At 42.3% G+C, this 229,548-nt stretch overlaps 12 protein-coding genes across 21 annotated transcripts; 3 read left to right on the forward strand and 9 right to left on the reverse strand.

Annotated features, from left to right (window-relative positions):
• Positions 1-44,676: 44,676 nt before the first annotated feature.
• LOC117749901 (xin actin-binding repeat-containing protein 1) lies at positions 44,677-52,516 on the forward strand. Its single transcript, XM_034560720.1, has 4 exons — positions 44,677-44,771; positions 46,730-46,875; positions 47,426-47,473; positions 47,774-52,516. Exons 1-4 carry the CDS (start codon positions 44,711-44,713, stop codon positions 52,514-52,516), a joined length of 4,998 nt encoding a protein of 1,665 aa, XP_034416611.1. The 5' UTR covers positions 44,677-44,710.
• Positions 52,517-56,059: 3,543 nt separating this feature from the next.
• Positions 56,060-59,789, reverse strand: slc22a13b (solute carrier family 22 member 13b). Its single transcript, XM_034560329.1, has 10 exons — positions 59,418-59,789; positions 58,776-58,879; positions 58,058-58,212; positions 57,758-57,929; positions 57,533-57,653; positions 57,346-57,440; positions 56,836-57,050; positions 56,547-56,655; positions 56,225-56,419; positions 56,060-56,132 (listed from the first exon to the last, which is right to left on the reverse strand). Exons 1-10 carry the CDS (start codon positions 59,787-59,789, stop codon positions 56,060-56,062), a joined length of 1,611 nt encoding a protein of 536 aa, XP_034416220.1.
• Positions 59,790-61,243: 1,454 nt separating this feature from the next.
• On the reverse strand, positions 61,244-97,995 carry oxsr1b (oxidative stress responsive kinase 1b). 3 transcript variants are annotated; one of them, XM_034560059.1, is made up of 18 exons: positions 97,018-97,995; positions 90,057-90,169; positions 83,548-83,656; positions 77,954-78,095; positions 72,231-72,286; positions 71,919-72,028; positions 71,460-71,561; positions 71,219-71,352; positions 70,884-70,932; positions 69,772-69,837; positions 69,566-69,688; positions 66,122-66,157; positions 65,373-65,513; positions 65,181-65,236; positions 64,915-64,967; positions 64,422-64,490; positions 64,097-64,161; positions 61,244-63,698 (listed from the first exon to the last, which is right to left on the reverse strand). In XM_034560059.1, exons 1-18 carry the CDS (start codon positions 97,085-97,087, stop codon positions 63,624-63,626), a joined length of 1,569 nt encoding a protein of 522 aa, XP_034415950.1. In that variant the 5' UTR covers positions 97,088-97,995; the 3' UTR covers positions 61,244-63,623. The 3 variants fall into 3 exon arrangements, with proteins under 3 accessions (XP_034415950.1, XP_034415951.1, XP_034415952.1); XM_034560060.1 differs by lacking the exon at positions 97,018-97,995 and adding an exon at positions 90,976-91,071 and having other exon boundaries at positions 62,143-63,698; XM_034560061.1 differs by lacking the exons at positions 90,057-90,169; positions 97,018-97,995 and adding an exon at positions 87,682-87,965 and having other exon boundaries at positions 62,143-63,698.
• A 118-nt stretch (positions 97,996-98,113) lies between these two features.
• Positions 98,114-101,477, reverse strand: myd88 (MYD88 innate immune signal transduction adaptor). Of its 3 annotated transcripts, none has more exons than XM_034560062.1 (5): positions 101,073-101,477; positions 100,643-100,774; positions 99,548-99,725; positions 99,058-99,149; positions 98,114-98,963 (listed from the first exon to the last, which is right to left on the reverse strand). In XM_034560062.1, exons 1-5 carry the CDS (start codon positions 101,380-101,382, stop codon positions 98,809-98,811), a joined length of 867 nt encoding a protein of 288 aa, XP_034415953.1. In that variant the 5' UTR covers positions 101,383-101,477; the 3' UTR covers positions 98,114-98,808. The 3 variants fall into 3 exon arrangements, 2 of the variants coding, with proteins under 2 accessions (XP_034415953.1, XP_034415954.1); XM_034560063.1 differs by having other exon boundaries at positions 98,139-98,960; positions 101,073-101,401; XR_004611715.1 differs by lacking the exon at positions 98,114-98,963 and having other exon boundaries at positions 99,440-99,725; positions 101,073-101,401.
• Positions 101,478-104,285: 2,808 nt separating this feature from the next.
• On the reverse strand, positions 104,286-107,081 carry cry-dash (cryptochrome DASH). The gene is made up of 7 exons (XM_034560064.1): positions 106,881-107,081; positions 106,027-106,199; positions 105,518-105,611; positions 105,290-105,420; positions 105,027-105,175; positions 104,480-104,568; positions 104,286-104,363 (listed from the first exon to the last, which is right to left on the reverse strand). The coding sequence occupies exons 1-7, from the start codon at positions 106,941-106,943 to the stop codon at positions 104,286-104,288; spliced, it is 777 nt and encodes a 258-aa protein (XP_034415955.1). The 5' UTR covers positions 106,944-107,081.
• Positions 107,082-107,891: 810 nt separating this feature from the next.
• Positions 107,892-144,274, reverse strand: map3k22 (mitogen-activated protein kinase kinase kinase 22). 3 transcript variants are annotated; one of them, XM_034560366.1, is made up of 18 exons: positions 143,832-144,274; positions 133,529-133,612; positions 132,881-132,925; positions 127,198-127,307; positions 125,790-125,827; positions 122,355-122,454; positions 121,616-121,732; positions 121,162-121,276; positions 119,497-119,630; positions 118,456-118,529; positions 117,458-117,519; positions 115,800-115,871; positions 115,036-115,200; positions 113,516-113,664; positions 113,264-113,395; positions 112,149-112,278; positions 110,751-110,928; positions 107,892-110,035 (listed from the first exon to the last, which is right to left on the reverse strand). In XM_034560366.1, the coding sequence occupies exons 2-18, from the start codon at positions 133,545-133,547 to the stop codon at positions 109,807-109,809; spliced, it is 1,869 nt and encodes a 622-aa protein (XP_034416257.1). In that variant the 5' UTR covers positions 133,548-133,612; positions 143,832-144,274; the 3' UTR covers positions 107,892-109,806. The 3 variants fall into 3 exon arrangements, with proteins under 3 accessions (XP_034416257.1, XP_034416259.1, XP_034416260.1); XM_034560368.1 differs by lacking the exons at positions 133,529-133,612; positions 143,832-144,274 and adding an exon at positions 127,392-128,411 and having other exon boundaries at positions 132,881-132,903; XM_034560369.1 differs by lacking the exons at positions 133,529-133,612; positions 143,832-144,274 and adding an exon at positions 127,396-128,411 and having other exon boundaries at positions 132,881-132,901.
• A 1,639-nt stretch (positions 144,275-145,913) lies between these two features.
• Positions 145,914-158,489, reverse strand: dlec1 (DLEC1 cilia and flagella associated protein). Its single transcript, XM_034560721.1, has 37 exons — positions 158,403-158,489; positions 158,140-158,296; positions 157,926-158,039; positions 157,654-157,838; positions 157,178-157,397; positions 156,224-156,312; positions 155,569-155,656; positions 155,067-155,237; positions 154,827-154,963; positions 154,624-154,716; positions 154,370-154,460; positions 154,107-154,269; positions 153,583-153,775; positions 153,416-153,492; positions 153,099-153,261; positions 152,885-152,981; positions 152,614-152,744; positions 152,307-152,468; positions 152,100-152,230; positions 151,783-151,933; positions 151,404-151,520; positions 150,619-150,740; positions 150,327-150,512; positions 150,167-150,234; positions 149,942-150,093; positions 149,714-149,829; positions 149,508-149,578; positions 148,877-149,097; positions 148,580-148,726; positions 148,373-148,489; positions 148,169-148,263; positions 147,948-148,029; positions 147,609-147,806; positions 147,324-147,485; positions 147,035-147,185; positions 146,247-146,364; positions 145,914-146,123 (listed from the first exon to the last, which is right to left on the reverse strand). The coding sequence occupies exons 1-37, from the start codon at positions 158,487-158,489 to the stop codon at positions 145,961-145,963; spliced, it is 4,986 nt and encodes a 1,661-aa protein (XP_034416612.1). The 3' UTR covers positions 145,914-145,960.
• A 1,948-nt stretch (positions 158,490-160,437) lies between these two features.
• Positions 160,438-174,563, forward strand: plcd1a (phospholipase C, delta 1a). Of its 2 annotated transcripts, none has more exons than XM_034560353.1 (15): positions 160,438-160,621; positions 164,010-164,168; positions 169,131-169,359; positions 169,504-169,633; positions 169,732-169,960; positions 170,074-170,275; positions 170,717-170,861; positions 170,971-171,123; positions 172,257-172,406; positions 172,499-172,655; positions 172,734-172,850; positions 172,950-173,128; positions 173,351-173,486; positions 173,585-173,734; positions 173,835-174,563. In XM_034560353.1, exons 1-15 carry the CDS (start codon positions 160,591-160,593, stop codon positions 173,921-173,923), a joined length of 2,256 nt encoding a protein of 751 aa, XP_034416244.1. In that variant the 5' UTR covers positions 160,438-160,590; the 3' UTR covers positions 173,924-174,563. The 2 variants fall into 2 exon arrangements, with proteins under 2 accessions (XP_034416244.1, XP_034416243.1); XM_034560352.1 differs by lacking the exon at positions 160,438-160,621 and adding an exon at positions 161,410-161,838.
• Positions 174,564-174,616: 53 nt separating this feature from the next.
• vill (villin-like) lies at positions 174,617-186,678 on the reverse strand. The gene is made up of 20 exons (XM_034560026.1): positions 186,588-186,678; positions 183,427-183,510; positions 183,237-183,311; positions 182,920-183,119; positions 182,439-182,547; positions 182,018-182,128; positions 180,971-181,176; positions 180,801-180,879; positions 180,618-180,716; positions 180,355-180,508; positions 180,044-180,144; positions 179,784-179,921; positions 179,509-179,667; positions 179,055-179,234; positions 178,778-178,923; positions 177,920-178,064; positions 176,613-176,801; positions 176,317-176,385; positions 175,794-176,114; positions 174,617-175,104 (listed from the first exon to the last, which is right to left on the reverse strand). Exons 2-20 carry the CDS (start codon positions 183,499-183,501, stop codon positions 174,991-174,993), a joined length of 2,670 nt encoding a protein of 889 aa, XP_034415917.1. The 5' UTR covers positions 183,502-183,510; positions 186,588-186,678; the 3' UTR covers positions 174,617-174,990.
• Positions 186,679-189,385: 2,707 nt separating this feature from the next.
• LOC117749576 (CTD small phosphatase-like protein) lies at positions 189,386-214,048 on the reverse strand. 3 transcript variants are annotated; one of them, XM_034560209.1, is made up of 8 exons: positions 213,851-214,048; positions 200,842-201,008; positions 199,541-199,573; positions 197,818-197,919; positions 192,918-192,974; positions 191,638-191,730; positions 191,362-191,547; positions 189,386-190,457 (listed from the first exon to the last, which is right to left on the reverse strand). In XM_034560209.1, exons 1-8 carry the CDS (start codon positions 213,924-213,926, stop codon positions 190,332-190,334), a joined length of 840 nt encoding a protein of 279 aa, XP_034416100.1. In that variant the 5' UTR covers positions 213,927-214,048; the 3' UTR covers positions 189,386-190,331. The 3 variants fall into 3 exon arrangements, with proteins under 3 accessions (XP_034416100.1, XP_034416098.1, XP_034416101.1); XM_034560207.1 differs by lacking the exon at positions 199,541-199,573 and adding an exon at positions 200,574-200,651; XM_034560210.1 differs by lacking the exon at positions 199,541-199,573.
• A 4,944-nt stretch (positions 214,049-218,992) lies between these two features.
• On the reverse strand, positions 218,993-226,348 carry LOC117749696 (glycine--tRNA ligase-like). Its single transcript, XM_034560399.1, has 17 exons — positions 226,073-226,348; positions 225,631-225,732; positions 224,914-225,016; positions 224,669-224,810; positions 224,325-224,413; positions 223,613-223,689; positions 223,364-223,509; positions 223,126-223,275; positions 222,864-223,026; positions 222,035-222,199; positions 221,845-221,952; positions 221,611-221,756; positions 221,421-221,506; positions 221,156-221,265; positions 220,638-220,731; positions 220,328-220,518; positions 218,993-219,612 (listed from the first exon to the last, which is right to left on the reverse strand). Exons 1-17 carry the CDS (start codon positions 226,319-226,321, stop codon positions 219,493-219,495), a joined length of 2,241 nt encoding a protein of 746 aa, XP_034416290.1. The 5' UTR covers positions 226,322-226,348; the 3' UTR covers positions 218,993-219,492.
• Positions 226,349-227,792: 1,444 nt separating this feature from the next.
• Positions 227,793-229,497, forward strand: LOC117749904 (glycine--tRNA ligase-like). The gene is made up of 5 exons (XM_034560722.1): positions 227,793-227,951; positions 228,611-228,712; positions 228,929-229,031; positions 229,152-229,293; positions 229,395-229,497. Exons 1-5 carry the CDS (start codon positions 227,907-227,909, stop codon positions 229,495-229,497), a joined length of 495 nt encoding a protein of 164 aa, XP_034416613.1. The 5' UTR covers positions 227,793-227,906.
• The last annotated feature ends 51 nt before the right edge of the window (positions 229,498-229,548 follow it).

The following is a 229,548-nucleotide window of genomic DNA, read 5'->3' on the forward strand; positions in this document are numbered from 1 at the left end:
TTCATGGACATTACAAGACCCATAGGATGTTCCTAATTACAGGGCATGTGTAAACCAAACCAAGCCTGGTTACCCCTGGAGGGGTAAGAACACAGGAACATCAGGCTGCAGCCAGTTTTATTGTTGTTGCCAAGGCTGAGGAGAAGAGCATGGAGGAAGTCCTAAATCAATCCCACTCACTGAGGGGGCTCACAGTAGGAAAGAGGCTGTCATCAACAGGAGGTGGATCTGTCACGATCAATTACAAGACCACAGGGAATAGCCCTAATGAATTTTGATAGCAGCCTTTGTCTCTCCTTGTTTTAATGGAGGACTTTTCCGTGCTGATAAACTCTGAACATGTCAATGTCACATACATTCCTTCTTTTCCCAAAATACAGTATATTTAGGACATTTTGTGGGTATATCAAAAGTTATATCTGAACATAGAAATAGCGTTTTGACAGAAATGCAGACAGATTAGCCTCTTATTTACTGTCAATGTGTTAATAGAATTCAGTTGAATAAAGTTTGACGAATTAATTCATATTGTGCAGGTAAATAAAACTGGTATTAAGTGCATTACGTTTTTTCAGAATATAGTTTTCTTTATAGAATACTTCTTATCGTCCTCCCTTCTCCTCCCCGCACAGCTCAAAGTGGAGTGGTTACTAAACTCTCTATAGAGAAGAGCCGTGAACTTAAACAAATACTTAAATATCAAACCTCAAATATTGCATCGAGATGAGAGATTAAATAAAGTAATCAGCCAGACAGCCGGCGTGTGTATCACTGTACACATTCATACACTGAATCTAAATGATTATTTTCCCACGGCAATAACAACACAGTGTATTTCATTGTAAGGACAAGCCCGGTGCCAAGTGCAAGGACATTGTGGAGTATTGATTCCGGCAGAGCTTTACCAATGTTCTCCCCATATGTAGGTCAATGAGGCTGCAGACTTCAGTCAGATATTTAGGTCACACCCCAATTACAGCAAGGCAGAGAGATGAGCTCTGCGGGGGAAATATCTTTATGGAAAACAGCCATTTCTTTGAATATTATTTGAGAGTTATTTTGAGACTGAGCCCTGGCAGGGGCTCAAAGCAACAAGCAGCAGTAGCAGGACGATGACAGCTCGGGTGATTGGGTTTGAAAGTGGACCTGTCTGGCCTCTATGCTAATGCTCTGGCTCCTAGACAGTCTTCTGTTGGCTCCAACCATTTTCTTTTAGATGACATCACCATTCACACTTTGCACGTTGACATCATTGTGAGCGTATGTTTGACAATCACATCATTAAAGCGGAGCAATCCTTTTTGTTCTCTTCAATAATTGGTCCATCACATCTGCATATTGTCACCGCTCTTAAAAACAGGATTCATGTCACAAAAACGAATCCATAAATCAGCGCGGCATTCGTAAAAAAAAAAAACGCTGAGAGCTTTTTTTTTTTTTTTTCTCCAAAAAGTTGCCAACCTCATTTTACCTCTCCAAGGGAAGCCCTGGGAGAGTAAGCAGACTGAATGTAAAGTCAATACCATCATACACAAGCTCCGCATGTGGTCCGTGGCAGATCAGCCCCCGGAGAGGCTCTCAGCGAGGGGGATGGGGGGGGGGGGCTCATTTGAAATCCTTTGAATGCACAGAAGAAAAGAAGCTGATATGTTGAAGTCTGTCGTGAAAAAAAGATAAACATGCGACTGCAGGTGCTGTGAATGACTTTTTTTTTTTAAAAGAAGAAGGAAATGGAACAAATGACAAAGACAGACCGTTGTCAGGGCGAAGGAGGCAAGAGAACAAGTGTTCCTAATTCACAAGATTGTCATTAGCGTGGCAGATTTAGTGTATGGTGACAAGGAGGCCTTGCACTCTAATTGGGGGTTTTCAGCTCTGCATTTAAACTGGCGTATGATAATTATGGCACTAGTGACACTAACTCAACTCCCACACACACTTCTGGCAACATTCTGGTAGATGAAGAAACCGTTGCATTATGTTTAAGATAAAATCGCACTTGCATCATGTGCTTTGAATAACAGAAAGCTATTTCACGCAACTGTATTCTTTTTATATGTCAAACGCCCTCAGTGTAACATTCATGATGTTATGAGTAGGCCAACTAAAAAAAACCTCATAAAGACCAAATTGAATGTTTTTGACAAATGCACAAGTGTAGCTTTGTTGAAAACTACTCGTAAAAAAATAACTTTACCACTGTAAAGCAATGAGCATTCGTGGGTTAACTGTGGGGTTACCACCTGGCCCTCTACATCGCATTAACTGGCTCAGCTACAGCGTCAGGCCCTTCAACATAAATACCCTTTATGGTGTTGTGCATACATGTCCTGCAATAACATCCTACAACCAGGAGACAAGGAGAAACCCAATTTTTATAGACCGGAGAATTGAGCCATAAAAATGTGCATAGAAAGTTAATGCTTTATTCATATCTCTCAAAAACAAGTTTGAGGAAAGTCCCTGTGATTTAATAACACCACAGTGTGAGTTTTAAAATATGAAATTGGCATTGTTTGGGCCACACTTGTTGCGTGGCCCTCGGGAAGCGGGGATGCAGACATTCGTGGTCCTCAGACGATGAAGCTTACTGACTTTTACCACTCCTCCAGCGGCACCATGAAGTCGACTTTTGTGGTTCTGCGTTACATTTTCGATAGATATTTAAGGTCCTGAGAGCAAAAGATTAAAATAACGTTGACCCTGTGACCTCCAGCGCCACCAGAAAGGGCATATTTTCTATTTGTTCACGATATCTGCAAACTAAAGATGCTCCCACCAGCCCACTTCAATGTGTGATGCTCAGAAGCAAATGTTAAGATGCTAACAGGCTAAAACCAAGGTGGTGAATCTGATTATACATGTGAAGCATTAGCATGTAAAATACAGTGACTGTATATGCATGGGCCCTATGAGGAGCAGATGGAGCACTGGCGCTGCTGCTGAACGCTGAACGTGCTGCTTTCGCTTCTCAGGCTGTATCGACGTTGTGTTCGATGTGAAAGCAAAGCCATAGGTGAGCGACAAGAGTCAGGTTACTTAAAAGAACAGGTTGGAACCGGTCTGCTCCACTAAGTGACCCAGTAACCCATGAGAGTGAGCCAACACACACAATAGCTCAAACAACTGACTGGCATACTGCCTTCATACTGCTTTTAATGACACCCGGTATTCCCGCTATGTTATGTTAACAATCTCCAGCGATTCTAGTTCTGTATTCATGGGGCTTTTTCTCGAAGGTACTTTGAATAGAAAGTCTCCTGTTTTTCTCCCTCGGGGAAAAAAAATATCATCTTACAATTTGCAAATGGTGTACTGTCACACGGCTTTTCTCTAAACCTTGTCCCTGTTACTCATCACCATCAGCCACATGGAATATTCTGACTTCTTCTCTCTAACAGTGAGCGAAAGCAGAAAATATTTCCTCCTTAATCTTAAACCTGTTAATCTAAGGCTCGGTCCCTCTGGCAGAAAAGACACACAGGATGGCTTTCCCAATGTTATCCCTTAAATCTTCCCCAAGTTATTGCTGGCATTAGTCTGGCTATTTCAGCTGCGGTATCAAAGAAACACAATGGACCCATCAGGAACACACTGTCCTATGAAAATGCATGAAGGAAAACCAGAAAATTCCTTGAGCAGAGGCAGTTTAGGAAAGGTCTTCAAATAGCTGAATTACATCATGTGGATCCAACAAGTGACGATTCTCTGGATCTCTAACAACCAGACCTGTGTGTCATACGCAGTGTTGCAGATAATGACATGGTTTACACTACATCACACACTACACGCACGCACACACAACCAAGTGTGTCTGCTTCAGGAGGTGATTTTCACGAATGGAATGTATGATGTCAGTGTGTAAAACCAAAGACTGGAAAGTACGAGACCAAGCCCTGAAAATTAGCGAGAATACAACAACGAAAACACGGGGGAGGGTGGAGTTCCCCGTCGCACCCCCCCCCCCCCCCCCACACACACACACACACCACCACCACCACCCCAATTCTGCTGATGCCGTGGAAACTTCAAAGCAATCTGAAAACAAGGAGGGATCTGTTTTGTTTTCCCCTCTGCTTGCTACTAGGTAACTTGGCAGATGGCCGGGGGAAAGGGAACCCAGAGGTCTACAGTGCAGGAGGCGGCACCTCATCAACAACGACTGATGTCCTGATCTTATCTTCTGACACTCGGTCAGTCAGTCAGCAGCAGCATGACTGTAGGCAATCAGTTTTACAGATCAAATGCCTACGCAGTTTTACCGGGCCGCCAGAGAAATAGCTTTAGCCATGTGTCTCTAATGTATATGCTGAAGGAAATGAGAACAATATGTGCTGAGTGCACAAGCAACTATTTCTCCTTTTCTCCCTAATATCAATTGAATAAAACTCTCCAATCAGGGCCGTAAACGGGATTTTACAAATACTGACATCATGAGCCAGAAGTTATTGAGCACCTTTACACAGCACTAAACCGAATAGTATTTAATAAAAAAGCATGTCTTATTTATCCAACTGTTTGGTGGCACGGTGGGTAGAGCCTCCTACAGTCCAAAGACATGCAGATTAAATGGTGCCTCTAAATTTCCAGACCCCGGAGACCCACTCAGGAGAAGTGGTTATGGGGAATGGACCGATGGATATGTAACTGTTCGGTTATGCCCAAAAGAGAGAGAAGGTTTGGATTAAGAAACATATCCAAATCAGGGCAAAAGAAAACCACATGTGTAACCCAGTATGTGTGTAATTGTGAGTCATAACACCCCAAAATCCCTAAAGATGTTACAGAGGACAAGACCTCATCGCCTTAAATGGTAGCTAACGTGAATTTTAATCACAATGCTGTTTTATTTGGAAGAACATGAATAGATGAGGACATTTCATATTTCTTTTTTTGATGAACAACACTGACAGTCTTTTTTTTTTTTTCGAGCAAAAGCTTTAAATCTTTGATACGATATGTTTACACAAGTTGTGCAACATCTCATATTTACTTTAACCACAAATGATGTACTTTAACTATATGATGAATTGATTCAAATGTGCCTCTAATGACATAATCCCTCGCTGGCTTCCCATCTGAGGTTAGTGGTGGGGGCCAACTGTGCACCTGTGTTCCCCCTGTGCGCTCAGAGGGTGGGCATCTGCCAAATGAACGTACGGCAACACTTTCAAGACACCGTGTGTATTCTGCACGGCCTTTAAGAGCTCCTCTCGGTCAATGGAGTGCCTCGCCGCCCAGGGAAGGTACACTATACCTATCATTATGAATGTAAATATGATGGAGGGCTCTTTCAATCACAGGTAGGGAAATGGAAACGTCTTGGCTCACGTTCACGTTGCTCAGAGAAAACACCGCAGCTCAATCATGACCTATTTTAGCACCTTGCGAGCGCAGCGGTGAAATAGTGTGACATTTGAGATAAGTCGTAATGACTCCCTTAACGATAGCAACTGAGCATTCCTCAAATGTGAGTGTAGCAGTTCATGCGGCAGAACTACAGTATGTTAAACAGTTTCCTTAGGATGAAATTACTCCCCATTCATTACTCACTGACACACACACACACACGCACACACACACAGACACACACACACACACACACACACACAGACAGACAGAGCCAGAGAACACACTAGTCTTCCTTTGATGCTTCTCCATTCAGACAGATCAAAGGGGAAAGACCTAATCACCTGTACACTATGACACAACCAGTTCCTCTGCAGAGTGTCTACAGCATGAATGCATTACCAAGTTAGTTATTTTAATTAACCTTTCAGCACAATCCCCTTTTCAGCTGCTTTTAATATCCCATTCCATCAAAGGAGGTTAGGATTTACTGAGCCGCTCTGCACTCTGAGTGATCGTGATCCCACCCTCTCAATACTTTGTCAAATGACTTGCAATTCTGAGGTTTTTGGCTGCTGGACACACAAGCCACAAAAGAAATCTATACAAAGTGATTATTTAGTCTTTCCTCCATGCTATCTCTATCAGGCCGCTTATCTCTCTGTCAGTCATGACAGCTGATTGCTCCTGCAGAGCGACCGCAGTTTGTGAAAGACCACAGGCAAAGCGTGCGTTAAATGCTGAGTCGGCAGCCTGCGGGCAGATGCGCGCGCTGTGCAAAGGACACTGCCGACCAAAGGTCACAGGAGAGCAGGGCTCAAATGACATAATCAAAGTTTGTTTTAGGCTTTAAATACATTTTCGGGGTTACTCTCCAATACGTGCTGCTGACTTGTGTGTGTGGGAATGTCTTTCAAATGATCCTTACGGATTAAGTTTTGTGTTTGTGGGTGAATTACACAATCGCAGAGAAAAATGCTGCAGTTTTTAGCCCATTCATCTGGCTGTCCCTGGGTCAGATCTATGCGTGGGTGGGGGAGAGAAATCTGAAAATATTGACATCTGAAACATGCAGATGGAGGCTTTCAAAACTAAAGATTGTGTAATCAGTGAATAAATACATCAGCAATACAGTATACAGCTCAGAAATTATAATATGCAATACATTATATGGTGTACTCTCTGACAGACACTTGTCAGATCCATCAGGGAACCTCATGGTCATCCATGACCTTTCCATCTATTTCTACTTGTTAGCATCAAGGGGGGTTGGAGCCTTTTCCAGAATGCTGCACACAAAAAGTCGAGGAAGCGCCTTGAACAGCACTGTGGGAAAAAAGGACCCCTCATTTATTTAGTGTGGCTACTGCGTTGATGCAGCTGGGGTGCCAGTGCAGGGGGCTTCAGCAAAAAATAAAAACTTGACCCAGTCTCAACCTTTGCCACAAAGCAATGAAATGCAATGTCATCCAGAAGGCGCTGCATTGTCAAATAAAATAGAAATATGCTTTCAAAACCTGTCTGGTAGTATAAAAAAATGCGGGGCAGAGTCTTGGCATCTAATTAGGCTTCAAACCCATTAATTGGTTATCTAAACTGCACACAGGCCGACTCAAAAAGAAACCAGGACCCTCTTGCAGTGAAAACCTCTCAGGCAATCAAAGTCACAAATATAGATATTTGTCTTGTAACGAATAACAAGCTATTAGAACCAAACCTATACAAATGTTTGCATTGCAGAATAAGACCGTTCATGGCACTGTTACAGATTCACACATGTATCTGGAGTGCACATGTGTTTAAATAGAGACAGGGACTTCCCTTTCGCTGAGCACTGCAGAGGGACGGCTGACATCTTTGGGTGGTCCCGTTGTCGCGCCACCTCTCCACACACACAGTGTCTAACACTCGTGTGACATTCCTCACAGGGGTTAACGCAGGGTCTGTGCTTTCTCATTGATGTTTTGGACATTTTAAGAATTTGCATTGTGCTTTGTTGGTCTTCCTGCTCTTTGGACAATAGGACGGCATGGGAAGGAATGTACAGATCATTAAAGGGTCAGTTCACCCAATTTCAAAGAAAACATATTTCCCCGTTCAGCCCTGGAATAATAAACTGAGAGATAGTGTCAGTTTTTTTTAATGAGGTTTAGGCATGTCGTTTTCTTTGGTAGAAAATATTCCAGATGGAAATTGTTCACTTTAGATTACCATAATCTCTAAATACACTTTGCTGGTGCACCACAAATTAAATGACATTCACTGCATTGAGGTGACTGCAGAAGTGTTGATAAAACCTGGACTAATAAAAACAAAACTATCCCCATGGTAACATCTTTAAATACTTTGAGGGAAAAAAGTTGTGCTTTGGGTGTAATGACCGATTAAAAGATGATTTAATGTTTAGAGCTGTATAAACACAAGCCAATTAGATGTCAATTGTTATTTGACTACTGCAGATCTTTCCGAATCTTGTACCACACTAGTTGTTTACAAAATATTTTTCCAAATGCTTTTTGAATTACACAAAAGTCTTCAAAAAAAGTTCAACAGAACGTCAATGATCACTACAGCAGCCACAATTGAACAATACATTATTGAAATACTCAATACTCAATCACAGTTTCCTTTGTGGAACTCTGTATGTCCTCAAAAGACTAACTTCTGCACACAATACATCTCCACAGATCTGTATGGCGATTTACGGACCTCTACTGATGTTTCATAGTTTTCATAGTCTTTCCAGAGCAGATGCAGTTATTTATCTAGTCCAGAGACTGCTCAGACCTCAAAGAGAACAACAAGCATCTGTCCAAAAATGAATATTAGACCCCCGATTCCTAAAAGCCTTCATGCTTCTGATATCAGATGGAAGACCAACTCTCTCTGGCACTCCCGGCCTTCCTCCCTTTGTCTCTCTGCCTCCGCAGGCTTCTGGCGCTCGGTGCGATGCGCGAGGGCAGAAGCAGCCCCACTTGGCACGAGGGGAGGATGATTCCCGAGCAGCCTGTCGACTTCACTCCCTAATGCTCTTTCGCCTGCCCCACTGACTGAGTTTTTAATAAATGATGAGATGTGGTATAAATAAACCACAAGGCAGTGCAACTGCCAAAAGGCAGAGAGAGATACCAAGGTAACGCACAAGAGGTGATTAATAAGTCAACAAGGACTCATTTGCACTACTTTCTGCACCGTTTCTATCACTGTCCTTGTGACACTAAGTTAGATTGAATTTGAGATGGAGCAACGGTCTTGATGAACATGCATGAATACATTTTTGGAACAAAAACAGCCAATTTGTGCACTACTTCTAGTTTCTAAATACAACTCAAAGGAAAAGAGCTTAGCTTTTTGCACCTTAGCTCCTTTCTTTCAATACTCCCCCCATTCACAAGTTCAGCCATTGTTGATACACGTTGGCTGTAGTGATAGAATACATTTCCCCTTAACATAAGACATCTTAATATAAGGGAATTTTAAAAGTTACTGTTTATGAAAGGACATCAGACAGTAATAACCGGGGAGATATCATTTTTCCTGCACTTGCTTGTAGTGCAAGGTTATTATATTACTGAAAAAAATTATAAACACAACTATATTGTCTAATAATGTTACTGCGGGCTATGTTTTCTGTGGAAAATAGAATATTTGATAAAAAGCTATTTTTATAAATATTTAATGTACACTTTAGATGTTTTCCATATGAAGGCACATAACAAATGAGGATTCCATCTTAAGGATACCGAATAATTTACTAGAAAGTATAAACATTATAAAGTATTGCATAATGCTATTATAATAGTAAAAACAATATGTGACAAGCAACATTGTATTTTAAGACTGCGTGCAAAATGCTCCAATAAAGCACTCTTAACAACATTTGTACAAAATGGTGATATATAAATACTTTGAACTTCGGATTTAACTATTACAGTTAGACCAACCTCGCCAACCACAATCACATCCATTGCTTTACATGTACATCTGGAAACTCAAATAATTGATAACAGAAACAACAATGCTGACCTCTATGAAAACAGTGGTATTTTGCATACAGCATATCAGCCTATATGGCAACTCTGTCACTGCCACTTCTGCTCCAGTTATGGTCTGCAGATAAAGACAAACCGTGTCCTAGATTCTGCACGAGCTCACGCTGACACACACTTTTAAACTAGGTGATCGGACACTTTGTTGATTCTTTTTCTGGGGTTGGTCCAGCTACTAATAACTTTTGAGATGCGTCCTGCAGAATTCAAATAATTTTGGATAAAGCTACAATAAGTGATATTTTAACAGTGCAGAGCAGAATGACTCCAAAACCAACACAACCCTGAAAAACAATCATCTTATCAAGTATTTATGGCTAATGTGTTGGCAAACAATGTCTTCCTTCATATCCAGCAGCCACACAAGCAACATGAGCATCCCACTGGAGTTTGGGAGGTGTGTTTGCAACAGAATACAAATCCAATATCCAATAATTTTGTGTTGAATTGCAATTAACAAGGACCAGCTGTTTAAGTATCACATGGGCAAAACTACAGATAAAAAACATTAAGCTGATATTTACCAGATTGGTCACTTTGACTGGAAAAATGTAGACAAAGCTAAAAAAGAGATGAATCAAGATGGAGTTGGAAAAGCTGAAAGGTTGTAAATTACATGGCGTATCAGAAACCAGCTTGAGTCAATGGAGCTGGAGTGATGAAAAGAATGATGAAAGGCAGGGGTGAAAAGCTGAAATGAGGTGGGTGGGGGGGTGGGGGGCTGTTTAAATGTCCTCCATTTCATCAAAGTGATTATTGGGGGTACTTAGCAGCTTTCATATTAAAATGATTAGGGTCTCTTTGAAAAACTAAGAGCCGGTGTGGCTGTAGTCAGTGGGAGGCCTGGAATAAAAAGCTATTTGGGGCAAGAAAAGAATGAGGATTAAATACCTCACAGAGGATGGACGACGTGGCAAGTTTTGCTCTTTTGGTGCTGCTTCCGCTCATTTTCAAGTAGTTCCTGTTGTAACATTTCTCCAATGAGGATAATCAAATATTAGAAATTGGCCAAATTCATATAAATAGCATGCTAGCTTTGATTTGTCCCAAACAAACTAATCCTGCTACATCACAGGTACGTATTGTAAAGCTGGTCCTTCTAACAGATGGTCAACACAAAGCAAACAGGTGAGGTCTGTTCTGCTCTCTGGCGTCCTCAGGGACGCTCAGAGCTCAAATGATCTCACACGGAAACAGAAGAACCTGTTCTGCATCCCACGCAGCGGCAACCTAAAAATGGCCATCAAATAAACGGGACGAAGAGACATTGCCCCTCGCTTTGAGGACAAACTGTGCATATTAGCAAACACGGCAGTCGGCGACATTATAAATTGTTTGATTCACTTTGCAGTAAATGCAACGGAGGAGCAAATATTGATCAATTGATTAGTGCCTGAATGTGACTTTGCTCGGATGAATGTTAATGGCGGTGAACAGATGCTTGGAGAGGCGCCGGCCACAAAAAACAGCTCTCCGTTTTGTCTGGATTAAGAGCTTGTGTCACAAAATCACTGACTTAAGTGAACAGGAGAGCAGGGTCGTGACCTCTGCAGAGGCCAATCCAGTTTGGACTTGAGATTGCAACTGGACAACAGATTTTTTTTTTTAAGCCTTGTAAAAAAGGTCATCCTGTCCCTCAGAAATGCTGTTAAAAGATCACACCGTCTTTAAATGCAAATCAAAGGTAGTGCCGGCTCCACAAAACCTGACAGAATGTCCTTTTCCTCACTGCAAACAGATTATAGTGACAACTAGAAACAAGCAGTAGGCTCATATTTAGACATAGCCTGGGGGGGGGAAAAAGCATTGCGGTTAGGTGTACACAAAATGTTTGATAATTCAACAGCCGACTCATGCTGAGAGGCGGTCGAAAGCCTTAAACTTTTCTGTTTGCCTCTTATTAAATTAAAGTCGGGGATATTCATTCATATCATGCATTGTAACTGACATTTTTACTCTCCTGATTGTTCTGCTTCACATCCTTCTAGCTTGTTTTTTATCTTCTATTTTATTTTGCACTGTTAAAATCCTATTTGCGCGTTTCTTTTATATGTGGTCTCAATGTCTTTCACTTTGAATTGCCTTGCCTTGTTTTACCTTGTGAGTGAAGTGTTACTGTCAATGCACACAGCCTCAAATTAACCAAACCACAGCATGCACAATTCGATAAAACTTTGCGTAACCCAATTTGTGTTGGGGAAAAGCACTGTTTACATTTTTAATGTTCACAGCATTTCATCTGTATGTCAGAGGCTGTGATGATTTGGCAAATATTTCACTAGCAGGACATCATTACATTTGAATGGGACCCTTTGAACATTGGGAGGCAGGTGAATCCGCCCCCACTTTGCTTCATTTTTTATTATTACACAAAATACTTTTTTTTTTACCAACTACTGTATTTTCACACAACGACCTTGCGCTGATTTCAAAAATAGCAATGTCCTGTGAAGACATCGTCATCAAACATTCCCGTGAATCCGGACGAGCTGGGCAGCGAACACACGCACACGTATCTGGGGGATATGATGCTGGTAACACGGAGGCTACACATTTGCCACCCAGTCGCCGGATCACTGGGAGCTGGACTGTCGCCGCTGCACCTCCGGGGACAATACGCAGCATGTCATAAAGCTCTGGGAGCCAGAGAGCTGTGCGTTGTCCTCACTTCACACGCGTGCACCCTCCCAGGGGAGACAGAGACAGTCGATCACTCCTAGCAACTAGAGCATCTTATCCTCGGCTCACCCTCTCTAGCTGGACGTTGGCTCATCTGGCTTAGCATCAGAGGAGCGGAAACATTGGGAGGGGTCTTGTCCTCAAATCACACTGAAGGTAGCACAGGGAAAGCGAGAAAAAAACCTTGACTCTACCTTTTGATACAGCTGCTGTCACTTCATCTAGTAACAAATCCCTTAATTCTGGTCACACTCACACAACAAATTATTTAATGTTTGCCTCCTTTGGTTCTGTATTTAGTATGAAAACAAATTCAGCCATTGTTGCTGCTGTTTGGCTCTGATTTACCAGACACTCGATGCCTATAATCCTTAATTTAAACCCGTGACCCCTTTTTATCATAATTTGAAACATGCTACAATGCTCCCTGGGCTCATCAATAAATCAGACTTTCGCTTGAGAATTTCAAGACGTGTCTGAGAGAAATGAATTCCCAACTAAAATGGAACCATTTGTGCCCCCACCAGAAATCAATTCATTTTCAGTTTTCAGTGGAAAAGCAGAAAAAAGAAATCTTAACGTCTCATCTCTCCTGCTTTTCCACGGAGAGCCTCCGCATTGTCTAGAGACGGTGCAGAGATGTTCTACAGAGGCTTATTAATTCACTACTCTCATCTCCCCGAGCCGGCTATCATTACAGCCCTATATATAGAGTCGCGCGGGGGAATAGTGAGGGGATGCACACACACATTAACATTAATGACTTTAGGCTCTGCTCATGAACCATGTGTGCTCGCAGACACTCTCACACATGCAACTGTGATAAAAAAATTTTTTTTTTAAAAACCAACTGTGTCTGCATGCCATGAAATAAACACTCCTTTGTTTACAAACAAAAGCTAAACTGGTTTCCTTTTCACCACCATATCTGAGCATCAAGTTGATGTTGCATCTCTGGTTTCACTATTGAATGTGAGTCAGGTTCGGCTGCACGCAAGACAGCAGAATGTAATCCGGGATCTTCGGTAGGTTGGTCGAGCGCAAGCTCCGACTGAGTCTGCTAATGAACAATCATAAGTGCCTCCCCCGGTGGCTGCTGTAAAGGACCAGTACACGGCTGCATTGTGAAAGCAGGATTACATTGTGCTGGCCTTTCCTCGGTAATTCTATCCTGATCTCAGCGGGAGTCTACACAGCCCATTACATTTTCCACATTGTGTTAATCAGGGTCTAATGTCCAATACCGCCACCGCAACGCTCTGCGTTTTGTGCACAGGTCTGAGCACATCTTGTTGAACAGAATCCTGCAGGGTGCATTTGAAGGAGAGAGCCAGTGCTGAGGCTACTTAAAGTCCTTCCTCCCCTGCAGCACCCCCCAGCTGCCCCTCCTCAGGCCCCATCCTGTGGCTCAGTAGTGGGGTAGCAGATGGTGCTCAGGAAGGGGGAGAGCATGCACACATACTCCTGTCCCCCTGCAAGAGCCCGTGGGGTGTTTGCCGCATGACGGCGGCAATCCAGTGGGCTTCCACCCAGCAGCAGAATGTGACCCCACTCTCTCTCTCTCTCTCTCTCTCTTGCACTGCCCGGAGGCCTGAACACGGTCAGCCACGCAGAAACCAAAGACAAGGCCAATGCCATTCTCCTTCGCAAACACTCTCACACTCACATGCACACACCCCTCCCTCCCTTCATCCATACACACATACACACAAGGGCTACGAGGATGGGTCGATTCCCAGCTATTTCCCCCCATCGAGGATCCATTAAGTGTCTTGGGCATGCATGTTGTTCACACGTTACATTAACTGACAGCAGGATGAATGATTTATTCGGGGGGGCTTTTCAATTGTCAGAGATGGATGGCATCAATAGGGGTTTTGTCCTTGCTGATGAATCAGGCAATTTGCCACTTCAAACAAATCTATCGTCCTGCTGTTGTACAAGCATCCTCAGAAACGACTCCAGGGACCTCGTGTGTTTAGAAAACTGCACTAAAAATGAAGGAAAAACAGGTGAGAAGAGGGAAATTGTTAAGTAGGCAGAGACAAGAAGCATATTGCATTGTACATACCCTATAAGCCCTGCGCTGCTCCCCTTCAGCCTCTTTGATATCTTTATGCAAATATGAGCTGGCTGATTTGGGAGTATGGAGAGGATTAATCGCTCTCTCTGTGGAATCGGTGTAACACAGGAGAAGAGGATTGTGGGTCAGGGTGCTGAGAGCCCTGGGCACAGAGGGCATCAGCTGCCATTCTCCAGGTAGGAAGGCACATAGAAAGCTGTGAGAAGCCCAACACCTGGACACACACCATTCCAAATGATATGTATATTTATGTTGACTTAACCAATTCAAAATGCATGTACCCATTCATAATTTATTTATTCTCTTATCTTGTATTATATCCGTGTGGCATATGTGTCACCGTCTGGAATTAGCTGATTAATTAGCCCGGGAGCGTTATATGCATTTAAATAAGCACCCATTTAGATTATTTAGCCAGGGGAATACTAAAATAACACAGAATGGTAAACAATTAATGAAGAGATAAAGCACCAATTAATCAAAGTGAATGAAGGAGGGTGAAAATGGCATATCACTTGAGGAGTAAAATGATTTGAGCGTGCAGGTTTTGATTGAATCTGCATCATTCCACAGTGAGCCCGCCGCATATTAGACAGTGGGATATTGCAGTGGGGAATGAGTGCTGTGAAATAGGCACAATGGGCTGAGCTTGTGTTTTCCTGCAGGCATACTGCATGCTCTCGTGTCAGCCTCGCTCACTGCTGGCAATGACCAAATCCATCATGACATGTGGACAACAAAGAGCTACAAGAATGTCTGCCTTTAGTGTGCACACACACACACACGCACACACACAGCGCCTTAGAAGGCAGCGCACAGTGCACTATCTCCCCAGAACACAAGCCGATCCCCATGCATAGGGAGCATTACATGTCACAGAACACAGTGAAATCTTTAAGCACCGTATCCAAACGAGAAAAAAAAAAACGGAAACAAATAGCTGTCAAATAGCTCTACTCGACGTGAAATACAGAGGAGCGGTTGATGGAGCCAGAGCAGAACTAGTCAGAGCAGATAAAGCGAGTCCAGTCATATGTTCCGGGCAATTCTTTAATTTAGCACGAGATTAGGGAGTGCATGGTGATTAAGCTCATTTGAAGTATTGAGGATCCGTCTGGGCATTGGCAAGATCCACACTTAATTAATCTGGTAATGGATGAGAAAAAATAAGCACTCTTACGCACATATCAGCATTTTGCTGACCAGGAGGAAGGAGAGGGGACGGGGGGGAGGAGACGGGGGGGCTTTCTAAAGGCAGACACAGAGTGTGAAATGAAGCACGTTGCAGAGGAATTATCACTGAGTGTAGCCTGATGAATGCACTATTGTATCTACGTTATAATGGAAAAAGGAGATTGCATGATTTTTTTTTTCCCTTTAAAAAAAAAAAAAAAATCACTCCCTTGCCCTTGTCTGGAAGTTTCCCCAGAAACAAGAGATGTGAGAGGATTTCAGATCATGTGTCTGAGACAGCAGACACTGTGAGTGACCCCCACATGACAGACACAGACTCCATTGCTCACGTTACCCTGTTCCACCAGTTTGACAGAGTGATAAACGTCTCTATACTCGCTAGTAGAGTCATCATGTGTTTCACAGGGCTCGACGAACTAGCTGTGTGTGTATAAAGTATGCACCGCTGCAGTCGGCAACAAAAGTAACATTTAGTCACACGGTCCCTGAACCAAGCTGTTCCTGGATAAATAATTGAACCCTGGGAAAAGAGCCCTGGAAGAGGTTGAGAGGGGCTGAGTTACACAGGAGCCGCGGTGCTCTCGCTTGGTGGTCGGGAGTCTGCCAGCGGGAAGGCCTCTCACCCCGGGACTGTCCCAAGAGTGGACTTCTTCGCCTAATTAGGCTTACGCCCCTTTAACATTTAATAACGGCCGGCTGGGTCTTCAGCTGAACACTTAATCCAAGTCGATACTGAGGGATTTCACGAAGATTACCGGGTTTATGAGACAAAAGACTGTCCCTTCTAGTTGGACATTCCGCCAGTATTTAAGATAAAAGTTATTATCTATTTGAATTACAAAAATGTGGTTTCATAAGTCCAGCAGATACATAATGAAAAAATTAATTATAGACTTTTTTCCATTTTTTTCTATTTCTTTTAGGTTTCCTTTGTCATGCAAAAGGAGCTGATTTTACTCACATGTTAGATAAAGAACAGATGCATGCACTGGATAATGCAGCGGGATGAATCTGTGCCAGTGCCTGTCCTTCTAATACACTGAGCCGTGGATGGTATAAGAAGCAGTAAATGAGACATCTTCTGAAAGCCTCTACTAAAAAGCCTAATCACATATGGGGAGGTCAGTGGACCATCTGTTGACTGATTGTTATCTTGGACAGCTCTCACCGCACCTGAGCATCAGCATGCTGAAGGCATTTCCCCGGCTCCAATAATTCAAAAATAAATCCACTCCGAAAACAGAGAAAAGAAGCTCATGAAGAGGAAATGCTTCTTGGAATTTCAAAGAACATTTTGTGTTGAATAGAGACTAATCTGGACAAATCAGCTGCTTACAGCACTCAAATGTGTCACCGTTGTGTGTGGTGGGATTTTTAAATATGTGGTTTCATTCCTCAGTTCAGTGTACATTAAGACATGCCGCTGTCTATTTACCACCTCTGACATCCGCAACGGACATGCAACGTTTGTCGGCTTTGCTCCGAACCAACTTCACGGCATGAAAAACAGATAATGCTAGCGTGGCCTACTTATTTCCCCTTGCCTTTCCTTGTGTGTGTAATAAGTAGTGATGGCATGTCCTCTTAAGGGAATGTAACTCTGAATGTGAGGAGGCCATGAAGAGGAAGGGTCAGTGTGAGGGGGCTCTCATCCCGAAAGCTAAGACTCCTGCAGCCAAAACAAATACAGCGTGAGGTGACAAGTCAAATTGTTTGTAACAAGATAGTTATGCCTTTAATATCTCTAGTGTGAGTAGTAGACGATTGTGGATAATGCTGCATACCAGTAATCGAGACTTTGCGGCTATATGTATTTCTTTGTGCATAATTCACTGGATTATCATCATGTGGGTATTTCCAAAAGTATATGCAAAAACATATACATAATCACAAAAGCTAGCCATACCACGAACCCCATGGGATTATTATCAATTGAGACAAGGACATTTTGTCTTTCCGATGCAGGATACAGCACATATTAATTTGACACTATGTAATGTTTGAAAGAACGGAAATAAATGTGCTTAAAGGTGCTATATTCCATAAGCAGAGTGCTCACATGCACTCACGGGCGCACATGGACGACCCGGCTATGTAAACAAAGCACAAAAGAAGCTCAGATTACAACACACACACGGAGGGAGAGCAAGTTCCCTGCCTAGGTGGGTCATTACGCCACTATATCTTCACATAGAAAACAGTAACTGCATTAATGCTCCGGGTATCTAACGGAAAAACTTTAAAGCATGAAAAGTTGAAGCAATACAATTCCCCCGAGCTTAGCTCAGAGCAATTACATGTGTTGCTGTTGCAGCCATACTTGGTCTGTTTTGACCAGTATAGCATGGCTATAATATTAGCCAACTTTAGGTACATATTTGTGTTACCGACATTACTGAGAAAGATTGTAAACATTGAGTCATCTCTACTTGCTAGTATTACACAACGTTGTGTGGCCACAGTGTATCAAAAGCTATAGTCTCCCTAGTATGTAACTTCTGTTGAACAGGAAGTAATACATAGTAATATCACCCTAAAAGTTAGCCAACATTAGCACACATAAGATATCGTTCATACCAGACAAATTAAGGGAGTAATAGTAAAACCTTTGAGTTCATTGAATGGAGTTGAGTTTTCTTTTTTATTTCTTATAAATTCAACGGAATATGTTAATGTCTCTTTCAAAAGTGTCTTGAAAGGCAGCAGCTATTATTGAATTCATCTGCAGGCTCATATAAAAGAGAGTCAGTCTGAGCTACTTCATGGGTCACCTTAGTAAATGGCCTGCGTTAAGTTAATCAAATGGATCTGGATAGAACAACAACACTCTCAACACACAGGATTAGGTCTAGTGACCCACACTGCCTGAGCCACTTACACAAACACACCATGACAAGCATGGCATGCAAAACACGTGCACATCCTGTAACCTCGCTGCAGTGACCTTTGCGTTTCTGTTATTGTGAGCATCCGAGCTGTCTCCTTCATGCCGTATGACCCGTAATTTACGAGCAGGATTCTGATCTCGCTAGGGAGACGCGTGTCTTTACTGGACGCATTTAGCAGCTCTGGATGCCGTGCCTCTCTTGCTGTGATCGAGGCATCTTAATTCAAGATGTGGATCTCAGTCAGCAGGTGAATGCTGCTCTAATCAGCCAACCATATGTCCTCATATCCCCTGGCTGATGAAGGTTTCCTCTCTCACTGATTGCTGTATGGTTTGATAAATCATATCCCCGGTGAAAATGCTAATGATATGCTAATGCAGGCTCCAAACTGCTGTCCGGAGAGATAAAGGCTTCCAGCTCATCTGACCCTCATAGCTACTAAACTCCTGCCCACGGTGGAGAAAAGAGAACAGAAGTAACCGTCAATTCTGAGTAAACCTAATCTCTCCCTGTGGTTCTATTTCTCCAAGTCTGTTGCCCTCGTCCTCCCACATGACCCATCGATGTAGCCGGGTTAGTCACAGGAACTCCATGCGTCTCCCTTGATCCCCCTCGACCTCTTTGTGGGTCACAAGGAGCACTTTTACTCTGCTGGACGACAGCAAGAGGAGATGCAGTTACCAGATCTCGGTCAAACCGCAAATGCCACACCACTGATAACCCTCACACACAACACGTAAGCCATTTTAGAATATGTCTCCTATGTTACACATCTATTTCCACTACTGCGGAACCAGGCAGTGAATTTAGGTCATGTACCTTGTATGTCGTGTGGTTTTTATTTATCGCAGCAAGCGAATAAACTGCAACGACGCCTTAATGCAGCTAAAGCCCGCAACGAAAGCAGTCACCGTGCTGCAGGAGTTCATACCATTTCCCCGGCTGATGAACATCTGTTCAGCATTAGTGGTTACTGCTTTGTGGTCGGTGGTCCTGTGGGTGCAGAGCAGGGCTCAGCTTGAATCCTCAGGTGCAATGTGCTTCAGACTCAGAGATAAAAAAGCAGAGAGGAAAAAGAAATGCGATTTCCTGTTGGCCTTCGAGTGCATGAACCAGGTTTTAAACGTGAAAATGCAGACACTTTATATTTGTGACACCACATGTTTAAAAAGTAATAAGTGCATGTGCATTGTGCCTCTCAACTAACACCATGCATACATCTTCCAATATAACGGGATAAGATTGCATCATCATAATCAATCACCAATGAAAATACAGATAGAGTGCATGGCATTTTGGCTTTCGACTTAAAATAACCTTGATAACCTTAATTTAGGCCGAGCACTAAAGTCACACTTACATTAGCTGATTAGCATCAGCTGTTTCATTCATGCTTTACAATCACTGGGTCATTCATTTGCTATTTAGCTATCAGCTGACTGGAAACATCTAATTATATTCATGCAAGTGTACAGCGGGAACCTCTCATTATCACGATGCTCATGTTAACGCGAGCTGCTTGTTTGTTTGTGTTGCTCTATTTTATTTATGCATGTGTTAACGGGGAATAGTTCATACAGAATCCTTGTTGCCGCTCGGATTATTTTAGGTCAGATCAAGGCCTCTTCCGTCAGCTTTTTATTGTAAGTATTTGCTATAAATTGTCAATGTTTCTTTAACTAAAATGCAATTTGTATGTAGTTTCTTTTTTTATTCACCTTGAGGTGGTTTCTGTGAGCCCCGTCCCATTATCATCCAATGTGAGAGGCTGCAGATAAATATTAAATTCAATTGAATAAAAAATATACATGAATAATCACACAAATATATAATACAACATTTTTTAAGTTGTTGTTGATAGTGAGGTGGTGTGATGCTGCTCCAAATCAAAAATAAACTTTCACAAAATGTTGCTGTTGTCACCAGTCTAAGGATTGTATGTGTGTGTGTCCATAGGTGGAGGTACACATTCCTGTGTGTGTCCACAGTCTAAGGATTGTGTGTGTGTGTGTGTGTGTGTGTCCAGAGGTGGAGGTCCACATTCCTGTGTGTGTTTGTGTGAATCACACATTCCACAGGCTTAAGGAGAGGCCGTGATGAGCATATTTCTCCAGTCGTGTGGCACCTCAGTGTTTACATACCAGACGTGCTACGGGAGACGGAGGGACTGACACAATAAGCTCGTCTGGACTGTCTGTACATTACAGCATGCCTGTAGCACAGCACCATTCATCAACAGGTTCACAGATAAACAGAGGCTGATGCTCCAGGTCCCGATATGGTCGAAGCAATGTGATGTGTGGAGCCCACTGGTACATCTTTTTGATCAGAAAAATTTTGGATTCTGGGAAATGTAACCGTGTTGTTGCCTTTTATAGATCAAATGATGAATTGATTGTTTAAAACAAATGAAAGAAATCTATTAGAAGCCAGTCCATAATAAAAATAATAAGCTATAAAACCTCTTTCCCATATGATAGGGGCTATTGAAAAGGAGGAATGGCCCCCGGAGGAGGAGGGCGACCTTTCCTCTGGAGCCTGACTCCTGACCTGCATCTCTGTGATCAGCTAATCAGGAGAGACCAAGAGGAGCCTGAAAGCTCTCAGTGTGTGTGTGTGTGTGTGTGTAACAAGTCATATTAGGAGCACCGGTCATTGCAGACACATGAACTGAAGGAACAGACATGAGAATACCCCGGGCAGGTGTGGTGCCACAGACTGCACATGATGAGTCAGTAAAACACGCAGCCGATAGATTAAACGGGGCAGTCGTCAGTATTCAGTCTGTGCAGATTTATGAACCACAAGATTGCAATACCTTTCACAAGCAGTTATCTTTTGAATAATACACAGACATATTTGATGAGCCCATCTACAGGCGACCATAAACTTATTTTATTTGCGACTCTGGGGTTGGTTTGTAGTGCCTGCTCTTCATAAAAATGGGATCTTCACTTCTCCTGCTTCATTGAGGTAACAGCACCATTTGGGTAATGGCACACTAATATTTTACACCAGCTCAGGGAGACCTGATTTAGTGCAGGGATGCTGGCAGAAATGTTACGCAATCAGAGCATTGTTCTACCTCCCACAGTGTTACTTGAAAGATGATTATGAAATAAGCCGTATAGCTCTTGATAGAGAGACACCTTTTAAGTACAGTATGAAGGAAAATCCCACTTTTTCAGTGCTTTTCTTATTTCTGTGCCTTGACAGTTTTTGTTCAAAACCAAAGTGTTATAAAATGTTTTAATAAAAAGATGAAAAATAAGGCAAATATATGATTCATGTCAATTGCATAGTAACCATTACTCTGTTGGTGGTTACGTTGTTGAATGGCATGTAATGCTGACACTATGCCTTTTAAACATGTAAAAGAAGTGGCAATAACCTTACTGAATCAGTTTTTAAACATTACTTAACATCAGCACCCAATATATTATAAAACCCAATCCTACTCTCATACTCGTTGTACAGTACAAATTCCAATCCTTTAGTTTGTAATAGTAACAAATACTTCTCGTCACTGTGTGACAAATATTTGATGCGAGAAAGAGTGAAAGTTCAAAGGAAAAACAATACATCATCTCTTCTGTTGCATCACATTCAGCAACATGCAAATGTGCCAGATCTGTCTTTTTTGCTTTCATCAGCAAACACAGTGGTTTGAGAGTAGAGGGGCCTTGACAGAACCAACACACACAGATGCACACACACACAGTCCCACACACACACACAGATAAACTCAGGCTCTGAATACCTTGTGAGTAAAACAAGGAGCAGGCAGTTAAAGGGCACTCATTAACTAGAGGACCATGATCTCAGTGTGCATAGTGTAGCGCAGTGTGCAAGTGTGTCGCTGCAGGTTAAGAGTGTGTGTGTGTGTGTGTGTGTGTGTGTGTGTGTGTGTGTGTGCGTGTGTGACTGTGTGTGCTTTGTACGTCACACCAAGCTCCAGCTTGATAAAACCGGCACACAAAGCTCTGACCTCTGATCTCCATGCCATGTAACACTCCACCTGACCTGGAGTCTGCCTCAGGGTCGCACACACACATACACACATACAGTATATTTGTCACTGCAGGTCTCTGCATTAATGTTTTTTTACGCCATTTAATTTAAAATAGTTGTGACTTGTATGTGATAAAGATGAGGAGGGGTAAATAATGAAATCATATTTATACGCAAAAAAAATCAATCATCAATTGACAATTGAAATATACTTCCCAGAGAATGGAACCTGACTCTGTAGTTGAATTTTCATGCAGCAGGTTAACATTTGTAGTTCTATGTTCTTTTTTGCAGGTTAGCTCTTTTTTCTCCCCTCTCAATATTTCATCTTAACTTCTTCCTTAAATGTATATAGTCTTGATGCTTGATTTGTCTCTATGAAAATTGCTCTGCAAAGAGAACTACTGTCATTATTGTTATCACTACGTGTGCTAACACATGCTTATGATGAAATTAGCATGTGTACATGTACTTTATGTTATATAAAGAAATATATACAACATGGGGCCCTAAACTACCAGGTACAAAACAAATACAAATCGGCAGGGTTTTTCCTGCATAGAGGAATTTTTGGCGGCCCCCCAAAGAGATTTTGGCCACCGCCGAAGGAACATCACCGGCGCCAAAATGATAATAATTAGGAATAAAAATAACAGTTCCTATCCTCTCTGAATGTGTTTAATCTTTGTCTTTTTATCAAACATCTGTTGAATAAGCAGTAAAACCTGCTATATCTCAAACGTGCAGTGATCGCCAAGCTGCATTGTTTCGACTGGGCCTGAAGCTGTGAAGCTACTAGTGCTTATAGGATCTCACTTTTAATGTCCAGAGTCTGCCCACTCAAGCATGTAGACATTTTTGTTGATCAAAAAGTCAGAAATAACAGGAAAATGCATCAATTTCTGTCAAATACGGCCACACAGCCTTTATAGGCGGGGCCGATCAACCCCCAAAGGCACATTCTAGATAAGTAGCCATATTAGTGCCTGACCAAAAAGTAATTGCATCAATATAAAAGTTTACAACACACACAAGAATCTTTTTCTTTTCGAGTGAGCGCACATAGAACTGACAACAAAAGTAGGGAGGTGGCACTTGCTGAGCCCACAACACCACGGAGGAGGCATGTGCTGGGGCTGACTCACGGCGTGGCCAGAAATCATCAAGTCATAAATCCGTCTGTGTTTGGGCGTACGGCAGCACATATGAGTCATGACAGAGAGAGAGAGAGAGAGAGCTGCAGCGACAAAGACAGAGGACAAGCAGTATTTGGCCAGGCATGCATTAGTTCCACATCGTCAGTCACGGTGACAGTCGGATCGTCAGAAGCTCTGAAGTCAGCCTGAACTTGAAATAAACCCTGAGCTGAGCAGTAGCAGCACCAGGGTGACACCGTCGCACTGTCTTTGTAGTGAACACACAGACATCCCACCCTCATATACTCCTCCACTCTATTCCTCATCTAAAATATAGTCTTAAGATCCTGTAGATGATGTTAAACTCGGCAGAAACACTCGCTCTACTCAGACATCCGCCTGTTCCGGTGACTTTTGATCTATATATAATTTTCAAAAAATATATTACAAAAATCAAAAAGATCCTACTTGATCCGTGTCCTATATTTGCAAGACTTGGAGGCTCAATCTGAGCCAAGGCCTTTCCCTCCTAGACTAAGCCATTAGCAGTGAGCACAAACCTTGTACAATCCCCCCCAACAATATTTGTCAGCGTATATTCCATCACCATGGTGACTGACACTCTAGCCAGGCGTTGTTGTGCAACTCTCCGTTGATAGGGTGAAGCGGAGGCTACTGTAGGTGAGGGAAGGAGCAGCTGAGCCTTTTGTGTATTATTATAGGTTAGAGCTCTCCACCGTATGGTCCCACCTGGTGCTTTTGTGCAGAAAAGGAAGGGCTGGTGACTTTTTCTTTAACAAACTGTATTCTTTCAGGAAGAATGCAAAATATATATATATATATATATATATATATATTCGTTTAGATTGATATTTACATCTGATCTTAGTCAACGTCCTATATTCTGTGTGTCGAGCTTTTGAAGGATTATTTTTGAGTCGAAGCGGTGTTTTGGTTCCAGGAGTTTTCTCCATGCTGTCATGGTAACCAGCAGAGAGGGCAGTTGGCAGGATGGTAGTGAGCGAGGGCGACATGCTGTTTCTTCTGCAGATGCAGGCCCCTGTTCCCGAGAAGTCCCTAGGTGGTGGAGACTGAGTGGTGTGTCCCAAGGGGCTATCACGTTTCAGAGCAAAAACAAGCAGATCGGGGCCCTGGCAGACAGACGCACTCGTTGTGAAACCTTTCATTTGCAAAGGGCTCTGTAGCTGGAGGCTTGTGTTTCTTTTTCTGAGAACCCTTCTGAGAAAAAAAGATTTTTTTTTAATTATAGTTTTGAGAAATTCGATTCCTGTTTATAACTTCTGGTATTTTTTTAGGGGGGAACAAAATGATCAAAGCCTACCTTTTTTTGTTTGTTGCAAAAAACATAAACAAAATCAACACAAAATGGAATCCAAAGTTCAGATTTGAGGATGCTCTATTACGATAATCACAGTAAATATTCAGCGGTTAAACATCTATTTTGGGGTCATGTTTTCATGGTCGTCCACAGCATCTGAGTCATTAAGTCCCAAGCCACATAAACAAACAATAACTCGTGCTCTAAAAGGCAACTGTTGCTGCCATTGATATACAAGGCAACACTTCCTATAAATAGGCTCACCCGAGACCATCGGGATGACATAAGTACCTCAAACTACCACAGTGGTGCAGTTTGTTTCCTCTTTTAGCTTCTCTCTATATTTACCCATGACTACATATGGATGATACACATCTGCTGTCATGTGCCATTTCACCCCCCCGCCCCACACACAAACAGCTTGTTCCTTAATATAGTACGGTCAGGCCGATGAGCAACGTGTTGAAGGGGTAGTTGTGTGACGTCAGAAAATAAAGATGCACGTTCAACAGCCTGGGAATTTAATCAGTTTTTAATAACACCCCAGCTCATACTGAAGCACCTGTTTGCATCACTTTGTTTGACTCTTCCGTGGGTCTCTTGATTGCTATAACTAATGCTTTCATCATCACACAGGCGTCACAGACGTTGTGAATGTGTGCACGATTCCCGTCTCTAATCAGGCTGATAACAGCGAGGCTTCATTCATAAAAGGCACACATTTCCTGTAGAGTATGACTCATGTGCTCTACCGGGGGGGGGGGGGGGGAAGAGGGAGAGAGAAAAGCACCCCGCCATCCATCATCCATTGTGAGGGTGATCTCATCCTGAGTCATAATCGTACTGCGTTGACACGTTAAAGCTCATCCACAGGTCGTGAATCTCTCTGCCTGCTCGTCACAGGTGCTCGCGTTCAGAAAGTGTCTCTAGGCACTGGAGTCTCAAATCAAGACCAACAAGTCCCCATTCAAGTGCCAAGTCAGGGACTTGGGGACAAACCTACAGGTTTTGAGGGCTAAACATAAAACAACAGTCATAATAAAAAGCAAGGCCAACCAAATATACTGCTGTAAACCTTGTTAAAGCTGTAAGGCAATAAAGGTCCAATTAATCTAGAAATGTAGATGCAGTGTTATGACGATGCAAATTATTTTTCAAAAACAATTCTGGTTCATTAAAATTTGTTTGCATTTTTACACAGATTTTGCCATCATTTCTATTAGTTAATTGATTATAACCCATAAATAAAGTGTTTTAATTATTTATTACTTGTGTGCACAGATTCAAGATGCGTTTCCAAAACGTTTCTTGGACCCGTGTTCTAACGATGAATCCCAATAACCATAATCTGAAGAGTTTAGAGCACCGGGCGCTAAAACTGAAAAACTTCAATAGATCTCAGGTGGAGGTAATGTCCTATTTAACAGTGTCAGTGGTGGATATAATGTCACATAAAACCAAGATCATTCATTACGATTATGTATTTTCAAAAGATCATTATGCTTTGTAAAATGTCTAATGTAATGGAAGTAATTGTAACAAATATTATAATGGTAAGAAAATAGATATTATTGTAATTTAAATCTTATATCACAAAACAACCAAAAGGTTGTTATTTTGAACAAACATGTGAATAAGTGTGTATAATAAGAAATCCCAAATAAATGATAGTCAAACAAGTTGGAATAACCAGAATAATACATTGCATAATATGCATGAAATGACATTTGCTTTGTCATTCTGTATATTATTTAAGATATTTATTTAAGATAATCCTTTATTAGTCCCACAGTGGTTACATTTACAGGATGACAGCAGCTAAGGGGTAAAGTGCACATAAAAAGAAAACAAGTGATATAAACAATAAACTGTAAAACAGTAATACAAAAACAGTAACTGAATATTATATATACACAGGCAGAATAAATATAGCTATTTTAATAATGCTCTCACAACTAATTTCTCTCACACTGAGAAACACACAGTAAAAACATTACACAAACAACACGACAGCTACAATGTTACAGTGTTAGAATGATGGAACACCAGCGTGTTCCAAATGTTACAACGTAACAAACACGTATCAATAAAAGAGGAATGAAAGAGAAATTTGGAGAGAATTTAGTCATTCAAGTCAAAAGGTTCAAATCCGAGTGAAGTCACAAGTCACTTGTGAGAAGTTGCTTCTTTGATTCCGTACAACCACGTGACTTATTATGTGACTCTTACAATAAGTCATGTGACATCCTCACCTCTTCTGCTTTTGGATCGTCTTCATGTGTCAGTATCTTGTATTCATGTCATGTGCTGAAAAAAGGTGACCGAACTTTTAACACAAACTGGAATTTAATCATGGCAATCATGGGTTTCAGACATTTACAGTATATTAAGAGATGTGTTTATTTATTTACATGTATCTTTACTTATTGTCTTTGCTCAAACTCATGGACAAAATGTGGGCGGACAAAGTGCGGTACTGCTCTCCAGTGTGGGGGTTGAACGTAAGAGAGAAATAAGACTAGTGTCAAAAGGCAGCTTTGAAAGATGTTCATGATTACACCGATCCAGACGCTCTGGATGCATCAGAATATTAAATTATAGGTCAAAGAGGTTCTGTTGTGCACCAAATGCAAAGTCTGTCTATGTCCCGAGATAACATTGTCAAAGCTTTGACGGCAGAGTCGTTCATTGCTCAGGACATAATTAAGTGGATAAAGGCTGTGCTGCACAGATCATGACGCACATGTTGTGTCTTCTCAGACATCACAGCAGTATTGTGGCACATTAAAATCGGGGGGGGGGGGGGGGGGGGGGGGGGGGGGGGGGGGGGGGGGGGAATAATCCCTCCGTTCCTCTGTTGAACCCCTAATTCAGAGACTTTGTCCATTTGGCCCATGACTTCTCTGAGTCCAGGTCGCCAAGCAACCGGTCCCCTGTGAATTAGAGTTTTCATGCACCATGATGTCTGGATTGGTTGCCGGGGCAACCATATGAACAAGACACCATGACTCCACTGTTAACAATCTATGAACCCATTTTTCACTCAGGAGCAGCAGCGGGACTGAATGTTTACTGCTCCTTCTTTTCTCAACTCTCTCCTCTCCATTCTGGAAAATAACTGACTAATAGTAATAATGAAAAATAAAATAAAAAAAAATAATAATAATAAAAACAATAATTTAAAAAGAGGAAACACTTAACTCACTCTATCCATAATGCATAAAAGTGTTTTAATATGCTTATGGAACTCATTGTTTGCTTTTTAAGCTGTACTTAAAGTAAACAATGACAACTTAAAGTAACTTACAATCACATTATAATGCATTATAACAGTGATTATAATGCATAAGGAAAACATTATAATGTATTACAGCAATAGAAAGTATGATACAATATGGAGATACATGTCAGTGAGTGACCATCAATGCTTTGTAATTTGTTATAATTATTGTAATAAAGCATTTTGAATATTCACAAGTGCTTATAGCCTTAATTATACAGTGCAGATTCTGTATAATATAATGCCTTCCAGACATCGGTGTCATTGAAAGTGTTCAAAAACAGCATCAACTTGCAAATTGTCAGTTGATAAAAGTGAATATCTGGGTCCAATAGTCGGGGATTATAATGATGCATGCCTGTAATTTCTTTTAAAATAGGGCTTGCCACAGTGCAGCTCTTACAGTAAATGAGCTCTCATTGACAACAACCCAAAAATAATCCAGATGTTAAAACCCGTGACATAAATCTACTGTAGATTGCAACTGCCAAAACCCAAGAATTGTGGTAATCTCAACCCATCATTGCTTTTATTGAATCAGCCACAAAGCCGTTGGATAATAGTACTTCTTTTTACATCAATGGAGCAGGATTCAACTCCAAAGGGTATCATTCATTTAAAGTACACAGGGTCCGACTGTAGTGTCCCATGTTTACTTTTTATTATCAGTAAACTCCTCAAACGTACCATGACCTATATTAAATAGTATTTGAAAGAGGACAAAAAAAAGCAATCATAGTCACAAGACAAGAGTGACCCTCACACGTCCAGTCGCCACTCTCCTCTCACACTGAGCCTAAAAAGGGTTGTGACCTCTTAACTTAAACCACCTCAAGGCAGAAGCTGCCCTTCTTCTGAAGAGCACACACACGCCAACATGCATAGCCACAATGGAAGTGTGTTTTCCTTCCAAGATAACTGTGACAATAATCAGCAAAAAAGAAAAAAAGGCATGACATTGTTGATAAAGTCCTGCAACAAAGCCAACACTGTTGAGATCATAAAGTGCCCACGCACCGATTGTTTTCTGACTCGGAATGTTAATGCTTTAATTTACACGTTCTCATTAACTATTCATAGTTTTGTCCCGTTTCAGCAATTTATGTCTGACAACCAGAAATTAGATTACCACCGTGATATGTCTAGAAAAGACAAATCAGTAGCAGATCTTTAGCGTACAACATCTAAATAGGACGCCTAGGATAACAACCCTTTTGTTGAAGCTCTTTCCTCCGAGCATCCGAATGAGCTAAGCACCGTATTCTGCTGATAATAATCTGTGTAAATCTGATACTTTTGTTGGGTTCCCTGGAGGGAGTGAAATACTGGTGGTGAGGACTGTTATGCGATGATCTGTCTTGATCTCTTCCCTCGACAAAGATAATCCTGTCTAGTTCACTGTGTGCCGTGCCGGTTTGCCTGAGAGTCTCGGTCTGCGGGCCGGCGGTGGCACACTGGAGCAGAGCTGCAGGGAAGCAGACGGAGGACAGGGAGGAATCAGGGCTCGCCACGCCTGGCGGTGCCAAGGGCGATCTGCCGACTGGGAAGCACGCCCAGAATATGTGTACAGATAGAAAACAATCTGAGGGATCTTTTCCCCACACAGCACGCAGCAAAGGAGGGCCGGAGTGTGGCGTCTCTACACGTGAGAAGGAGGCAATGAAAATGGTTTGGGGTTTTTTTGTCAGAGAATGGAGGATTCATTCAATCTGGATGTGTTTTTAATTCTGCTTCTATGACTTTGACCCTTGGAAGGACGTTGGTAGCCCCACTGTTGCCGTCTGTAGGATGAACCTCGATCCTGACGACAGCAACACGTCTATCTTTCCATCAGAGTTTAACGTCAATTCAGCAGGAGTGCTTGGTGCCAGTCGTCTATAATTATAGTTTGGGCAATATATCTTTTAGATTTTCACGACACATTGATATCCCTGTTGTTTCAATACATTGCACTCCAGTGCTGTTTTTTGGGTTTTATGCGATCAGGTTTATATGGTAGGACCTTGATTCAAAAGAAAGGTATTAGAAATGTTAGTGTTAATATAAAATATTAAGGCCAAGAACCAAACATTTAGTGACGTAGAATTTTTTTTTTTTTTTAGAACAAAATGTTTATATTCTTTAAACCAAGGTGTACAACAACTTCTGTCTGTACCCAGTCCAACTTTCAAAAGGCACTGTTTTATAAATGTATTATAGACTATAAATCAAATAGATTATTACAAATAATAATGTTGCCCCAAAATGTTGTATAACAGTGTAAGAGTATCCTTCCATCCCAAATGAACACAATAATGGGATTTTTACTATCCTTTATAATCCTTCAGAATCCCTTTGTTGAAACTACTATGAGTACTAAATAAAGCTTTGTGTTATGTCCCAGACGAGCTGGAATGTTGAATGAATATTTATCGGAGGCTGTGCTGCTTACACCACAGAGGCCGCATGGGAGTCTGTGAGCTGAAACCGTGACGTCATGTGGGTGGCGGTTCCTATGGAGTCAGCACTTTCTGACACTTCACCTCCTCTTCGCCCTACAGCTGCACATCACACACTGACCTCTTGCAATCCCCCATGAAGCCCAGGGGGGAGGGGTTCGACCAGGAGCCCGGCACACAGGTCAGGGGAGACACAAAAAAGCAAGGGGGGGGGGGGGGAGGAAGAGGAGCCAGAGGTTTAGGGTGGGGAGGGTGGCGAGGTCAGTTAACCTCTTTCCTCTGCAGACTGACTGATCAGAGAGCATCAAGAGCAGCATGATAAACGCTTGGATCTCAGTCTGGTTGTCTGTGTGGTAGAGTGTTGCAGTGGCGTGCAGATAGAGAGAGAGACAAATGGGTGGGAAAGAGCGAAAGTGGCGGCGGCAACCCAGAGTGCCTGTCTCACATGCTCCCGCATGTGAGAGCGAGCCGAGCAAGAACGGGAGCTGCTTTATGTAAGTGTCTCCCTGCAGCCCGTGTGCCTGCTGGAGAGCCTCACATGTTTGTGTTGTAGGGGTGGAAAGGCTCGGCCCGGACCGGACCTCAGAGTGTCCCGTCTCCAACCATCGTCTGTATCAGTATTTGCTGGTTTGCTTTACGTGTCCATCCCCCCTCACCCCCCGTCTGTCTCTCTGTTGTCTACCCCATCCCATCCTCATCTTTTCATTCCTGCTGCTGCTCCCTGCTTCACCCCTGGCCGTGAAGGGCTTGCAGCTGGGACGGGGAGGAGCAGGATGAGCCAGCGAGAGGGAGGGTGAGGAAACATGGGAAGAGGGGGGAGGACAGATGCACAGGTGCCGATTCTGTTTCCTTCCAGACGTAGTAGAGATCAGAACCGAGGCCAAAACATAAACAGTGGTTGACATCTACTACAAGACGTGCAGATCTGCACTACCAAAAAAAAAAAAACACTCACAGTGATGCATGTTTCACTGCAAACACGGAGCATATCTTTAAAAAACCAACCCATCAATTCACATACTATAAATACAATTTAGTGCACAACATCCAGCGAACACATTCAGCCCCGCAGCCACCTCTCTCCTCCCCCACTCCTCCTCCTTCTCTCAGGGTAGCTGGCGAAATACAAAGGAGAGAAGTGTGCAACTGGTGCGATAAAGCTGGGAACATCTTGCTATTCAAGCGTCAGCATAATAAACTGGAGGCACAATTAAGGGAGAAAAATCCCCTAAAAACCACAAGAGCAAGAGCTTAGCGCTGCAGCGCCTCAGTCCAGCTGCGGGTTGTCTTTAGGACACAAGAAAAAAGGACAACAGAGCTTTTCTGTTCTCCCCTCTTGGGAATGCAAATGATCAGACATTGACATACTAAGAGACTACAAAGCATGTGTGTTTTAACCTCAGATGTGCTGCTATGATATATCTGTGTGAGCAAACATTACTCCCTTTGTCTAAAATACCCAAAGCACACAGTGGGATAGTCATATAAAGTTGATTGTTAAAAGGTGTTTTCAAATGTTATGGATTAACAAAACGGAACAAAGAGCCCTTATAAAATCCTTTAGATAGAGGAGAAAAAAAAGTTGCTGATGTCTTCACAAATTCACAACTCTCGTAGAATTAAAAGCCCTAAAAAGCACAAGTTGAGTTTTTTCCCTAAAGCTTTTTTAAAGAACCAGAGAGATCCCTCGCCCTTAAACCTCCTCTCTGTTCTCACAATCCCCCGAGGAGGCTGGTGCAAAGTCTGCCGCTGTCTGGCTGTTCCCATGGCAACCACCAGGTGAGCAGACAGGCTCGGAAAGCACGGCGAGGAACATGTGACTCCCTCCACATGCTCAGGCAGAGCACACACTCTCTGATAACAGGAGGCGATCTCCCTCCTTTATTCAAACTTGCGAGTACACGGCGTAGCCACAAAAAGGCTGAAAGCAGACAAGCAGATGACCAGTCTGCCAGCACGTCTGTTTACTACTATGTGTCTGTCTCTCTCTGTGACTGACACACACACACACACCCACACACACACACACATACACGCACATTGTATTGGGGAGTTTAGAAGAAGAGGATGAGGCTGCCCTGGGGCAACTGAGACCTGTCATGACCATTGAACATCAAGTTCCAGTCCTGCTACAACAGCAAAAGGAGAAGGAGATGGAGATGGAGCAGCAGGGGGAGTTTGGCATGAAAAAAGTCACACATGGAGAAAGGAGACGAGAGGAGAGCGGAGCGGAGAAACATATTTCATGAAAAATTTAAGTCTGAGGAAACAACCTTGTTTCCAGGAAAAATGTTGGCAATATACATTTCTGCAAACCGCAGGATACTTTGAGTGTCAAAGTTTCAGCCTTTTATTCCCGAAGCACACAATGTCACGTGGTTAAAGTTGGGAAATGATTGCTTTTGTCTGGTTAAGGTTAGAAAAGAACCCGTCCTAAAATAATAATGTAATGACTTATTAATAACTGTGTCTCCACCCTTAACCACATTGCATAACAAGTGTAAACTTGGATCCTCCTCCCCCCTGCTAATTGTGGACATTCTCGTTCTTCATATCTTTTATTCACGCCACGAAACTTTTAATAATGGTCGCTCGATAAACTATGTCACTTGCTCCGTGCGGGGCAGTTTAGGGATCACCCAAGTCACTACAATGAATCCTGAGGGGAACCATGGCAATGCGATCAATACTTCATGGTGCCGCTAGAGAAAACTTCAGAGGATCCTTTATGCAGCTTCATCCTCAGGTGACCATGAATTTAAAGAAAAAACTCCATGGCAATCCATAGTGGTTGAGATATTTCAGCCTGGAGCAAAGTGGTGGACAGATGGACCGACTGATGCATATGGAATTATGTTGTGTATTCAATACAATCATGAGAAAGAAAGAAAAAAAACTAAGTGTCGCATAGTAGCATGTACACAAAGCTGTGGGTACTGGAAGGGAATATTATAATGAGGTTATTATTGACTCTGCTTATCACTTCGATATTGCCAGTGAGTAATAACTCATCTACAGTAACATGGCTGCAGCCTTTGGGTCGTATCCAAAAGTACAAAGTATCATCAGGCTGTACAGCTGTGGCCTGCCAAAGCACAATCAAATACTGTCTGGCAGCCACGTGTGATCAGGATGGACATGTTTTGGAATGCAGTCAAGTCCAATTGTTTGGTTGTCCATCACAAACACTCCTTATTAAGATGCCAGTGGTGATGACAAAGGCTAGTAGGTATACTGTACTTCTGTCCTCGTGTCTTAGCTCTGTCTGGGATCTCAGGCAGGGGACAAAGGTCAACATGCTTTTCATTATTCAGCGCCGCCTCGCCACTTCTGTCCACATTCTCAGAGTGACACAGGAATGCCTACAAGCCAAACGAAGGTCGAGCCACCCAGCTGACCCGCCTCAAACTATTCATTCTGCTGGTGTGTGTGTGTGTGTGATTCATCTGTGATTCAGGCCTGCTTCAAATCTAAATGTGCTGCTAATTAAAAGCATATGTAATAATAAAAATAATATCAACACACATTCCTCAGCGTCCCTGTTTCAACATCTATAGTGAAGACCCTCACAGAGGTTGCGTGTTTGAAGGTGCAGGACGATGACCCAGGGCCCCCCCACCCCCCTCCCCCCGGCATATAAGATATAAGTAAGTGCACACATGCATGAATATTACAAAACATGTGTTTGTGCTTTAACATGCCACATGCGTGGCTCTTTCATCTGTGCACTCCGCAACAGTCTTCCCCACTCATGATTGCCACTGGCGTTCTATAAAAGAGCTCTTTTTCCCCGCCGCGGCCCAGTTGTGCCCCCCCCCCCCCCCTCCCCCCGGGCCTCGCAGCTCCTTTCCGCCGAGGCGATTTCCTGTGCAACACGACTCCAGAAGAGGCTGGCAACGCGTTGCCGTGGATTCCGCCTGTCCGCCTGCAAGGGTCTATAAATAGTGCCTGTCAGATATTTTCACTCCTGTGCTGAGCGCACTCAGTGGCAGAGCAGTGTATTAATATCCACGGTGACCAGAGTCGTGCCTCGCGAGGGAGAGTATGGCGCTGAGGTGTGTGGAGTGTGTGGAGCCAGGGGGGGGGGGGGGGAGGCACAGACACAACTCAGCAGCACTACACACACAGGCAGCAGTCATATTTCTTTCCAACCTCCCTCTGCAGACCGAGGCTCCAACAAAAGGCTTCTTTATGTCTCACTCTCTCTGACGTCTCTCCACAATGTGTGCACACAGTTGACTTCAGCTTAAGAAGGACGTGATCTGAGTCACGTTACCGTCTCACCCTGACCACCATGTGTTTCAACAATGTCTGTGGGTACGCAAATGTGAAAAGTGAGGACTGCCCATCATGTTGATCATATGAGTAAACAACAGGTCATACACTGTAGCTGGATTCTGCAGTACATGAATTACATTACAGAAGGCTAACATGCCGGCTGCACGTTGCTAATCAGCCTTGAGAAAGTGCAGATTTCCAGATCCAACCCCTGAGAGATTCAGCCGTGTGGGATTTAAACATCAAACATAAATCAGGAGAACCACAGGGGTTAAGCAGAGACGACGCATAAATGCAATAATCTCTATCAAATGAGTCGATTCATATGTAAAGAGGATTTTTGACCAGTTTGTGCAACGCGCACAAATGTGCAAATCGCACTTGATTTCTATGAAAGGGACTTTTAAAGCCACAGCAATTCATCATTTCTGAGCCGGTGTGCTGAGCCCTCAGCTTCCACAACTCACACATGCACATGTGCAGTGATTGCTTTGTGTAAAAAAAGAGGGCTCTGCATGTGAAGCGCCACATGTGCGCCTGAACATCCTCCGGTCAGATTCAACATTCATACCGACAGAAAGCAGCGCTCGGTTGAAATAAACATGCCGCACAATTAAGACATTATGTTAATTTGATTAATGTTCATGTATTTTTCCTCTTTGTGTAAGAAACACTTACTCTCCTCTCCTCACACATTGTCATGCCCTTGATCATTTGAAACACGCACAACAAAGGAAACATCAAAGGAGAGTAAATGCTGCAATAGTGTGATGATATTCAACATGCTTGCATCATTGTCTACAGGAGCATCGTGCCCCTCATGAACAAGCACTGTGTGCTGGGAGCCTGCAGAACACTGCCTCCAGTGGACATAGGCGGTATAACCCAAACAGGTCCTTATGAAAATAACATGAACACATTTGACTGTAATATAAGTCAATTTAGCATGAAGCAATACAAATAATTTTGTCATGTTCAGTTTTCATTAAATCTATCTATGGTGACAGTAAATCTGTGGTGTGTAGTATTGAATGATACTGCAAGGCAGCACTGGGGTTTTATCCACTCCTGTATGTGATATGAGTTTAAACGCCATTAGGAATATTTAAATGATTTTATGCTAAAAGAAATGCTATGTTGGTATACTAACTCGTACTCAAGCAATTTGGTTTTGCTTGGATGAAATGCAAAAAAAGAAGTAAAAACCAAGACTTTTTTATTCCCCAATATACTGAAGTCAAGCTGCTAAATGCCCACAACTCCATGCCCTTGTAACTCAGGGTTTCTGTTAAGAATGTACAACTTAAAACCCTGACGACATCAGATGGGGATATGTTCTCAATCTTTTAAACGGTCAGGAGACATCCAGCTGTCTTCACAGGCTGAGGAGTTCTCACCACGATCAATAAACTGATCTTCATTTGGAAAATCAATACTGAGAGTTCCCATTGATCAGAAAGAAATCTCCACAACAGCACTTGTTTCTTTAAAATATGCCAATATTGTGGCTTCTCGCAGATACGCAGATATGTGCCTGCAGTACAAAGTGTCACAGACAGAGATAAGAGATTACAGTTGGCCTCTTAGTTTGTTCTGTCTCTCTACGCAGGACATTCCAGGAGCTGCCGTGTGACGTCTCACACATGGGATCACATTTCAAAAGGCAGGCCTCCCAGTGGCCCACAGTCAAAACCACAGACCTCGTTCTGGTCCAGCTGATTACTCGCGAGCATTAAATAACTTCAGGACTGGCTTATGAGATAAAGGCAAGCACACACTCATTCTGAACTAGCAGGAAACAGTTTCTTCTCTCCCGTGTTGCATGTGACTATATACTGCATGATGTGCTTGTCGGTTTTTGTTCTCCAGCTTCATGGATTTACTCTCATATCCTCAAAAACCCTTCGCTCCCTCTCTGCCCTCCTCCTCCTCTCTTCCTCCTTCACAGTGCCCAGCCTCTACTGGCGCCACAGCAGGGTCATCTGGGGTTCCACGGCAGAGGGGAATGCGTAGAAACAACAACCGTATACACTTTCACAGAGTGAAACCATGAATGAATCACACACACACACACACACACAAAGCACAAAATACTCTGTTCAGCAAATGGCTGGCGCCGACCAAAAAAAATCTCATTAAAACACTTTTAGGATTCATTGTTGCTCCTGTGCTACCATACCCAAATGCATACAAAGGCAGTTTGAACTCCCTGTGATAATTATCTCCTGGCAACTCTAAATCCACTGGTGACAGAGTTCGCCAGTGGTTTGGCTGGTAAATACTCAGAGAGTGCCCTGATGCAGTGCCGCTGTGTGCTGACAGAGGAGGAACAAAGGTGACGCCGTGAGTACAAACTCTGCACAAAGACAGGAAACCTGATATTCCAGCTCTCGACACGGACTGAATCTAGAGGGAGGGAGAGTGTGTACTTGTGTGTGTGATACCAACAGCAGCGAACATTAAGTCCTGCAGGACACACTCTCCACAGTATGGTACACTATATGTGTGTGTGTGTGTTTCCCTTTTTTTCCTATAAGTGCATCTGCACCACAATTAATCATCCTCGACTAAAGCAAGTTGAGAGACTGTGTCAGCAGAGTTTGACCTGCTTTCCCGTGCACTCCCTCTGCAACAAAGAGGAACATGTAAATATATGTAAATCCCTTAAATTCATCACATTAATGTCATGCACATCCAACAGATATTACTCATCAACAAAAAGCAGCTCTTTCTTGGCCAATCAAGCAAAGATAAATACTTTGAGTTCCATCAGCAGATTAACACTGTCCCGTTCATTGACTGCTGAGCAAGAGCCGTGTTTGGGACCGTGTACAGTTGGGTGCAGTGCCTCTGTGGGCTGCCCCTGACCCAGCATTGTCATGTGAAACCCTGGGCACCATGCTCCAGTGCTCAGCTATGCCGTCACCCCCTCCAGGCATACAGCAAACACAGCCCTTTGAGTAGCCAGAGAGTGGCTGCCCTCACCAAAGCCTCGCAAAGCAGCTTAGAGCTTCGGCCGCCTCCACGGTGGTCACACGTGTGAAACGTGCACTCTCACTGACACACACACACACTTGCAGGCAGGCCTGCAAGTGCGTGTGCGTGGTCACGGGGGGAGGGGAGGGGCTTGTTCGACTTCATATGGACAGAGAGGGGACGGGTTAGGTCATAGTCACACCCACTCAGCTGTACCAACGCACGTTCCCCCTCAGGCACAACACACTGCACACACACACACACACACACACACACACACACACACCTGCAGAAAAACATGCAGGGCAAAGGGACACATACAAACACACGTGTCCATGTTCTTCATAGGAAAGAGGAGTGTTTCTACAAATCATAGCCATGTGTTGGAAGTTTTCTTTTTTCTTCAGTACTGGAAAGAATAGACTTTCCTCATGACACATAGATTCCCACTTAGAGCCAAGCATCAGGCACTGAGAACAAATGAACTGAGAAATGTTGGGAGAACTTTGTTCTCTGTGTTCCTTCACTGCTCTCCAAAACTTGATGCAGCATGGGTGAACTGCTCAACCTAATTAGGATCAATTATGGGCTTCAAAAACAGCCAAACAATGTAGTTTCTCAGAAACAGAACTGTGAATGTGTTCATCTTCTATCTGTGGACATTGTGTCGACTCCTACCGTTGGTTGCTGGTGATTTCAGGGATCTAAGAATTTAAGCTTTTTATCGTCTTTTCTTATCCTCAATTAAAGCCAATAAATGACTCAAATCTTAATTTAAATTCAGTATCGTGGCTTCTTCTTGCAGGAAGTAAGCTTTGTGATTCCTTCCAAGCTCTGGCTTTTCTCCAGTTGTTTCTTCGATGTGTGACTCAGCTAAAAGATAAATATATATACACACCTTCATTTTGCTCCTCTCCTCCCTCCTCCTCCTCCTCCTCCTCTGCCCGGTGAAGAATAGAAGAACTATAGCCAGTAGAGACCAGCAGCAGATAGATTCACAAATATGTGAGGATCTGAAATATATCCTGAGTCGATATTCCTGTCTTCTCTGCTGATACAAAGTTTCCGTCTCAAACATTTAATGTGCAACAGGAGACACATTTTCTCAAATTGTTTAAAGTTTCAACGACGGTTCGGTCAAAGAACAACGTTGTCAGGTAGTGAACAAAGCTCCTTCACACGCAGCGACTTTTGAATCTATTAACATATGAATATGCTAACAAAACCAAAAAATACTCTTTTCAGTCAAATCATCATCCAATGCATCCTCCATATTTTCCACAGGGAATCCTCGTCTGTTCTCTGTGGACCTCTCATACGCTGAACATTTGCTCTCGCAAACATGCCGAGAAGAACAGATGAATGCGTAGCGAGTTGGAGCAGATGTGTTCACTAATAACTTATATTGTGTAGGCGTTGACGTGACGGATGGAGAATGTTCTGATCATCTACAGCACAAAACACTTAGTCAAAAGTCTTATTATTTATGTGCATATGATATTATGGCAGTTGGTTGCACATACAGGGAAATATGGGTAAGAAATAATTTGTTGATGTACCGTCGGCCTGATGTTTATTTTCTAGAATTTCGAAACTGTCAAAAAGAATTTAAGTTGGACCATCAGTGTTAATGAATAGTTAGGAAAAGTAAGTATATTAAAGTGTGCTTCCTTATGTTGCATGCTTTTGCCTCTTCAAGGGTGGTCTGATTTAAAAAGATCTTGACTACAGATGGAACATTTCTAACTAATTGGGCTTCATCTTGGCTTCAAAGTGGGCTGGCCAAGAGATGAATAAATAAGATATTCAAACATGTGCCAAAAGGATTTGAAGAATTACTTTTTCAGTGTGATGAGACTAACAAGATAACCAAACCGGTTGAGTCAAGTATTGACGTTCTCTAACAGCTTTAGCATGAAATCAATAAATGAACATTAAAAATTAAAAAAACATGTTTTCTAACAAGTATGTTGTCCTCGAAAGGCTCCGGAGGAACTACATTAACTCAATTACATGTTGGGTAGCATCACCAGTAGCAGCATGAAACACACACGCACACTGCTGAGTCACACACACTGTGCCCTACGTGTCATAATGCATGCATATTACCCATCTCCAGCCAAACTCATGACTGCTGGTTGCGTGAGGTTTGTGTATGTGTGTGTCTGACGCTCACATCCAACAGGTCAACTGGTGTCATGCACTTTCCATGCAAATTTTTTTTGGGTAAAAGAAGAGACAGACTGCATACTAATTGATTTCACCATCTTTGATAAAATATGCTTATGTATGCGTCACTGGCCAAACATTTTTAAGCATTGCTGACCTTATCTGCCTCAACTCTCACTGCTGTACATTCTGGGTTATTTCGGTGCACTGAAATAACCCAGGTCGGCCTTGAATAGCCCCACTGTAATGTTCCCACATAAACCGAAAGTGGTTGAACAGAATAGAGCGCTGTGTCTCAGTGGTCTTTACCGCCCCCTGCTGGAAGGCCTTATAGTGCTACACACGGGGAACAATGTGAATCCCTTCTCACAGTTGTTTGTACTCACTCAAACACAGTAAGACAGGCAGATGTGTCTATGAGTGGATTCATGCTTTCCTCTTTGCAGCTCTTCACCTGTCATGGAGTATAATCTGCAGGTATATTGCAGTCTCCTTCCTGGTAGCCACGGATCCTCCCTCCAGCTGGCTGAGTGTGAGCAAAAGTGTGTTTAAAACGCAGACACGGCCTGTAAACTTCCCCTCACAATACTGCACAGTTCGCAGTCAAAGGCGGTGCATTGCATATTCCCTTTCATCTCCGCAGTGCCTTTGAGAGTGGGTTTTGAAGGGAGGGGAGAGAATTGTAGTCAGAGGAGGGGGAGACAGCCAGGCTGAAGCTCTCATTTTTGCCCCAGGGGTGTGTGCTGCTGCTGTTGCTCTGTCTTTGTCTGAAGACTGATTAACAGAAAGCAAGACTAAAGAGAGTGAATATGAATTGTGCGTCCCGGCAAAAAGCTTCCATGGTCTCAAACCTTTACTGCATTTTACACATGTGTGAAATAGAGGGAACCCCAGATAAAGGATACTACAAAGATGTCTTCAGATTGTTGCATTTCTATTTGCACTCAATGTACAAATACACTTGTTTGTAGTAGAAGCCCTGCATAGGTAAATAACATGTATGTAGGTCACAAAAGTATGTCAATGTTAATAATGGTGTAGCTGGGCATGGTTGGCATTAGCTCTCATGACTTGACATACCTTTTTGTATTTTATGGGTTTACTATACAGCCATCATGTAGTGGAGTAGGTATTATGTTTCACAGAATGGAAATAGTTGTAACATAGAAAACGGTGTACAGTGGTGAGATGTCCATGTGTTTTCAGCTTGTCCCACCGCACTTACGAGCTAAAAAATATTATAATAACCAGCGAGCCATGACGCTCAGAAGTAAAAACCACAAACCAAGAATGCCGCTTGGCAACAGAACTGGGCCACTAAATGTACTGAGAGGCTGATGAGGTAATGAGATGCAGGTGAGCAAGTGGGCGGGGAGGTCAGGTCAGGTGACTGCAGGGATCGTGAGGAAAGTGGGAACATGTGTGCAGACGGGTGGGGCAGTCAGGTGACGGGGGATGGAGGGGCAGTCTGAGGGCATCTGGTGGAAGCTTGTAAAATGGCACTGAAGGGGCCTGGGGAACAAGGAGTGTGCCAGTATTAAATGAGTTAGACAATGCAATGAATTGTGTCCAAGCCTCTATCGTTTTTACTGTAATAAAGATATTTTACCACAAGATGGCATTATTATCAAAATCGCCTATCATTTCAAACAAAGGAAAAACTGCTGTGCTTACACATGACTAGAAACTAGAAACCTCAAATCATAATCACAGCAATGTGTCTAATTAGCTTGTTTTGACATTCAAATTGTATTTTTTTCAAATGTACTCACTACTACGGTAGTCGTGTGTTAGTTGATGCGGTCGAGCCGCAGCATGTGCCAGGTGGAGTCTGGCTGGGGTCAGGGCTGGTGCCGGTGTAGTCGGCGAGGTCAAGAGGGGGCAGAGCTTCCTCTTGCTCCTACTTGATCCCTGAGGCTCAGCTGGTCTTTGAATTCCTGGGTGGAGACGAATTTCCACAGCACTTGTTCCTCGCTCGCTGGCTGGGGCTACTGAACCCCAGCCAGATTAAACCTAATTTAAAACTAAGAGCCTTTCAAAGAAGCAGTAAAAAATTATTGTTTAATTTCTCTGGTGTTTCCAGACTATTTCAAATGGAGCGTTCAAAGTGGGCCACGGACTTAAAAGAGGGCTGCACTAACCAAAGCATCTCGGAACTTCAAATCTTTGTGCAAAAGCAATTTTTCCAGCTGCCAGATGTAATCATTATTTCTAGTAGAAATTATATTACAATACTTGCAATACTTAACAAATTAACATTACAGGTGATGACGTTGTAGTTTTTCATTTCCTTTATTATTTAAATTCTTAAATGTAATATGTCCTGCCCTGCTATTTTATTTTATTGTATTTTATATATTGTAAACATGCTTGCTGCTGCTTCAAACTAATTTCCCCCTGGGGATGAATACAGTATCTATCTATCTATCTATCTACTGGACTGGCCTTAAACAACACACTTAATAACTGGGACCTCTATAGGAGTGCTGTAGGTAAGAAACAATATTCATGTAAACTTATTCTAATGTTCCTTCAAATAATGTTAACAAAGCCAAATGCACACATTGTTCCGTCTTCAACCAGCAGAATGCTGAACAGCTATTTGGGAATGTTCTAAGACAGCAAACATATTTTTTCTATTAAATTTGTTTTCTTGGTTGATCTTGATCCATTTATTAATCACTATTGAAATCCAGGACCATTAGTGGTTTGTCCAGAAATAATTTAGTTACAAGTGGTCATTTACAAATATTTAGGACATCATTATTATTATTATTATTATTATTATTAATTCATAAGGCATATTAATTTTTTTAAATGATACATCTCCTGGTAAAATATGTTGAACATATATCTACAATGTAAATCAACTCTGGTAGATGTGACAGTGCTCACATGTTCCTATATCGCATTGTACATTTGTAAATCTGTAACCTGAGAATCTGTGTTAATCATTAACTTAAAACCACACAAGCCGACACAGAATGCTATCGCAGCAATACAGCTGCATACTTTTCCATGATCTCTTTGTTGTCCTGTCTTTGGCACTCGTTGCTGCTGTAATGACACAACTTCCCCTCAACATCAATACGGTTAATCGTATCGTAATGAGCTATGCCTTTGGAGGTTTTACCAGACATCAAGGATTCTCCTGAGATCTCACATAGGAGCCAAAACACACAATAATCACCAAAAAAAAGTAAAATGTGGATGTTGGATACATTATTTCTGAATTGACATTCACATCTGTTTCTTTATTGAAGATAAACGCAGCCAGAATTAGGACATTACAGATTTTTAAATATTATCCTGTTGATTGCTATACTCATGTTGCATGAATCATGTTCATAAATCTGAGTCTGTGGTAATGAGGAAGAAAAAGGACTTTGCTCACCAACGCCTCATGCCGTGTGCCAGTCTCGTGATGCTGCGGGAGTGTATCTGATTGTCACCGGGGACAGACACTGACCGACATCCTTAAGGTAACGATTCTACTCAAAATGTCCTTTAAATATCACAGAAAGCTTGTTTTATGAAACATTAGTTTAAATTATGTAGTTACACTCCTTTGCAATGCCGTTAAATTGCATGACAACCTCAAAATCGTGTCATTCATGACGGGCTGCGCACTGTTGACGTTAAAGCCTGCCATTTATACAAACCAGGCGGAAAAATGTTCAGCTTTAAGTAAAGAAAACGTTCACTCGCGATTGTTAAACAGGAATTTATTGCTGGGCTTAAAGAATAAACAGCGTCTGCTCATTTTCCACAAAAGAAAACATACTGCAGTAATGGAGGTAATATAATTGATTATCTGTCATGTATATTAGGTGATAAAGCTTTTTGCAAACTGTGCACTGCTGTGACGTGATTGGTCATGGAATGGAAGAGTAACCTGAAACGCACCCAGTCACTGAGGAGCGTCCCCTCAGGCGCCGACGAGCCCACCTGGACAGAAGCAGGGCCGCGGAACAAGATAACATCTGTGTCCCAGCTCGTTGCCAGGTGACAGAAACACCATCTTCCTCACCCTTTGGTCAACTGTGACCACTCCACACCTCCTACATGCAGTGTCTTAGTGGATGATTCATGTGTTCTTGTGTTTTGTAAGGTACCAAACAGTGAAAGTAAGCTCATCCATTCAAGACAACTCTGTCAATAATGATGAAGCAAAGCCCAAGCAGGTGTTAAAAGAGGTAACCCTCGGACTCAAGCGCAAAGCATCTCCAGTTTGGGGGAAATAATTCATTCAAACATGTTTTTATTTATTTATCACTGTCAGAAAACACCATCTATTCTTGAGAGTAAAGATACTCGTCTGGAGACTCTGATGAGGAGAAATGATGCAAGGGAACAGTCTCGGGACCACACCGGTTTGACCCGCAGTAAGTCAATGGGGAGCCTTCAAAACAGCGGCGGGTCCATTGGGGCCCTGAAGGCTCTGTTTGAGTCAAAGTCAGCCACACAAAACAAGGCGAAGAGCAGTTTCAGAGCGGTTCAGAGTTTCTCGCCACCAAACGAGACAGCCGACATCCTGCCAGCAGTGAATGGAGAGGGTGAAAAGGTAAAGAGCTCTGCAGAGGAACCGAAGATCCAAATTCCTGCTAACGCCCCAGTTAACGCTGCTAAAACCGATGCAAAAGATCGTGTTACTCAAAAGGTAAATATAATAACTTCTAACAGCTTAAAGATCCGATGTGTGGTCATTTCCATCGAGTAACTTCCAAAAATAGAATCAAGACTTAATATTGTCACATCCATATAGCCACAGATACATGGCTACTTAGGATCAGTGACAGTTCAATATCTCTCTCTCTCTCTAGGTGGTGAATCAGACCCAGATGGAGAGGAGAAAAACAATAGGGGGTATTGATTTTGAAACAATTGCAGCCTCTCAAGCTGGTGAGTACTAGACAACATTCACCAAAAATGCTCTGTGATGAAGAGCCACCCCGACCACTATGTATTCCAACCAAAGGAGCATTTCTCAGCTCACTCAAGCAGATCTCGGTAGATTAAAATAGGTCAATTTGATTGTCAGATATTTAAAAAACATGAGGAATACAAATAATAAATAGCCTAGTCATAAACTACATCTGGCAATAATAAAAGCATTGTAAAATGAACTCAATACACTGTAACTGTACGCCCTCAAGCTGCTCCACACCTGGATTTTCTCTGATAGTATAGTTCAAAGTCAAATAACAAAAACACTTTTTGTATGTTTAAAAGACACTTTGCATTAATTAATAGACACAAGACTTTCAGAGTTATACAAATATCATGGAATAAACAGTTCCACGACAAACTTCCTGCTTCTTGGCACTAACACCGAAAACAGAGAAAGTGTTAAATTTGTGTTTTTCCAATGAATTAACAATTTAGATGTTACCGTAGCCGTCTTTTAATCTTTTTTGACATTTAACTTAGTATAGATGGAGATTTTTTTATAAAGTCATGTTTTACTCGGAAAAGACCTCTATATTAAACATCCCAGGACATTATCAAGGAATTACTAACATATAAAATTACCAAACCCTTTTGCTTTCGATCCATCACAATAGCAAATATCAGCCCAATTCAGTGTCCTACTCAACTGAGAAAACCCCGAACAAGATGCCGGCTCTGCTGGTAAACATTTCCTGGAGAGCCGCCACAGAGTCCTGTGACTCAGGTCAAAGCTGTGGATGGTATGAATGAAAGGGAAGAGGTATCATGGAGATGAATATCTGCACAGTGACTGTGCAAAAAGCAGTGATTGACTCAACCTGGTGTGGGCGTATTAGACCAATTCAGAACAGGACAGAAATAGCCAGCAAGCTATAAGGGAGAAAGGGTCCGCTATCAGTGGGGCAGAGGGAGGGAGAGACGGAGAGCGGCGGAGCCTCCATTACCAGACTCAAACCAACAGGAACTCAGACCTAACACATTCACACAGATTGAGAGGAAATAAGAAGACTGTCAGGTCAAAAGGAGTTAGGAGCTGTTCATTTTCTGTGAGTAGAAATTTGAATCATAATCAAATGGGGCAAATAGAAAATGATCAGCGTCTGCTGGGTAGAAATAATCTTACCCGCATGATAAATGGCTTGTACATGCTCTTGGAAAATTGTGTACAATACCCATGATTGATATATTGATGTAAATCTTGAAATATCAGGGGGTTGAAACTTTAGAGGTTGATCTAAATGTTGCAGCCAAAATTCTCCAAAAAGTTCTCACTTAATATGTGACAGTGTCTGTTTTGCCATGTGTTCCTGGTTGACAGCTGCTAGTAAAGATTTGTACTATTTGTATTTCTACAAACAATTTTAAGACATATTTGTGTTTACTCTTCAATGCTTAGTCAACTGTTGCTGCGTGTCCGTTTAACTCTCAGTATTTGTGTCAGCGGAGTCAGGTATCTGTCCTCTCCGCCACACAAGTGGGACATTTATAACTCGACCACATGGCAGCTGTAACATATCAGCTATGAAAGTGTTATTACGGGTGACCCTTACATGGCTAACTATTTACACACAGTGTCGTGACATTGATGCAAACATAGAAGTCATTTATGAAAATTAGTCACTTGTTAAAAATGTTTGGAATTGCATACAATGTAGTTAGTTTCTGAAAAAAGCACTGTATTTTGACACCAGATGCCTATTTAACGGCTTATATGAATCAGTAAACAAAATGAGACAAATTATACATGCAGAATGTGAGTAAGTGCCCGTTTCCAGTACATCACAGCAAACACTTGAAACCATTGTCAACATGCATCTCAGAAAGCTCTGATTAGGTTCATATATAAAGTGCTATACCGTATATTAAATACATTTTATTGATTTGTACGGCTGTGTCTGATGTGTCTGCAGATGAAAAGAGGAGGTCAATTGCAGATTTCAGAGACAGCTCCTTCAACCAAACCAAAGAGAAACTGTGTGTCTCAGTCAAAGCTATGTCCGCTCTCTATCTGTCAAAGGCGGTACCTCAGGATTCAACACGCAGCCTTTCAAAACCGGTAAACATCTGCACGACTCATTTTGTATTCAGCGCTAGAGATGCACCGATAATGATACTGATGTTGGATATTGGTCCAAAACTCAAGCAGCTGGATCTGGTATCAGATACCATTATTTTTGATAAATAAATATTCAGTACATTTATAGCTATGTATTTTTCAGATTTAATTTTTTTAAGTTAGGAAAGCAATGGTTAAGCCAAGCTTGATGTTTCCTTACATTTACACAAATGATCACTTCCACACAGTGAGGCATACAGCTTATGAATAAAACACACTCTATATCTGCCAAAGCCCAGTTATTGTATTGGTATCAGGACTTACCCCTATTTCATAAGCTAAATGTTTTCGAGCATGATGACAAATCAGAAATGAGTATTTAACAAAGCCTTGTAATAAAGTAGATTTTTAGCTACACACTGCAGATTATTATGTTTTACGGTGTTATACACCATATAGTGTAACACTAAAATGTATCATATAATGATTACAAGCAACATTAATTATGTCAGGTAAACCTGACCTGAAATGATCATTGTTTCCGTCCCAGGCCCAAGGTCAGTCCTCTGAATCTGGGAAAAGAATCAATCTAACCAAGGTAAAACCAGACATTTGGCATGGCAGTGTGCATTGGATTTGTATTGTCACAATAACATCTTCCACACTATTATATAGCTCAAGTAACCAAATGTCGCAAGAAACTGATATTGGACGTCTTCCACTCAACATTATATTTCATTTATCATCGTGGTTGTGTTTGCTGGTTGCTGTGGAGCTCGGCTAACCAACTGACGCCCCGCATGTGGCAAGCAAATCAACTGGAAGGTATCCCTGTCATCGCTGTAAGCATGTCTGCACAGTCCTGCGCATGATTACAACTGGAGAGCTCATATCTGAGACAAATAACTCAATGATGAGAATGTTAATCTGCTCTTCTAAGATGGCCGAAGAATCCCAACAAAGGAAAGACGGTCTCCCTGCACCTCCTCCAGCCAGTCATAAGCCAAGACCAGAAGGCATCTCTGAGGCACGTTCCCCACAGCCCATGCCATTCCAACTTTCCAAAGAAAAGCTACACCAACAGCGGCAGAAATGTGAGCTGAGAAGGCTCATGAAGCACACTCACCCAGAGCTGAAGATGTTAGATGAAGTTGTGGATGAGGAGCTTGCTGAGGTTTTGAGCTCGGAGACTGGGGTGACAGCTGGCGAAACCGTATACGGGGTAGAGGTCCTTTCAAGATGCTTGATATTTGAGAACTGTGCCCTGAGTAACAAAGTATCTCCTTCCACCCCCAAGATGCACAAGGTGATGGGGAAAGCGGAAAGAGACGATGTCACTAAAACATCTGTTGTGTTTGAGGAGCATGAAGAGAAGCCATGTAATGAAAGTGATGAAGGGATCATGGAGGATGACAAAAGGCGTGGGTCTAGTCCAGATCCTAAAAGAGAGTGTGATGAGAAAATGATAAGAATAGATGTTCAGGCTACCAAAAAGATATTTGAGAGTCAAACTGTGGACACATCCACAGTAAGTCCAGATAATAAGTTCCAGGGGAAAGTTTCTATTTCCGGGGATGAGACAGGGGCAGTCCTAAAACGAAAACAGGAGTTTGAAATGTGTAGCAAATATAATTTACACAGTAAAAACCAAAGCAATGCATGTCCGAAAAGTCTTGATTTGACAAATCAGCCCAATAAACAGGGCCCATGTGTTCATATCGTTGGTCAAGGCACTGACCATGAGTTTTCACTTAGGGAAGATGTTTCTCCTGGGGAAACAGTCTTTGAGGGTGAGCCTACGAGCAATCTTGATCCAGAAGGGTTCGGGGAAAAAATCAAAACGAGTGCAGCTCTTTTCCAAAACAACCCATTTATACCAACAAACATAGAAAGAGAGCATTGCTTTATGAATACATCAACATCACAAAGCCCAGCAGGAGAGAGTGGGGCAGCTCAGGACTATGTGATAACTAACGTCAAGAACAGAACCCACTTGTTTGAATCAATGCCATTTGACAAAATTGGGCATCAGAGCAAGGACGACATTGAGACGATGGTGGAGAACATCAAGGAAATACTGAATTCCCTTCATCATGGCAATGCCATACATTCAGATGGCTCAATCATTGAGGTAAATGAGACAATGATAGCCAAAAAGGCCAAATTCACACTGTCAGAGAGTGGGCCCAAGATCAAATACGACGAGGTGGCTGAAGGTGGTGCACAAAACTTCATCCTCCAGTTGCTACCACGGGCAAACCTAAAGCCTCAGATCACGTACCTAAAGGAGGATAGTAAAGGAAGTATGAAGGCCACAGTAGTCAATGTACTCATACACCAGCATCACTTCCCTACCAACCAAGACACAGAGTTTAAAACTGTCAATGTGGTTCAGCTTGTTGAGGATATTCTCAATCAAGATAACTCTCTGCGGAAAGGAGTAGTTATCCAAGAGGATGTGGACAGATGTCCTGAAGTCATTGTTTACTCTCTCTACAATTACTATGATGAGGAAGATGTGAAAAGTTATTATCCTCAACAAGGTGCAGAGTATGATGAACCAGAGCCAGAAAGAGGTGATGTGAATACCACAGACAATAAAGAACTAAGAAAGGGGGTCATTAAATCAACCATAAGCTGCCTTCTGGAAACTCCTAAAGAACAAACTTGCCATGAATCCATACGGCCTGAAATCACAGTAAAAGGGAATGTAAAACTGTTCAGGAGTTGTATTGAAAAGGGAGATTTGGAGTATTTGAAAACTCTTCAGGCTGAGCCAACAGAACAAGAACTCCCTCCAAACCCAAATGTGGTTGGACAAGGAATAGAGCTTCATCATGAACAGAGCGGTGATCAAGCAGAGGAGAATTCAGAATGGGTCCCAGTGGATGTTCAGAGACTGAGAAACATTTTCTCTGGAGATCAAAGACCAACCCAACCAAAGCAAAATACATGTGAAAACTGTGCCCAATCTGCCTCTATTTATTGTGCATTCACAGGTCAGAATGTGCCACAGGGACCATATCTGCATATTAAGACACAGGACACTGGCAGGGTGCACCAGGCTGAATTCGTTGAGGTGGTACATGACAATGACAAGATATCTAACCTCCAAACTGCAATACATTGCCTCCAACAGGCCACATCTTTGAAACACCCATCACAAGAAAAACATGAATTCCTTATTCAAGAGCCTGTTGTCTCAGTTACAGCAGATGTCATACAAACAGAAGAATACAAAAAAAATAATTACGACCAGAGAAAGGACCCGTGCACTGAGCCAACGTGGGATGAATTCCCATCAATCTCCAACATCACCTCAGAACATAAATCACATCACCAACATGAGAATACAGAGACAAGCCGTAGAGACACTCATTGTGAAGCAGTAACAACTACTGAGACATGCAGCAAAATGGGTGAAAAAGGCTCAGATGTGGTCCAGAAACATCCCTTTCAAGTTGCGGTGGTGTCTAGTCCAGAAACCACCGCTGCAGAGCAAGAGGATGAGGAAGTTGTTTTCCAGGGTAAACTTCAAGCAGCTTTGGATTCCCTAGAGAAATCCAACATCAACGTCAGTAAAGGAGACTTCAGAGCAGCTATGATTTATAGAAATGTGTCCAAACCTCACAAAGAAAGATTAGAATATGTGGACGCAGTGTCTGCTCAAAAGCCCACTAAGGAGGAGTTTTGTCCTGTGACTGAATCTAAATCAACTCAAGCGCCACTGAGACAAAAGGTCTCCAAAGAGCACGTGACTGCAGAGCCCCCAAGTCAAAGTGAAACCCCAAATAAACTGGTTACAATTGCTGTCTCAGAGAAAAGCAGAGGGCCTTTTGGTCCAAAGCCTAACATCCCACCTAAGCCGGAGCATTTGAAAGTAAAACAAAGAGAGAGTCAACCAACCAACACAAAGAATCCAGAGACAACCCAAACTACTACTATGAAACCTGAAGACACAGTTCCTCAAACATTGCCAATGACATCAATGTCATGTAAGGATGAACAGAAGCAAGGCCAGTTCAAAATTAACACTGGTGCAGACTCAGGGCCTGATTTAGTGGATCATCAGGGAAATACGCTTTTTAGTGAAGCTATACATAGATCTTCAGTCGATGTCTTAGAAAGTGATAATGATAATAATAGCATTAAGTTACAACAGGATTTAAATGCCAAAGCAGAAAAGAAAAGTGCCCAGGACCTCCCAAACAAAGACGATATGAAGGAAACAGATGAAAGCCATGTAGATTTTCATGAAGCATGTAAGAAATTTGGAGGTAAAAAGACATGTTCAGCAAAGAATGCTCCCGTAATGCCAAAAAGAGTTAAAATTGCTCAGCTTGACAACAAAAAAACCCAAAATATGTCTGGAGATAATTCCTCATTTCTCCCATATGGGGTTGAGGAACCTCAACAAACTCTAACGGGTCCATCAGCCAATAACCCAAACACCTGTGGGCAAACTGCTGACAGCAAAGACACACTCAAGAAAGAAATTAAACACAAAAGCAAAGTTGAAATGAGGGGAAAAAAAGGCCGAACGGAGACAGAGGACGAACGCCGACAGCGGCTGTCAGTTCACATGGATGAAATCATGAGAGGGAACATCACAGCAGCCATGGTAATTGTGGACAACTTGCGAAAGCAGGAGGAACTGCACAGCATTCTCAGTCGAGTTAAAGAAATTGAACAGGACACAAGTGAGGTTGATGTAAGGTCTCTGAAGGGAGTCTTCGAGAATGTCCCTGACTGGGTTGTCAGCTCAGACCAAATCAAACAAAAGAAGGCAAAAGTAGAAAACCAAGAAGAGAGGTTGCCACTCGAGAAAGACAGCACTGAGAGCAAGTCTTCAATGGCACATGTTTTTGGAGATCTTGAGCGAGCCAGTGAGGAAATCATGAATCTAAAAGAACAGACTTTAGCCAGACTTGTAGACATAGAGGAAGCAATAAAGAAGGCTCTTTATTCCGTCTCTACCCTGAAATCGGACTCAGATATTGCTGGATTATCATGCCTGTTCAAAGAGTCCCTAGAGACCGAGCAAGGCTCCCCACCCTCTTGTAGTATTAGCAAAATTAGCATTGGGTCAAGCCAAACTAAATCATTGCAGACACAGGAAAGCCCCAAAGCTCAGGCGGGCGTTGCTCCACCAGCTAGCCAGAGGGCAAGACTTGAAGTAGCACCTGCAAAACAACGAGCAAGTCCTCCATCTTCTCCCGCCTTCATCTCCATCCAGTCGGCCGCTAGAAAGACCGATAAATCCGAGTTGCTTCCTCCAGAGACCACAATCTGCTCGACATGTCAGAACAGCCCAAAATCAGAGGAGAAATTCCAGACCACTAAAACCCTGACGTGCAACAGTTCCGCTCAAACCAGGAAAAGGGAGCCACGAAAAGGAGGTCAAAAACAATCGACCCACAACCCGAAAAGAGAGCTCAGTGTACTGGAGGTGCAGACTGACAGTGAGGGGAACAGTATTATGGGCACCAAAACAGTCACGGAGAACTATGAGAAGACCGACAACTCTGAAAAACAGTTTTATTCTTCCAAAACCTCCACTGTTGTCACTGGTCAGCCAGAAGCGACAACACCCCAGATCAAGCTCCCAGAAGTTCAGCTGCCCATCAATCAGAACCCGTAAATCTTTCACCGACGGGTGCAGTTTGTTACCATGTTCTCACACATTTCATCACAAAGTTATGTACATAATTTATTTGCGAAGATATAAATTATGTTTGTTATGTTTGTTTATTTCTTACACCTTATTATTGGTTTCAAATGTACTTATTGATATTTGAAGATATTCTTTAAAACTTTTTTCAATTTGCATTTGATATTAAAGATGTGTTATTGGTTTTCGTTATTGCTTTTGTGTTTGTTGATATTGATGCTTATTATAAATCCTTTTGGTTTTAACCCAGCTTGGTCTCATTTCTCTCATCAGTTTCAACCGGCTTGTCGAGAGATGTGTTCCGCCTGTTCGAAGAAGGTTTATCCGATGGAAAAAATTACTGCAGACAAATACATTTTTCATCAAACTTGCTTTTGTTGTAAACAGTGCAAGAAAAAATTAAGGTGAGATTCTGAAATATTTTACAGGAAAATCACCTGCAACATTGATCAATGATTTCCAATATTGATTTCTTGTCTGTGACAAAATTAGTTAATCACTCCACAGCTCTTGGCAGCAGTTGCGCTTTCGAAGCACGTAAAAAAAATTCTCTCACCGTTTGCATCTTTAAGATGTCTTTTCCATGCTTGTTTTTTTCTGACAGTTGTTTCCACTTATCTTTGAATGTATTTCCTCCATGGAAGAAGTCAAACACCCAGCCTTAGCACAAAAGGGAAATAATGTCAGGCGTTAAGACAGGACACTTGGTAGACCTGGTAGTCAGTAAATGGATGGAAGAGACTAGCCAAGCAATATTAAGATTACAAACAACCCATAATGCAACACTCTTAGACCCCGTTTACACGATGGGAAAACGCATATATTTTCATGCGTTTTGGCCTTTCATTTACACAAAAACGGCGGTTTTATCATGGAAAACGATCATTTCTAAAAACTCCGGCCAAAGTGGAGATTTCTGAAAACTCAGTTTTTGTGTTTGCGTGTGAACTAGGTCAAACAGAGTTTTAGGTTGTCAAACGTCACAGTAAGCGACTAAAAATGCTTCACGTCATGTGAGCGTCCTGTTTACAGTTAGTTTACTTAGGCTACTGATCATGGATGGTGTCAAGGTAGTGCTCATTTGTGCGTTAATGCAAACCTTTTTGGCCTGTTTGTATTTACAAACACAACTGATTTTTTACATCGAGGAGCAGAGGCGAAGAACTGCACGGAGGTCAGCAGTCCTTCTTCAGCTTTCTATACTCCCAAGACGTAGGTACATTGCCTGCCAACGAAAAGGAAGTTGATCGTGTTTTTCGTAGTTGTTGTTGGTTTTGAGAATTCTGATTGGTTTGCATGTCTTTATCCTTCTCGTTACACTGCCGACTACAGGTTTGGCATAGTTGTGATGGCGCCCGGGGGCGTATTTATGCGGGTTCATATAAACAGAAACTTTTTTGAAAACAACCTTGTGTGTACGACGTTATTTTTGAAAACGGAGGGGCAGAAATATTCGTTTCTGTAAATACCCGGCTATGTGTAAATGTGGCCTTAAAGTCCCAGTTCCACTCTGTTAGCTCTGTTTTGGCCTGGTCCTGGCTCCAAACATTCACAGAGAACATCTACTGTTGTAAAACATAAAACATCCACAGTTTTTCAAACATAGTTGTGAGAAACTTCATCTTATATTCAGGCCAATGAATACAATTAACTCAATGGTTGCCAAATATTATTCAAAATCTTTTAAATTAATAATTGATTGACGAAATATTGTATTAGGGCAGTCACAATATTTTATCGTGGACAAAAGAATTCACATTAACTATAGTACTGCGATATATACAGAAAATTAGAACAAGGAAAAAAATGCTTTTAGTCAAACTCATCTTGGACTTATTGTGTTTTTAAAAATGATTGGAACGTTTCTTTGGAGCACTGGTTCCCAAACAAAGGCGCCACATGACCAGGAGACAAATGTCAAATGAAGTTGACATTTTGACTCTTGAAACACAGGTGTGAGTTGTACAATTGTTAATTGCTGCATTGCAGTACTGTAACAGCTGGAACAGAGTCATCATTAATATTATTAGTTACACCTGTACTTTTTATTTCTGTGACGAGTAAAAATCATGACAGAAAATGTCTGGGAACCGCTGGCTAAGAGGTTAAGAGATATGACACTTTTGAAGGATAATTTTTCAAAATGCCAAATTAAATACACATGATTAAACCCTGTAACTGCAAACATACCGGTACCCTAACTTCAGTACCAGTACAGTAGCAAATGCAGTCCATAAATTGAACAGTACCTGACAAATTGTGCTTGTTTGTAGCATGTACAATTACGCACCTCTATATGGAGAATTCTACTGCATATTTCACTACCAACAACTGTTCAGAAGAAAAGGGAATTACGATGAGGGCTTTGGACGTGCTCAACACAAGAACCGATGGCTTCTCAGGAACGCTGCTGGCGTGGTGTCCCATGAGAGCAAGTCCGAGGCATAAATACTCAGGAACAATGTGAGTACCAGCAACTCTTATGTAAGACCATATTCATGATCATTTGTTAACACTGCAGCCCTCCATTCAAACTGCGTTCTGTTTCTGTCCTCAGCTGATCGATGGTGACTGTGACAACAAATTTAAAGTTGTATGTGAGGCACCATGCAATGGCCAACAGTGTGTTCATATACTGGCAATGAATGATTGCGTTGAAACATAAACCCACAACCTTATTGCAACGATGACTTAATCATGCAGTCAGTTGTATTGAATCGACATGTGATTTTTTTCTTTTAGTCAGTGAGTGTCCTTCCTTAATGCTCATGAACTTTATTCCACCAGTTACATTTCTACACGTCATGTGGACACTGGTCTACAACATTTCTAACTGACACGGTGGACTGGACACCACATTCTAGCTAATCCAATTTATTGAGGGAATTTCTCAGAACTGTATGAAGAAATGCAATCATTGTGGGTGGAAATAAATGTATTACAACCTTCCAGTTATAAAATATGATACAACAATATGATGTGGGTGTTTTGTTTTACTAGCCTCTATCAAGTACAATATATGTTTCACCTGCTGCATTTTAAAACATAGATATTTTCAACCTGTGCCTCAAATTGCAACAGAGGTTACAGCAGACATGGAGCAACATTATCATTCATTTGGAGCTTTAAATCCAACCAAATAACGCTAAAGATAAATATATTGTTCTTATTGCTGCAAAATGTCAAAGACATTAGAGTTGCGCAGATGAACTACTTAAAGATTAACAAAAGTTAATTGATGTATAGTTAAACTATGCTATATCAAAATGCCTAATTATTTACATTTCCCATAAGGTTCTACAGTTACATTGTTGCAATATAAATACACAGAAGGAATCACAACACACTGTTCATCATTCAACAATTAAATTCAGGAGAGAAAACTCAAAACAAATGTGTTAGCAAAATCCATGCCTCATTTAATAGATATACAAATCTGAGTTATTGTACAGTCTATAACTTTTGCTGTAGCAAAACATGTGTTACCAGTAATTCGTTGAGTGTCCTTATAAATTACATTTTTGTGCTCTTTCCTGATTTTTCCTCTATATTGAAGGATTGCATCTTCGAGCCAGTCTCAGGTTTTCTGTAATTAATAACACAAAAGATTATTATATACTGCTCTGAGTTTCTTGTAAAGGAATATGCTATGTGTTGTGAAAGAGTTAATCAACTAACCGGAATTTAGCCTGGTCCTGGAGTTCAACATTGAGGGTTTCAGGCAGGAGAAAACACAAACCCCCAGCAACAATGGTGACGATGCCGTATATCAGCATGGGGATGCTGTCATGGTAGACGTCCAGGAGCCTGATCAGCGGAGCGAAGATGCCCGCCACACGAGCAAACATGGAGTTTAGACCGACACCATTCTGCCTGCCAGTATAGACAATGGACTTGTCAGCACTTCATTGCATGTAACAATGGCAAACTTGGCATTTTCTGCCACTATTGAGTACAACAGATTTTATTTGTTTTACTTCTGGGACACTACCTAACTTACCTTAGAGTGGTTGGGTATAGTTCTGCAGTATAAACATAAACTATGGAGAAACTGGCAGTTGCTGCAAATTTTCCAACTACAGCTATGATGGTAACCACCACAGGAAGGTCTGATGGACAAATAATGAATTGAAAAAACACATTTGTTCAAAACAAGTCCAAGTTAGATGTAGCAAGAATTACTGGGTTTTTTTTGTTTTGAAAAATAGGATTTTTCCTAGTTAAGAATCAGGTAAATTATATGTTCAAGGCGGATTACAACAGACTGCTATTATTATACAACAAATTACCTTTTGGAATAACAAGTATCCCAAGACAAGCTGCACCAGCAAAGAACAGGATCACTGCTAGACATATTTTCCTCCCAAAGTGTTGGATAAGAGGCAAACTGCCCAGGCGTGCAGGGAATTCGACTAAGCCGAAGACGCACTGCGTGAGGTAGATATCCAGACCGAAATTGCCTACATTCAGGCTCACCCCATAGTACACCAGACTTGTTCCAAACCTATTAACAGAATGGCAGATATATTAGTGCAACTAAAGGCCCGAGATATACTTGCTTCTTAGCCTCACTCTCACCTAGAAAACTGTCTGCGCCGTAAACTAAATTCATCACCATATATTTAGACAATATATAACTTAATTTTGGAGGATGTGCACAACCAATGCTCCAGACAGATGCAGGATACGCGATGCAGCCATCGTGCGCACGCCAAGGTGAAGTTAAAAGCAAGTATGTCTCTGGTTCAAAGGTATAGCTGTAGACACAGCAGCAGGTTGTGGTTGAAATGAATACTCACCACACGTAGCTCATAATGAATGCACGTTTTCTGAGATACGATATCCTGAAGATGTCCAGCATGCTTCCTCTTTTGGATGTACCCTCATTGTCCAGCTAAACAATGCAGGTGTAAAAATGTTGGAGTTAGTCTATATTTATCTCAGAGCTTTATTGTGTTTGATTTGACTTTGGTTTAAGAAGCTCACCTTGTCAAGCAGATCCTCCGGGACCTTCCTTCTGTTCACCTTGGCCGCCCTCCTGACCTCCTTTATGGCTTCCTCCTTCCTGCCCTGGGTGATGAGCCAGCGAGCTGACTCTGGAAGAATCCTAATTGACATATGGGTTTTCAATAAACTTTTCTTTCTTCCATACAGTTAAAATTTAGATTCACATCTAAACATTAAATACATGTGGTCTTAGAGGCTGCTGACCAGTAAAAGATTCCCAGGACAACGACAAGAGGGGTGAAGAGCACCAACTGCAGGATCCTCCAGTTGGGGATCAGATAGGCAAGGCCAGACACCAGTATGAGTCCAAGAGGGAATGAAGAGTGGCAGATAATGGTGCATAAAGCAAACTTGGAGGAATCACTCCACTCTCCACCTTTAAAGCAATAATACAATGTTGTGTTTAAGAAGTTAGTTGTAAAAAGGTCATTTGTAATACTGTAACAATATTTCTCTGAAGCCCTGACTGCTAATGGTTCAAATACAGATGCTGATTGTACATACCTATCACAAATCCATTAATAAGAATGCCTGAAACGGAGAAGCCGGCTAGAAATTTGAGAGCAATATAAACATAGACGTTGGGTGAGAAACCAGCACTGACGCCAAACACCAGTTGTAGAAGGATTGAAAGCAGGACCACAAAGCGTCGACCGAACCTACAAAGAGAAGAGAAGAACTGTTACATCGGTGCTTGAGTTTTGAATCAGGACGTATATGAATCTTTCCCTCCTATGAATTCAGGACAATACAAATTATTTTAACAGATAGAATGCATGTATAAAAGTGTTTCCTTGAATTGTTAAAAAGGTGCTACATTTGAAATCCAGAGCATATCTATGATTAAGTTATTGCCTCCATAGCAGCTAACAATGCTAAGAGACAAAGCTAACAGTATTTACTTGAGGGGGAATTGGGGGGTGGGCATTACAAGTGGCACACATGTACTAACATGCATGTGCTGCCATCTATAAGCATAGAGAATCTTGGATTGAGAGAGAGAAACTTAATTATCTGCTCAGGACGCCATTCCACCACTATATATTTGACATAGTTAATAGTTGTTTGCTGCTATATTAATGCTCCGAATTACAAATGTAGCACCTTTTTTTAAATAAACAACTTACTTTGATGCTCGGTGGACTTAAAAGTAAAGAGCGACCCGTTCAGGATCCTAACCATCAGGTATATGTATGCAGTAAAGGTGAGAGGGTATATGCACCTGTCAGCCATCTGCCCCAACACCAGCGCTCCGACCAGGAGACCGGCCATGTAGATGGACTGGGAAACCTCGATCAAGCTGCTTCTGTCACACACCAGGTTGAACTGTGACAGGAAGGTGAGAGGGGAAGACCAGGACACTGAAGTGTTGTTTTTCTCAGCCCGCATTTCAGATGTTTAATAACTGAAAATGGCGGTCAAAAACAAAAAAAGCATTTTATTTATAACAGTGGAGGTGACTCCATCATCTAAATCTCCCAAATTGTATCCCTAACAAAGTGTTGTGCAATTGTTGCTGCTATTGAGTGGCTGTAAAACAACTCAACCGTTCTCATAGTTTTATAGTATGGACTACTTTGTTATAGAGTTTAAATTGTATTGTTTTAATTTTTTATGTTGTGATTTGTACCAATACGTGGAACCACCACATTGCGACACAGCAGCATGTGACTGGATGCCAAGTTCTATCACGAAATGATGTCAAAACAGTACGGTGGCTCAGAAGGGATAAAAAAGTAAATGTGAACGACTGATAAATAACACAAAACAAATAAAAAGAAAAGCATGCTCACACATATCACAAGAAACACATTGAATGGTACAGTTGTGTTTTTCTAGTGGTGAATAAACAGCTATCTCTCACCTCTGTCACAATGCTGGAGGCACCGAGGGCCTCGAAATCTGATCCATTTATGCATCCAGTTGTAGTGTTTATCCCGTACGCTTCAATTATTTCTAAATCAAAATCCACAGGTGTGAACATTTCACAGCTTTCATACTTCCCAGCCTCGTTCACAGGCAGGGTGAGGTTCTTTTGTCTCTCGTCTGTCAGGTTTGGCCCACGCTTCAAGATCCAGTCCGTGTTACAGTGATGTGGGAAGCTCAGGCCCGTAAACACCTGACCGATCACATCAAAAGCTACAAACACGCTGGGGATGCATAATGCCGCCACTAAACGCTTCTGAAACAAACCAAACTCTCCGATCTCCTTCAGGATCTGCCCAAAGTTGCTCATATTGGTATCTGGATGTTTGAAGAGCACAGAGAGAGACGGGTCCGGATCAAAGCAACGAGCAGCTCCACTCTCGTCCTGCAAGTTAATTTTTAAACTGACAATCGCAGCGCTTTTATGACCCTCTAAGTTGCTAACAGACAGACTACCAAAGTATTAAAATGTGACGTCAGGGTCCCTCAGGCTGAAGTCCAGCTGTGAGCAATGCTGCTGTAATCCTGTAATTTCCCCACTGAGGGACTAATAAAGGATTATCTTATCTTATCTTATCTTATCTTATGCAGCTCATCTACATCAGTTATTGATTTTAAGAGTTCCTTGATGCATCACACCTGCTTTTACAGCAATACAAGGGGTAGTTTTCTCAAGCAGAGAAAGTGTGCATGAAAGGGCTTTAAAAAGTCTTATCAGCAATGCTCTTCAAAGTCTGAGTTGGGTGGACGTTCGGCCTCAATCTCCAAACCACCACCTTCTTTTTCTGATTGGTCACAAACATGTGGGGCCGGGAATCTTTCAAATATAGTGACTCTGAAGTGGAATACCACAATATTTCCATGAAGATATACTCGCGGTCACTCTTTCTTATCAGCAATTACACATATTGGTCTATGTTTACATTTTAAGTCAAAAGTATAAGTTAGGGCTATGTTAAATGAGAGGGCATTTGTGACACAGCCAATCAGAATTAAGAATGAGAACGACAGCATGCACCTATTTTACTTTTAGTAGTTTACGAGATGCTATTTTTAATTTGATTGTCGATGTTTTGTTTTTTTAAACTTTTGTCAGTGTAAAACACAGACTTCAGTGCCACCGTATAACCTTGAAGAGTTGTTAATAACACAAAGTTACATGATTAACCCGCTGGCTATCGATGCCAAGCACACACATTTTCTCAATCAGCATTTTCTTGTTGGGAAGTATTGATCCTGTGATCCGGTTGTAAAAGGGCTAGTGAAAGGTTATTAGGGTTACCTCAGCTTGGCAATTAGAGCAGATAACAATAAGGCAGTATATCTTCGACATTATTTTTAAAAGTGATTTACTAAATGGCTGGAGTAACCCTTTGATGTTTACAAAGCATACAATTGAAATTCTATTCTGCGTTGTAAAAGGATAATTGTAATCATAAAGATAGTGAGAAGAGTAAACTTGAAAGGGGAGCAGAGGAAAGACATCCCAGAGTCCAAACTGTGAAATGGCTAAAAAATAAAAAATATGAATAAATTAGTGAAATATAACTAAGAAAGGAAGGAAAGAAAGGGAAAGCACAAGGCAAGAGTGAGTGAAGACCTACACCCTATAAAGCCAAAAGGCAACTTACCTCAAGTTGCAATGGAGTCAGTTCAGTGTAGGTGATTGGTGTGATATTCATTTTTACAAACATGTTTTGACAGGAACAATTTACTCAAAATACAGATTTTTATAAAAAATAAAAAGAACAAACAGCAAAGTGCCAAGGCTGATATGCTCATTCTTTATTGATTAGAAATAATCAAGAGAAACATGCTTTGAACTCCAAAACGACCAAATGACAGAATGCAACAAAAAAAAGAAGAGAACAAAATTCAAATATATATATAAATATATATTACAGCTTTGATGAGTTATTGCCTGGTCAAAAATGTTTTTTTGCCGGTCATCTGTTCAGTTGCTACAGCTTTGTAAGACGGACAGAAGAGACTGTTGAATAAAGGACGACAACAAAGCCATGAAGCAGGGCTCCACCTACGCCACACACACACAACCCCCCCCAACACACACACACACACACATACACAGTCCTTGTCTGCCGTCAGCTGCGGACTAAACCAGGAGAATGGCACCAAGTACTGCAGTATTAAAATGTAGAGTAACGTGGGTTTCTGACTTAGTTGCCCCCCTTTGAGGAGAACCCAGGGCAGGCCAACCTGTATATATTTATTTCCGGTATCTTAACAAGATCTCAATTTTTAGAAGACACTGAAAATTTGAACCAAAACCTTGACGTTATGCCAAAAGAACTAAAACATCAACACTTTGTTGTCGATTCGAGGCTATAGTGTAAAACGTAACATGTTTAAAGTCACAATACAAAGATTTCCTTGTAACATTTCATCTGCAAGCAAAACATGTATTTTACTTTAATATGGCATCTGGAGGGTTATGAAAGTATCCCGCCACCAAATGAAACAGTAAAAGCTTTCTGCCCTGTCAGACTTTAAATAAAGGACTGTAAACAGCCTCCACTCGGTATTATTAAGAGCTGGAGACAGATTGGCTGTTACTCGGCTTAAAACGTGGGGAGATTTAAAGGGGGTGAGCATTACATCGCGGTAAAATATATTCAAACGTTTAAAAAAAAAGAGGCAAAAAGTGAAAAGCGGAAACTTTATTTTGAAGTAAATAAATGTCATGCGGTTATTGGACAGCATGTCCCGCAAGATGAATCCTAAGCCGTGTTATTAGTATCGTTGTCTTCCTTCACGCAGCGCTACAACCCACAACGGTGTCATAGGGACCGAAAGAAGGCCGAGAGTGAGACACCCAGTATAAAAACAAATCAAAGCTAAATAGCATTATTTACATACTAGAGGTTGAATCAAGTACTCACGTTTCATTCACATGAACAAAAATGCACTTGTTGAGAAACTGATTCCAAATAGACACAAATAGCAACAGACACATCTGCTCACACAACACTTGTGGTTTTAGCTGTCGTTAAACTTCTTGTACGTTACCTCAATGTCAACATGGAATCAAATTGACACCTCAGGCCAGTATGCGTGAGTAAAAGGAGAGGAAGCAAATTGGACAATGGTACAAATTAAGACAAAAATCAATGTTTTATAATTAGGTAATTTGTTGAAGATGATATCAATTTGAAGTACTGGACAATCTATGTATGTGTAATAACTTAAAAACGGCTTTCCTTTCCTTTCTAATGATGCTGGTTGTATCAATACTTATAAGTATAAGACTGGCAATGTTCATACATTTTTGTAATGTCTGTTTGTTGCCCCAAAACATATTATTAATTAGGCCAAATGGTTGCACTGGTTGACATGGGCAGGCGAGTTTATTTTGAGTAAATCCTACACACTCCATCCTGCTGCTGTTCATAAACATATGACCTCTGAGAGGAACACATTTGTGGGTTTTTTTCATACAGATAATAGAGAATAATTTGAATAACAGGAAATACCGAATAAAACCTTATCCATTAAAGATGGTCACGGTTGGGAGTGCTCACTTCATTCTGAAGAAGTATATTCACATTACATTTGTTGAGTACAGAAGTGGGTCGACACTTTTAACTTTAGCTGGCTTAGTAAACTGCATCATACCGTCTCTCAAAAATCAAGTAAAAAGTTTGACGCAAGCAACAGAAACCACATTTAAACATTTCAGACAACATAATGCTCCATATGGTAACTGGGGTCGTCCCCAAAAACGTGCATTCAGTAGTTCTGATAAATATAAGGCATTTTTTACACTTATAAAGATTCAAGGGCATTAGTTGAGATTGTGCAAATGCGTCACATATTAGAGAAAAAAGAAATAACAGGATGAAGGAGACCAGAATGGGAAGTGAAAACTGTTTGTTGTAGATACTTGCATCCTTCTACATACGAGCTGTAAACTTTTTTTTGAGGGATTCTTACACTGTGCGCTCTGATACTTCAGCTGAATTCAACGAGGCGGCATTGTATAATCCTAAGGGTGACACAAAGGTACTGTTTTCTTTGGCAGTAGTGGTTTCTTTACAGCCATAGAAAGAAAAAATTAATTTAACTTCATATTTTTTTGTATTTTCACATTTTTTAGGCAAGTCACGGTCCCATGTAGTACAACAGTTTAACTAATACTGAGCTGAGCGAAGCCCATGAGTTTGACGTCGTCTGGTAATTCAGATCCCTCAGTTCCAGAGGCCTGGGAAACAAGGAGGGAAGAAGAAGGACGAGTGAGCAACAAAGGCAGTGAAGGAGACTCCAGAAGCCATCAGATACAGCAATGTTTGCTAGACCGTGCTGTCTATGAACAATAATGACACAAACGATGAGATAGAGAACTGGGGCAGCGACCACAACGTGGTGTGTTTACAGATAATGACAAAGATGATTATTATTGTGTGTATTTCATTCAGAACGGTCTGCCATGTTTTAATTTAGCTTCTCTACTCTAAAGTCCTCCACCACTTCTCTCAACGGGTGGGACTGGGACTTTCAGGGCTTTTCCAGTTAAATCATGGCAAAAAGATCTGTTAAAAACATAAATATGTCAATGACAAAACAATTTGTATTGCTTACAGATGAAGGTGGAGCACTCACCAGTTTAAAAGTGACATTTTTATTGGCTTGAGGCTCTTCAACTATCTTTTGCAAATTGGCAGCAACTGAAAACAAAGACAATGTTTCAGCTCAATGAAAACAAACAAAACATATATTGTGTGCTTTTAATTGTTAATGAGAGGAAAATGTGAGATTGCTGCAATGTGTGTGTGTGTTTTTTTTTTAAGCACATCACAATGATTATTCTAAGAAAAAATACCTAGAATTGTGTGTCGGGGCAGAGAAATATATATATATATATATATATATATATATATATATATATATATATATATATATATATATATATTATTTAATCACTTACCTATTACTAAGTCCCTCCCATCCACCAGGCCTGCTGACACCAGCTCCTGGGACACACCATCTGCTGTGTCTGAAAAGTCAGAGCAGAAAAAAACAACTGTGACAGGCTCCCAAAAACACATATTTAAAATTAAATATATATCAACAGGGCATAACTGTGGCTTCACCATTTCCACAAATAGCTGTTTTTTTAATCTTGTGGTTTTGGGGATTTTGAGGACTGCACTAAAAACCAACAGCGGTGTGTTTCAGCACCTTGTTCCCAGTGCTGATAAATACTGAAGTGAGCTGGTTTTGGTTCATCGGTCATGATGGAAAGCTGAAGCAGCAAAATAAGTTTGACAAAATACTAGGTATAAATTGTCTGTTTCCCTTACTGATTGACCAGGTGGCATCCGCAACCAAGAAGTCTGCACCTCAGGACATTATTTAAACCGCTCGGGTACACCAGCAAACAGAGGTTGGCTTTTGATTAATACACAAACTTAACTCACCTCTCCCTGGCATAAATTCAAAGCGGATGTCATTTAGCTCCTTCTTTGAATTTCTGAAGAGATGAAAGAAAGGTAGACAAGATGGAGGAGAAGAGGAGTTACGTTTATAATTCGTTGGTTGAAAGAACATATACAACTTAGTCCATTCAACTGAAACATGCAATATATACAGTAAAATACAACAACGGGCACATGGTACTGATGGAACTTACACTGACGATTCACCAGCTGGTTTAATGATTTGTATGTAGTAATGGGGAACCTACCTTAACCGTAATACCAAACTAATAGGAGACTTGATGTCTCCTGTGGCAGCTTGAACCTGCCAAAATACACATAAAAGATATTTAAGTAGAATGAAAGCTTAAAAAAAAAAATAAAAATTAGCAGAAGGAAGTAATATCAGAAGAATCAGTGGAACAGCCACATTTCAAGCGAGTACGATGAACTAGACCAACCTGTGAGGGAGCAGCAGGGGCACCAGGTGTGGGAGACGTAGCCTGGCCAGTGGGTTGAGTGCTGACAGGCTGCAGTGGGACCTGGCCTGCAGCCTGAGGTAGTTCTGACTGGCTGCTTAAAGGCTCAGGAGTCTGGAAAACCTGGTGGGGGGGCAATGTCAGGTTGGCTTTTTCAAAACCAAGGTGACGACTAAATCTTTATTTTACCTGCTGTCAAGGTGGCTGATGGGGACAACAATTTGTGAAACCGCTCCAATATTGAGCGAGAATGCTGCAGATGGCCGGCTGCATTGTAATTGCGCCGGGCAATTTTCTCACCATCAATTTACGCCCACTAAAAGTGGATCTTATGTCCGGTTGTTATCGTGTTAAGCGACTTGTTGGCAGAAGACAACGGTGGATACGAGACGAACGGCCGTTGTGCCGGTGTCTTCACAGTTGGTTTCTCTTACAGAAAGCGTAGCTTAAGATATATTAAATGTATTCTGTCTGTGTATATAAGATTCATGTTATTGTAGATTCTTTACCGTTTTTTTTTTTTTTTTTAATACTGTTTATCATTTATATCACTTGTGCATACCTGTACATTTCCCTAATAAAAGGATTATCAAAGTCAATGAATAAATATTTAGCAGGGATTCTCAGAGTTTGATGACACGGAATCCGTTTAGCGGCTGCTGCCTGCGGTGTTTTCCGAGCATGGGACTCACGCCGCTCTGTTAGGGAATAAAATAAGTCCTGAAACTCACCTCTGAATTCTGTGATCCCTCCTTTACTCTCGGTGACTGTTAAAAGCAGAAAGAGAAGAGAACACTCAGGAGGAGGATATCACTGTGATGAGCTTTAGGCAAAGCAAACACGGCACGCGTTGATGCAAAGAACACACAGGAAGCAGGAGAGTAAACGGATTAAAAACGGCTCACTCCTTTGCTTTCCTCGTTTATCGGTCCAGGTAGTTTATCCTCTGAGGTGATGTTTAGAGTGGGAAAACTGAGATTCCAAATGCTAATAATACTTCCACTACACTTCACTATCTGGTGCCGATACGGCTGGACGATATGAGAGTATTCAGTGAGAGGAGAGGAATAAGTCAACAGTGTCTAGGGGGGTAGCAACCTTTACATATCTCTGGAAGCATTCGGCCATTTCAAGCAATATTGCAACTCGTTAATAAGAACTGATTTCTGGGAATATTGGATTTACAGGATTAGAAGTATTGTGATTTCATTTTTTTATTTAATGGATTAATTTTAAAAAACAGCCAGTCCTATCTGATAACTTGATCTGATTTTTAATTTACAGAAAACTTACTTTGTCACCTTATCTATCATGACATAAAATTACATTCACGTTGATAGAATATCGTTTACATTTAGCCCGCCTATAGGCACTTTTTAGATTTCTAAAAGCAGAGAAGCGGCATAAGTGAACACAAAATCAGGAGAAAAATCACACTGTTATGTGGTCAATCTGCAAAATAAAAAAGTTAAAAAAACGTTTAAACCAACTCCAAGGAACAAAGAGTCGGACAGAAGCCCTGCAGGCCCAAATGAAGGCAAACTGACATGACTGAGAGGCCGCGATGTGGCATCTGGCTGATGTCAGAAATCACATTGGCTCAGGAATCTGCTGTCGGATTCAAACCAAACAATGTCGGGCTGTTACTGAAGAGACCACATTGGCCTTTAACACACAGAAACTCAGCCGGGCTCTCGTCTCTAACAACACGTTTCTCTTTCTGGGCAGAAGAGACATTGTTTCATGTTGGGAGATGAAAACAAAAAGTTTTTTAATCATGAGCATTAGTTCGTTTTGAGATCCAGGAGAGCTGGAGTAAGAATTGATAGTTCAGTTTGCCAACAAGTAGCCAGGAAAAGAAGAAAGCAGAAGAGATATGGAAATATTTGGAATCCCTTGATGGTCATTAGTGTTCGGATTGAAAATCATTTACAGGGTTGATCAGTAATTTGCCTTGTTTGATTACATATGATTTGGTCAGTATAAATAAAAAGTGATTCAGAAAGAGAAATAGAAATACAGATGGCTTCCAGGAAAGGTAACTCTCACTTTTTTAATTAAATAATGCTCAAAGTAACTCATAAACCTTTAAACAGCTAACAAAAGTGGTATCTGACATTATTCCTTCTTTACAATTTTTAAGAAATAAATTGTGGAAAATGTTCTCAAAGTAATACATATCTAGTTATGTGGGCACAAACTCTGTTACTTGATATGAGACACAAAATATCTCACCGTTTAAAAAAGGTGCTTACAGTTCTGACTAATCGGTACCGACAAGGTGAACACAGATTTCTGCTTCCTGTAAAAAATTATGTTGTCAACCTTTCCTTTCAACAGATCAGTCGCAATACATAGCCTTGTAATCACAAGGCTAAGTCTTCTGATAGGTTATTGTAAAGTTACATAATGCTAGATAAAGACACTATCTGGAGGATAAGAGCTTCGCAGTGTACCGATTTACTCCGGTGAGAGGAAGTGTCATTCCTACAAGGACCTCTGAAGAGAGCCTGAAAATCTTGTTGTAAACTTAAGTATCTGAGTACGTGTATAACTATAGTATCTGAGTCCCTGTATAACTATAGTATCTGAGTCTGTGTATAACTATAGTATCTGAGTCCATGTATAACTATAGTATCTGAGCCCCTGTATAACTATAGTATCTGAGTCTGTGTATAACTATAGTATCTGAGTCCCTGTATAACTATAGTATCTGAGTACCTGTATAACTATAGTATCTGAGTCCCTGTATAACTATAGTATCTGAGTACCTGTATAACTATAGTATCTGAGTCCCTGTATAACTATAGTATCTGAGTACCTGTATAACTATAGTATCTGAGTACCTGTATAACTATAGTATCTGAGTATGTGTATAACTATAGTATCTGAGTACCTGTATAACTATAGTATCTGAGTATGTGTATAACTATAGTATCCGAGTATTTGTATAGCTCTAGTATCTGAATACCTGTAAAACTATAGTATCTGAGTCCGTGTATAACTATAGTATCTGAGTCCCTGTATAACTATAGTATCTGAATCTGAGTACTTGTATATATAGAATCTAAATACCTGTATAACTATAGTATCTGAGTACCTGTACAACTATAGTATCTGAGTCCCTGTATAACTATAGTATCTGAGTACCTGTATAACTATAGTATCTGAGTCCCTGTATAACTATAGTATCCGAGTACTTGTATAACTATATAATCTGAGTACCTGTATAACTACAGTATCTGAGTATTTGTATAGCTCTAGTATCTGAGTATGTGTATAGCTATAGTATTTGAGTACCTGTATAACTATAGTATCTGAGTATTTGTATAGCTCTAGTATCTGAGTCCCTGTATAACTATAGTATCTGAGTACCTGTATAACTATAGTATCTGAGTACCTGTATAACTATAGTATCTGAGTACCTGTATAACTATAGTATCTGAGTACCTGTATAACTATAGTATCTGAGTCCGTGTATAACTATAGTATCTGAGTACCTGTATAACTATAGTATCTGAATCTGAGTACCTGTATATATAGAATCTAAATACCTGTATAACTATAGTATCTGAGTACCTGTATAACTATAGTATATGAGTCCCTGTATAACTATAGTATCTGAATCTGAGTACCTGTATATATAGAATCTAAATACCTGTATAACTATAGTATCTGAGTCCCTGTATACGGTATCCACAGGTTTTAGGAAAGCATGCCTACAGCCCTCACTCTAACAACAAAGGTAATTTCACCCGACAAGGTGTTTCCTGCCCTCTATAGCGGTCTTGTGTCCCTAGCTAGCATGTGCAGTGAGAGTCCTTCCTTGTTAGGGGAACGCCATCTGTATTTTGGGGCAAGTGAACAACCCTGGACGAAGGCAGCTCGAGTGGGTAGGCGAAGCGCACTTGTCGCCTGGTGGCATTAACAGGCTTCACCTGCTGCTCCTTGGCCGTCAGACAGAACACACACACACACACACACACACACACACACACATACACACACACACACACGGGAGACTCAGAGACAAAGGACAGACACATGCTACTGCACAGACATGAGAATGACAATTCAAACATTGTACAGAGATTGAAAGACAGGACATCTATCGTGTAGCGAAGGTGTTACTGAGTGCATGTGAGGGAACAAAACAACCTGCAGGCTCATCTCACCCGCAAGGCAGCCACGGCCGCTCTGCCCTCTTCACTTTCTTCATCCAGCTCATCGTCACTCCATTCCCATTCGCCATCCTCCGTTTTATGCAGCCGACCACTAGAACCTGGCACTCGGCGTACCTGACCACACACATGCACCAAACTGAATTTGTCTTCTGAGCAATGGAGCACAACGTGTAGATCCAAAAGCTCTGACGTCTTACCCTTTTCGACCTCTCCGTTATTGTGGGCGCCCTCTGGAGCAACCTCTCATGTAAATACTCATGGGTCTGTCACAAGAGGAAAGAAACAAGTGCCTGTTACTCCAACATCCTCTAGATCTCTGTATCCTGATCAAGTCTTGTATTGCTCAGAAATTTAACTGCGACCCATAAAGTGCCTCGCTACACTGGCTTTCTGTCAAATCCATCTCATTACTTTTAAAACCGTTCACAACTAGGCATCTCGGGTCATCATAACAAGGGCCCCTGGTTGCACAGCGGTTAAAGTGCAGTGGTGACTAAGCATTAGATGTCCTGGCTGTCAGGTTATGAAAGTCTCCCACTGATGGTGATGGTCAGTACATGTTTTAAATCTCATCTCTATTTACTCTCAGGGGCATTTAATTAATGCACCCTTACCTTTAAAAATTGTTGCTTAATTTTGATTTGATTCATCAATCAAATACTTTTGTTTGGAGCCCTGGTTTTATTCAGTACTGTATAAATCAAGTGTTCACTTATTTAAACCAAATATTTCTATTGAAACATCTTATGCTTACTAGATAACCATATAAATTCCTTCTGCAGGCTCAGGGGTACAAAGTGTTCTCATTTATACAAGAGGTATGCCCTCTGCTGTACATTTAGAGTACTCCAGTTCTTGCTTGTGCCCAAGGTCATGTTGTATTTGGGCAGTGTAACATGCTGAGCCGGCACTCTAGTTGTTCCAGTTGCTCGGGCACCGGAGGCTGGACAGAGACCGCTTATCCCTACTTTGTTAGGAACGGCTCCGTACCGTCAATAATGAGTGGAGTGCTGCAATGGCCTCAGCTTGGGTCAGACACAAGGACAAGTTGAATCTTTAATCTTTTTTCCATCTCATGATGAATCACGAATTTGTTTTTCTTACACTGAACCCTTCTACAATAATTCCAAAACTTCAGGAGCTACAAAAAACAACCTACAGTCATAAAGGGCAGCTTAATATTAAACAGAGGCCATTCAGATCACTTCGTCACTCAGCAACCAGCTCAGCTGATGCCTGAAACAGGGGCGAGGCTGCCTCACTGTGGAACTAATCCAGTCTCAGGCCCAGAGGGAGCTCAAGCACCTACCTTTGCTTTCTGAAAGAATTTATGCTTCAACAACTCTGAGGATGTCGGCCTGAAAAGCAGCAGAATGACAATGAATTTATGTTCATTTGACCTTTTATACTCCCAAGAATAGTAAATAAATGTGCAGTATATGTTAACAAGAACCAGGGAAAGCTCAGGGAACAACAAAAGCAATCATATGCTGATGCGTGTAAATCAGTTCCACTCACCGAAAATTGACTGACCGTGACTGCACATGTAAAATATTCCTTTTTCTTTAAGTAGCACATATTGACAATACTGCATACGAGGCTAAAACATTGAAAAAACATATGTAAAAGAATCACAATCGACACCTTTTCTCCGGGTCCTTCTGTAGACACAAGGAGACCATCTTCCTGAATGATTTGCCGTATTTCTTTACAATCTCCTTGTCTGTGATGCCGGTATCCAGACCTGGGGGGTCATTCTGCAGTGTCAGCATCAAGACCTGAACAGAGACACTTTTGGTCAAAAGGTGACAAAAGACAGGAACTTTGTTCTGAGTCATTAACTCCACACTTGTAGGCAATCTAGATTCATCTGCAGTGTTCTCACCTTCATTGGCGGGTATTTGTGATAAGGTGCAGCCCCCGTAGCGAGCTCAATGGCTGTGATCCCAAAACTCCAAATATCTGCTTTGAAATCATAACCCCTCACCTGTGGAAGCAGAACGGCATGTCAGCCACAAATTAAAATATCACTTTCGGAGGCCATGGACGTTCTTAAGATTGGAAATGTGCTAATTTTCAGCATTTAGTCATCAGTAATCTGCAAGTTTGGGCCACTGGCGTCTTATTGTATAGTCGCTGAGTGCTAAATGCTCAGATATGGCTACAGGCCTCCGATTTCTACAAAGGTGTCAGCAAAAAAAAAAAAAATAGCTTCTTTGTGACCTTTATTGCCACCAATTAATATTGAAACGTCTGTTTCTCGCCTGCTCAGACACAATTGGGTCTGATTGGGAGTTTTCTGTTGTCATGGTTACTTCTTGGCTCCGGTCTAAAGATGACGAACCTGCTCCATGACCTCTGGGGCCATCCAGCATGGCGTCCCCACAAACGTCTTGCGCACTTTGTTTCGAGTCATGTCACCACCTGTGGCTAGAAAGGCACTGACGCCAAAGTCTGAAGGGACGGGAGAGAGAGGAAATAAAATTAGACGAACACACAGAGTCAATAAAGGTATCGTCAAGGGGTTAATTGCCCTCCACAGACTAGACCTCTGTGCATTAATACAGTGAGTCTAATGGGGAGGTTGCAGCTTAACAACCTGTATTTATTCACACTATGAACGGGTGCTGAAAGGTGTTTCCTCGTGACTAAATACCTGCTATTTGCACTGAACCGTCGTCCCCGAGGAGAATGTTTCCAGCCTTAAGATCTCTGTGAAAGACAAGACGAGAATATTTACAATCAATAAACGCCTCTCTCAAGGAATTGTCAAAGAAAAGAGTGAAGTAGCTCAGGTGGATCAGACAGTGGAACCACAAAGATATTCAAAGTCAGAGGGATGACAAAAAGTTATTCATTTTTACATTTTTTAGTTCTAGTCCCAGTTTATGCAGGTTCAGGATCTCTTCTTCACTTGACTGCTTACTGATATATATAAAAAAGCAGGATTATAAAAATGCAGGTCTAACGAAGAGGCTGTAAAACTTTCACTCCACCAATCTGGGTTTCTATTTCTTATCCTTTATTGGCACACACACACACAGTGCACAGTTAATTTATTCATCCCTGTTCAGCCTCCCCTGGTGGTGATTAGAGGATTCAGCGGGGACGGCTGCCTGCCTGTCTGTCTGTCTGCCTGTCTGTCTGCACACTCACTTGAACACAATTGCACAGAATGAATACTGCCACCTCACCAGCCAGACAGTTGTCATAGCAACAGACTTTCAGAGATAAAGTCGAAGGGTCAAGTGAAAGACAAGAAAATAAAAAAGTAAGGATGCAACAGCATCACAGAGGACAGCCGTCAGCTCTTTGTGCTGTCCACGCGTTCAGATGAAACATATTAAAAAGAGAATAATGGCCGAAAGACTTTGACAGGACGGAGAACACCAGAGTGGTCGGCCATTACACCGCCTGCTACTATTTCTAACAGATTTCATGTGCACAAATTACCAGGAGACGGATCATAAATCTGCACCGACAAGCATGGTTCCAAAGAGACGCAATCTCCAAGGGGGCAGTTCACATTGCTACCAGATGGGGGCACTGGAGTAAAACACTTTCAGCTTGAGCCTAGTGGTGAATGCAACACATTGGTCTCAATGAATGTAAGGATAGACTATTCTTTGGAGCACTGGTTCAGATATGAGACATGACTCAGCTTACAAAAAACAAAAGGCTCACTATACCACTTTATTTAGGCATATAGTTCAAACACAAGTCAAATACCAGATACACAGGAGACAAATGCTGCAGAGAGAATTATGGTGGTCGGAAAGATGTGTGTGCCACGCGTTCAACCTCTTGGATCACTAGGAAACACATCACCTAGCCTTAAATCTTTATTTTCTGGGGTTTTGTGGTGGTTGTGGAGAATGCACTTTGGCTTTAAGCACTCCTTCTAGCTACAAGAAGTACAATATTTACAAGCAACCCACTGAAGACACACAATGAGCTGAAGGCTCAAGAGTTGGCAGGTCGGAGGTCAGATCTTTGTTCAAATGCTGCTAAATACTTGAGGCCTCTTTTGCAGAGAGTGCTCCAGTGAAGTGAAATACAACGGATGTAGTAGCGACAGGGGCAGGGAGTAGCAAACAGTGAGCCACACTTAAAAGGACACAATCACTGCTGGGATGAAGATTGGGATACTACACACAGACTTTTAGTTGACTGAAACAATGCCTTGAGTAATCAGCAGAATACGCTGTCTGTGTACTACATGTGGCCAAACATTGATGTGCCTCTCTGTCTAAACAACTTCTATTATGTAACAGTCACACCAGGGTGGAAGTAAAATGGACAAGACAGCCTTTGAAAGAGCACCGTTAGAAATGTCTCCTGCCGTACAGACATCACAGCTCGGTGATATCGGGTCACAGTGTCTTCCAGTTTCTTGCACTCACTACTTCTGCTCAAATTAACACGCTCATGCTCCACCGAGGATGATTTACGGCCAGTCATTTGAGAAGTTGCTTTTTAAGGATTTAAAAGGTTGAGGTGCAGAGTTGACCACCTGAGGCTGGAAGACAAATTTAGGAGTATCCTAAAATAATTTTCCTGGTTTACGCAACCACCGTCCCCCTCTCTCAAGGAGTCCAGTCATGTCTTCATGTCTTGTGATTCAGGGTTTAGCCTGGGCTAATAATGTGGTATAACGGTCCAGTCCAGGCCAGTTGACCACTCGGGGCCATGTCGCAAGACCTGAAAACTCTTCATCGCACTTTGGACATTTCTCCAAAAAATAAAAAAATAGCTGTAGGAATGCATTAGTTTTTTAGCCGTTAAGATATTTCACACAAAGCCACAAACGGGGACCGCCTGGTAGTACCAGATGAAAGTCAGTATGAATGTCTGTAAATGTTGTTGTGCCCACCCATCTAATATTTGTAATATCATGCTTCAGATATCTTGACATGGCTATGGATGTCTGTAACTGTTGTGGCTCAATCTGTGGGGACTTGACCACGGAGGATCACCGGTTCAAGGGCCCAAATGGACTAAACACAAAGTGTGGACTGGCTGTCATGGTGCCCATGAGCAAAGCACTGGGCCCCCAAACTGCTCCTAATACTAGGATAGACATGGCATACCTACTGCTAATGATTGAGTTATCAGAAGACATATGTCGAAGTTGTTAAATTAGGGCTCAACAAGTTTTTATTTCACAAACCAATGAATCAAGAGCTTAAAGCCATTAAACAGAACAACTTGAACATCTTTCAAGAACCATGAAGGCTTTGGTTCACTGCAGCAGACTGTAATGCTCTGAGAAAAAAGGCTGCAGAGTGTAGACAGTCATTAACATTCACAGGAGAGGAAGAAGAGGAGGAGGAGGAGGGAGGAGGTGGTGACACAATGCACCATGCAAGTTCAAAGAAATACTCGCGGAGAGGAAAAAAGCAAACCTGCATTTTAAGTCCCAACTCCTACTCGTGATCCAGCTTCATCTTACAATAGTCGGGGGGATTCAGCCTGAAGAACCACTGACATTTTATGCTTATTTCTGCTTGTTAGGTGACATTAAAGCGCATCAAAAATGAATCCAGACACTAAAACGTATTATGCCATCAAAGAATATTGAAAAATTAATGTGTGGTCTCTTTATATTTATGAGCTGGTGAAATGACAGCTACGGCATGAAAGCGTCAAGAAGATTGATCACTCATCTGGCAGCTCCAGCGCGTCACATCCTGTGACATCACATCCTGGTGCCAGGCTCCCGGTGCCCCTAACAGGGCTGTAAAAGAGGGTTTATGAGACGCTCCGTCCCTGTGGGTCTCCCATGGAGACAAAATACCTCCCCTCTTTTACCGGGCCTCCTCTGAACACAAAAACGATTTCTTATTGCTTTTTCCAATTCTGCTGAATTTCATTCTCATCTATTTTTCCAAATCAGTTTTTATTTTTTTTCAATTTTCCTTTAATCCACAGCAATAGACTCTCCCAGAGGCGGCATAACTGCAGCCATAACCCGATCCTTACTAAACTACATACCGAGTAATTTGCCTGGGCACAGAGCTCTTAGGGCTTACCCGTAATTAGCATGCAAGCTGGTTTTCTAAGATTCAACTGAAATAAATGAAGACTATTCCTTTGTTAACATGTGCGTGTCGTCTACCTGCTGCTCAAGTTAGAGGACGAGTGTCACCTTGGAATCGGACTCTCCGAGCTGCTGTGAATGTGGAGGTCTTGTGGTAAATGTCTGGTTGAGGCTACAGCGCGGGCCGCGAGACTCTAATTGCGTTTCTGCCGTCTTGGGACTGGATGGAACGCATCATGTGACACTTTCTTCTCTTTTCTCCCCCCCCCTCCCCCCTCCATCACCCCGGCCCGGGGGGCTCCGACTCATATGATCCGGCTTACACAGCCGTTTGCATCAGCAGACGCCGATCAACTGACCGCCGCTTCTCCACTCTCAGCATGTCAATGACTTTCAGTGCCGGGACATTACTTCACAATTCCTTTTTCACAAGTCGTAGCTCAGAGGTGGACAGAGGTGATAAATGAATGATCTCTTGATGATCCTCTTGTGTCTCCTTAGGCAGTACAGAGTTGAAGGAAGGTTTTATCCGGGAAAAACATTTCCGCCTCTCTGGCAATGACCGATAACCCCGTCACATTATGCTGAAAGTAGATACTTAAACGCTGCAGCAGAGGCATACCACAGTGGATTTTCCTTTTAAGCAACACATAAATCCCCCCCCCCCCCCCCCCCCCCCCATCGATTGTTTCAGATGCAGCCGTTTTCTTATTGCGACGCTAAGGAATGTTGATCTCCATCTGCACATTCCTCATCCAAAGTCTTCAATCAAGCCCGTCTCTCCGGTTCTCTGATGGTATGCCAGTCTGAAAGCTGCTGAGCACTTAGTCAAGCTGCAAAGCAATGCATTATTTACACATGTAGCATGTCCCCGCCTACATGTGTGCCACTGGGAGAGAAGAGGAGACTATGAAAACGTGAGTAAGGAATATTAAATACAGCCAGTGTGTCGACTGGGCTCATTGTAACAGCTTGTGTGGGGATTTAGCCCAGTCTTGAACTGAGAGAAGAGAGATTTAATTTCCTGTGGCACGCAAATCTGCCAGTCACACATTCCATATTCATACTGTACCTCTTAAAGATTACATCAGCCTGGAAGTCATGGTCTACTTACAGATTTCCTGCAGCAACTTAAAGTTGTTGCCGTTTCATAAAAACACTGAAGGTTTGGATCGTTATTGCAGTTTTAAAATAGATAAGAGTGTGAGTGTGTTTTTCTTTCTTTCTTCATAACCACTTTAGTGGTAAGCAATACACACATCAATACTGCCACATCAATACCGCTTCTTCTTCTGGAACACTTGTGGCAGTCCCATTGGGGAAGTTTACCGCCTCGTCTCAGCCCAGTAACAACCCTGGCCGTCTTAAAATACCACTTCCTTGGTACATTCATCAGAATACAAAACACTTCCATATATTTTGCATTAAACCATGCTCTAAAACCATTTGAGTGTATTTGCATACGTTGCCAGATATTTTACTTACTTTTTTGACTAAGACAGAGAGAACATGTGACAAGATCACAGAAAAATGGAAAGAGTATGAAAGCAAACAGATACGACATGATGATAAAGGGCACAAAATGACAGTAATATATAAAAACAGCCAGCTATGTCAAGAAGAACATTAATGAACCCAATGAGAGTTGGCATTAGCAGAGTTTATATGTAAAGGTGTCTCATGTTGTAATTAAGATTAAATATTATTATGAAATCTGTATCTGAAAAACATTTAATTCTGAAAGTTCCCCATTAAAACGTTACTACTAAATCTTGTTTGGTGAACAGCAATCTTGAGCCTCTGTACTCAAGATGTAAAGCATTACATGTAAAGCAACATGAGATTTAAACTTTGCGTTCTTAAAAGTTGTAAAACCAAATGAAACAAAAAAAAATAAAAAAGATAAAACCTGGTAAAAGATCTTCACAATTATCGAGAATTACAATCCAAGCGTACATCGGTCAAAACTCACTCAGGAATTAGAATTCCTGTATGTAATGTATATAGTATAAAAACATTGAATATATTTGAATAGACCGGCCCCATTGGTATCGAAAAGAAATCCAGCTATTTGAGTCAGTATCGTCAGCATCCTTAGAACAAAAGTGTCAACACAAACACAAATGTAGACTCTACTATAAAAACATTATGTCATGTGTAGTCACGGTGGAGGACATACTATTAGTATGACACCTTTTAGGGGAGAACCAGAGAAGAGAAAGTTTCATCTTCACAAACCCTCGAGTTGAAGTCTGACCAAGCCTTTGGCTCTGAGTGGGAATAGAAAGGCCTGTCAGTGTTACTCCAGTACCGGCGTGCAGGGCCACGGGGCTCGTTACCTGTGGATCTGTCCGTTCTTGTGGAGATACTCCAGGCCTTCAAGCACATCTTTCAACACCGTGGCTATACTGGGCTCATCCAGGACGCCGGTCTTGTGTTCCCCTCGTGAGATGATATGCTTGATCACGTCCAGCACAGAGCCTGGATGAAAAACAGAGGTTGATAAAAAAGAATTACAAAAAAAAAAAAAGGTAGGCTTCATTGTTCTTGGTCGAAAACTACATTTGTCAACATCAATGTCAGAGAGAAAGGAAAACTATCCAGCAACGGATGTCTTTAGAATAGCCGGGTAAATAAGTTGTTACTGGTCTTAACTGATGATCAATGAGAAAGTCCCCTCAGGCTCGGCTTTATCATTTGTTAGGCAGACTCTAAACTAAAACATCTTTATGAAAACACATACTTCCTGGTGGATTGGCAGGCATTCAGTCAAGAGGATGTGTGTATAATATTGTATCGATAAATTAGATTGTGGATACACAAAGAGCTCCCCCCCCCCCCCCCCCTCCCCCAGTTCCAGTAAGATGGATTTTATTGAAGGAAAAAACAAAAGATTTAGCTGCACCAAGACAAAATCCTTTAACCATAAACATAATCATGACCTTTTAATGTGGTTAGGGCAAAACAATAAATGGTGGAGAGGGAATCAGAATGTGCATTAACATGCATTCTTTAAAGGGTAAATCCACAGTTAAAGACCATTTATGTTGTGTCATCTATGATGATACATAAATAACGGTCGCAGTGACTAAACAGCAAAGAGACTTGAATTCATGATGTCACTCATCAGGGGGCATTTTTCTGGACTTCTGGTCCATTGACTTTTAATTAGATTGTCTATGTCGGCTCACAGGATTTTTGTTTTGAGGTTTTGGCACAGCTGGTAATCAGAAGAAGTGCCCAGTTAAAATAATCACAGCTGCCGTCAGAGTCATGTCCTTCCTCTGCCTTTCAAGCGGCTCTAGGATTTTACTCTTTGTGACAACACCATCGCAGTCAGACTAATTTAATTCTCTTTCCGGGTGCATGTGCCTTTAAAGCCCTTGGAGTTAGCCAGACCTCTGCATGCACGATAAGTGTGCATCTTAACGTTTGAGGTCGCAAGTTCAACTGTTGCTTTGTCTTCAGTTTCCCGGGCTGAATGGAGAACGAGTGTAGCTCTGCCCCCTGACCTGGCAGGCCACCGTGTCTCCCTCAGACGGGCTCCTGCTGAATAAAAGTCAGACCGCAGTCAGTGTATGATCTCCTTTGTGCCATTTTTCACAGAATAAAGAACATCTCTTTGAAAAGAGGTTCGGCATTTGCATTCGGTATGACAGACAATTGGCCGAAGCTGGTGAACGGGGGGGGGGGGGGGGGGGGGAGAAACGCCACTTGCCTTGACAAGCTGCATTGTGCTGCAGTGATACTCAAACGCCAAATGATAGACACGGCCTTTTCAAGGTCCTGAAAGACTGTCCATGATACAGTCCTAGGTCGAAATTGATTGTGTTTTGGAAACAGCGCCAGGCTGCGAGTGCGAAGTTATCTATTTGCTCGATCACTTCGGGACGTCTGCGCCTGCAGCCCTCAGTCGAGCTCTGCGTTACCCACAGGAGCCGGCGATGACGGGCCACCGGAGACGAGACAGTGTTACTGCAGCGAGTCTTAGATGCAGCGAGACACGGAGGCAGAGCGAGAGAGGAGGGAGGGAGGGCAGGGGAGAGGGGGAGAGAGAGAGAAAGAGAGAGAGGGAGGGTTCAACGGGTTCTTCGTGCAGTGACGGCAGTAAATGGGATTCAGCGATGAGGAAAACAGAACCATTCAAAGAGAGGATGGATGAGGAAAGGCGGGAGAATGCAGCCTTGTGTGTGTGTGTGTGTGTGTGTGTGTGTGTGTGTGTTGGCAAGAAGCAAGAGGGGAATACAGCCTCTGTTGCGACAGCTCTTTGAAGCTCATTGAGAAAAGGCAGCCTGTTTGACGTATTGTTTTTTTTGTCTCCTCTTTTCTCCACACGGTTCCCCTCCTCTTGTACTCAGTCTGATGCTCATCTTCTTGTCTGAAATGGCGGAAGGGAGGAGAGGAAGTGACAGGTGACAATGGAGAAGAGTCTGAGGAAAGCAGGGTAAGGGAATAGAGTCACATTTAAGGGAGGGGAGATGGAATCCCATTAGCCAACCAATTATGGATTGATTACACGGAAAAGTGACAAAAAAGCAAATGTGCAGGAGCTCATCCTTGCTCACTCAGCTGGATATGAGAAGTTAACTCCTTGCTCCTAAACTCCATTATCTATCCATCCATCCATTATCAGCCGCTTATCCGGGGTCGGTCGCGGTGGCAGCAGGTTCAGCAGGCCGACCCAGGCTTCCCTCTCACCTGCAACACTTTCCAGCTCATTCCAGGGGATCCCGAGGCGTTCCAAGGCCAGCCGGGAGATATAATCCCTCCAGCGTGTCCTCGGTCTTCCCCGGGGCCTCCTACCAGTTGGACGTGCCCGGAAAACCTCTAATCGGAGGCGTCCAGGAGGCATCCTGACTAGATGCCCGAACCACCTCAGCTGACTATCTATACACCGTTAATCAAATAGTCTTGCCTAGAGTTGGATGAGAAGAGTGGTATAAATCTTCTCATCCAACTCTCGGCAGGAAAGAAAATGTTCCCCCAAAATGTTAAACCTTTGCTTGAAGAGAATAGGAAAAGTGTTGACAAAGACAAAGAAAGAGGGTAAAGCCAAACAACAAATAGAGAATAATTCCTTTTCCTGACGAGTCTCCTTTCAGCCGAGTTGGCACTGTGAGGAGAACATTTCCAAGTGCACACACGCAGCATGATGTGGGCTTTGGGGGATCACTAAATGCCAGCCTTGTCAGCCTCTTTCAAATTCCTGTGATTGAACTCTTCATGCCTCATTAGGTTGTTTCGACATGCCGACACTGACTGATTGTTAACAATCCAAAGGTTCATTTAGCATGGGAAAGACTACAACTCCCAAGACAAATGACACCTGTTGGCCTGGTTTGAAAACGGTGCCTGTTGAAGGCCCCAGACGAAGAGTTTATACACATCACAGGGGATGAATCACGTCTACACAGTGCAGTGCACTGTAGAGCACGTGAAGACTCAGGAAAATGCTAAATCAGCATTTCACTTACATGCTGGATTAGTCAAATCTCTGACTGACTGATGCCTCCATAAAGACTAATTATGCACGATAGAATCCAGAACAGGAATTTCCTGAAGAGCCCGCCGCCGGCTGCACACCACCACAAAACGTCAGCTCTACAGGTTTGGCCTTCAAGAGGAGCGAGGGCCGTCTTGACTGAAGATGAGGCTTTTTAGAGCTCTGCTCGTTTATGAACAGCATATGAATTAAAGTCTAAAATAGTAAACGGGATACAGATACCTATAGTTAACGTGTAGTTAGACGGAGTCTCGCTGATTGGACAGTTTTGGTGATCAGCAGGACCCACGTGGGGAAATCAAATTCCAGTGATGACAGGGAGGTTTATGCAGCAATTGAATGCTTTTGATTTATATATATTTAAAGTTATTCGGTGACACAAAGAGCTCACAAATAAATGACTTTTCATCAGCACCGTTAATAGTATTCGACCGCAAATCGACTGCATGTTATGAATAATGACTGACAGGCAGAGACGGGACTGTACACAACCTTCTTGAACAGTAATGAACCGAGGAGTATTACTGTGGGATCGCGGTCACACACTTGGACATGAACTTAATGACCCGACAAAGTACACCGAGTCAGATACAAGCACAGCAATTCTAAACAGCTTTTGACCTATTAATCAGGAAAAATACCACGCTGACGTGTGGATTTGCATGAATAAGTTATAAGCGTGGCCTCATACCGATCAATTATAAGATTTTCTTCCTGCAGATCGATCTCCCTGAAATGATGCTGTAAATCACACGTCTGCTCTCATACACTCGAGTGGTTGGTTCGCTTGCTTTCACGCCACAAAAGGACCAGCACCAGAGTCCGCTTGGAAGCAGACCAAGACCCAGCTTTTGAAGCGCACCCCTCCCCACCTGGCAACTGCTGAGGCATACCACGTTGTATCATGCTGCACTGGTGTCAGCGAGTGCAACATGAGCGACATAACTTGCACAAGTGCCTTAAGCCAATAGAACAGCAGTGGCCTACCGATCAGCCGCAGAGAAACGTAGAGCAGCATACCATCAGTATATTTAGTGTCGCGAACCAGACACATAAGTGTGTTAGAAACATCTGCAGAATGTTTAGCAATTATTCTGCAAAAGACATGCATCTAAAGTAAATTTGAAAACACTGCTGAACCCATTAGTTCTCGTACTCTACGGTCCAACAACATTCTTCTCTCTACGAGTACTGTACGTACTCTGTTGCGTCATCATGTAGCACTTGACGTACAAACAGTGTTGGTAAAAACAGTCGGATCAACTGTCAACTGTTCACCGTCTTTCATTAGCAGAAGAGTTGCAGACAGCGGTTGGCCTACAGGAGGCTGGTATCCTCGGTCCTGTGGAGTGATGCTCTATAAACCCGACCTCATCTGAGGTCCGTCGCCATGGCCATCATGTAATTACACTGCACAATAAAATGCAACATCAAGGGCCTCTGTTTAACTAGGATAAGGGGAACCAGAGAGGCCATCTTAAGTGGTGTCAGCCTCTGCTGTGAGGCTGGCCGTCTGCTCAAGCATTGCTTGGCGGGCACAGTGCCCCGAGACCCAGCTGCAGGGCGGCTGCCAAGCGGATCATGACTCAAGTGTATCCGAGGGAGCCAGGCATGCCACCTGGGAGCTATCCATTACAGTAGGACGCGGTTTACACGGAGGAACAAGGGAGGGTGGAAACATGTTTATTGGGCGAGACTGAAAGTAGGATCAAGAGGGGAGCGAGTGCACTTTTTGGACTCTTCGTAAACAGAAGACCACTCATCTTATCAGGCTGTCTTCATCTTGCTTGTGAAATCCTTGGTACAGGACGCCTGAATCTACATGTTTGTGTCTGGGAGCCCTCACAGGTCTTCCAGAACCACAAACATGCCACTTACTGGTAAAAAATAAAAGAAGAAATCTATCAGGAGCAGATACAACTGTTGCATTTTGAGGTCTTTTTCTCCTCATGCTCCTCTCACTAGCTAATTGCAGCGCTGCCACATGAGTGCCATGATGCCAGCCTGTGGGCTGTTATTAGCTCTGCCCTGTCATTAGCTCCTGCACTGTTACGGAGTTAAAGCCCGGAAAGAGCTGCAGCTCACATGCTCTATAGCCTCTTTCAGTGCTGTCACATTCCCTACAATCACAGCTAACATCACTGGCAGTAAGTAGCCCCGCTCTTCCTACTGCCCCGGTCTCATCACAAGCGGCCCTTCTGGACCCCCTTAATATGACTGTAAGACCAGGTTGTTCACAAAGCTAACTGAACTGGGATTTAACACAATGCCGCAAGTGATTACTTGTATTCTAAAAACTGGGATTGATATGTTTACCTATCTAGGGTGTGTGAAAAACGTTCAGAGTGACAGGCAGAAGTCGAGGGTAGTTTGATAAAAGATTGGGCAGATGATGGGAAGGACAAAGCGTTGGAAGACATATGCACTTACCACCACTGAGCAGCTTCATGACCAGCCACAGCTCATCCTTCACCACGAACGAGGTGTAGTAAGACACGATGTTGGGGTGGTGGCACTGGCTCATGGCTTGAATCTCTTTCTGTAGGAGAAAAAAAAATAAAAAATACAGAAATGTACAAACTCTTCATATGATCTAATGACAGACTTGTAATTTGCCACTGGCCCAAAATAAGTGATGTAATCTGACACTTTATCACGTCATCATTTGGTGGAAATGGATTCAGGTTATTAAATAGCAAGCTGACAACAGGTAACAGTTGTGGTGGTTGTGAAATGACCCAAGAAACAGACAACGCAGTTTACTTTTACTTATGTTTTCAACCAAGTCACAAACTATTCTCATTTGCCTCACACAAAAAATAAAAAAGGTAGAAGAAAAACCTGGAGGAAATGAACTGAGCACAGTCTCAATAAATGCCTCATGCTGAAAATGTTATGCTGAAATTTAGTGCGATAGAAATAGGCTTGGTTTAATATATAACGCATATCTATGCAGAAGCGAGGAAACACTGCCGGTACTCAGCCCATTATACAGATGTGTGTGTGTGTGTGTGTGTGTGTGTGTGTGTGTGTTTTTGTGTGTGTGTGCGCGCTGAGGTAATGCTGGCACAGAAGTCTAATCCCTCACTTCAGCAACAGCCCTGAAGTCATTTGGGGATCGACAAGCTTCTTCCTAAGAAAGAGAAAGTCGAGCTGACTTCAGTTGAAACCACTGATTTCACAGGTTTTGCTTCGGTTTCTGTACTTTATTGACAAGTGACTGAACCCGTTATTGGAGCTCCTTAATGCCATCGCTGCACTTGTTGTGATAACTATTTCTAAATGGAGGAAATTAGATGTACCAAGACAGCACAACCAGTCAGGAACCTTTCAAGGATGTCTAAGAGTAATACTGTATATAATAATGCATATATACGACTATCAATATCACTTTAAACTATTAAGGATGTCTCTAACAAATGTTTAGTGAACCGGTTAAAAAAGTAGTACAGTCAAAACATAAATATACGTTTATCAAACTGAAAATCACAATCCTTTTAAAAACTCAAATCAAAATTAAAGTCAATTGTTCGACCAGTGAATTTAATTTATTTGCGTTTAGGGCTGTTGGCTGGACAAAACAAGCCAATTTAAATGACATTTATGTTCCGATTGATATTGATATATATTCCATATGATATTCCAAACAATTAACTGATGAATTGTGAAAAGAATCAACAGATTAATACACAATTAATAATAATAATAATAATAATAATGCATTTAATTTATATAGCGCTTTTCATAATACTCAAAGACACTTCACATAATTAAAACATCCTAAAAGCTCAAAATAAATAAATAAGAATAGCTCAAATACAGGTAAAACAAATAAATAGGGACTTTCTGAGTCACTCGGACCCAGAACAATTAAATGAAATGAGAAGTTGTCCAATCATAACATTTCTGCACGGTGCCACCCTTGGGCGACATCAAATGTTATCATGCAGAATGTATTTTACAATAGCAACCCTTCATAGGAACATCATTTAAATTGAAGTAACAAATTGGAGAAAATACAATTATTTGACATCCAACCCAGCTCCACATATTCAATACAGAAAGGTTCATATATCATATGATGCATTTCCCCCCTTTTCCCAGTCTCTGTGTTCAGCTATGCTAAACATGTGCCAGATCTGCAGTATCTCTTTATTGTATGCACTGAGGTGAAATCAATATCGACCTTCTCATCTAATGATGGGTTTCCCCACAAATGACCACATTTCCCCAACGTGCAGAGTGGTATTTAAAATAGCCATTGAGTGCGCTGTACCATGACAGGTACACAAGACCGTCTACTGAAGAACGTTCACACTAAAAGGCATTAATAAATAGATAAAGCCTGATGTTTCATCAGCATTATTGCAGAGGTTACACAATGTGCATCAGCAGCAGTATGCCTCTGCAGCGGCGTCATCACTATTGAGCTCGTGGCCTTCAAAGAGTGCCTTCGCCAAGAGAGGGTGGGTCAGGAAGGTGACATCATGATGCCATAAAAAAAAAAGAAGAAGAAATAATGTAAAAACACTTGACAAAAGAGGGTTAAAAACATGAACTGAATCATAATAACGGTGGATACAGACTGTGCATATGTCTACAGATCTTCAGAGCACAATTAGTAGGGGGCGGGGCTACAATTTTCAGAGCCCAAGACTCCATTCAGATTGCGCAGCAACAACTTTTTTGACCAAGAGGTGAGCCAACACGCCACTCTGCTCCTGAACTAGAGCGTTGTTTGATTATCAAGCAGTCTAATAACTTCCAGTCTGCCGGGCCAGACGGAGAGCTCTGCGGGTCGTCTCCCCTATCATTCAGTCTCTGGATACTACCGGCTGAGGGAGAACAATAATAATGATATAGCCTGTTGGCTGCTAACTGGCTTCAGTGGAGCCTGACCCCCCCCCCCCCCCCCCCCCCCTCTGTTCCCAGCACGTGGAATAGGAAGGTCATCACAGCTCTGAGGTCCAGGGTAACCCCAGAACAGAAGAACAATGGGATAACAAGGAGGAAATGGTGCTCTGGCAGTTGGCAGGTTTTCACATCTTTTCCAGCAGACAATGCAAGAGACTCTTTGTCTTGGATCAGCGTACGCCGATGCTGCAGCAAAGTGTGTTGTGAATGGAAGAAGGAACGTTGCAGGGGAAACCACTTAACGGGTGATGTCCGCCTGATGAAAAGACCCTCGTTCGTGGAACGGGCGAACCATCTAGAGTGAAAAGGTCCTGAACGTAGTGCACGTGTGAATAGTGAAAATAGCTTGAGGCCCCTTAAAAAGGTTACCCCAGTGATTTACTGGGAAATATGTGTTAAATAGTAATTGTTGTTATTGCCAAATATAACAACAAGTGGCAATTACAGGATTCCAACAATGATTTCTGCGAAACCACAAACTATAGAATTATTATCATCAATTAGAACTAAAACAGGGAAATACTGTGTGTCTGGCTGTGGGTGTTGCAATGACCTCACCCTGATACACAAGGCCTTCAGAGGGGTTGTTGCAATGAGCGCTCTGTTATCCTCTGCATCACATCCGGTCGGCTGAGAACACCTCATGACCATTTCAAAGGAATTCAAAGCACGTAGTAGCTGTATCATCATCATCATCATCACTCCTTTATCAATTGGCATACAGTATCAGTGATGTCACGATACTGGAGTTGCTAACTTCAATGCAATACCTTGAAAAATATAGAGAGCCGATACCATGTGGATTAATTTAAATTCAGAAAAGATTAATAGAAGTCCAAGTTAAATGCATCAATCTGGTGCACTTTGAAACTTGATGAAGCAGCTAGATCAATGCAGGACTGTGTGCTCTTGTAAATATTCTAATCATTAAAAAAAAAAAAAAAAAACTGTTCACGTAAGTGAGAGGAGATGAGGTTGTGTAGGCACTGCAGCGGTGCGTGTGTGTGTATATATATATATATATATATATATATATATATATATATATATATATATATATATATATATATATATATATATATAGATAGATAGATAGAGTGAGAAGCACAGCTGGAACAGGTGTATATATAATGCGGAAAATTCTGTAATGATGAATGAACGATACGAGTCTCGAGGACACGTCTTCAGTCTGTCTGTGTGTGTGTGTGTGTGTGTGTGTGTGTGTGTGTGTGTGTGTGTGTGTGTGTGTGTGTGTGTGTGTGTGTGTGTGACTTGAGTCGAAATCGTGGATTTGAGTCCCTGTGTCGGACCTGTGTAGGACATCATTGTCAAGAGACTTTTAATAATCGCCATCTGTGTTGCACTCATAAACTGCATACCATTAGCACTTTGTATCTCTCCCTCCCCACTACATCAGACAGGAGTTTTTAAAATCAACAATTAAGCCTTAGAATCCATCTAATAAAACTGTCTCTCCCTCCCTAATGGAAATCACATCAGCTGATAGTCAGTCACCTTTGACTGATATCTCACATGTCAAGTCAAATTCCTGTTTGTGCAGAAATAAAGTAGTGAACAGTAAATTAGGACATTTATTGTGACACGAGTGATGTCACATTGGTTTATTTAGGAAGTAGAACTGACACTTACCTATTCTATCTTGTTATGGGTTCATAAATTAACATGGACAGCCTGCAAAATCCAAGAGCTAAACCCTAAACTCCTTCAGTGGGATTAGCTTTCACATTCTATTGAGGTTCTCCAGGAAATAGACCAGGTCACAAAACCAATTATTTCTTTTGTATTTGGCTCTATCTCTGCAGTGTTTGGCGAGTCGGAGGACCTTGAAACTGAGCAAAAAATAAATGACCTATTGTCACAAACTGAATACAGTGCTGGGTCACAAACTGGTGCCACAGAATCACACTGATGGCAGAAACACAGAGAAGCCACTATAAGCAATGTTACGTCACCATCAGTTACTCAGAGCCTAACACACACTATGACCCAATCACACTGCAGCACACAAACAGACACGCAAGGGCCAATCTGTAATAGATTGGGGAACCTACGAAAATGTGATCCTAATGCTGAGAACACAAATATGCCTGTAAATCACTTCCCTTTGCGTGATTCAGAGTTCCTCTACCGTAAACCACCATTTTTACCACAGACTCTCATTATTGTTTTGAAGCAACAAAGAGAATTTATCGATACCGTGTTGGTAATCAGCCGTTACCACATAGGATCACTCATGTCGTTTCTCATAAGTTTCAACAAATAATTACCGCTGATAATTGTAACAATTGTGCAAATATGCAAGAGGATACTCTAAGTGAACGCACTCAAATTGTAAACAAACCTCCTGCTCATCTCATCTAGCTCGAGTTCCTGCCAGGAATAACTACAACATGCCACTGCGTATGGAGACAGGACAGATCATCGCTTTCCTGACATTAACGAAGTTCACAGGCAAGATTAAAGACCTGCTTCTTTCAAACTCATAACATCCTCTTTTGAAGCTGCTTCTGGGTTCAATTTGATGCAACCTCACTGTTTGACTAGGTACCCATTAGGCTGTGGAATTGGAAGGGGAGGGGGGGCACACAGGCAGGAAATCCGACCTCGCTGTATCTATGTGACCGGCTGCTCCGAGAATCCGGGAGCATTATTCCCCTGATTCATCCCCCAGAAATCTTTGTGGGGGGGTGTTCTTCCTCGATTTAGTATTGCGAGTGAGTAGTGCGAAATCTTGAGCAGTGATCTTCCATGCACACGTATAATGAGCTTGCAGGTTACAAGTTACCTTCGCAGACATTTGAATGAGAACTAGAAGAGACGTGGACTGGAAAAAATCTGGTCTAATCTAACAACAGCTCATTTCTCAGTTGGAAATCAGACCAAAACCTGACGCCAACAAAAAGGTTATGGACAGTTAAAATGCAATTTTCTATATTGCGCCCAAGAAACTCCCTGCCTAAAGCTAGAACACAAGTCACAAAGGAGCACCTGATCATCTCTGCAGAGGAGCCTGATATAATCCTTCCACCTCTTGAGCTAAGTCGTAAAGCACATGTCGCACAGTAAGTTATGTACAGAGCTGCGGCACAAGATTGCATTGAGGGCGTAAAGACCCCGTACGGCCTTCAGGTAGATGTCCCACGGTGGTCGAATAGTTTCCTGGCAGTAAGTGGAGCCCTTCTTTCGGAGAACAAACAGTGCAGTGTTTGAAGTGATGGGGATGACTGGAGGGGAGCTCGAAGAAATCGAGTAATGAAAAGCAGAGGTGGAACTCACTCCGTGCACATGCATAGACCACAGAGACAAAGCCCTAAATGAACTCTGGTGCTGTGAGGGACGAGCTCCCAAGGTCACGAAAACGTTCCAAGGCCAACTGAAATGTCATTTTAGTCATCCCTTTTTTTGCGGGGGGGGGACAAAAACAATGTCAATATGTTTTTGTTTTTTTAAATGTATAGCTCATCACTTTTTATTATGAAAAAAAAGAAAAAAGGCATTTGGGGAAAAATCTGAAATGTCATTTACATTAAAGCCGACTGGAGGGGCGTGTTGGTGTCCGACAGCTGGGAGGCTGATAGAGTGCCGGTGTTACACCACAGGGAACGAGAGACAAGGTAAATGTCATCGTGTCATCGGCAGACAGCCTATTTATCATGGTATTGACGAGTGGGGACCGCCGCACCAGCATCCAACTCGACCAAACTGACATTTGCAGGTATGTCTGCGTGCCGTTAAATGAGCTGCAGCTGAGCAGCTAAGTTAATTAGCCATCTAGCCAGCAAACGGACGTGAGCGGTGCACTTTCCCACGCTGAATGTTTGTTTGGCCGCTCGGACGAGTCGTGAAACAAGCGGGTTGGTAACACGTCTGCTCTGCCAATGATGGAACTTGATCGCTTCATGCAAGATTTTATCGGCTGCAGCGGACCAAAATAAATGACATTCAAATGCTGTTGGACCGTCAGTCTAATACGCATCCACTCAGCAGTGTTGTGGGTCTCTTACCAGGAGTTCGTCCATACTCGTCTGGCACTTCTCCAGGTTGATACGTTTGATGGCCACCTTCTCCTTGCGTGGTAAACAGTAGGCCGCTTGAACCACTGCTGTGGCCCCGCTCCCTAAGAAGAGACAGGAGAACAACATATTATCAGGTTGATTATGATTCGTCGCCATCTCGCCATGCTGCACATTCATTTCAGGTCATATTCACATCCTTAGGCTCGACGGGCTTCTTTTAATTGTTTGGCCCTCACTAACCCCTGTCTACATCCAAAAGTAATAGCTACTGTAGGATAATAAAGTTAACTTTAAAATCTTCCGGAGTTCAAGAAGAGTTCTGCTTTGACATCTCATCCGATTTCTCTTTGGCGCGGCTTAACCGTCTGTTCATCAATTATGAATCAGCTTTCCCAAATCCTGCCTGATGGAGCGGGTCCAATTGGGGCCGGTGACTCTGCTAAACGAGACATCTCCATCCAAACACCAGAGAGGACCAGCGCAGTCCTTGCACGATACAAACATTTAGTTTGCCGTTCATTCATATCTGGCAATCATTCTTTACAGCACCAAATACCAGAACCCAGAACATGATTGTAGCTCTCAAACCTGGAGGATTCAAGGATCCAGGTTTATTTTTCACATACACAAGTAGAATATGTAGTGACATGCAATGAAGCCTGCTCTTAAGGTTGTGTAAGAAAAAAAGAAAAGAAAAAGGATGTAAAAAAATGTATGCATTACAACTGAACAATATTACTAATTCACATATGTATTTAATGGACTTTTAAAGAGGTAGACACTTTAAGACATCATAACTTTCTACGCCACGTCTACAAGTTCGATCACAGCATCAGTGGGAGGTTTATGCTAATTTACACCACAATTTATATTCCAATGTACAAGCAAACAACACATAGATTATAACCTGATTAAATCCTAAATCCTCCAGCAGCGGGCTAATCTCTTTTTTGAATAATGTGGACAGTCAGAGTAGAAGCTTGTAATATCCTCCCCGTTGTTCCTGTTTCGTGAGAGGCGACTTTACTGGCCCTCAGTGCTCTTACTGATCGCCGTGCACGCACATGCACGCACATGCACAGCTGTTTGCACGAGATCCCTGGAGTATACACGGCAATGAGCAATGCTGGGAGCACATTATCCTCTGGCAACAGGCTTTGGTGAGTGAGTGAGTTAGTGGTGAGTCGGTCCATCTTCCTATAAGTTTTTCCTAACCTCCTGTGCCCTCTTCATAGCTATGCCCAAATATTAACAAAGTGCTCATTGCTTGGAGAGTTTAGTGGGCCAGTTGTGTATGTTGAGTTTTTTATTATTTTTTTAAAAAGGAGCTACATTAAAGAAAAACATTCTCTGATTCTAATTAAAAAGTAAAGCTGTCCCTGAAGACATAGAAGCTTTAAATTCAACTGTTTTCATTTAACATAATTATAACTTCAGGCCATATGAGAGACACAGAGAACAAAACAGCATAAACTTATTTAATAGAGCAAAGACTGAGATTAACCACAAACTCTTGTCCTCGAAAATAATCCAATAAAATTTCAATTTCCTTGGAATTTCCTGTAATTGATGGACTGTAAAGGTCACTTAAAGCCCCATGAATATACTGTACGTGAAAGCCTACTCCTTACAGCTGTAGTGGGTGCCATCTATTGACTGGAAACCTCGGACAATGTGTTGCTGGCATTGCTCAACTCCAAGTAATCACAGCTCACTCCACCATTGCACAAACTAAGGGGCTGAACAGGGCTGTAAATACATATTCCCCAGCACCTCGACCAGCAGCAATACCAAACAAACCTCTGGAGGCCGGCCAGTGATGAGGAGCTCAGCCTTGGACGGACCACTGGGAGCCGGTTGCCCTGCACACTCTGAAGTGTAAATTCCTCCAAACAAACAGCCAGTCGTCAGGGGTAGCTGAACAAGCTGGAGAGCATATGTGCTTATATGAGTTTGGAGCACACAAGGTCAAGGGGCACCAAGGCCCTGCAAGCCAATTAGACTGAACACTGGCCAGTCGGAAACTTGAGGAAACGCAGCCCTAATGCTCTTTGATATGTTCTACTTCCTGGCGTAGCACAAGGATCTGATCGGAGTAGTCGTGTCTCTTATATTTGGATGTAGTGACATGATTATTAAATATTTCACATGGCCTTTGAGGTTTTAACCAAAGCTGTAAATGGTTTCGATTATGCTATGATGCACACAGAGGGAACGCAGAAAGTCTTAGCTTATAAAATAAGCCACACTTTCACTTCTCTGCCATTCTCACAGACAAAAATCATCACCAACCTCTCCGTCCGAAACGGGAGGAAGCCCACAAAAGAGCCATCCTCACAAAAGGAGAGCACTGCAGCAGCGCCAGAGCTTTTGAAAAAGTCTAGCCGACGTCAAATCTGCTAAACAGTCTGGCACCGACATGAAAGCTGCGGATCGTGCAGTCGGTTTTCTTTTATCTTTTGTAAATTACTTCATAAATGATCAGATTACAAACAGAACAGGAATCAGGAACAGATTTTAAAAAACTACTTCAACATTCTTCCAGGGGCACAGACACAAGATTTGACTTGTTTTGAAAGTGGACGGCTAAATCATATCTATATATTAAGTTACCACATTAGGCGAAATCAAATGAAGATGATCCAGCTTGCTAGAAATATGGTGTGTTGACGTAGCCGAGGATTATTAAGTTATGGCGCCTTTTGGTTTGCCGATTTCCATTTGTTGCCATGTTTGACTTAAATTTCTTATTTTATAGTGTTAACATTTTAAGATAAACAGCCTAGAGAGAAAGAACCTGCTCCTCTTTCTCCGTTTGTGTCGGAAGCTAAATAAAACCCCAAAACATGTCAAGAAAACTTCTAAAAAACCCCAACCATGTACTAGATGTAAAGATCTACTCTCGATAGTGAAACAGGTTGCAGACTGGGTGGGACAAGTTGATCACTATGTGGGGAAAACATTGACACAACAATTATGATCTTTGGAAAAAGCAGCCAATGTTTTCTGTAAGCATGTTTCCTCAAAACAAGTCCCATGAGCATTCTACTATAACCTGCTAATTAGTGAATGGGTCGTGTCAGAGTTTTTTCATCACAATGAACATAACTGTTTAGCTATAAATACTCCATGAGGGTGTGCCATCAGAGTGTGACTTCACCCCCAGGTCGGAGCCTAATCCACCCACTGAACACCAGAAAAAGTGGCCGAGGGGCTAAGAGATGAAACCAGCTTCCACATGACGAGCTTGGACGACAGCGATATGACATGTGGCACTGAATTTGATGGATTTACTGTTTATCAGACCATAAATGAGTCAAGAATCACACCCAGCCAGTCCCACTGCTGAAACACTACTTTGAGTTATCTCTGAATCAGCCTTGCAAGGTTAGGGCTCATTCAAAGCAGTAGATGACATTTTGAGCCATTTTCATGTGATGCAGATCTTTATAAATAACAACAACAACAGCATTTACGTGTTTCATCACAGTACAGACATATTGTTTAGTTTATAAGCGTTAAAAGAAAAACATGTTACTTGCGAGCTGACATGTTTGCCCTTTAAGAAGAAGTTGACGTCCGAGTGTGGCATGTTTGCATTCCTCCTATTCGTGTGCAGCTCTGAAGTCTATTAAACAAGATAGATCGCAAAACAGAAAAATAAGTGCACAAAGCCACAGCATTGCACTTAAAAAGGTGCGAGATCGGGAGCATTTCGATTGGCTCTCAACAAGGCGAAAGCAAGCCGGCGGCTCGCGACTAACAGCGCAAACAATGGCGAAAGTGCCGCCTGAGTGAACAGTGTTTACCTGATGAGGAACCGGAGGTGCTACACCGTGTATGGAGCGCGCTCGCATGCAGGAACATGGCTCAGATACCAACACAGAGGGAGAGCACCGTCATTCTCTGCTCAGGTAGACATTACCTCCTCTACATCTTTATAGATGGAATAAAGTTGTTTGCTGCCACCTCTTTTAATTAAAAACTATTCAAGCAGCTCAAAGAGCTTTAAAATACCATGAGGCAATTTAAATGTGTTCTTGCTCATGAGATGTATAATCCTCATAATGATACCTCACATTATGAGCTAATATTGGCCCCATGAAGAGGTGAACATATTTGACTTGGTAACATCCACTGTTCTAGTTACTTTTTCATATAACAATATTATATCAGATTAGCAAGGCCTTGAATTCGCTCCTCAATGGAGGAGGTCACCAGCAGTGGCAGCACCTCCCAGTTCGTCTTTCCTGCCCTCACCAGGCCAGTTTGGTGCCTGACATCAATCGTCTTTTAACTTATTTCCTCTGCATACCTGGCTGACAGTCAACATATTAGCAATATTCTAAAAAATAATCTGGCCTAAACTTGAAATTGACATAAAATTACAGAAATATTGCCCGAGGACAACATCATTGTTTTGTTTTTTTACGATCTGAGGGACAGGACAAGCAACAGGGAGGAAAAGTGGTTGCCGGTGGATACGAACAGTGGGAGCAGAAAGTTCCCAGTCCACATTTGCCAACATGAAGGATCTGAAGTCTGACCCAGAATGAGAAAGCAAGCTGTGTTTTGTATTTCTTCCAATGAGCTCTGTCTAGTAAGATCCCATGTTCACTGCAGTGAAGTGTGTGCGAACCATGTCATAACAAGTCCTCTTTCCCTGGGGAAGTTACCAAAACAATAGCTCTGGGCATGCTGGGTATGCAGGGCCATCCTCAGACCACCACCCTTCCAGCTGAGCTGTAGGCCACATCATACAGCATCTCCAACCGTTTCTGTTGGAATGGTGACCTGAGGTGGCTTTAGGTCTGCAAGCCTCTCTTAGTACCTGTTAAAAGGGTTTGAATGCTGCGTAACCAATTAGAACTGAAACTGTCACTCACTCCATCAATGTATAGCAACAGAATAATTACCCACATTGTTTGTTATATTTTGTGTGTTGGTCAGACAAAATTCGCAATTTGATGCCATCACCGACCTGAATATATATATTTAATGGATTGTTAGCACTTTGTGCTGGGAAAACAGGAAGGTCTCTTTGCCCCAATCGCAATTTTTTTTCAAGTATGTGCACATACTGTACCGTACCACACAGACTAAAAATTACCAATATAAAGAAAAACACACTTTAAATCAGTGATGTCGTAAGCAGTTCAAACATCAGTACCACTGCACGTCATGATGGAGAGACGAACGCATGTTACCTAAAAATAATAAAAAATATTTTTATATTAAAAGCAGCCTGGACACATTTGAAGTACTGAATACTGCAATTGTGTTTACCCACCCTCCTCCCTGAATACACACTCTAAAACACCACCACCCACCCCTGACCTCGAGAATATACCAACCGAACATTTACCCACACTATCAACTTAAAAGCTTGAGCAATTTCTTTGGCAAATTAAGTTACTAAATTCTCCCTACTGAGGCTTCTATCTCATGAGCTTTTCCAAGAGTAGTTAAATTATGTCCTGTGATTTAGAAAAGGGAGAAACGTTTGTGATGTCAAATGTCAAGCTGTAACCTGAGGAATGGAGCCTGGGAACACAGCCTCACACAGAGGGTTCTGCTAATTTAGATGATGGACAAGGCAGACCAACCCCTTCAGACTTAAGGGTGCAACTGGTGATCAGTTCCTCTGTCATTTACCCTGAGCATTATGTAGTCAAACCTCGAAAACAACCAAACCAGTTTTAAACCGATGCTGACAATGCGCGTCGCACGCTGCGTAGGAAAGGGCCACAGAACTGGCTTCTATACAAGGGGGGCTTTATCTGTGTGCATGCTAAATTGCAGGGCGTTATCTTGTGGGGGGGCCACAGAACAAACCTTCCAAGAAAATGGGAATGTAGACATTTTTAAAAAACAAAAAGGTTAATTAAGAGCCTGCAGAATGAACCCTCTATAAACACAGATTCCCTGTAGAGGAAGCAGGCACCACTTAGGTAAAAGTAAACCAGAGCCAAAAACTAACAGATTTGAGCGGACAATACTTTGCTTGTATGCTAAACACTCCTCTTTATTCTCCTTACGGAACAAAGTCAGCCAAAGGTAGGACATGGTCAGGTATTTGTGGAGGAGAACGATTCAGGACCTCTAAAGTAATTGCCGTCATTCCTCAGGCCAGCCAACCTGCAAGCCATTCTCTGGACAGCCCAAGGCTGAACATGGCACAGGAAAGGTGTAACAGGCCTCCTGTCACACTGGACGAAATGTGGCCATGCAAAGCAATAATTGTGTTGTAAAAAGAAATACCTTCCAGGCGGACTGGAACATAAATGGATTCATTCAGGCAGTAAATCGCCCGAAACGATACCCTACTCCGGGAAGGAAGTCTAATCTCTGGACTCTGCACCAGCAACACGAGTGTTTTGGAAAAAGTTCTGTGCTTGAATATCCAGTGAACTGTATTTTAATTGGGAATGGGCATGAACACGCACACGCACGCGCACACACAGTTTAAGTGTCTCCGTTAGTGGTGGCTGATGTGATTTAGCATTACAATACAATAGTGTTATCCCCAAATAAAAATATACATTTGAGAATATATATATATATATATATATATATATATATATATATATATATATATATATATATATATATATATATATATATATTCCAGCAAATAGTCCGCGCCTGACAAGGCAGTAACGTTATGACGCTCGTTTACGACCTCCGCACAGCCCCAGCGGACGGGGGTAATCGCTCTGCCTGGAAACATTTCACAAGTCACAGCACCGCCCGGCTGCGATTGCCAAGTTGCAAAACGTGATGAACCTAACATCGCTCCAGAGTAAGAAGAAGATGCATTCTGCTCGCTTTACACTCTGGAGATATCGGAGCCAGCGTCCGCAGTGACGAGCCTCCTCGTTACGAAGCCAACGGCAGAAATGATGTCGGTTGACACATACGTTAAGCTAACAAGCTCGGGATCACATACCAATCACCTCGTGGAGCTCATAATCATCTTTGTTGATGGACCAGGTTTGGGCGCTCAGGTCCTCCGACATGGCTGAGGAGTGTGCTGAGGCCGTCCTGTCTTCAGAAAGCTGGTGAATCCAAAGACTGTGTAAAAAGATGTCAAAGTAATCCAAACAGGACCAACAAGGGCGACACTTCCCCTTCTTATCGAATCCTGCAGCACTCCTGTCATTCCCAAAGTTTGACACGAGCGTAGCGGCCCCGCCTACTGCATTCCGACTGAGCACATTTAGACCTTCCTGGCGGACATATTGAGTGTGGGACCGCAAAAAGCTTCAGAATGGGCATTCAGGAGGAAACTACCGGTGCCGAAAAATACAACAACTGTTTAATAACGTGAGCTACAAACATCGAGACTTTTGCCCAAAATGATATCTGTGAATTGTACTTTCTATGTAAAAGCTGGTGCTTCAACGACTGTGCAAATATTAGGTAAAAAGGGTAAAAAACCTATGGGTGAAACAAGCCCATAAAACGAGTCAAGCCTTTGGGTTCCGCCACACTTTTAATGGCGGGCTGCTGTACAGTACAGAGCATATACATTGTGCCTAGAGTTCAGCCTTGCAGGCAATCCTTCTTCTCCTAAAGCAAACAAATCAAATATGTGTTGCTCACATTAACTCACGTCACTCTTGATCCTACCTAACCCACAACTATTTCATTCATTTGTGCACGTTCAGTTATTAAATAAATTGGGAAGATCTACCTGACAGGCTATACTCGGGGAAGAAAATGTCGGTTAGACATTTGAAAAGAGGCGTGTTGCTATAAGACTATCCTGTCCTCTGATTGGACAGTACACACATACACTGCCCTATGATTGGATGCTCATTCTTTAACTGTAAAATGTACCGAATCTTTTTTTACAGCATTCAATTAGCGACACCTCTGTTGGTTAATTGTATAACATGCAGGACTTGCACAATCGTGACACATGGTGGAGAAGATCAGAACATACTGTACTTTTGTTACAGTACAAATGTTTTTTGTTGTTGTTTTTTTACATAAAAAGGAAAAGACCCTTGAAAAATGTGTTACAATCATTTTTGAGGAAATAATATTCAGGCCATTTATTCAATGTAGAATTAATTCACTTTAATAAACTATTATGAAAAGACCATATCAAAAGTACAAAATCAAATGTAAAGACGTTGAAACGGACAAAGAAAGGCACGTGTCAGCAGTCATTGAAATTGAACAAGTGGAAGACTCACAATCACAATATCTCTTTCTTTTAAGCTACAATCTCACCTCGAAGTTGACTCATAAGAGGAAGTGGCCAGCGCAAGGAAAAAAACACAGATCTATCATAGAGCATTTACAGACTGACCCGAAAACAAACTCATCCTTTTGGCCTATATTCACATAAATACAACACAGTGGCAGGCACAACTTGTGTTATTTTTTAAACATAATAACGGCTGGGTGCAGTGAGAACTTTGCTGATATTTGGTATCCTTGGACAGCTTGAGTTTCATAGTGACAATATCCAGAAATACTTTCCACCACATCCTGTTCGCCTATACTCTCCCCAATACACCACAGTGGCAGGCACAACTTGTGTCATAGAAAACACAAATAGTTTCCAACATAATATACACTCTATATCGTATAAACTCAGTATTTGTTGTACAGGACGTCAATCACAATAGTATATACTTTTAACCTGTAAGATTTGGTCATTATCCAAACCCGCATTAATAGAATAAAAAATGGAACCTTTAAACACAATTGACTGCCCGGTCCATGGTTATGGCAGTGAGAGAACCTTCGCCAGCCGTATCCAGAACCAGGCCTGTGTGCAAGGCCGAGTGTAGTCGCATATGGTGAGGAAGCGTAGGATGCTGGGGAACTGCTTCTTCATTGGCTTGTAGATAACTGGAATAAGCCGTTTACTTTGAGCTCCTCAACAGAGAGAGAGAGAGTGAAAAAAGTAAGTTCCATTCATGCACAGGCATATGTCAGATAAAGGAAGCTGTTCAACATAAATGCAACTTACCGGGACAGAGACTGAGAGCAAACTTGGTCTGAAAATCACAGGCATCACTGTCGAGGTATTCATCAGAAATCACCACCACCATCCTCTTACACCTGCCCAGATGGTCACATAATAGCGAATGTAGAAATGAGGGAGATCTTAAGACAGAAAATGTTGATTTCTTGCTCTCGGGTGGCTTTCTCTATGTAAATTCAAAACGAAACCGTTAATAGGAAAAAATTAGCTTTCTGCTACAACTGAAACTTTCACATCTTTTGTGTCTGGGAACTTTCCATTTAAAATGTTTTTCCCCGTACAGATTATTAACAGATCCACTGAAGGTAGAATATATTGTGTTATATACTGTGAATAAGCAATACAAAGTGTTGCATGCAAACAATACCGTAGAAAGCACAAGATCACGCAGACGGGACTGTCCTTTGGCCTCCCCGTTTGTTTGAACTGGGCAGATAAACAGAACAAACACGGTTAGCGCGTGTCGATGCCCCACCTTTTCTCAATGAGTTCACTCGTGATGGTCCACACACAGGAGCCCGGGAGGACATCTCGGTCGAACACGCACAGCTTCAGCTTGTACTCGGTCTGTTCCAGCTCGCGGATCATCTCACGGACAAACTCAAAGTCCTTCTGGCAGTAGCAGATGAAGGCATCAAACCGCTCAGGAGCACCTGGATTCAATTCAGTTCGATTAAATTCAATAACGCATGTTTATTCCACAGAAGCAAAACATGAGCAGGATGAGGAAAACACATGACGACGCAGCTGTGCAGCCACAAGTGATCAGAGAGATTCGGATTAGAAAACGTGTTTGAGCTTTTGCTGTGAAGAAAATACTGCTGCTATCACTCTCTCAAATCTGACTTGAACTAATGTAGGCGCTATGATGACTGCATTGCAAAGTCACAAATGTATAATATCTTCGTCACCACGTGATATTTAGGGGGTCATGAAGACTTGTCATGAAGAGCCTGATAGGTCACATGGAATTTTGTTTTAACCGTTAAAAACTATTGATTGTTGGCGACCTATTATTGAAGGTTTCTAGTTATAACCTGTTGTCTTGCAGTTAGACAAACAACAGCTGTGCAGTCGCCCTCTAACAAGTCAGACACAACATATGTAAACCAACTTTAAGCCTAAACATTGATCATAACATTGAAGACCGCTCAAAGTGTATTCTGACTGGAACACAATCTGACACTGTCCGACAATTTACTCATGAACAGTGGTGGAAGAAGTAGGCCAGTCCTTTAATTAAGCAAAAGTATCAATACGATATCATCTAAATGTACTTACCTATTTACGTTTAATCAGCAATATATAGTCATTATCCAAAATAGCCTCATTTAGAGTGTTAGAACATGATTAATAAAGATGTATTAACATGTAGTCAACATTGTATTGCTGCAGTTGGTTTGTTATTTACTTGTGGGCCTCATCAGATAAATGTAGTAGGGTAAAAGTACAATATTACCACAATAGAGGCTTGTATAAAGTTGTCATTATGGAAATATTCAAGTTAAGTGTTTTTTTGCACATTTTCACCACTTTTGTAAATGTACTTTGTTTGATCACAAACACTGACCCTCGTGGTGGTCCTGCAAGGTGATGCCAATCCTCTCTGAGGTGCGAGGGAAACAGCTGTCCACCTCCGGCACCTGCAGTGGGGGCTTTGAATTCTTCTTCTGGTTCTCACCATACTTCCTGACATCCTCATCTGGTAGGAAAACAAAATATGTTCACGCACACACGCAAGTTTGCAAACAATAAGTTGGTCCAGATGTTATAAAAAGTTTTTTGTTTTGTTTTTTTTGCCCAAATATGTTGCAATACTGAGATTTTTTCACTGATTTTTTTGCAATTCAGACATGTGAATCACTTCCTGGAGTAGCGTACAGCGTGCAGGATGGGCGATGAAAACAGACTCATCCTATATAAATTAGCCCCTCTTATGTCGGCCACCTGTACCCATGAGATACGCATTTAATCCCACTTTCCAAATGACACCAACGCACCCATCAGAGGACGCAGATCCTCCACGATGTCTCTCCTCTCCACCTCCTCCAGGATGGACAGCAGCTTCCCGACCGTCGCGTCTGCGCAGCGGGCCTGCCAGTCCTCAAAGACCGACTCGGTGGGACTTTTGGACGCCTCGTAGTTCTTGATCTCCAGGTAATTGAAGCCCATGGCCTCCGCCACGGCCATCCAGTCCGCCGCCACTGCGTTCCTGGGGTTGAGGTACAGACCCAACTTTTTGCGCACGCTCATGTTCAGCGCCACGAGAGGAATCGTCCACAGGTCGAACTCTGAGTCGAAGCAAGCCATGTTCCAAAAAGTGTCTTTAGTTAAAACAACACAAATCAGGGGAACATTGTGGCGAAAGTCCGGCGTCCAAAGCCTACCTGTCAGTGGTAACAGGAGGAAGTGATGACAAATGCTGCGTACCGCGTCACGAGGAGGAGGAGCTACTGGACCTCCAGACACCAAAGAGCGCGCTTCCACAACACGAGAGTTGTCATTATGAAACTTAAGACACATTATGTTTTGTTGATGAGTGAAACGGCTTGCAATAGTGGGAACGAGAGGAACATTTTTGTTGGAAATATAGTTGTATTCTGTTCCCTTGTTTTGCGTGACGCCACATTCATAACTGTCACTGACAGATCTTCTTCCTTTAATCAGATGCAATATAAAAAGCAGAACAATGTGGACATTACCTCATTGCAGAGCAAAATCTCTTAAAGTAGCTATTTTATTTTATAACTGCCACACATACCCCTGAAAACGAATACAAAAAGGGGGGAATTGTACATCCAAACAGACATAAGAAAGAACTATCTAGCAGATAGATGTTCCACAGCATCAAACTAAAAGAGCCCATTGTGGCTTTAACAATTGCTACAATCTAACGGGAAACAAGGCCATAGAAGGTGCTTTATTGGGGCTATTTATCTCAAGAGCTGATGGCGAACAGCTCAGTCATGTTCAAGTGTTCGAGCAGAACAAGCATTTCCTCAAATCCTCATCGGACAACTTCCCTCTAACAAAACAACAGATTTTACAGCGACAGTCCAGTTCTTTGCGTCACTGGAGCTTCCATCCTCTGAGCATCCGTCCACGTGTTCAGTGTTTGCTTTCAGACAGGTTTACAGGTTTTTGCTTCTGGAGAAATAGAAATCAATGCCTCGGTCTTGATGCTGTTTGGGAGTGTGAGATGGGCCCTTCTTTCCTCTTGGTGAAGGCCCGGTGCCACTCTGACAAAAACAGGACAACAAACATTTGCCTTTACTGTGATGATATCAAAAAAAGACAGATGCCATTTACAGTTTCAACTATTACGTTTTCTTGTTTGCCAGAGGTGGCATACATATTCAGATCCTTAACTTGTGTATAAATACGCACTTACAATTAAAGTACTGCATTCAAAATCATACTTTAGGAAGTGAATGTTGCTGACGATTGACTTTTACTTAAGTATCAAAGGTAATAGTACTCGTTCTGCAGAATAATGGCTCAAGTGAGTGATATATTATTATGTTAGATATTATTATTGTATAGATTTTAAATTAAACAATTTGAGAAGTTTATTGGGAAAATCTCTCCTTGCTCACTGCTATTGAGAGACTTTTGTACAGAGTGGCAAGAAAAAAAGGTTAAGTATCAAACTATATTGTATTTACAAGCTTAACATAAATAGGTTTAGGCTAAATCAGTCAGAAAGAAAAGTACAACATATCGTGGTGTATAGTGGAGTTGACGTACAAAGTAAAATATCTAAGTACAACAAATTGTCTCCATAGTAAGTGCAGTGCTTGAGTAAATGCTTTCCCAGCAGCAACGACTAATCATACTGTCCACTTCCCTTTTCTCCAACACTCACCGGCTTCTTGTTAACGTGTCGGCTCCATTCAGGCGCCATGACGATGGGGGTGGGGTAGGTCTCACCAAGGGACACATGAGCATGCGACAGCGAAGCGGTGCCGAGGGTCCAGGGCGCGTGCACGTCGGCTCCCTTGATCCCCTGCAGCTCAGGAACCCACTGCCGCACATAGTCGCCCTAAAACAGAGGCGTGTGTAACCGAAACCCGTCAGTGACTGACATCTCCACATCACAGCTTCCTTCACATTTCCCTGGTTCCATCACCATCATGTGACAGCAAACATTGGCAAGCTCAACACAAATAATAATACAACGCTTACGTTGTTGTCGTAGTCGAGGCCTTGCTTTATCATGTTGAACTTCCTGTTCTCTCTGGGGTCATTCCCTATGCCAGCGCTGTACAGCCAGTTCCCATAGTTGCTGCAGACATCATGGTCGATCTTAGGAGGAACATTTTTAATTAAGAAGCCAAGGCTCTTGTGAGTATCATCATCTCAGTTGTCAATAAATTAATCAATTTATTTCATGTATTCAAAATACAAATCCTTTTTGTTTTTTTATTTAAAACCATCTTAAAACCGACTTACCAGAAGGTATTCAAACAGCTCCGCTCCCATCCTCCAGTCCAGGCCCAAGTCTTTTGTGAGGAAGCTAGCAACATTCTGCCGACCTCTGTTGGACATAAAGCCTGTCATTGCCAACTCTCTCATGTTGGCATCCACGAAGGGCACTCCTGTTTGTCCTTCTGTAATTACAAATCATACGTAACTTCTAATGCACTGTATCCTTTTAAACACAAATTCATTTTTCACTATGGAATATTTGGTGAACTTTGAGGAAAAATGGTGCAAACCTTTCCAAGCATTGAACAGCCTCATGTCTTTTTTCCATGGAACAGATTTGTCTTGGAGTCCTGAGAAAATTAACGTGAGCTTTACATTCATTTATAGTGTGTTAGAAAAATATATTTGTTGAAAATGTGCTAATTTGACCTTTAATCTGAAACAGTTTGTTTCCATACTTGACGCCTACAAACTTAAAGTAATCCCTCCACAAAAGTTCAAAAATGACCCTGAAACACAGCAATAAAGACACATTTGTAATAGTTGTGACTATTTCATTTCTATTGTTTTGTGTCTCACTCTTCTCCAGACTCACCAGTATGTGCTCTGATTGGCTGTTCGCTCCTTTTCATACTGCTGGAGCTGATGATAAATATACCTGGGTGAAATGCAACCCATCGCCAGCCTGCAGAACGCCAGAGGAGTACCGTGAGTGACATATTTATAGGTATGGAACATTAAACTCTCGTAGGCATTCAGCAGTAGAGGATATTATACAATAACACTCACCAAGGTGCGAATTTAGTGGAATAATCCATCCCAATCAAGCCATTACGTGTCTCCTTGTAGGTCGCAACTGCATCCTGCAAAACAGAAAACCTATATTTATGACACCTATAATACATCCCCTTATGAGTTTGTTTGTTTGCCATTTTATAAGCAGCAAACTAGTGCCTGTTTGTAATGATGTTGTACTCACAGTGTCCCAGAAATAGTGTTTGAGTCTGGCCAGAGCTGGACTTTCACCACCACTGCAGGGGAAGGCTGATCGAGGATCAGCCAGAGGGTCTAGGAGAATAAAACAAGAGAAGAATTTCAGCATCCGAACGATTTCCTACATGTTAAATTGTCCCCGATGTGCATTAAGACACGCAGAATCATAAAAGCTTCATCTTGTACATTGAAATCGAGCCGGTCGGCTTACTCGCCGGCACTTAATGACGAAATCTGTGCTCAGCAGTCTGCCTATTGAATTCTGAAAGTAGCAGCAGCGTCAATTTACTTAATAGAAGCGCTGCATGAAATGAGCACTTTACGCTCCCTGATTGCCAGCAGCATGTACAGACATTTATGCAAAAATCAAATAAGCACACAAAATAAATACACAGTAATTTATTGTCGTGATACTGATACATACACTGGTGCACATTTCAGCAAATTCACATTACACAAAGACACAAAAGGTAAAGTGCAAGATTGTATGAATTAATCCCATTTGGATATAGAGCAGAAAAGACATTATTCACCTGTCTGTTCCAGGTCCTCTGCTGTAGGAATGGCTCCTTCCTCCAACCCCTGGGGGAGAGGCTTCAGCTGCTCAGGGGTTGGGAGCAGAGGCCTCACCCTGCTCTGGGTCTCTGCTGCCTTCCTGAACTGAGTGTACACATCAGGCAGCCTAACGAACCAGGGAGGAATGCTCTTAACTGGTATCTCCAACAAAACTGCCAGAAATCAGGACCTCAAGCAGAACATGGATGCCTCGTCCCAGGCAAGCCATATCCTTTCTCACCTGGATATGTGGAGAAATGGAAGATCATCTCTGTGGTACAGCGTCGACCCCCAGCAGGTGTGAACTTTGACCTTCATCTGTGCACAGACATCCTTCACTCGTTTCTCGACATTGAGTTCTTCCGAGGCCACCTGGAACATGAGTCCATGAAGAAACATCTGTCAAAATTACGTGCGGATCTAACTAAAACGTGATCGCTTCAATAAGAGAAAGACTGTTTGAAACTACCTCTTCGTGGAACGCCACTGTGCTGACAGAGCCCAGTTGCTTGATGAGTTCTACAACTACCTCCTCCGGCTTACCTCGTCTGACCACGAGGTTGCTGTCACACACAAATAAAACCACACACATACACACTAAATAAGTTCCAGTCCATGCAAGCTGCATCCTGGGTAAAGCGCTAGCAACTTCCCTCTTACTGACATGAAAGGATTATGGCAACAGTGTGTGCCGGACCCATGTTAACATCAACATAACCTTCTATAAAGGTCAGGTGTGTCCTGATCCTGTTGCAACTGAATCAATTAAATCATATGTATGTACAAGTGTATGTGTAACAATAACATATTGCATGAGTTCATCATCACTTGTTCTTGTTAAGAGATTATGTTTTTTGAAATTCTAACAAAGACAGATCTACACCGTGGAGATATTCAGCAACATAAATAAAGCAGTAGAAGACACACAAATGGAGGTTATATACAGGATGACCGATGAACGAAAAACTGTTTAGTTACCTGCCCTTGTTGAGCAGTGTGTTTCTGAGGTCCCTGATGCTCTCCAATAAAAAGCGCAGGCGGAAAGGCCCAGTCTTTGGTAGGTTGTAGTTGTATGTTCCCACATAATGTCTGGGGTCGAAGCAGTACAGTGGGACAATGCACTCTGCATTTCTTTGAGCCCAGTGGAAAAGCTGCATGCAAAGAGTACAAAGTATGGGAAATACAATCATCTCTTAGGGAAGGTGGCCATGGCCTAATTGCAACAAACGCTTGAAACAGTCAATTTAGTTATTTGAGCAAACTGTTTTCGAACAACAAATGTGCACTGCTATGGTTAACAACTACACCATGCCAGCTTATATAGAAAACAGAAAACCTGACATCTAAATAGCTGTTTCAGACACTAAAAGTAAACAAATGAATTTTCTTTTCAGTTTGGAAAATAATGTCTTTTATTCTGGAAATCGCAACCGGAAGTTGTAACGTTACATGTAGCTAACGTTAGATGTCAACTTTCTCCAGTGTGGCAGTTGTTGTCTAAAGGGCCAGGGGATAAAAAGTAGGATTTTTAAAAATACAATCTGTACAGTCATTTAACTGTGAAGAAGAGGCTTTAAAGTCGCAAAGAATAAACACCGGAAGTAGCGTTGTTGTTGCTGCTGTTGGCGAAACAAAACTAACTTGATGCTAACAAACCTACTAAGCTAGCTGAATAATATGCTCAAAATGTTCTCGCAAATACAAGCAAATTGTACACGCAAGCGCACAACATTGATGAGACACGTTCAGTTGTCGGTTAAATAGGTGCTCTGAAGTTAATTAACGACATGACGTTATAAGTGTATAGGCTCGTAAGAGATTCATAGTCTTACCTCATTGTCGTGGAGACGCAAGTCGTTTCTCAGTAAACATATGATTGTACGGGAGCTAGACATACTTATGGTTTACAGTGTGGCATTAATAGTCGAAGTTCTCGGTGTGTGAGAGCAGATCCTCCCTGTCCTCAGTGCCTGCTGCTCGGGCAGAGAGCTTCCGACACGTTGTCAGACACGTTGTTACAAAACATCAGGTTATGTAAGGGGTTCAACAGCTGCCTCAAGCTGTGTGCTGTGTATGTGTATATGTATATGTATATACATATACATATACATATACATATATATATATGTATATACATATACATATATATATGTGTTGTGTATATATGTATATATATATATATATATATATATATATATATATATATATATATATATATATTATTTACAGTATTCCTTTGTTTACTGAAGTGGCTCACATTTTACCTGTATCATACATACATACATCAAATAATATATATATATACACAGACACACACACACACTCGCAGGTCCGCCTCATTTCTATACATTTTTACATGAGGGGGTTAAGAATATTAGTTATTCAATATAATAGATTCAGTACACCACCACCCATAATTCATGGCAAAGCTGTTGTTTGTGTACCTAATAAAGTGTATATTAAATCCAATCCATTTTATTAGCAAGTTAAATTGTTACTGTCCATTTGAAACTAAAAGAATAAAGAAATAAATAAAACAACTGCAAAAGGGGATTTTGAAGCATGGGATCATCATTAATACATAAATAAAATGATGAGCTAAAAAAAGGATCAATAATTCTCTTTTTTTAGGGGAGAATCAAAACATTAGACTGAAAAAGTTTTTTTTTTTAAATTGGATTATATACTATTATTATATAATAAGGTATACATCAGATAATGTAGTGCCAAAATAGGTATTAGCTCCGAAGACAAAAACATATTATAAGAATGGATAAAACTGCACAAAGACTTTCTAGGGCAATGCAATCACAAACAAAACTCAATAAAATGACACAGGGAAATAGTCTTAGACCTTGGATTTATTAAGTTAAATGTACAAAAGATCAATGACTTGATACATTTCATGTTTCAAGGCTTTGTCATTAAGACAAAACAAACTCTGTCTCAATCGAAAGCCTCCCAGCCTTTTCATACTGCCTACCTGCTCTCAAAGAGACAATTATACATACTCCTGTCTAAATCACAGTACAATCTACTGTATAACGTAGCTATTTCATCAAATAGATTTGTATATAATGTAAAGAAATTTCATACAAAAGTGCAGAACAATATATATTTACAGTATATTCTTCTTTTTTTTCATATAAAAGAACTTCAGCAAATCCTGTGTGTGCTCTCTACTGAACAAGCTGCTCGACTTTTTAAGAAGCGTCCTGCTTTCGCAGTGAACATTTGTGTTTACAAGCAGATTCAGGTAAGGCACTGACAAGGGTCAAACAAAGATTTGATCATTCTTTAAGTGCCACTGCATTACAGCTAGCCAACTTTAAAATCCTCACTTAATGTTTCATCTCATCGCCATTTTAACGAATACAGCATTTAGCTCCAGAAGTCCACCTTGAACCCTTTTTGGCGACTTGGAATATTATCTCACTTGACATCCCACAGAGAGAGCTTTGCTGTCCGATGGTCAGTACGTGACCCATTCATAGAGTATTGGAAAGCAAAGTGAAGGCATGGGGTGACTGGATTCATTCTGAAGTTACAACAAAACATGTAAACGACCTTCAATCTAATTCCTTTTCATACTAACACAATGTGACGTCGATGCATCTGATTTGGTCTGTGCGAGTCTACTGTGCACGAAGCTGCCGTAACATAGAAAAGGCTATAGGGCTCTGAGGTGGCGAAACCAACATGACTAATACTGCACTAACTTAGCCAGAAGTTTCTGCAAATTTTCTTTGGCCACTTTTTTCAATGGACTCCAGGCTCACTCCATGGGAAGCTGGGATGGATGTCAGACTCAAACAGTAGTGTTGGTATTGCTTAATAGACATTGCACACTGATGCAAAAGTTTGGTTCTTTTTTTCTTTTCATTTTTTTACACTACACAATCTCCTTTACGAAAATTAGATAAAAAACGTTTCAAATAGAAAAATATCTCTTGATTATCCTGCATGTTGGAAACATTTCAATGCATGATAGCAAAAGTGCAACACTTGCAATCCTTCTAAATGGGGTTCTGAGTGCCATGAAAGTAGGATAATTTAACCCTCTAAGATGTTAAAAAAAAAAAAGAAGACATTCTTACTTACAAATTCTCATTGTAAGGCGTTGACAACAATATGTTTACATTTTTACGGTGATAATAAAAAAAGTCATCGGCTGAGACGACTTCATATGTGTTATTGCATGCCATATAAAAAATATTTACCATCTTAAATTTCACACACAGCTAACTGAGGCTGATGACTAACTTACAGTGCTGTCAGATGTGATCAATGTCACCGGTCAGTCACGATCACGTAGCGTCCGGCCAAACCTAGACACTGTTCTGCGGCAGTAAATGAGCGCAAAGACCCAGAAAGCTTGAGAAGTCACTGCTCTCCGTCACTCTTTCTGCTCTTGTTAAAGGACAGCAGTCTGTAGCGTGTGAGACTGCTAAGTGCTTTCTCCTCTGTCCCCTCCTGGGGAAAAACACTGCGACGCCTCGGAGGACTCAGGGGGTCTGACTGCAGTCAACCGGGCCTCTCGGTGAGTAATCTGGGTTGAGCTAGTTGGTGAGAGATGCAGGGGTCCTGACAAGGCAGACACTGGCGATGGATGGCAGGGCAGGGAGTTGGAGCGATGCTGAGCCCTGGTGACAGAGGGGGGGGGGAAGGGGGCTAGAGCATGGGGCGGGCAGGCGAGGAGGGGAGGGGAGGTGCCGAGAGGCCTCGCAGGCAGGAGAGGGGAAAGGGGGTCCGTGGGCCTCAGAAGCTGCCCTGGACGAACGGGTGGCTGAGCAGCCCGTCCGCAGTGGGCCGCCACTTCTCCTCCACGAACACCTGCCGCAGGAAGTCCCTGGCCGCGTCTGACACGCTCTCTGGAAGAATGGGCTTCGTAGGCTGGGTGGCGATCTTAAAAATGGCCGCCATGGCCTCGTACTCGGCCCATGGAGGCTTCTGGGTCAACATTTCCACAACAGTGCAGGCGATACTCCTGAGGACAAACAACATGCAGCAGGGTTGGTTGATCGTCAGAACATCTCATTTAATCACAGACGCATCAAATATGAGTTCACATGTAGTTTAATGGGGTGTTTCTAAGCATTAATGTTTCTATATACATGTGGTTGGACACATTGACATGTAGTTGACAGCTGATTGCATTGCCCAGTAATACAGCATATTTTAATTGAACTGTCACCAGCATTGGCTCACATACAGTACACCAAAGCAGAAAAGGGTATTGCGATATGCATTGTAACTGCATTATTTACACAAGAGAGCATTCTTTTTCAAAATGACCACAATGGCAGAAAAGAGTCTAATGTATCAATAAATATATAACATGGTCATATTTATTTAACGTTTTGTCGTACCAGCAGTCATATTCATGGTGCAGAACATGGTAATCTTACCATACACTTTACAAATGTGGTATTTACTGCATTTGATTATATTTTACAGGTTTTCATGTTGATTTATTCAAAGACACAAATGAATATTCCTGTTTTTGTAATTCACTTGCAAGATAGCGTTCATGTCTTGGTGACTGCTATACGTATTGCTGGATGTATTGCCATTTGTTGAGGTCACTTTATTGCTTCAACTACGGCCGTGTATTTTTCTGTTTGTAATAAATATTGTTGTGCTGCAGCAGTCTAATATCCCCTCTGGGCCTCATTACAGCTCCAACTGATATGATTCCTTACCATACATCTGCCTTGCGGCCATAGCCCTCCCCGTTGATGACTTCCGGGCTCATCCAGTAGGGGGTGCCAGTGACAGACTTGATCCCCGTACCAGACATGCAGATGGTCTGGATGCGTTTGCTGGCTCCAAAGTCTCCCAGCTTCACGTTCCCTGAAGAGTCTCTCAGGATGTTAGCACCTGGTGGAACGAAACAAAATGAGCTCAGAGTTTTTCAAAGTGGTCTCCCGAGGACTGTCAATATCCTTAGAGGGGGTACTTTGTGAATGTGGTGCGTTTACAAAGTGCATGTGCGAGCACTTCAAATGACTGAACCACCGGAGGGGAAAGGTCAACTTTTCCTAAAAGTGCGGCGTTAAAGTATACCTTTTAGCAGTTTGTACACAAACACCACACTGACTCAACTCCACACATCCTTTTTCCCACATTGGAGAAAGGCCTCGTTGGTTTACGCAAGTCAGGAAATAAAATATTTAATCAACTGTCTGCTCCACATGGATCCAACCCCAACACCCGTCCCCCTCCTTCTTCAGTTATTTTCCGACATGTAGCTGTGTCTGTCCCGTTTCCTTCAGGCGCTCCACGTGTTTGATCGGTGATTAATGGACGCGTCACTCACCCTCCACACCTACTGTAGGATGGCAGGCTGCAGAAAAGAGACTAAATAAGTGAGCTGTACTCCTTTCCCTTTTTTTCAAAAGCCGTTTAGGTTTGTTTTGAGAACATAAGACTCTCTAATTAATCATGTTAACGCTTTATTTGGCTCCTTGGAACATTACATTCGCAGACACTTTATAGTCTAATGTCACGGCTGCGATGCCAAGCTCCATCCGAAAACCGCCGTGTGCTGACGGCTCTTTTCCTGCATACAGAAGAGCTCTTGTGTGGCGAGATGAGCACACACACACCGTATATTACACATGAAGAGCATTTTTAAGTGGAAAATGCCACCCACGTATTTACTCTCACAGGGCCTGCCTGCGTCCTGTGAGACCTACTATCTTTTTTTCCCCCACCAGCCGGTACATTTAACTCTTTTTTGGCCACCGCCGTACGGTCAGCCAAACTAAACCCTTTCCATCCGCCGTTGGACATTTTTAGCCTGGCCGATTTTCACCAGCATGAAGCCTAATATATCTCAAAGCGGAGTTCAAAATAGCACACTTTTTCCAGGCTCCCTTCTGTAGACGGTGAGTAACCAAATGAGGAAATGTTAAACCAGAATAAAATGAATGAACCGGGAGTTTTTCTCAGGAACAGTTGCTGCAATATGAACTATAAGGAAAGACTGTTTACATGCGGTCGGATAAGTCTGCATCTCAAGTGTGTGTGCTCTCTGGTTGCAAATCCAATTAAAGCACTATCCTGACCTTCGCATGCAGTCTTGCTGCTTCTGTTACCTTTGATGTCTCGGTGTACAATCATGTTGCTGTGCAGGTAGGAGACTCCTTGGAGGATCTGCCTGGTGTATCTCCTTGTCACCTTCTCTGTCAGGGCCCCATAGGCTTTTAGCTGGTCCTTTATTGAGCCCTGGAGAGACGACAAGAGAGAGAGAGACAAACAGAAAGACAGCGATGAGTGGATGGTTGAGAAATGCATTCATGATCTGTATATTGTCTGTAAACTAATATTGCCACAGCTGTAGTTAATACAATTATAGAAGTTCTGCTTTGGAAGGATGTGAATGATGGATATATAAAATAGTGCAGTGTCTGCCTGTCTGTAAAGAATATACTAACATGTGTTTCCAGTTGGAGCAGATGTATTTAGTTTTGCTGTGAAGGTGGCCCCTGAGCCAATTTCTAAGTACAAAAACCAAGTGTATAAACACAATGTGCTGACAGATTCTGATTCCAAACACCTTCGATGTCCTGCATTTCTTTTCATTTCCGGTATTCAGTTCCTCATGCTGAAATAACAGCGGAAGAGATCTGATCCGGTAACACCTGGGAGCCGGTGCCGGACTCACAGGGTGCAAACGCTTACGCTACGACACCTCAACGGCCCCCTGGCTCTCACAGGGACACTTGTCCCCGTCCCCGTGGACGACTACAGTGCAGAGCAGTCACACACATACTTGGCTTTGTTGCCCCCCCCCCCCCCCCCCCCCCCATTTGCCTCTGCCAAAAAACTACGGTACACTCAACGGCACTGAGAAAAAACTAGCCCAGGAAATATTAAAACCAGGGTCAGGGACCGGGTCCACAGGCAACAGCGGCTCATTAAGGCGCTCATTTCGTGAGCAAATGCTCTCATAAACTGAGCTGTTCTGCTGACATCAACCACTAAAGACATGTTTGTTGACGATTGGTGACGTTTCAACATGTTTGCGGATATTTCAAGCATTGTGTACCTATCTCTGCAGCCCAAACAAGTCCAAATATGACACTCTCAGACTTTAAGTCTCATTGTATCTAAATCAGACTTCATGACTGTTGCCTCACTGTTGTACAACATGTGCCTTATAAAAGTTTAACTGTATTCAAATAAAAAAAATGCCCTGCAGAATACGCACCCCGGGCATAAACTCCACGAAAATGGTGAGTTTCTTCTGTTCGAGGTCCCGAAGACAACCGTAGTACTGTACAATCCGCTCATGACGCAGATTCTTCAGCAGCTGAATCTCACACTCCAAAGCATTCACCTCCTACAGCAAAACAAGTGTGACGGAAAGCGTAGATTAATTCACATATAACGGCATCTTTAATCTGAAATCACAAAGTGGCAAGTCTTTGACTCATTCCAAACCGGTTGAACTCGCTCTCACCTTGCTGGTTTCTTGACAGTCGGTATCGAAGGGCACCTGCTTGGCGGCCAGCTCGCGGCCTGTGTCGACATCATAGCAGAGGTAGACTTCCCCGAACGCCCCGCGGCCCAGGAGCTTTCCTTGCCGCCAGTTGACTGGCGCCCGCGGCGCTGCAGAAACAAGACACCGCATGATGAGAAACCCTCCAGTAATTCATTTGAACAGGCCCACTGTGACCTACTGATTGGAGAAAACACTGAAGCGTGCATCAAAATCCACCGCGAGACCCAACCTCACCAAGACCAGACGTCAAAAGCCCACCGCAGGGTCGTTAAATAATCCCCACTGCGGACCCTCTCAGATGGGGAAACCACTCTTTCAGAGAGAGCATCTCAACAATGCTCATCTTCACAGGCCCAGACTCTGAGACTTTGTTTTGGTGTTAACAGGCTTTGCGGCCGGGTTCGACAGTTTACTCTCGTGTGGGTGAGAACGACACCGGAGACTTACACGTCAACCACAGACTGCTGAGCTGAGCTGGTTTCATGACAAAGACCATTTCTGGGCTCCGCATCGTGCGGACGAATGTGATTAGTGAGCACGGGGATGGATGATGAGAGGGGAATTCTGCCTGATGTGACATACAGTATTACTGTACATTAGTTCTCCTCCCTCTTACGACTAAGAACTCAAACATTTTTGACAGCCATCGAGTGTTTACTGGAGAAGAAGTTATCCTTGTTTTGTATTCTTGTATCAACACTGTTGGACTGCTTGAACAACGTATTCACACAGTTATGCTTCAATTTGAGACGACTACTTTTCTTTTCTTTTGTAATTCACATTTTGTGGTGTTCCCAGGACGTCTTTCAAGAAGGGCTGAGTATCATATACACACAATATTTGATAATATGCTTATGGGATACCTGCGTTTTGGTACCAATACCATATTTATTTTAGGGCCTGACTTCTCTAAATGGTCACTTCACAAAAGAAGCCAAAGTGCTCAAATGATCATTTTGTCTCAAAGAAAATGCATCTGCACAACAATTAGGGCACAACATTTTTTTAATTTGGCTAAATGTGTCAATAAACTTGGAATTATCTGAAGTAAACAGGTTTATGAATTTTTTTAATTGGCACCAAAAGAGATAAAAGTCTTTATTGTTCTAGGAGGGAGGTTTGTTTTTTAAAGCTCGCACATGTTCATGTTTACGACTTCATAAATGTTGCGGACATACGGTTGTACATACACACATATATATATATATATATATATATATATATATATATATATATATATATATATATATATATATATATATCATGAGATTTATAGCACTAATGTAAAACTCTCCACTCTCGACATGCAGAAGAAAAGTCTGAACGTTCTTTCTTCATCTCTGGATTAATATGTCTCAATCTCCACAGGAAGCAGACAGATACAACGCACATCAACAACGAAAAAGGCCAAGAAATGCAGTTTATTTTCAGACCGTGTGTACGTTGGGGGTGAAAATGTCTCTCAGGGAACTACTTACACTTGGCCGTACCACGCTGGCAGCTTTTGTCAGCGGTGCGGCCCAGTGAGCGCAGGTCGCTGTACTGCATCGAACTGTCTCCATTATAACTGCGTGTGCGACTGGAAGGAACCAGCTGAAACAGGTTCTCCTGTGGCATGAAGCTGCGTGGAAGTGTCCTGCGACCTGAAAACACAAATATATATATATATATATATATATATATATATATATATATATATATATATATATATATATATATAAAGAAAATAGACATATTAGTGACTTTACACACACACACAGGCCGCTGCATCTTTTGTTTTTACTGCGAATGATTTCAACACTGTTCTCAAACAGTTAGAGTACAGGTGTTGTGCATAAAGTGAGCTCTTGGCCAGGGCCGGCCAGAGCAGAGTGCCTCTCGCCACCCCGTCCTACTTCCCCTCAGACAGGAAGCAAGGCGCTGTTTCTATACAAGTTCGGGTTCACCGCGGGGAAACATAAATCATTGCTAGCCAAGGTTAGCCTCTGAGTAAGCAATTACTAGCAGCTGCGTAGAACAGCAAGCCAGCACTTCATGTACCAAATATACCCAGATAGACAAAAAAAAAGTAAAGTAAATGTGAGGAGGAGGCACTGTAAAGAATTCATCTAAATGCATTAAATAAATCTGACCAGTCGGGAGGGTCTGGGAGTGGTGTGTGAATCTGTCTGCGTTGTCCTATAGACACAGCAGTATATCTGTGTAATCTGTTCAACAATAGTGGTGTTGTTATTGCTCTTACGGTCTCCATAATCCTTGCTGCGATTGGGCAACTGGAACTGGCGAGGGAAAGTCCCTCCTTTCCCATGGCGACCTGAAGAGGGAGCAAAGAGGCACTGCTGTGAGTCGGGGGAGAAAATGAAGCCTGGACAACAACTGGATTCTTGTTTTATAGCCACAATGCTCCTAAATGTATAGGTTCAAGAACAACAATGCAGATGTAATTCGCCAGTAACACAAACACATTGACGCCGGATCAGGATAACAGATGCTCAACACATCTGGACACAACACTACATTGCTTTTGCTCATCGCTGCGCGTCAACTCAAAGTTGAGTTCAAAAGCAACACGATGGAAGACAGCTTCTCACACGCTGTTGCATCGCCTCACTGCAGCCAAGAGAGAGAACAGCTCATGTGTGCTAGCTTAGCCTTAGCTCTCAACCCAGTGGAGCGGTAACTAAAGGCAGGTGGGGAGCACTGCTGACGCAGGCGAGCGCTCACACTCCCCCCCTCTCTCTCTCTCTCTCTCTCTCTCTCACACACACACACACACACACACACACACACACACACACACACACAGAATGGAGGGTAGTGGAGCTGCTTGCAATTGAAAGCAGCTGTTCTGTCAGATGACTGCCTCCCCTCGCACTGTTTTTGTGGCCGTATCCCATGGAGACGGGGGTTATTTTTTTTGTGTTTGGCAGCCAGGGATGGAGAGGAAAAATCTACTCACAGGGAATAGTAAACAAATACCCTCTCCCTCAGCAGGAAGGGCCACACAGCTTTACATCTGGGAGGGGAGCGTGTGTGTATACGTGTGTGCGCAGGCACATGCACGCATGCGTGCCCAAGTGAGTCTTTAAGTGCTGCTGCAGCTATATGAAGCTTCCCGTCTGTGCGCACAGTCTTTTTAATTTACAGCACGGGGGTGGCGAAGGAGGGAAATAAATGACCAGATTGGGAGGGCCGCTGTGGTTCGTCTGTTCACGAGGATTAGTGCGGCGTTATCTGTCATCCTGCTCTATTTGATCTGTGTTCTGAAGGAAAAGGGACAGACAGGGAGCCAGGGGACAAGGGGGGGGGGGGGGGGGGGGGGGGGGGGGGGGGGGGGGGGGGGGGCGTCAAGAGGCGAGGGGACAGAGAAGGGAAGTGATCATAAAAAGACAGGAAAGCAGCAATGTCTTTTAGGAACTAGAGTTTGAAAACAAAATTAAAAGAAATGGGAGACAAAGAGTATGAGAGAGACAGATGAGATGGACAAGGGGTGCACCGAGGAGACTGTGTGGAAGAGACAGCAGGAAGAGTTATGATGTTATCACACTCCCTTCATCACCTCCTGAGACACAAGAAATACAACCGAGATATTAAATATCTCCACAATAACCCATTCCTCATTTTAAGTATTTACTCTTAGATTAAAAAAACATCAAATAATATCATCTCCCCCTCATTAGTAATCTCGAGAGGGTATTCGCTGGAGGAAACATTCTAGATAATCAGGAGCCGCACGAACAGAGCTCTAGTTCTGTTTCTGTGAAACTGTGTGGCTATAATTACCAGAGAACTAGCAACTGACTCAACTTTCTGGTTATGAACAAGTCTTCTGCAGCCCTCTTTATCTTTCTGCAGTGTTTTAGTTGACTCAACAGCGGAGCAGCTCCTCTCCTCTCTTACCTTTGTATTCATAGTTGAGGTTCAGGTAATTATTGTCACGGTTGTTCTGCGAGAAAGGAGGACTGAAATGACAAGAGAACAGGAGGAAAAAAGTTGAGAGACGGTTTGCTATTTAAGTCAGTAATGGCCCCTTATCTTCAAACAGAGTCTGGTTACAGCTGCTGGTCTGAAACTTCAGACTGTAAAGCAGCACGAAATGCCTCAAAGTACTGAGCCTTCAGTCACAATTGATGTCGAACAACAATGTGCTGAAATGGAAAAGATAAGCTGAGAGCCTCTTTGCATTAACGATAACAAAGTGAAGTGTGCGGTGCTGGGATGCTGAAATGGCAGTGAAACTAACTTTCTCTCGTTCAATTTGCCAATGTACATCCAGCCAACCCCCCTCCCCCCACCCCCACCCCACCCCAGCCTGTGGGCAGCCCCGGTCCCGACGACCCGACAGAGAGTGACGTCTCTGTTGACCGCAGGGCAGCGCGGGGCCACGAGACCCTGGATAAGGGGCACGCATGCCCCCTCGCAGGGAAAAGTTCCATGCACTCGTTTCCTGCCATTGTTCTGCAGCCTGGAGCACAGATAAGCCTCGTGCAGGTAGAGCTGTTTCCGTCCTCCGCTCTCTCCCTCTCTCTCAACCTCACTCTTGCTCACTTTTCTTTTCCATTTGATTCACATTCAATCTTTTTCACTCTTCAACTTCCCTTTCACTCTTTTAACACTTCTGATTTTCTGGCTCAATGTTTCCCTCTCATCCAGCATGTTCTTGCTCAGCACAGGCATGTTCAGCTCCAGTGTGTGTGTGTGTGTGTGTGTGTGTGTGTGTGTGTGTGTGTGTGTGTGTACAAGATCACATCCAAGTGTGTTTACAGGCACGAATGTTGCGATGCGAACCGAGTCTCATATCTCTGCAAATAATGCTGCTCTGCAATATGAATGAGCACATCATACATCTGAATCTCAACCGACAGGGGTCATAAATCACACATTGCATGATGACTCACCTGTCCAGCGCTTGATCTATTGATTGACAGCTGCTCGACAGTGAGTTGTCTGCGCTCCCGAAGGGATCCAGCATCTGACAGATATAATAACACAGGGGGAATCGAGGGTCACGGAGAATGCAATCATGTGGGATAGAATATAAAGCAGTAGAGTAGTGTGTATGACTGCAGTGCAACATAAGAATGGGAAGGGGAATGAGTGCCGGATGATTGTCTCTTCAAAGGCTGCATATCCATGTTGTACGCAGCTACATTAAAAAAAAACTATTCTCAGCCATAACTCAAGCAGCCATGTGCAATACCATTACTATCAATAATAATTTACTATACTTCTTCTCCATAAGTAAACACTGACAAATGTACTACAAATTGAGCTTCCCTATATATGTGATGCACAATAAGCTGAGAACTACTGCCCTGGGATCTTCCTGTTTCCGAGTAAGATGATTTATCACGTTTACTGAGGATAGAATTTGCTGTGCTGCACACGATAATACACGGGGAACAACATGTTAATACCATTTGGTTTGAATAAAAGAAGAAGAAATTGTTCTTTAAACTTAATAACGGTGAAATAAAGAGGGATAAAAACATTGACTGAAAATGAGTCATATTCTGGTCCTGTTTCCTTTATTAAGTGGCTCTACCAGGCAGGACACTCTTAGAATTGTCCCTCGTAAAAATAAAGGACAGGGTAGAGGCAAAGATAAACTGCAAGAAAAGCAGAGCAGTATTCCTAAAACAGAACTCGGGACTTAAATAACACACCACAAAGTAACTGATCGAGGCTGGTTGCTGAACAAAAAACATTAAAAACAGACAAATAGTGATAATGAAATGAAATGAAGCCAATGGCAGTGGTTGCAGTGCTTTAACTGGGATTGCTACCAGGACAAAAAAAAACTAAAACAATTAATAACAAAAAAATGAATGACTGCTTTTTACTTTTTTGCAAAGTGGCCATGACAAACAGGCCCTTCTTGCAAATGATTGTCAAGGGAAATGCAAACCAATCCGGTCCGGTTCTTGACATGCTCTTACATTCTGGTCGTGGGTCTCGGGGATGAACTCCCCTTCACTGTGGATGCTGGTGTAGGAGCCCTGGCGGGCAATCTGCTGCTGCTCCTCGGGGACGCTGCCGGGAGGTGGGGACGTCCGACCCGTGTGCAGGGAACCTGGGACAGAAGAGTGCAAAGGAGGAGAAATGTTAAATCAGAGCCCAAAAGGATTGAGTGGTGAGGGGCGAGAAGGGGTGGGGGGGGGGAGGGAGCACAAGGGCAGGATGATGAAGAGATGAAAGCGAGGGGCAGAGGCGAGAAAACGGCCTCACGGTGTTATTCATGGGAAGTTCAACAGTGCCAGGATTACGACAAGAGATTTACTAAACCACACCGGTGCCACCTCTAACCTCAATTACTGTGACAAACGCTCCCCCGGCTGAGCTGCAGCACTCGCCCTTGACAGTGTAAGACCGTCGCTAGCTGAGCTGGCAGTCACACTGAAAAAGGTACATTGAGGCCAAAAGGTGCCAAGATATATTAAATATCAGTAAACAGTCCAGTGTTTGACTGGAAGAAAAAAAACAAATTTTTCTCCACAGTTCAGTTTCTTTTTCGGGCCTCTTCCCCCCCCTCTCTCCATCCTCTCCTCTCCCCCTGCTGCTAAGCGTCACGGAGGTACCCGAGGATCACATCACATCTTCACTCAACCATCCACTGCGACCGCTCTCCTGTCACCTCTCATCTGCCACCACTCGCTTCACTTTCACCCTCTCTGACTTGCGGCCCGGCGTGGGAATTGATAGAGAGCGGGGTAATTCCACACGATTCACATGACTCGGGGTGGTGACGGCGCCGATGTTATCGGGCTATGTGAAGGAGATCGGTGCCGACAGCCGTCATAAAAGTGCTTTCAGCTGCTTTGCAGGAACGCAAAGGAACGCTGGTGGTTTCTGCGTGTGTCTGAGGTTGAAATATGACTGCAACATTGACCTTTCTGGATAGACCCGATACAAACGGAGTGAAAAGATTCAGACAAGGGAGACAGGGGGAGAGCTCAGTATTTCACGCAGAAAAATAAACTGAAACGCTGCATTACTAAACAAGCCACGAGGGACAACAGACCTGGAGCGTGTCGTGTTATCCGGACATGATGGCAAGAAAAAGACCTTTGACTAGCCTACCTGGGCTAAAGCTCAAGAACTACCTTGGTGTATTTTATTTATTTATTCCACACACAAAAACTGAGTGAACAAAGTTGCCGCTGGTTTTGTGTCGGAACCAAACAAACTAAATATACTGTCAAGAGTTCATCAGTGAGATTTAGAGGTATATTTTGCGACCGTTGGACTAACATCCTCAGAATCACAGCTATTAAGCAGATGGAGAGCTGCTTGGTATGAGAGCCGACACTTGTCCTTGCTTTGACCCGTCATCTCTCTGGCGGGTAAAGTTGTCACTTTCACCTCCGATTTGCATTTTACCATACTGCCAAAGCATGTCCCTCATCTTCCCATTAACCTTCCTGTGACTTTGGCATCACTCTGTGTTGTAAATTTCCGCTGCCACGCCACCCTTGAGGCCTCAGCAGGTACACAAGACATCTTGGCATCAGCAGGATTTGGTTGCAACTCTGCTTTTTATTTTTCTAGGAGAAATTGCCTCCTAGAAGCTCCTGATTGAGTGTGTTTTCTCCGTGGCTGCTCACCTGTCGAGTGTTTGCGCACCCTCTCCGAGCCCTTGAGCAGAGAGCCCTTCAGATCTCCGAGTGACCGTGATGACCTCATCTCGCTCTGTTTGTCCCTGCTGTTCACCTGTAGGTACTACAGAGAGAAAGGACATGGTGAGTGGAGCAAGCGGCGAGAAAGAGAAAAGAATCGGGAGAGGAAGTGAGGGCGGCGTAACATCGTTGTTCCGTTACATCATCATATGAGAGTCGGACGTTTGTTTCCTCTCAGTGACTAGAAGCTGTGATGCAGCTGACTTCATGGAATAAAGGTTACGTGGTTTTTAAAAGACAATGACATTGTGCAGTTGAGTTCACGCTAACCTGCAGCTGTTCCCAACACAGGATTACTATTGACACATTCCTTCTTTATTTCAGGTCGTACAGTGTCTGCAATGAACAGTTTCATGTCTTCAATACTTTGTTAGAAACTCACATGGTTGTTCTTAGGGGTCTTCAGCAGTATCCTGAGCAGCCCGTTGGTCCCCGAGCTGCAGCCCAACGTCAGCACCGCCTGATCCAGGTCCTCCTGGGTCTTCAGTGGCAGCAGCAGCTTACAGGACAAGAGCACATACAGCGTGACCTTTAATTCCCCATTGTTCTTGAATGGTGCCATGACAAAGCATCAGTGCAAGCATGACGTACTGCAGATGTTGTTGTTGTTAGAAGAATACTTCACCCACAAAATGACCGTATGCATCAATTAATCAACATGTGTTACCCTGAATTCTTGAAGAGGAATGAAGAATCAAAAAACACAGAAAGATCTTGAAGAATTTAAGTAAATGGGGGCCGCGTTTAACAACAGCAAAACCAATTCAAAACATCTTTTTTACAGATGACTAGCATGTCTGTGCAACCGAATGTGGCCCCGGATTTACGTCAATAAATCAAGATTTTGCTTTATTTCCATTCTTTATCCATTCATTCGCCTTAGAGGCAAGCGAGAATAATCAAGTTTTCTTCATGAATTTGAGTTAACACGGGTGAGTAATTGATATTCTAATGGTCATCTTAGGGGTGAAGAATTCCCTTAAAGCCTCATTAATCTCCTTTCGTGAGTTTCAAGGAAAAGAAGAAAAAAATAGATATTAGAGCTGCTGACAGAGCATACATAAATGCTGGAATGGAATCCACATAAAACATTAATGGGCTTCTTGTTTTCTAACTTGTACCTCTTTTTCCATGAAGAACATGTCCATCTGCTGCCCAAAGGCCTCGGTCACTTTCTGCAGCAGCTCCTTGATCTTCAGCGGCCTCTGAAACGGGATGATCCTGGGAAGCAGAGAGCGCCGGCGCGGTCAGAGGTCGGAAAAAGAAGCTGGTGTTGTGTCTAGCTGCGACACTCATGAGCTCAGACTCTGAAACCCTCGTCTGAGGTGATATTTTGGCAAAATTAGCGACTGACTTGCGGCTTTTGCTCATAGTTCCCAAGTTTGTTATATTTGTTTTTCATGCCATGATGACAGTTATAGACATGATGAATATAGTTATTTCCTATTCTTTTCAGACATGTGTTTGGACTGGATGACCAGGCACGAATATCTTTCTTATCCAGTTTGTGACAGTGTTTCTACTGTAACAAGAGGAAAAATGCAGAGGTCATCCGGTTCAAGGAGAGGAGCGAGCTGATGCTGAAGGAGCTTTTATGCTTTTATTTAATAGACGTATATGAATGTGTTATCTACTGAACGCCTACATGCACACTCGCTCTGTCCGAGCTCAACAGCCAGTGTTTGTAGCGAGTGAGTTTAGATGCTTGCGTGTTTGTAAAACTCGACATGCATGAGTGTGCATCGCAATCAGTGTGTGCATCGGCCACTGTTTCAACACCACCAGGGCCTCTCCACTAAGCCCGCACAGAGGCAGATGGGAAACTTCCTGAGAGGAAAGGGGGGGGGGGGGGGGGGGGCGACAGCAAAAGCAGCAGGATGTGTGTCTTTCCCTCCTCTTTTAAAGAGTGACAGATACAGAGACGTGGAGATATTTGCAGACTGTGTGAGAGAAAATAAAAGGAGACAGCCTGACAAAATAAAGGGAAAGAAAGAGAAAGAGATTCTCGCCGGTACTTCTTTTCCTCTTTTCTACTGCCCCCCCCCCCCTTCTTTTGAAGACTCCACAGCACACTATCTCTTTATAGTATCCTGATAAAAGGACTTGTTTTCATCCCATCATTTCCTCATCAGAGGCCAAAGCTCTGGCTATCTTAATGACTGCTTATTATTATCCTCATTTGAGGAGAGGATTCTAGGAAGAGGGAGGCCTGCGGATCAGAGGCGAGCGTCAGCACAGCTAAACGCTCTCTGTCTCTGTTTATACTCGCTGATGATGTGTCTGATAAAGAGCTGGAGGGATGTGAAGTGGGGAGGGCAGTGTGGGGGCTGTGAGGATGCAGCCCCCAAAAAGATATGGCTTTCCTTCCTCTGTGCAAGCATGTGGACACACAGATTTGCAAAGTAAAAAGAAAGCTTTCACACATCCCAGCGTACTCTCTCTTTCTCTCGCCCGTTCTCTCATGGACACAATCACACAATCACATACGCGCCAGAAAGAGAAGAAAAATAAAGCCTGGCGCTGTTCCTTCACTCTCTGGCAGGAGACCCCGAGGCAGAGCCAGGGGGAAGAGAGAGACACAGCTCCTATTTCCTGCCCCAAACCTTCAGTGCTTGCCAACTAAAAGAGAGACCGTCCAATTAGATTTCATTGTGGACAGACAACACGGTTATCCTGACTCAGGGACTCCTAATACCTCAAGTGCTGTGCTCAGATATAATGTGTAATTCACACCGGGGCTGCAACTTGGATTAGGATTGTTATCTAATATGACGTTAATTTTTTTTTTAAACGTAGTTCAGTTGCTTTTCATTTGTTTTTTTATGGGATTTCTATTGTATTACTGCACGTGTGTTGTATTTTTTTGTATGTGTCTTCTTACTGAGCTGGGAGTATTTTCACACAGACCCGGCTACAGACGGACATTGCGAATTAGCTATGCAATGTTAAGCAGTGTTGGTCGATGTTCTGTACTTTTCCCGAAAAATATGAACATTAAACCTGCATTAATGGAGCATTTTATTGTTAGATTTTATTATTAGTTTATATGGCTAACCTGCTATTAAACAGTTGCCTATTTACACATCAAGCAACAAGCACCAATAGCATTTCTTTGGAGTCATGTGTTTGTCCGCCTTAATGAGTTCAAGTCCAATATTCAGTCTTCTTTTCTGAAAGAAATAGCTGTCTCTTTAGCTGCTAAATGCTCCACTTTGTTCACTAGCTAGTCGCTAACTTTGCTTGTCAGCCATTTGCTGCTGGGCAGGTAGCGTATGATGGGTTTCTGGAGATTGTGATCAAAAGATCTAAATAAATGAAAAGCTGCCAGCTTGTAAGAGCAGAGAGAATGGACGAGCCCCTTTCACATATACATTATAATGCATTACATTGTTAATATTAACAAAATTATTGATAATGAGCCGCTTTAAACAAATAAATCTGAGTTGTTGCGACTGTAAATCAGGACAAGCATAACAAAAAAACGAACACAAAAATAAAGAGATTGTGAATTCCCAGAGGATGAACAAAAATCCTTGCTTTTGAAATCAGTGAACGGAGTCTTCCACGGTGAGCTTTTGTGTGTCTATTCCCAGAGAGCAGTGTGGTGTGAGGGGAGCTCTTGACGGCAAGACGGAGAAACAGAGGGAGGCCGATACGCAGGGAGACAGGAACATGAACAACTCGTCTCTAACTCAGCAGTAGCCAATTAGGGCTGTGAAAAAGCAGCGAGGCCCAATGCAAAGCTGTATTCTGCGAGAGGGGCGTGCCGTTTCACTTCTCTTTCTCACTCCTGAGAGCCTGTGGTTTTCTAATCACAGCCTAACTGAACCAGTGCCTGTTCCCCATGTCTCTATTCAGATGAATCAAAGCAATTACTTTAGTCGGTGAACGAGGGTTTCATGGGGACAAAGTCTGCCTGTTAACTTGAACCTCTACCAGGATGCAATGCTAAAGGTCAGACAAGAGACCAGAGAAACTCATAATGCATCCATACATGGAACCTCTCACGGTTCAAAAGATCTGTTATTCATACTGGGCGCCATCCCTTTCAAAGTGCTCCAACGTGGTAAACAAACTGTAAGGCACCTTGGTGGGAAAACTGCTCGCAAGACCGTCTCCAAACAGAGTTAATGTAACCACGCTTTGCTCGTTGAATAACCCTGAGGCTGGTGGTGTGAAGGACGATAGATGGCTGCACGGTGAAGGATGTGGGAGACAGAAAGAAGGCACAAGTAAACACAGAAGATGAAGTATTAATATGGGGTGTGCCGTGCCTGGAATACTGGACACTGTCTTTATGCTCAGTCCCTCTCCGGGGCCCTCTCTCTTTTCTTTTTTCCCCTCTTAAACTGCCCGTCCGAGCCTGAAAACACAAGGCCCCAGTTAAATGTCAAAGGAGGAATTTTCCCTCTCCTTATGCTACTCTGGCATGTAACTGTGATTTCCACTAGACACCAGAATCCCAGGCAAGGCAAAGCATAACAAAAAGGATCCGAAATGAAGAGTTAAGGCTTGGACAGAGGAGTAGAAAAAACAATACGGAGGTTCCAACATACCGTTTTTCTCTCTCATGCTCCAGCTTGACTCTTAAATCCTGTTGAGAGGAAAAATAACAACAGAGGGGAGTTATGGAAGTGGAAAGTAAAGACGTGGGATTTGGGCTGTTGAATGGATGAAAGCTATGAGCTGAACAAAGCATTTCGGTGACAAAAACAATTACAATCATACACTATTTTAAAGGGCCGTTGCTGCAATACAAAGACAATCTTTCTTGCAACTGGACTCCAAAGGTGGCATGATATAATATACGTTTTCTGTTTTTAAAGTCATTACCCAAGGGAGCAGGAATCTGGAGGAGCCTGAAAGTCTGCATGAGGTCATGGTGATAAGCCAACAGTGACATCATATCAATGCGAGCGACTGGTTTAAAAAAAGAAGGGATTTACCCCAAACTGTCTCTGCTCCTCGCTGTTTGTTTATGGCTCATCTTAAACATTGGCGCTTTTAAGAGCAGTTACCAATTATCATTCCACGGGGGGGAACAAACGCTCAAGGAAACAACATCAGAAAGAGGCACAAGGTGATTGAGAGGAATAAAAGCCTGGAAGGTGGCAGGCCATAAATCGTAATCTTTAAAAAGCCTGAGATACTGCAAAGCTATTTGTCTTTGTTACAATGTTGCCAGTCGGGGCAACAGCTAAGCCAAATGCCCTCATTGTTTACTCTGTTTGCGTGCACCTGCGGCATGCGGCTACATACCATACACTGCAAATCAGCAGTCTTAAGTCAAGTCTAGGATTCGCATGCCAATAAATGTAAATGAGCAGCCGAGTGCCACGTTAGCGTCTGCCAAATGTGTTTGAATTTTACTCGGAATAAGCTCCTTTCAGTCGTATCCTCCCCAAAACTACAGCACAACCTTCACCTGACTTTGGCAGCCAGCATCCGCCAGTCCAGAGAAACCCAAATCTAAAAAGGAAGTAATGCTGAGGCTTTGTGTGAAAACCCCAGAATGACAGTAAAGGTTAAAGGCACCGCTGTGCTTGTGGTGTGTGTGGTTAATAAACCGTAATTGAGCAGAATGTGTGACAGCTTTAACGTGATACTCAAAAAGCCTACACTCCCCCCCCCGTAGATTTGAACAATGCCCGTAAAAAGTTTATAGCTTACATGACGAGCAGCAGCTGTGATCGGACTGAATTCATAATTCCAATGGTATAGGGACATTCTACAGCAGAAACATCTCAAACTATTCATGCAACATTATCCACTGTTTGTATACTCGGCATGTCCCAATGGTTCCCTGTTTTATCAAAATATGGCTCATTGCATGCTGCAAAGACTCCACTGATGATTACAATTCTGATGGAGGTCAGAGGTCGATATCGGCACTCAACAGATTCTGTCAACATTTTGAATGTCGTAGTCCCCTTAAAAAGAAGCAGGACAGGATGCCATGCGTACCTGTTTGTAGAGTAAGGTTCTGTTCTTGGGCTTGTGGCTGTTGTGCTGGGTGTAGCAGCGACCCAGAGCCGCCAGGTCCTTCATAATGGAGTTTAAGGCCTCTTCGTCATCTAAACACAGAGGATACACATTAGTTAACATCACTTGATAAAAGAACTGAAACTTCACAATCACCTATAGCTCTATAAGCTCACTTTCCATGGTGAACATTCCTCCACGTTTAGAGCAGCATGGATGAGTGATGATAGCCTAAGGAGGTAACGCGAGTCGGGTTTGATCATTTGTCATGTGCTGGAGCTTGTGTTGGCTCAGACCGGGCGGGCGATGAGGCAACACCTGGTGGGTTACTTCCTGTTCTGGTGCCATCTGCAGAGTTTCCACTCATGGAAAGAATCCAGTGGTTTCTCTCTTATATAATCAAAACAACATATTCCCTATGAAAAGCAAAGATACCCAGAAAATAGATGTTTTGTTTTAAAAATCTGTGTCTTCTTTGGTGTGTATTGCTCTTTAGGTTTGAGAAAGTGAGGCGTTCTGATGCTGTGGACGAACTGGACAATGCTGGTGGCTCTCTGCACTCTGCATTCAATAGCTGTAATATTTAATAATGCAGCGTGTCCAGAAGTGGCGGGGGGCAATGTGGTGGAGCTTGGTTATTAAGCACTTTAATATTTCATTCTATATCAATGGAGAGATTTCTAGAACATAGTTATTTAGTTTAAATTAAATATGATGGATATTTTCCTTCGTCAAACGCTGAGCGATTCAGAATCAAAGTGGCTGCCGGCAAGTTGAGTCAAGTGTGTTTCAAATTGATAGCTCACTTCTCACAAGGGACAGGTCCACAAGGTTCATTAGACCCTTAAAAAATCATTTAGAAAACCTGTGAGTGCAAGAGACAGACGCTCAGCAACTAGCCGGTGTTCCATTTCGCACTCCTCATCTCCCACTTCACTCTTTCTGCCACACACACTCACACTCTCTCATGTCTAAAGGGGGCAATCATGCAGATGAGCATGTCAGACATTACCATATCAAGAGACCTTAATAGAACCAATTATCTGAGTGCGGTGATTACAATATAAAGAAGAGGTCGTTGACCTAAGCTCCTGCCTGCCTCTCAGATGAGCCCTGGGAGCATTCATTATAAAAACTCACACACTTTGTTCACTGGGAAACCAGGCCAGGTGTGCGCCACGCAACACAAACAGCACCTGCAGGAAAGACCACATTTGTGAAAATAAAAGGGATCTGTGTGTGTGTGTGAGGCCACTGGGAATGTCATTCATAGAGAGAGTGTGATGTGGTCCGAGATGACATTTGATCTTGTTCGGCTGTCGTTGCCAGCCGTTTGTCGAAAGTGGGCCAGTCCGTTAGGTTCACCCAGGGGTCAAAGCACACAGACACAAACACAGATTTACACTCCCAAACTTTATCTTTACACCCATTCTGAGACCTCAACTCAGGATTTAAAAATCTCTATACCGCCCTGCTTAGGGGTCATTTTTATGTCAGGTGAAATGAGGTGAGAGATTGCTGTCGCACCAACATTTTTTACTGTGATTGAATGAATATAGTGAACACAGAATTCTCTAATTACAGTGTATTAATCTGTGGACCGGGCCAATAACCGATCCGTTTAATAAAGGCAGTATCACCCAATAAAGAGCTGGTAAATCAGGTCAGTGGATCTTTAATCCAAATCTAAACAAGCAGACATTAGCAAGTATCAACTTGGTATAAATTACTATTAAAAGGTAAGGAAGTGTTGCTATTTGCTATTTTCCAGAAAAATCTGCCCTATCTATTTTTTTAAATGTCCAATATTTTCCAGAATACCTTTCCATAAACTTAGGAAAATATACCTGAATTAGCTCATTTCAGCTGCTGCACACTTCAGCAACTTTGTTTAAAAAATAAATTCAGAAATGTAAGGTATATTAAAAAACAGCAGTGGACAGCAAATCTTTCCTGTAATGGATCCTACATGGTACTGGGTTGGAGGCAGAAACCTGAGAGGTGGAGGTCTCAAACCTGCACACATAAAGACAAATATATCTGCATGGCTGATTCCACACTAATGAGGAAGAAAAGTATTGTTGTTTTATTTGGAATGAAAATATCCTTTTAAAGACAAAAGAACAATGTGGCTGCAATTGATGGTACATATTAGAATTACGTTCATACATAAATAGAGAAGACTCAAAATTACCTAAATGTAGCTAACTTTAGCCACCACAAGCTAGTCATACCAAACCAAGTAAGGCTGTATTACTTTTTAAATTTTAATTCCAAAGGAGAAGAATGTGTACACTTTGTTCCTTCATAAGTTCCAAATTCAGAAATTCCAGCATCACTTGGAAGTTTCTCCGAGCTTAACCTTCATCAATATTCTGCTTTTCACTGGGAAGCTGCCAGCTCTCCTTGGCGACCTCAAACACTGACCTCTGGCCAAATCACAGAGCGAACATACATTGTGGTCAAACCAAATCAGCAGAGAGGTGGACGTCTTGTTTGACAATCCCAATATAGGGTTGCGGAACGATGCCACACTCCCTCCTCTCACGGAGAAGCTAAATAAGGCAGAGCGATAAGTCACGCCAACTAAATCTCAGCCTTACGAGTGTAATCTTCAAATAAAAAATGATAACTTTAACGCCTTAGTATGTCAAAGCACCAAACCACGACTAAATGATTGAGAATTAAAGCATAATTAGGGACAACCAAGCAAGCACGTCTCTTATCAGATGCTGTGATTGTGCCTCATTAGCACATTTCTCTCTCTGGCAACACGTTTATGCCTCAATGTGTGGGCTGTGTGACTGATAAGCTCAGGTAACTGGGTGACAGGTGAGCCACGTGTGGCGTCATCCTCTCCGCATGCTTTTTGAAGAGATAAGACCAAAGGAACAATAGAGAGAAGAGTGAAATGACATGTATGTATGTAAACAACCCGCATTCCTCCAATCACACCATGTTCACTCACAGCACAGCGGATCGAACTGAAACTCCCTGCTGACGCTCGCAGAGGACCGCGGTTTGTTAAAGCACGAGCTGTCTGGAGCGCTGGATGACTAACTGCCACGACCAGGAAGGAACTGACTCACTGTCTCTGTGCTGAATACGGAGCAGGGCTCACCGCGTTATTCCACACCAGGAAATTAATGCATTTTTGATTCAATAAGTCGGACACGAGGGAATAGAGCATTTTGTCCATGGCCGCTCTGTGACCAAACCAAAGAAATAAACAGCATGTTGCTATTGTATTGTTCGTGCACGGCAAGAAAAGTGTGCATCAATTACTGTTGTGATAATAACAATATAGCAATAACCATCTCTGTGTCTTATTATCGCTGCCTCTCTCTCTCCCTCTCTCTGGTGACACGTGTTGTTTCAGTCAAGCCTCTGCAGGCTCAGAGCTCCAGACTACCCTGAGCACTGGCAGTCAAGGATACAAAACAAACAACAGAGGCCTGCATGCGTGTATCCATGTGTGTGTGTGTGTGTGTGTGTGTGCGTGCGCGCGCGTGTGTGTGTGTGTGTGTGTGAAGCCTGCTGTGACCTAAGGATAATAGCAGAGGGCGAGAGTGTGAGGGCTGGTTGGCGAAGGGGGTGGTGAGAGTGTGAGAATTGCGTGGTGGCGTACAGAGCCGGTAGTGATGGCGGCCTATAAATTAATTTATTACGTCACTTGAGGCCTGGTCGGAGGACGCTGCCAGGCGGAGGCCAGCCAAGGCTAACCACCAGCACAGTGGAAAGCAACCAGCTCGCACATCCCTGCCAGCAGCAGCCACACAAAACCAACCTCACGAACTTGAGGAACCTTAAGTCAACGTGACCGAGAGAAGGGTTAATAATGCGTTGTCTGGTATTTGGATGGGTCGGAATACCTTCAGTTCATTTCCTGTGCTTCTTCTTGTGTCTCGGGTGAAATGTTACAAGCATAAGAAAAAGGGGGAATTCCAGGAAGCTAAGCAGAGCGAGCAACATTACACAATGGAGGCTGATTGCTGGGCATTGCATCATCACCCTTGCATCTTTCTTTCTTTTTTTCCCCTCACACTAAAGCTGAGAACTGTGAAAGGTACAGTGGGTGAAACGAAGTTGGAACTCCAGTTCAAGATGGTTTACGTAAAAGGAGTTATTCTCACTGTCGAAAAAGTTAGATTGTCTAGAATTAGTCTGTATTTATGATAGATGTAAGCAAGCTCCTGCGAGTATTAACAATGATTTGGTCAGTCTATCTTCATTACTTTCTCTAAAATACGAGAGCAGCCATCAGATCCTTGTATTGCTTTCCTTGCTGTTGCTCCACAGGGTTTGCACCCAAGTAATTAATAGTGCAATGCGGTGACCTTTTGCACTCTAGCGCCTTATTCTGTTCAGGTGAAAAGACCCTTGTCTCCCTTCGCATTCTCATTGGATCAAAAAGGTTATGCAATATCTCAAAGCTAGAGAAGATACATCATTCTCTCCAAGGGTTTGTTCTGACTTTTGTGGAAAATATGTGCCTTTCCTCTGCAGTAAAAATGAAAAGAAACCCTAATTTAGTGGTACAGGTCTGGGGGTGGCGGGTGGGTGCATGGGTGTAGATGTGATGCAGTGTTCTGTTTGTATATAATGTGAGATTCTGCAATACAAATGCATTGATTAAAAGGAGTGATCCTCCTGTAGCCTTCTCCAAAACCAGTACAGCTAAGAGAGTTTGGAGTTAATGCACAAGCTAGTGTTTAAAGAATAACACTGGCTTCAAGAGGCGAGTGCTGCAACTCAACACACAGCCCAGTGTGTGTGTGTGAGTGTGTGTGAGTGTGTGTGTGTGTGTGTGTGTCTGAATGAAGACATTGAGGGGATTTCCTGGTGCCGAGAGACACATCATGGCAAAGGCATCCGGCAGGACCAGCAGCTGGAGCCAAAAGTGTCCTCACTCTGCAGCACAGGCCGAGCTCTGACGCACAGCACACACACACACACACACACACTAAGATACACACACCAGCTATAATAAGCCAGGCACACTCTTTTCTACACACCTTGCTGTTTATCGAAACTGCGACACAGCTAATTTACCACCTAATGGGTGTAACGTTTCCCTGAAGTTAATCTTTCACTAAGAATAATGAGCCTGATGTAAGGCAGGGTACTGTGGGTGTGTGGAATGGTTGCGCAATCAGTGTTTGTACAAGGACTCTACCGAAAGTCTTTTATTGGAGAATGTCTGCAATCATTTCTATTCAACATCTAGAGACTGTGACGTTCCTTCTCTTTGCCCGTGTATGCTTCCACTGCTCTGTAGCAAGGCTGAAAGAGGACTTTGTGCGCACGGAATCGATGTTTAGCAAAAGGTTGACGCTATTCAGATAAATGCTTTTTTTAAAGAGTTATTTACACATAGTTTGTTGCTACCTTTACAGTCATGTTATCGCATGCACTACAAATGTTATTTCCGTCTATTCTAAAAATTGTGTATTTGAATATTAACAAATAGTCTTGGAATTGCATGAATGTGGTATGACAGATCTGAATTCTTTATTTCTGATTTGTGACTAGAACAACTTGACACACACTGCTGAGCTGCATCTCAAATTTAATGAGATGTGCACCGCTTCTATGTGGCCACTAAAGATCCCCTGAGAACAATTTCTGGAATGTGGATTTTTCATCTGAGACAACTAAAGTTTACCTTGTGAATTCCTGTGCTGTCCCGGTCCATTTTGGAGACCGTCATCTGTGGAAACAAAGGAAGGCAGCACGGTTTTGGATCGCAGTGGAAAACCAAGGAAAATAAAGAGCCAGGATTGAGCCCTCAACTGCAGTTACAATGCACACATAGTGCATTGTTCTTGGTTTTGAAAGGAAAGAAATGACCAAAAATATGGATTCTATGTTTTGAGCTTTGTTTTGAGCTTGGAAGGCATGCAGTTCCTGTGCACATGCAAATACACCACAGGAGAGAGTGTGTGTGTGTGTGTCTGCTTGAGTGTTGGTGCCTGGTTTTGCATAGATGTAGGAGTGCATATGTGTGTTCAGGCCTGGTAGGTGTGAATATAAATACAATGTGCAAAACGGTCTACTTTGAGTTTTTGAGGGAGATATGTGAGCAACTAGAATGTCGTCCATTTATTAAGTGCAATAATCAGGAATACAACATTGTTACGAACAACAATTTACAAAGAACAAAACAAAACAAGCCATCTGGAGCTGTTAACAGCTTCCTAACACTCTTGTTTTCCGTACTGTTCCTGTCAGAGGATGCGAGAGAGGTGAGTATGTTTGTGCGATTTCTGTATGTACTGTGGTGCACCGCAAATTGCTTTTGAATACTACTCACCCATGTTTACTGTCATCATCAGGAAGTGGCCCTGTTGAACTCGAGCCCAGAGCTCAACTTCTCTCTGCAAGCGAAGATTTCATCCTGAGAGCGAAAGAAACAAAAACAACACTGTTTCAACATCCAAGAACTGAGCCACTTTCCTTCAGCTTTGCGCCCATAATATTTCTAGGATTGCACAAAAACAGCAAAAACAATGATAAAACAGGACGCAGGTGGTAGTTTCAACACAAAGCTTTTTCTCCACTACCAGTGTCACCGCTTCTGTTATTTCATAATCTTTATTTATCCAGGACAGTCTCTTGAGACTAATGTAATCTTTTTCAATTTTATTTTACTACGGGAAAAACAAATAACAACACGACAACCAAGAGATGCATTTGAAGCTGCTAACTCGATACATCTAAATCCTGTGAATGCCCTGATGTCTCTTTATTGCTGTAAACTCTGAAAACCACGACATCCGTGGAGGAATTCCTAGTTTTTTTGATGATGGAGGATCCACGTGCCCTTCAGATCCCGCGGCACAGCTGAGAAGGCAGGCGTGGGTGTTTGCCTAACTGCCTGCCGCAGGTAAAGACCATGAGCACTTATAACAAAGCCAGAGCTTTCTTTATGCATTGCCTTTCGTGAGCAAAGAAAAGCGGTTGTCACATCCCATAATGGAGAAAAAAAAGGCGAAAAGAGACTTTTAGCTAGCGCTTGTATTTTTGTTCCACTGATGACAGCAAGTAAAAAAACGGAGGAGTAAACTACTTCAATTTCACTTCACATTGTTTAGGTACATCCAACTACCATCTTATAATGCAGTGAAATGTTGTGTAAAAATGGATGGTCACATCCGGTAAAAGGCTATGTGCACATATTTCTCACACACACAAAAACTGTTGGAAACATTTTGTTTTTTCTTTGAGTGCAATCTTAGAAAAAAAAGGGGAAGAGGAACTAGAGAAACAGCTGCCGTACAGTATTTTGTGATATTAAAATGTCTGTGCTGGTGTATTGAGAGCATCAATCACAGAGACAAATAGGGCTGACCAATGGGAAGATGCAGAGAGCCAAAAAAAGGCTTTTCTGAGCTAAATGTAAGACTTGTTTAAAGGGCCCATAAGAGACAATTAGATAATGGTCAAAGCTAACATAGGGCCAATAGCTCAACAATAGACAAATTAACAGAATAGAGAGTTGTCAGTTGAACAGCAATATCTTTTCAAAGTTCATCAACTTGAATTAACATGAGCCACCTTAAGCCACCGGTCATACCAGACCAAGTAAGCTTGTATCAAAACTACAGAATGTATTGAAGGAGTAGAGGGCCCTTTACTGTTTATGAAATCAACTCCTCATCGCTTGCAGGAGGAACAATGTGCCATTTATCTTTCATAATCTGGCTTTAAAATAAAAAAAATAAAGAAACATAATCTGAAAAAACACCAGATTTGCATCTGAACATCGTGAAAAAGGAAGTAGGAGAGAACCGACAACAGGACATAATTTCGTCCGTCGGTTCCTCTTCTGTGTGAATGAAGACGTGCAGCGCAAAGAAAACCAAATATCACAACACTTCATGAGTCCTTATGTTCACATCACAAGTGATTCTTTTTATTGAAAAGGCTTAACAGGTTGTTATGGCAGAGAGATCTGAGAACTATAGCAACTACGGCTGCGTGTTGCCACACAAAGACAACACAGAGTCACAGCTCCTGTTGTCGGCTCCAATGGTAGATCCAACAGTTGGCATCAGCACCACGGTTTGACGGAAAGGCTCCAGTTCTGCTGCTGTGACGTCTTTTTTTATGATTAGTTTGTGGAGTAAACTCAACACTCCATCATATGATTAATTGCAGCGCTCCATTCACAGGCAGCACAGTGTGAAGGGGAGATAACATACGGAGGATAGCGGTGTACGTTCATACAATGCTTGAAGGCAAGACAAAATATAAGCCAAATGCACGATTGCAAAGAAATATAATATAAATACTGTATTAATAAAAGGAGTGTAGGTACTTAAACTTGCACGGCGGATTTAGTTTAGCAGGAGGCCATTAATAGCGAACAGAAAATCTTTGGAAAAAGACCAAAGAGCCTCCAGAGAGATTAATAGCAGCGCTCACCAAACGTCTTTCATTCTCAAAGCCTCGCTCACTTTTTTGTTTTGCTATCTCCAGTGTCCATGTTGCATGTGTCCTTGTCTTTTAAACCAAACATTTAGCACAGACAAATGCTCCAGCCCGTCTGCAGAGACACAAACACTTTCTCTTTGCGTCGGCCAGAAAACTTTTCATAAAAGCAACACAGACGGCCACTAGAGCAATTTTCAGCCTGAGGGGCTGAGTCACAGGGTGCCGGCAGAGTTTGAACATGGGAACATGCAGCGTGCGGCTGTCAGTGGCACAAATCACAAGAGCTGCTGGATTGGAAAGCTAAATATTTAAAGCCTGTGCAAAAAACATGTTCAAGGGTGACCACTTTCTGAGAACCGGGTGTTCTAAATACATTGCACGCTAAATATGGGCAAACTTAAAAAACACACTTTATACAGCAATAGATTTATTTACAACTGATGTACCTTCGATATTAGGTCGCAAAAGGGGCGAATTGAAGTGGGGTGTGATATGTTCCTGTGTCAGGCTGTGTTAGTGTGGTGCCGCTGACCACACATGAAAGAGATGAAGAACCGCCACAAGACAGGTGGTCTCCCAACCCCACGTGGTCCAGTCTGTCGCTGCTGCACACACACGGGAACAGAAAAGCCCTGTCCCGTGCCAGCGAGTCACCAGATGGCCCATCTGTTTACGCCCCTCTGCCCAGCGTGACGCCGGACTAGTGGTGCCCACAGATCGCCGGCCCAATTCTCCCCACACTTCTTGGCAGGAGGGCGGCTTGCTGAAGATCAGATGCTATTCGTCACTCGTTCTTGTCCCTCTGCAGCCGTGCACGTCCTCCAAATAAAGACGGCCTGTCTCTCGACCAGATCATGAGACAAACCTACAAATGCTAAGCACATCCAGAAGTGCTTTGAAAGCTGTGACGCACACCACTGTCAAATGTGGATAACATCACGAGTCGGGCCAATGTTTCTCTGGCAGAGGCCTCTCTTTTGTCACAGCATGAGGACTGTGCTGCAATGACAGAGGAAGTTAATTAAAAAGAGGACAGCAGAGGACGGGATTGTGGGGAATTGTCTGAAACAGACAAAGCAGAGCCGTGCTCCTCCAACCACGAGCCGCATTGTTATTTTTATTGGAGGGATTGAGCAAGAATCACAGCCAAGACCGTGCACTACGTATATGTATGTGCACACATGCGCTAACCTCTTTCAGCCCTGTTACATCACTCTCTAACCAAGAAAACAGCGGGATGTTGGCTGTAGGTCTCCGAGGGAACCCCCCGCCCCCCTCCCCCATTAGACAAGAGAAGTGGAAGGTCTGCTCTCCAGCTGCCCGGTGGCCTGAGCTGGATGACCGAATGTCTGACATCGCTCTGGTGGAGTCCCAAAGAAATCGCCACTTCGGACGCCAACTTCGGACGCCAACTTCTAAACTTTGCAACTTGCCTGTTGGGCTCAGAGGGTTTCCATTCTCCAGCACATCTTTTAACAGCCATCACAAGCCAAGATAGACGGTCCGTAACGAGAATCACAGAGATCAGTCGGTGGTGAGGACAAGACATCTGTGAGAGTTTGTTTAATGAGGACACAAACTGGGGTCAAAGCACTGTTTTAATGAAAGAAATGGAAAGAATCTGCTGGATTTTTTACCTTTGGACAGAGCCCGGCCAGCTGTTTCCAGCCTTGATGCTAAGCTAAGCTGACCAGCTGCTCGGTCTAGCTTCTAGCTTCATATTTAACAAACAGGAATAGAGTGAGGTATCAATCTTCTCATCTAACTCGCGACAAGAAACCAACTATGAATGCAAAATGATGTAATCACGGGTTGCGCGTCATATGTGAAGGCTCCGTAATTCATCCCTCTGCTTGGTCGTGCACCACTGACCCGCTAGGCATCCACTGAGCTTTTCAAGCATTTTGCTGGTAACACTTGTTGTCTTCTTAATCCTTTACAGTTCATTTTATTTGTCTGCCCTCTGGCATTTTGGAAAACAAACGCGTTGAACGTTAACGCCTTCATGCATGCTCGTAGCTCGCCATCCTGAAGTCATCCTCATGTAAAGTAAAACGCTTCAGTGTATTTCCCAAAATGTCCAACTTTTCCTCAAACTATAAATCCTATAAACATGCTATACCTTAATAGCTGGTTGAGATGGATGTGTAGAATAAAAATGTGCCTATGTTGTGTAATTCATCACAGTCAAAACATACACTTTTTCTTGTAATAGATTTAACCATTTATTGCAACGAATGGAAATACAGTTGTGCTCGGTGCTGAATGCTCCCTGGATTAGAGAAGCAGCACGCTAAACCGAAACAGGGAGCGCAATGCAAAAAACTCCCAACGGGTATCCAAGAGTAGCCCCAAAGCAAGACATCGAATACTAGTTTAACCTTTGAGCCACGATAAAAGTAGCGAGGTAGAGGCAGAGCTTTTCCAGCAGCAGTTGAATGTGGAAGCGTCGGTGTAGTATCACTGAGGAGGGAGGTCTATTTAAATAGACAGCCTGGCTGTGAGAATGGGCTGTGATTAGTCAATCAAATCAGTGGGCTGTCCTGCATCAACTAACGCAATACTTAATTTAATGTAGTGATAATCTAGTTTAAATACAAATGAATCAGAGTCATGAAGTTTGCGCTGCATTAAGTTAATTGAAATGGAAGTTAATGGAAGCCAATGGACGCCTGCAACAGTAGACGAAACACATCTACATTTCTAAAGAAACAATAGCATGGTTAGCAGCACGATTAGCTGCAATTATGTGTATTTAATGGCTAAAAATATCTAAAAACAAAACAATGGAATTGTCCTTTCACAAGTCATGTGTTAGTGACATGGCTTTTTTTTTTTATTGCCGTATCCAAAACAAAACAAATCTCTACTGTTAATGAGCTCACATTTGATGCATCACAGGCCTGATATCACAAGGAGATGTTGAGCTGGTCACAATACCCGGTAGACTGTCTGAATTGCAACACAGGCAGGAAGTGAAGGGGGATTAGTGGATATCTGGGTGACTTACTCTTTTTATAAGGTCAGTAGTGGATGGCGGGGGTGTCTCGTCCGCTGAGCGCTAGCCAAGCCTATGCTGTGGCCACATGAGTCAGAAGCATAATGCTGCCTGATTCTGGGAAACAAGACAATGGAGGAAGTCGCTTAGAACACAGTTTTCTAAGCAGAGGCACTTGAAGACTTAGGTGGCGGGAGAACGTCACTCCATGTGGGGCCTCCACGCTCATTTATCATTACCGTGGCTCCCCTGGCTTTGTCTCACAGGAGTTATTGTGCACATGTTGATCTCTTGTTTCCACCGTTAATGCATTCTCAATTGGGGCAATTAGATCATTATTCAGCTCGATCTCTTGATGCTGTAGAGCACAAGTGAGTCTCATTCAGTGTCGAATTTTAAGATTATTTTTTCACTGTTCAAAATGTCACTACTAAGATTTGAACATATCAGAAAACAGTGGAAACAAAGTTAAATATCACAATTGCCTAAAGTTACATATTTAAATAGTATTTCTCTGACGCTTTAGTTTATGACCAATTACTAATGACATTTCCATCAGCGTCAGCTGTAATTTGTGACTCCTCATCAAGTACAGAAGCATTAAGCTAGGTGTGTGTCATTGAATACATAATCGAGTTGCACCTTTGGGTGTGGCTGCAACCACAGAATTAGTGCACAAGTCCAAGCCAGACTCAATCAAACATGTATAAATATGTAAAGTACTATGCAGACCAGCATTCTGTGCAGTCCTTGTGAAATCGAAAACATGCTGCTAACTATCAGCATGCTACCATTGTCATTGTAAGTATGTTAGCATGCCGACGTTAGCAATTCGCTTAAGCCAGTATACTCCCACAGAGCTGCTAGAGGGGCGGTAGACTTTAGTTTTGTCTTGTTTTGTCTTAAAACATGGTTTTGTAGAAAAATTTGCACTATTCTCCAAGTATCAAAAAAGTGCCTTATTAATCATTTTCCCCATAAAATGCTAATGCTATACAAAATTGCTTGATTTATTCAACTAACAAACCGCATTTCAAATACATTGAGTTTAAAATGATATGAAACAGAGATCAACAGCAAATCCTCATATTTGAGGATCTGGACCCAGTGAATCTTACTTAAAAGATTCATCGATCCGAAGTTTGAGCGCTGGTTTCATCACTTACGCTTGGAACCATTTTGACAGCAGTGGTCATATAGGAGAAAGCAGCTGGTGTAACGAGGGCCCAAAGGAACGTATGAATAGTGGAGCTGGATTTGCTGTGTTAACTCAATCCACTGGTACCAATCAATCAGACTCCAGTGTAAGAGGATCCTCCACAGTGAAAGTGACGGCTCTATCAGCTCACAGATAAGTAGATCTGCCATTATCATCAACCACACAACATTGGCTAAAAATAGCCAAATGAAGGCGTGATGCTCCTGCCGTCCACAGTATATCCACTGCCTTGATCACCAGAACCATATCGCCCCCCCCACCGAGAGGAATCCAAGCAAAGTAAAGTAAGCTGTCTTTTCCATTATGCGGTGACATGCTATTACAAGAACATTCATTCATTGTGTTCCTCCACCCAAATGCAGCCATGCAGAGACAGCTCATGGACCTAAACCCATTTCCACGAGACAGAATGTCAAACAGCTGTGCTTCAAGAAGAAGCAGGGAAGTATTTTTGCTTTGCCACCAAAGCTGTAACCATGAAGAGGGCCTGGGGTTCTGGGCTTTGTGGCTGAGTGAGTGTGACAATGAAGAATCCAAGAGCAATTGCATTTGTGGATTCCAGTTAACGTCTCTGCAACAAACTAAAAAAACATGCCTTGCTTCTTTATAGATGTATTGAATACATCAAATGCAATCAAAAACAAGGACCAGTTACTGCGTTTCACACGACATCCGACACAAAGTTGTCTTCAGTGTTATTGTACGGGTCCAGTCCGGCAGTGTTGTGTCTATCCGGCTGTCCTTGCAGTCTCTGCTGCTGATGGCTTTGTCCTTACGCTCAGACAAGCCGTGCAGACAAAGCTCAATCAGGGCAACTTCCTCTTGGTTTCTGTAGAGGAGGGGGGGCCGGACCCTCGCGTTGGAGAGAGGCGACCTAGGCTGACTTCGGAAAGCGGTCAGAGCCTCTCACTTTCTACTTTTACAAAATACCCAGAGGGGAAATAACCGAGCTTTGTAGCTTTTGTAAAGATTGAAATACAATTCAAAAATGCACTGTGCTGATTGCTGTTGATTGTTGAATGTCATTGTGCAATGTAATGCACCACCAGCCATGACAAATTCCTTGTATGTGAAACATACTTGGCAATAAACAGAACTGATTCTGAATCTGATATGTGACTCTTAATTCAGTATTCCCACACAGAAGCACCACAGTCAGCAGATACCGCTTTACGTCATCTTGGGTGTGCCGCAACCAGCTTTGGACACCTGTATTTGTGTGTCAATCCTTCAGTGCACACAAGGCACACTCTGTTGCATTGTTTAGAAAGTGTTGGAAAACTGAGATCTTTATGTCAATATCTGCGTCCTGCCCTGAAGCCACTCCAGCAATTTCTCTGACATTTGCCGAGCTGAGAAATGAATCATTGCTCAATTCTGAGGTTCTGAGATACAGTATATCTGTATTTGTCAAGGCTCATTTTTCTCTGTCCACTGAGAAGCACGGTGCTGCAACCACCCAGCTTTACCTAAGGGATGGTTTAATCCAGGTGGCTGGTTATTTGGGTTGTGCCAGATACAGCCCTTGGCATTTAGAGCCCATGTTTTCTTGTCTTGTTGGACATCTTTTTCCTCTCGTGCTCAGAGTCCTCTGTGCCATCTGGCAAGGTCTGAGAAGGCTTTCTTTAATGTTTTACTGAAGAGTGGCTCTCGATCTACCACGCGGCTCTGATTGAGGGAGCGCTGAAGAGATGGTTGCCCTCCCGCCTGTTAACAATGGTTACTTAGTTTTCTTTCTTACATTCAGGCCTCTCGGAGTGGCTGCTTCTGGGAAGAGTCACTGTGGTTGTAACAAACATGTTCCATTACGTCTCTGGCTCTACGCCTCGACACAATGCTATCTAAGAGGTCTACAGAGGATTCCCTGGGATTAATGGCTTGGTTTTGACAGGTGTGGGCCTTTCTTTATTATAGCCGGTGAAAAGTATTTGGTCTACTCAGATTCAACTTATTGCAATGAAGATTGAAGGAAAGCAGGTTGGTCGGAGCTCAATTTGGAGCATTACGCTGTTGGTGACATATGTGAGGCAGGTATTACTGCATTTAAGATTCAATAGAGCGTGTTTGCTTTGCCATCATTAACGTATATAGAGTGATTGAAAGAAAGGTGTACTCTTTTTTTCCCATACGGGAAAAAAATGGCAACACCAGCAGAGGCCAAGATGTCCTCACTTTAGTCCAATGAATGGGTCCAGCTCCAAAGAGCTCCTACAGTTCCCATAATACAATCAATAGCTTTTTCAGTCTTTCAGTCTTTCAAGCTCGATATCTGTGCTTCGTAAAGCAGGCAGCTTTCTGTTAGACTGCAAGACACTAAAATATGTAAAAGGGGAGGAATAGTTTCCAAAGCTACTGTACTAAATCCACAATTTCTGCTATCTGAGATGCTATGCAGTTATTTACTAATAACCCTGTGTCAAGCTTGTTAAAAAGCCGAATGATAAACTTGTTTTGCTTTCCGGTGTAACTAGGCAACGTCCAAAACAGGCCTTCATGGGCCGATAATAAGCCGGTTTCTATGAGTCACCGTAACCTTTCACCTCCGGCCCTTTGGTCAGTGGGCGTCTGGCAAGACTGGGAATTCTGCATTTGATAGGACGACTTCACTCTCCCCAGTGTAGGGGACAGCGTGAGGGAGAGGAGGTCGTTCTGATGAAGACTCCCAGCATGAAAATGGTCCTGAGAGTTGTCAGCAGGCTGTTAAGGGGAGTTAATGGATGAGCACAACTTTCTCTGCTGAGACTATAGCCTGCATGAGCGAAGTCTGCTGTCCATGACACACGTAATAACTCCCCAAAAAACTCCCTCAGTGCTCGACAATCCATATAGACCTTGCACCTTGGTTAACCTGCGAAACGGAAAGCGATAAACTCTTCCTCATTAGTCCCATCAAAACACAATTAGCAACCCGTCGCTTCTGTCTCTGGCTGGCATATTTACTGTGGGACCCAGTCCCGTTATCAGCCCAATGGATTGTTTTGCTGGAGGCACACCAACCATATCTGTGGGCGGCTTCCACTTGACAGTTTGACTCTCACTTTAAGGCTATTTCTGAGCCCCCTGGGGCACGCCAATGCGCTGATGAACTCATCCGTCAGTCGGCTACTCAGATTCCTGCGAGTGCACTTCATGTTGGTTTGGTTTGATGAACATGATGGCCTCATTAAAATCCAATTTGGCGGATTGTCTCAGAGGTCTCTGCCATCGCAGGTATGTGTGGTGAGCTGTGGATGAAGCTCACCGGCATCCTTGTCCCTTTTACACGCTTGCAGCCTCAGTGTGGACTCAACATACCTTGACAAAGCTTGGATGGACTTGGGCAAAGACCAAATAGAAGAAAAAAATGAAACCTGTGAAAGACCTTTAGAGAGCGGAGGATTTCTCCTTTCTAGGAAAACATTAGCTTAACTGACCACTGTGAACCACAGGGGTCTGGAAGAGTGACAGCAGAGAAAAGAGGATACAGAACATGAATGAGTCTACAAACACAAGATGACGACTTTCCAGAAATCCTTTCACACTTTACTGATGATTAGTGAAGTACAAACAAGTGTTTTGCATGGGAAATACCCACTCATAATACAATTCAAACATGTATTCTATGAGCAACAAAAGGTGAATTTATCAACAAAGCGTATCTTCTCACAACAAATATAGGGCTGATTATGTGCCTCTACTTATCCAAATCAATACTTACTGTAGACAGAATACAATGAAATGCATCTGTAGTTGTTCAGGAAACAGTTCCCACTTGCATGAAGTACTATTCAGTAAGTTTGCTTTCAGTAAACAGACTGCACGTTTGTGTTTTAGTGGAACAGCTATTTAAACTGCCGATGACCAACTTTATAATCTGCAGCTCTAGTTTATTGTACTGGCATTGCATTTGCCATAAAGAGGAAATAACAGTCTAAAAGCAGTGATCTCACAAAACAAATCGAGATCTATCATCTAGACTCTTACCTTGTTATCAATGTGTCTCCATGTTGCAGTTGTGGCTGCAGGATGAATGAGGATGAATTAATTGGCGAGTGTAAATGATCACAAGATACACGTCAGGAAGAGCGGAAAAATCCCAGCAGATGCAGAGCAAATCTTCCCCCAAAACAGTGGACTGATATCCGGAAACTGCGCTCAGTGCTGAAGCTTTACAAACACGAGCTGTGTTCAGGCAGAAAGAGCTCCTCTCCTCCCGGGTGCGTGATCCAGAGCTGTGTTTACAGAGAGGAACACACTGCAATAGCTGATATGTTCCAGAGGAAAGTTTTTTTTTTTTTCAGCCTGCTCTTTGCTTGTCTCCGCACACACACACACACACACACACACACACGCATACACACACGCTACAGAGGAGCTGAGTTTTCCCCTGGAGCTGCGCCTCTGATGTCAGCAACAACGTGAGCTCCAGGAAGTGGTGACGCTCTCCGGTGGTGCGTTTCCAAGTCAGCGGCGTCAAAGTCCGGGGAGCAGCGCCTCCCCGTGGACACTTGGAGCAAGCACAACAACTGCTTCAAATAGGCCTTTTTGGAGAAAGAAAACCTCATATTCTTAATCACACATATATATATATATATATAGTAAAAAACAAATAAAGATAAATGGTGCACTAATGACTCAACCCTAACGATAGATTGACAACCATTAACCAAAGATTCCTCCCTTTACTGTGTCTCCAGGAACCATTAGGAACTTGGATCTTGCCCGTTTACATCTGTAAACATCCCCCCCCCCCCCCCCAGTCATTTATTTTTTCTGGCAGCGTGGACAGCATGTTGTGTTCAATTAGCAAGTGTGTCAACGTGAGCTCCAGACTAATGTTCGGTGTTGATGAAACAGACCATGCAGCATGTATTGTAACGTGTGTTGTGCTCTTGTCAGACAGAACCAGGACACTTCAAGCTCGAAGAGATTACCTGTGCACCAAAATAATTTATAATGGGCACAAATATATATCCCCGGGCAGTCCTGTCTCTTATTTTTGGCATATTAGACCGGGCAATCGGAATAACAAATGCTCCACTGACCTTGTCTGCAGCATCACTCTCTTCATATTAGCTCTACACAGCAGTTTTATTGTGATCACACAAATCCCCTGTAAGACTGCTTCACTGTAATGAATATAAATTTGACATTTGCATCTCTTAGGACTTGTAGACTTCTGTAACGCTGAACTGTGCTCAAGATGAACACCACAGACAGCTGTAATGAACAATAACAGGCTGTGTGTGTGTGTGTTCTTGTTGCTTTTAGAGCATCACTTTGGAGAATGTTTCAGAGAGATAAATTGCAGGATGCCTTTGTGGCCAGAATCATGAAAAGCAATCAAACTGATGTTATATACTATGAAATACCAAACATTAGATGATTATTATTATTACTATGAAATACTGTAAGCAGGTGAGGGATGCAGACGAGTTGCAGGTCTGCACTCAAAGCTTTTTTACTGTTCACATACGTTTGTTTATCCTCGTGGCGGCCTTTTTTCATCTTCACTAAAAGGGTCTTCTAGAAAAAAAATCAATTTCCCCTCAAAGCGAGGCTGATATCGACTTGCTGGAAATCAATGAGGCCTTTGCCAGTCAGGTGAGCTCCACAGACAACAAATAACAAATGCTGTGGATTTGTTTTTTTTACAGATCAAACTTTAGAGTACACAATGGATTTCCTGCGAGCAAAGCTGAGATTCCAAGTGGACAATCCCAAACGATGATTGTGAGGTTTGTTTTTGACTTATTGGTCTAGAGGGGAAGACTAGAAATCATGACTTAGTACTTACATGCATAAAATAGCTAATGTTATTGTACCTTTGGTGTTAATACATCTATGTTACATACATGTGTAATAGCAGGTGATTGAGCACAATGCACTTACATGTGTCATCTGAACTCACATTAATATTTAACAGCACAAAACCTTCATTAATATGTAAACATACAGAATGAATGACTGTAATTCAATGTACTATCTTGATAGAAACCCATTCACAAGTTCATAATGTACTTATTATTAAAAGCCATTTAACACGTAATAAAGTGAGAGACCTGACAAGTGCTTCCGCATATTTATTTACATTCCTAAATGAACAAGTTGATTTAAGGAGAACAGGTGGTGATTGTGCGACTGTGATGTTTTAAGGACATCGAGTTGGACCTGTACACTTTGTCAAAGGATCCGGTTCCCTGGAGCTGCAGAGTGGGGGGGGTCTTCATCAGAGGGGACTGGATTACCACAACGGCCCTGAACACTCCGTCCTCACTGGAACACATAGTATGCAAACATCTGAAACTCAAGCATGTGTTGAATATGGTAGTGAAACGTTAACTTTGTAGTATGAGCTTATCATAATCGACTCTGTTACAGCTGTCTGTGGTTTGTTACCTGGGAGTAAAGCTGATCTGGAGACAGTGGCTGCAGCTGGTGACGTTAAGCTCCTTTGACCTGAGGAGCCCGAAGTCTGGTGTGACTCTGAACACATGGGAGTCTCCTTCATCCGACTCTACAAAAACAAAGACACAAAGAAACACGCGGGGGGATTGGAAGTCAACGAGCCACGCGAACAAAGGAGTATGCCTCATAATTGTGATGTGACAATACAATTATTACAGCAAACAAAAGGAAATCGTTTTATGTTAAACTCTCTCATTATTTTTAATTGATCAACTGGGCTACAAACTGGTTTTAATAACGAAGATGAGTCAGACACCCAGGGCTCAACAATAAGGCTTGCCGGCTTGTAAAATACCACGTCGGCTAGTAAATCTAGCAACATCCTAATAAAGGATGGTCTTATCTTAACTCACTCAAAAAATAATTTAAACATATATTTTCTGTAGGTGATGATGGAAGTAGCCAAGGAGTGAACCATCTCACTTCCATCTCCATCTCTTTTGTCGATACTCCAGATGCATTTAATTAAATAAAGATTAAAGATGACTATCCCTGTTCTTTGTTGTTATTTGATACCTGCAAATAAATGTAACGATCTGTATCGGGGAAACATTTAAGGAAAATAGATTTCTGACCTACTTCCCCGAAAAATAAAAAGCATAATTCCAGTCAGTTTAGCCAAGTTATACATAAATTAAAGACCTCAACAAACCCCAGAGCTAACGTAAGACCAGTGAAGAGAATACCCACAACTATATAGCAGACAGTTCAGTAGTTACCAATAACTGATTTCCAGTAAGTGAGGGCTCTGTTTCTGTGGAGGTTGACTTCTGTTATCAGCGTCTGCCCCACGAAGCAGAACCCAAAGTCGATGCTGTCCCTGGACAGACGCATCGTAGGGAGATATAAACAGGCACAGAGAGGCACCGTCTGCACGGAGCGGAGAAGAAATTAACTTTGTGAGCTCAACTGCCTATAAACGTGTACAAAATTATTAAAAACGTTCCTTTTCTTTTTTCTCCCCTTTCACACTTTTTTACCGTTGAGATTCCCAACAGTGTCTCTGACCTGCAATCTGTTGTCGTTGTAGTGAATCAGGAGGTTTTGCTGGAACCTCAGCTTCCTTCCCTCTCCTGCACGATGGATCAGCGTCACCCCCGGAGGGACTTCCTCCTCTGCCTGGTCTGCATGGTCCAGAAGGGGCAGGGAGCAGTGGAAGGCCACCTTCACCTGGGTTTCACAGCAAAAGAGTACAACTAACAAGATACAGGACCATCCTTGAGATGAACATCTTTCTGCTCCTATATGTACAGTTAATAATATCTAAAACATGACTGACTCTCCTCATCTCACCTGCATGCTTTGCTGTGGGTGCAGCACCAGAGCCTGGCTGTCACCAGTAGGTGGGTCGCTGGAGCTGCTGGTCCGGACTTCAAGCTGCTGCTTCACCACCTTAAAGGGAGGCTGAGTCCCCAGGCTGAAGTGGAGGAGCATTTCTGAGTTGTTTCTCAGCTGAAAGGCCCGTGTGGTGTCAAATTCACGAACTACCAGCTAGGGAGCAAAACAACCAGAGAAGCCACCACTGAGCATGAATGGTCTGAAATACTGTGCACCCTTGGGATCAATACTTCATGCATGCACTTCTGTGTGTCAGAGTGCTTTTGATTGGTGTTGTAGATTTCTCAGACCGACCTCTGATTCTGCCTTCAGTAAATCACCGGCTGAGGCATAAAACTCCAGCACCCCCTCATCCTCCTCTATCTGCACCAACAGCCTGCAGCAACATGGAGCCAAGGGGAAGATATGAAACTTAATCAGACCGCCTCTTGCCTAACCTCTTTTAATTCAGGAAACATAAACAGAGTTGGATTCATTAGGGATTTTAGGGACTTGATATGATTGTAATTGCTTACAATGACGGCTTAACGACTGCGAGTAGATCAATTCTGACGGGCTCCAAATCCAAACCCTGAGCTCTCACAACTTTACCCGGGACGCAGGCAGCCATCTGTAAACAAACACAACACAATAATAATAATAATCATCTAATGTTTGGCATTTCCCAGATTGAAAAATTAAAAAATTGAAAACATTGTTTAGTGTGTTGAGTCTGTTACCTCAGAGTCTAGTCCCATGAAGCCCAGAGCCAGGCCCACACATCTGGACTCACAACCTGACCCAGTCAAAGGAGTGAAAGATACATGGATGGTGCTGCTGCTCTTTGCTGGAATCACCTTGAGATAAACAATAGAAACAGATAATGCATCGTTATTCATATGGCTAGAAGCAGAGTGGAAAAATGGATGGAAGTCTTATCAACGTACTAATTGCTGGGGTGTGATGCAGTATGGGTAATCCGAGAGGTCGCCCACATGCGGTCTGATGTGAACAGACAAGAGTTTTTTCTTTGCAGGAGAGGGATAGAGACAGGTTTCCTCTTCCTCGGATACATATTCCTTTGCTTCCCCACTCTGGAATCAATAGGATTAAGCCGGTTTGAGCCAATGAAATGTGGGTTCACTCACTGGCATCGTAACCACAAGAATTTCCCAGAGGCATCGTCCTGAAAGTCATTAAAGTTTATGTTCATGTATCCGTGTTGCAATATAAAATGTACTCACGGTCATGCTACAGAGGGGGGAGCTCGTCCCCTCAGAACCTGAGGTCTTATTTCCTTCCCAGGCTGTTTGAGCACTCCCACCAGAAATCCTTAATGCTCCATTTAACACCTCGTTGCCATCAGCATCTTTAACTGGAAAGGTGTCTCCATATGCCACCACAACGTCCACCAGTTTATGGTCATTCTGATCTATGTTATATGTTTCCCAGTCCAGGCGAATATCTGGCGGCATGCAAAGATTTAGATTAGATCACTTTATTAACCTCAAAAAGTCAGTCAGAGGTCACAGTATGAAAGACATATGAAAGACATACTGCTATTGCAGTAGTCAGACGAACACACAATCAAACATTATCCAAGCGGAGACTTTGGTGTTGCTCAGAAATCCAGAAGTCCAGCCCCTTAATTTAAAATACAATGTAAATATTTTATATACAAAATCTAAATAAATAAATGCCAGATCAGAAATGATGCACCTGAACCAGCAACAATAAAATAAGCAATATTCAAATTGATGCTGTATTGCAGAAAACAAACAAATATTCAGACGCTGTACAATTGTTGACTCTAAAGAGCTTCATGTGGAGCATTGTGGGTATTGTTAACCAGCCACATGAAACACTTTCACTTACCAAACATGGTCGGATTGTGGATGCGATGAGAACGAGACACCGTGTCACCTCCTGACACATGAGTGCCAAACCTAATGATGCAAACAGGTATGTCAAACTATATGTATAGATATATATCTATATCTATATAGATATAGAAATATATATATACTGTGTAATGCCAACATTAGTGTATGTAAATTGGAGAAAAAGACTGGGGAACAGACTGTGTTTTTGGTCCCTGGTTCTGGTTGTCTGGACGTGGGCCTGTGATTTGGAAGTAGAGTGGGCAGCCTGTCACCGTCATCTGCATGGGAATGAGCGTGGGCTTGAGGTCCCCCACCTACAGGAGGAACATTTTATTTCAACATTATTTATCAGTCTGCAACCAAATGAAGCGTGACATCATCTCTAATCCTTAAATATGTGTAACATCCCATTGTATGGCATCATACTTTGCATATGAGGTGATCTCTGTATTCGCCCCACATGTCCGTGTAGGCAGTGACATCCACAGTCTGGGTCTCAAAGGCTCCCAGCATCCCAGTGTCTGGCAGGACAAAGAAAGCTGCACCTTTTCCATTAGCCAGCAGGCTGCTCACAAACTCTGCCAATAGATACAGAAGGTTTGAGTGTGCACTCAATCTGCTTCCATTTTAAAAGTGAGGAGCTAAGCTTACCCTTAAGTGCTTTTTCTTCTATTTTCTGAGCTTGAACATAGTGGAGCGGCTTCTTGACGTATGTCATTCTGCGAATAAAATGCAGCACGTGTCACATCTGCAGAACAAGAGTCCCTCTTTGATTTATTATTCATGTTAGTGAGCTATGGCTCCCCTTCACCTTTTCTCTGACTGGTTGTTTGGCTTTGAGGCATGGCATGTGAAATAATCTGCCTCTATGTGGAAAGGGGCCGGGATAGCAGTCTGATTGGTTATCAATAACTGCTTAGTAACGGCTCTGTTCAAAATGACGTCATCACAAAAGTCGAGCAACAGTGTTGAGGGTCTCTCGTCATCTGGAGGAGAGCTGAAGGCAAAGAAAAGCGACCGTGACTTACCAAACACTTATACTGTGGAGTTAGTGACGCTATTATTAGGTGGTGAGATAATAGACTTTAAGCCAAGGTTACTACCAGACACTGGGCAGTGAGTAGGACACACTGAGTTTCTTGGTTTTGGAAGCCGTGATGCCAACAACAAGGGGAGAGTTCATCCCTTGGACCTCACAGAGAGCAGCCACCTCAGTCAGATCCAGCTGGACAAAGAGACACATATTACAACGCAATCATCTTAAAAAAATAGAATCAGTGCATCTTTTAGCTGCTGGCATCACAGTATAGTACAAGTAGTGCAATGTGCCTCCTTAACTCTTAACACACTCAGTTGATAAGTGACAAATCTTGTGATCTTCTGGTGTGTTAAGGAAAAAATGAATTATTATCATAATCATATTATGTACCTATTTCGCTATATACGCACACAAAAGAATAGATTAAAAAAAAAGAAATTCTTCTGATATCAAAATCCAATCACCTTTTCTACCTATAAAACAAAATATAGCATGTGGTTACATCAGCTCATTAAAAATAAATTTCAGCCAATATAATGACATCCCTGGCGGCCTGTCCAGGGTGTCCCCTGCCTTCGCCCTATGTCAGCTGGGATAGGCTCCAGCGCCCCCGCGACCCTAATGAGGATAAGCGGTATTGAAAATGGATGGATGGATGGATAATGACATCCATCAATCAATATTCAACTTTTAGCAACAAGGTGCGTGTGGACATTACTACATTATAAGCCTGTTCAATCAAATGCGGAGGATATGATTTAAATACCTCTCAAACAACTCTCAAATATTAGGTTTTGCTGGGGAATATTTGACAGTAAAGAAACTAACTTGAATAACTTTGATACTTACATCTGTGTGAGAGATGAAATGAACTGTGATCTCCAAACAGGCATTAGGTCCCAGTGAGCCAGAAGAGGGGTCAAAACTGGCTGAGCACAGTTCAGCCTGTTTACCCTGGAGCTGATCCTGGTGGGGAGAATGAAAAACTCAGATCACCAAGTAGTGATAGTCACGAAATACGTTTATCTCTGAGAAATAGAAAAAAATAAAGAGGCATTCTCTAATTGATACTTTGCATACAAACAGCCTTACTTACATATGTTACAGATTATGCTCTGCAATCATTCAAACACACCGGGGGTTTCTAACACGTCAGCAGCATTCATTGCATCATCCATTCTTCTCACAGTAAATGAAGTGGTGATGAAATGTAGTGATGCCAGCGTACCATCCAGCTGAAGTGTGAAGGCAGCAGCGTCTGGTTGAAGATAGTGACGGTTCCCTCTGCAGCAACTCCAAGGTAGAGTTCAGAGAAGAGCAGCTCACAGTTCAGCAGACACACCTGTGGACACTGCACGTCTGCTTGCACCGACAGGTGACTGCAACAAACACACAGATAGTGTTACTGGTTATCAATGGGGCAGAACGCTGAGCAACATCATTATTGTCGGGCTGGCCCCTCTGCACAGAGCTTCCTTTAAGTACAGTGGTGATTTCATCTCAAAGAGAAGAACGCCAAAATTGTATGCAGCTGAGCATCATTACCATCCGGTTCCATTCTCCACTGTCAACACCAGCTCTGTTTCATATCGCTGGCACAAATGGGGACTAAATAGCACATCCACACTGCAAGAGGCCAAGGGGGACAGCACACCTGTGCGTGGTTCCACTGAGATCTAAGCAACAGAGATTCATATAGATGTAATGTTTTATCACAAATATGTTGCTATATTAGTGTCTAGTGTACAGCACCTGTATCTCCTGGTGGTCCTGCTGACGGTCACACCTCTCCTTCAGTGTCCAGTTCGCCTCCTGCTGGGTAATGTTAGTGAGGAGCAGAGTGGTCTGTGTCTGCTCCCCGAGCTTCATGAGCCCAAACTCCACACTGGGCACACTGACGGTCACTATGGGACCCTGTCCAAAGTCAAACGATGAACACAAAGAGGTCACAGCGCACAGATTAACTAGGAATATCACAGCAACAATCTAGCATTGTGGAATAGTACAGCACTTTGTGGGGACTAAAGCCATAATTGTGTGATTGTGTTAAGATTATAACCTTAAAAGAGACTTCCACGGCCAAAGTGACGGGCTCGGGGCAGTGCTTTATGGAGCAAACCAGACTGGTCACAACCCTCTCTGGCTTCCCTCCACTCAAAACCAGGTCGAAGTCGAAACACTCGTTTTCCTCTTGAAGACAGATCAATCAGTAATGAACCAATAAATCAACTAATTTAAATGGTGTTTACAATTCATAATGTACAAACTCTAGTGAAACTATTAAAAAGGAGAATGTTGTCTGTTATTCTCCATTGTACTGTGTGACACACCTATGCTACCAGCAGAGGGCTCTACTTCAATTATGTGGCTGCTGTTGCTTATTCTCTCCCACTGAAAAAAGATGCAGGTTTTGCTGTGGTTCCACATCTTCAAGCACACAAGAGACAGAAACAACCATGAACAACTGTAATTGTGGCACAAAATCATTTGGTGGAAATGTAATATTGGTCATTTATAGTTAACGTAAGGAAAACGTGACTTGACCTTGAATTGCCTGCGGGTGGTCGAGCAAATAAAAATCTCCCCGGGGATAACAACAGCGTAGGGCTCCAGTAGGACCTGGTACGGCTCAGTTGATCCCTTGACCTCTATCTCCATGACGATGACATCGCCTACCTTGGAACCAGTGCGCACAGGCTGAAGGACGCTAGATTTCCACACACACACACAATCCAATACTTTGTTAGATGAAGTGTGCTAAACTTGGTGTGTGATGTCAGATCTTTGTATGTCATGACCTTGTGGTGTGTTTTTTTACAGACACTTCTATTACTGTACATACAAAGTCGCAGGAGCTTTACCTTTTGTCAGTGGGCTGTGGTGGCAGCTGGGGAACCTCCATCAGGACTAAGTGACAGACACTGTGGTAATCCTTCAACTTAGGAAAACAGAAAAAACATGACATGAATCAGCTTGTAGCTTCCAAACAGTATTGTTTTCTGTTGTATGTATTTGTAGTCTTCTGTACTTCTTTAGGGCAGAAGGTGAATAGAAACTCTTGATCCTGGAAGGGGGTCAGAACTCCTGTTATGGGGCTGACATGGAAAACATCGTCTGCGGCCAGGTGGAACTGGATATGGGAAGGCTCCGGGATTTCACCTGGAAGGAAAGGGTGCAGGTTCGGCGTCATGATCTGCCAGTGGAAAGGCAGATCCAAGTGGCTTCAGCCCCAGAGAAAGGATGAAAGAGAGAGAGAGATTTAATGTGATATTTAATGATCCATAAAGGTAAACTCTTCTTCTACTTGTGCCACTGCGCAGGGTCAGCGAAGGAGCGGCAGGCCTGGGTCTTGTAGTTAATCAGTACTTAGTTTCTCACTTGAGGACACAATTACTATGTTAATCCTGGGACTTGAATCCCGGCACTCCAATTTAAGAGGTTTCCCTTCTCACCGCGTTATCCAAAAAGAGCACACGTGATGATATGGATTTTGAAAAACACAATACTTTTTCATACTTCGTAGTGACGATAACATGAGAGGGTGAGGCTTACACATTGTTTCTAATGATGAGTCTCTTCTGTTGCACAGAGTGAGGGTTGCACGGGCTGAAGCGGACAAAGTGCTCCGCAGTGAGGTCATGCACCTCTCCCACCACAGGAGGCTCCTTCTTCCCAGATACAGATACCAGCTCAAATGCAATCTGCTGGCCCTCACCTGGGAAAGTCACACAGACAATGGACAAAGTGTCTTGGATCATACGAAAGACAAATTACAAGTCATATTTGTTATAGACTAGTTTTCTGAAAAGATTCACCTTCAATGGAAATGTCTTTCACCTGGCAGTTGTCACACACAATAGTGAACACCTGACAGCTCCTCTCAGCAGTAGTGGGGAAGAACACCACCTGCAAACACACATTAATATTTAAAGCATACAGAGAATTTATAGGAATTAATTTCTATACAAACACAGTTACCTAAGTTAGTCTAAAGAAACTGGGAAGTAACCTGAGAAGCCGATGAAGCATCTACATATTTCTTCTCTGTTTACCTCCATAACCCACTCACCTCCACTACAGTGGCCTCTCCAGGCTGCAGCACAAAAAGAGACGGGCTGACTGCAAAGGGTGGCTGCTCAGAAAAGTATGTTCTTGCCACAGACTATATAAAGAAAAAGAAGAAAAGAAACGGAATGCAGGATACCTTTTTATAAATATTGGATCTAAAACAGTTGCTGTAATTTTTAGATAATGTGTCAGTTTGATTTTTACCCTGAGGTTCGAGGCCGGCCACTGGTTCTTGGGGATGATGCAAAAGCTCCCGGCGCTTAAGCTTACATTTTGGCACGGGAACTCAACAAATGTTACTCCTCCGATCAGGCAACAACCACAGTCCAGAACTCTTGGTACTGCACGATAATTAGGGGATAAATATCAACAATGCATGACCGATGGAATTACACTCGTGAGCATTACAACAACGGAAGGTTGGTAGATTGTTATGTGACTCACATGTGAGTATTGGAGCGGGTCTTTTGGCTGCGATGGGCACCATAAACGGGCGTCCAGCAGTCTCCACCACTATGTAGTCCTCATAGTCCCCGAAGGAGTCTGGAGTGAAGCACACTGTGTACTTACAACTCAACCCTGGGGCAACAACACCACCCTTGCCAGGGAATCTCCCTGCCAAAACATACTGTATATTAATATCAATCCCTTCTTATATTTCACCAGCATAATTCTCTAAATTACCCCCCAAAAAAACAGCATAATTCTCTAAATTCACTTCTTATAGTGTTTGATACAGTAGTTGGCGCTGGTGTTCACTGACAGGGTTGCAACAACAAAACAGGAAACACCAATTGCATTCCAGAGATGTATGACTTTAATTGTCAAAACCCTTGCATGCCTTTGAAATAATCACTGACATTCAAGACAGCAGATGATATCCTCATGATCCTCACTTCAGGAATGAGGAAGCTGTATGGCCCAATCATAATGAAAAAAGGCTTACCCAGGCCAATGGAAAAGTGAGGAGTGGTCGGAGGGATGACTCGGATAGTGCGGCTTGCAGAAGTCAAGTTTTTCAGCTCCAGGGTAGTCTAGAACGGTACAGGATATGTTATGGTACAGTACATCATCTCATTACCTTCGCAAAATACTTTTGCGGAGGTTATGTTTTGATCGCTGTGTATTTATTTGTAAATATGTCTGTTTGTTATTCGCATAACTCAAAAAGTATTAAACCGAATCGCATGACATTTGGTGGGATGATTGGCTGTTATCCGGGGACCATTTGATTAGATTTTGGGAGCGATCGGGTCAAAGGTCAAGGTCATGAAAAGGTCAAAAATGCGGTACATTTTTATCGAATTGGCATGCAACTAATGCCAAAATGTTCAGAATTCAATGCCCGATCTTGTGATATACGACATGATAGAATGACGTCATAACCCTTCTTAGCGGTTCATACATAATTCTTTTGTGATGTTTACCACAATATCTGGTATCAAGTTACATCAATTTACTGTTCCCCACACTCTCATGCCAAGTACCAAAAAGTGGCTGCGGCGAAGGTATGCGCTCTACCGAGTGCCCGTTCTAGTTGAAAAACAGTTGGTAGTTCTGTGTAAAATTGTAATTGTTCAGTATAAGTTACTTAAACATACCTTATAGACATGTCCCACACTGTAGTCATTGAAAACTACCTCTGCAGGTTTTGCTAGAAAGGCCGCGACAGGATTTTTAGTTGAGCTTTCAGGGAGAATGAGCACAAAAACAACCGCTGATTATTCTTACTGTTCTCAATAAAAACACTCTCACAGGATGTGGTGAGCTTAGTAACAAGCGAGCACTGCCAGCACTAACTTCCACGTCAAAACCACAAAGCAAGCATTTCTGATTTCACTTTCTCTATATGCCAAAGAATATGACGGAAGAGGGAAAGGGTTCTTGTTTAATCCAAACCCGAGATAACCTTTCTTATGACTGCATCATATGTATTTTAACCCTAAAGTTATATAGAATCATGCACATATACCCAAACATGGACCTGACTACCCTTACCACATACATGTGTATGTGTAGTATACAGTAGTCGACAAGTGAACTACAGTAGATCCTCCCATTTTTATATTGTGGCCAACGGTGTTTGTATCTGCAGGCAGAATATAAGTCAACATGTCTCTTCCATACTCAGCTCTCATTGTTTCTCTTTCAGATGGGCTTCTGTATATGTTTGTCTCTGGGTTACAGCTGTGTAAAAACAATTAAAAGATATGTATGCCCACAATATGCAGGAACCATAACAAGCTCAAAGGCTTTTTGTTTTTTGTAATGTTTTCTGTTTGTAATGAATTGTAATTGTAATTCACACATCATTACAACTGAAACAACCTGGCAGATATAAAATATGATACATTGCGTGACACATTGTGTTTGTCATTTTTATTGAAGAGGGGTTGTTTGTCCTCAGCCGATTTCATCTAGTATGACCCATACAAGATTTACATATGGGACTCACTATGGCAATATCCAGACTTTTTGTTATTCGCTGCACTGTGACAAAATGATGAGCATTTACTGTGAGATGATGCAAGTGCGCTTCTCCTCCAGGTAACCTTGCTTCTGCGCCCCTTTCTTTACATGCTCCATCTTCCCCCCTTTGGCTCTGGGATGGATGAGGGATGCGCCACCCTGCTGTGCATTCAAAGGAAGGAAGCGAGGATTGCATAGGAAGTTGTTTCGATCTTTCAGCTGTGGAAGTTTTTTCCGTCCCTCTGCCCGATCCTCGGCGCTTGGCTCATCCTTCCCATTTGGTCTAGTTATGGTCTGGTCGGGCCTCTGAAACATAGTAGTAGAACACTGATGTAATCAAGCCGCCCTTGTTCCCAGAGTTACTCTGGCTTATCAGATCAGAACTGCAATTACATCAGTTTTCAAAACTCAGAGGAACTGACCTTTTTAAAGAAATGCTCTTTTTATGTCCCTATTGTGTATTCCTTTCAATTATATTATTATATCATTATATTATATTATTATATCATTATATTATTGTAAAATATATCAGTTTTGATAGCTCTGGCTTGTGACTACTCACCTCCTTGGAAGTTTTCTTCCTCCTTGGGTTATCTGAGCTAGATTCGAGGGTCAGGCTGAGATCTGACTCGTTCATTTCTGGCACGATCTTTTTTGGGCTAGGCATGAGAGTGTAACCATCATCCTGATGCTCCCTGGACATGTGCATGGCAGAGGCAATGGTAGGTTTGGCAGGATTCCATTTGACTGACGGGAGAGGAATGAGTTCAATATTGAGCCAAAAACACATTGGCGATGAATAATTCAAGATGAATCCAAAAGGGGGTCAAGTACTTGGTGCTGGTGCTCTCACTGGTCGTTTGTGTGTAGGTAAGTAGTCCTGGGGGGAAATCAGGTTGTTCATTTTGAGAAGATCTTGGTCCACACACCAGGGAAAGGCTGAATTGACTGAAAATAGACAGGAAATAACATCAAATGGTATATTCAAAGTAAATATATCGATAAATTACAGGTCATTTTTTACAACAGTACAATGTTTCCATCACACCTGTGAGGAGGCCCAGGTCCCCGTGAACATCGCCCATCTGCTCCTTCTGTCTCTCGTAGGCCTGGCTCTCTATGGCCGCGGCCCGATCTCTGGCCTGAATGATGTGACTCTCCAGCATGTCCGCCTGTTTTATAGACCGGTTGTACTCAGAATGAGCCTGCGGGATTGAGAAATAAATGACATATTTCATAAACACTGTGTGATTTCCTCTGTTGACTCGTGAAGCGTGCGGGAAAGTTGTGCAGCATTAGCTGCCAGCTCACCTGCTGGAGCTCCTCGACATATCTGTCATGGAAGCCGCCTTGGCCAGTCTTTGTCTTTATGAGGTTGGACAAAGTGTCTTTCCCCATGACGTCTTTTGTGTAGAGGTCCTTGAAAGTGCTTGCTAACACGTGAGAAATGTCCTAATATACAAGACAGAGATGGGTAAAGTCATTTTTACTTTGTGTTTAGAGAGAATTTAACTAACTAAGTTAGTTAACTAACTAGCTAGTTAACTAGCTAGCGCTAACTAACGTTAGCTAACGTTAAGTTTCGGTGAAGCAGGTGTTCATACCTGTGACTTCCCTGACGCAGGTCTGTGACTGTCCATAGATGGATCAAAACGCGATGTTTTTCTCGCCCCTTTTTCTTCTTGCATGGTAAGTCTTTATAGTATTTAAATATATATATAACTGTTATATATATAAGATATACAACGTATACAGTTATTATAAGCTAGCTAATTAGCGTAAAGGCAACGTCAAATAAGACATTTGGCATTAGCAAGACGAGTTCCTCGAATAATTTTCCTTCCTAGCATTACCTATAAATAACCTAGCTACATAGTGTCCGCTCTAAACTGTGGATTAAAGTGCATTTTGTTGAAAGTTCTTCATCGTTACTTCTTCTCCGCTATATTTGTGTCCAAGTGGTTGCCGTGGCAACATCAAAAGGTACATCCGCTGGAGACGGTTCACTCCAGGAAGTAAGCCACAGAAGAAGACTTCAGAGTTATTGCACTTTAAAACAAGCAAACAATCTGCCTTTATTCATTTCCCAACAGTTCAAAGGAATAAAACTACACGAGCTGAAACGTTTGTGAACCACTGGTTCATTGGGTCCATCTTTAACAATGTTAGCTGTGTGTGCTATGATGAGTTTATTTGGTTAAAATCTGAAACTAAAAAGTATCAGCTGACTTGAGTTAAATCAAGTAAAGTACCTCTAAATTGCACCTAAATGGAGGCCTAGACAACTTATTCAATATTACATCAATATTATATTGGCCTTATACTCCAATAAATAATTCAAAGACTATTGAATCACTTGTGTTACACAACTAAAATCTCTTAGGTTTTTCAAGTTGGAATTGCAGACACATGCTACGTTGACTCAGTGATTAAAGATGTTTTTATTTCATTAAATTAGCATGATTTCAATAAGTATGCATTTTGTAACTCACATGACACACTGAGCCATATGAGACCCTGCACTGTAATTTGAGGTGTGTCATTGTTGTCTTATTTTTTTAGAAATGATTGTAAGCGTAGCTGGCTGTTCTTGTACAATGCAGAAGTCCAATACAGGTACTGAAGGATCGGTGGTTCCTGCAAAGTGCTTTCAAAGCTCAAGCAAAGCATTTGTCTGTGGCCGCACGCAAAACGAGCAGTTTCAGAAGTAATGCTTTTGAAATACATACTAAATTCAATGTGTTTGCAAAGATTCCAAAGACACCCAAAACAAAACCTTTGACTGTGCTGATCAGGCGGCGCTCAAGTGGGATTCTGAAAGAGACGATTGTTGAGCTCACTATGTTGCTCCTCGTGGTTTGCCAGACAGAGCTCCTGCAGCTGCTCTCAGTAAGCCTAGATAGTGTAAAGACCTTACAATAATGATGATGACAGATATGGTGTGATGTGGAGAGATCACACTCTGAACACTAACTGTGCAGTGTAAAAAGCCAGAGGGGAAAGAGCACAATATAAATGGCAGGTCTGTACCAGACCAGGGCAACACCCTCCACAAATTCAATCACTCGAGGTGCCAGAATTCTACATAAAACCACAGCACTGAGTAAATGCATACAGTCTATATATCGTAAAGCCCCCATTTAACACCATTTGATCAAGTATTACATTGGACAAAGTGCAAGTGTCTATGTTGAATTCCATCCATAGGTGTAGTTTTTACTGGCTGGGAGCTGGATTAATGTTTTCAGGACAAACACAGTGTTGAACTTGTCAGACCGGTGTTGCAATGGGTGTGGACTGACGACGCACAAGAGCCTGGCGGGCTGGCATTAACCGTGCACTTGTGTGGGTTGGCTCAGAAGTGCAAACGCGTTGGATTTTTCCCGACATTGGACGAACAGCCGAGTTTCTGGTTGTGATAACTCCTGTAAAATAGGGGACACTACTCTGGAGGAGAGGAGGACTTGGCCTATGGTGATATAATTTGACTGGAATCAGAATGGAGTCAAATGGCACAGCTGGAAATCACGGTGAGTTGGAGCCCAGATTTATGCTGCCTGTTGAATTCTACTACTACTGCATCCAAGAGCTCGGTTTGACATCCAGGGTCGGGTGGGGAATATCTAGTATACTTATGTTCATGTGATTTTTGGCAATTATTATTTCATAGGTCTGTATCAGAGAATAGTTTGGAAGTTTTTAAAAGAAAAGAAAAAAGACATGCTTATAACTACAACATTTTGTTTTGGTATATTTGTGGTTTCGCTGCCGAGATGAGGGTCAGATAAATATAATCCAACATGAATCCAACATCACCGGTTTATTTCTGTCTCTGACAGCAAATTTCACCCAAATAATTAAAGTAGCGTCGGTAGTTTAGTTTTTGTTGCCCGGACACAAGAGCAGAATACGTGCTGGTGTCATGTCTGGCCTATTGCAAACCAAGTCTACCTACGGGTACAATTAAAAGTAACCTAACCTAATGGGGCGTTCACACGCGTTTGGTGTGAACGCACCATAATAACCAGAACGCTTGTAGAGGCATAACAAATATTTAGAAGTAGAAGTAGACTACAGTATACATAACCACCACGTGGTGGCGCTATTTTACAGCGCATTACTCAAAAGAGGATTCAAATGACTTATTCGAGATTCTAGCCAACTAATTGTTTGAAAACTGACGTGTGCAGGCCAAGTCCACACAACAAATAAACATGTTTAAACTGCGCATGTGCAACATCCATTTAAAGTTGAAATGGAGCCTATAATGTATTTTCTATTCCATAAGCAGCGGGACGTGAGACTCCTCACTTCAAGGAAAGATTGACAGTGTGTTTTTTTTTTTAATTCCTTGAATGCATCATGAGAGCCGATCCGAGGTGTCCTAACTCGATGACATTGAGATGTTTTAAAAATAATAATAAGATTTTTTAAGACTGAGTGTGAGGTTAACTTTCTATATAGAAGTCCTCACCAGAGAGTACACAGCTGGACATGCACCGCTGCCGTAAAATAGACCCGCCCATAAGAGGGGCCGTGGTGGTTGCTGTGCCTCCACACACAACACCCATTACACCGACTGGATATTTTTTACTGTAAAAAAAAGAAGAAGAATAACAACAAAGTAGAGGAAGAAGTTATTCCACAATGTCCTGTTTGCATAAACGCCCGAAAAGGACGAAATCCGAGGAGCGAGCTTTCCAGGAGCAAGTGAAGCGAGTTGCGCAGGAGAATGGAAAACGGTTAGGTAAGTTCCCCAAAGGTGGACACGAGCCTCTTTTTTACAACACGGGCAGGCGAATGTTTTGATCACCTGGATTTGAAAGGTGCTTCTCTTGTCAACATATATCAGGGATCATACAATCTCGCAGGATACTGTGTTTGGGTTCCTACGAGGTAATAAGGCTGCAGGCTTCCACATTGCCTGGGGCGGTGCATTCTTTCTTTCTTTCTTTCTTTCTTTCTGTCAATATGGCAACTCGGAGGGGGGGGGGTTGTTGAAAATGACATCGCATGCAATCTTTCAAAAAGGGACAAACACAGGAAGGAGTTTTAACCTTCAAAAGAGCAGACAGATGAGAACTCCACTGTGGTGTGAAAAAAAGAAATGTTGCAGCATATGTTCATGAGTTCTTAGTCATTTTCAAAAAGAGGACAGCAGAGCAATAACATGCAAACTGTTATAAAGCTCTAGAAAAAAATAATAATACTTTGATAAGCGATAACCTGTTGCACCATCTTGTTTGTTTTGCTCAACCTTTTCTGTACCATAAGTGGGGGTCTTTTGGACCATCTGTTTCCTCAGATCTCAACCACCCCTGGCTCCCTCGCAGGTTGTGTGAGAAACCTCATCATTATCTAATCCCTCAGAGGCATTTCACTTTATTCTTGGCCATCTTCTTGCCCTAGCTTGCCTCACAGGGTGGAGGCAACATCACCATCTGAAACTGATGACACTGCAAAAGAAGGGAAAAGAAAAGTCATCATGACTTTAATAAACTTCCTTCAAATCCACATATATGGGAAGTGTCTGTTGCTGTTCTCTTTTCATAACATAGTTCCACTGGGTGACTAAGCACCTCTTCTTCCCAGTAAAGTAGATAACATGAACAAGGTGGTGACCAACAAGTAGAAGCTGCCACTGCACACTGAGTCGGTTAAACTGCTGACGGAGCAAGGGGCGGTGTGGAAGCCTTCAAGCTGCTTTGCCTGGTCCTTCAGAGGCTCATAAACAGCCTCTGTGAGTCTGTGGTGGGAAAGAAATGTCTGCAATGTTTGGGTCCGGCCCACAACGCTGACACAATCCCAGCTGAGTTGTTGTGAATGCACGTATCATCAAATGCCCCTTTGCGTACTGAGAGGACATCGATACACATTTTACACAACTGCTCTGTGTTTAATGACCATTTTAAGCTGGCGTGATGAGCAAAGCTCAGTCCCACCCACATACACTAACTCACACCAACATTACCTCACACCTGCACAGACAACTTGACTAAACATTGACCTGCCAGCATTGTCCTGTGAGCCTATTGTTAGCGTTCGGCAGATTCTTCCCAGTAAGCCTTAATCAGCTAATTTCTTCAGCTGAATGATAAGCCACTTGCAATGTTGCATGGAACACTGGAGTGTACACTCAGAGTGCACACAGGTAATGTTACCTGACTGTGCTCAGATTTACAGGGTCTTTTAGACAAAAAGAAAGGAATAGTATGAATAATGTGGACAAAATCTTCATCCCACACAAATACAATTATTCTTGGTGAAAGCCAGATGTCATAGCCAAACTAAGGTTATATGGAGGGGCATGTAGTTTATGTATATAGGGCCACACCACTGATTTTACACAATGGTCAATTTATTCTAGAAGTACTCGCCTGTGAAAACAGTATAACAGTGTAATCCCTTCTGTGAGATTGAACCTTGATGATGTCATCGGGGTCCGCTTGCTCCTGGAGACTAAAAGCTCCAAATAAACCATCTTTCAACATTTCACTTTCTTCCTTTGAGTAAGATCAAAGATCAAATATAACACAAAATACAACGATCCGAGAAGTGTCTTGGCCTTGGAACTTCCATAAAACTGCCATTATACCTGCGTTACAAAGTGGGGGCTGGAAGGGTCAAATGAAGTGGTTGCATTATGGTAAAAATAGATTCAATGTTGTTGGAGCTTGACCCATAAAAGTCAGATATCTGGACCTCCAATGCTACAACTTTGACTGTTGTTTTTTAAATCTCTCTCTCTCTCTTTATGAAAATGCAATACCAACTCTCTGGAGAATCTCTTTCAGGAAATGAAGACCTTATTTCCCTTAGTAACCATCTCATAATGTCCCTCTATAGAAACAGCCCTGGCTAGTGCATCTTACGTCATATGGCAGTTCAATTGATCAGATTTGTGTATGACCTCTGCAGGTTTGGAGGGAGATCCAGATCTGCAGTTCCTCCTGCTCGGCGGGGAGCTGATCAAGATTCGCTCGAGGTCCTGGAAGAAAAACCGCTTCTTCAAACTGCAGGAAGACTGCAAGACGTTGTGGTATGAGTCCCACAAAATATTCAAGCGGAAACAGACTTGTGAGTGTCGCCTTCTACATGGGTTACATTTTTGTATTTACACAATGCACACAAATAGGAAAAGTTCTACAAAGCCAGTTTCTTTGAGTTTTTTTTTCCACTTGGGGCAAGTCCAACCCACTGTCTTTGTGAGCTGTTCATCTGTCCGCTATTATTCCGTCAACATAGAGTTCTCCTTTCAGATCTCAACAATAGCCTCTTGCAAACACACCCCTCAGATCCCACTGGTACACCAGAATATGTGAGAAGTGGGTACATGGAATTCACACAGATTCTGCGTACTACCGTGAGGCCAAAGACAGACTGGAAAATACTAGTGTTTGTTTGTGTGTGTGACAGAGATTATTTCCCTCTGATTTCTGGTTTAGTAAGCCAGGCTGTCTGGCGTGAATATGCATACGTCCTCTGGGCCTCTCTGATTTCCCTCCAATACTGGTGGCGGCGGCGGCTGCCAGCAGACCTGATAACCTCTGGCCCCCGCCTGAGCCGTGCACAAACAATGAAACACAGAGCAGTGCCCCTAATCTTCCCCGTACAGACACAGCAGACACACACACAGGTGATATCGATCGATACGGCCGTGTGAACAGTTCTGTGTCAAAGCTGATATTTAACACGACCAAACTGGCCTTGAAGTTGCAGGCATTTCCTTGCGTACGGAAATAAGCGTGCATGTCTTATTGTTTTCCTGTGGGCTTGAGCTAACCGACCAATCAACTCTAAAGCACGTATTGAGTTTTTTTTCTGATGCTTCACCGAAGCAGAAGCTGTTTTGCTGGTACGGACACGTTTCTATGTCGTGGCTGTAAATCATCCACTGAGTGAGAAAAGCCCTCCACTCTGGACGACTTCTCATTCGACCCAATCGACTGTAAAAAGCTCCTGTTCTCTTTTTCCCACACGCCATGACGGCCATTTTCCCTGATAGCATTCATACACACACACACACACACACACAGGCATATATACTACAAAATCAAAGAGCCGGGGTCGGGGAGTATTGAGTATTCAGAGTAAAAATGTAGAATTGCCAAGATTACTGTAACGGGTCCGTGTTACCCTCCCCCCCTAGCACAGAGACACAAGAGACTCGAACTCGGTTAGGATCTTTATTTGCTGGGAGACAGTCGTGCTCTTCGGCCTTGCCCCTGAGCGCCCTCCTGTGTCCGTAATTCTGCTCTCGTCACGGCAATGTCCATCTCCTCCTCCTTCCGTCCTACTGCCATTTTATAAAGAGCAAATCATTAGACCCATCTGAGGCCGATTAGGCCTCCACCTGGTACCGTTCCCTGAGCGCACTCCCCCAATTCCCCTCTTCAGCTGAGCCTAACCACGTCCCGCCACCACAATTACATTTGTACATTTACGAGAAAAACACTTTCTTTTATAATATTAGAATTATAATTCTTTGTGATTTATAATGTCATAAATCTGCCTACAACCTCCCCACGCCTGCAGTGGATGATCTAATCAAATTATACTTTTTTGTACTATTTAGAGCAATAACACTCGTGATTTTGGCCCAGAATCACCATATTATCACTAGACGCATGATTCTGCCATGAATTGGGCCGATTCAGAGGAGAACAACATTCTGATTTAATACGCCGTCGTATGCTTACATTCACACACCGACATGGCTGACTCACGACAAATGCCCTCTTCACTCGTAAAGGCTCTCTTCTCTTTGAAGAAAATAGTTTTGAAAAGAGCAGCAGGAACTTTGAAGTTGCACAATGATCTCATTGTAATACATTTTCGTCTTGTATTCAAGCAATGCCGGGCGTGGCACGGGTGACATGACGTGCACATTGTGGAGGGACTGAATTCTCTAAAAAAAAAACTTCACAAAGCTAAACTTCTGTACAGTGGTCTTCTTTTGTGGGGGTAATGTGCAGGCGCTGATTAAACAAGCACCTTCTGGTGAGGGCCTCCACGGTATGTTGTTCATCCGTCAGTCAGCTGAGTGTAAACCAGCGTTTCTTCACACCGCCCCCTCACTGTCGTGTTCTTCTCTCCAAGTAGTCTGACCTTTAGCTTCCTCCAGCCTGAGATAGTCTCTGATTCTCTCAGTAACAATGGCCGCTCTTCACTCCTCAGCCTCGGGTGGTAAAGGGTGGAAACACTGTGATTGTAGCCCAGCTTCAACATATGGCCTCTGAGCTAAGCTTCTGGTGTGTTGTTACAAGGGCGGTTGTTGACATTTAGCGTGATTACATCACTGTGCACGCTCTTCCGTACATTAAGCTGCCCAACAACAGAGCAGGACCCCCAATGTATGGGCGAGAACAGGCTCTGTGTGCACAGGCCTTCAGTAAATGTCCTCTTTGTGTGGGTGTTTAATCCCATAAATGTCGATCATAGTATTTGATGTCTTGCCCATGTGTGGCAGTGTGTGAGGCGAGGAGATCAAGTGAGGCATCAAACGTGACAAATCTCTGTGGAATGTGTTTGGGTTGCCAAAGAATCCAAATGTTCAGTAGACAACAACAACATGTCTGAGAGGGCCATCTCTCAGAGGGTCTCTAAACTGTCAGTTTAGTTTTTGGTAAACAAGATTTAAGCTCAAACTACTGTTGTTGTGTAACATGTTTGGTAGTTGTAGTAAGAAAGAACTCTGTTGTAGAAGATCCTAAGTCACCACAATTTATTTCTGCATGAGATAAGAGATTTGTTTGGGGGAAAACAACGTATTTTGCATTCATCTTCTCAGTATATATTTACTATTAAAACTGCACTAATCAATATTTCTATCGTGAATCAAATAATGTAATGCAATAGGAAGGGCTCACTGTTTGTATCTGTCAGCTTGTTGTTTTGGTTGTTTGGCCCTCGACTTCACAGTAAACAGACAAAGTCAGCGTTGAGCGGATATAGTGAACGTATTGGTGCATTTAGAAGCTAAAGACCGAGATATGAGTTGGACTAAAAACAGCGAGGAGAGTAAATATTAGTGCCAGTAATCAAAAATAAAACCGGCAAAATATCCAGCATTGAAAATTACCAACCAATTGCTCTGGCCAGTATAATTTCTAAAGTATTAGAACGAATCCTCTTAGATAGGCTTCAAGATTACATCACTACCACTGATAATCAATTTGGTTTTAAAAGTAAACATAGCACAGACTTATGTATATATGCACTGAAAGAAGTTGTTAGTAAGTACAGGAGACATAACACCACAATATTTATGTGTTTCCTAGATGCATCTAAAGCTTTTGATCGAATTAATCATTCCAAATTGTTTATCAAATTGCAAGAGCGAGGGGTCCCTCCATATTTGATTAGAATTTTGCACTTTTGGTATTCACGTCAAACCATGCGAGCTAGATGGGGTAAGAGTGTATCTGCACCCTTCCTAGTGACCAATGGTGTCCGACAAGGTGGAATACTGTCACCTGCTCTTTTTAATCTAACCATCTGATCTACGCTGACGACTTAGTGGTCCTGTCCCCTTATAGCGCTGGTTTACAACAATTGCTCAGAGTCTGCTCAAGATATCTTGACTCTAAAAAGAGTGTTATCATGATAGCTAAAACCAAGGAGGATCAGAAGCTACATTTTCCTTCCTTTTTTTTGGGAGACCAGGAGCTAAATGTGGTGCAGAAAGTCAGATATTTGGGTCACATCATCAGGAACGACCTCAGTGATGATGACGATGAGCAGCGGCAGTGTTGCAAACTTTATGCCCAAGCCAACATGCTGGCACGTAAATTACATATGTGTACAGAAGATGTTAAAACTGCTCTCTTCAGAGCCTACTGTACTCCTCTCTATAAAGCCCACCTGTGGTGCAGTTATAGTAAAGTGAAAATTAATAAAAGATTCAGATGGCATTTAATGATGCTTTCAGAATCTTGCTCAAGCTTCCCAGATGGACAAGTGCAAGTCAGATGTTTGTGACTCGTAATGTTCCCACTTTCCATGCTGTGTTGAGGAATTTTATATACAAATTTAAAATTTGATTAAATGACTCAGAAAATGTAATTATAAAAGTCTTAACTGAGCCAACACAGAGTGATAAAAGGTATTTTTCCCGTTTCTGGAAACATTGGAACAAGTGTTTGTATGTTTTTAAAGTGACTTTTTAACTGCAGTAATTGTACCTATGTCCCTGTATTGTATTGTATTGTATTTTATATATTGTTGTTATATTTGTGTTTATTTTTTTATGGACTCATGAGTCTGGAATAAAAGAAAATTATAGATTTTATTTTTTAAGATTATATTGGTCTTAAAAACACAAATGACTGCTAATGCTGCTGTGTGTTTGTCAGATGTTCAGTTCAACTGTTGTGGCTTGTGAGTGAAGGCCACAGAAGCGAGTTACCACGCAGAAACAAAAGCCTTCCTGGAGATAAGTTGTAAAAAGTGTGTGTGGCGCTCTGTGTGGTTCGTGCCCACCAGCACAAGAAGTCTGCAGCCACAAGATAACGACTTGTCTCGGGGCCGATCGTGGGACTTCCAGCGAGGTCATGGTTGTTCCCAAATTATGACGCTGTTAAACTACTGTATATATGATTTTAAGACACTAATAACCACTGCTAAAGACAGAATTGGTCAAGTGTGCAACTGTTGTTCTCTTGTGATAACTAGATTACAGGAAACTTACTTATCCAAATGAAAAAACAATGCAGGTGATGGTTTCTCAATAATGTACGTAAAATAATGTAATATATATGTTAGCTGGTTTATACTGAAATATATTACATGTTGTGGAAAGACAAACAATAACTTAATTAAATGTTGTTAGTAATCCAGACTATCCGTTTCCACCATGGAGTAAATTAGTTCCTGAAACATATTATTAATTGTATATTTCAGATAGAAACTTGACTAAGAGGATGTTGCATGTCAAACCTAACTGATGAAGTATTGTTTCTACTTATTCAGGCTTCTTTCTGGGTGCATTCCCGTGTTTTGAGGTAAACATTTAACGAAGCTCTTCCTCTCTCCAAACAGTCTCCATCGATGACATTGATTACATGCGCAAGGGCCGTCAGTCTGAGGGGCTTAATAAACACACCCCCAGCAGTGTTGAAGGCCAGTGCTTCACCATCATCTTCAAGGGCCGCAAGAAAAATCTGGACCTGATGGCAGCCAACGAGGACGAGGCGAACAAGTGGGTCAACGGCCTGGAGAAGATCATGAGCAACATGCTCAACCTCAGCCAACAGCAGAAGAGTGAGCAGTATCCTTGACTTCTGGGACTTTTAGTGAAGAATGTGTTTGCATACGCGTTTCTCAAATGGTTTCTACTGTTGGACTCCTCGGAGGAGACGAGTGCCTTTAACTGGCCCAGTTTTGAAGTATAATTCTTAAATCTAAATGTCAGTTGGATCATCAACTGCATGCGGAAAGCAGACAAGAACGACGACAACAAGATGACCCTGAAGGAGCTGAAGCACTTCCTGAGACAGGTCAACATCGAAGTGGACGACACTTACGCAGCGGACATTTTCAAGGTGGGTCGCAGTGAGACATTGCACCCTGTTATGTTATCCATAAAAATGCATAGTTCGCCAAACTTAAAATCCAGTACGTGTTTCATCATGTCGCATAGCAATGTGACAAGTCCAATTCAGGCTCCCTGGAAGGCTCTGAGATCAAGCACTTCTACGACCTGCTGACGTACCGGGAAGAGATAGATGTGATCTACGGGCAATGCGCTCACACAGACGGCCAGATGAGCGCAGAAGACCTGCTCAACTTCCTGTTGAATGAGCAGAGGGAGCAGGTGTCCATGGTGGACGCTCTCAAGCTGATTGAAAAATACGAGGTGGATGAGACAGGTAGGTGCCAAGTCGTTTGCAGCTTTATACACAACACAGTGTTGAGAGACACACGGTCAGGTTCCACATGTCGTATCATATTCAACTGGGTCCGTCTGACCTCTGTCCACCAGCGAAGCAGAAGAAGTGCATGTCCAAAGACGGCTTCCTGATGTACATGCACCAGGAGGAGGGCTCCATCCTCAACCCGGCCCACAAGCAGGTGTATCAAGACATGCACCAGCCCCTCAACCATTATTACATCTCCTCCTCACACAACACATACCTGATGGCGGACCAGCTCAAAGGACCCAGCAGCACAGAAGCCTACATAAAGTAACTGCTTTTACCAACACACTGTACATACTGGATGTACCGTTACTTGAGTTCTGACAACATCCTTTCCCCATCATGGCATTATTTTGTACATTAAAAAGCACATTTACGGCAAATTGTTGGACATATAGATCATCATGTTCAAACCAGATAGTCCCAGGTACTAAACTTAGGAATTAAGTAAAGTCAAAGTATTTAATGTATATTCTTGTTTGGCTTTCCAATGTATGTAAACAACTAGAGCTCTTTCACACTTCTAGTTAAGGAGTTAGCTATTTAAAGAAAACCAGCAACAATCAGTGGGACAAATGATCATAATGAAACCGACTCTAGTTTCCTTTCTGTCGAAAGGCACGTTAACTTCCTGGAAATGTTGTAAAAAAAAGAGCTGGAGTGCAGTGATCCCTCCCAGGTTTACATGAAGGTTTTCTTTCCCTGCAGAGCTCTGATGAAGAGCTGTCGCTGCGTGGAGCTGGACTGCTGGGACGGGGCTAACGGCGAGCCGGTCATTTACCACGGATACACACTCACGTCCAAAGTGCTCTTTAGAGACGTCATTAAAGTCATCAAAGACTACGCCTTCAAAGTATGTGAAATAATGCCGATTGCGTTTCATATCCACCCCTGTTCTTCTCGCTCAGGCCGTTATGGAGAGCTTCCCCTTCACTGATTGGTTGTTTCCTTGGTTTCTCCAGACATCTGACTACCCAGTGATTCTGTCCCTGGAGAACCACTGCACCGTGGACCAGCAGAAGCTCATGGCCCATTACTTGATCTCCATCCTGGGTGATGCTTTGGTCTCAAAGCCGCTGGGCAACAACATGCCCACCAACTTCCCCTCACCTGAGGTGTGTACATATCAGCTCACTGGTTCCTTTTATGACACATTCACATTCTTTAAAAAGTTGCTCCTCAAATAAACACTAAAGAAAGGCCGCACCTAAAAAAATCCACCTCTTACGTTAATGAACCACTTCACTTTCCTGTTTACTTTCACATTAGATTTGTCTGGGAGACGAAGCTGATGAGATGAAAGTAAAACCCAATCCTCATTATGTGAGGACCAAATTAAACCACAAGCACATAATCAAAACCGCCTCTGCTCCTCCTGTTTGAATAATGTGGGTACACAAGATCTTGAGTTTTGCATTCTGTTATCATTACTGAGTGAGCGCTTAGAGATACGTTGTTTATTAACTAATAAGTAGTCAATTGTTATTTCCGCCAGGTGTAGTGTGTTACGACCGTGTGTGTGTGCCTGCATACCTAATGCAATGCAATAAAATCCGCCACAATACGAGATTAAATACCAGTTTTGTTATCTTCGCCGCCATCTTGTTGACTGAGATTCAACTCTTCTTTGTTTGGGAGGGAGGAGGACCCACAACAGGAAGAGATGTGCACTATACTGAGGGCACTTGTTGGAGTTTCATCTGTATGTGAACATGGGCTAGTTTTTAGTATTTGTCTGGGTTGGCATGTCATTAATCAAGCGTTATATACATGTTGTTTTTTCTGCTACAAACTAATTTCATTGTTCACGGTCAATTCCCCAAAACATTCTTCCTTTAGACCTTATTATATCTTTGATAATAAGCATATGTATTGATAAAGTCCTCAGCACTAGAAGCAACACAAAGAAAGGAGGGTTAAAAATGTGCCCGTCAAATCATCGTTCAGTGACATCCCCAAGCCCTGTTCAAATGTAGCACCCATGGGATAAATGTCTGTGGCATTGAGCTTCAAGGAAATTCTAATTATGCATTACATACATGCATAATTATATATTTATATATTATTATTATTATTATTGTAATATATGCCTTTTCCTCTGTCATTAGCTGCTGAGAGGGCGTGATTAGCAGCCACCAATAACGCCTGCTTTTGTTTATCCTTTTTTTCCCTACACAATTACGTGGCACAATACTTTTATGAATTGAAAAACAACGCATAAACACACATTTGGTCGCTTTCTGTGCAGGACCTGAAGCAAAAGTTCCTCATCAAAGGGAAGCGATTGAACAAACTGGATGCTGCCCTCAACAATAACAGCTTCATAGAGGAAGACACAGTGTCTGAGGAGGACGAGGCAGCAGACTGTAAGGAGAACGACCAGAAAGCCAAAACAAAGGTGTGTCAAGTGTTCATAGTACTTTTAAAAAAAAATACATGTCAATTTATTTCCTACAACAAAACTGAGCCACTATCCTATCTCCTTTTTAGAAATCAAAGATCAAACTTGCCAAAGAGCTCTCAAACATTGTCATCTACTGCAAGAGTGTCCATTTTAGTGGCTTTGAACACGCCAAGGAAATGCAAGCCTTCTATGAGATGTCCTCCTTCAAGGAGAGTAAAGCTTTCCACCTGGCTGAGACTTCAGGTGAACATCATAACTTACATGTTCAAGTATGACTTTTCATGAGCAGCGTGTGAACACTGTTTCAATGTGTTCTCGTAGCGACGGCCTACATCAATCACAACATGGACAAACTCAGTAGGATCTACCCCTCCGGCTCCAGAACGGACTCCTCCAACTATAACCCAGTGCCCATGTGGAATGCTGGCTGCCAGATAGGTACAGTCCCTCTTCTGCATGCAGAAATCCAGCATTAGTATATTAAGTGTTTGAGTAAAAAGTAAATGTTTCCCTTCTCTCGCCGATTTGTTTTTTTAGTGGCGTTGAACTTCCAGACTCCCTCCAAGGAGATGCACATAAACCAGGGTCGGTTTCTGCCAAACGGGGCGAGTGGCTACATCCTGAAACCAGAATTTCAGAGAAGCCTGTCCTCTCAGTTTGACCCCAGCGTACTTACCAAAGGGCCCTGGCTAAAGAAGAAGACCTTTAATGTGATGGTGAGAGTTATTCGCAGTTAAACCTGAAAGATGGGTCACACCAAACCAAAGAACTAGTGGCGACGAAGGCCGACTGTTGTGTCGCCTCACGTCGCTGCTGTTGCACTTGAACGCGCAGCAAAGCTGACAGCCAACAACTATCTAGCATGTAGGCGTTTAAAAAAAAAAATTCCCTTCATAGTTATATTGTTACATATTTGTTTTTGTTTCCCGATACAAAAGGTGATCTCAGCTCAGCAGTTACCTAAACTCAACAAAGACAAAGAAAACTCCATCGTTGACCCCCTGGTGAGAATGGAGCTCTACGGCGTCCCAGCAGACAACGCCAGCAAGGAGACACACTACATCAATAACAACGGTGAGTGTAACGCACATAAACACACAGATATGGACACACACACACACACACACCCACACTGCTGATGTCACACACTGAACAATAATCCCTCCCTGCAGGGTTCAACCCGATGTGGAATGAGACGTTCGTGTTTGACGTCCACTTCCCAGAGCTGGCCATGCTGCGGTTTGTGGTGGAGGACTATGACACAACATCCCAGAATGATCTCATCGGGCAGTACTGTCTCCCGCTCACCAGCGTACAGAGCGGTGAGAGAGCAGCTCCTGGAGCAGATTTATGTAAAATCGCATGACTCGTGTTTCTACTCTGATTTGCTGACAAAGCTAAAACTCACTTCCTTGTTTCCAGGGTATCGCCACATCCCGCTGCTTACCAAGAGAGGTGACCTCATCTCCTCGGCCGGACTGTTTGTGCATCTCATGCTCATCGACCCGTAGGATGAACCTTCATGTCGGCAGCAGCATTTTTATAAAAACTCTTGAAAGGATTTTTTATCAAGTTTTAAAGCTAAACTAAAGATTTTTTTTTTTAATGATTTGTCATATGCAAAGGTGCTGAGTCTCAGCTTTTGGTCATTGTATAATTGTAGCTTCTTTTTTTTTTTTTTTTTAAGTAAGATCGAGAGTATTTTCTATGTTAACAAAGAAAGAGTGAATGAAGATGTGAATGAAAGAGCAGCGTGGAAAAGTATTTAAGGAAAGTCATAAAACTGTATTTTTCATATCGGGGAGGACGGTGGTACAATAATCATTTCCTGAGGCTTTCCATACCTTCAGGATCATACAAATCATGGTCATGAAAACAATGTATTTTTCAAGAAAGTCTACAAGCACTGAACTGTTTTAGTGACTCCAGATGCCTTGATTTAAGTTCAGTTAAACAGTATGATATCAAAACAGTATGATGTCCGCTCCACAATGTTTGTCAATGTTTTAACATAAATCTGCTTTTAACATATTAAGCATCAATTCATCTTGTCAAGTATTTCATGTCAAACAAATATTTTAAATCATACTTGTCTCGTCTCTTATCTGCATTTGGACTATAACTCTCAAATAAAACCAGCAGAGTCCCTGATTCAAGCTTGTGTGTTTTTATTCATAATTAAGCGATTCCGCCAATGGCAATAATATCCTGAGGAAAATCAGATCACGAAACAATTAGCATAAAACATTGGAAGATATGGATAAATATAAAGCACAACAATTGCAAATAGTCTTAATTTAACTGTAAATTGTGTCCTTGATTTTGTATTTTTATTACAATCATATGAACAGCTAATTCTAACATTTTGAATCACTTTCACTTGGTTTGTGGTGGAAAACAGTCAGAAAAAGAAGGAATAAAAGCAATATTCAGGTGAAATGATCAAGGACCGATGTTGTAAAAAATGCTAAAAGCAGCTAAAATGCTGCTTTACTTATAGTTTTTACAAAGAAGTTCTGTGAACAAAAGTCAGACTGGTTTGACAATGTTTCCCTGTAAATCCAACGGCGCATGTTCCTCAGAATAGTCCCGCTTTCTTCTTCAAGTCACTCTGCCTCCAGCTCGGCAGACGCTTGAAGTCTAAGCGGGTTGTTCCGAGCAGGTTCTCAAATGCAACATCAGAGAGGTAATCCTAAAACCAGAGCACAGGAAACGGTTAGGCTGACCTCTGCTGTGCTCTCTGTGGTAATACACACTAATTATAACTGAGTCGCATCATCTTCACTCACATGGACAACCACAGAGGGATTGTGAGTCACTTTGAAGTGGTTTTGCGCTTTTCTCTATTTGTAGTTATTTTGTGTCTTTGTAGTTAATTTGTCTCCTTGTGGTAATTCTTCTCATTGTGCATCTTTCTTGTCAACGTGTACTAATTGTGTGTCTCTTTGTAGTTGTTTTGTGTCTACTTGGTGTCATTTCTCCTAGTACTAATTTTGTGATGCTTTGTATTCATTTTCTGCCTCTTGTTGTTGTTTTGTGGCTCTTTTTTCACTCATTTTCTGTCTCTTTTTAGTTTCCTTGTAGTTGTTGTGTGTCTATTTTTAAACAAATTGAGTGAACAGCTGAACTAATTGTGCTGCATTTCAGTGAACTGTTACCGTAGCCTTTGTATGCCGTGCAGCTGTAATACTGAATGAACCACAAATATTAACATAAGATTGTATTAGACTCAATATTAAGACTAATCAGGATCCATCTCTGATCTTAACTGAGCTGTTACTTTCCTACAAGAAGGCACGCTCACAAAGCCCCGTTTGCAGCATTCACACCGAGCACATAATGACTTCCATGCTTTCACGGCATCCATGATTCTTTACCCACCTCTCTCTGGCTGGGGTCCACTCCCTGTGGCAGCTCACTGGGAGACTTGTTGACGATGAGCTCCGGGTTAAGATACATCCCAGAGCTTCCAGCAGAGGGGGACACAGTGTCGCCACCTGGGGAGGATGGACTGAAGCTAGAGGAGGGGGACATGTTCATGGACACAGAGGTCTGGGCTCTCAGGGTGCACGGGCTGGAGGGAGTAGAGGGTCTGGGGGACAGATCACCTCCGTGGGACTGGTAGACTGGAGGGGAGCTTGTGGGGCCTCCTGGGCCACTAACCCCAACAGGACGCTTATTGGAATTAGAGTTGTTCAGATCCTGCAGACACAGGACATGGGTGAGTGAAATCCTATTTTTTGTGGATTTTTACATGACATTTTGGCGAAAACATTAAAATTGTAAGTATTCACAGATTAGTAAGAGTATTATTTAACACATAAGATACATTAGGCTTTATTACATTTGTGATATTAATATATTTAGTAAATTAATAAAGGATTAGTATCAATTAATCACTTACAACAGTGATCTGTGAGAGAGATGCTGGATCACTCAGCTTTTTTTTCATCTCCTCATAGGAGTTGCCTCCCTGTGGAGAAGATCAATGAGCTTTGAAAATTCATAGGCATGCAGGGTCGTCTTCATCGTCAAACAATCCATGAAATCATCCACATGCCTCTTTTCAATCATCTGTGCTGATGCGATGGAAATGCACATTCATAATAGCATGAAAAATGATTGAATCATGCCACATTATTGTAATCAAGAGTACTCTATGGCCTCTCACTGAGATCAAAGAGCCCATAACAAACTCACGCTCCACTTATGAGTATCCCATGCATTGAACCAGCCGGTGAACGTGGGCGGTTCATAACCCTGTTTGACAATGATGATGGGTGTGTCGGGGTCGCGGCCTGCAGGGTGAGTCCTCAGGTACTCCTGCGCGCTATTCCACGCCTCCTTGGTCTCATACTGGTTGGCTGAGTTTCCAATCCACAAGAAAATCTGAGGTGTTTTAGAAAAAAGACGAAACATAAAGATAAATCCCTTCTAGAGCATTGTGAACTCAGTGTTTTTAATCAAGTAGTCTTTCCATAATGTTGTCAGACACTTAAAATAACAACCTCAGACACTGTCGGTGGCAAAAACAAACACACTGATGGGTATAAATAGCCCGATATGATTAAATTGCAAACTGAACCAGATGCAAATTTGAGATTACTTGAAGCATAAATTAAAAGACTGATTTAAGAGGGTTAATTGTTAAGTGTACTTCAAAAAGGACTACCAAAAATACTTAAAGTCTTTTATTTTGAGCTGATTTAACCTTCCCTCATAAGAGCTCATTTGTGGATCATCTGAATGATATAAGACATTTTCAAGTATCCCTAAATAAGTTTATGTAAAAACATCTTCTTGATATCAAGGCACTCTACAATAGGCTTTATTCTTTCTTCTAATTTCTAGACATTTTAAAAGAAGAAGTAGGTTTGTATCTGAAGCAGTCTCAGTGTTCATGTGCATGGCATGGTTCAGCATTTAAAGCTTGTCTATCTTCAGCTTTCCATGTGAAAACAGGGTCTCTGTCTCCATCTAGTGGATGCATATTGATGCTGCACCCATGTTAAAGGAATGAGCTGGTCCAATGGACCAATGGATTAGGAGTTTCTTTAAAAGGGGACATATATAAAATGTCTCCTTTATTTACTTTTTAAGCTAAGCCAGAAACAGCTGTATTTAGATTGATTCAAATGCTATACTGATGTAAATATGAAATAAAATAAATGTTACAGTTTTCTGGAACATTTCAAATGGTACAGATGGTACCTAAATGTACCCAAATGGCCAATTTGGAGATTCTGCCTGAACATGCCCCTTCCAAAACTCCTCCAACTTTGCTCAGCTTCCTTTTATTAGCACAGGCAACGTTCAGATTATGATTTGCTTTGTTTGTTTTGGGATGCAACTGCATCATTCCAAAGAGATAATTGCTCTAAAAGTGCACGGTTTTGCAAAGCCAAAATTAAATCTCTCTCCTGTGTTTCCTTTTCATCTACTCTGACCAGTAACATTCAAACACACCTCCATGTTATTAACAGCCTGAGTCCACCACTGCCTCTCACCTCCTCCCAGGTGTCCAGCAGCATGACATCGTCTTCGTCCAGGTCACTCTGAGCGAAGTCATCCACCTCGGTCATCCTGAACTTACCTATCTGATTGGAGCATTCGAACAGCCGGGGACTGTGAGGAGGCTCCTCCACCTGCAGTCTGAAACAACACCGTCATTACAACTGTCATCTGATATGTGTGTGTGTGTGTGTGTGTGTGTGTGTGTGTGCGTGTGTGTGTGTGCTTGTGTGTGTGTGTGTGTGCATGTGTGTGTGTGTGTGAGTGTGTGTGTGTGTGCGTGTGTGTGTGTGTGTGAGTGCGTGTGTGTGTGTGTGAGTGCGTGTGTGTGTGTGTGTGTGTGTGTGTGCGCGTGTGTGTGTGTGTGTGTGCGTGTGTGTGTGCGTGTGTGTGTGTGCGTGTGTGTGCGTGTGCGTGTGTTTGTGTGTGAGTGTGTGTGTGTGTGTGTGTGTGTGTGTGTGTGTGTGTGTGTGTGTGCAGACTGTATTTCAGATGACATTGGGCATATTCCACTATCCTTGATATAAAAATAATCCATGGAGATTTAAGTGTAAGCTTATTAATGTTTCAAAATATGATTAAAGAGCCTTTCGGATGAGTTTTGGAGTACTTGTTTAAATGGTGTTGTAGTAGCTTTCTTTTTTAGATTAGATTGGATTAGATGTACTTTATTCATCCCCAGGGGGAAATTTCTTTTTATACGATAGAATAGAGTAAAAAGAAAGGCCTGGTTGGATGTTGATAGTCGTTAATATTTTACTGCTGAACTATCGTGAACAAGAAAAACAATAATAATATCACCCAACAAAAAAAGCCTGATTCAAAGGTGTGATGTCGCTGCTGTCTGTGCGTACCTCTTGTCACAAGCATAGGGCGCCTTTCCTCCCAGAGCTACCCAGAATTCAGCTGGCTCCTGGCCCTCCATCACCACCTGCTTGTCCTGCTTGGACAGCACGTCAGACATCGCTCTCCCCATCACCCTCTCATCCCCGTTGCAGCCCTGGAGACACACAGAAGTCGACATCAAACAAACAGGGATTATTGGGAAAAAGCAAACAACACAAACACAAATTCACATTTTCCTTTGCGGCTTTGTTAGCTTGTTATAGTGTTCCATAACGAAGCACGTACCTTTCCATACCACAGGTAGCATATCTGGTTGGTCTTGAGCAGGAAGACGTCGTTGGTGTTGAGCGACGAGGCCCTCGACAATACTTCAGTGGACTTGGTGTTCAGCTCGTTAGTCCCTCTGACCTGGAATAGCCGGGCTCCTTGTTCAGGGATGACCGCACCAGGTCGGCCCGTACCGCCCTAAAGACAGACAGACACACACACACACACACACACACACAGACACACACACACACACACACACACACACACACACACACACACACACAGACACACACACACAGACATGTGATATTTTTTGCACTTTCCCTTTGAGAGGTAAAACATTTCCTATTGTATTGCAGTAATAAGCCCTCAACTACAATTACAAAAAAACAAGAAAAAGCCCTTTTTTGCATTTAGGTATTTGTAACCAGCAAAAAACAAACAAATCTTCAGTGAGAAAAAAATGCACCTCAAAGATGACGAGTTTGCCCTTGAAAATAGCAAGGAAATGGCGAGGCTCCTTTCCCATGACCACCCTGACCTGGACCGGGGCCCCATTGTACTTGTTATCAATATTGACGGCCTGGTAGGCGCAAGCTGTGATCTCATCTTTAGTGGCATGACGGCCCTGGTGGAAGAAGCATGAACTCAAGTTAATACAGAGTAGCTCTTCTCTTTTATTCATCAGTGCCAGAGAGACGTATATAAAAACAAGGAAAATATTCCTACTGGGATGTTACTGACCTGCCACATGTAGAGTATGTAATGCCGCTGGTTTGACATTTCATATGTGTACAGCACCAAGTAGCAGTCTCCTCCGTAAAACTGTCCATAAGTATTTGGATTTACTTCGGCCACCTCCAAGTTCTCGATACGCCACACCTGACCCAGACGTGAACATTAACAAATATTTAAATAATAATAATAATAATAATTTTGATACAGATAATAAGTCCATCTACCATTTTTTTTTTGTATATTGGCATAAGACAATGTTTCCACACCTTAACATCTCCAGAGGCGTCGTCCACCATGCGCTGCTGTGCTGCCAGTTCAGGACGCGCGTGGAGCTCCATCACATCAAACTTCACCTGGTCGACCTTTGCTGTATGGACCCAAAGTATTCAGTATTACGCAAATAAATAAATCATAAAGAAATAAATCATAAAGAAATAAATCATCATATAAATGATATACAAACAAAATGTATTATGTTATAATGAATTTGTAAAAAAATACATATTGAATAAAAACTGAAATTGAAGACCGATATGCGATGTTATTGTGAAAAGAAGCAGGTCATGTGTCGTGTTACCTATCTTCCCCATGCTGTAGGTGGTACCAAGACCCTGAGTTTGCCCTCTATCTCTCCAGGATTTGAACAGGTGCTTGAACATTGCGGACTCTCCTCCGTCGGTCATCACCTTCACACTGGTGTTGGACGGGTAGTTCTTGGCTTTGATGTAGCCCTGGTAGAAAAGTTAATCAATTATTACTGTTTAACCAAAAAAAAGGAACCATGATATTAAATAATCATAGAGTGTGATATATATATATAAATCTTTGAAGTAAACTCACCACCGCCCTGTTGAGAGCTTCTTTCCGCTCCTCCTTGGAGGCCTGTTTGCCTTTCCACACCATCACACAAGAGCCTCTCTGGTCTGCGATGTAACAGTCCTGTCAGTGGGAGAGGAAGAAACAATGAGCATGCTCTATGTAACGGTCTCCAAGGAACATGTTCAAAGGATGAAAGGGAATTACAGAGGAGTGCAGCAGATCTTGGGTCAGAGGCTGCGTGGCCACTTCTTGAACCACTAGATTCCCGTTATTTTCAAAAACGCTGAGGAGAAAGAAAGAACAGCGAGTGATTGATTGTGTTCAACATTCCCAACACGATGCAGCACTGATCTCACAGATCAAGAGATCCTTACTGGTAGAGTCTGACGTTGTTGTTCTGCACCTGGTCGGGTTTATCATCAGGAGTGGCCTCCTTCAGCTGCCCGGTTCTTTGGCCGAGTACCGCCATCATGACTTTCATGAGCTCTGGGGAGTCCTGCTCATCTCCTCCCTCCACCAGGCCGATCTGAGCTCGACCTCCTCTCTCCCGGTCCCGGATGTCCTGAGCCAACAACACTGCCTGCAAACAGAGACAGATCATAGCTTCTTCCTTTTTTTTGCATATGAAAACAAACATTAATGGTCACAGACTGGTCCAACGTCCACAGAACAATTGGTGTCAGTCATGAGGACAGCGAAAAGATAAAAATAGTAGATTTATTGCTATGATTGAGAAATAATCTAAAATTACGATTTTAGGCAGATTATTATTGTCTCTTTCATTACCATTTTTACCTAACTCCTTTCCCCTTTGCTGTTATGCTTCGCCATTAATTGACAATTATTGACTTAACATATAGAGATTAATAACAACTGTAATAGGGGCGACTGTGGCTCAGTGGTGAGCAGGATCATCTTTCAATCAGAGGATCGGTGGTTCGATCCCAGGCTAGCCCATGTTGGTGTGTCTTTGGGCAAGACACTTAGCTCCATAGTTGCTCTGGTAGCTGTGCCTACGGTGTGTGAGTGTTAGTTAGTCCTGATGGGCAGGAGGCTCCTCCCTTCAGTGTGTGAATGATGTCATGTAGTGTTAAAGAGCTTTGAGTGGTCGAAAGACTAGAAAAGTGCCCTACAAGTACATGTCCATTTAACTGTATATATGCGTGCAAGGGCAATTCATTTGTATTTGCTGTCCCCACTTTTCAATGACTGTAATTTGGACAATTATCTGTATTATTATTTTCCCTGATTTTATTTGGAAATAATTTGTTTTTAACCAACATAAAACAATTTTTCAATCACATCCAATTCAAATAAAAAAAGAGAAAACAAAAAGTCATTTTTGAAAGTGTTTTGTATTTCCTCATGTAACTCTTTTGTAAGTGTATCGCTGATCTTTTGTAATCCGAGTGGAGGTTTACCTTGAGCTTCTCTCTCCTGTTGCTCTGGGGGCCGTTCCACTGCACGATGGCTTTCCCCATATCCAGCAGGAATATATCTCCATTGTTAAAGCTGGTCCACGTCACCTCCACCTGCACACACGCACACACACTTTAACATGATGGAGAGTTATCAACCTTTACACATATATTCAAATGAAAAGGACATGCTGTCATAAAACCAATACAAAGAAAACAAATGTTATTCAAATATTAATTAAATACCACACAGTCAGAGCACTCGTCAGACAATTAACACCCACATTGACAGCTATGGCAACAAGCACACCGTCATTTGTTTAAGTGGGAGTGCCGACACCGCTTGTGGCCGACGCCTGTGACAGCTCCAGTGGGCAGTATTAATTAATCCCTGTTATCGCTCTTCATATTCTACTCTGCATACCTCTGCCGCTGTGACATGCTTCCTCCCTTTGACGTGCAGCAGTCGCAGGACGTTGTAGACGTTTGTGTCAACATGCTGAAAACCTGAGGCCACTCCACCCTTCTTGTAGCTGCGGAGAGATCAGCACACATTACCAAAGTTCAGGTGTCATAAAACAACGATGAAGAACACACATGGAGCAGGATTATTGCAAAAGCACCTAGCTGAATGTATTATTTTGCAATTTAAACTCAGTGTTACATAATCGTGCAGCGAAAACACAACAAAAAGGTTCAGCAACGTTTTCTTTGCTAAGCCGCCTCAACAAAACAAGCGTGTTTGTGTCATAATGATTTCATGCCGAGGGATTACTGTTCATGTCTCAGGGAGATTACAGCATACGTGTGTGTGTGTGTGTGTGTGTGTGTGTGTGTGTGTGTGTGTGACTATTTTGTCACCACCCCGTTCCAGTTCACACAACAGATTTCTTTCTTTGACTCACATGAGGCCATTTTTGAAGTAGCTCCTGAACCGTGGAGACTCGTTACCCTGCACCTCCCTGTGCTGGACCGGACTCCCACCCAGGTGCTCGTCCAGCTGGGTGACGTAGATGGCTGCGGCCCCTTGCTCATCCTGAGAAGAGGAGTTTCCGATCCAGTAGTGGACGTCAGCCGACTGGCCCGAGCCCTTGTTCTGACTTATCTGGTGAAAAACCCACAGACGATGGAAGACCAACAGTTACACACATCCGGTGAAAGCATGTTCCAGTCACATGCCGTCATTAGAGCATCCAGAGAAATCAACCAGTGTTGTACTCACATAGAGAACAATGTAACAGTCTCCCTCAAAGAAGTTACCAAAGCCTTGAGCTGGAACGGGGACCATCTGCATGTTCTGAATGAGAAAACAACAAACATGTTAGATGTTAGGCGCAATGAAAAATAAGACCGGTGTGAGCAGTAACATTCACGAACTCAGTAATATGATATCTGTTCAAGGTCTGACTTACATTGATGGTCCATATCTGCAGTCCGGGCTTCTGGCTGACATTTCTAAATGTGTCTTGATTGTCATCACTCATCATTCTGCTGAACTGGAACAAAGAGACATAAAAGGCTTATTCTATGTTGGGTAAATACATAAAAGGATTTATGCAATAAGATATGTGAGGGGTATAAGAAAAGTTATACAGAATTTGAAAACATCTTTGTGATGCTGAATCACAATTTCTAATATATTCAGATTCACAGTTAACTAAGAGCAGTTTCGAACACTTTAGAATTCTACTTCATTACTTTTCATGTCAATATTTAACTTTTACTGCTCCGCAAACATTTAGATTTGACATACAAAACATTTGATGATCTTATATAATGAAACCATTAAACACTGTATAATAAGTTACAATTAGTTCCGCCTCAACCTACTATAAAATTAAATCATACAATATATAATAAGAATGTCCGCAATACTGCGTTAGCAAGTAGCCTACTTTTTAAGTATATCTATTTAGTAATATTTCTAGATTTTAACTTCAGTAATTTGAATAGTTTGAATGGATGACTTTTACTTTTACACAATAATAGCATAGTATAACCTTTAAAAGTTTATATAGTGAGTTCAGCAAACAATGTCTTCTTGTTTACACACCCAGCAGATACGGAGAACTATTTTCATTCCTTAGGAGTTGTGTTTCTGGCTAAATGTAAGACCAATGCATTCTCTCTTTTTAGCTCTGTTATTGAGAACATATTTGGGTAATTAGCTGCCCAATGCTAAATCATATAACTTCGTCTGGCATTTAGTTCTCAGCAGGTAGCGTACAGTTGATTTTTAGCATTTGTGCGACAGAAAAAGGTGTCCTACCATCAGGGTGGATCAATACAACGACCTTTGAAAGGCTCAGTAGAACTGAGGGGAAACTAGGAGAGCATGTTAATCCACTGCTTGTGGTTTAACTGTATTACGAGTGTTACAACCATTAACAGCATATTATGAAACTAATATTTAATAGCAACTCCGCCAAGATACCTCAACAGAAAAATAGAACATTTGTAAGCCTCCTACACCCTTTAGTGCTCAGTTCCCTATCTTTTCACTGGAAACAGATGTTTCTCACGTGACAAGTGAACCATTTCAAAAGATTGCATCTGTGACAGCAAAACACGTCTTTAATGAGTTGTCAGCTTGGCAACGTAGCAACATACAAGTTCTGCAATCAGCGGTGCTTAAACACCTCTTGACTCAGATATTATAGACAACAGCACTGATAAGCAAACACACCAGCTGAGCTGAGATGGTATACAGGCTTAGCGGTGACGTGTGGAAACAGGCTCGGTGGGACGCTACGCTGCCGGCAATGTTTCATGAATGCAAATACAGGATCTATGCATGTATGATGTGATTGAGGAATAGCTGGGGGAGCTGTGGTTGCCGTTATTCTCCTGGGAAATATACCAGCTATAATTAATAGGCTCACACAAACTCTAATCTCGGCTGCAGGTGAATGAATGAAATGCCTGGCCGGGCAGTGATTGATGAAATGGGTGGTGTAAGGTGAGGCAGATCAGCTCAGCTGTACAATACCAGGATGTTAACCACACCCTTTATTATTGCTATCAAGGCTCTGGTTTTTAAGTAATCAGATAAAAAGAGGTGACACACAGAGCAAACAGAAAAAGGGTTGAGATTGTAATAACATAATAGGGCTTGGGCTAAGGTTACAAAAAGGTTGCAAAAGTCTGTGAGACCAAGTCAAACTGATTTTGCAACATCTCACATATAATATAATACATAACGTGTTGTGGTTTAATCCGCAGCTTTAAAGCAAGATTATGTAGCCACAGTTAGCCAATTATGTGATAGCTAATAGTTGATGCTTAAACATAGTGTAACCGTGGCTACATTAGCTCACATTAGCTCACATTAGCTACCATTAGCTACCATGTACTACTGGTCAGACCAGACCAAGTGAGGCCGTAGCAGCTTGACTCCAGAGTGTACTAAATTTAGCAATGGTGCTTCTTTTTTTTTTATTGCTTTTTTGTGTTATTTCTTCTCTTGTGGAAACCGGCTATTATGAAAACATGTGTGCCGACTACAACATTAACAAGTATGACTACTCATGACATAACACCTCCCGGAGTCCTGCTGGTGAAAGATCTTGTAGTGTGGCGTCAATGGCCCCTTCTACACTTCCTAACCCCTACGTCTGGCGCCATTTCTTGGACCACACCTACTGTCAATCTTTGCCTTCATTTTGATCCCAACTTGAATGCATCTTGCACATTTGGGATGACATCGCGCTGACAAATCAATTTGTCCACAGACAGATATAAACATCTGACAGACGGACCACATTCGGACCACATTTTCCCACGATGAAACACATAGTCGATGTGAGAAAAAAAAATAGCCACCCGCTGTTGCGGCTGCTAAATATTCAAAGGATTACAGTAATTACTTAACAAAGGTGAAATGTTACATTTAAAATGATGCCGAATGACTAGAGAGGATTTGTTTTTCTGTTCAACGTTCATCATCATATTCCGGATCCAAACATCCACCGTTTCCTTGTCGACTACTCCACATATCAAATTCTTACTAAAATAACAGTTTCTCTCATTTTCATGTAATAAAATTATGATTTATTTAAGCCTTTGATTATTCAGTTTATTATCTCACTTTAATAAAAAAAACAATTCCTACATAAACCTTGAAAAACTAAATCTTAATTGATTTAAATTGGTTGATGAAATGGCGTTATTAGTTGTACAACATTTTGGCTGTCGTGACAACTCCCTGTTGGTAATGAAAGACAACAATTTCTGAAAAGATCAATTGAACACCAGTGTTGCTTCCAATACCGTGACAGGAAAGACTGGTTCCACCTCGATCAACCTGCAGTGCCCATTGACTCAGCGACACAATGAGCTTTGTCAGTGCTCTAAATACATGCAAATGTGTTCACCTCCAATTTATATAACATGATGTAGGCTTCAAAACACAGCATGAGGTCTGTTTTAAAGACAAATATGATAATGAAGATGTCATCCTCCCCAAACTGCAGTGATTTAGATTAAGAAAATATACATGATCTGAGATAGGTATTAAAAACTACTGAAAATAGTCTCGAAAAGGCTCTCACAAAAACAAAAGAATGGAACTTACCTTGTGTTGGGTCTGGCGGGGTGGAGGCCTCGCTGTGTCCTACGAGTTGTGGAGTTAGATTAGTGAAATTATGTATTTGTGCAATAAAGTATCGCTGTCTTTCCCTCCCGTGTGCAAACTGGAGTGTGTGTGGTAGAAAGGGCTGGATGTATTTGTCTCCACACCCAGGTTTGAACACACCTGCAATTTCCTGCCTCAATATTTACACTACAACAATCGTAATACGTACGCCTCTCCTCACATTGTTTCCCAGCCCCTTCTAAAATAAAGGTATTTTGAGGAGGAGATTATGGCTTGTTGTAAGGAGCCAGACTTGCAGAATGAACCTGCAAAAGTCAAGACGCTTGACAAAATCATCTGCAGCACCTGAAATGAGATGGACTCAAGCTTAACCGGAGCTTCCAGCGAGAGTCGTGTTGATGTTTGGCTGAGCCCTCAGCAGCACAGTGGGCATTACAGGGGCCACTTGACACCAATTATTCATTCAGCAACTGTTACAACTAGCAGATGGGGAAATCGGACTCGAGGAGCTCCGAGTGGTATTGGAAAGGAATCAGAGGCTTTCTGTGGCTAAGTCTCTCGCTCTGTGCCCACTCACACAGACACTCGAGGAGCAACGCTTGACATTATTGAAGGTTTACAGCTCTGGGCTTTGATCCCCCAGCAGAGGAGGCATTGGCAGCGTGTGCTAACTTTTGTTTGCTAAATGTGGAGAAGTATTAACATGCTGTATCCAAAGGGATTTGCACACTTCTTTTTAGAAGTATTAGACAAGAAGAGTCTTTGCAGTGGGTGGATGTTAATCCATAGTAAAACACTGCATTGTGTGTTAAGAAACAGTATAAATGCATCGTGGGTGAGTTGCTTTTACAGCTCAGGATAACCTTGAAACTGATCCGTTTTAACTCTACACATCAAACCCTGCTTCTGCTTTCCCCCCCAAACATTTTCAAAATGTGTGAACAATCTATAAACTTCTTCTGTTGCACGTTGCACCCAGTGCATGAATCATGGATGGGGCTCCCTGCTGATGTTTTCTGTTCAGGGATACACTTGTCTTTGTCCTATTTAGTTCATACAATCCCTGCCAGGGAATCTGAAAACAGATTTGTTATGCAACCACTCTGGTTATCTTGTTAACAAACAGCTTCAAGTCAACGTGCAGGCTGAAAGTTGTTCTTACCTTCGACCACGGCTTCTCATTTTTAGATTCAACCCTGTACTCCATTATGAAAATATGATTAATTCCACAACACGGTGAACTTCAGTCCCCACATATCTGAGGGACGAATGGAAAATTAAGAAGGAACAAAACCCTCCATAAGAGTTCTTCAGGCTTAAACAATAGGCTCTGTAATACCTAATCCACTGCTGCAGTTAAAGTGGCTGCTACGTAAGCGGAAGCTAAAAGTTCACATCAAGATATCACATGAAGCTCAGCTCCTCTTGGTTGCACATTAACCAGTTTTTTCCATCCATGTTATTAATGCACCTGCAGATCAGACAGGAGCTTGGCCCTTTGTAGAAGTCAGTTGTGTCATCTTGTGCTCATTTAAATGGCCTTGAATGCAAAGTGCACAGTAAAGCACATTACACTTGTTATTTAGCATTTGTTGATTTCATTTTAGATTACGTAAAATATATTAATTGCATTATTGAACTTTAAGTACTTTAAGGAATTTGCTCAAGCAACTGCATCTGCTGACGAAGATCATGTAACAGGATCCAAACTCCAGACCAGCTACTAATTGACCCGTATGAGTGAAATTGTTTTGTCGGCTGCTGTTTCCAAGGTGAAGAAGGAATTTTGAATCTCAAACTTGTGACAATTAAGATTAAAATACCAGTTTGGATGTAAAATGCTAATTAAAATATTAAAATAATCAGCCATGCAACAGATTTTCCAGCCACGAGGGGGCATCAGAAACAAGCTGTAAACACAACATAGACATATCATGTCCTCTTAAGTTGATTGTTAGTTAACAGTTGCTTATTTACGCATGCAGCTGACATGGAGCAACATCACAATGTATTTGGAGTTGGGGCTCTGACTACCCGGTGAATGTTATGCCAACATCCCACTGTACGGTGTGGCTCGCCTCGACGTGCTTTTGGTACCAGCTATTCCTCGATTTCATTCCCCAATGCAGATAGTAACCCCGAAATGTAGGCGGGATTCTTAGCCGTCTTCACAAACAGAGCAACATCTGTACTTCATCAATTCATCATGGCGTGGTTTTGAGGGCTGACATTTTTTTAAAAAATCTGGGTTGAGTGAAGAAAAGAAAATGTACGGTGAATGGCGGGCTGTGCAGGATGTCCAATGTTGGGCTTGTGGCGGTTCTCTCTCACCATCACTGGTCTGCAGTTTTTTTAAGTCCTCCTTCTAGTGTAGGCATGGAAGCTCGACTGAGGTAATGGCAAACTAGAATTACATCCTTGCCCTTGTGTGCCTCTGTCGAGCAGTCATGTTGCAGTTCATAAAAAAGTACCAGTTTCCTATACTCTCCACATATTTTGCCAATGGAAAAACAAAAATGGAGTTATAGTTTAGCACTGTTATGGGCCTCCACTAACTCCTGAGGGAAATATCTGTCTCTTTAGCTGCTTAATGCTTTATTACATTCACCAGCTAGTGGCCACCTTTGTTAGTCTATTGTTTGGTGTGTACAGATGGTGTACTTGGGCATTTACACAACAAACTAATATAGCAGCTTTAAGGTCTGTTAAAGTCATTATACGTTGGTACAAACTGACAGTGTGCAAACTTGCAACTTTAATAATGTTGTACAGTACGATTTCAACAGCAGTTGCTTTACAATGCACCCAATCCCCCTTTTCCCCAATAAATAGAATTTCATGTCTACTAAGCTAATTATTATATCTTCCTCAAAAGTTTTACATTTATTGGTGGACTGCGATGTCATCACGTTTTCTTTTTTCCATAATAAAGTGGGGTTTCAATATCTCTAAGGATTATCAATTTACAGTCACCGTCAAGGATCACATGACGTCATTCAGTCACAAATCACATTGAATTGTAGAAATCTTTGGTAAATTTAACAATTCAATATTATTAAACTCAAAAACAAAGAATCATCCAGGTCAAACCGGCTAGTTGGATAAATCTCTAGAAATAAATCGTTTCTGTTTTCTCAGGTTTCTCAATCAATTCAGACTAATTTCCAACTTCAATTTAAGGATTTAGTGTTATGTACTTGGAAATTTGAGTTATTATGCAGCATAACAATGTGCACCCCATAACCTGACAACAAAATCAGCACAGTAATGAAGGCACTCATTCTGTAAGAGAAGATAAATCACAGTTGTTTGAATGAAAGGTCAGACGAGATACAACAGCCTGCATAGCACAGCTCAACACAAAGCAACAAAACGGCACTCATTCTCAACAAAAAGAATCTGTCTATTGGATTATTTTTGGTAACTAAAATATTACTTGATAGAATAGTAAAACCTCCACTCTCTGATAGAAAAATTACTTTATGTATTTCTTGCTTAGAAACATATAATATGTACATACAGTGATATATAATCTTTTGTCAGTAGGAGTCCTGTACAAAGAGTCCAAGAATCCAGAGATGGTGAGAATCCCTCCAGTTGGTGTCTCTTGATTTCATTATGACCAGAACAATTGCCTGAAGTGTTCAGATTATTCAGAGCGCCGCTCGGCGGACCGGAGCCGGGCTGCGGCGCCACGGCAGCGAGGGGAGGCCCAGCTGTCTGCTACCTGTTCCTCAGGCTCTGTAACAGACTATAAACGTCCTCCTCCTTACTGAGGCCCTCAAAGAGAGGAATCAGGTCTAGCAGCTCCGTGTCCGTCATGTCGTCGAACCAGGACTGCACTGGGACCTGTATAGAGGGAGAGAGAGAGAGAGAGAACAGATGAGACAGATTTCATTTATTCGAAGGGAGAAAAGTGCCGCATTACAGGCGAGAAGATGGTGCGAGTTTCGTGTAAATAATTAATGTGGGAAATGCATCAAAGGCATGAAGAGTGGCAGCAGCTCCATTGAGCAACTTCTCAACAGAGGAGAGAAATAACACTGGGAACGCTGCCTCTGGTACAGCACTGTTCCTAAAACAACAACAGCGCAGATTAAAGTCGACAACGTTGGTTAGATGTAATCGTTTACTTTAGTAACTTTGTTACTAACTTATTTTGGTTGTAACCGTGTACTTTGACCCCAGTTTAGTCTGAATTTTGAAGCATAATATCTCATTGTAGCCCACATTTATATATGTAGATTCATCCTAAATTCATCCATGTTTAGGGCTCAAGTGTGAACAAAAGCAGCAAGATTGTTGTGACAAAGCCATATCGGGCAGAATATTTATTTCAACATGTTTGTGAATCCCTAACAATTGATATTATTTTCAGGTACCTAAACTCAACATCCACCTATATTCATTTTGACACGTTTGTGTGCATTCATTTATTGTTAAACAAACCTTTGTTTTATTTACATGTCTAGTAATCAGTTCGCCTGAACCTGAGCGTTACCAATACCTTAATAAATGAAGCTTAATCGCCGTCATGCCCCACCAGTCTGCCCCTGACTGAGTGGATCAATGACCCAACACAGCGGCCGATATATCGTTTATCCGGACACCTTTACATATATGATTGATTCACCAGGAAAGGTTAAGTGTTGTCTCCAAATAACTAACCTATTAATAAAGTCCCTCCACTTCCGGTGTGCCCCATGAGACCACATTTCAGTTTCACTGTTCAACATCGAGGAGACTGACTTACTGCATTCTCCGGGTGGAAGATATAGGAGGCAGGCGAGTTGTCTATGATGATGACTTTACTAAGCTCTCGGCCCAGCCGGCTGAGGTCTTTGACGTAGTTTCCTCTGTGGAAAACGCATGATTCCCTGAAGAGCCGGGCGCGAAACACCCCCCACTGGTCCAGCAGGTCTGCCACAGGGTCGGCGTACTGAACACACCAAACACAACCATCAGGTTAGTACAGTCTTAAAGCCACATCAGTGTCATCTTAAGTGTCATCCTAAACGTCCGAGCAAACCTTGGCTAAGCTCGCTGTGAAGAGGACGCATTCAAAGAGCTCCCCCATCTTCTGGAGGAACTCGTCCACGTGGGGCCTCTTCAGCACGTACACCTGAAACAAAGGCACGAAAATAAACACAACGGTCGAGTATCGAGGCCTGGCGTCAAATGTCTGATGAGATTAGATTAGTCTCAGTGGGACGCCGCTCGTGAACTGATTGGTGGTAAGTTTCATTGTGTCCAAGTTTTATTGGTGTTATATGTTTTTTAACCAATTACATGATAGGCTTTGACCCTTGACCCTGAAGCCAGAAAGCACATCATTTGACTTGAATAAGTGAGAGTTAGGGCTAGATGATACACTTTGTCAATTTATTGAGGCTTCTGTCTGTTTCACCAAAAAACTCACCGATTTTTACCACGGTTCTGTCATTAGATAACTTTAGAATAAAATGCAATAAATAAAAATTAAATACATAAGAAATACTTCAATTCCACAAACAGTATATAATTCCTTAAAAATCTTCAATACAATTATTTAAAATTCTAAAATTGTCCCGGTTTTTCTGAAAAGGAAAATGTCCATATACACGTCCATATTTGAAGCCTATTAAAAACTCATAAAGTAAGATACATGCAAGTGTCTAAACTAGCCTGTGAGGATGAGACATCTTCAAACAATACCCAGCTCTTCACATATGCCATATTTGGCAGTTATGGTCGTCTTCGTCCACTTCAGTCGGTCTCCAGAGGTTAGTTGCTGTCCCCAAGTGCAAGTAACCAAGCATAGGCCAAGACCGATACAGAAAGCCTATCCTGGATTACTTGAACCAGGTCCCAGCTACAGTCTGGCTGCTTCTGCTTCAAACAGGACGCAGAAAATAAACCTTTGTACAGAAGCACAACAATTCTAGTCGCAATGCGAGTGTAAACGGCGCCCCCGTTTCTTCCTCTCTGCTGTGTTTTCTCTCTCAAACACAGACCTTTCTAACCAGCGAAGAATCTCTTCCAACAATACCTTCAACACGCTTTGCGACATGTGTTTACCAGGTGACAGTCACGTCACATCTATCTTTACAGCGAGCAAAGACACAGAGAACAAAATGTAATGAGTTCAAGGAGGAGTGTATAAGCTGTCCCACTTTTGACTTTGCCATGAGATAATAGAGAATAATAAATGCTAAAGGGAAGAGAAAACGGAGCCACAGCTTTTCGAGGGAGATCTTATAAATTAATACATATTATTCATATTTTATCCAAGCCCACTTCTCAAAGTCCTCCATATCAGTGCAACAGTACCTGATGAACAGTCCCATCAATCTCCACTGGAACAATGAAGTCTGCATTGCTGATGGGCTGCAGGAAGACAAGAGACAGAGAAAGGGTTCAAACGTTGTGTTTTATGTGCTCAAAACAGCACAATCTGACAAGGAAGCAGCTAAACTACAATTTTGTTTAAATAAAAATAGAGAAAGGTAAAAATACGACGAAAAGGTTCCCCAGGCTAGCTAGGGAGTCTTTAAGTATACTGTGGTTCCCTCCACTCCAGCACTCTGTTTCTCAGTGTTAAATAAAAACCAGGAGTCAGACTCAGGGAGAAACCTGGGAGCTGAACAAGATGACAGACGTGAACGCGGGACAGCAGTGTCGACTTGTGTCATCTTTGAAAGCAAGAAAGGGGAGCGAGGAGAGGTGCAGGAGTTGGAGGAAGATTGATGCTCTAGGGGTGTGGGTGGAAGACAAGTGGAGGAGGTGAAGACAAGGATGAAAGGATTAGGTGGGAGGCACGGCAGTGTCACGTGGGAAAGGGAGAGAAAGTAAAAAAGGTGACAGAAGCAGAGGGGAAACAAAATCTGAGTTTTAAGCAGCACAAAGAAAGCTTTTCCGGCTCTCACCTGGTTTGTTGTAGAGACAAAGAAGGATTATTTAGAAGTATCATTTTATAAGCTGAATTGACTGTAATTCATCTACTCATATTAAAAAAATGCAGGTACATCTGCAACATCATTATTCTTTTGTTCAGTAATGATTAAGATGACATTAATCCGACACTGATAAGTTGTAATCTTTTTAAATGTATAATTCTGATTTACAAATATTTTAAAAACATTTTAGGATGCTTACAACATCAAATCCTGTCCTCAATGTTTGGACAATCTGAGCATCTAAAATTAGCTTTAGCTTAAGCTAGCTATGACTGAACTACAGCTAGCTTAACTACTGTACTTTGATGTGGTTTTTTTTTAACCTCTGCTTTATATTTACAGCTAATTATTCTCTCTTCTTAACTTAGTTCTGACCAAAAATGAGTAGTTACTGTGATTTTCGCAACACTTTACTTTAAGTCACCCTATTTAGCATTTATGCATGGTATCTGAACATTTAATACCTGCTTATAACAGGCCTTATAACTAGGCCTATAACTCCTTATCCGTAGTGGAGGCTGCTGTAGAAACAGATGACAAATATAGTAAAACAGTTGTAATAATATAAAATATGGCTTTATAGGACACTTTACATAAACCAACACTTACATGTATGTGTTTTCAAACCATTTGGTAAAGATCCATATACTGCTTACAAATGCAAAATAGGGGAAACTGATTTTTATAGTGGACATATTACTTAATGAATTCTAAACCAGCCACGCTTGAATATAAACCTACAAACATCCCTAATGGTTGGACTGCATGTGTAAATGTAATGCTTCAATGCTACAGTTAGCAGGTACAGTTTAATGTCACCCAGCAGAGGGGTGGTGTAGGAATACTAAAGTCAGTACTTCCACATGTCACCTGTCTAATATGAACATGATGGCGATAGAGGAACAATAGACCGACTGTACTAGAGATGTTTGGTGATACAAGAGTGATATAATGCACACTTAAAGATCCAGATCCCAGACAGATGACAGACAGATGTAAGCTATTCTTCTATGGATCAATGTTGTAATATATTCAGCTCCGGTTAATGCTTACACCGGAAAATGTAAAGAGTGCAGCCTCATTGCCTGAAAACAGAACGGTAATGAGCTGAACCAGCGACAGGCATTCACAAAGAGAAAAGTGTGGGGGGGGGGGGGGGGGGGGGGGGGGGGTGGGGGTGGGGGGAGACACACAGATGGAGGAAGAGACTTGTTATCTGTCTATTGCTCTTCTCCTGAATCGCTCCATCATCTGAAGACTGAACACACAACAGCTGCTCTGTAATGGGTCCGGATTTGAGACGGCGAGAGATATGTGCAATGAAAGAAGATGTATGTGTGAGAGAGATGGCGGGAGAGGGTTGAAGTAAATGGGTAGAATGGAGAGTGTTTGTTTTATGGACCTCTGCTGAACCAGTGTTGACCTCAACAGGCTTGACGGAGGGAACATCTTCTGGATTGTTTCAACTGATGAAATGATTTCTTTAAATAAACACAGGCCACATGATTGAGTAACACTTAATCATTTGGTATTGCTGTCCAAAACTGTGTCATTATAGCAGGTTTGTTCACTTACTATATATATATATATATATATCACCTGCATTCTCATTACATCACCTTTTCTAAAACACTTCTTAAAACTATTTTTATTGTGTGGCCTTTAATTCATTTAAGGTTTTAAGGCTGATTCTTTATTTTGTTCACTTCTTCCATTTTTTACCATATGGCGACAAGTATTTACATTCTACAGACACTTTTAATTCAGAGCAAGGAGAAAACTTATATTAAAAGTTAACATGTATTTGCATTATTGATTAATATGCAACATTTGTATTATTAATTAATATGCAAAAACATTTCTTTCTCAATTGATTGATTAATTTTACCGTCTACCAAATGCCAAAGAATTGCAACTGTATCACACGATCTTGTTCAACTATTACTCTAAAACCCAAAAATATTTACTGTTTTTACCATTATAGAATACTACAACTCAGAGACTGAAAGCAGTGAATTTTGCATTTTTGCAAAACAAATTATGTTTTATTTAGCTTTTATTTAGTCTGATAAATTGTAATAGAACCTCACAGGGTTAAGGAGGACTAACTGTCTTACATTGTGGGCTTGGTTTTTAATAAAAGTGAGCATCTGATTTGGAAACAGTTGCAACACACTGATGGTTTTCTCCACAGATGGTGTTGAGGTTGAGGTCAAGACCTCACCATCAAACACCTTTAAATCGAAGTGGAACGCCGACTGCAAGCCGGGCCTTATAACCCACATCAGTGCTTGAACTCACTTGTGCTCTTATGGCTAAATGGGATAAAATCCTAGCAGCCAAGTCGCAACCTCGTATGCATAGCCTCAGATTAATTCCCCTGATATGGGAATGAGAATACTTTTTATTTTATTTCAGTGCTTTATACTTATTTTCTCCTGAAAGGTACTGTTGGTTCTGAGAAGTGTTATATAAATAAGCTTTACTATTATTATCATATATCTTGTCAGTCATTTTTACACATTCAACACACACATTGGATCTAATCCTGGAGCAGGTTCAGGAATTATGTTTTCATCCATAAAATACAGGATAAAGCATACAGTAAGTCACGTGTTACGTAACGTTTCCTTTTTAGTCTATGCCCATGTGAAATGTCAGTTCTGGTTGTTTTTCCTGCACTAATTGTCTAATTCCAATGGGCACTTATACATTTCTTTTATTAAAGTGCTTAACATTTTGACCCAAAATTACATCTACGTCTAGAAATAAATATTCTTCTGGAAATCCTGCATGCTTTTTGAGCGGAACTGAAAATGCGTCGTTTTGCTCTACTCTCTTCCTCTCCAAACTGATTTTCATACATTGCATTGCTTTAATCTATTTCATACTCATCTCTGAGCCAAATGCATTTTGATGGCGTGCAACTGAGTTCTCTCAAAAGGAGTTTTTGTGTGAGTTTCTGACTTGTTTTGTCAGGGGAGGGAAAAAAAACACTTTTAGAACAGATCCAGGATTTCTAGGAAATTCATTATGTGGTCATTCAAGGCAACAGCACTCTGTATTTGACACACCCTGGTGTGCGTGTGTGTGGCCCCATACTGGCTGGAGACTGTAATGGGTGGGTCCAGCGCAGTGTGTGAACATGTTTCTCCTCCTTTTACTTTCCACAGTAATTTTTCATATGAACAACATTTTTCACAGCTGAACAAAACTAGAGCAAACACACAAGATTCCTTCAGCTTCACCTTGAGCTATTTTCCCACACAACTCTCTTGCTGAGGACAAAAGGCACACAGGCACAGATACAGTAGACTCAGACGTAATAGGATCAGCTGAGGCCGACCTGTGCTGGAGTGGGTCTCTGGGTGGGCCAGGTGTGTCAGTAGAGGGAGGACACATCAGTCTATATGGCTGTATCATTTATCACCTTTCATAGTATACATATCTATATATATACTTGTAAATTATTTAAGATATTTAACCAACATGATGAACACAATCATGCGTTACAGTCTGAAGGGACCACCGACACCTAAAGCACACACAGTAAAATGTACGTGCCTTTATTGAAACATCATGGGTTTGACTTTCAGTTACCTCTTACTATACATTGTCGATTGAAAAAGTAAGCAAACGTTTTACACAAGTTCCAGTGAAAATCATGGATCCCCAAATTTGTGCGATGCTAGCAGCGTAGCGCTTGGCATTGTTGCGATGCTGGTCCACCACATTGTATCAACAACTATTGGATAACTAGCCTTTTTTAGCATGCTAACACCACAAACTAAGATGGTGACCAAGTTAGCATTGTCGATTTAAGGAAGTTAGCGTGCTGATATTAGCATTGAGCTAATATTTAGGTGGTTGACTGACATTATATCAACAATAACATGTTTTTTCACAAGACGGAGATGATATTTCATGCCAAACAACTGGTCATGCTGATAAACTGTGTGATGCAGAGGATGGATTGGTTGCCATGCCAACACCTTGTTATAGTACCAGCTAGGCCTTCTATTGTTCTTACTGGTGAATAAAAGCCATAATACCCCCCCAACAGGCATATTTTCCAGAGGTTATGTGTACTACCTCTGCGGCACAGGCCATCGTGCCCATATTCACAGCAAGGAATGTCATCTTCCAGATTTATTTTGGTTTAATCCTATTATCCCTCTCAGACTGAGAAATAACAGCATGCCACAACTGAAGCCACGAGTATCTATACTCCCATTTGTACTTGAGAATTTGTGTCTGTGGGTGAGGTAAGTTACCTTGAAGGAGCTGTGTACGAGGGTTTCGTCCAGGTCGATCACCACACAGTTCTTGCCGTAGTCATCTATACTGACCTCTGGCAGAAGGAAATTGGCTGGAGGCTGCAGAGACAATACACACCTTTTACATCATTGTGTATATACAGCGATTCATAAGAGGGAACATGCTGCAAATTACACTCATACACACTCATACTGAGGGTGAAATGGTGGATGATGGCTCAGTTAGAGGTTACACTAAAAAAACACCTAATGGCATAAATGACCTGCAGGAAGGTGTTACTTTCATACTTATCTGGGTTTTTTGTTGTTGTAATATTGCAAAATAGCTTAATAGTATTCCTTTATAGTATTTAAAGATGACTGTTTAATCAAATTGTCAAGCTTCAGAAAGTGTATCTGCAACATGTACAGTGCTAAAAGTCTCCTTAATTCAATTTTCTCCATTATGAGGATTTGCTGAGACGGCATAATTAGTTGCAGCCTTACTAAAAGCTAAAATGTGTTAATAGCTCATTTAGGGCGTGGCTTGAAATTAGTATAATAATATTTATTAGATATTGATGATACAATGTATGTTAGATGCAATGAACTGTCTTCCATTGTTGTGCATTATACTGTTCAAAAAGGTTTAAAACCCTTAATTTATTTAATTTAAAACAATAATAAGACAGATACTCTTATGCAAGAAGCTGCATGATGGGACTATTCTTCCTTGACATCTCATATCAAAACTACTGTAATATTATGACAAATGTTCCTGCTCTTGTTGTGCTTCTACATGCGATTCAACTGTACAATTCCCTACTAATATTCTCTGTATTACCTCATGTTGACTGAGCTCTGTGCTTGCGCTGCCTTCAGGGTCAGGGAGAAAAGGAAAAATGCTTGTGTCCTCTGCCAAGCAGGCCTGGGGTTACAGACAGGCACAGGGCAGATGGTGAGGCCATAGGGGGCACGCACGCACGCACAGCACAAAAATATTGAGTAATCAAGGTGTGCTACAGTGTATGAGTACGTTGTTCATAAGGGCTGAAACATTTTATTCCGCTCGAGTTATTTAAGTTGCCTCTCAGAGTCCTCGCCGGGAATACAAAGAGAAGACCTTATTGCCACTTGCCCTTCCTGCCATTGACAGGGAGGTGTGGTGTAGTTTAAAGCTTGCCTACGATGTTGGATGCGGTGAGTGCGAATATCCTAAATTACAGCGTATATTCCAAAATATCTAAATACATTGCTGCTTGAGCACAAACAAAACAAGTGAATTGAAACCAAGCCTTCTAATGGACAGACAGTAATTAATTGACCACCGAGTGCATGAACACAACGTAATTTTGCTCAATACAGACAAATAACTAATTTAATCAAGTATTTTCAGGGCGAGTCATCCATTTGTTGATCCAAAGTGCAGCCGTAAAGGTCTTGCGTAAGATTCAATCAATCTGATCTAATAATGAAATCAATTTCATGTTCTGTTCCAGTGATTGGAGGACACAGGCCTGAAATAAATGGTGATAAATGGATTTGGATTACTTCGGGGGGTTAAGCAGCCTAAAGCAAAGCCTTGAAAACTACACGATTATCAGGATGGGATGGAGAGAAAGAAAAATAACCTCTGTGCCAATGTCCACGTGCAGCTAGTATGATGAAGCACAGCACGGCAGAGGGAAGAGGTTACTGTGATGGCGCGAGATGAAGAAAAATGAAAGATAATAATACATACACTGGGGATGGGGATGACCTGGACCTGGTCACACTGGAGAAAATAAACACAGAGAGAAAGAGACAGACAGAGAGACAGAGAAACACAGAGAGAGAGACAGAGAGACAGAGAGACAGAAAGAGAGAGAAGAGACGGAGAGAGACAGGGTGGTAAAACAGAAAATAAGCAAAACAGTGAAAAATCTTCTCGAGGAAGAAATCGACTCCATCTATGTCGTAATCAACAAATGCTCGGGGAGAAAAAGAGGGAGAAAGACGGCTCAAAAGGGACGAATAGTACACCCTGTGATAGTGAGAGCAACTCGCTCAAAAACAAACAGAGCTGCCATAGTAACAAACATGTCTGGCCAGAAATCCAGCAACAGTTTCGCTGCTGGGAGGGACTCCGAAATTAGCCCCGCCGCAATAACAAGGCTTTTTATGGCGAGGTTCGCAAGGTTCACTCTAATTAATGGGGACTCATTTGTTAGGTAGGGGTTCCGGAGCGGGGTCAGCGCTGACCACATGTATAGTATCAGTAAAGGGCTGCACATTCCTCCCCTGAATGAGAGACATTTACAGGTAAACAGGAGTGGAAATGTGATACGACGCTGCTCCATTTATAGCCCGGCGTACCTGCCTTGGCAGCAGAAACACTGTGTTTGCGGAGGAGCTCGGGGGTTTTGGCGCCTTTTCCCGTGGCCAGAACCTCCGCTTCACACATCCTCACTACACTGGTCAGAGTGTGTGTGAGGAGAGGTGGAGGCGTGGGTGCCAGGCAATCCATCACACCTGACAAACACAAGGCCCACTTTATGGGGGATTAAAGCAGTGTGTGTGTGTGTGTGTGTGTGTGTGCATGCATGTGTGTGCATGCAAGTGTGTGTGTGTGTGTGGACATGTGTTGTCATGGGCATGTGGTAATACTCGCCAGAGAGAGCGAGCAACTGTGTGCATGTGTGTTATTTTGTGTGCGGATGTGTGCGTAGGCCGATATCGAAGAATGCGAGATGGGAAGCAAGCCCGTATTTTTCAAGCAGTGGATGGTAAACAACCTCTGGGTTCAGCGGGTTTGAAGCAGCTGGAAAAATGTGTGGAGGGAGCTCAGCGAGGCAGCACAGCGCCTCAGCTCTCTGCAGGAAAAAGGAAAACCCTAATAAGCTCCCTGTGACAATACAAATAAATGTTTCTCGTTACTCTGGATCTCTCCACGCAAACTAGGACTCCTGTTGATAGATATCAACTAATTCCCACAGGTTTTCTTTTCAGTCACGTGGATGCAAATGGTATTCAATTTGGGGATCGGGAAAAAATGAGCTTCACCTTGGGAGGACTGCCGTTCTCCTCTGGCGGCGTGGGCAGAGAAAGTGTCTTGTTGTTGGCGGGCGGTGTCTCAACGTGGTACTCATTGTAGTTGCGGAAGCAGCAGAAGAAAGGGCTGAAAATGCTCCGGCTGCGATGCTTCTTCAGGCTGCTGTTGGACTGGGAGACTGGAAGAGATAATGACAGAAAGAGCCAGGTTATTTGCATATGACAGCCAGTGAAGGACGAAGTATTCCAGCAATAGTATGTCAAAAATCACTATGTGAGACATAAAATGGATCTCCTGACTTTGAATCAAGTGCTGCTTTAGTGCCATTTCACAGCAATGTCACCTGTTGAGAGAGTAGGTATCTTATTTTAAAGCATTTATGTTAATGCTAAGCATCACCTCTGAAAAAGAAAAAAGAGAAGTGAGATGCAGACGGACTGCATTCACATGCATCATCACATTATTGTACAACACAGCGAGGGAGCACAGGGACAGAAATAGGCTTCATCAAGAAAAATTAACATCAAGAAAGATGGAGAGAGCCAAACAGACAGATTAATATCATATATGTGAGGGAAAGAGGCATAATATATGACAATACAATAAATAAAATGTTGAACCTTTCACATTAAAGAGACCCTGAATGTAAATACTGAAAACCACTATACACATACACACACACACACACACACACAGGACATTTTATATCTGAAACAGCTTGGATGCAAAACCATTTCTATTATTTGACGATAGCTGACAGTAATTTAACAGAAACTAGATCCACATGCTTGGGAAGAATAGTTGATCAGTGGCAGAGGGCTGCAACGCTCCGGGGAAGAAAACAGCATACACATGAAGGTCCCTGGTTACATCATTCCTCCTTTACTGTCTCTGAAGCTCATGGCCTACTTTCACACTATTGTATCATATATATTTTCTGTCTCTAAAGACGAGTGGATAAAAATAGAAGTTTGGGCAGCTCCAGTACAAAGGCTAAAATCTGACAGCGTAATTATCCTGAGGTGTTCCTGAAGTAGAAATTCTGCAGGTTTAATTGCTTTATAGGTAATTTCTAGGCATGGAAATCCCAAATCTGTTCAGGACTTTGAAGTGGCTGACTTTAGATGGAATCCTCTTTTCCGTGCCTCGGAGCAGCCATCACATAGCGTCCCTGCGTCTTGCTAACGTGTTCATACAGCCGTGTGACACAGACGGCCCAGTTAGCCATGCATGCGGAGGCGGTTTGCAGCCGGCCCGTGTTCTAAGAGGCTCCAGTATCTGACAGGCCACGGCTCTTGCTCTTCCCCGATAGATGTTCCCGTGAAGCAACACTTCTCTAAAGTAACAGCTAAATGGTCGGAAACAGGAAGGCAACATGCTGTGCTACTAAAACCTGCATGTGATTGAAGGAGATGTTCTGTCCTTGTAGACTTGATGCACTCACTGCTGGTACGGCAGACTGATAAAAGTACACCGACTAGAAGTATACACCATTTTTCTATGGTACGTCTGCAGATTTTAAAGTAAACTAGAAAGTGTACTGTTATATACAGATAAAGCATCAATGGTTGAACACAACAGGAATTCATCTGATTAGAAAAAAGGCAAAACACACTGAAAGCATTAACCCCAAAAGAGCGAGGTCACCAATCACACACATACATACACATACACTCACACCTACATATACACGCACACACGCACAGTTGAGGGGACTTAATGTGGTGGAAGTAAATACATATGCCACACTTTAAACTGTGGCACTACCTTTAAAGGGTTGGTTCACCCAAAAAGGCTTTAGTGTGAACTGGCAAAGCAGATTTGTTTTAATTTTAGGTGAGTGGAATATCCTTTGTGGTGCTCCCAGAGTGGAATAAGGGCACCATTTTTTTTAAAATATAGGCTGACTACGAGCCATTAATAAAAAGCAGTATTAGAAAGTGGTGTAATAAAATTACATAACTTTTTTGTTTTTCATTTGAAAAGTTTGATTTTCTCATTTGGGTTCTTTTGCACGGTGGCAACAAATCTTAAAGACTCAAAACCGGGGCAAATAAAACACAAACTATCTAGTAGTACAATAAAGGGCTGTAATTGGACTATTTAACTCCAGTTTGGAGAGACACTGAGTCCTCCCCTTAAAGTTGGCCTCAAACCCCATGATGTCATTATTCCTCCATTTTGAGACCAGCTACATTTTCCCGCCCTGGTCTGCTGCCCCTTGAAACCTCTCAGAGGAAAGCAGGTGGGAGAGGGAGAGAGAAGGGAGAGGGATCTTGGAATGGGAGAAAAGGGCGTAGAATGGGTGGGGAGAGTCATCGACGCGAGACAGCCTATACTTGAGTCTGATTCTTACTCCACCCCCTCCTGCACCACCACCCTACACAAACAGAGCTCTCCTTTCTCCTTCTGACACAAACAACATAGCTGAGAGTTGACTGCTGCCGGACACCGAGCGAGCAAACACACACACACACACACACACACACACACACACACACGCAGCATATGTTCACATGTTTCGGCAAAGGGCCACGTGCCACAAGCCGCATACTTCACAGATTGACACAAACTTTTTTCTTTCAATGTCCTTGCTCAGGAATGTGACTGCAGTCGTCTCGTCTTGCAGAGTAATGCTCTGAGAATAACAGCAAAAGGTTAAAGTGCAACATTTGCCGTTAAGAATACAAGAGGCCTGACCTGCATTAACACAGCAGGAAGTCAGTTAGTTAGCTATGTCTTATAATCAGGCAAATGAGACACTAAAGCGCAGAGGAATCAGCTGATAGTCGGTTCTGCTAATAAGGGATCCGCCTCACTAAAATCTAAGTAAAATGTGTTTTTTACCGTATTTAACGAAAGCTCCCTGGAGAGAGAGAGAGAGATATGAGGCCAACGCCTCCTCAGAGCAGGTGCAGAATTATTTACCCACTGAATACACTTCATTTGATCAGCATATTCCCTTGATCTGAGAGCTGTAAAGAAACATCCCTTTATGGCAGTACCTGTGTTAGTGCGCCTGCTAAACGTTAGGTAACAACGATGAAAGGCTTTCCAGTCAACCAGAGCTAGCCAGACGGCTCTCGGTCACATGTTCAGGCACAACCACTAACAAGGCCGGAAGAGGGAGAAAACGCAGGAAATTCTCAGCATTCCTGACAGGAAGAGATAATCACCCTGTGACCCACAGCGTGGACTAATGCCAAGCTCCGAGAAGGAATATGATCCCCGGCTTAGCTCAAGTATTTTGAGGTGGCCTTTTTTTACTGTAGCTTTAAAAACACATAAAGTATGCGCCCGGTCAAAACACAACTCGCCACATTTGAAATATGAAGGCAGGTTTAAGTTTAGCTGCTCGATGACGTCTAGAAGGTTTATGTCAGAACATTCATCACTTGTGAGCCAAATGCTTCTGGCTGAGCAATTGAGCAAAGCAAAAAGTAAAGGTTAATTCAGGTGTATTACAACTTGGCTCTTATGTTCATAACTAATGGAAATCATATTCAAAACAATCAACATTATGCTCACCAATTTAATTGCTGAGATCTGGAAATATAACCAACACACAAAGCCACGAAGGTAAATGTGAGAACGATCCATGTGAATGTGCAGTTTAAATAATTAAGATGGAAAAGGGGTTGGTTTTAAATGGCACAGCCGGGTACTTCACATACAGCAGAATAAAACAGCTGCCTCAGGGATTTCAAAGCTATCTCTGCGACACAAAGCTGCTGTAAATGGGAAGAAAAGCCTTCCTGACATTGTGGCAAGGAGACACTTCCATCCCTCAAACAGTGGGCATGCCTTTTCTGATTATTTACTACCTCACTGAGATTGTGAGTGTGGGGTGTTTTCAGTTGTCTAGGGCTTATATAACAACATGTGATGTAAAATACATGTACAGTACTCTCCACACATACACTGACAGGTAATCCACTATTAGCCTGGAGCCCGGGATTTAATGTCTTCAGTTGACAACATTCAGGGGTAGAGATGAATAAGCTGTTTCTGTCCCCAGCTTTCAACAACAACAACAACAACAACAACAACAACAACAACAACAACAGACAAGCAGGGAAGGGGAACTCCTTGTTGGGCACCGTTTCAGCAAAATAACAGTGTGGAAGGAAATTCCTGCAGTAATACACGATACCTCAGAAGAGATGACGCTAAGAAAGACACCTTTATCTTATTCTTAAGTTTAGACAGGGACTACTTTCACTCATCTCTTTAATATTGTTATTTATCCCTTTTTAAAAATGTACACAAATTGTGGAAAATGTTCATAAAAGGTGTTAACTTTAGATGTTTTATTACCAATGGACCAACTACCAATGTTGGTCCATTGGTAGTTTTAAAATGTAGCTTGCTAAAAGACTTTAATGGTTAGTAAATAAATATATTTTACCATTTCCATCTATTGTCATCCACACATCAGGAGCCAGTTCATCCGTTCAGTGTCTTGCTCAAGCACACTTTACTCTATTCAACTCTATTCTTTTGTTCATCCCAAAGCACACATTATTGATCGTTTCCAAAAAAGAGAAAATCAAACCAAAAGAGGCAATCATAATTCCAAACGCTCGGCTTCAAAAACAATATTTACCAAAGAGCCTTTGCTTCACAAAATACACTTGAACACGTGACTGCTGCTCGCACGCGCACACACACACGGACACACACAGCAAATTCAAACAGCTGAGTGGAGTTAGGCAGCATCAGATGAGCTGAGCCTGACACCTTCGCCTGCCGAGGGCCAAGGGTCGGTGGGTTATGTGTGAGGCCATCAAGGCAGTAATAGCACAGTATGATAAAATAAACTCCCATTAAGCCTCCTTACTTCACCACATGAACAGCTGAGGCCGGAGTGAAAATTACCGACTGTGGAGGTGCTGTACACTCAGTTCTAGCAATGCCTTTAGTCACACTCACTGACCCTCAGTCACCTGCCCCTCTGGCTTAATTTCCATACTTATCTGGTGGGAGGATGGATTAATAAATATATATATACACATACATGCATCCTACATGACCTTATGTAGGTAACTGGCATTCATTCCATAACCCAGTTATATTTGAAGAGATTTAAAACACCGACCACTTGGTTGGCACCCATGTGCGTCGTACTGCAGGGTGCTAATTCTCCCAGCTGCTGCCGTGAACTCTGACACAAAACGTGGGCTGGTCTGCTCTTGCTCTCCTGCCTCAGGGGTACAGCGGCGTGGGCGCTGTGGTGGCGGTGCCAGCCTGCCTGCTGCCCCCCGGGGGGATGGGGATGAGGTGGGTGGGTGGGGGTGGGGGTGCGGGGGGGGGGGGGGGGGGGGGGGGGGTGGGGGGGGGTGGGGGGGTGGGGGGGGGGGTGGGGGGGGGGGGGGGGGGGGGGTTTGCTGCTGCTTATCGAGCGCTCAGCGTAATGAAGGAGATGACAAGCGCGGGGGAATTAACCCACTGAGAGCTCAAGGAGAAATAATGAGGGAGATCTGACTGTTCTGCTGCAGTTACGCAACCGGCAGCCACACAGCCCACGCTGTTTGGGGTTGCGGGCAGTTTATTATTTATATATCTTTTTATATTCTCATATACAACTGTAGATGAGCCAGAGGCTCAGTGACTGATGGGAAATCCTCCTTGCCTGTCGGTAAAAAACGTTATCAGATTAAATGTCAGATGAAATTAAAGGCCTGTCTGTCTTCAGGCTTCTCTTGAGAATAGACATGCTTGTACACCTGGTGACCCCAGAGATGTGGTCTGCAGCTGTAAGATTGATCCTGAAAGTTGTTCCAGTGAGTTGTTAGGGTGGAATTTAAAGGGGAACGCCAATAGTTTACTATTGATCCGCCATAAAATACGGGAATTTACAAGATGAATCAATAACAAGATGGCAAGGGGTCAAAATGCCTAACTCTTTGAAGGCTTCAACAGTGGTCCACAAACCAATGAGTGACACCAAGATGACGACGACCACTTCTCATATTCAGCCTATTGGTAAACCCTCCCTGTCTGGTAAATGAGCACCTCTTATGATGAGTAAAGTAACCATGTTGTGTAAATTCAGTGGAATGTCCCTTTACGTTTTGTTCTTAAATACGCAAGCACACTCAAACAACAATTTGTTGTTATTCATCAAATCCGATTCATTAAAATGGTGCTTGCTATGAATGGAAAGAACGCTGACAAGTAGGTCATGTATTTCTGTGTGTGTGTTGGGGAGCATGTGTGTCGTTGCTGCCTCTGCTCTCCGAGAGGCGTGTATCTCTACATGTACCCACACAGCATGTCCTCCATAGGGCCCCTTGAGATTCACAGCTAAACATTATTCACCTTTACCTCCGGAGAGGCAGAAAACGGCCTCCATACTTGTTCATTTGCTTCTCCTTCGCTCGTCGATTTAAAAATGCATACGCTTTTTATGCCCTTCTGTCAAACATCTGACAAAGTGGCACGCAGGATAAATCAGGAAGGGTGATAGAAAATCACTATGGACAAAACATGATCTCCCTTTTAGCCAATTACTGGTGATGAATGCCAGCCAGAAGGGGGCAACATATGCAGAAAGGCCATCACCTTGTCAGCGCCAGACCGGGTACCTGCCTACAACCCAAGAGACACACAGAAGCTATTTGAGCACTTTCTCCTGCTCTCTCTCCCCACCCACACACACACCCTTTCCTCCTTGACCCCTACCTTTCTCCGATTGTATTGATCCGTTTGACAACGTCTGTTTGGCTGGATGGATGCTCAATTAATGCAAGCTTGTGGCCTGTCCGAGTCCCGTCGAAAATTGGCTTTAGAGCAGCAGCATCCAGGGCTTCTGTGGCCGTGTGGCAGGCGCTGGCTTTGGGGAGGCATTAATAATGGCCTTCACTGACTCACGGCAATTGAATGCCAAAGTGTTGCGATGTACAGGAAAGGCATGAGTGATGTCATCCCGCAACAATGCTGCGCGTTTAAATCGAGACACGACAAGCAATACAGCAGAAGTATGTCAGCTTTTTGTCTTCTGTATTCATTTAGGCGAATTTTGAAGAGCTGAAAGCAGCTGCAGTCCATAAGCTCAAAACTGAAAACAGATACCAAGCGCTTAGTATGAAAAGGAGTACTTCTAAAATGTATATTTTATCATTCAAATCAATATAAACTAATTATGTATGAGTGCAATCACAACCAATGCAGTGCTCAAGGATGGAGATCTACTGGGCAGAATGGCATTTTACAAAGAATCTACTAGAAATCCTACTAACAGTCTCTGCAAAAGCCCGGGCTGGACATTTTGAAGTAGAGGTTGCTCCAAACAAAACAAACACCCGTGTATGAGCTACACTTGAGACATACATTCAAACATAAAACTTTCCACAATGCAGTCAAACATACTTGTCCAAAGCACACAGACATCAAAAGAGAACCAGAAAAACCAACAAAATACTGAGAGCAGACAAATGTTGAGGCACACGTATACAATTTTTTTAAACTGTCCAATCACATAAATACATATGTATGTATGTCTGTATGTATGTATGTATGTATGTATGTATGTATGTATGTATTGTATGTATATATATATATATATATAATATATATATAATATGTAGTATGTATATGGCAGCATATCAACAATATAGTCTGCAACCAGATTTATGAAGAAGTCCAATTATGTTAAAGCTCTATTTTTAACTGGAAGCCAGTGCAGAGACTTCAGAGCAGCAGCCATGTGAACTCTTTTCTCTTTTTTTCCAGTTAAAACTGCATTCAGAGTGATGGCTTAAGTATTCACAGCCAGCCAGTGTAGGAGTGAAGAAAGCGTCAACCCACACTATTTTCCCCTACGGCCTCTCCGGGACGGATTGCAGTGCGCTTGCATCTCCTTCACTGTGTCTCACAATCCATAGATCTTTACAGACCGCCTCGTAATTAAAGGCCAATTTACTACTTCTTTTTTTTTTCAAACCCAATTTATTTATTGTGAAACCTGACATCAATCTTTCTAATGCATTCTCTGCTCTGGTCATAACACTTTATCAAAATAATTTACATTTTTATAATGAGTTCAAAGTCCACCATGAAGGAAATGCACAAGAGAGGAATTATAGATATAGAGCGTATAGGGATGCTATGGCTAGCTTCTAGAAAGCACTAGGGGGTTCATTTTAAAGAGAGAATAATTTTTTTAACAAAAGAGATGTGATAACATTATTTACTGAGCTTTATAGGTGATGGGTGGATTTTTGTTTACCCTTGGATAGAGCTAAGCTAGCAGTTTACCGTATTTTAAGGCGTTTGCTAAACTCAGATAAACTAGCCGTCTCCTGGCTAAAGCTTGTGACTAAATGAGTTGAATCAATCATCTCATCTAATTCTTGGCAAAAATAAAGCGTTTTTTAAAAATGCTAATAAATAAAAGTGTATAAATTCATCACTATGGCCTTTTCTCTCGACAGTACTTACACATACTGACACAAAAAATAAAGGGACTATTGATGAATGACTGTCTATGAGCTCAGGCATGATGTGAAATTCAGTGTTGGCGAGTCCATTGCGGTTACTTACAATAACAAACAAGCTCTGTGTGGCGCAACAAAACAACTAAAACTTACTCAAACAATGCATTTATTTGCTACTTACAGCTGTAAAAACATTTCACTGCCTCTCGTTGTGGGACTGAATGAATGCAAAAGACAAATTAATACAATCCCACAACTTTCTCTTCAGGCATGTTCATCCACACACTGGGGCCGGTCCCGCACAGTTAACAAGCTTACCAGTCAAGGGGCTTAGGGAAGAAAAACATTCAACTCTTCCCAATCAGCTGCCCAGTATGGTATTGGACTAAAGTAAGAAAGATGTGTCCAACGCTCCAACACTTCCCCGGAGGTGCAGATAATCAGCTTTTCGGAGCAGCATTGGCTGAAATAGACTCATAAATCGGTAATAGAGGACCTGCACTTCAGAGTGCAGCTTTTCTCTCCCTCTTTCTTTAAGTCAAAATGGTGCACTGAATATTGCCTTCACTGTACGCACATAGCAATCCAATGTGTTTCTTAAGAGAGGTGGAAGGCTTGTGGATGACATACTGTACACTCAAAACATATCTAAAAAATCTACGCCACCTATGGCCGAGTAAAAGATGGTAATCCCCCTCGACAGAGTCCGGTCATGACAGCGGAGTGCTGGACACAGCAGAGTGGCAGGTTATGCCAGGGACTCTGGGGAAGCCAACACTCACAGTAGCTCCCCAACTGGGCTGCACACACCCCTGCAGGTGTGGTCCACACATCATAAACGCGTTCCTAATGCACAGCAGCGTGTTCCAGAAACAACCTCAAAAGGCAAGCACGCATGAAATCACAGGTTTGTCGCCATATATAGTATATATATATATATATGCCTGCTGCTCCTCCTTGTCTATGCTTCTTCTGAAAGTATATATATCTCATCACCATTGAAGACATTCACACAAGCCAGACAGAGCACCTTGACCCGTTTCTAAAAGGCAGGACGTTAATGAGCTCTGTGACACTGCCTTGCTGCAGCCTTGAGCTGCCATTGGAGTAATGACATGGGAGACTGGCCAATTATGTCTCTTCAGGAGAATGCATATTACTCAGCCTCGGCCAGAAGGAACGTGCGTTTCCCCTAGAGCTAATTTATTTGAAAGAAAAAGTAAAAACTGATTTTACAAGAATTCCAGGAGAACCATTAAGCTGTGTGAAAGAGGCAAAACAAACAAACACATTGTTGTGCAACACTTGAGCACACCTAATGATATTATATTTTCTTATTGAAAGCAAAGCCTCTTAAGAGACAAACTAAGAGTTGTCTGTGTACCCAAAGAATAAATATAGCTTGTTTCTATACGCCATTGAGCTTTATTGTGTATTTGGAGATGTTTTATCATTATTATGAACATTCAAACTGTTTTTGTTTTTTTCAATCAACATACACCATCATGATGCTGTTAAGACTAACCCACTAAATTACCAAATGTGTATTAATCCGGGGCTAAAAACAGTCCCCAACAATTTCATACTCTTACCGATGTTATCTTTACTAAAAGAGAGGGTTTTTTAAAAAATATATTTTTGTGACCTGTTTTTAAAGGTGTATGTTTCAGTGGGAACAAATGGGCTCAAGGTTGGAAGAGCCACAGACAGGTAAGCAAGAAAGTATTGAGGGACTGATCAACATATGTGACAAAAAAAAAAGCTTTGCTAAATGTATGCTTTCTTGATTTTCTGAAAGAATTATAATCTAGTGAAGAGGTGTATCTTTTATCTTGACTAAACTTTGTATTTTTACTATTGTGTTGCAGTCCGAATTTAATGTTCAATGTATGCATTGCTATCAGCTGTCTATTAACAATGTGTGTGTGAGGGATAGTGTATGAGTAGCCAATATTGGCAAAAGAAAGCGTTAGCCATCAACCAGGACTCAAGCACCTAAACACATCTGTCAAAATCTGTTTTAGTCTCGCTGTCACGGTGCAGCAGTGAAGAGCTAAACTCAGATTTGACCTAATCTGATTAAGTTAAACAGCTCGTCCGTTGATACCTGTCGGACTGTGAAGTTATCGCACCAAAGTCTCGAAGACGAGCAGACTGAGGCTGGCCGCCCTGTGACTCCCTGTGCGCTGTTCGTCCAGTTGTTGCATTGCATTGCATCAGATCCTGAAAAGTAAAGGTCTGCCAAATGAAAAGCCTCATTTGGAGTTTCTCCGCCTCCTCTGAGCGTATGTGCTGGTTCCTGTGAAATATATGGCCTTAAAGTAGTACAACATTGCTGTTTTATCTACATTATGATACAAGAAATGGACTGAGTGTGTCCACAATTATCTATCTGATAAAGTTCACCTCCAACAGGCAAACAATAGCCTTCTATCCAGCAACAGTATGACACGGTTGACTTGCCAATTCACCTGCCCTGTATGAAGAGAGAAACCGGCCACATTATGATTCCACCCCACACCTCATTTAACATAATCCATAATGCATAAAGATATATTGTCCACCTGACCAAATGTTATAAAAAAAATGGCTCTAATGAATTACTACGTCTTTGCTTGGAATGAAACCGATAGGACTCTGAAAATAGCCTGCTCTGAAATATTCAGTGTGTGTGCGTGTAGGTGTGTGTGTGTGTGTGTGTGTGAGTGAGTGTGTGATCATTAGTGGCTTCAGCGCAGCCCAAGCAGGTCACAGAGTAACTGTCCTGGAAAACAAGAGCTGTTTGTTGTCTGCTTTGACAGAGCCAGTGATGAGGGGCGGGGACTCTATTCAGGAAGCTCCCTGGTGATACTGTGTGTGTGAGTGTGAGTGTGTGTGTGTCCTCTCTGGTCAGTGGCTGACTCTGGGTTTTATCCCGCCAGATTAATTGTCGGATTCCACATGTCATCTGGGATTTACTGTTCAAGACAAGCGGGATTTCTCAGACAAGAAAGTGTGGGAAATCTGTGAGAGTGATTAAAAATGTGCTAAAAGCAGCAGTATAATTTCTTTTCTAACACATTTCCTGGATGATGCTTCATCGCTTAAGTCAGCAGCGAAGCCGTGTTTGCCGTTAGTGATTGTTTTCATTGATTTGTCTATGAAGGTTTTAATTATCGCGGCGGCGCCACAAAATTAGAGGAAGCCGTTAAGGAAAAAGAAATATCAGAAACGTGCTCCTACATGAATCGTAATTGATCTGGCCGCCGTAATCACGCAGGCCAGTCATAGACTTCTTATCTAGAATTGTGTCCAGATCTTCATTTTATGACCACCGGCCAGGAGGTCAACGAGTCAGAGTGGTTCATGTATGTCAGTGTTGCTCAGCAGAGGTGATGCAGGAAGGTGACCTTTTCTTCAACATAGCACTGTGTGTAGCAGGAAGTTGTGGTCCCTCTGGCCTCCAGGCACCCTGTGGCTCAGTGGGATGGGAGCTGGTGGGGGAATGTCCTAACCACTGTGCCCTCAGCTGTGTATCCCACGTGTGCTTACACAGTACTCCAAAGCCAGATTTCTTGTGTTCTCGACTCAAAATCAAAAATGTGTGACTGTCCTGCGCAGACTAGAAGAAAAAAAAAAACCTCTCAAAGTTAATGAAAACTGGAAAGCTCCCGACTCATGAGGGGGATTTGTCATTGATGGCATCACCACATGGTGAAGTGGCGACTCTTGTGCAAAACAACAGAGAGAAAATGTGTTTTCGTGCAGCCGCTGTAATCTGAAGAGCAGCTGTTGAGCAGTTGTTTTTAGGCGCTTTATTTTTTTTTTACACATCTGGAAGTGAACATTTATGACCTTGTTAAAGTACGTTGTCGGTCGGTTATGTGGTTATTATTATATAAATGTTATGTTTTATTATCATTATGCGCTGTACTCAACCTTTCAACACTTATCGCTTCAGTGAGGTAGTTTAAGATAGACAGGAAAAAAATAGAAAAAGCTACATATATTTGTGTATGTAATGTGATTCCTGGCTTTTGGACTAATACATGTGTAAATATAAGTACTTATATTGCCAGTTTTCTCTTATGCACCATAGGCAAACTGTTGACCTCTGATCATTGGTGGGTAGTGTACCAGGCATTTTACAGAGCCAGTGATGCACACAGAGATGTCGCCCGTGCAAAAGGAGTAGAGTACCCGCCCCCTGTAGTAAACCCTAAACACATTTATCATCACTAAGTCGCACAATGTTTAACATTTTAAATGAGGTTTATGATAATGAAGCCTCAAGTTACGGGGCACTACACACACATCTCTGTAACCGATGTGGACCGCAGGGCTCTGAAAGGGTTCTCTGCTTCAGATCAACAATGGAGGTTTTCCGTCGATCCTCTCCGTCTTTGCTGATGAACCCAATATCGTCTCTGCACCGAGGGCTGCAGATCAGATTTGACAACCGAACAACGTAAATATTCTACAGCTGGAAATACAAATAAAAACATCGCGCGCGCGCGTATGTACGTGTGCGTGTGTGTGTGTGTGTGCGCGCGCGCGCTTGTGTGTGCGTGTGTGTGTGTGTGTGTGGCATTTTACGCCTTACCTTTATCTGGACTTGAAGAAATGCTCTCCTCCTCTTTCGGATTTGCAACCTGTGTTATTATGGACGTGTTGTCCATGGAAACGAGATGTGATGCACCTTTCGGCTACCGCGTTTTATTCCTCGGCAAACGTGAGCAAGCGCACGACAGTCCCGTCGGCTGCGCGCGTGCTAACGCGTCCGCTGTTTGGCAGCATTAACATCCCGTTTTATTCGAAGCATGCAGTCCCTTCTCCTCCCCCCCACCCCCCACCCCCCACCACTACCCCACCCCTACCCCCCCACCCCACCACCCGGAGCTCACGAGCGGGACGAAATGTCAGCGAGAAGACGCGTCCGAAACATCCGAGGTGACAGTCCGACGTGCCGGAGACCAACAACGCGTCAGTCCTGCATGGAAGTCGTGTGCGTCCGCGGAGGCAGGCAGCATAGCACCCCGCCTGCTGCTGCTGTCCGCTCCGGCTCCGATCCACACACGATGATATCAACTGCGTGATACGGTTACAGTGTTTACCCAGAGATGGCGACCGTCCTCCTGCCACAGCGCCATGCAAGCTCACTACAACAACACGCCTTCAATATATTATTATCCTGCTCAGTCCAGGGGGAGAAAAAAAAAGAAGAAGCTCTCAGTCCGCCCACCACTCACGTCGGTGGCGTTCACGCGCTTTTATAGACTCCGGGCGGATTTACAGGAACTCGTTTCACATTTTTACAGGATAATGTGTTTTTAAAGATGCTTCTAATCGTTTCAATTGGTAATATTTGCCACTGGGTGTATATTTTCTGACAACCAGGATTTTTAGAAATAGTGAGGTCAAGAGTCCACCAACCCCACCCAGCCTAGAAATAGAGTACATGTTTTTCATTTTTTATTCTCCTATTATATATACTTAACTGCTTAAATGCCTTCTGGTAAATTGAATCTCCCTATATGACTGACTTAATGTTGTTTTACAGCTTTCCTCAAAATGCCAGGATTATTTTTTATGAAATATTTTTAGAGCCATTTCAGGAATTATGAAAAAATCTGAATTGTCAAATTCCCTAAAACAATACAGAGGACATGACCTTGGTGTCCCCAATGGTGGCTACAGCCCTGTGCAACACATCTACACGCAGGTCTATATGTAAGCACATGACGGGTCGATTTGGATGAAACATATCTTCTTTAATGATATTGAGAGTATGTCAAATATCACAATTTGGTTTTATTAGATTACATTGTTTGAATTGTATTTCTATGGCGGGGGACTCACAAGATACTTAATGCTATCCCTTTTTAATAAGACACGCAAGTTTTAACTAATGACTTAATTAACAAATAATTTACTAATTAATATAAATGACTTTAGGGTTGCCATGTTGTGAAATCTCTTTTTCTGGTTACACAGTAATATTACACAAAACTTACTTAGTAACCGTTAATTAAATCTGTGCAGCAGAGGCGAGATATCATCTGATTGTATGGATCAAACTCCAAAAATGCTTGATAGCATACATTTAGACTACACTATTTGATAGCCTACATTTCCCATAATGCAATTAAAGAGTATCTTTTTATCAGAGCTTTACTGATAAATTACCATTTCTTTCTCACACAGGATTTGGTTAAACATGAATACTCTCAAAGCCCATGCTGAAATAACCCTGACGGCATCACTATGACATCATCAGGGTTATTTTCTCAGACTTGACAAAGCTCCTCCAGAGCCACTGAAGGCTTTATACAATCTGTGTAATATTGGTCAACTGCCCTTTCAATCTATTGTTTACATCATGTAGCCTATTCCCCATCTCTAGAACTGATATCCACCTGTGCACTGCAGACCTAGACCCTCCACAATGACACACAACCACTATTCAAGATAGTTCAGCCTCAGTGGACCGTAGAATAACAACAAGGGAGATAAAGTGGTTTTCTGGTGCGTTGCCAGCAGTGACACGTCTGGGTGTTGGTCGTCCTTCACCTTCGCTGTCACTTGAATGGAGCTGAGGCGCGTGTGGCCCTGAATGACCCCACCTAAGAGACAAGTGTAGCATGATGGCATCTGGAAAGGAGGAAAACAGCAGTAAGTGCAGGCTGTCATCTGTTGATGCTGCTCATAATTAGCACGTAACGTGCCAGCCGACATGATGCTCTCCATATGGGTCAGTGCCTCGGCCCTGATGTTTACAGTAATGTATGCGTACAATGGACAACACAACACAGGTCTCTGTGCCACTTTACACAATCACAATCGCTTCTCAGCACTTGACAATCTGTGTCAGGTTACTGTGTCCGCCACTTGAAATGTGATGACACCGAGCTTGTAAGTACAGAGTGGGTACTTGAAATAGACTGAACAAATAATTCCTCAAAGGATCACAAGAATGAGACAAAATAAATTCTGATTTTTGAAGCAAACATTTTAATGCCGGAGCCTCTCGTACAAGGGAAAGATTCATTCATTCATTGATGTATTTTAAGCAGCAATAATCATTATTTTTACCTGACAAACCCACAGAGAAGTATTACTAACATAACTGCAGTTCCACTCAGCGCAAGGGAGCTTTTTGTTTAACATCATTGTTTTGGATTTCTGCCTCATAACTTTACTTTAATTCTCATTGCATCGGTTCTGGCCATAGCAAAAAGGCTAAAAACCAACTGTACACTTCCTGCCAAGCAAAGAGCACCCAAAATTATCGACTAACTTGTGAACGTAGTGGAGTAACGAGACACATATTTCCCTCAGGAGTTGGTGGAGACCAAAACAGAGCTAAAAGAGAATGAATATTGCATATTGCACTACATGCATCAGATGGTCAGAAACACTACTCCAAATAAAAGCTAATGTTGATTCATATCTGTTAGATATGTATGTCGGCAACAGTTGGTGAACACGTTTTCATTATCGAAGTAAAAGGTGATATGTCAGTTTTGTGCTCACAGCTTCATTTCACTGCCCCTAGTGGCAGGAAATCCATTACTGTCCTGCAGGGGCTACAGAAGATGTATACAACCTGGCAACCCATACATTGACGGATAATCTATAAAGCACTGATGAATGCATTAATTAAGTAATTAGACCAAATGTAAACACTCCCAAAAAGCATCACATATTAGATAGAACTATTAGAACTTTTCTCAGTATTAGATGGTGTTGTTAGTTGATCTTTTATTTGCAATGTATTACTAAGGATGGTTATGTATTAAAAAAAACATTGAGTTTAATCACAGGCAACAGCAGTCAGTTCCTCGCCCTCTTGTTGGTAAAGGGTGTGAATGTCAAGGAGATGAAGTAAAGCCCCACCCATAATGAACCAATTCTACCTTAAGTCACCAGGCTGAACACTGGAGCGTTCACTTCTTGATCTTTGACATCAAACATTGCCGGCCTCTTCCCCTCAAGCAATGTATTTCGGTTGATGAATAATTAAAATGAATATGGGCTTGAGATTAGCTTTGATGAAACAGATGATTTTTCTTCACCGCCTTCAAGTAACTTACATCTAGTGTGCTGTCAGACTGCAAAGTCCTTGAATTTTTTATGAACGTGGGTGTGAAGGAAGGAAGGAATCTCGAAATCCTCTTTCTGCTCGGGCTTTTATCACATTGTTTCCCTAAAGATGCTGAACCTCGGAGGTCCACTCCACATAAACAATGACATGGTGAATTAAGCAATTACTGAACGGGCCAACCGGGCACAGGTCAAGGGGCCAAAAGGGTCAGGGCCCCTCCCTTGCCTTTATCTTCTTAACGTAACTCAAAGAGACACGTACAAATCAGGTAGATTCAAAATGTCCACAGAGACACAAAACCAAAGTGTGTGTCTTGCTCCTGTGTAGGAGGGGGCGGGGCCTTCTCTGTGCCTAGAGGCCATGATCATCACTTATGTGTAGAGTAATGTGTTGTTGTCGTTCCTTCATATCAGACTATTTTCAAAACAACAAAATGTAACACGATCACACCAGTTTAATACCTGGAATTTCACTCTCAAGAGGCATGGGCACTAATTAAAAGACAGAGCAAATAAAAGTAAAACATATATAAAATATACATAAAGGTTTTCCTCCTCAATGGACTAATATTCTAGATGGTACAAATAGAGACAGAATCCAGAGGTTTTGCAGATTCAAACCAAATTATGTGCAAAATGATTGTGAACCTAATTGAACGTTTGACACTGTAGGATTTGCATCTGAAGAGACTTTCAACAGAAAATCATAAATGTGCCTGTGATGCCCCCTTGTGGAATAGATCAGCTGGCAAAAAGCTTTTCTCAAACAACCCTGTTATGTGGACACGTTTAGAAGTATTATGTAGCCCTGTGCATTTAATCCCTACCTCAAAATATGCATGCATAATAACAATCAGATAAAAAATTAAATAATGCTGGAAACATCTTCTTACTGGAATTTTAGTTTTAAAAAGTCGAGGACCAGCTGTTTATTTTGTATTGGCTGCTTCTTTCATCTTTTCTATTTAATTGTTCTAAAAGAATGTTTATGCGAATCCACTCACCTTTCCTACAGTAGATCAGAAAATGTGTGTAGCCAGAGTTTGGACATTTTATAAAAAGGTTAAAGGACACCGGTGTAAATAATACAATTAATGATGGCTGAACTCCATTGAGCTGCTTCAGTTTCAGGGTCTTGTTATTGTGCACGCTGGCTCACTGGAACAGAACACCGGACTTTAAAGACTGTGAGAAACCAGCCTTCATCCAGCCAGGAAATCTTTTTATCAATGAGGGCTATTAAAAAAAGATTGAAACAGTAAAGGTCTTGTCATTCCGCTGGAAATTTTAATAAGGCAGAGTTGAGATTTGAGCCTAGTGAATATGCAAAGTGTCTGTCAGTCTCAGGGATTCCTGGTCTTTACTAAGAGGCCATTCTGGTAAAAGTCAGGCAGAGCAGATATCACAGGATAGATTATTTGTGGTGAGGGTTTACGTGAGTTTTAAATCTGCTTTCCTGCTCTACAATTAAAACAAGACTCTGGAGGAACACAGAGGCTCTCAACCAATGCACCTCATCCTCACCGGTGATGGAGAAGCTACTCAAGACGAATGTTTGGAAGAAGTTGCCCAACAGGAAGGCTACTTCACAGCCATCTGAACTGCTGCTGCTGTGAAAAAGAAATTCAAACTTCCAGCCAAATAGCAGGTTATCAAACAGTCATTATTTATGTAAAGCATGTTTTTGGCACAACTTCACAGCTTACATTTTTATATTTCAAAGCTTCTAATGCCATCCCATTTTTGTTCAATCTTGCAGCTGAGCTACTATGTTTGTGACTTGATACTCTTGAAACACGACAGTTGTGCGCCCGTGTCCAGTAAGTGCTGGTTGTTTTAATTGAAATTGTTAAATATCTCAATCCTATCAGCCAGAAAACTGGAGTAGTGAAAGCCTCCTTCCACTGACGACAACAACCCGATTACATTCTCTCCTTTTTAAAACATATTGACGTGGTTAGACATGGATGAAATGTTGCAAATCAGAGAAACAGATGAATACATAACATTTTAGTGATCGCAGTAGCATCGAACACAAGGAGGGCTCGGTGCACCACAATAGCTTATCACAATATTCTTCCTGCTGATGCATATGCAACAAGTCTGTGGATTTTCAAGGCGTGACTGGCAGACAAATGAGCGTTACTCTTCAACCTTCTTGCTGGTCTCCTGCCCTTCAAAGATGGGGTACTTGCTCTCCACTTCTGCCCAGGTCAATGTGGCGTTGGCCAAATCCCGAATAATCACAGGCAACTCACTGACCTGAGGAGAGAAAGATGTGTTAAATGGTGAGTGAGCGAGAGAATTTTAATGAACCCTCTTTTTGAAGCGATGTCAAGCTCCTTACAAGGAAATGCTATTTGTTTATAAAAAAGGTCAAATGTGGTTGAAGGTCAACACCTGAGGCAGGCCTTAAAAAGGGCAACACACCCAGCTACATTGTGCAATACTTCTACATTTGACACCCATCACACAAATTGGATGCACCATGTAGACGGAGGGGGGAGGGGATGCAGGACATCTTGTCTACACATGTGTAGCAGAAGAAACCGCGCTCAGCAGCCACAAAGCTGCAGTTTGCCAGAGTTCAGACATGTGAAAAAAAAAGGAACTTGAAACCTGAAAAAAGTGTTTCCACTCAAAACATGCTTCTACCTCTTCTCACTCTTTTGGTAATGAAAGGGAACATATCTTTGGTGTGTTCCCTTTCTTCTGCACGGCGTGTGCTGCCATTTACCAGCCGACGTTAGTCAAGTCCCTGAGGGTTCAGGGTTTTAGGGGTACATTGGGGATTGGGCCACTGACGTTATACCAGAAACAATACACCCTGACCATAGACAGTATAAAGTCTGTGGATGTGACGTGACTCTTCACGTTTTGTGGCAAGTCGATGTTTGTAATTTTGGTAAAACCAAAATGTGTTCGTTCATCAAGGTAATTTAATCCTAAAAAAAAGAGAAGTGAATTTGTGCTGTACCTCGGCCCTGATCTGCCTCATGGAGTCGCGGTCTCTCAGCGTGGCTGTGTGAGGCGTCTTGTTCACTGTGTCGAAGTCGATGGTGATGCCAAACGCCACGCCGATCTCATCCGTCCTGGCGTAACGCCGCCCGATGGATCCCGCAGAGTCGTCCACCTTGTAAGACACCCCGTTTTTGGTCATCGCCTCAGCTAAGCGGGAGAAAGGAGAGAGAAATAAAGTTAACGAGTGAAGTTAGTCTTTAAACAGCAGCAGCACATGCCAGCAGGCAGAGATGGAACAAATACGTAGTCTTTATGTGGGCACTTACATAACTCCTTAACGAAGGGCACAAACTCCTGGTTTTGGCTCAGAGGCAGGACAGAACATTTGTATGGCGCTACAGTAGCTGGGAAGCCAAAGTACTGAAGGGAAAGAAAACAAAGATTTCAGTAAATGAAGGAAACAAGCTTTTAAAAATCAATCACAAACACAATTATCAAATCATAAAACAATCTTTTGCTCGGAGGGACAGCCAACAGCAATACAACACACAGTTACAGACGGGACATTCATACAGAGACAAAATATAACACAAAGCATAAAAGTGTTATGTGCCGAAGTCGTCATTTGAGGCTATGAACAAGAGCAGAGCCAGACAGAAAAGATCTTTTAAGACTTCTTAAACGTAGTTCATAATCTTGTAGGTAATTCATACTTGACAGCTTCAGTACATGCTCTAGTTTAAGACAGGTTGGGTGCAGGACAACACTCTACATGAGACCATAGTAAACAATGCTAGATCATAGAGGACATCGCCTATGTTTATGATCCAGACTATCGACGTACCGTTCTTTGTTCATCACCTTCTCTGACTTGGAACGTGTGCTCAAAGATGGTGTACATGATCCTACCGATGCCAAAGGAGGGCTCAATTACATTGGGAACAACTTCCTCCACTGTGGAAGACAAAGAGGGATGTGTGTTATTGAAGCCGTAGCTCCAACGTATCCCGACTTAAACCTTTATTTCAAACTTGGTCCCGAGGTGTTAAAAAGACAAAATACATGAGAAATTCAACAATAAACTAAACCATGAAATGAATAAATCTCACCATGCAGAGTCTTCTGGAATCGCTTCACACCGACCATGTCCTTTGTGAGTTTGAAGGACTTCCCTTCTGACTCGATGGTGAACTCTCTGTGGAGTAAAAGATAACATACTGAATGTGCTGCAAATGACAAAACCACAACCTTTGAGCCGGCAGCCATACAAACTGTGTGACTGTGGTTGAAAGTACTCACCCAGTCTCATTGAGCAGCTTCTCCTGTTCTGTGATGAAGGACTCGTCACACACAGACAGGTACTCCATGGCTATCTTAGCATCCTTCTTATACGCCTTTCCAATGGCTCCTTTGTTCGGCTCGAACTGGACGACATGTACAACTTTGTGTGGAGAAGTTAAGGAGAACAACAAGGCATCTGGGTGCTTAACATGTCTGAGAAAAGATTTCTCTTTTGCAGCAGTTTAAGGATATGGGTTCTTTTAGGGGCTTTTCAGCGACTAAAGGGACCTTTGTGGCTCGCGAATGGCATTGCAGATCAAAGCAAGACCGGTCAGCACAGCCCACGATTTCAATCCAGCCCTGCAAGGGACAAACGTTTACTTTAAGCAAAAGTGAGTAGACTCCCTGATGAGCCAGAAGGAAACGGTGGCGTGGAACCTACATATGAGGTTTTGGCTTCCGCGTCCCAGCAGTCACAGGCGTAGTGAGCCATTTCGTTGTCCATGTGCTGTCGGAAACGCAGCTTGTCTTTGGAGATACCAACTTTAGTAAGGTAGAGGTAGATCCTCCCGATGAAATATCCCAGGACGGAGTTATTGATCACTCCCTTAAATGAGAGAAGAATTAATGAGTGAGTTTATTTTTGACAGCAGTTTGTCAAAAACTAATAAATAAACAAATAAAAATTCAAGATCCACTAAATGGCAAATTAGTGGACCTCGAGTTAAGATTGGTTTTGGTCCAATACGTTATTCACTTAAACTCTCTTTTGTATGTCACATTTATTACAGTCTTATAATACCACAGCTGGACAATATGTATCAATGTTATGATACAAGATTATATCGTATTTGGGATTTCAGTATTTGAAAGTCAAGAGTGAAATGAAATGATGAATATCTCTACAAGCTTGGACACGTATCCATATTAGTTGTGATATTCATCATAAAGTTATTTGTGTAAATACCTTCTCAAAGAACACATTTTTAGGTATGTATCAAATGTCTTTTTTGACACCAGTGAAAATGTAGTTTCTTGAAAGGCCAAATGCCAACAAATATGGACCGAAGGAGAATATTTTGTAAACAAAATGTTGACTTCAAAGCTCTAGAGTTATTGGAAATGACAGTAATGATGCGTGCGTGTGTGTGTGTGTGTGTGTGTGTGTGTGAGAAGGTGGACGATTGCATGAAATGTCCACAATCCGTGCAGCATTCAAAAGCTGAATTAGAATTTGGACATCAACATTACAAATGAAGCTTCAAACCAACCTGCTCCACAGCGTCACCCAGCCTCATGATGTGTGCAGACTGGCCACTAGTCTGAGCCTTGGAGGAGTATAATGTGATGTCCAGGTCTGCTACATTGGAGAATTTAGGGTGGACCTTCTCAATTGGATCCACAAAGTGCTCAATTTCAGCCATGGTGAACTCTCTGCATGGAAATGTGATATAATTTTATTCCCGTTTTATGTCATGACTACAAGTACAGACACAAAATACAGAACAATTGGGGACACGGCGGATCTCTCACCTCACACGAATGAGTCCGGAGCGAGGAGAGATCTCGTTTCTGAAGGAGTTTCCTATTTGAGCAGCGGCAAAGGGAAGCTTTCCCTGGTTGAACTCTAACAGACGTTTGAAGTTGAGGAAGATTCCCTGAGCGGTTTCAGGCCTCAGATAGCTGCAGATTTACATCGAAATCAATCACTCGACATGAAACAAATAAAACATCAGGGAAAAATGCCCAGCAGGATTTTGTTTCATTTTACCCGGGCGTGTGCCCCCCTGGTCCGATGGACGTCTGAAACATCAGGTTGAAGGAGACGGGAGGCGTGAGGTCGTTTCCTGAGGTGGGAGACTTGACGTTGTATTTCACAAAGAGGTCTGTCAGCTGTTGCTGAGTGTAGTTGTCCATCTGAAAATAATAATAGAGACAGTGAATCATTTAAAACTCTGTCAGAAACAGCTTTTCAAAAATAATCCCTCAAAAGAGCCATTTGGTTTCAGTTAACACTGACCTGAGTGGTGACATCCTCCATCTCAGCCTTCTTCTCTGCCGCACACTTCTTATCAGACATCAGCTTCTGGAGGTGGGCTGCAGGACACAGAAACATGAAAACAATGCTTTCACAAACAGATAAAAAAAATAAAATAATTGTAACCTTGACTTTCATTGATTTCATTAACCTACACTGTTAAAATGAGCTCAAAACTAAAATCAGCAGGATGACATGCACATAGTTTTGGATTGACATCTCATAGTTTGGAGATGTCAAAATGTCTCATGACATATCTCAGATAATACATAACTTAATTTTCATTGCATAACAGTTTCAAGTCTGAGCCAATTGAGCTCCAAGTCTTGCAGGAATTGACATGTTCTCTCTATATATAATTTTTTTCCCACAGGCTTTTTGGCACAGCTCCAGTCTATGATTCTAGCAGCTTGCATTGCCATGAGAGCCCTGTGTGATTTCTGCTGGTCCAGCCACTTCCATTCTCCCTCAGGCACAACAGTGATACTCAGAGCTTGGTCAGCCAGCAGAAGCTACAGACAACACAAGTTTGGACCGCATCCATCCCACCGTCTGCAAAATCTCATGAATAATAGACATGAAACGCTTACAAAGACCTCTGCTGGGGTTGTTTTTAGGATGACTAATCCTTAGTTTACATTATGGTGGAAGCCAATTCTCTAAATATACACTGGCAGAAGCACAAAAGGCTTACCTTTGAGGAGGTGGTCAGCCCTGAAGCATTCGCCATTCTTGACATCTTTCACCATGTAGTCAGCAAATTTATCCACATGTCCTGATGTCCTAAATAGGTGAACAAATGAAAGAGCTATTAATGTCCATGTCCAAGTCCATTCAATTAAAATATTTGCAACCATGCTATGGGAGGCAGCTTTCATGGCTAAAATTGGCAAATCCCCCCCCAAAAAGCCACAGTTCAGCACTGACTCACAAGATACTTTCTTAAGCAGTTTCTGACATTCTCATTAATTAAATAAACATAAGCGATAACGAAATACTGTTTAACACTCATAGAAAACCCGCATTAGGGATACATACTTGAGGACAGACTCTGGGGTCAGCATGGTGCAGTCTATTTCCAGAATCTGCTCCTCCTGGATGAAGTGATGCCTCCAGGCCTGCAGGATGTTGTTCTTCAGGGCACAGCCCACAGGGCCGAAGTCATACAGGCCGCTCACACCTGAGGAGCATTACTGCATGGTAACAGAATGCTTAAAGACTATGTGTGCGATGATATAAGCACCATCTGAAACCTTTATTTTGTTTAACATTCAAAGTCTCACCTCCATAGATGGCAAAGGCCTGGTCGTAAAAGAATCGTCTCTTGAGGGTATCCTCCATTTTTGTTCTGTCCACAATGTCATCTTTGGGTTCTAATGACAGCTCCTGCAATGCAAATGAAATGTTTCCCATTATTGACAGCATTCACTGTGTGGTCAGCTCATTTGTCCTGATGTACTCGAAAAAAAAAAGAAAACTCAACCCATCTGTAACCGGGCTATGGAAGGCTGCTACAGTGGCAGCTACCATGCATTACTTTGCAGAATCAATATGCGCCTGTTGCCAAAAATACACCGTTTAGCACTTTGGAGCCGACTGTAGGAACCATCAGGCAGCAGTTTCTAACATTATTCTTACTTATGAACATAAACGATGATCAAAACACCCGTAGAGAACAATATATAATTTGTAATGATGTTTGCTTAATTTATTACCATCTTATGTTGACATAAACACCCACAATGGCAAACACCTGCAACTTGAGCGAGCACCCATAACCCAGTCTGTTTGACAGCATGATGGATTAATAAGTGAACAAACATGTTGGGGCACTTCCCAATGTGTAATAAAAGTGCATCAATATGTGCAGCACAGACAGGTTACTACGGAGTGAGATGACAAGTGAATACACATCTAACGTTGGGATTGGCTTGGTAGAGCTTTTGCTTCACTAAAACAAACTAAACCAATTAGCATATTAATGTAATTAAAATCCTCACCTTGGCCTCCAGGGTTCTCTTCCTGGCTTTCAGTTCAGCCACAGCTTTAGAGACATCCACATCAGGAGCTCCATCCTGTTTCATTTGGCGCACCAGTTCCCCCTGAAACAGAGTAGAGAGGTGGCATAAAGATAAACCCTTCAACCTACATTTAAACTCCGGTCTGAGACGCTTTACAAAACAATCGGCCATTTTGCGTACATTGTTTTCTGGAAGCTGCATTTATTTAGCCTTTTATCTTAACCCCACCCTGCTCACTCTGCAACACTGAGACGTGGCAAAAGGTGCAGACATGATGCCAGCTAGCATTAGCTAGCGAGCAATGGCTGTCCTCCTTCATTGAGAACCGGTCAGGTCAGCCGGTTAGCCCGGTAAGCTAACACCACTAAAACTAACTCGACTTGGCCCACGTCGGTGAAGACTACGAGACAACCAGTGTCACCTGTTCTTTGACGGCGAGCCTCAAAGGGGCGAGAATCTCTTCAATGTTGCCGCTCATGGTTCGTCCTTCCGGCAGCTGCAGCCACAGGCTTTGCTTCTTCTTTTTACACAAGCAGACCGACGTTGAAAACGGCCTGTTTTGGGGCTCGTAGCGGAGCAACTGCCGAACGAACCGGACCGTAAACACCGGACGGAAGGCGGAAATCTCAGTGCTGGTCCTCAGCAGTGCTGATGCTGCGCTACGAAGCATGGACCGCTGGAATGGGAGAAGAGAATGATGAAATATCTGAAAATAAGTAAAGCCGCCTTGCGCTCCGGTCGAGAACTTTCGCTTGACGATTAATCGGCAGATTCGTCAAAAACAGTAACAAAAGAATGATTTAAAATAAATAGATACAATAATCCTTAATGTACGGGATTACACCGTCGTGGGGTAAAGTGCAAACAAGACATCGTAAAAAAGAAACAAGATCTTAGTATTATAAGTAAGCAATACAAAATCAGTAATAATAAACAGTAAATCATCCACACCCAACAAAACTAAACGGAATATGAAAATGTTATTATTTATTACATTTATATTTATATAGTTCATCACGCTGAGCCACATTTATAATTATTAAATATAATTTGTATTGTTATAGTTTTGGGTGGTAAATTCAAATATTATTGCAAGGGAACACAAACAAGTTCCCATTATGACCTTTTGGGGATGTTATTAATTTGGACTTACTATCTAATACAATTTCCCCGAGCCAGACTTGACTTTGTGCCTTGAAAACATTTGACCTATTATTTCATAAATTCGACCAGGACCCAGTTTCTTATTTTATCATACCAACATTTTCTTTTGTTATTTGTTTGTTTTGGGGGTTTCTTTTGCCAGTGGAAAATGGCCTTCCATAAATGTATGAGAATACATTGTTATACAATGATACAGCTAATTGTGTTTATATGGTGGCTAATTAGCTAACATTATGTTACATGCAGAGGTGATACAGGTGTCTGCGGCTTAAATATTTAGCATATACTGTACATATATATGTTTATGTTTTTAAAGTATAGTTATTTATAGAAATTAAATTTAATTGTAAAATATTTTGGGAACTTTTGAAGAATCCTTGAGTGTTCATTTACAGCTTAAAACAGAAAGTGACATTTATTCCACTTATTTGCTGTTGTTGTTGTTGTTGTTAAAATATTACTGCAGCTATTTTCCCATGCCAAGGCTAACACGAGCTGACAACTGGCCTAGTATCAGGGCGGCAAGAGTTAATGTGCAAATGTGTTCAGGCAGAAGTAATATATAGTACCTTTATATAATAAGCCAGTGGCTTTAGCATTATGTAGGGGCCCACTTTCAGAATCTAGTTGTATTGTTCCAGTCAAACAAATACATACATTACTGGGTTTAATTATTAGTCAACCATAATGTATGTTGTGTGCACAAATGGGAATTAGGGTGTCAAAAAGGTCAAAGCTATCAGTGCTCCAGTGGTCCAGACTTTGGGTGCCAGATGCATGTAATCATTAGGAATCTAGTCTATAAATACAGGTTAACTCTCCATTGAGAGGATAGGTTGAAAGGTGCTATTGCTTACTTTGTTATACACCAGAATACAATACGTGTTGTCTGAGCTTCCTGGATGATGCAACAGAAAGCGCTTGTTTCAGGCAACTCAGAGAACCCTTCAGACTGCCCTCAAACAGGCGCCTCCCCTTGTTTATTTTCCCCGGCTTGAAGAAAGCCTGAAGAGGGAAGTGAGGACAGTCGCGTCCCGAGCCGATCAACAGCTGACTGCAGGGAGAGCAGAGAGCTTCAGATACGTATCAAGATGGAAGAACTACTGGCACCTTTAAGGGAGGCTGTGAGGGAACAGGTGAGACATCTTGTCAATTTAACCAGGTTTAAACACGCAAAAAAACAAAACTAGACTCTGTCCAATTACTAGCATGGAGTGATGCATCCACTGACAACGACATCGATTACAAGTGTTGATTGGAGAGATTATTAGTGCATATGCTTTAAAAAGTGTCTGTTTGGATCATGTAATGATGAGTTTACATAGAGAGCAACTTGGCAGCATTGTACACAGTTCAAACATACATTAAACAGGTGTAACATGATTTCTGCGCAGAATGTGCATGTCGATTGGCTGCATTGTTGCAACAGCTGTCACATTGAATGTCCTTTAATCAACCAGTTAGAGAGAGAGAGCCTCGTGCCATGAAAACTAAAGTGAAAGTTAAAATGGATGTCCCTTGTGGCTCCAAACCATTCATTTGGATTGTTTTGCACTTTATAACATATCTATAATAATACATGAATTAATAAAAAAACAAGAAACTAACTATTTTCCTATAAGAGTATTTACTTCTTTTTTTTTAGAAATACAGTTCACATGTGTATAAATTAACAAAGAAAGTTTGTTGTTACTATACATTAAGAACAAATGTAAATATAAAACAATTACAAGGTACACTTTTCTCTGAGGTTTCGTGTGACAATTAAGTGAAGTCTTTGGTATTTCACCTGCAGGGCGACTTGGTGCATCAGTTGAAGGAAAAGGGCGCCAAAGAGCAGGAGCTGAGCAGAGCTGTTGCAGAGCTGAAAGCCCGGAAGAAGATTCTTGAAGCAAAGGTCAGAATGTTTTCCTCTCACTCTTTGGTTCCACTTTCCATTTGAGTAATGTAATATTTACTTTGCATGGTAAGAAAGCCAGGAAGGATATTCTTGAAACAAAAGGTCAGACTCTCACAGTCGCTGGTTAATCTTTTGCTCTCCCTTATTTACTTTGCATGTAATTCAGATTTTTAATTTTTTTGTATTGATATTATTTTTAATCCTCACTTGTAGGAGCTGGCTTTGCAGCCCAAAGATGACACGGTGGACAGAGTGAAGATGGAGGATACCTTAAAGAGGAGATTCTTTTACGATCAGGCCTTTGCTATCTATGGAGGTGAAACAGAAAGGAAAACCAAAACCACCCGGCAACATTTTGAGTGTTTAGTACAGACAGAGCATGCATACTGACCAAAACATTTTCCAACGTCCAGACTAATCCCCGACTGCTCCTCAGGTGTGAGCGGCCTGTATGACTTCGGCCCTGTCGGCTGTGCCCTGAAGAACAACATCCTGCAGGTTTGGAGGCAGCACTTCATCCAGGAGGAGCAGATCCTCGAGATCGACTGCACCATGCTGACCCCTGAGCCGGTCCTCAAGTAGGTGCCAACAAACTTTAAAACATGTACAAACCGAATGCACAAATGTGCAAATTGAAGTGTGCATTAGATTCGTCCTTAAACCTGTTGGCTCTTTTCAGGACGTCAGGACATGTGGATAAATTTGCAGACTACATGGTGAAAGATGCCAAGACCGGGGAGTGCTACCGTGCCGATCACCTCCTCAAAGGTGACTTTTTCTGACCATCATTCATACAGAGCAATCAAATGAGTTGCACCTGGTTTAATCCTCCC

Source organism: Cyclopterus lumpus, chromosome 20, assembly GCF_009769545.1.
Source record: "Cyclopterus lumpus isolate fCycLum1 chromosome 20, fCycLum1.pri, whole genome shotgun sequence".
NCBI lineage: Eukaryota > Metazoa > Chordata > Actinopteri > Perciformes > Cyclopteridae > Cyclopterus > Cyclopterus lumpus.

What these genes read in the sequence shown, in the direction of transcription:
- vill (XM_034560026.1), bottom strand. Translation starts at nt 183,501, where the DNA reads ATGATGAGTGATGACAATCAAGACACATTTAGAAATGTCAGCCAGAAG. An exon ending in AGCATGTCACAGCGGCAGAG is followed by an intron (nt 182,129 to 182,438) that starts GTATGCAGAGTA and finishes GCGTGTGTGCAG; the next exon opens with GTGGAGGTGACGTGGACCAG. An exon ending in AAGATCTGCTGCACTCCTCT is followed by an intron (nt 180,717 to 180,800) that starts GTAATTCCCTTT and finishes TCCCACTGACAG; the next exon opens with GACTGTTACATCGCAGACCA.
- slc22a13b (XM_034560329.1), bottom strand. Translation starts at nt 59,789, where the DNA reads ATGAGCAACTTTGGGCAGATCCTGAAGGAGATCGGAGAGTTTGGTTTG. An exon ending in CCTCCAGCATTGTGACAGAG is followed by an intron (nt 58,880 to 59,417) that starts GTGAGAGATAGC and finishes TTCCTGTCACAG; the next exon opens with TTCAACCTGGTGTGTGACAG. An exon ending in CTATACCCAACCACTCTAAG is followed by an intron (nt 56,420 to 56,546) that starts GTAAGTTAGGTA and finishes CTATACTGGCAG; the next exon opens with GCAGAATGGTGTCGGTCTAA.
- oxsr1b (XM_034560059.1), bottom strand. Translation starts at nt 97,087, where the DNA reads ATGTCGGAGGACCTGAGCGCCCAAACCTGGTCCATCAACAAAGATGAT. An exon ending in TGAGCTCCACGAGGTGATTG is followed by an intron (nt 90,170 to 97,017) that starts GTATGTGATCCC and finishes GTCTCTTCTTAG; the next exon opens with GGAGCGGGGCCACAGCAGTG. An exon ending in AATTCTTTCAGAAAGCAAAG is followed by an intron (nt 69,838 to 70,883) that starts GTAGGTGCTTGA and finishes CTCTTGTGACAG; the next exon opens with ACCCATGAGTATTTACATGA.
- LOC117749901 (XM_034560720.1), top strand. Translation starts at nt 44,711, where the DNA reads ATGGAGAGGAGAAAAACAATAGGGGGTATTGATTTTGAAACAATTGCA. An exon ending in AATTGCAGCCTCTCAAGCTG is followed by an intron (nt 44,772 to 46,729) that starts GTGAGTACTAGA and finishes ATGTGTCTGCAG; the next exon opens with ATGAAAAGAGGAGGTCAATT. An exon ending in AAAGAATCAATCTAACCAAG is followed by an intron (nt 47,474 to 47,773) that starts GTAAAACCAGAC and finishes CTCATATCTGAG; the next exon opens with ACAAATAACTCAATGATGAG.
- LOC117749576 (XM_034560207.1), bottom strand. Translation starts at nt 213,926, where the DNA reads ATGGACAACACGTCCATAATAACACAGGTTGCAAATCCGAAAGAGGAG. An exon ending in TCGTACACAGCTCCTTCAAG is followed by an intron (nt 192,975 to 197,817) that starts GTAACTTACCTC and finishes GTCTTCCTGCAG; the next exon opens with CCCATCAGCAATGCAGACTT. An exon ending in TCTTCCACCCGGAGAATGCA is followed by an intron (nt 190,458 to 191,361) that starts GTAAGTCAGTCT and finishes CCCTCTATACAG; the next exon opens with GTCCCAGTGCAGTCCTGGTT.
- myd88 (XM_034560062.1), bottom strand. Translation starts at nt 101,382, where the DNA reads ATGGCTTGCTTCGACTCAGAGTTCGACCTGTGGACGATTCCTCTCGTG. An exon ending in GGATCTGCGTCCTCTGATGG is followed by an intron (nt 100,775 to 101,072) that starts GTGCGTTGGTGT and finishes TTTTCCTACCAG; the next exon opens with ATGAGGATGTCAGGAAGTAT. An exon ending in TGCTCTCAGTCTCTGTCCCG is followed by an intron (nt 98,964 to 99,057) that starts GTAAGTTGCATT and finishes CTCTCTGTTGAG; the next exon opens with GAGCTCAAAGTAAACGGCTT.
- map3k22 (XM_034560366.1), bottom strand. An exon ending in CCGAGACCCACGACCAGAAT is followed by an intron (nt 118,530 to 119,496) that starts GTAAGAGCATGT and finishes TATATCTGTCAG; the next exon opens with ATGCTGGATCCCTTCGGGAG. An exon ending in TGTACACCGAGACATCAAAG is followed by an intron (nt 110,929 to 112,148) that starts GTAACAGAAGCA and finishes TCGTTCCACCAG; the next exon opens with GTGCTAACATCCTGAGAGAC.
- LOC117749904 (XM_034560722.1), top strand. Translation starts at nt 227,907, where the DNA reads ATGGAAGAACTACTGGCACCTTTAAGGGAGGCTGTGAGGGAACAG. An exon ending in AGAAGATTCTTGAAGCAAAG is followed by an intron (nt 228,713 to 228,928) that starts GTCAGAATGTTT and finishes CCTCACTTGTAG; the next exon opens with GAGCTGGCTTTGCAGCCCAA. An exon ending in ACCCCTGAGCCGGTCCTCAA is followed by an intron (nt 229,294 to 229,394) that starts GTAGGTGCCAAC and finishes GGCTCTTTTCAG; the next exon opens with GACGTCAGGACATGTGGATA.
- plcd1a (XM_034560352.1), top strand. Translation starts at nt 161,739, where the DNA reads ATGTCCTGTTTGCATAAACGCCCGAAAAGGACGAAATCCGAGGAGCGA. An exon ending in ATACGAGGTGGATGAGACAG is followed by an intron (nt 169,961 to 170,073) that starts GTAGGTGCCAAG and finishes TCTGTCCACCAG; the next exon opens with CGAAGCAGAAGAAGTGCATG. An exon ending in AGCACAGAAGCCTACATAAA is followed by an intron (nt 170,276 to 170,716) that starts GTAACTGCTTTT and finishes CTTTCCCTGCAG; the next exon opens with AGCTCTGATGAAGAGCTGTC.
- dlec1 (XM_034560721.1), bottom strand. Translation starts at nt 158,489, where the DNA reads ATGGGGAAAGACACTTTGTCCAACCTCATAAAGACAAAGACTGGCCAA. An exon ending in AAAGAAAGGGGCGCAGAAGC is followed by an intron (nt 156,313 to 157,177) that starts AAGGTTACCTGG and finishes TCATTCTCCCTG; the next exon opens with AAAGCTCAACTAAAAATCCT. An exon ending in AGAAGAAAAAGCACTTAAGG is followed by an intron (nt 150,094 to 150,166) that starts GTAAGCTTAGCT and finishes ATCTATTGGCAG; the next exon opens with AGTTTGTGAGCAGCCTGCTG.
- cry-dash (XM_034560064.1), bottom strand. Translation starts at nt 106,943, where the DNA reads ATGTCTAGCTCCCGTACAATCATATGTTTACTGAGAAACGACTTGCGT. An exon ending in CAGTGGCGTTCCACGAAGAG is followed by an intron (nt 105,421 to 105,517) that starts GTAGTTTCAAAC and finishes CTCATGTTCCAG; the next exon opens with GTGGCCTCGGAAGAACTCAA. An exon ending in AACACTATTTCTGGGACACT is followed by an intron (nt 104,364 to 104,479) that starts GTGAGTACAACA and finishes TCTGTTTTGCAG; the next exon opens with GATGCAGTTGCGACCTACAA.
- LOC117749696 (XM_034560399.1), bottom strand. Translation starts at nt 226,321, where the DNA reads ATGCTTCGTAGCGCAGCATCAGCACTGCTGAGGACCAGCACTGAGATT. An exon ending in GCCCTTCGTTAAGGAGTTAT is followed by an intron (nt 220,519 to 220,637) that starts GTAAGTGCCCAC and finishes TCTCCCGCTTAG; the next exon opens with CTGAGGCGATGACCAAAAAC. An exon ending in TGAGGCAGATCAGGGCCGAG is followed by an intron (nt 219,613 to 220,327) that starts GTACAGCACAAA and finishes TTCTCTCCTCAG; the next exon opens with GTCAGTGAGTTGCCTGTGAT.